Below are 261,072 nucleotides of genomic sequence, written 5' to 3' on the forward strand. Positions count from 1 at the left end.
GGCTTCCCCTCCTCCCTGGCAGAGCATGAGACTCAGAAAGTCCTTGGTCAGACTAAAACATTTGTGCTATCAGCTCTGTTCCTAGGCCGAAAGTCAAAACACAGCGCTGTACCAGTGTCCTGGGTTTACCAGGAGCCGTTTTGCTCCTTCTTAATACCTGGTGCAAGCTCTGTGTTTTGACTTCCAGCCTGGGCAGAGAGCTGATAACACCGATTGTTTTTAATTATTGCTAAGTAATGTTTATTCTGGCCAAGGACTCTGTGAGCCTCATGCTCTGCTGGGGACGAGGGGAGGCCGGGAGGAAGCAGAGACAGGACACCTGACCCAAACTAGCCAAAGAGGTATTCCATACCACAGCATGTCATGCCCAGAGAGGTAACTGGGAGTTACCCGGAAGGGCACGGTCTCTCTTCTTCGGGGGGGTCGAACTCGTTCGGCGGTGGTATCGTATTCTCGTTATTTTCTCTTATCAATATTATCATTGGTGGCAGCAGCAGTGATTTGTGTTATACCTTAGTTACTGGGCTGTTCTTATCTCAACCCGTGGGTGTTACATTCTCTTGATTCTCCTCCCCGTCCCTCTGGGAGTGGGGAGGTGAGTGGACGACCTGTGTGGATTGGTTTAAACCATGACAACCAGCTACTAAGAAGGAGAAAAAACTGACTGCTACTGCTGAACCCAGGACAGTGTCACATGCCAAACTGGTGACCAGGCCACAATGTCTTGTTCTACAAGTTGCTGAAGTGTATATCAAATCACCAAATATAACAATACTGCTATCGATGTTCAGCAGATGTTTTAGCAAGGGGTTTTGCATCAGTCTCTCAGGCTGGACTCCTGCGTTTAAAATGTGTTTGGTTGTAATGTCTTCATCGTGCACAGAGCAATCCAAACAGCAATGGGCTGTTAACAGGTTGCAACCACAGCACTGCCAAACCTGTGCTAACAACCACTTCCTTTCCTCTCCCATGACATAAGGAATTGAGTACACAGCTAGGATGGGCAGCCTTCAACAGACCTCGTGCCTGACGGTGCATCCTATTACCTTATGCCACACTGCTCAGAAAGCAAAGGACACTGAATCACAGTCAAAGGTACCTTTGTGACCTTTTGCACTTAGGCTAGTGAAGCATTCTGTCTTTTGAGTCACAGGGGTTTGCACATGCCGATCATGTGCTCCCTGGGGAATGCTGCCGAGAGGAACTAGCTGCAGTTTCAAAGGCAGCGTTTTGGTCCTCTTCCAGTTCCCTATTATGGTTTTTCCACCTCATTGAGCACAGATGAGAACCTGGCAGGCAGTGCATTGGTCAGCTATCAGCTTAGTAAAGCTACCACTTGCTTCTGTAACCACCTAGACAAGGTTGGGCTTGCTGACTCCACAGCTGGTGGTGGGCAGAGACTGAATTGGGAACACACATCTTTTCCGTGGGAATGCTGTACCAATGACAGAAAGTACACACGTCCTTCCAATACCTAAACACGCAAAGCATGAGTGAACAGCAGTAATTGCGTGCCCCCAGGGTTGAGAAAATAGATTTAAGAGAACATCTTTAAAGAGTCCTTTGTTTGAGGCAGATGAAATTGATCAGTGGACTTCATAGATGAGGGAGTGAGGAAAAAGGCTGCTCAAAGTACTTAAGATTTGTCAGCTTGAGAGGAGGGAAGAGGCAATTTTGATTCTGGCTGTGCTCACTCCATTTAGTTTTATCTGGCTCAGAGTCATTGCCCAGATGAGGCTTTTTTGAACCACAGTAGAGATATTGTGTATTTCACATATACACACATATATATATATGTATACACACAAGGATCTCAAAGGATTATGTTTAAGGTAATCAAAAGACAAACAAAAGCATAGTTCTATTAGAAGTGATGACATGAGGCTTTACAATAAGTATTTGCCATGTACATAATACCTTAAGCATCTTTTAAACACTTCGAAAACCAACAATCTTCATGTCATTATTATGCTTACAGAGTGTAGAGTTTTTCCAAATATGCCATGGCTCACAGTACTGATCCAGTTATGGAATTCAGATTTCCAGCTTTCTGCCCAAACCCAGACCTTTGCTGGTATGCTGTAACCAGCTGGGGGGTCTGCTACAGGGATGTCTGTCATGCAGCTACAGCTGCAGCTAACCACTCACTAGGCATTTCTGCCTGTGCACTTCTTCCTGCACTACCTCTACAGCTTGCACATTTTGAATGCAGGCTTGGTTACATGGAGACACACTGTTATTAACTTATACAAACAACAAAAAGCAGCTCCTTGAAGTCAAACATTCGAAAGGTAAGCAAAGGCTGGGGGTAATGTATAAATCTTAACTCAGTCCTTAAATAGATGTGAAATATGAGTTTCAACCTCAAGGCTTCTTACTCTGCCCCATTCATTCTTAAATGCTTGCCTGCCATCACTATGCAATAGTCCTCTGCAAGTGTCGTTTCTGTCTCTTTTTAACTTGTGTGTGTGGTAAAGGCCTCGTTTCTGCAAGGCAATTCCGTCTTTAGGAAAAGGTGCACAAAGTTTCCCTGTGGACTTTTGCTATCATGCTCCTTCCCTGGACACTTGGGTTCCTCACAGTCAATCCATTTTGGGTCCCTTTGCTGTTAACAGAAGCAATTTTACACATTATATGGAGAGAGTCAAAAAGTAGCTGCACTTAAAAGGAGCCCTTGGAGATTCTGGAACTCAGTCACTGCCTTGAGCATCCTGTTGGGCCCCAATTACATTCTTTCAGCTCCTCACCCAGCTGCCTCCCTGCACTCACCATCCCCTCATGTTTCTAACCTCCACAGCCTCACTTTATTCCTTATATCCCATCTAAATCTACCCTCTTTTAGTTTAAAACTGTTACCCTTGTCCTGTCACTACAGGCTCTAATAAGGAGTTTCTCTCTTTATTTCCTATTGGCCCCCTTTATATATTAAAGGGCCACAGTAAAGTCCCCCTGGAGCCTCCTCCAGACTGAACAACCACAGCTCTCTCAGCCTGTCTTCATAGGATAAGTGCTCCATCTCTCTGATAATTTTAGTGAGCCTCCTCTGGACCTGCTCCAACAGGACCACATATTTCCTGTAACGAGGACTCCAGAGCTGGACACAGTACTGCAGGTGAGGTCCCAGGAGAGTGGAGTAGAGGGGGAGAATCACCTCCCTCGACCTGTTGGCCACACTTCTTTTTGTGTGGCCCAGGGTACAGTTGGCTTTCTGGGCTGTGAGCGGACACTGCTGGGTCATGTCCAGCTTTCTATCCATCAGTACCCCAAGTCCTTACCTGCAGAGCTGCTCCCAATCCCTTCATCTCCCAGCCTGTAATTGGCCTTGCTGGAACTTTGTGAGGTCCACACTGGCCCGCTCCTCAACCCTTGAGACAGGCTGCTCTGTGTAGCATCCCTTTCCTTGAGCTTGCCAACTCAGCTTGGTGTCAGCCACATGCTGAGGTCCAGAAACTCTGCAGGGACCACAAAGCAAGCTAAAGCCCAGTGACTGCCAAGCTCTGTGCCTCAAATTTGTTTCCTTCCCTGCCGCCATGAAGAAAGATCACCAGAAAAGAATTGCAAAGAGGAAATACACATCTGTGCTGTTTCCTCCAGTCACCTTCTTGGAGGGGAAGTGTAGGAGAGGAGGAGGGAAAATCCAAGAAATACTTCTCAGAGGAGTAGGGCAGGGAAGTGTATTTTCTTCCCCTTGGGATGAAGGGCAAGCCATATACCATCAAAGCAATCCAAACAACCCTGCTTTCCAACTGTAACAAGACCGTGCTTGGTATCCTGTAGCTGACTTGAAAACCTTTACCATGTAAGCTGCAAAGGTGTAACACAAAAGCAGGGATTTTCTGGCACACACATAATGACTAAGGTTGCAACAGGCTGTCGTTCCCAGCTGCCGCTGCAGGTGGTCCTACCCCCCAGGGCAGATTAGACTTCCCACCTTCTGCTGCACATGGCTGTGCCCCACTGATACCTCTGCACAGTGGCTGCTGCTTTGTATGGGACAATAATCCGCAGTGGGATCAGCAAACAAAGGCAGGACAAATGGCTCAGCCCTGCCGTTTCTTTAAGCCTTTCCCTGCTGCCTGTCCTGTGCAAGCATGTACTGCTTCAGGTCAGCACTGAACATAAGCTCACCTTTTTCTTTGAAGCGGCCCCTGCAACCAAAGCACTTCACACAGTCATCATCACCCTCAGTCCCTCTTTGGCGAGAGGGATCTTCAAGGTGTATCCAGCTTGCCCGCTATGACTGCCATCAACTTATCACCCGCTGCAAGGGAAATGGTGATAGCAAATGTCAAATCTGTGCTTCCCTGAGAGGTTGTCTTATGGGTAGACGGCATGGCCTCTCTCAACATAAAAGCCTCAGGGGCCCCACCACTGGTGCAGTGGGAAACCCTCTGGCACACCAAGCCTATTCTGAACCTTCAAACAGAAGAAAAAACCAGCCACCATCCCTGGAGATGGTAGGAAATGGAGGGGGGTGGCAGGGTGAACTGGAGCTGCCTGGCAGGAGAAAAGCCCCACTGCAGATGGTGGGTCTCCAGTGCAAGGTGCTGGGGTGAGCTGAGCAGCTCATTTATCTCAGTTACCTGTGAGACGCTCAGCCAGCCCTCTGGATTTAAACCATCCATTTGCACCTGTCTCCCGCAACACGGGAACGAACAGCTTTAGTCTGAGAGCAAACCCTCCAGCTGAGCTCCCCGGCCATTAACGGTCCACAGAGAGACCCCTCCGCACAGATGAGCCTTGGAGAAAAACTATCTCTCTCTTTGAAAAATCACATCTCCATGCCCTGGTCTGGAGGGGGAACAGGCCACAGGACAGTTATGGTGACTACATTTAGAAACACAATCAACAATCACCTGATTCTGCGTCCCACCGCAGAGTAAACTTCATTCTAGGGGCTCATAAAGGCAGTTCTGGGGGAATCTTGTCCAGAACGGGGCAAATCAGCATCTAAAGGCACAAGTGTCTCATTTCAGTGTAAAAGGCAAAATTGAGGGGGGTGATGTTGGAGAGGAGAGAGGACGGTCACTGCTCCAAACAGGCCTAACACAGCCTTTACATTCACCAAGTAATTCAGGTGTCTGGCACTGTAAATCTGGTGCTGCTGGAAGACCTGCATGTGCCAGGGCACTGCCCTCCTGCTGCTGAGCACCCTCGTACCGTCCACCAAAAGGACGTTTTCAGATAAGCACAAACAAGTTTTCCAGTTTTCTGAATGAGTTTAAGAAAACCTTCCTGAACTGCATTAAACTGTATCACAGTTTAAGCTTTTCCCTTTAGTTCTTCAGGAGAGTTCGAGTGTATCTGATGCGGAGCAACAACTAGGATCACAGACCGGCTGTGCAATGGCAGAAACTGAATTAAAGGCTTAGCGCTGAGAAACACTGGGATCGCAGTTTACAGGACAAACTGCTTCAAAGTGATGAGAGTACATACAGGGATTACAGTGCCAAAGAACAGCCTGAATAGAAATTGCTCTTCCATAATCCATGCATTTTACTCCCAGTTCAGATTTATCTTCACCGAAGTTACTCTTCTGGTAGGTTTTCTTCACAACTTACATTCACTGTAACTTAAATAAAGCTACAGATACACAGGAGGCCTTTGGTAACCCTGATCTCTCAAGTACAACTGCAGAACTCAGGCGTCTCCTTTTCTTTTCCAAGACTCAAGTACATTACTGAAGGGGACTGTGACCGCAGTGCTTATGGCAGCCATGACATTTGTCATTACTCATCCAGGAAAAGGTGGTGCTCAGTGTATTGCAGCAGCTTAATGCCAACACAGCACAAAAAGTGTCACAGATGCTCGCCATCACCTGCCATAAATAAAACATGAGGCTCCTTGCAAGGTCTGTGGGTTGTCAGCGCGTTTGATGTAATTGGCTTTGGTGTGTGACAGAGCAAAATAGGCAGACCAGAGGATGCCCTTCATGGCTACAAATGGGCTATTCATTTCCAGAGATACCATTTCCACACAAACCTGCACCTGCTACTGGATTCCCAAAACTCTCAGGCCATGTGGAAGAGCTCAAGTGAGGAAAAGGCATGCATGCCTTTAACAGGTAATTGGTTTCTGAGAAGAATGTAGAAAGCTTTGTGAGAGATGCACACAGGTAAAGACTGTGTGTTTTAAACAGGCTTCAGAAAAGCTTAGGTATATTACTTTCATCACTACAAGAAAAACCTGTATAACGGAGGTGTTTAGGCATTTATAGCTACACAAAAACCTTGATGTTTTGCTGTCCTGTACTGACTTCCGTGATAAATCTGGATAATGGAAGTGCAGGAGGAAAAAAAGAGGCTTGAATCTGTCAAGGTGTTTAGTAAAAATCCGCATTTCTCAGCTGTGCATTACATACACATTGCTCACAGGCTTCCCACCATACCCGGATTTATAGATATAAGCAGAGCTTTGTACTATCATCTGCACACACATACCACTTCTCACTCACACCGCAGCAACCTGAAAGCTGCAAGCACAAAAGACCACAGTGACTTCCAAACACTCAGTATTTGAGTGCAGGATCCCCAGCCCAGAACAACAGAAGCCATCAGACACTGGAAGAGCTGGTGGCAGGAAATTAGTGAGTATAAGGTTTTCTAGGTGGAGGTTGGTTAGCATTCCTGATCACCAGGGGGAGATGGGATAGACAGCACAAACAGTAAGAAGAGGGTTTGCCCTCTTTCAGACTGCAAACCAGCTCCCCAACAAGATGGCCCTGTGTCCCTGAGCAGCTTGAAGGAGATTCAGGTTTTTACACTGTGGTGGCTCAACTCAGACAGTGAAGATTAGTCAGTTTACTGGTCCAAATAAATACGGCATGGTCTGATCGAGATCTCATTGCCCAATCACTAAGACTGCTTGAGAGCTCACCGAGACCTTCTCCTCAGCTGCCAGCACTGCAGATGCTCTATGAGCAGTAGCAGATGTAGCTCCCATGGCTCCCTCTGCCTTCCTTTCCTTGTTCAGATTTGTGGCAATCGCTTCTAAGGCTCAGGGAGGCTGGCGTGTGCGGGAGGGTCCTCGGCCCTTTTGAAGCAGGTACCTCCATGTCATGGTTGCTGCTGTTTGCTTAGCTGAAGGCAGGCTTCTCCAGCCCGCTGCTGTTCCTGCCTGGCTCGCACGATGGCGTGCGCGAGTGCATCAGACGCCCTCCTTTAACTCCAAGGATGAAGATGCAGCAGCGCTGGTCCCGTCCTGCGGTAACACGAGGGGGAGCCCTTGCAGCTTCCAGTGGGCGCAGACAGCAGCGATACGCCCTTTTCTACCCCAAACGCAAAGGCTCGGTTCTTAATCGGAAAAAAGAGGAGGACTGAAAGCCATTTTTATCTTCACAAGGAGATTGCTCCTGGTTCAAGTGAGTGCAAGCCACAGGTCACCAGGAGGGGGAAGGTTGACTGCCGCAGCTGCCCTCCCCACACATCCCCATTCCTGAAGAAGGGCCAGGGAGCAGGATGGGCCATGGAGGCATTTAAATGGAACCGCAGAATGGTGAGCCCCGGCACTGCTCAAGGCCAGGTTGGACTCGGCTACTGGGAGGTGTCCCTGCCCATGGCAGGGAGTTGGAACTGGGTGAGCTTTAAGGTCCCTTCCAACCCAAACCATCGTGTGATTCTGTTCTGTCTGTTCAATGCACTATTTTATGCACAATATGTTACTATATATATTGTATCATTCTACTGGTATATTCTGTTTCTCAGGACCAAGGTAAGCCTGAACTGCATGTGCACCTACTGCAACATTTCTTAATATTTAATTATTTTTAGGATTCTTTGTTTTACAAGATGGTGTCTCTCTCCTTCGGAGGGATTACAATGAGAAAGCATCTTATTCACGAGTCATTGAGTCGCACACTTCTGCTACACCAGCCTTCCTTCCTAGCTCTGCATCCCAAGTTTCTTTAAAACATTCAACAGCATACATTTAATTAGCAAAACAATTCCATCTGTTCTGTGAGTCAATACTGACAACTTTACTGTTAAAATACACATATTTCTCTTGGTGCAGCTGTGCTTAATCTGACAGGAGAGAGAAGAGCCTGCTGTGCATCGTGTCTAGTGCCCAGGTTCCATTGTAGGGCTGCATCCCAGCTGACACTGGGGCACCAAAAGGCCTCCACAGCCCAGTTCTGTGGTCCCTCGGACCCCCGAGTCACCTACATACCCGGAACACAGGCCTCCAAAGGCAATCCCACAGAACCACTGGTAGGAGATCTCTTTTTGGCTGTTTGCTTATGTTTTGACAAGTTGACACGGAAGAACAAGCTCAGATGAAAACGAGAGACACTGGGGCTGTAACAAGGCACAGGACACTGGAACGGGACTTACGGGGCAGTAAGAGTTGGCTAAACCTCATCCACGGGCAGGCACTACCTCCCAGCTTTGGTACCATCGAATTCATCCTCTCTCCTCACCCTGAGGTGCAGGCTCTGTGGCTGGAAACCCAGCTGCCCGGTTCTCCTACAGGAGAAAGCCTCAGGGGCTCATCCAGTGCCAGGTCTTCCTGCTGGGGAGCAAACCAGCCCTGCCCATCCCAGTCTCTGTCATGTTGCAGTTTCAACAGCTTCCTCAGTGCCGCAGTGCTGTCATGCTCCTGATGAGCTGTTGTGGATTAAGCATCTCCCTTCGGTTCACGATACTAAGGAAATATGGAAAAAGATGAGATAGCGTCTGCCCCATTCAGATCCTGCCTCAGTCATAACCTAGAGGGCAAGCCTAGCTCACTGCAGTAGGTAACACGTAGAATGAAGCATCCAAGTGAACTGCAGGTGAATCCCAACTTGTCAGCCTGAGAAGTGACGACCAAAAGGATGAACTGTTGAACTCGACAGGAATGGAAGTATAAATCAAAGGTTTGGGGTAAAAAAGGGACCAATCATTGAAACCAGGAAATTGAAGCTAACAAGGAACCTTTCTCCGCACTAGTGTCCTAGATAAATGGTATCCTGATTCTGCCCTGGGTCTGCCGTTAGTCTGTGAGACATTTAGAGTTTTTCCACCCCGATCTTTTGATTTGAATGGGTGCAAAAGGTTTTACTTGTTCTCAAGCAGCAGATGGATTTTAGCTTTCATCTTTGCACAGAAGCAGCAGCCCTGTTATAGGTCATCTGACTACTTATATCTTCCGTCCAGGACACAGCGCACCCCTCACCACAATGCAAGCAACCAAGAGGAACAGCTTGGTTCATGCAGCACTCCATGAAATCCTCACTGCAAGGAGCGCAAGCACACGCGTTAAAAAAAAATCAGTAAGAAACAAATCGATTAATCCAACAATAGTGCACTGAATTGCATTGAATTGGCTCTGAAGCAAGTCAATTGAATTAACAAAGCAGGCCGCTAAAGCAGAAAAAGCAAAGCACAGTCATTTAACAGACACCAAGCCACCCTAGCCCCAGCTGAGCCCGGAAGGTATGGTGTTTTACCAGCTTCCGTCCACACAGCTCCCCCTGCAGCCAGAGCACTGAGGGACCCAACCCTACAGCACTGCTGGGATCTGCTTGAGGACTTGAGTGCCTTCTCCTCTTAGAAAAGCTCATCTCCATTGACAACAGGCAGTGCCCGGGGAAATCAGGCTGCCTAGGCTAAAGCTGCTGTTTACTCCTTTGAATCCTACTGCTCTGCTTGAATTGATTCAAGCCCTTCTATGCCCCCACGCAGCAGTGGGTGCTATACGGAAGAGAATGGCCTTTTTTTTCTTTTAAGGTACAGAGAATTTTCCAGCTTCCTCAGGAAACTCTATAAACATGTACTCACTTGCCTAGGCCATGGCACTGTCCTTGCAAGTTATCACCTGCACCCTTAACATAACATCTGAACAGAACTTAAAAACAGGTAACAATCTCAAAGGACACCAAGGGAAACGAATCATTCAACGAAACCTGAAATGCACAAACCATTTACCAAGGAACACCTAAGAGTTACTAGCCAGCAAGCCATAAACTTTTTGTTTACATGCGTTATTTAATGAGGTTTCTTTAAGAAAGGAGATATTTTGAAGATCAAATTACAATAAAGTACAACCTTGTAGATCTACAGTGGACAGCGCTACAAACATTTACCCAACCAGGTATTTTCATGTTTGCTGCTCTGCTGTTGTTATTTAAGGAAAGGAAACTGCAAACCTCTTGTTAACAGCAATCCTGTCCTAACTTGGCTATTTCACCATAGGACAGCATAAGGACAACAGCCTATTACCACAGACCTCTCCCAAAACATAGACCAAATGTCAGGCAGGAGCAACATGCTGTCAGGATCACACGCTAATTCAGCTTTGTAAAGTGTGACAAGTAAAATGGAGCAGTTGGTTGGAGGAAATAGTGGAAAAGGGTGTTGCTCCTTTCCCACAGGAATCATAAAAATACCCTTTTGTAACCAAAGTCAAACTGCCATTGAACTCATGTTCATTCAACATGTTTGAGTTCATATAGGTAGCTTTGAGTTCACTTTTCCACCTTCTCCTTACATTTTCCCCTCTTCTCTCCACACCCAATGGTTTGATTTGTTTTTTTCTCCCTTTTGTTAGAGCTTACATTATCCCTTCTTCACCATTTGTATCTTGAGTTACTTGGTCCCAGTGGGACAGAGCCAGAGCACCGCTCCTCTTCAGTCTTGTAGCATTGTCAATACTGTGGCAAAGGGCAAATCAATAGTGCTGAATTCGTACTGAGAAAAGAAAACAGAAACAGGTCAATTCCTCAGAGAGTTGTTTTGTATCTTTTAAAGGCTATTTTGCACAGCCTTTAAATTCTAAAAGTACATGTGAGCTTCTGCAGTTAGTATAGAAATGTGATCGAGCTGAAGGAGTTTCCACACTTGGTTTAAACTGAGCAACATGCTGATGAACAACAGCAAGCTACTGTTTGAAAGCTGCTGCTCAGCTATCCAGACATAGAAGCAGACATCAGGTGTAAATTTCATATTTATTATAACAAAAATTATGACATGTTCATTTGTGCATTCGGCTTTAATATAACTCTTGGTATGTAAATGTTCTACAGCAAATGAGCTCTATACAATCATGCTGGTTGTGGCAGCAGTAAGGAACACAAACAAAACGTGTCTGTAAAAGTAAGGAAAGAGAGAGACCAGAGGAAAAAGTGGGTTTTTCTTTAAATGGTCGACACCACCTCGGCTCTAGCTAACTTGTACACAGCCACTCAGTCCGCTATGCTCAATGACCATGGCCCGAAGAGTCGCTTAAGAAAAAAGGTCAGTTTTTCAGGTTGTGTCCTTAATGCCAAGGCTACAAAACATGTAAGCATCACTATACAACACTGAGCTATTTACAGGAATTCCCCAATCAACTGTTCTCTCAGAGAAAATTAGTGAATCTCAGTGACTTAAGTCACCTGAAAGAGTAAAGCAACTCCTAGGAGTTAGTCTCCATATTCTACAAATGTCTATCATTTTCAAGACCAAAAAAAGCCTTTTCTCTCAAAGAAATACAGTATTACAATATTACTTAAATCATTTAGCACTGGCTACTGCCCTGCTTTTCAAACAAAACAAACAAGCCATTTTAAAAAATATTACATCATCATCTGTTTCTCAGCAATATATTAAACCTTTTTATTATTTTTTTATTATTTTTTGTTTTTACACGTGATATGTTAAGGGAAGGTTAACTATTTTAAACTTTACCGGTCAAGCGTCTCTAGAAGAAAGTCAATGAATATTAAACCTAACAAACTGAAAAGCTGCAGTTATCTGTAGTGGCAGGACAAGGAAAAGGAAGGATATAAAGGAAAAGGATAAGGAAAACCCCTGCTGTAATGCGAGCCCACTGGGTCCCACACTCAAGTCTCCTTGTTTGTTAGTTTATTTCTGAGCAGTGAAGAGAGCGGGTCATAGTGGTGTGTCGTAATAGTCTGCCAGGTGGTCCATCGGATACTGCCGCTGCTGCTGCTGCTGCTGTTGTTGCTCCTGGTGCTGCTTCATAATCTCCTTGACTTCTTCTTCAAGCTCTGGTGGGATGATGAACTGGTCATCGGGATCGGGCTGCGCCGGAGCAGCGAAGTAGCCCCCTGTTTTTCTGAGCGGCGCATCTGTTGCAACTTCAATTAAGTTATGGCTCCTCTCTTGTGGAGCCACAGAACCGTTGCCTCGCCGGCGCCCTATTGTGCCCGTAGCAGAATATTCAGCTTTCCTGGGAAGGCCGGGCTCGTCTTCGTTGGCACTGATGACGATACCTTCGTCGCTGGCTTCCACCGGCACCTGGAGAAGCTGCTTCTCCTTCGCTCGGCTGCAGTGGATGTCCACCTCCACTTCCACACGGCTGCCATTGGTGAACACCCCCTCAATCGGCTCCTCATCGTCGCTGTCAAGGCCGTTGTCAGAGAAGGCGCTGGAGAAGGTGGCGCTGGAGAGCTGCCGCTGGAAAGAATTGGACAGGCAGACAGGGTGCAGCATGCAGCGCTGCTCCCCGGGGTAGGCTGGGCTGTTCTCGTTCATGGCCACCTGGGGAGGCTCGTCGGATGCCGTGGACCCCACCTCACTGCTCATTTCGGAGGTGGAGATCTCACTGCTGATCTCCGAAGCCATGCCGCTGCTGGAAGACGGCATCCCGAGCGCATCTGTTGGCCTGTCCTTGATGACCACGTTGACAGACTGGGGGAAAATGCCTGGGCTAGGGGGTGGGACCCCATTAAGTTCACAGCAGCAGAAGCTGTCCTCTGTCACGTTGAGCTGAACCACGACAGCGCTGATGCTGTCGTTGCAGCCGTAACTCTGGGCCAAAGTGCAAAGCTTCTTCGCGGCTGCCAGGGCATCAGGCACATTTCTGACTGCCTCCACTGCTTCATCCATCGAGAGGCTGTCCCACAGCCCCTTGCTCCCCAGAATGAAGAACTCATCTTGCGGAGTTAAGGTGATGGACTGGACGTGAGGACGTGGCACAACACTTGGGTGAAGGAAGGTGTATCCCAAGATTCTTGTTGAATCAGTCACGCCATTCACTTTGCCATCCTGAAATTAGAAAGGACAGGAAATTGGAAACAAAGCAGACAAGGATACACAGCACCTGCATCTCCTTGTGTTTTACAGATGGTTGTTACTGCAGTACCCTCAACACTGCCATTTACAGACAAGATGACAGAAAAGCAAAGTGACTTGCAAGGAGGTGACAAAGCTGGGACTAGAGTACAGCAATAGCTGGTTTACAATCCTGTACTACACCTCCTACACCCTATTGATTTATCATCAGCATCACCTATGCACAGACCAACAAAGCAGAAGTCTGCAACAAAGAGCCATCTATTCTGCTCCTGCAGCTGTGAAAGCCAACTGGACTCATGTTTTACCAGTGAGTCAGACTTATCCCTCCTCCACCCACGATATCTGGCTTTATACAGGGCAAAGGCACACACAGCTCCATTTGACACAGGGGCAGGTCATTCAGTTATGACTCTTCCCCTGCAGCTGTAACATTCATAGGTTTCATCTTGGCTCATCACTTCAGAAACAAAAGTTCATTTAGAAAAAAACAAAACAAAAAGACTTTAAATGAAGCATGCAAGTCAAATGCAGCAGAGAGCAAGTCTGCATTTCTCAGTCTGCTGAGCTGTAGTGAAATGTTTTACATGCCCCAATTACTTACTACATTCCCACTTAGACATGACATTTCCAAGGGGAGGAGGAGTAGTATCTGAAGGGAAAACCTCAGTAAAAATGGACGTATTTGAGAAATAAACCCCATGCACGTCTAAATCCCAGGATCCTGTCCTGGTTAGAATCCAAGCTCTCAGAATAAGCAGTGCAAGTGTCTGAACCAGCAAGCCTGGCTATGTGTCAGCTTGCTAGGGATAGCTGCACCCTGCTAATTGTGTGTTCGAGAAGAACAACAAACGTGAAGATTTACAGTCATTTGGTCCAGCTGATGACTGCAGTGATTATTATAAAGCAGATAACCACAGAAATGTGAATTATGACTAAAAATAGCTTCCCCTTTTAAACCACTCGGAAGAACAAAAAAACCTTGTTAACTTCCCCATTAGAAGGCTGACAGAAGTGATAAGCCATCAACTTATGCATGAAATCAGTGAGTCATCTCCAGATTCAGCGCAAAAATTTCCCCTTTCCTCTACAACAAGCGTGCCTCAGTGATGCACGCTATGTTGGAGTGACTCCCAACTTGTCACGTTTGAGATCCCAGCTGCCACCTTTCCCTGGCTCGATCAATAGGCACATGACTTATTCCACCTCCCCACCACACACATGCTGCTCACGGACATACAGGAATGAGTTTTCTGCCCGTTCCTCCACCATTAGGGGGATTCAATATTTATCTATTCCTGTGCATGTGTCACACAAGGCAAAGTAAAACTGACAGCTGTAGCTTCAAGCTTGTAAGAACGGAACAAATAAGTCTTCTCTCTCATGGTTCAGCTGAGCACAGGAAGGGGTTTCCTTTGGGCAAGTGCTCTCTTTGACAGTTGCCCTTCGAAGGACAGCTCGGTGAATGCAGGAGCTCAGACAGCAAAGTCAGCCTGCCAGGAGCAAGGAGCCTCCTAAGGGAAGGACAGCATTGCTCCAAGTGCTCTGCCCTGTCATCCTTTTCAACTGCAGAGGCTCTTCATGACAGCTCCAACACAGCAATTCCTCTCCCCATGAGGAGGAGGGTGTCTGCTTTCCTGTTTCAGTGCAACATGCTCACAGCTGCTCACTCTCTGAAGCTAACCAAAATCCAGCATGGCAATGGGGTGGAAATGCAACTTTATCACATGATAACTTGATTGCATGGTATGAATCACCTTCAAAGGAAAAGCACAACTCTGGAAAGCATACCATTTCCACTACGTCTTACAGGTTCACTAATATCAACATGTAGTTTCATGCATTGCTGTGCAAATGCTCCCCAAGAAAGCTGCAAGTTGCAGCAGTCCCTAACTGTTCTCTAACCTCTGTAATAATGGCCTTATGCTGCTTAATCCTCTTCAGCTCTTCTTCACAACTCATCACGTAACACCTGGACAAAGGCAGAGGTTTCCCATTCCGGCAGAGAACAGTTTGGCACTTCCCTACGTTTGCTGAGGTCAGTGTGAAGCATCCACCAGGGTCCATGGGATCATGTTTTATATGGCAAAGCACAGCAGAGCCTCCAAGTTTCTGTCCAGCTGTTCCAAGTTTCCTGGAATTTAAACAAAACAGTGACTGTCCTTTAACTGGAAAACAAGTGTTATGGGTACTAGGGAGAAACAGCCGCTGTTCTGCAACCACAAGCACTGGGTGCATTGACTCTGTTGGATCACTGGGACAGAAACAAAAGTCTCTACTGAAGACTGTGACACTACAGCAGCACTGCAGAGACGTGCAACTCTGAGGCAAGGGGTTATTTACACATATGCGTATATGGGGTATATCCATATATGCAGATACTCAAATCTGCTCAATTTTGGAACAATCACATCTTTACACTTTTAAGAGTTGCATAGATGTCTTCCTCTACATCTTAAAAGCGTTTGTTTTAAAGGTCAGACTGAGGGAAACAGAGAGGGTCAGAAAAGTACTGAGGGCTATTAATTTAATACATGTAGAGCTTAAAAAGGGGGTTCATATTATCCAGCTGTTTTTTCTGACTTCTGAAGCTACAGATTTTATTATGAAAATAGTAATTCTAACTGTAAAAACTCCATTTTGGAGCAAAATCACAGGGCAGAGGTTCATCACTTTGTGATGTCTTCAGAATAATATTCCCAAAGTATTAAATGATGACCAAGAAAGCACAGTGACTTTGCTACAAGAAGGTACACCTGTTAAATAGTCTCTTTGAAATATTTAAGCCTACTGCTTTAACAGGAGCTATAGTGGGGAAAAAAAATAATCTATGGATAAAACCAAAGTTTTCAGAGTCTCATCATTAGAATGTAAACTCATTTCAATACTAGACTCTGAAAAACCATCCAGATCTTTCCCAGTATCTTGTTTATCAGGACATTCTCCTACAGCAATCAGGAATTACCGCAACTAGAAAGCAAATTACAGAGGTTACTAACATTTGTATTAAGGCTAGATACAGCTGGCAAGAACTTTTAATTCAAAATCCAGGGACAGAATGCACAACTGAATTTGAAACCAAGCTTCAATGTGCTGCTTCATTTTGTTTTTTAAAAATACGCTTCAGGAGTTTTGCGCATCATCTGTAATAATCCTCAATGAATGATTAAATGCAAGTGGAATGAATACTATTTCTCCAAAGGTGGTCAGTTTATTTTGACTTGAAACCAAAAAGAAACAAAACCAAAAGGCAGCAGTTTTTTGTTGGAAAGCCACATTCCCATGAAATGCATTAGTAGTAAATGAAGTCACGCAATAAGTACTTTCAATACTCAAATTTGTTATTATGTTTGAACATTTTAAGTGTACAGCAACCACCTTCTCAACTAGAGGTCTGAAGCACTGTTATAAGCAATTATGGGAAGGAAGCATTTTTTTACTTGTGTTTGTAAGGCTCTGTACCACCCTACTGCTTCCATATCTTTCCTGATACCAGAACTTCAGTATTTTTCCTTTCCAAAGGTACAGCAACTCCACAATAAGCAATGCTACTTTTAACTTTATCCATTTCCTCAGCCTCTAAGCTACTTATTTGCTTTCTCCTTTGTTTCCCTGACCTCTTCGTTCTCCTTTGTTCAATTCCCTTCATACTCCTTCACTCAGTGTCTCTTAAGGCACAATTTCTTCTTCTGTCAGGAACAGCACGCACGCAGGTTTCCAAACCACTATAAAGAGCTATCATTATACTCACAGCTATCATATCACAATCTCTTTGGATAGGTCCTGCTCAAATAATATTCTAAGGCGAAAGGGATGACAGCATACAGACATTTCTAGGGAGTCAGACTACATGTTTTCAATTTTTGTGTAGCTTTAAATAACCTGAATTGGTACAGAAAAACAGAAAGGATAAGCCCAGGCTTTGCAGCCAGTAACAGTAAGGAAGTTTAAAACATGATCAAGAGATCCATACCACTGACGTGGTTACAGCAACTGTGAATTGTAAGACTTAAAGAAGATACCAGAAAGGTGTAAACCTCCACACACCACTTAGTCATGAGCATTGAGTAACTTTGCAGGTGGTTTGGTTTGTTTTGTTTTGTTTTCGTTTGGGTGGGGAGGTCCTGAAGTTTTTCTCCCCACACCCGGAAGGAACAGAGGGCAATATTCCCAAAATGAGCAATAAACGGAAGCACCACAGCCAGATCCCAAGGCTTTTTTCCCCTCTCACATTTTTTTGAAGCAAGAGCAGGTGTCTGACCTGAAAGTGAATAAACTGCCCTGTGAGCATACACAAGATAAAAGAGGCTTCAAATCCAAGACTCACCTCTGCATAACGATGAAAGTGTTGATCATGTATTCCTCCTCATTCTTTGTTTTCTGCAGCTCTTCTGCTAAGATGTCGCTCATTGTGCACTGCAGCAGATACGGCACTTCCACATTGCGGTCACCATCAAAAACACCATAGAGCGCCTCCCGGTTGTCGCAGAAGTTATTGGCTGAAAGTGCTGCCACACACAGCCTAGCGAAAACAACAAAAGAGGAGAACATTACCTATGACTAGTTTCTCATCTTGTCATTCTGACCAGAGAGATGCAGCCCAGTCCGAGACCTAGTTTTAACCACCTCTGTTCATACACATTTCAGGACTGCTTTCTGAGCTGTGGAGAAGACTCAGGCCCACCACAGTGCTAAGATGCGGATAGAACTACGCCGGTAGCTCAAGCCCAGCCCTAAGGATTTTTCCTCCTTTCCAGCATGTGAACAACTCTCTTATTTTCAGAAAGAGGGGGAAAAGTATCCCTGAAATAACATCAGTTTAAACTGCACTTGCTCCTCCAAAAGCCATCCTTGTGATTTAACATGCTAATGACCAAGTTACCCCTTAACAGTAAGTAAAGACATGCTGGCACTTACTACGGAAACCTAGGTAGCAGATTTCTAAAAAGGTATTTAAGGAACAAAGAAAGATTCATCACATTGCCAGCAACACAGAGACCAGCAGACTCTTGGTACATTATTTGTCAAGTGCTCCCTTAGTCACAGGAGCTCTGTACACCATGAATATTCAGAGTTTTGGCCATTCTGCCTCTTCCCTTAGTATCTCTGATTTGCTTGGTAAACATCCTTCGGTTGAAGATAAAGCAGCTTTGCAAAGCTTTTAAACACTCAGATCTTTTGCAAGTACCGGAGTCTTGCATAGACAAAATGTGTCGGTTACACTCGTATCTTAGCAACTTCCCTAACAAAGACCAAAGTGAAGAGCTAGCCAGGGGCCCAGTAGACAAATATAGAGTCATGGCATGGCCCCTGGCTTCGTGAGGCCCAAAACCTCCCTGAAACTTTGACTGAAAAAAGCATTTCTTTGTATCATCAGCACAGAGGCACTCTGCTGCTAGGATGATGGCTGTATAACAAGAACCACGCCAGGTCATACTTGTTCTTGACGCCTGATGCTTCTGTGTAACCGTGACTCCACACTGCTGGCGCTCCTGAAGCATCACCAGCTGAGGGCTGGTCGATCCTGAAGCAACGAATATTGCTGCAGGGAAAAAGGAAAGAGGAAAGATGCAATGGATTGAAGTGCTGATATGACCCACATTCAAATACCTTTTTTCCCCCTTCCTGTTCTTAGTAATATATTTAATAAAAGAAAATTAATCAGGACATTCAAAGTGGTTACTTCTGAATGTCTGTAACAAAGAACAAAAAGCAGTAAATAACTGAGCCTCTGTGAGGGCGTCAGCTGCACTGTTTTGCTTAGACAGCTTTTCTTTCCCTGCCCTCACCCCTAAGCTATTTGTTTCAAACCTGGCCCAGTCGGAACACAAAGCAAATTTGTCACTAGCTTGATGAAAGCCAGTATAGGGGAGTGATTTCATAAATCACACATTTCTCCTACCCATTTTAACAACAAGTCTCTGGGTACTTTTCATGGTACCCAAATGAAACCTCCTGTATGACCCACACCATCCCCTATAGGGGGGGAGGGAGAAAAGGGGGAAGTATGAAAACATTTAATTACTTAGAACTAGCAATGTGTAATAACAGCCTTCCATGAAAATGCCCACAAAACAAATTTGCTCCCTCCTGGTCTTGCACCAACCGGCAACAGCCAGCCTGCTGTACAGCCTGCAGACAGCAGGCACAGCCCTTCTTGTCTTCCTCAGTTGTGCAGGCCAAATATTACTTAGGCCCTTGATCCTCTACCCTCCAATTTACTACCAACATAGCCTTTAGCCCAACCTTCAAATACTTCACAGAACGTAATAAAGATTTAAAAAGGGCCCAGCCCTCCCTGTTTATACCCTTCTCTTCACAGCCCTGCTTTGCTGGGGAGAGATGACCTGCCCCCTGCTCCCTACTGCTCTCTTCCAAAGGCAGGGAAAGGGAGCTCCCCCCACGCCACAGACACTTCAAAGGCACCTGAACCTTTCATGAACCAAATGAATCATGAAAGGGCACAAGCAGAAAGGTCTAACTGTTCACTCTGAGCACTCCTTTTTCTCCATCCAAACCCCCACCTGACCTGAACACACAGAAAAATCTTTCCAGCATTGCACAGCCTTCTTCAAATAACCTGAAGTACTGTCACATCCAGTTCTATTTCTTTTTACACTAAAAGTCAGGATGTGTGCATCAGCAAGGGCAGATTAAAAAGCAAACAAATTACATAAATAACATTAGAACCACCGGTGTTTTAAGCCGTTGGTTTTGCAGCCCTCTGTGTGTCAAACAAGAGACACACATCTCGCCATGAGCATTAGAAAAGATTATCTGACCCCAGATCAAACTGGAAACCTGGGTTTCTTCTGAAGTAGCAGAGATTTTAATGCTATCTGCACGTGCACTATACCACACACATGAGCAAACACACTTTCTTTGCAGACTTCTCATACAAGGCACTTATCCTCCATGGCAGAGGAACTTGGATCAGAAAGGTTTTTCTGTTTCTTTTTTAACTGGGCTGACTGACCCCTGGTTCCTGGGCAGGTCAAGAGCCCAGAGCCATCTCAAACCTTCCTAGCAGTGGTGAAAAAAAGCTACCTCAATGCATTGCTTTCAGCTCCTTCAGTGGCACCACTACATATAGACCATGTGCCCAGAAAAGAACGATACAGAGCAGCACACCCTATGCAGGGAATACAGGCTAGGGCTTCTGGACAGCAAGGTTTATTTTCCCCTTAATTTGATTGTTACAATTGAGCTAGATGTTCTTCCCTAAAAATCAGTGTAGCAGCACCTTTTGGGGGGCTTTTTTGGGTTTGGTGGTGGGTTTTTTTCCATTTTAATTCCTACTGAAAATTCTTATATCCAATGAATCGCTTGGTAACATCCTCCTAATCATGTCAGCCTCCTTTAAGATCTCCATACATATTAAAAAAGCAAGCATGCATGACAAGACTCTTCTCTCCAGCACTGAAAATACATATTAACCTACTACCTGCTTGCATCCTGCCAGGGCACAGATGGAGAGCTGCCTTTCACATGCAGAAGGAAGATATAAAAAGTACCAAGCGTACAAGTATTTTTGTGCCTGCTACAAAAAACAAGTGAAAGGAGCACCTCCTCCCTCACAGTCAATTATTGCAGTATATCATAGAAGTTAGTGCAGGGAATCAGTACCGACACTAAGAAGCCCCTCAAAAACCTGACTGTGGCTAATGTATATGAGGGAAGGGAACCTTGGGGCTTACAAATAATTCGTGTTTTCTAAAAAAAAAAAAAAAAACAAACAAAAAAAAAAAAAAAAACAAAAAAACAAAAAAACAACCCAAACCCACAAATAACCAAGGAACTTCTTCCACATAAGAGGAAAAAAAGTTTCTTGTGAATTAAACACAATGCATATGACAATGAAAACATGGCACATAATGGGGCCACACTACTCTTTTGCTACTTAGGACTTATATTTGTACGATATTGCTACGATGCCTGAATACTGAAGTGGCATGAGACTAGCTTGGGTTATACAAAAGAAAAGCCGATCTTCCACTTCTAAGTTTTGATAGAATTAATTAACATTGCAAGATATATTTCCCCCTCCTATGAACCAGAGTAACATTAGACGGCTTCTTCAGGAAGGTCTCCTGAGTACAATAAAGCACCTCCTAAAATAGAGGAATACTCTTTTTTTTTTTTTGCTGTCTGCTCCAGAACATGGACTCATTTTTATATGTGAAAACTCATCATTGTCCAAATTTCTATTTAATTTGATAAACCTGCCAATTCAAGCTAAAAGCAAACTCAAACTGGAAGTTTCCCTTGCTTGTACAACAGATGAGGTTTACTATTCCAGTGTTGGATCTTAACTATTTAAAAGCAAACCACACGAAGCAAATGTTCAACCCTTATAAAGTAAATCAAACCTTCTTGGAATAATCCAGTATTTAAGAATCAAAGAGACTGAGAAGGAAACTCAGAGCTGGTGCAGTTCTCTTAGGACATAAGAAAAGTTCAAGGCAGCACCACTGTCCACAGATGATCTGGTTTAGTGCAACATTTCCCAACAACTGCAGAAGGCGGCACAAGGCACTTGGTGAATTTCAGTTGTGGATGACAAGTTCTAGCACAGGGAACAAACAGGTAGACAGGAAGGAAAAGGAGGTTCCCAAGGCAAGGGAACTGGCTGTGCTTCAAGCAGACTGGGAGATGCAAGTCTTCAAGAGAGGTTTAAATATGGGAAAAATAAGGATTTCTAGGACAAAAACAAAGAGGCATGAAGGGTAACAAGAAACAGTATGTGAAGAGGTAAAAAGCAGCACAATGGCAAAGACAGACCCAAACAGACGAATGTAAGGGAAAAAAATATAGCAAGCATACATTTTGTATCTCAGCGGTGCAATACATTAAGTATTTTGGTTAAATCTAATGTCAGAAGTAAAATGGAGATCAAACTGACCAAACAGTGGTTATACCAGACTAGCAGACCCTTGCAGAAGTTACAGCTGAAAGCAATTGCACTGGAGCAGGTAAAGTCATCCTCTTTAACAAAGCATCGATTTCTGACCTAGCCACATAACCTGTTACTTTCTGATCCACTGATAACAAGGAGCCACGCTCCTTAAAAGAAATTTACACTTCTGTGTATTGTGGTTTGTCACATACTAGTGACAGGAGTCACTGTCCCCTCCCTACTCTGTAAGGTAACTCACTTCAGCAGCTCTAGGGTTTTGTGATCCAAGGCTAATCTGGGATTTCCAGTCAGGTCCAGCTCTTGCAGTTTCGGAGGCAGGTTTTCAGGCAATGTGACTTCACTCAGTTCATTGCAGCTTAGGTCCACACACTGTAAAAGGGAAGCAAGAGAATTTAGATGTTATCAAGATCACACAAATTTTGCTTAAATGTAGTAATGCATGTTTCATAAACAACAAAGGCTGCAACTAAGACCATTCATTTAAGTAAGTGGTTCTTACAAAAGAAATTCATATGGCATTCAGCCATCTTACCAGATGTCTGGGACATCTACAAATATGTTCCTTCCATTTCCATCTGACCAGGTGTCATCCTGTTACAAAACTATTAAGTTTTGTTTGCTCTTCAGAGAGACAAAGATGGTCAATGTATTTTTAAGTATTTAAGAAAAAGTGTTACTGATGAAACCAGTCTTTTAATAGATAAAGGAAATGGAGATAAATACAACTGGAGCTTCTAAGCCACTGGCACAGCAGTCTCTCTTCCAAAAACAGTTTAAACCAGCACGAGAATGAGCAGGCTTTCAGGAACTTGCTAATTGCTGAGCAACGTTAAAATAAGCAGGGTTATGAATGCATGTGGAGTGGAAGAGGAGTAGAGGAAGAAAGGAAAAAATACTGGAGCAGCTTTAAGCATGGTTTTAATTTGTGCCATCTTAGATGGATTGATATTTAAATCTGAAGTCAATAAAATTAGTGGAAAAAAAATTAAAGCTTAAATATTTCAGAAAAAATACAATACAAAACAGAGAAACTTGCTGGCTATCCACCAGCGAAGAACAAATTAGCTAGAACAAGTGCACTGGAATGACAAAATCCCCAAACACAGTTTAAAGCTACGCGTTTAGATGAAAGTCTATACACAAAATATGCCATTTTAGAACAAAACCCACTCCCCAAACATTATTACAGCATTACCGATGTAGAATGCACCAAAAACTGGGCGGGGGGGGGGGGGGGGAAATCGACCTAATTTTTTTTGGCTAGGACAGAGCAGGCAGAGGACAGAAGAACTGTCCACATCTCTCAGAAAGACCACTGTCTGCTTTCAACCTGCAAAAAGAATAAAACTTCAAAAACTTTAATAAAATAGAAAGCTGAAAAGGGCTGGGAGAGGCATTTCTCAGCTGCATATTTTGCCCATTACATAATCTCCATTGACACAAGCGAGACGCTTTCATTTTTGTACGTATAATCAAAGAAATTGGATTCTGAGCTGGAAGAAGGCATAAGATAACCTAGTAAAATCTGGAGGAGAAAAATCTCCCAAAACGTTATTAAATACAAACAATGGAAATAACAGATTTCCAATCCGAATCTTGACTCCTGAGGTTGTCTAATATGGAGGTATTATTATTATGAAGAACAAACTGCTGACGTTATCTAAGCCCGATAAGGAAATCAGAGTTTAAATCTGTCACGCAAACAAAATAGTAGACAGCTTTTTCTCTCTGCGCAACTTGTGCTGCTTCCAGAGAGCCAGTAATTACTTTGCAGATTAAAGGAGCTGCCAGGAGGCCTTGCTGTGCTCAACACCTCAATGCCATTACAAATTTGATGGAAGAGCAGTGCTGGAATAACAAGTACAAAAATCAGTGAAGTAATTTCATTGTTCTGATTAAACACCCAATACACGCCAAAGGAAGCAGCACTCTACAGCAGAACCCTTGGTCTCTAGGCACTAGTGAAGATAGCTTATTTATCTACTTAGGATTTCTCAGATTTTATTTGTACTGTGTGAAGAATAGGCTAAGAGGAACTTTCTGCATATCTATGTTAGATTTAGTCCTTATTCTACTCCCCAGGCAAGCAGGAAAGCCTATTTCCTAACCAATCCCAATTTCCTCATGCATTATTTCAATACAAGCTAGTTTAGCCCCACCTATGCAGCATCAGAAGAACAACTCCTACAATTGCTCACAGGATTTTGTACTGGATGGGCCAGCTGGAAGACAAGGCTTAACAGTCAGCATTTGCTTATGCTGCATTCATACCTTTGTAACCACTTTCTTCAAGGCTGGAAGAGATCTGAATTACGTCAGGTTACAACTGAAGAAGCCTATACGGACACTAACTGATCCAACTAGGAGAAAAACTTCCAAAGACAGGGAGTTTTGTTTTAAGATGTCACTGCTGCTAGACCTTTACTTATTTGAGATCTCAAGGTAATGCTCCTGTGAAATATAAGCTTGATGAAGAACTGCAACAAGAAACCTCCATATCACCCTCACCACAGTAGCCCAACCAGACAGCCCTGAAGAGAAGCAATTCATCGGTCAACAAAAACTGGATGATGAAGTAAAGTCAGGTCCCAGGTGGGAAAAGCAAGCCTGGGCCACTGAGCTCTGCTCAAGCACTCAGCTGCTGGACTGTGAAAAAACACCAGCATCCTGGATACCAGTTAAAAAGCACCCTTTTTATCTTGTAAGGCAAGGAAGCTGGTGTCAGACAACGGCTGTAAGGAAGAGTCTGCTGGGGCACCAACTCAGGTGTGTGTGCTTCCAGCTGCTCAGCATTCACAGAAGACACTGCAGTGTGCACAGATAAACCTAACTGACCGTAGAAATAACTGACATAAAACACAATAAAACTCCTAAAAAATGTATTGTGCAAGATCTCTCAGAGACATCACCAGGCTCTTTAACAAAGAGGACCACACATAACTTCTGCAGCCTTGACTGTACTGTGTAAAAAAGTCTTAGAGACAATTATATCACAAAAACGACCTTGTGTTTGGAAATCCTGGAGTTACTGCAAGAGTAAAAGCATCAGCATTCACACTAGCTTTCCTTCTGAACTTATTTCAGGCAGCATAGTAACCACTGCTCTAACTGTTCCAGTATCACTGACTCCAAAATGTAACACATGAGCCTCTTGGGCTAATTAAATACCAAAGCAAAAGACATTACAACAGGTAACAGTTTCCTCAAGAAGTTTAGTGTTTAAATGCCACCTTAATTAAAACTCATCATCAGCTATGATACAATCACAGAGGTGACATTAGACTATACAACTTCATGTTTTGCTACAAGCAAGCTTACTTCATCAAATGACCAAATCCATACTTCAGCAGTAAATTCTGAAGTTACTTTAGCACATTTTAGATGCTCTCACCTACCTAAGAAGGAGCTCTGGTTAAGCTAAGTAACAGATTCAGGCAGCCAGTGCAAGCTTTACCTCCAAACTGACAAACACCAACCATGACGTAGAGAAATCATGAAGAGGCCAAAAGAACCCTTATGCCCAACAAGGCACCTTCGCATCTAGCAACTATGTGACTCCCTTCAGGGAAGTAAATACTAGGCATTTTCCTTCCACAGAGGTGGAGTCCTAGAGCACTCTGTACCTTCTGAGATGAAGTCACGCAGGCTATCCCTGCAGTTCCCAAACAGTTAGTGACTTCGGTGCCTCCTCCTTCTGCTAAAGAGACCTAAACAACCATAGGGAACCAGCAGGAAGAAACGGCTGTCTTCCAAGAGCCTTTCTCTGCTAAGCACTGTAGCAGAGTAGGCTTCAAATACTGATGCTTTTATAAAACACTCAGCTTTCTCCAAAATAAATGAACAAAAGGAGAAAGTTGACTGTTCCCCGACGGTGTGTTTACATTATCCTACTTTTTGTATTAGTTAACACCACTGTCATGTTTTAAAAGAAATGTTTATGGCGCAGAGCCTTGCTCCCCCACCCCAATTCTTCCTCTAAGAAAAATGGCTTTGCTTCTGATTGATTCTAAATGGCCCTCTGTTTCCTCTGGCCATTGTTCCAAAGAGGGAGGAGTATGCAAAACCCCACAAGTTTGTTTGAGATTTCCTGGCTGAAACCACAAAGCTCATCTTTACACGCATTCACTATCCAACAGAATTATTGCTCCTGCTGCGTTCTCTGCCCCAGGCACTGAGGCAAGCACAGCGGTCTGGGAACTTAGCCTTTTGACTTCTCGGAGCACCGGAAGGACCCTTAAAGTTGAGTTCCTGAATAGGTAATCAGTTCTCAGCCTCAGAGAAGGACAGACTTTCTGCCCTATCACAAGATTTGTATGCTGTGAGTTAACAGTCTCCAAGCTCTGGCCAGCAGCAACAGCATGAAGTATTCTGCACTATAGCCAGGTGAGAGGCAGGAACTTGATTCACAGAAAGACAAAAGACAGCAGTAGTGCTCTTCAGCATGGTCAAGCAAAGAATGTGGTCCACAAAAAGAAGTGTCAGGAAAAGTACAGGATTAATTCTGGAAACACATACAATAGTCAGATTACACATTCCTCTGGTTGTGCAAAATATGACTGCAATTAGGAAAATTAAAGTAGCTTGCCTAAATACTCAAATCCGGTGCTCCTGGAATTTATCTCTGTCCCCAAGGCCTATTCTATTTTGCAGCTTCAGCGGTTTTTAACATGCGGTCTAAACAAGGTCCATTCCTTCACAATCAACCAATTGCCAAGGCACAAGAGTTAATTACTCATAGCTCCTGCCAAATGTTTAAGTCATAACAAAACAGACTGTCACAGGAAGACAATTAACACTTATTGGGCAGAGAAGACAGGAACTAGTCAAGGTGAGCATAAAATCAGATTTTGAAGCTGCTCTTCTATTCCACTCCAAGGCAGCACGGGGTGAGTATTTTGCATATGACCTCAGAGGAGAAAGCAGCCGCCAGATCTCTGCAATTTCCAAAAATGTACTAGCCTGTAGCAATGAGAGACCCGAGGGAAGAATAGAATTGGTAAAGTTGCATTATACTTCCTTCTCCTAAAGCACATTCATTCCTTACCTTTATTTCAGAAAGCTGCATGACTTCTGGGAAGACTTCAATGCAGTTCGAGTGAGCAATTACAGTATGCATACGTCTGCAATTCATGATGGTTGTTGGAATGGCTTTCAGTTTGTTCCCACTAATATCGATTTCTTCCAACTCTTCCAGCTTGGCCATTTTGCTATGAAAACAAGTTTAAGGATTTTTCTTTTAATAGACATGCATATTTTATTTTGAAGTGATGATGAGAGCAGTGGTTTTCATTATTTTAAGAAAATGAAATTGCAGACTTTGATCCGTGTTCACAGCAATGCCTGTCACCTCTCTTCACATCAGACACTAACACAGTTGTGGAACAAAATGTGTTCTGCTTCTGTCAATGTTTTGTTAATGCTACCTTTCAAATTACTTATTTTGCTTACATTTCCCCTAGTCACCAGCTCACTTTCACTCTTTTTCCTCCTTTCTTTCCTTTTTTTTCAGCCCTAGTTTCTCACTTCATCCCAAATTTCCCTTCCCACCTTCTAGCATCCCACTCAGCTCTTCCCCCTAATTCATCTCCCTCCCTCCCCACTGCTGTTGAAGACCGGCTGCTCAGAACATCACACAAGGACAGAGATGTCTCTTCCTTTATTTATTGGCATGCCTTTTTCAAGGTTGTACCTCATCAGCTTTACAGAACATCTTACACTTGAAAGATTTCTGATTAAAACAGGGTGAATTGGAGGTACAGAAATTGCAGCCAAGGCAGATTCTCCTTCTGGAATGAGAGGATTTTTCCCTAGTGACATTTAGTCCACTTCCACAGACATTTCCAGACTGCTATGCTCACATATCTCTTGTAAGAAGCCCACCAGGTGTAAGCAAATCAACCAAACCATGCAAAACAGATGACCTTCTTGCTTGACTTCAACACCATACTGCGGTCATGCTGAATTAGTCCAGGGGAGGGGGGCTTGAAGTCCAGTCAAAACACACCAACTAAAATGTAGCGCTCATTTGTCTGTGTAATGCATAAGAAGGTAGCAACGTCCAAGAGGGCACAGCAGGTCCATCTACCCACTGCAGTATCAACACATTCAAAACACAGCCTGTGCCACCACATTTCTGTGCAATTTAGCTCTTGCTATGAAAATGTTTCATAATGCCCACCCACTGGTGGGTTAGAGGCAGCAAAACCAGTGACTTACCTCGCAGGGAAGCTCTGCAGGCGATTGTAAGCCATGTGCAATATTTTCAGGTGTGGATGGCCCGTTAACAAGGGTACGCATTTATCTGTGAGGTTGTTATTGGTCAAATACAACTCCTGCAAGATACTATGGGTTTCTTCAGAAAGAGTGGCTGGAGGAAGCATTTCCAGTTTGTTGGCAGAAGCATTAAGAAATCTCAGGCTGCAAGAAGAAGTTACATAAGGGAATTCAGTGAAACATCCTGCAGGTTTTGTGTCTATAAGTAAAAATCTCTATTTTTAAGAGTTAAGATAGTTATAAAAGCAAAGGTCAAAAAGCAGTAAGTTCACAACATGAATAGAAATGCTGAAAGTCTTGCATTCTATGAACAAAATTTCTGATCATGTTGGTAAAAGAACACATCAGCAAAATGAGCAAGTCAAAATGCCTCCAACCCTTTATCAAGACCTCAGTACCTCCAACCACCTACAGGTAAGAGCAATAACAAACTACATAATTTCCATATTCATTCCACATGAAAATGAATTCTGGTTCATCATTAACAAGCCATCAAAGTACAGCTGCCCTTCAAGAGAAGTCACTGGTAAAAAAGCCAGTCAATTTTTCAGTATTTTAAATACTGGCTAGGGTGCAGGCAGTATTTTGTTTAAACCTGCAGGTCTGAAAGCAACTACAAAATATGAAAAAGTACCCTTTGTGTATTTGGATAGCTAAAGATGAACCACTAACAAAAAACCAAAAACCAACCAAAAAAAACCAACCCCAACCTGACACCAAGCAGTCATTTGCCTTTTAGAGTTTAAGAAGAGACACGACTACTAGTAAACTAAATTTAAAAGGTTTTATATATATATATATACACACACATTTATATATATACACACACTGCAGTGACAGGACAAGGGGTAATGGGTTAAAACTTAAACAGGGGAAGTTTAGATTGGATATAAGGAAGAAATTCTTTCCTGTTAGGGTGGTGAGGCACTGAATGGGTTGCCCAGGGAGGCTGTGAATGCTCCATCCCTGGCAGTGTTCAAGGCCAGGTTGGACAGAGCCTTGGGTGGGATGGTTTAGTGTGAGGTGTCCCTGCCCATGGCAGGGGGGTTGGCACTAGATGATTTGAAGGTCCTTTCTGACCCTAACTATTCTATGATTATAGATAGATAGATAGATAGATACACACACACTCGCTTGCTGATGTATCCAGCAAGACAGCCAGATCTCTGTGCAGCTCCTGAGTGACCTTCCCCTACTCCCCAAAGTAGCAGAAGCCCTTGTTAATATTTTCTGCAGTCCTGCCACAAGCAGCAAGGACTGAAGCAGCGCAGAAATCAAGTTATTCTTTCTCCCTTAAAGGACTTTTTCTAGGATGGGAACAAGACCTGTTGAGGTATGGGCACTACCCACTCCTGCAAGTCAAGCTTTGCAGGCAGAGGATTCATGTTTCTGTTAAGGGAGTTTGGTGATCACAGTAGCACTGGAGGAATACACACTGTAGGCATCTTGAAGGCCAGAATTCACACAAGCAATTCCAATGAAATGGGAAAATAGGGCTATTTATCCTTTAGTAACCAACTCTGGCACAACCATGGCTTTTCAACAGAAATAAGACCTCTCTCTTCCTTCCTCCCCTTTTCAGAAAAGCTGCCTTAGAGAACTTGCGATACAGAAACAAGTGTGCGTTTGCCAGTCTGCAGTGACCGCGTTCAAACTGGGCTGTACTGCTCCTACCAACGAATGGGAACAGGCAGCTGCAATGGGCAAAGCTGCATTCAAAAATCAAAACTCAGAAATGAGCTGGCTGAGGCCTATAAAGCCACTGATTGAGACACAAAAGGTAGGTGTGCTCCTGTCATCAATCTAAAGTGATAAAATATTGATAACTTCACCCTTGCCTGCAGGAATCCATACCGACCTTTAAGGTCTATTAATGAATGAAATGGATTTGCGAGATTTGCAGCTGGTTGAAACTTGCTTGGCAGCAAATAAGGGTCAGACATGCTACAGAAGAGTCACGTGGAATGCCAAAGGATTAAAAACCCCACAATTTCCATTAGAGGCAAAAATTTCTCAGCACTGCACAGAACCGAAACTAGGTTAGCTGTTTTACACAGAGGAGTCTACTTCAGAGAAACACAGTGTAATCCTCAGGCTCATTCATTATTCACAAGGGTGGTAAAACTCCAGAGGAGGAAGTGAGGAGAGGGAGGATTAATTCAGAGAAGGGAGTAAGCAGCTAAAAGGGTTTTTAAAATTACTTATTTATTCTAAAAAAGATGCTGCTCAGTTTCACCCTTTAGCTATAAACTAAAAATATATTAAGCTCATTCAAAGTCGGATTATTAAACTGAAGCATACCACATCAACGATTCCTGTACTTAATTAAACACCAAAGTACAGACAATTATTACTTTGGCAACTTCGCTATAATATACATGATGGTCGTCTCTCTTCACAAAAAAAGGCACTTTGATTAACATTAAAGCCACAATATCTTTTGCACCACTCCTAGCACAAAATAGTCATCTTCAGCTCAGCCTGGAAAGGCTTAAGTAATAAAAAAGTTATTACTGGGGAAAGTGAACTTTCACAGGAATATGATGGGGATGAGGAAGTGGTAGCAAAATTTTCCCCAAGAAAGGGCATGCTCCTCTGCCCTGAAGAGGAAACTACTTTTTTCTTAATTTCTTGCAAGCTGCAGCAGAATAACCTGGAGCATTTCACAGGTACCTTCTTTTAAGAACCAAATGTAGCCAAACATAACCTAGAGAGCATCCTGTGGCTATGAAGTTCAGAAAAACGTAAGTTTACTCAGGTACAGCTAGCGCAAAACACAGCTGGAAGTTTCCAGTAGGAAAAGGTACATTGCTCTGATCAAGCTGAAGTTAATGCAGCCTACTGTACTGAAGCCATTTTATAGTCAAAAGAAAAATGAATCCAACAAAAGCTCTTCTGTTTTTAATAAACTTTCAACATTGATGGAATACAACAAGAAGTTTCAAGCTGTTCCCTCACTGGTATTAAAAGTGGCCGGAATCTGCATATTCCTGCCAGTAATCAGTTTTAATGCATATATTTTCCCATGGGAAAAGTAGAGAGGAGATCTGTTGTTCTGTATCTCTATCCTTTGCCAAATCTTCCAGAAAGTGATACAACGGCATAAATAAATCTCCGTTATCCTGACACACAGTTTAGTAACTTGATGTGAACAGGGTTTAGGTGGCTAGCAAAATCTTGCCCAAAGTCTTGAACGGGAACCCTGTGGTAGCAGGGTATCTCACCTATCCCCCCTGTGTAATAACTCATAGCTGGGTAACACTCAACAGTCAGGTTCAGGATAGTCACATACTAATCTGTCTGTAGCTGACATCATTAGCTTTTTTAGAAAAGAGTATGCTACTTATTTACATGTTCCTTTTGACCAGCTGTTACATTAAAATGGTAAAAGTATTCTGAAACGATAATTCTTTCATGATATTCTCTGGATTAAAAAGAAAACCAAAAAGGGACAACGTTCTTTGGGCAGAGAACAGAACGAACCAGCAGACTGCTCCTGCCAATGTTTTGTCAATTCTGTGCTATTAACTTATGTCAAAAAAAAAAAAAAAAGAAAAATACAATCTATTTGTACTTGCCCATCAGGTTTTCCCTCATGCTGATTTAACAGAAGTCCTCCTCCAGGTTATTTCCACTCCCCTATTTCTTCATCCTCGTGAAATGTGCCAGCTGCTGCCTTAGAAGGTACATCTTACAGATGCCCTCCAGAGCAGTGGAAATTTACTTGGGCACAACCTGTTTCCATTTCTCTAGTGGCATGGACCTAAACTGATTCATGTTCCTTGAAGATATCCCACTCATATTGCTTATCAGATGGAAGCAGAATGTCAAGTATTAAAGCTCAGTCCAAAATTAATTGTTTCCCTTTCCAATTCCACCCACACACTATACCACAAGCTCATGAAAAGAAGTACAGCATCACTACAAAAACCTGCATTCAGCAGCCTGCGCACATACCGGAGTATAATATAGCAGGGAGAGCATGAATTAACAAGTACTAAAAGAGTGCCGGAGATTAAGGAAGAAACGAAGGCGCTAGCAGGAAGATGCCAGAATTCTTCAGCTTTGACAAGGTGTAAATTCTCCTTTGGGATATTAATGTAAACACTGATCTCTGTCCGGAATAAGTCACCTTCAGTTTTAGGGGATATTGAAGTACAATCCCTTGCTGGATTTAACCTCTCCAGGAGACAAAACAGAAAAAAAAACACTGTCCCAGAGAATAGGCTATAATCAAGGACATGGATCTAATTCAACAAAACAGACTCAATATGCCGTCACATGCATTCCCTATTTAAACCCAGAGGATTCTGATCTCAATTTGAACTTTCAAGTGCAGAGGAAGAAACTCTTCTACTGACACAGCCATTACTGAAAAATGCAAGTCCTCCAAAAAGCTTAGGAATGTTCAACATTAAAAGGAGCACAGACAACTGCACCCAATGGCGAAGCAGCAGCAAATCAAAATCACTGTGCTTAGCTTGAAAGTACTGATAAGAAGTGGAAAGAATACTGCAGCTGCAAGAAGAGAATATGCAGAGAAATCACAATCTCCAGTTTGGCCTGTGCCCCAAGATCCCCATCAGCACAGAGCAATCAAAACACAAAATTTCTTCTTCAGTCCCCTCTGCAGAGACATGCCCTCAATTTCGGATCGCCTAATCCTAAAATAATTTATAATTGTGGTAGCAGGTGTGTGAGGAAGGATCCTGTAAGCTAAGTGTGCTCTGGAGGGGAAAGAAAGAAAAAATGAAGGCAGTTTTGCCAGCCTTGCAAAAGAGGGTATTTCTTCTCTTAAAAAAAAGAAAGGACGGAAACATTCAAGTGAATCCCCTTCCTGTTGATGGACTGCCAAAAAACCACATTTAATTGCTGCTGTCTCCTCAGCTTTTACTTTCTAACCCATCTTTAGCTGTTTCATTAACTGGGATTTCTCCAGTTTCTAGTATATCTGCTTGCAAAACCTAACTTACCAGCAAAGAAAAACGCAGCTAAGCATTTCTGCAGTGAAAGTATGTGCATCAAACACTCAGATAACTCTCTGCGTTCATTTGACTTTGTTTCCTCCCTCACTTCTCCTGCATGCACGACAGGACTGAATACTTTCCTCAAAAAGCAGCAGCCACAGAGGGTGGAAATGGCAAATATCAAATGAGCAAGTTTAATTGGGTCACCTTCCAGAACACCAGCAAAAGAAACCCAACAAACCCCAAACAAATTAAATCAAATCAAAACAACCAAACCAACAGAGAATCAGAACAGATAAGAACAGCTGAAGAAAACCAAAAACAAGATTCATTGCAGAGGACAGCCTAGATAGGCAAATAGCTGACACTGTTTAAGCCACCAAGGCTGGCCACCACCAGACACTGCAAAACAAAGCCCAAGGTTTAAGCTGTGCACATCACAGCTATGTCTTTACCACACAACTGGTTTAAATAGTCTGATGTCTGTTTAAGGGTTTCTACTGAAAATATTCATACTAACTGGAAAGGAAGCTTAGGCAAGAGGGAAATTGTCACCCTTCACCACTGTGTCTCCATTTTCAAACCTCCCTGACCACTGCCACTGCTTTTCATCCATAGCCAGCTATGAAGCTTTTCAATGCTTGCTCGTCTTATCCACAAAGCATTTTGTACAACAATTTTCATGCCATTAAATGGCAGTTTGCTGCAAACTGGTCAAGGAAAGCAGTAAAAAGTCTGTACAAGAATTGGACAAAGCAGGAAAGGCATCACAACAGATGAAGCTGTGGACAGAAATGGAAGGCTGCAGGAATGCAGGTGCGTGAAAAAGAGGTTCAGGACTCAGCTTAGGAGTTTTCTCCATAAGCCATAGCACTTGCATGAATTGTCTGTTTTTGCAGCATCTGGTAATGAGAAATGAAGAGATTATCTGGCTGCCTCTCTGGCGCTCATCTTGCCAAGAAAATCCCCACCCTACAAGAAAAATCCTTGCTAACATGATCAAGATGTGCATACTTTCAGTGCAATAAACAGAACCAAGTTCTGTCTTGGTCAGAGAAACATTTCAGAGGGTGGTCCTCAAGCTCTCCCGAAGTAACAGTTTAAAACAGAAAATTAATCTAAAATCAGACCAACAAAGTATCCCTAAATTATATTCTCTTCAGCAGAGAATCACACCTTTCCATTGTTTTTTGAAGGATTAAGGCAGAAAAGCAATGTTTATTACTTCTGCTATGAAAAGAAGGTTTTCAGTATTTTTCCTTTTTCTAGGGTGAAAGTGATATTGCCTCTTTGTGCACCAACGCACAGATTTCCCTCCCTTCCTCAGATGTTCTAGATGTCAAAGCCCAACAGTGCTTGTGCTGAAGTTCACCCAAGGCACTTCACACCCACTTTGTCAGATATTCAGGACTGAGAAGGAGAAAGTTTATAATTCACAGCATGAGACTTCATATCCAGACAAGATCTCATCTGTCAGTAGCACAGACCTGAGGACCTTTAAAAAAAAAAAAAAAAAATATTTTTTTTCAAGGCTGCAAAAGGTAAATAATTTTATGGACAGATAAAGGTTCTGTAAGGTAATTTGTCCAACATTACACGCTGGGTAGAGATCACGGCAGACCACTCGGGAAACCCAGCTGTCTTGGCACATCTGGCAGTACAGATTGTGCTTCCCAGGGAATGCTTGGAGACGAGAAGCATTTTACCTTTTAAAATCAAAACAAGGTGTTCAAGGTGTTCACCTGAACACCTTTCCCTGGCCCAGACCCATTTCTGCTGACAGATGCAAACACTGGAAAATAAAATAAAACGAAAGATGTTTCCTGCAGGAAATTCCAAACTTAAAACTCTGTCATTGTGCACTAATCTTGTTTTCCTTCCCAGTTACCCCTTTTGCCACAGTCATAGAAGCACCAGCATGGACAAGCCATTTGCAAGCCAAGACAGTAGGGAACAAGGAGGAAAAGTCCACCTAAGCCAATTGCTTCTATTATCATCACAAGCGAGGGAGGCTGCAATGCTGATAAGATGTCAGAATGGGTAAGCTCTGCTCATCTCCTGTGATGATACATGACACTGCTAGCACTCACAGAAGAGTGAAAACTTTTGCCTTGCACTGCTCAAAAGCTGCACAACATCAAAGCTGCAGAGGGGAAAAAAGAAACCCTAGCCTGAATCAGACATTTTACACTGTTATTCAGTATATATTTTTAACTCCAGTTCTTAGCAGCACACTTTTAGCAAACTTTTGGAAATTTACCACAAGTCCTGGCTTTAGCCTGTTCCTGTTTTGGCATCACACAAAAAGAAAGGAAAGCTGTCTACAGCTTTGTAGCTCAGTTTAAAAAGATGAATCAGATAATCAGCTAGATTGGAAAAGACCTTTAAGATCATCAAGTCCAACCATTACCCCAGGACTGCCAAGTCTACCACTAAACCATGTCACTAAGGGCCTCATCTAAATGGTTTTCACGCATTTCCAGAGAAGGTGATTCCACCACTTCCCTGGGCAGCCTGTTCCAATGCCTGAGCACCTTTTAGGTGAAAAAAATTTTCCTAATATCCGATCAAAACCTTCCCTGGTGCAGCTTAAGGCCATTACCTCATGTCCTATGGCTTGTTACTTGGGAAAAGAGACCAGACACCTCCTCACCACATTCTCCTTTCAGGCAGTTGTAGAGAGTGATAAGGTCCCCCCTGAGCCTTCTCTTCTCCAGACTAAACAACCCCAGTTCCCTGAAGTCAATCCTCATCAGACTTGTGCTCCAGACCCTTCACCAGCTTCATTGCCCTTCTCTGGACCCGCTCCAGCACCTCAGTATCTCTCTTGCAGTGAGCGGCCCAGAACTGAACACAGTATTCAAGGTGCAGCCTCACCAGTGCTGAGTACAGGGAATTACTTCCCTGGTCCTGCTGGCCACACTCGAGCTGATACAGAAATGAGTTGCAGTGGAAAAAATTCAGGTTCTCTCTCATTGCCAAAATTGCACTAAACTATATCCTAGACCTACAATGTGATTTTTGTAGAAATTTTACAAACCTTACTTCTCTCTTTGCTTTCAAAGATGCCAGTAGCTTTCCGAAACTTACTTAAGGGTTTCTTTCCTTTCCAAGTACATAGATGGGAGTTTCAACCTGGCATTTTTTTGGCCTAATTTTGCAACTTCCTGCAAAAAAAGCTTTTTACAAGGTTTCACTTCTGAAGTTCATACAATCTCTAATGTACAATAGATTGAAAAGTCATCCACAAGACTATCAGAGCTGCTGATGTGAAGCATTCTTGCCACATGAACAGGCTATGAATTTTACCACTTAAAAATGTGCCAGATAATTGCAATTATTACAGTGGTAACTATGCTAAGTTTTAATACTTTGACTGCACTTTTAATGCTTTGACTGCACTTTTATGTAAAGTCTCAACTGAAACACTAAATTAACATTAGAATAACTCTGTTGATAATTTATTCTAAAGGTGGTACCCTACGCAGACTTGAATGTGGACAGGTATGCAACAGTGTGGTTAAAATGAAAAATAATCAAAGTACAAAAATATTCTAAAGGTTCTTTGAAGCAAATCAAGGCTGGAATGTAATCCCAGTTTCCAGAACCAAAACCCTGTCTTAGCAACCCTAACCCTTTTGAAAGATATCTTTTAACCTAAATTACAAATTCCTCAGAACATTACTGCTCAAGTCATGTTAAGAGCTTATTCAGAAACCATCTCAACCACTAACCTAATTCTCCAACTCCCAACACTGTGCATCCCAGGGAATTTAACCAGAGGTTTATGACAGAATGAACAACAGTATAAAACTAGGGGTTTTGCAATGCTCTTAGCTGGGAGAGGAGCTGTGACAGTAAGATCACCACTACTTTTGCTTCTCCATCTCTCAAAAATTCAGGAACTATACATTCTTTTCGTCACAGTTAGGATCCAAAATAAAACCCCACAGTACTCAAACTCACTGTCTGTTAAGGTATGTATTGGTTGAGCACTCAGAAATCCCATGACTATATGTGGAAGTGCAGGGCTGCAAAGAACACTGACATCAAGCAGGGCAAGTCCATCCACCATCCCCAGACTATGCTACATCCCATAATTCAATCACAGCCCCTTTACAGAATACATTCATATCCAGGAAGAAGGATTATGAAGACTCTAAAGAAATAACAGCATAAAAATAAGAATCCAGAGAGCAAATCAAGTGGCGACACAAACTAAATTAGTGGCAAACATTTAAAAAGCATAAAAAACTCACAAAGCAAGGACAGGGGAATAACTGAGTTATTCTGACTGCCTTATGCACAGATTTTGTTTTGTTTGACAGGTATAAATAAGTTCTAGCCTCTGACTGAAAGGGGAAAAATAGCTTTCACACTCCATCAAACAAGCCTAAGAAATATGTATTTAAAGAAACTGCCACTAACCCATCTCAGTGTATGTAGTAGAAAATAGCATGTGCTTTACTTTACAGCTAGATTTCAAGCAGTAGGTGTTCAGCAGGAGCTTGGTGGGGAAAAAGAAGCAACCATATAAGGCAATAAAACCAGAATAAAAAGAATGTGTTTTGGTGAGTTGGGCCGACATCTGTTCTTAACACACAAAGCTTGGCAACTTTCAAATTAGGGGAACCTCAGATTACCCTTTCAGCCAGGAAGTAACACACAAAGCAAGACTCCTCACATGCAAGTGATGATCAAATTTCTTTATGCATTTACCTGTCTGCTTTCAAAAGCAGGTTAGACGGCAGTTCAGGGAGCTGGTTGTGTTGCACGTCCAGGACCTCCACTTGCGTTCGCTCGAGACGATCTGGTAGCCTTCCTAACATGTTATGTCCTGCCAGCAGCTTCCGCAAGCTACTATTGTAAAACAACCTGAGAGAAACAAAAAACACCAAAAATGAGACAAATCTAAACCAGAGAGTTGCTTTGAGAATTTAAGTGCGATATCACAGATCGCTACAAGAAAGTGATTCAGCCAACTGATTAGCAGACATGGTATTAATTACGCACAGATCCAAGAATATCTTCCCACTCTCCACCAACTTCTTGAAAAGGTTGTTCAGAGACAGGGAAAAGGAGGTTTAAGGATGATTCATGAGTGAAAGTAGTGAGAAAGGGTTATCTTATTGCACTGTATAAAACATGAATATAGAAGCATGACAGTGAAGGACGTAACTGCTAACAAAGGCTGCATAAAACTGCACATTTTGGGTGAGATCCCCCTAGTTAATGGAAGAACTGAAGGAGTGTGGGTGAAATCACCAGTCACCCCACAAGCTCCATAGTGCTGCGTTCATCATGTGCTGACTCATAATCCAATGCAATTCCCCACCCCCAATTTTCCTTTTCTGTTAATACCAGACTAACATAAAGCCTCCTTTCCAGTTCTACAGCAAATGAAATTTATCTAATCGGCTTTACTTTCTTGAGCTTTTACAAGCAATAGATGACCTGCAGCCCCATCCCCCTGCTCCACTTTTTTTTTGGGGGGGAGGGTGGGGATGGACACAACTAGGGGAGAAGAGAACAACGTAAAAAGACAAGAACAAACAGCTGTTTTGATGAAATACTAAAGCTAAGATTCATACTATAAACGCTGTAAGGAGTTTAAAATCTGCACCTAAAGACCTCAAAGACAGAGCAACTCTTGAAGGTAAATGGGAACCACTTTCAGCAAATTAAGAAAAAAAAGTAATTCTTCATCTGCCACCTGTCTTACATTGCCACTACTGTACTGTTTAATCTGGCAGCCTGTGCATCAGGCTGACCTGCTTCAAAGACTCTCAAATTACTCAGCATTAAAGCAAAATCTTCTTCCCTGTTACAATGACCCAAATACACATAAAGAGCCTCCCTGACCCTTCTCTACAATACATCAGGTCATTGGATTATTGTGCCAAAATAATCCATGAAGTATTTTCCCCTTGACAGATACAGTCATACTCTGTATCTGTGTGCCAGTGTTAACAGTTATCTCAGTTAGCTGGATTGTCTGCATTATGACCATGGACACAAGTCAACAGCCAGCTGTATCATTCCAGAGCTCAACACAGACTGAAAAGGCTTAACCATACCATGACAAGTGTATCTATTAAGTTTCGTCATTTCACCATTTTTGTTTCATTCCACTTTTACTTGTAAAAATCTCTTTCAGTTACAGATTTGCCTTTTTATTCTATTGCTTTTCCTAACCAAGACTGGCCAGTATCATCAACACCAAGCATTATGAGAAAAACCAGAATTGCTTGACAATGTCCCCAAAAAACATCACCTATTAGGAGTTTCTTTTTGGCAGGTGGGGGCAGTGCCATTTTAAAACAAGCAAAGTTCAAATCATGGTCAAAACCTTAGCAATTAGCTTTTCCATGAAAAGTTATTTTATAAATAATACAGAAGAACTAAGTACATCTTTAGGGACTTGTTTGCTTGCTTTCTCTTATTTTTCAAGTAACACAAGCACCAAAGGAACTGGGCTGCCTGAAGAAATCAGAACCACACCTTTAACTAAGCAAGCGCCTGATGAGCCTGGGACACCTAGTTCTCAAGCTGGATAGGGAACCAGGATGCTGGGGCTGCTCTTCCCTATAGGCAGCTTTCCCACTTGCCCAACTCCCACTGGAAGTTCTGATGGAATTAAAAGTTCTGAGGACAAGCATGTCACTCAGTATCAGCATCTTGTGAGAAAACATGGTTTGGTGAAAGCATTCAACCAATTCCTTTAGTAAGCAACTGTTCAAAGCAAGAAAATGTTGAATGCAAACAGATCTTAAAAAAAAAACCAAAAAACAAAAACCAAAAACCCAACAACCCACACAAAAAGGAACAAAAATATGTACATAAATCTGTTCATTGGTGGCAGAAAGGTCACTCTGTCAGCTCCTAACTGAAGCATTTTAGTTTTCTTTGGGGAATCCCTGACAACATCAGCTTTATGACACCGAATTTCTCCTGCATAGCTAAAGTAGCCTTTTGTTATTTTTCAGTACTTTTAAAGCAGAAATGACTGCATTATAGACTGGTTTACATTGTTTCCATTTCTTTAATTGAGATAAAGATTACTACATGGTCCTCTATCTCAACTGCTTCAACTCTTTGTCTTCAAGGACTGTTTTTCTGTTTCAAGAGGCAACTGCACAGAGCATCAACTGGAGTTTGCTTAGATTAGGTGCAACCTTCAGCCTTCGAGGAAACTGCTTGTCAGTCAAGGCTTGAACTTGTGGTTAGAGTTGCAGGCATCCTCCTAGGAGAGTCCTACTCACTCACTCCACAGGTTTTCAGAATGCTATTCTGCATAGAAGGAAAAGCACACGGCAGTGCACATAAACGCACTTACTGGGCACTAGTATTTACCTGACACTCAACAGTAGCTTCGTACACCTGAGTCATTTGCATTTGAATCCTGACCCAAGTTTCCCTGAAGTTTTACAGACATTCAAAGACTATGTTTTGGACCAGGCCTTAAAATTGAGTTATTAGGAGCTAAGCTATCTAGACGCACACTACAAAGAAGAGCTTTCCAAGATAAGCTGTTTCCTGAGGTTAATGATAAGATGGCAGGAGAGACAAGTGGGATGTTAACTGTACCTCATTTCAGCTAATCATTAATCTCCCAAAGATATCCGGTGTGCCTTGACAGTCCTTGCTGTTATGAAGTGCAAATGAAAGGCAAATGAACTTTTGCCCCCCCCCCCCGCCTTTGTGTAGGCGCAGTTTCACTTTGTGTGAAAAAAGAGGGATTAATAGTTTGCATGTTAGCCTGTTAGTTTACTTGGAAAATCTCCTCACACCCTTTTCTGCCCACATTTCTGAAATCTATTCTCTCCTCATTTCTGACACTAAAACCGCCGGTTTGCACCATATGGCACATTCACCTGACCCAGACAAAACTATCCTTTTTAGTTTCTGATGCTCTTCTGCGCTGTGCAGCTCTTTAAGGAAAATATGTAATAGCTTATCACATACTAGCTGTCTACAGTCTTCAGTGGCTCTGCACATCTCCACATAATTTCTCCCTTTGTGCCTAGTATGTCCTCCTTTTACAACATCTCTTTTGAAGCATACAGAGCAGCCAAGAATGACAGCTGACAGTTCTCTTCCAGTGAAACTGGAGACTTACAAGTTCTCAATACCAGCACCTGATGAGTATGCTCCCTGGAACAGGTCTCTCTAGAAAATAAAAAAACCCTTAATAAAAGCTATTAATTATTTAAACTCACTCTTTTCCTTCCTGTTCACTTGCTTTCCTAGTATTTGTATTTGTCAATTTTAAGTTCAGACTCTTGGAAAAGAGATCATCTTCGTAGTGAACGCGACTGCTCCACTTGCAGGAGTTTGCTTGCTTGATGAGGCTGTATCCTCTCAACCCTTTATCCCTCAAACAGCACTGTGAACTGGAGTCTCTAGGCTCCAGTTAAACTGAATTACAAGTTCTGGATCTCTGTCATGCAAAGACATGGCTGTAAATATTTAATATTCAGTATTAAAAATGAAGGGTTTCCTGCCTGAACAGCCACATGAACAGCTTCAAAACTTCCACATGGAGTTCAAAGGCACTGCTTTCTTTGCATGAAAGTAAAAGAAGAAAGGCTGGGTGGAAGCTTGAGGCATGATGACACCCCATAAGGTAAAAATAAAATCAAACAAAAGATAAAACGGCCTGACAGTCACTGGAACAAGCTAAACACTGAATCAGCAATTATTTCTGAATTGCTTATCCTGTTCTACATTGTGCAACTGGTCTGCAAGACTCACCGGGCAGGCAGCTCACGTATCTGATTGTGGCCAACATCCAACACTTCCAGTTTCCTGCTGTCACACACCCACTCAGGCAGGTTTTCCAGGTGATTCCTATGAATAAAGAACAAAGAGTTGTAACTAAATCATAATCAAGATGTAAAGGCTATTAATAATACAGCCTCAAGAGAGACTCAGATACATGCAGGAAATAAATCCACTACATAGTATGTTTCCTATGAGACTGTTATCACCCCTCCTTCTCTGAGGGCACTAGCAGTGCAGCGAGGTCAAGCGAGGAGGCAATAAAGCTAACAGCATTATGATATCCCTAGATGTGCAGCCACAAAGAAAATGGAAAGAGCTGCTTCCAAATTACTAGGGAAGAAGTATTCAGAATATCAAGAGTACTGAGGCTGAAGACGTCTCTCCATGGAGATACTCCTCAGAAGATATTCATATTCACACCCTACACAGTTGAAACATATCTCTTCGATCCCCCATAATTCAGGCCTGAAACCCTTCTACCACTCTTCAGCTGTCTCACTGAATAGAGCAAAATCTTTTTTGTGTGTAACTTTGAAGTTGTTTTCCTTTTCTTGCATTGTCTTCACAAAACTAACCCTTCTAAAAATTAAGTTCTTAAAGGCAAGTTTTTCCAAATATTGCACAGAAAACACGCAGCTAGGCACAGTGGGGTACCCATATATCCTGCCTTAAAGACAAAACCTAGCAGCACAAAATGTGTGGAAGAGATTACGTGCACGTGTGTTCATGTAATCGCTACTTGAGTTACCATACACAGATGCAAAACTGGGCATCCAATAATATCTAGGCACTCACAGACTTAAAGTTTGGAAACAGGACTGTTAACACAGCATGAAAAATAAATCACTGTTCATGATCATTCATGTACTTTCATCCTACAGTTTATTCATGAAATAGCCTTTAACCAAAATACGTGACAGCAACCCAACCCCTCTTATCCTTGGGTAACTTCCTTTTTGATCCCAGATTTCCCTAATTTCAAGAGAGCCAAGAAGCTGAAGACACTCTGCCCATCTAGTTAGCATGCCATCACTGAACTGAAGCACAAAAAGGGTTTTGTGATCAAAATCATGCATTCTGCACCAATTTCATTTACAGCTAAATGGAGACCACAGCTTTACAAAGAATGCTTTTCAATAAACCACACTTAGTCACACCTGTATGTTACATTTAGGTGCACAATGCAAATAACTAACTCATGGTTGATGAAACTTAGAAGTGGATGGCCACTTGCCCAGGTTAACTCACTAATTGTTACAATCACTCTCAACAGCTTAAGAGTGCATTAAGCATGCTTTTTAATTAATGAGATTATCCCTTCAGTGTGCAGATGAGTAATTCCTTAAATAAGACAGACATTAAGCACATGTATAAACTATTTTACTGATCTGCAAAAGAACCTAGAACACCCCTTCTACCATTTCTTTCCTTATCCTATTTCCCTTGTTACGGTGAGATTTATGGATGCATTCAAATGGCAACAGCAGACATTCCTACAGCAGCCACAGTGCAAAGAACAACCATAAGCTGCAGGAGCTGCTGAACTGAGAAGTAAACTATCACACCATCACCTCTGCTGGGCTTGTGACATGTCAGATATATCCAGAAAGGAACTTCTGTACATGCCTCTCATTGGTGCACATTTGAATCATTATGTTGTATCTCTATAAGATAACAAATCATTAAGTTAGGGAAACTTTAACTATAAAGGCATGTTTTAGTACTAAAAAATAGAAAAGTAAATCTGTAAAAAGGAAAGAGGTAAGAACTGCCCAGCAGAAAAAAGCCCACCTTAACTCTGAAAATCATTCTTATATCTCAAGGCCCCATTCCTTTCGTTTTTCCATAAGCCTAATTTGATGTATATTTAAAAGGCCCAAGAAGAAGCACACTCTTACCTAGAAATATCCATATAAGCCAGGCAATTAGGAACTGGATACACATCAAGGTGAGCAAGTTCTAGGAGAAAAAAATATATTCAAAAATGGTTATAAAGATTTGCACATAAATGGCTGCTCCATGGGAGTTGCTTTAAGCAGCTAACACCCAGAGATTTCAGAACAAGTCAGTAACCTCAAAAACTTCCGAGGATTTGGACCTCTGTGAACTGAATTTTCTTTATTATGCCTGACCATGTCTGCTGTATTATGCTGTACTTGCTACGACACACTGCATAACTGATCAGTGAGGAGAAACAGCAGGATTTTCAAAGTTGCGTGGCAAATTCTCATTTTTCCTTTATTGCCCCAGAGCTGTAACTTCACCTCCACCTCCCACTACCCAGAAAAGTCAGTCACAAACCTGCTCCACTTTTTTCACTGGTCAGTGAAAATTGCACAGGCATAGAAAGGGAGACTTTCCACTCTGGAACAGCAAGCTACAGAATACCGCAGGGTCCTCCAGGTCATGACAAGATCCAGAGTATTTTTCAACAGATTACATAGGCCTTGTCATGCCTGTGGATTTCCTGGTTTCAGGCAGCCTTATAGTCCTTTCATATCTAGTAATGTTATATTTTGGTTGCTTTAGTAGTATTTAATATCATAAGGATTTTAGGTAGCCAGTGCTTAGCATTAAGGTTGAAACAAAACAGCAGACACTTATTTAAGCCTACAGGAAATCCACTGATGTGAAAGTGTAAGAAGCATATCCATTCCTTTGGAATGAGACTAAAACAAGGTGGCTGAGGATGCAAAGAGAGGACAGCCAGGAGGAACAGCAAGACCAAATAGGCAGCTGATTGCAAGATATGAGTTGACTTGGGTTCTCTGCCTAACTGCACAGCACATGCTCAGAATATATTAACTTCTCTCAGCTACAAAAATCCTGGCATAAATACTTAATGGAAGCACAGGACTGCATATCATAAAGATAACAGCCTTTTAAAGGCAGTTCAGAACGTCCATCGAATTCACAGCTCTCTGAGCCTGCATTTTGTTTATTTCATACCAAACTACTCCAAATACATATAAATATATAAAATATATATATTATATATTACATACATATTTTTATATATAAATATTTAGATATATTTTAATACATTTTTTAAAATATATATAATATATAAATATATATAAAAAAATAATGGTAGCGAAAACTGAGATTTTTAAGTAATAGCAGCTTAGTAGCAGCAGCTTCCAGAGACAGACCAAACAAACCCATTCATGGAACATGAGTTATTCAACTGGAAAAAGACTGCATTACTTTCATTATAAAATACAAACGAAGTCACTCAGCTTTTCTAGCTTTCTGGCCAGAATAAGCATCTAGAGGCAATAGCAAAAATATATGTTGTTTTAGCTTGTCTCACAAATGGCCGCTTCTTCAAAAATTCTCAACTCCGGGGAGAAGCAATAAAATCTTTATTTATCTTAGTAAAGCAACACATTAATACAACACAAAGACTAACAACTTCAAGACCCCTCCCGGCTGATACAGAGAGGAATTTCAGCCCAAATGCTAAGTTTTTCACCGTTTTCAGACCTCCAAATCAGTAGCTCAATGTTAGTTGAAAGTCACTTCTGAAAGTCAGAACTGACACAGCACACCTGAAACCCTTTTATCCAAGCCTCATGTCCTGAGCCTCCCAATTCCTCCTGATTACATCGGGAGCATCCTACAGAGAACCAGATACAAATCCAGAAGTCAGATGGTAACACCAGAGCTGCCCTGAAAATGCGCTTACCATTTGAGGAAGCGTACAGTGCTTTGAGAAAATATCCACTGATTTTGAGGGTTACCAGTTGATTTCGTTCACAGTGTAACACTTCGACGTTGTTAAAAACTGTTGCATCCAGCTCCCCAAGTTTGTTGTCTCTCAGATCCAGTTGGGTCACATGATGCAGAAAATCTACTTCACCAGCCTCCAATCTCCTAATTGAATTCAATCTTGCAGACAAAAAAAGGAGACAAAGTTAGTTGCATGGCAGGCTCCTGCTGACAAACCAATGCTCACTTTACACGTTAGGTGCATGGGATTAAACTACCAGGTTCATCATCAACCTTGATTTAAATATTTTCCCCTTTGTTACAGTATTTTAAAAGCAGGATGGATCCACTCGTTTTATCCATCATGACAAAGGAATGATGACACCAAGTTCCTTTCTAAACTACTTTGAAAACTACTGATAAAAAGCTCTGCAAGGTGGTGTATTACTATTATTGTGTCTATAAAAATAAAAGATGATCTGGCTGTTATTTGTGCCCAATAGTTTGGAAAAGAACAAAATCTCTACAGTTCCCGCTGGCCTATCATGAGCATCTGCTAGAACAGCCTGGCAGATAAAAGTAACCTACAGATATTGGAGTCTCTTGCCTCACTGAAAGGCCAAATTGAGATTTATGAATTCCCATACATTCACCTCCCGCATCACCATGTTCCACATCAAGCAAATTCAGAGACCTGAAAATGGGTGTAGAAAGAAAACAAAGCAAAAACCCAAGACAAGTGGGTCTGTCAAATAAAGAGAACAGGCTTTATCACATCTTCACTGCAGTGCACTGACAATGCCAATACTCAGCAACTTCTGCAGAAGTTTCAACTGAATGATATTATCTATAACCCTGCAATGTTTGAGACTGCAAAGCACTTCAAAGTGTTCAGTTTCAAATTCCCAGCTCTGACTAAAATCAGCATAGTATCTTCTGCTGGCCCATTAAGCCTTCCAAGTGAGAAGGGCAAACATCTACAGTTCTACTGTTGCTCTTCCTTTCAAAGAGTTTCCCTTTGTGTAACATTTTCCAGGTAAAAGAAAATGGGTACAATTTCCTCTGTAATGCCACAGCCTACTTTTTCCATTTTCAATTTACAAACAGTGCTTCCTTCTGATTTCACTTAAGCAAAGCCCTTCACTGTGCAGCAAGTACAGTTTATGAACACCTTTGATGTTTACTATTCCAGGCACTGTTACCAAGAACCACTGTCCACTGCTCAGCAGACAATGAGAGGGCTGAAACTGCACCGCTGGAACTCAAGGCCACACTGCTGGAGCTCAGCCACAGCATCCCTACTTTGAATCCACTTTATTTGCTTTTAGCATATATAAACACAGGCATATTTTAACCCACCATAAATGTTTCAGAATTCATCCATTTTAGCAGTTTTCTTAACTTACACTTGGCCCTTCCTTGATGGCCAAGTCTGACAGCTACATAGCAGTACAATACATTAAATATTTTCTTGAACAACTTAATTAAATAGTTCCAAAATTCATAACTATTTCAACTTCATGGACCAGGCTCTGAACTGTGCCTTGCTCAGCTGATTGCAGAAGACCATAAGAATAAAGAACCACCTCATATCAGAGCCATTTGTAGTAAAGATCTGTTTAGGCTCTGTGAGGGCATCAATAAAACAATATTACCCATGGTAGACTAGGCTTCTTAACATACCAAGAAATATTAAAGTATCTATATTTTTGTCCCTCAACCTTCACTGCCCTTTCCTTCACCTCATGTATCTGTAACATTTCAGACAAAGGCTTTTTAGACCAGGGATTATAATTTACATTATATTAACACTGCAACAATGAGAACTGCAGGAATCACCAGTCTCCTATATGGTCTTGTTTGATCTTTCAGTATAAATATTAATTTAGTATTAATATTAAATATTATTTTATTTTCCTATTGATCCCCCTAAATATTACCTTATCATCAGAGTGCTAAATCATAGCAAGTGCTGTCAGTTACATAGTACCACCAGTTACACAGTCCCACGGACTAACACAAGAGATCTGCACCCAGGGGCTATTCTGACAGCCAAGGAGAAACTGTTTCAACACCAATGACTGACATCCACTTATTCTTCCCCTTTTCCAAATACCTACCTTAGATCCACGTGTTTAATATGAGGCATCCTTTTTAACACCTGTAGGTTCAGGGTATCCATGCAGTTTCCTGACATACAGAGCTTATCCATGGCAGTCAGCTTCTCCAGCACCCCTGGAATGTCAGTGAACTCATTGAAGGACAGACTCACATAGCTGAGCTGACGCATATGCTCCAACTCATCAGGAAGGGACTGGAGAAAGTTGCCATCTAGCAAAAATGTCTGCAAGCTATTAAAAACAGGGGAGAAGAAGGGAGAGTGAAGAAAGTGAGTGACCTGATAAATCAGGTTTCCTTCCTATGAATACACAAATCTGCTGAAGTTAGTGTGACAAAAATATACAAAAGGGCAGAAGAAAGAAAATTTTTAAGGAACAACACTTTAACATCTGCTACAGAAGACATAGACCAAATAATTAAAAAGCCTTGGCAACTATTACATGGGCTGCATTAAGACACTTTTATCTTCAAACATAAGATCACAGAATGGTTTGGGTTGGAAGGAACTTTAAATATCATTCAGTTCCAACCCCCTGCCATGTGCAGGGACACCTTCCACTGGACCAGGTTGCTCCAAGCCCTGTCCAACCTGGCCTTGAACACTTCCAGGGATAGGGCAGCCACAGCTTTTTGGGGCAACCTGTGCCAGTGGCTCACCATCTTCATAAATCCTTTTATCTAATCTAAATCTATCCTCTTTCAGTTTAAAATGAAAATTGGCCTATCACTACTTGCTCTTCTAAAAAGTCCCTCTCCAGCTTTCTTCTAGGCCCCTTTTAGGTACTGGAAGAAACTTCAGAACTGCAACTTGTGTGACAGCTGAAGCAGATAAGCAAGGAGTTTTAAGGACTTTCTTCACCAAGCAGGTGACCCTTGTGTCAAATGTTGGGGACTGGAAGAGCTCTGACACACAGTTTGCTTCCCCTCCATCCAAAGCTCACAAGTGCTTCCATACAGATCTATAAGCCAATCTGCTCTAACAAAACCCAGTAAGTTCAAACTGTTTCTCATAGCAAGATTATGTACAGATTATCATGGAACTGCTTGTTGCCTTTATTATCAGGCTGCCCACATTAAGTTTTAGTAAAGTACTTGCTTGTGCATCTCGCCTACAGCTGCTGGAACACTTCTGAGGGCATTGCAGGACACGTTGAGCTCAGTCAGGGTTGGGATGCTGCAGACTGCCAGTGGGAAGTCTCCTAAATTATTATTGGAAAGGTTAAGGCTCTTCAACTTGGTGAATCTACAGTGAGATAAGAAAAAATAAAAATAATAAAGGAGACAAATAAGTGAAGCATAAACCACCCCAAGTTACCTTGCAATAATTAATACAAGGTAAGATCCGTTATGTAAATGCAAATCCCATGCACTTTCAGTTTACGTACTCAGAACAATCAAGGAAACTATTAGACACTCAAGTTCAACACCAGTAGCAAGAGTTCACCCACATTAGGCTGGCATAGAGAAACAGCCCCCCTGAACAACACACTAAATGTATTTCCTGTGAGTGCAACCAAGAACCAAACCCTTGCCATCCTTGTGATATATACAGTTTCTTCTGTGGCATCTCATCCTGTAGTAAAGCATTATTAATTTTCTGAACACATTTCTTGCTAATAAGACTACCCTACTGACACTGGTTACAAGGTGCAGGAAATTCTGAGCAACAAATTTTGTGGTGCAGCTCAGCTCCATTTATGTGAGTAGATACTGCCTTTCAACCAAAACTTCTTATTAGAACAGCCTGGTTTGAATATAGCCAGGAAATGTGACGAACTAAAGCAGAATTTAGCAAAACTTCTGTACTGACAGAGGCAAATTCTTCAGCTCTTGATTAAGTACATTGTTACAGCTCACACAGATTTCATAGTTCTGTCCTTGACATGTCACCGTACTCTTAAAAGCCCCTTGGTTTATCACATCAGCAAATGAAGCAACTTGCATGTGTGTGCCCTGGTAAGACGACCAAGACCGCCGTTTGAACAAACAAAAAAAAAACTCTAAGAAGAGGACAATCCAATTAGTCAGCCTGCATGTTCAGCAGCATTATTATCGTTGCCTAACAACCACTGGGAGGTATGCCTAAAGGCAAGTAAAAGGATGAATGAAAAGATCTCTGTCAGATGCCGATAGATGGGAGGAAGTTTTTTTTCTGCCTTTTTATTTGGACTTCATTTTCCCTTTGTTAATGCTCAAGTCCTTTATTTGTGAGAGCAGGTCTTTATATAACAAGGTGATTGAAGCCAAACTGCACCTATGAATGCTGCTATTTCACGTGAAAGTAACATCTGACAGCATGTGCCAGTGCATCCATACATAGCCTTTGCACTGGCCCAGCACATTCTTACCTCAAAACAATTTGCCCTCCCCTGACCATAAAACATGGACAGAAAATGCATCAACCATTAAAAGGTTAAAGAGTTTTAACACTGAAAGGCTCTTAAAAGTCCTTACCAGCTACTGCAATCAACTGGCACACACCTTTATTATTGACTAAATCAAACTCATGTCACTGACTAAAACTCAACATGAAAATATAAGTAGCACCTTTGTGTCATATTTCAATGGGGGCTGTAAGTAAAGTATGGATTTTGCCACAGAAGACAGGCTGTGAGCACACAATGTTTACAGAGGCTTGCAGCAAGCAAGGCAATACTGTGATCTCTTATTGGCATTTGGGTGAAAAGGTGGCAGAAATAAAAAAAAGGAAAAATCATGCCAAAGTTATCACTGATTTTGAACACACTGTGCTGTGCTTGAGGCAGAAGAAGTCTGGAACAGAGTTAGATGGAGACTAAATGAAATCTTGCAATCAAATTCCTGCTGCAGGGAAAAAATACTACTATGCAGAAACAACAACTAATGCATCTCTAGAGGGAGAACCGTAAAATAAAAAGGAGCTAGGGTAAGCTAGCTGATGCTAATCAGGGCTGCTAGCCAGAAAAAAAAAAAAAAAAAAGCTTATTTTAAATACTATACCTTTATAATATTCTATTTAGAGACAAACGACTTAAAAATCTTGAACCTAGAACTGAAATGCACAATCCTGCACTTATCCTGAAGATAACTGTAGATTTATACCATAGATATACTGCTCTGAAATACGGAGTGATTCTGTGGTGGAACAGCTGTCCCTCAAAGTCAACTGCTAGTACAAACAAGAGTGCTCTAAGGAGCAGACTTCCAGGGCCTTTAGAAGTTACTTCTCCCTCCCCCCCCCCCCATATTTAGGTAAGTGCAAAAAGAGTGGTGGATAGATTAAATCAAATAACTAAACTGCTGGAAAAGCATCAAAATGTAATCATTCCAATTTTCACATAAAAAAAAAAATTAAGTGAAAATTACAATCTACTAGAAGACCGCAAATACATTCTTGAGACAAAATTACAGCGGATCAAGCTAATACAGAGAGGAAAGAGGACTGAAGCATGGCGTCTATAACTGTCCTAGGTCAAAAGCAAGGGAGGGGAGAGAATCACCACACACCACACCACCCCCCCCCAAATTATCTGGACCACATCTCTGCTACCCTAATGTATGTTTTAATGAGTGCGTATTAAGGGTCTTCTGTGAGTAAATCTTATTACTAAAGACAGAAACTGGTTAACAGGGGTACATAGTATGTAATGGAGGATGAGTAATAGTACATCCAGTGGATACACCCATATATATCCAGTGTATATATACTCATACAGAAGCTGAAAATGCACACACAAATCTATGTCAAATAATCCAGAAAGGAGCGTTCGTTGTTTAATCACATTTAAAGAAAAGCTGAAACACAGATACTGTAAGCTTCATTCAAGTTAAGAGATTAATTTAAGTCAACTGGCAGGAAACATGTATTTTCTTCCCCCTTTGTAAACATGTTCATTTGCAAAATGCCAGTAGAGAACATTAAGCCAAACTAGCAGGCATTTGCTTAAAGTCTAAGTCTACCTCTCATCTTTGGCCACTCCTCACTATCCACATCACAAATGGGTTGGTGAACTTCCTTTACTGAGCACTGCCATACTGCATATTTAAAATGCTGAATTGTTTATATGGCTTCTTATATCTAGATAGATTTACAGTCAGTAACACTTGTAAAATCAACATAAATAAGGCAGAAGTATTTTACAGACTTAAGTTTTTTGTTGCTGCTGAATTTGCAGTGTTGGGCTTAAAACAGATTTTACCGAGCAACATCTTTGCTGTTTTCTCCCAGCCAATTCTTTATTTCTACCAAAAGCATGGTCACATACTGGTGCTGTCCCCATGGCATTGCTAGAAAGAAAAGGTACAACATTGTAATAACCTCATATCAAATCTGTACATATGCTTTCCTTCCTCTTCTCCCTCCTTCCCTGGTTCTAGACTTTGTTATCTGTTAAAAAAGTCAACCTGAAGAACAGCATCTCTCAACACATTACATTCAGTTAGCTTACTAAGTTTTCTATTGTAATGACCAATATATGAACACACTTCTCTGGCTAAAAATAGTCCTACTTTAAGCTAGAGCAAAATGTTGCCACATCAGCCCTTGGGTTTCAACATGCAATATGACTGAACACTAATTGCCATAACTGAGCCAAAAATGCTCAATTAATCCTGAAGCTGCCATATCAAGAGTGGCTTTAGTCTGACATACACAAAATGAGGAGAGGGACTAACAAGAGAAGTTCGTATCACAGCAAAGCAATGAACTGACACTAATTTCAAATTCAGATCTGCCCGATGTGCACAGCACAGGAATTTCCATTACACAGTACAGCATTTGCTTTCCACTACGGCTGGAGTGGGGGGAACAGGATATTCGAATTGGCCATACACCATCATTGAAATGCAGCTACAACAGACATGCTGGATAAAGCCACTCATACCCTACTCTTAACAAAAGCAATTAAAAAGCAGTATTTTACTACACCCAAAACAGATGACACAGCTTAATAAAGGACTCAGTTTAAAGAAAACAATCACTCGCCCAAAATTCTCTCCACTATTTGGGCTGCTCATGACTATGCTGTGGTCGCAGTTGAACACCATTTCAAGCAGCAGCACAACTGCCCCTCAGCTTCAGTACCATTTCTGAGCAGATCATTTGCCTAGCAGCATTGTGATGAGCTCTGGAACTCAACTACAACTTGCCATCTTCATGAAAGCCTGCTACTTTGGCCAACAACTTAATCATGAAAAGAATTTCCATTTAAACCTGACACACCAATTTCCTCCTTGGAAATAAAAGGACCAATTTACTGCTTTTTTTGCGGTTGCATCAGATTCCCCATCCATAGCCTTACTGCCTAAGGGAGCAGCTAGCCTAGTGCCTGAAATACTGTCATAGCACTTCCCTTCCCAGAATGGTGGTGTTTTGAAAACCTGAAGTTAGTTAGTTAAAATGAACTATTCCAGCCCTCTTACCCTGCTAAATTTGTTGAGACAGTTTCTGCAACAGCTAGGGAGATTCACTTGGATGCTGCAGGTGAAGACTTTGCCTAACTGAGGTTAACAGCAGCACTCACCAGCTTGGGGACATAAGAGTTTTCAATAGATAACACAGGAGGAGCTCTGCTGGTGCTTTCCACCCTGTTTCTCTGGATAAAACTCCTGTTCATCAAGTAACTCATGTCATACCACAAAAAAAAAAAAAAAAGATGGAATAAAGTCATCTCAGGAAAAAGGGTCACTTAGTTTGAGGGTGAAGTTTGACTCTGGTCAAGTCAGAAGAAACTTGAATAAATTCACCCATAAATTATCAATTTCTCCATTACACGAATGAATAAATGAAAACATAATTTTGTTCCTTTCTTTTTTAAACCTCAAGGGGAGAAGGGGAGGAGGAGAGAAAGGAAAAAGCAGACTGATAGCTGCAGTTTTGTTATCTTCATTACCCTTAACGCCAACACACCACGAACAGTCATCCTGGTATTTCTCCCCTCTACGTGCATTTAAAACTATAAAAAGCAAAACAATTCTAGCATACAGACTTGAGTCTATATGCCAAAATTAATTGCTAGATTATACTGAAGAGTGGAAAATAAAAAAAAGAAGAAACCAGACTGCACTGCACAAAAAGGAATAACCTTAAACCTAGACAGTTTTTTTTCAAAATACACAAATAATCAGATGTTAAGTCAAATACTTCACACTACCTCCAAACTTAAGACATCAATAAAGCTTTTATCCTATTACGTAGTTAGTAAGAAGACCATAAAGACAAGAAGAAATAAAATGTATGTTCTGTAAGTAGAAATTAACTGAACCCACATTACTGTACTTTGCAGGTCTCCATTTCTGCCCATACCTAGTGCACACTGGTTCACCAGGGGGAAAAGACTATCCTCAGAGGAAGAACAAAATCCCTAGAAAAAAGTGAAAAGATATTCTCCTTCTCTATATTGGAAGTTTATGTTTTTAATACAAAATTAGCTAGGGGTGAGCTTCCAAACTGAAGCCCATTTTTAAATATATAAAAATAAAACCCTTCCTTTGGAAGCTATCTCAGAAAGCAATAGACAAGTAAATCAGAGTAGGCTGATAATAACTAAATTCCATAAATATGTTCACTACTTCTGAAGCATTATTTGGAAGAGATACTGCTGTACTTCCCCTAATAGTTCCAATAAACTGAATCTGATTAATAACTGCAATTTCTACTTTTAGACTATCCTATTTTTAAAAATGTTATTTTATAGCATATTTCTCAGTGCCATCTATTTGTCTCCTACCACTATTAAGGCGTGCACTGCTCCAATTTAAAGGAACAAAAATAATCCATTGTGTTTCAGGCATTAAACCAGTTTTGCTGCCTTCCTCACTCACGTCACTTGTAGCGACATGACTTTGCAATTTATTTTTCTTTAATCAAATGTCACTGATTTTTGCTGAGTATTCATATGAGGGTAGTTGCTTGAGTTCAGAAATGTACACAGGAGCTATGTAGAACTCAACCAGTCATGAAGATCTGGAAAGATGCACTAACAAAACCAAACTTTTCCTTCAATGTCTTTACAAGCTGAATAAAACAAAAGCAGTGAAGTTACATAAAGAACGTACTCTGAGTTTCTTCTTAGTATTAAAACCAGGGAAAAAAAATAAAGTCCAAGGCTACACAACTCAGAAAATAAACGCAGCACCAGAATATAGCAAACACTGGAAGGAGTTCATTTCTAGTAGACCCCTGGTTGTCAGTAGCAGGCCAACTTCTTCTTGCTCTACTGCTAAGAAGGATAAGCTTCAGTCTTCAGCTTCAAGCAAAAGAGAAGAAATGACTACAAAATCAAGGCTCCCTGAGACCATCAGTGTGAGAGAAAGCTCCCAGCACCTTCCCACACGATGAAGCATGCAATGGCACTCCATTCCTTGTGGTAGTATACTCCTCATGTTAGCTGGATTCATTTAAATATCTTCAATAAATGTATGCATCTAAAAGCATATTCTTTTCCGGAAGACCATCCTGAAAACCAAACAAAACCCAAACAAACAAACAAACCAAACAGCCATCCCCCAAAAAGGAGAAAGCTCTTATCTTTGCCAGTGCATCTACTCTCAGTGCTCTGTGGGGCCTGGCAAGAGCAAAGATGTACATTTGACACATCAATCCATCCATCCAACTTTCTCCACTAACCTCAGTTTCATATACTAGCAATAATTAATTACAAGGAGCACTTCAAGGCACTTTGAGACCAAGTGTCAAGCTGGAGACTTCCCTCCCTGCTCCTCAATCTCTAGGGACAAGCTGGGATCAAACTACATCCCACCCTGACTTCTAGCAAGCTTCTCTGCTGGGTTCACACAGCTGAATTGCTAATACCCCCCTTCCTATCTGGGAACCTCAGTACTCTCTCAGCCAAATTACACACTTGTTGCACAATAGGTTTGTAAGGAGGGTTTAGCTTGAGGAACCTCCAAACAGGTTTTTAAAGAGGTTTTAGACTGAAGATCCCCCCAAATTCTGGGTTTTCAGATAAAAACATCTATCCAACAGTTGGAAATAGCCAGGGATTTCAGAAACACATCAACAATTGAGTCCTCTAGCTTTCTTGTATCTTACAGATGTAGCTTCCAGAAACTGCCACTAGCCCAGAAGAGTGTGAGCTGAGACACCAGAGAAGGCAGTTAATTTCTAAAGAGGCTCTGGGAGAGAAAATATACCAACTGATCTTAAGATAAAAATCCATATAATCACCAATAATAACTAACAACCACAATCAGAATAACACCTTGTTCTTCAGATAAAATTGGCAAGCATCACTTTGTTTATCAAACTCTGTGGCTTATTAATCCCTCCTTTCTCCTTTTTTACTTTTAATCTGCAACAGGCTAACATTAAAAATCCACATACTGAAAACTTACTTTTCAGTATTAACAAGCAAACAGTATTCTTGATGCCAGCAGTTTTCCAGTAGCACTGACTGAAACAACTACATATATAAAGCATATATAAAGCATGCTTAGCCCAGTGAAGCAGAGCAACAGTAAATAAAGACTACGGTTTGTTTATTCGCTTCAAACCTAGAGCAATAGTACTCTGGAAAACTAGTAAACTTGAACTCTTGCTTGCATTTCAGAACAAAAACCATGAAGTTGCATTGTAGATAAGGGGCAAGCGAGGCTTGGGAACACACCGTACATATGAATCTCTTTACAGTTAAAAGAAATAAAAATATCTACGAACCAACATTTAAAGAGTATGAGCAATGAAATTTAGACAACTTAAGACAAAAGCATATCTTCAGTCACTCTATTTCCAGTATACAGGAGCTAAAACACACAGGGTTTTAAGGTAAATTCTGACTCAATGGGGGTATTATCACAAGACATGTCAGCCGCTTCTAATACTCCAACAGCTGGGCAATCTTTCAAATGGTGAATAGCCTCTCTTCCCCGAAAGGACAGCACCCTTTCCTATAATTTTAGAAAAGCTAATGTGAGGAAGAACAAGTACCAGCATTTCCTGTGGGGTGTTTGTTTGCTTGTTTTTAAAACAGATGAATTTTCAGGCTGCTTATTTTACACTTAGTATGGAAAGTGTATTCCCTGGTAAGTAGGGAAAAAAACACAGGTAATTGTATATACCTTTTCATCATTTGAACAGTTCAGTTACACAAGTTCACAGCTGCAAATTATCTACAGCAATAGAATCCAAAGTGTGAGTGGACAGTAAAGCAAGTGAAAATGTAGCTACTAGAAAAAAAGTGTTATCTACAGCTCTGTAGATCTCACATGCTACCAGCAATTTAGTTCTAAACATTTTATTTAGAAATGCAATTAATGACATGATGTTAACAACTGAAAGAAGTAACTGCATAAGCAGAAGTTGGAATTCTTGTTTTTTCCCCAACGCACTCCTGACGGTACTTGCCAAGCTAGTGCATATGTCAGCATCTCATTACTATAAGCCAGCTGCTTCTAAGTCTACTCAGTGGGTAGCTGAAAAGTTGGTATTGTCTTCTGCCTTTGACATACCTCTTATTTTGAAATCCACCATTCATGAGCACTTGTCAAATTACCACATAAAGTGATTTATTTAGAGCACCAGAAGCTGTTTATAGCAATTTTCCTAGCCTGCCTTGCTAACTAGATTTTAATGAAAAATTGTACCAGGAAGGGTAGCTATGTAAATGCCAATGCATTTTGCTCACAACATCCAAGTACATTATTTTGCAGCCTTAAATACTTCTGGGCTTGATTCACTGGTGCTGTGCCCTGTGTGCAGCTACAATTTAGCAACTGAGAATTTGGTATAAAAGCCAATAGTACCAAATCAGAACAGCAGAGATTTTGTACTTGCTTTGCAGTGGTTTGAAAGAACATGGGTGAACAAAAAGAAAAAAAGACTCTTGGTTTATCCAGTCAAGTTTTACCTTGAGCAACCCCCCCAAAAATCTGAAAATGGTTTTATGAAACTGGATTAAAAAGGGGGGGGGGGGGGGAAACATTAAAGGAAAAAAAGAAAAAAGTCAGACAAATGACAGCTTGTGTTCCCAGGAATGACTGATCTTCCCTTACTTCACACATGCTTTTTCATACTGGGATTCACTAATAATTTCAAAAAGATAGAGTGGTTCCTTTCTTGCTAGATTCTTGGTTTCGTGTATTTACTCACTGCAGAAAAAAGCAGGCTTACAGTAGCAGTGAAGCTGGCTCAAGGCTTTTTGCCAGAACAAGTAAAACTCAAGTTTGCCCATCCTAAGGAGAAACTGGCACTGTGTTTCCTAGGGCAGGAAGCAACATGGCTTGGGAGAGCACTCCAGGGCCAGGCTTGTGCTTTTGCTGCTGTTGGGAGGCAAAAAGATAACCATCAGGGTTCCTCCTCAGTAGGAGCTACCACATCATGTAGCCCTTTCCACTAACATAGCTATAGGAACAGTGGCAGCAGCTTCCAGCTACTCACTGCTTGAGTGATGACACCTGTGCTGGATGAAGGGCAGAGGACATCAGCAGTGGCAAAGAGAAGGTTAGCACGAGGGGACAGGAGTTCTCAAGGCACTGGCTCTGATCCACTGAAACAGTGCTGTGCAACCTTCCAAATCATTTTTGGTTTTGCTCCAGAGGTTCACAGACCTTTCCTGTGCCTTCTTGACAAGCTCAAAGCAAAGGAGGCAGAGCAAACTATGATTCACTGACAGAATAGGACCAGCTCTCAGAAGAACAAGCCAATTTTGCACCACCGCAGGTACATGCCACTTCTCCAGATTTTCCTGATGCAGAATCTCAAAAACCAGGAGTTTTATTTGGTCACCTGAACTCTTTTACTCCTGTACATTCAGGCTCATATTAGTGAGAAAAAAAAAATAACTTCAAGCAAGACTCCTCAGCTGCCCCTACAAGTGCAGTACCAAGAGAACACAATGAACATTACCCATCACATGATTTATAAATGCTTTCTAATCCCAAACAGAATTAGGTGTATGTACATGGACAAAATACAATCAAGTACGTCCCGTACACTTTCTTATATTTAAAAAGGAAAAATTATTAAAATTCATTAAAATAAAGACATTCCTTATTTCTCCATGTTCCTCACCTAACTTATGCTAAAATTCCACGTGCTATCTGGAGACACATACCAACATTCACAGACTATTTAACCCAATATTCCTCTCCAGACTTGCTCATAAGCTCTTGGAAATTGCCTGCTCTGTCAGTGAAGCAGACCTGCTGGGTTCATTCATGTTCCATCATGCCAAATTTTTTGGGTTTTTTTCCAGAATGCAATCGGAGTTATATAAAAATACAACAGCCCGCATAATCCACCTTTATTTTTTAGCTGTTTGTCAAAGAGGAAAGGATTTAGAAATGTGGTTTAAAACATTTTGTTTGAACAGGGCCATCCACAAACACAATCCTGAGCTACTCTGCAATTTAGTTACCACTGAAATTAAAATCAAAGTTTGAAATTCAGTATGGAAACATTCATCTTTCTCAACACAGAAAGGCTGCTGATTCCACATACTATATCATTCAGATCACCAATTGTGCTGCCATCTATCCATTTGTTACATTCGTGGGTGAGCTACAGTGGAAAGAGCAACTGGAAGGTCACAGTTATTAGGGAGGAAGAATTAGGGCTGAGCAGAATAGAAAGAAGACAGGAATTTATTAAATCAGGGGCTTTCTTTACTTGGGAGTAACAAAAAGCTAAGTAAAGTCACACACAGTACTGTTCCTACCTGGTCCTTTCATGTGCAACTCACCAACTCAGATTGGTTTGACATGAATCAATGAAGAACTACAGTGGGTAGGTAAAAACAGTGCATCCTGAAAACTGCATTTGGATTGAAAATAGCCTTCTATTTACAAGAAAAACACTACGTTTCTTACAAAAGTTAGTCTGTTTCTAGCACACAGAGTTAAGCAATTTCTGAAGCATTACAACCAGGACAATCCTCCCTAACAGGAGGTAATAAGTTCTCAGGAAAGTTCCTGCAAACCAGTGGTCACTTGGCTCCAAGGGCAGAGGAAAACTAATAGAACCATAGCACTTTACCTTTGTAATTCACTAAGCGCTCTGCTTGTGGATGGGCTGGGGTTTAGCCTCAGGAAGTTCTGCTTTAAATTGAGATGAGTGAGGTCTTGGCTATAAAACAGGTTGGCAGGCAGGTGCTCCAGGCTGCAGCATGAAAGATCCACTGAGCTTATGCGTTGTGATGCAATCTGGAAGTCAAGAGGTACACCAATATTTAAATATTGTAATCAAAAAAGAACATTTCCTTCACCTCTACTAACACAAGATAAACTGGTTTTAAGTACAGCAGAAATCAGTGTCCACATACACAGCTGATCTAATGCAATTTATATCATGCAAGCTATGTCATGATCTCTTGCTTTGCCTCAGTGCCAAAACCAGGTCCACAGATGGCTAGCAGCAGGAAAAGCACAAAGGCTTGTCAAACTAATAAGTGAAATGGATTAATTTTCATCAATGAAGTTACATGATACTCTACCGCCAGGAAAAAGAAAAAAAAAAGAAAAAGATAGAGAGATCTGACATAAACTTCAGTCTTTAGTTAGCATGTAACACCAGCAAAAACAAAGTGCAGAAGTCTTCCATACTGCTGCATGATGGGCCCGTAGACCCAGTGAGTGGAGGTGAGGGAATAACAGTTATCATCATCAAAAGCAGGTACTAAATGACAGAGGAAAGACCTATCCCAGTTAAATCTTACAGGAGAAAAATATATCACAGCAGCAGCAAAACACCAAGCACTGATCTCTTCTCAATGACTCAGAAAACTAGGAAAAAATTAGAAAAGCGATAAAAACATGATAAAAACAAAACTGAGGTTTGGGGGGTTAATACTGTGCTCTAGAAGGCAGAAAGTAAAACAGTCTACAGAGGCTGAAGAAATCGTACCACCTAGCACTACATATAGGTAGTATGACTGCACAGAAAACCACAGCCAACAAATTCAAGCAACAGCAACTCTACCCCTTACCAAATCTGTGGGATTCAGCTGGGTGAACTACATCCTGCTGCTTTTTTCTATTTCTTAAGTCTTTATTTTAAAAAACAAACTAAACCCCCAACTCGTAATCAATGCCCAGTGACAGTCTATAACAGCTTCTGAACTCTGATGAAGGAGACACCACGCAACCTTCTCGGCAGAGGCATGGGCCCTGCCATAAAGCATCCTGGAACTAGAGACATCAGGTTTTGCTGGCAGAAGTGAAGCAACTTGCCACTGAAAGGACAGCCAAGGAATTTTTCCTTCCTTTTTTTCCTCTCCAATGCAAGCTACATGGGCCTCAGGATAAGTGGTCTCTATTATAAACACACAGCCATAAGCTTCGAGAAGAACAGACGGTGCAGTGTTTTTCTCTAATGCGACCGTTAATAATCCAGTCCTCCCACATCCATTAAAACGCTTGAATTTGTTACTCAATTAGTTCAGTCCTTTTGTTACTGTACCTACTATTTTTCTTCCCCTGGTAGTATAAGACAAAAATTATTCATAGGCTATTCAGAGCAGTTATTTCTGAAAGCTAGGTATTCACTCTGTTTATGCTGCCAGACCCTGCCTGGCATGGTACAGTTCTCATCACACCGAAAACACAAGAGATTAAAAAGCGCTGACAACCGTTACATTAAAAAGGAGAATGTGTAATTTCAGGTGTAATGCTTACATACACTGTTGCTCCAACTACTTGTTTGGAACGTGATATGAACAGTAATAAGCAACCTAGCAGGGATTAGCAAGGCATGTTACCCTAAAAATATCCAAAGTACCAGAACCAGTAACTCTGAGTGTGAATCACGATAAAGCAGCCAAACAAGTCTAAATTCTACTCTGATCTCAAAAAAAGGATGCAAATCCTTTCTTAATATAATCAAGCCCTGTGAAAAAAACTCCAAAGTAATACTGGTTTATATTCTGGTTATTTTTTGTTTGCTGCTTGTTTGTTTTGCTGTTGTTATTTTTTTCCTTACAGGAAACACTTTGTTCTACAAAGAGTTTAATTAAGCTTTAGGGGAATTGACATATACTGAATGATGCCTCTACCAGAGAGAGAACTGTAAAAGTTAAAACTGCATTTTAAAAGGTGGGAGTTCTGTAAGCAACTGTAATTTTATTCAAGCTTTTTTTGCTAGCAAAACTGTACTCTAAGAATTAACTTCTGAATTGTTACCGAAGGAATATCCATATAAATACACAGAGTTATTCTCAAAGGTGGGGATAAAGACTTTTCTCTTTTCATTGCTCAATACTGTTCTGTAATAAATTCCCAGAGAATAGAGGAAAAAGATGAAAAGCAAAGAAGAGCGACAAAGGAGATCATCGTAACAATACTTGGTTCATCAGAAACTTTCATCAGTTGTTTTGAAGTTGAGTACTGAAGTTCTCAATTGATACCGCTACAAAAAGGAACAACAAAGGGATATTGCAATCTTGCAGTCATCTTCAACTGATTTTAAATGCAGTAAGAGTGTGCATGTGTGTGTTTGTTATTGTTTACTAAGATGAACATGTTTTTCCAAAAGCTGATACAGTTTTTAATAAAGCACTGGGTTTCCTTGGATCACTGTGAGGAATCACTGCAGAGATAAGCTGATAAAGGGTAAGAAAATGCTGACTACAATATCCCTCACAGTCACAAGAATAAAAAGCATCTGGAGTAACGGACATTATCTGCAGAAAGTAGGGTTTCCATTGGAAGAAAAAACAAAATCCAAAAATAAAACAACAAAGCAAACCAAGACATTCTGCTGTAAATAAATACCCCGAGTTATTTGGGCTGGGTTCAACAGACCCATGCTTCCAACAGGAAGAGTTAAGAGTGCCAGTGTGGCAGCAATGCTAGAGGGAAAAGCTTTCTAGATGCATGTGGAAGCTGCATCAAGCTTTCATTATAGCCTGTTTGGTGTTTTCATTTGGAAAACTTAAAAGTATAACTGTTCCATGTGCCTTACATATGAATATAAAACATAAGCAACACAGTTCATGACTTTCCAGTCAGAAGAAGCCATTGCCCAGACCAATCCCCCTGGAACATCTCATCACATCCTAAACTGCATACATCCTTAGCACCTGTTTTCACAAGAAATTTCTGTTGCATTTCCTATACTAATGACATGGGGGAAATGGCTGGGGCAATGACCTTCTTGGAAGATGGTGCATGACTCTCTCTCAGTTATGGTAGCTACAGCATAAGCTGGAGAGTTAGCTTCTTTCTTTGCCAGAGAAGCAAGACATGAAACAGTTTGACAGCAGGGTAGCTCAAAAATATAGAAAGACCTTGTACTTCTTGAAGTCCACTGAGGATTTTTAATCACAAAGAAACAAGATTAAGCTTGCAGCCTTCTCCATTGCCTGGATATGATTTTTCAACACTTCACGGTCAATCATTGTATTGCAATGTCTCCTACTGTAACACTAGAGAAGCTGTAACAGGGTAAGGCCAAATTTAACTTGGCACGTCAAACTGCGAAGTCCAATAGAAGAGTCTTTTCCAGTTCCTGTTGCAACCTCAGCTACGCAGCCGTGGTCTACAGTGGGTTTAAGTTCTTTATTTTCTGGTCTTCATGTAAGGCATACTGAAGTGCAGTTTTGAAGAAGTGGTATACAACTATAGCACATTACACAAACGGACCTGGATCTATCCTCTGCAAACACCAAAAAGCTGTCATTGTGCTTTTAATTTTCCCCCAGCAGCAATAAAAAGGAGTTTATTCTACAAATGCTACCACAAATAATACCAGAGAGCTGCCCCTCCCTCAGGTAGTATAGCTTTTGCTACTCCTACCTGAGAGCAGCACCCAAGGCAAAGACCTAGGAGTCTCCCAAATATGAAAACTCCCTTTTAAATGCGTTAATTACAAGTATAAACAACAGTATTTACAAGAATAAACAACAACTCACAAAAGCCAGCATTATCTTAAAAAAAAAAAAAAAAAAAAGGTTTTGCCAAGGTGTTTCAATTTTCTTAATTATTTTCAGTTCTAAAAAGTAAACAGTATTTCCAGACTGGTGAAAGTATGGTTTGGGTTCACTATAAATCTTAAGCAGCTGGCAACAAAAATACAGAAAAATACTTGTATCAGCCAATATTCTTGCCTCTTCTTGCTACACAAGGCTAAAATGCACTTTGCTTTGTCCATCAGTATCATGCCACCTCTGTCACTGAGCTATGCAACAAGACTGATTAGCATCTTTGTTTTAAAGCCTTGGCTATACTACAAAAATGATGTGTTGCTGACAATGGATGTCAGCAGTGGACACAGCTGAACCCAGCTGTATGGACAAACACAAGCCTTGTTTACACAAGGACATATTTTGCTGTGACCTGTGGTGTGAATTTAAACCAATGTAATTATGTTTTCTTCCTGTTTACCCTCATCCCATTCCCTACAGCTCTATTCAGATAAGAAATTACTATTTAGGACTTCAATAGAAGACAATTAAAACGACTAAACAGCCCACATGTACAGGCAGCCAAATTCCCAGTCTGTTTGAACTGAGCTGACGATGTTAAATTATACCTGCTGTAAACATGCTAATGCAAAGGCAGTATAATTTTTCTCCTTAAGGATTTGCTTTTAAACAGTTAAATAATCACCACATCCCACCAATGCCTGCATAAGGCTTAACAGCAATACATACACCTGAAATACCTAAACCAACCACTTAGAGCAAACAGGTTCTCCTCATCTCAGAGATAACCTTGCTTCAAATCCTGATCCTCCTTTCTATTCATACATCAAAGCCCCGCTTGGCATAAAGGCCTCCCTCTGCCAAGCTGAACTCCACAGCCAGGAAACACATCAGTGCCCTCAGTCACAGCCAAGAGCTGAAGAATTGTTCAGACTGGTAAACAAGCTAATGCCAAAAACCTAAATGGGGGGGGGGGGGGGGAAGAGAAATAAAACTCTTCTTTGAAGCCATGTATTTTCACCTTTAAATGACAGTTTTTAAAATGGGCAGTCCAAAGGGTGAAAAGGTAACGGCTTTTTCACCCTCTCCTTTTTGTTTTCTTTTGAACATTGAATAAGATGTGTGCTAACTCAAGCTAAGGGCCTTGCAAAGAAGAGATAAAACTCAAAGGCTTGAACACACGCCACTCAGATTCACAAACCCAACAGGCAACACAATAGGTAAGAACTGCAATTGCCTACCAAGATGAAGGGCAGGAGCAAACACAGCGTGGCAGCGTTCACAGGGCACAAGCTTCAAGCCCCATCTCTCCTCCGCAGGCAACACAGCCAAAAAGCATCTGGTGCAAACACCTCATGCCAGCAAGACATGGGGTCATGAAGACTATTTCTTGTCCCTGCCCTCTCTCCTCTTCTTAGCTCTGAAGATTTATATAGCATGCAGAAATTGCTCAATTCTAATTCTGCCCCTTCAGCAAAGCTGCAGCAACATAACTGAAAACAGTAGTAGCAAATGTGTGTGTGGAGGGAGAAATGTGCAGGTAATTAAGCAGAAGTTATGCTTCTTTACCGTTCACGATAGGAGTCCAGAAGAAATTCCACAGATTTGAAAGTGAGTGTCCCAGATTTAGTAAAGATCTCAAAAGTGAGAATGTGTCCAAAAAATAAAAATAAAAAAAAATAATAAAAAGAAATTACATTTGTCACCTGTCATTTGGAAATGTTTCACACTACCTGAAGTCATTCCCAGAATATTAATATTTCTCTGTTCTTCTTTTAGAGATCAGGTACTGGTATCAATATTACACAGGAAGTTACATCAACACTATTATCTTGGTGGTAGTCACGGTGGGATGTTCACACTGATAACATCCCTGCAAAGACAAGGCTTAACACGCAACTTGGAGTTAAGGGACAGTAATTAGATGTAGTATTACGCTACTTACAATTCAGACATTATATACTTGTAATTCCACTTGGTGGAGCAAGGAACAGTAACATCCTTGAAACAGCTTGACTGAAAGAATTCATCTATAAATATGGCAAAACAGGTGAGTCTCATAAAAAATGAGAAATACCCCTTTTTTTCCTTACAACTTTTGTTAGACTTAATTATTCACCAAGATAAGCCACTATACTGCCAGCAAGTAGACTTCATGATGAGCAGCTCTCCAGCAAAGACTTCCTTTCAGCATTTACTATAGATTTCAGACTCTTGCCAGCAAGACTTAATATAGATAGAATCATAGAACGGTTAGGAGTGGAAAGGACCTTAAGATCATCTAGTTCCAACTCCACTGCCATAGGCAGGGACGCCTAAACCATGTCACCCAATGCTCTGTCCAACCCGGCCTTAAACACTGCCAGGGATGGAGCATTCACAACTTCCTTGGACAACTCATTCCAGTGCCTCACCATCCTCGCAGTAAAGAACTTCCTCCTTATATCTAATCTAAACTTCCCGATTTGTTGGAAGTCTTCCCAGTCCCACATGGAGAGGGTGGTCGGATTCTGTTTGTTTGCTTTCAGTAAGAGGTTATGCTAGGTCCTCAGTTTCTGACCTACATTCTCCTACACAACTGCATCATATGGATTAATTTTACAACATGATGAACTCTTTCCATGCCATTATTTCACAGTAACTCAGAAAGGCCTTCTGACCCAAGCACTTCGTAATACAATCATGAATATAGCCCTACTGGCCCAGGGCATAAAACTGGTCTCCAGCACTCATTCTCTCTTCTCCCTGGAGACTTTCCTCCTTCTCCATTACAGAAGAAGCCTAAGGAGAACAAATGTCCCTAAAATGGGTTTTTGCTAATTCCTCTCCTTTTTTCCTCCCAAATAAACTTTGCTTGGAAAGGCTCTCAGTGTTACAGCCAATCAGTTTCAAGACCAGCTGAGTTATCCCCTTGTACATACCAAAGTACTGTGCAATATGTCAGCCTCTGCAGCCCCCTCCAGTCTCATGGGAGCTGCTCACCACTCAGTTCCCCTGAGATTCATTAAGAGCACAGTTATATCCCCCGCTCACTCCTACCCTTCTACCCCCAGAGATTACTGAAAACACTGGGATCCTCCTGGATTGAATGCACCTTAAAAGGTAACAGCTGCAACACCTCGCTGAGCTACTAGCTGTAAGTTACAGTGATGACTTCCTGTATTTATGCAAGAGCTGCACAAATTCAGCTTCAATAATATCGGAACCTGACTTAGAGGCTTCAAAAGACATTACTTGAAAGCTATTCCAGATGTGTGGGCGATAGCTAGTTTTCCATTCTCACTCTTGGCTGCAATGCTTCAATAACTACTTTATTATTAACTGAAGGCAGCAAGTCCAAAACAAGGACCACAGACTCTCTAAATTTCAGCAAGAAAAAAAGTGAAAAATAGTGAAGCTATAGTTTCTCTAGAACAGAAGTTAAGAGAAAAATTTGAAGTCACCAACTTCACCATTTTGGTGACATGGAAAACTAATCAGCTGAGCCAAAACACCAAGCTTCCCCCCTGAACTGTTAGGGGAGAGGATGCACCGAAACACACTCAGAAGTTCATTTCCAGAACATCAATTAGCCTCTAACAACAAAAGGCACAAAAGAATAGGTTTTGTGGGGAAGGAGGAACACTTTTAAGTGTTACCATCAAAAGAGAAACAAAACTGGCTTCAATTTTGCTTTGCCCAGCTTTCTGCTTTCAGACTTAGGATGTCAAGAAGCCACCCACATCAAGGATGACCAGATATGACTGCAGAGCAAAGGTCCCAAACATCGAAGATTTCACACACACAAAAAAGGAAGTCAAGTTCCGAGTGGAAACCAGAGATTTGTTTATGTTCAAATACTTGTAATCACTGCCAAAAGGAAGCTGTAGGTTTATTTTTAGGGATCTATTTCTAGAGAAAATATTATCTCAATATTGTCATTTTATGGTATTAGAGGAAAAAAAGGTTTCCTTGTACTAAACTTAGAGTCATCGCGTTTCCTGTAAGTAAGGATCAGCTCAAAAAAAGCCCCACTGAAAAATGAGAAAACCTTTCAGGCTTTTTCTTCACTAGATGTTGAATCCACTGCTGCAAACAGGCTAATGGTGCTTCTTAGTCTCACAAACGTGAAGAAACCTCACAGTATTTATACTCAAAGAAAACAAGCTTTCTGCAGAGTCTTGCATTTGGTTAAAGGCTATTTTCAAAAGATGCCACTGATGTTTGCATTATACTAAACTCATTTTTAGGTCATACTAGTATAGAGACTCACTTTGAAGCCTCCAAATGCTACTGGCCTAAGAAATAAACCAACTACTGCATGGTCACCCTTCTCAGTGACCAGCATATCCCTGACATCCAACCTGTCCCCACCACACACGTAAACATGACAACCCAGAATCACAATCATACATCTAAACACATGCACAGAGTTACAAGAAAATAGCAGAAACTGCTAACTACAACAGTGTGCTTGTTGCACACAACAATTTTCTGTAGAATTACCAAAGGTGATAACCAATAGCCAAAGATAAAAGTAAAAATAGAATCATAGAATCATAGAATAGTTAGGGTTGGAAAGGACCTGGAGATCATCTAGTTCCAACCCCCTGCCATGGGCAGGGACACCTCGCACTATACTCATCTAGAGATGATAATACTCATCTAGAAATTCAGATTTCATGGAAACTAAGATAAAGTTCTCTGTATTTTTTCTGCAGAAGAGTGATATCCATTGCTTAAGAGGCTGAACAGATACCTGGAAAGGAGATAATGCACCCAGTGGCTCTGAAGTATAAATTGGTAGCACTATAACAAGTAAAATTCCAAATAACTTAAACTACTTTACCCTTGAGGAAGATTTTTTCCTATACTTGCCACAGAACTCCTCTGTGGTCAAGGCTTTGGAAGAAGGTATTCTGAACTGGTTCTGACCAGTAACCATTAGAAAAACATGCCCCTAATGCCTCCAGAGACAACTGAGGCTCAGTAATAAAAATTCCTGCAATGATGAACTTGGTAAAGATGTTACAGCTCATTATAATATCTAGAAACAAATATGAGGCAGGTCAATCAGCTAGCAGGCAAGCCAAGGCAAATACAACGTAGAGCTAATTTAACTATGAGACTAGTGGCTTCAAGCCTTCTTTACAGGCTGAAGGCCATATTTTATGTTAAAAAACTCTGCAAAGTCTATGTTCTACACTGAAGTTGGAAGCAGCACTTGAGTCTTTCTCCTGGTTGACCTTTCCTGATGTAGGAAAGTCAGGCGTTAGCATCTGACAGTATCTGAAATAAAGATGAAGCTATGCGCAGAAGTGGATATAAGCAGTCAATGAGCAGAGTCTTCTTGTGCTGAAGGAAGAGAGTCCTGCAGTTGCTTATCTCTCACTAGCTCAAAGGCGGATGAAGCACAGCTAAAAGCAGGTACATCTCTTGCAGCAGCACTTAATTGTTGCTCACTGCATTTCCTCAGCACAATTCCTGTAATGCTCTTGCACAAACTGATCATCTTGGTCCCCTATTTTGGAGATATATTTGCAGAACTACAGTCAAGTTCCAGATTTCCTGTTTAAACTCTACAGGATTTATTTATATAAAAATATGGTCTGCAACACCTAGCTTGTGTGCAGTCACCACTCTTTCCTCAGCAGAAATAAAAACCATATTATTAGAGTCAGACCAGCTTCATCCTCTTCACACAGTTCAGACTCTCACTCCAAACATACCTGTCAAACTTGTAATGAAAAAATAGCTAAGGACTGAGGCAGCTGGTCAGAACTAGGTAACTTTAGAGAAAAAAGCTAACAAGTTGGTTTTACACTGCTGCTTCAGGTAGGTCTCTACACGTTGACAAAAATGGAGACTACTGCTGTACAGGCTCCTGCATTACTCACTTGTATAGCATAAACTAAATTCAAATTTGTTGCTATTTTCTGCTAGTTTCATGGTGCAAATAAATGCATGAAGAGAGCATTCTGCGCTGACATGAAAGGAATAAGACCAAGACGGCAGCACACCCTTCTCCCTTGGATTTGCTATTCTTGCTTTTTTTAGCACTTTTTAAACATAATGTACACTGACATCATGATTTAGTAATGCATTTCCACTGCAGACTTGAAGACAAAGGTGACTGAAACAGAGAAGGAAAAATCCAAAGCTACACAGGAGAAAACTCTTTAGTTTTTGTATCAATAATCTTTTTGGACATTCTTGTATTTTAAACAGGAGGGCTATTTCTTGTATACATGTAAACCCACCCTGGCACCTAAGCCCCACACAACAGCATATTCCCCTCTAAACACGCTGCCACTACAGCCACAGTTGTAGGAAGTGTCAATGGTGTGCACCCACATACACTGTGTGCCTGTACATCTCTACCTATCTACATGTCTAATGTGGCCATGCATGGGTGCTTATGGCTGTCACGCATTACTTATAGCTCTTGCCTCTCATCAACTGTCTTTCTCTACCTGCCCAGTTGAACCAAGCACTAAGGCAGGAAATAATTGTCGCATGAAACTGTCAACATGCTTCCTGCTTTTCTAAAGCTGAGAGGGAGAAGTTCTGCCGGGTCAGATAACCCATCTCAGCACATGCAGTGATGCAAACTATTTGCCAGAAGACAAAATTCTGTAACACATCCCTACCTAAGCTCTGCAACACTGAATTTCTGAGGCAGACATTAACATCCCACTTTCAGAGTCATATGGTTTGGGTTGGAAGGGACCTTAAAGATCATCCAGTTCCAACCCCCTGCCATGGGCAGGGACACCTCCCAGTAGACCAGGTTGCTCCAAGCCCAGTCCAACCTGGCCTTGAACACTGCCAGCGATGTGGCATCCACAGTTTAATTGTATGCCTTGGACTGATAACCCATTTTACTCCAGCCAAACCATCCATGTCATGAGTTGTTTTGTAGTCAACACTTACACAGCAATTTCACATGTTGAAAGAGGTTAAACAAAGTTCAGCTGTTAGAAGTGTCAAGCAGCAGGAGCTTGCCACTACACCCCAAATATAAGCCTCATGACACCAAGTTCCACCCCCCCAGTAACACCTTATACATAAAACCTCTCCCTCCTGCTACATTAAGGGTGTAGCTTTCTAGGCTTTGTAACTGGCAAATGAAGAAAGCCCTTGTCATGTCCTCTTCATTCTTAACTGCACGTTCTTTGCCTGTTGTTCTGCATTTGACATTCTAGTAGTAAACAGTGGCAGATCAGAATCGCTCTGCAAGTAATTGTGCAGATTCCAGAACCATGATGTCAACTTTATGCAGACAGAATTCTTTAAAGCCATGGAGATATCCCTTTCTTCCCTCTCTGTGCCCCCTCCCAGTTGCATAAGCTTATTTTTCAACATTTGGCAACAGAACGAACATATTAGACACAAAGGACCAAATTTGTTGTTGCTGTTTTTCTTTTCAGCTTCCTTAATTAGCACTCCAGTATTTGGAAAGTAAAAGGAAAGAAATGCACTGTGGTACAGAACTATCAATATTAACGAACAAGCCACATCTCCCACTTTTAAAAATATTCTGTTTGAGGCTAAATCAGCATATCTAAAAGTGACCTATTTGCAGTAAGTATGTCACCAAGTTTGATATTTAGGTCAGTATTTGTGCAGTAATTCTAGTCCTGAACTTCTGAAAACAGGAGTTCTGTTCACCTCAGGACACACACTTATAGGAAAACCAATTCTAACACCAATTCACAAATCCCTTTAAAAAATTTACTGGGGCAGAGCACAAGAGCTGTCTTGGCTAAGATTGATTCTTTCTAACAGTGAAATCTGATTATTCAGGAGTGATGCTCATTTTTAATTAAATTGAGCCCAAGTCTCTGCAAACATGAATTCAAATCTCTAGCATATATATATTTATTACATGAGTGATGCATTAGGATTTGTCTCATTCTGGAACACCACTAAAAAGTCAACATTGTCAGTATTCCATGGGGAGAAAGACTGCAAAGCAAGCATTCTTTGCAAAGTCTCCTTTCAAGATTAAGCTTGTTATTTAAAAGTTAAAACAATAATCTTCTAGCTCTTTTGAAGTATACAGAAGACAGATATGAATTTTTTTTATAGTTAAACTGAATTGAGCAATTTCATTGAAATATTTTACCAGGGATCATCATCTACATTAACATTTATAATTAAAGTTTCCATTATACTTGTAAGTACTGGAAGCCTCAGTTTCCAGCAGACACATCAGGAGCATGAAGGACTGCAGAAAAACTACCACTGCACATAAGTTAACACGGATGTCAGTTTCAAAACAAATGCCATTAAATAACATCTGTATTTAAAATACAGCCTTCAGTATTACCCATAATAATTCACAAAAGTGCAAGAACTATATATACCACCACAATTAAGGAAGACTCTGTAAGCACCATGTGACTTAACCCATAACAAGCAACTAGAAGCTCAGAGCTAGAAAGCTGCAGCATCTCCCTTCCTGAATTTGCATGCCTTTAGACATCCAATGCTTTTCACAGTATTTCCTTGGTTAGAAAGAATATTTCTACCTCTTTGAACCTGAGTGGCTTCCAGACACCTGAGGCAGAGTACCTCATATAAATGTTGGGGCTTTATCCTGCGTGAGAACACTATCTTGCCTGAACTACAGAGCTGACAATGAAATTTTCTCATTTATTTCCAGGGATGATGCACCTTACAATTAAGCACTTGGCACAAACCGCATCATCTGGAGGAAATTTTGAGTTACTTCTGCAGCATTACTAGTTTCTCTGTTTCTGTTCTTCAGAAACAGTGTTAGTGCACAATACTGCCCACATAACTGCCTTGCATACAATCATGCTCGTCTCTCTTTTTCCATCTAAGGATAGAAAACCCAAACATTAAAAAAGCAACCTGAAGTAGCAAAGTACTATTTCAAACTCCACGAATCTAGAATCCCAAGTCTCAGGTTTTGGGGCTGGGAGGTGGGAAGTTGGGGAAAACGAAGCATCATTTTTGGCTTGAAACATGTTTTGCTAACAAAAAGAATAGCCCAGCAAGTTTCTTTGGTTCTCACAGCCTAAAAAGACACTTGAAACTATGTATTTTCTTTCTACACTTACATAAGAAAAGTGGGAGGTTATCATGAGTGCATGGGGATATGTTCTCATGCTGGCTATCGTCCCGATGCTGTTAGTCATTTGGTGAACCAGAGAGAAAGAGAGAAGCACAGCATGGCACAGAACAAGCTTGTGCTGCCAGTAATTCAGAGGGGCTTTCTGGCCGTTTATCTCTACTTCTGAAGTTCATTGTTTTCCGCTGTTTTTCTCACTCATTAGATTTGCCTTTCATTTATCTGATGTCAAAGCCTCTGGAGATGAAAGGGCACTACTCTCCCAGAGAGAGCCACAAAGCGGCAAGAACTCAAAAACCTAACAGGCCGTGCCTCACCATCTCACAAAACGTGCCTTGGGGATTTTTACCTTGAGGCTTAACAGCCCAGAGCAGGGATGCCAGAACAGTGGGTTTAAAAAGAATTTTAAAACTTACTACAAAAGAAAAAAAAAAAAAAACAACCCTATAGGACATTTTAAAAGATGCATGTGGCGGGAGGTGCAATACTTGCTGTTTGAAGAAAGTTTGACATAATAATCAGATCTCTTCAAAAAACCCACGATCCAGGCTGTACCACTGGCAACAGGCTGGATAACACATTATTGCAGTCTAAAAAGACAAATCTACCATGCCATAAATATCTCTTTAGTATATAAACCCCAGTTGTTTTAGTGTAGTAAAGAGTGTAACAGCCCTATCAAGTATAAAACTGATGGACAATTAGGCCCAACCAGAAAACCAAAGAGAGAGTGCTGACAGCACAGAATAAAACTTGCATGGTAAAAATAAAAATTCAGCTGTTCAAGATACATAAATTACTTTAGAGAGGATTTATCAAAAAAGTGGCAGGGATTAAGAGATAAAACAAGTAATTGCAAAAACAACCTTTCAATAAATCAAAGTGGAACTGAAGGTTCAAAATAATGCAGGCCCTAAAATCCTATATTAAACTGTGCTCTAAGTACAGCATAAAATTTGGTCTATGAAGGCTTTAGTTAGTAATTTATTTTTTTTACTGACATAAAATGACTGCTTATTAACACACACACCCCCCAAAAAAAAACAAACCAACACAAACCACCTCAAATAGTTATTAAACTGAAGAGAGATTCAGCAACATTTCCAAACAAGAAAAAAATCCTTAATTTTAGCCATTTAATCTTTAGGGTCTGTGTAAAGAAAGACAAAAAAAAAAAGACATTATTTTAGGTTTTATTAAGACTGAAACAAAACTTTTAAAACTAAATTTTGGCAGTTACATTTGTCATCCTTTTTTTGTTCTAACAGTCTCACTCCATCCATCCAGCTGGATCAAGATGCAAAGACAGAGAAATTCCAGCACAACACTTTGCTTACACAACCATGGTAGAAAGATTCATTGTCACAGAATCAGAATGGTTTGGGTATGAAGGGACCTTAAAGCTCTTCTGGTTCCAACCCCCTGCCATGGGCAGGGACACCTTCCGCTAGACCAGGTTGCTCCAAGTCCCGTCCAACCTGGCCTTAAACACTCCAGGGATGGGGCAGCCACAGCTTCTCCACACAACACGTGCCAGCGCCTCACCACTCTCAAGATTTCTTGTAGGCCCCCCTGTAGCTAGTAGAAGGCTGCTGTAAGTTCTCCCTAAGCCTTCTCTTCTCCAGGTTGAACAAGTCTGTCTTCACAGGACATGTGCTCCAGCCCTCTGATCATCTTCACGACCCATAGAAGTCTCAGTATAAACACTGAAAAATTCAGTTCCCTATTGCCTGTTACCAAGAGCTCTCAATTTGAGGTTTTTTTGTGCAACGCTAACAGCAGCAACAGCAGTTCATGACAGTGAGCCCATAAAAGGGACTGTAGCTGTGCATCAAAAAGACAGAAGTGGAAAAGATGTTACGAACAACCCATTCAGACAGGAATTATCACTATTCTTACCTTTGATGCTTGTCGAAGCCATCGCAAATATTCAGTGAAGTTATCGAAACAAATGTAGTAGGTCTGGCTCTGTGGTCCAGAGGAGCTAAATGCTAAACAGTGCTGGTGCTTTTTCACTTCTTCCACCTACAGCAGAGACAAAAATGTTAATGAACAAGAATGAAAAGCCTCTTTGCAGACCTCCCCAAGGCAAAGTTAAAGTGTGCCTAAGAGAAGCTCATCAATTAGAGTTAGGCTAACCCTCTCAAACACTGAAGCTGCATCTTGGCTGTCAAGCATTTGGGAAATCTACAGAAGCAAGGAATGAGAACAGAAAGATAAAGGAAGCAAAGGATAAAAACACCAAGGACTTCAACATGTTAAGAGAGACTGAGCACCACAAAACGCTTCCCAGTGAACACACTTAAGGCTGCCTTTACACAACCTACATAACTATAATTTATACTCCTGGTTATTAAAAACAGGCTTAACAAAATGCTGCTCTTACAACCCAATTAAATTCTTTGGCATTTCTCAACTTGCTAAAAAAACACCCAGAATACATCATTCTGCTACCATACACGAGAAGTCCCACACAACTTATGGTCTCAGTGTCTCAGCACTGCGTTCTGGAAAGCCTTTGCACACCAGGAAGTGCAGAGTATTTATGGGGTTGAAGCAGAATTTTATTTTTTTTTTGAGCGATAATTAAAAAAACACTTTATTCTGTGCCAAGCATCCTCCTCCCAAGCTTTGTCAGCAGAAGCCCTCAGTACATTTTCCTCAGCTTGGTTCTCCTTTTAAAATTTGTTGTCAACTTTCAGCTTCACGCAGTCTGCATGGTTTACATGGCATGAGGCATTTCCACACAAGAACAGCTTAGAAATTCCATGCTACAGGATTAAAAAAAAGTTACACAATATTTTCTCTTTTAAAATAAATAATAAAAAGTACGTATTTTTCATTTCAGAGAGAAAAATCAATGGGGACCTGAATCCTGCCCTTTCCACTATGCTACAGCCACGAATACAATTCACTGTCAGAGTTCACCCACTGCTGCTAAAAGAGGACAATGTCCCTACTTTCAGTGCCTCCAGGGAAGAATTGAAGAATCATGTGAAGAATCATGAAAGCAGATAGGAGAAAACCAGCTCCTAGAAGGTGGCACTACTTTTCACACTGCTAGTACAGAATATTAACAAATCAACTTCAGACTGCACATATAACATTGTGAAGATCATTTATCTCTCAGTGACTTTCAAGAATCAAACTTACCAGTGTGCAAGGTAAAGAAGCATTACTTCAGGTGTAAATTCATCCTCAAGCTGACGATTATCTTCCCATTACCTTGGCTAAATGAGCTAATGATTGTGTTCTAAAACACTATATAGGTCAAAATAGTAATGTTGTAATCTTACTGTCTTCACTAAAGTTTCTCAGAATCACAGTACAGTTGAGGTGATGAGGGACCTCTGGAGGTCATCAGGTCCAACCCCCTACTGCTTAAGCAGGACCACCCACAGCCAATTGTCCAGGACTGTGTCCACACAGATATTGCATATCTCTCCAAGGAAGGAGACTACACAACCTCTCTGGTCACCTGTGCCAGTGCTCAGTCATCCTCACAGTGCAAAACAAATTTTCCTTGCGTTCACACTGTACCTCCTGGGTCCAATCCATCAGAAAAAGTCCGGTTTCAGCTTTTTGCAAGTAAAAATGTTTGATGCTGTTAGCTTACAACAGACTACTACTCATACAGTGCTGCACACTGGAAAAAAAACCCTCCAACGTTCAAAATAAGCCCATGTCCTTACTGTTTAATTTTCAGATTTTAAGAGTAACACAGCATAGATAAAACCTCGATGAGAAGGCATGGTACTGATCATACACAATACAGCTGCATGTATCCTTTGTCTGTGTACTCTGTGCACTACCGCACATATAAAACATTGCACATTTAATACTGCAGACAAGAATCTGATTGTGTTTGCTTTGCTTTTCTTTAGCATTTTAATCCAAACATTGTAAATTGTTAAATATTACTCTGGCCATAATCAAAAGTAATTTATATACTTTGATAATCCTATTTACAGAAACAAGCTTTTTGGGGTGGGTCAGAATCACCATAATTGAATGCAGTCTTCTCTGCATAAAGAGATACATGGGATAAGCAAGCAAATACATAAAATGAAATATCTTACTTTTCCACCAATTAAAGGGAGAACATGCATCTTTCCAGTCTGGCTTTCTTTCACTGATGAGACAATTAGGCATGTTCCACAAAGGATAGCTTGGCGTCTTGTCCATCTGTTGACTGGCAAATGTATTTTCCCTTTTCGAACATTGTACATTCCTGAGAGCTGAATCCGTTCAGAGCTGCCAATGCTGTGGGGCTTTCCTGAAACAGAAACAAAAAGCATCCACTTAATCACAGAAAGTCTTTGCCGCTTTCACTCAAAAGTCATCCTGAGACTTAATCAGCAGGTTTTCAAACTATAGACTGCAGTGGGACAAATGAAAGAGCTTCAAAACCATGCAAGCAGGGAATTAGTATCAGCTCCAGTACAGGCTTCTTTCACAGATAAAGTATATGACAGGTTGGGATCATGGAGAGCAGACCACATTAAATAATCTGCAGTAGTCACAGAAGTTTCATTTAATGGTACCAGTCTTCTCTATGGGGCCTGGAAATCAAATCTTCATCCTCAATAGTAAATAACTGTTTACTGTTGAGTTCACATTGACCATTTGGTAACTGCACACAGTGACCATTTGGTAACTGCAACAAGGGGTGATGGTACTGCATGCTAACCCGCACCTCTGCACTTCCATGTCTCTTCTGGCCATCCTTAAGGTCTTGGTTTGAGTAGTTTCAACAGCTTCTGAAAGAATACAGTTCTTACTCTCTCCAGCCCACCCTGTTCAGTGCAAACCACACAAGCACGGTAGTACACTCAGCCACAATGTAAACAGATGCAAGCTATATGAGGCCCCTCAAAGACCCTGCTTCAATCTGAGTAAAGCTTTGGAAAAAGCAAAGTTCTTTTGTCTGTATTACAATGAATTCACTATTTATAATAATTCAGATGATTAGAATGACTACCAATTAGACCAGATCTGTTAAATTACTTTAAATGGCTCAGAGTCTACTAATCTAATCTATTAATAAGATTCTACTCTATAGAAACCATCATTAACAATGGCAGCACAAAGACAAGCATCTCTCATCTCCGCTTCTACAGGACCATATTCTTTTAGAACATTAATGGGAAGAAGCACAATTTACTCATTCTAAAGTGAAGGATTTATTCACAAGTTACACTATCAAACCCTAAACAGTCCAGCCCAGATCTGAGTCATCCAAATAAACAAGAGATCACCATGTTCAAGTTAAACCAGTTCAAATTTCTGTGAGAAAACCAGTGTTGGTGAAACCTTGGGAGCTCCACTGGATAAACAAATCAAAGGCCATGTTAATTCATGTAGCTTCCGCATCATAATAAAAATTAAATAACTCAATTTCCTAAACCCAATTTTTATCAAATTCTTAAAAACCAAGGAAGTAACAACTATTTAGGACTCCAGGAAAGCAGAGAGTTAATCCTTTTTCTAAAACTAACATTTCAGACCAGTGCCAATTAAACTGCAACAGTGACAAGTGCTGCACACTATTACTCCAACTTGCTATTACTCCTGCTTGTATGACAGCTCATTTGTCTCAATGAGTCTGCACTTGCCTTCAAATTATCTATGGGAAGATAGAAGACACCTACTACATGGCCTACCCACTGCCATTCTATCACCCCCACCTACCCTGTGCCAATTCTTTCTCTTATCTTTAAAAGCAACTTTCTTCAATCTTCCTGCCTGTTTAATGAGCCAAGACTTGGCACAGCCAGCCTCAAGCCTTGCTCTGCTCTAATAAACACTAGCATTTAGGCTACCAATGTCTGCCAGTTTGGATCTGCAGGAACATCACTGTTGCTTGAAGCTAAAAGACTGAAACTTTAATGCCCACAGGGTATCAGCATCTTATACAAAAATAAATGCCCCAAGAAAGCAGTGATTTCACTGCCAAGCAAATTCAATCCAACAACAGAAGCTGTGCATAAACACTTTGCCCAACAGAATACAGAGAAACAGGGGGGCATCCATTCTATGCAAAGCTACAGAAAGACTGATAAGGAATACTAGCGATTAAAACAAAGCAACTCGGCCTTAATTAAACACAAAAGCCAAATCGAACTTAACATTTGGAATATGAAAAATGTGGTTGCTAAAGTAACTAATAATTTACCTAGCTTCTGCAGAACGAAGGTCTCCATGCCAAAAAGCATTGATTGAAGAGTTAACTACACACAGAAACAATAAAACCTCTGTGACAGAGTAAAAAGTGCTAGTAAGTGTTAGAAGTAAGGTTGCATAAGGAACAGCTGTCAGGGTTGTGAGCACTTTCACCCCAAAAATGATGTTTTATAGTCATCTTCCAATGCCTGTTTCTGGCTGTATACTCTCTAACTTCACTGGAAAAGCACAAGCCACTGCTGACTGAACCCCTCAGGATGGCAAAGCACAACCTCAATCCCTTGGGAAGCCAAGCTCATCTAGCATTTAATATAGCCAAATGCAACTTCACCCATGTAGGAACAATGGGCATAATTCACACATAATATGGGCAGACCTGTGTCCTGGAAAACACCAAACCTCAGAATTTATTTGGGATTACGGTAGATAACAAAGAGGACGAGGTTCCACTACAGTGCTGAGGCCAAGAGGCTTGGCAATAAACACGACGGCATTCAGGGGCAACAGAGAAGTAACATTACCCTGCCTGGGCTAGAGGTAAAAAGACTATCACACTGGGTGCACGTGCTTCAAACAATGGTGAAAAATTAGTCTTTAGAAAAGTTAGAGGTTAAAAAAAAAAAAAAAATCAGAAGCTGAAAAACCTGCTTTCTAGGACCAGACCCTCTTCACCTAGATACACGACATTAGGCACAGATGGACCCATAAAGCTACTCAGAAGTCTCTATAAGGCACTTCTTGTAGTTTCATATAAATTCAGAGAGGCTGTTAAGTCACAAGTCACAGTAACAATTAGTATCGTCAGTAAATGTCTACTGGAAAAGCCAGAACAGAGCTATGACTAGAAGTATTCATGCTAAGTATGAACTGTACTTTCTCTCAAACTTCAGATTTGATGGGAAAATTACCAGCATAAAAATCTTCAGTTATTCCTAGAAATATAAAAGAATTAAAACAACAGCCCCTTCAAGCTCCAAGGATTTAAGTTTCCTTTTCCCAGGAACTACTACCTTTTGCTACATGAAAGCTAGAAGGTTCCTCATGAGAACAAACAAATACTGAGCCTACTTCATTAAAGCAAATGGTTCCTCTCTTCCTATTCTTGTCTATTTCCACTACATAACCAACCATCTGGCTGGAGCAGATGATGTTTCAAGGTCCCTTCCAACCTGGGCTCTCCGACGATTCTATCATTCTATAACTTGGAAACCTCATGTATTATACTGGATCGCATGTTGTTGCCTGAGACACAATCTGCTCGCACATTCAGTTTTCTTCCTGTTCAAGGGTTGTAATCATTGAGATTTGATAATATCAGCGTTCCATCATCATGCAAGCCAGGGAGAATGGGAAGTCAAAAGCCGCTGGCTTGTTTTAAGTAGAGGTTATTTGAGGACATACTGACTAGTTGTAGAACCAGATTCCTAAATCCACAGAAGTTCTGCAGGTAACTGTGAGCAAGAGCTGTTTGACATGAAGCAGCCTTGCCTACTGAAATACAAGCTAGGACAGACTGCATCTTTAAAGAACTCAGGTATTTGCTGACAGGAGAGCATAAAGGCAGGAAAAGTTTAAGTGACAGAAAGCTCTGCCGCAACAGAAGTGAGGTGGGACTTACGAACAGTGTGAAGTGATCCTAACACTGGCTGTTCCTCCCTTCAGGAAGGTAAGTGGCAGGTGGCAGGTCTCACACCACCCCACAGTTCAGCTCCTGCAAGAGGGCTCATCCCTGACATGCTGGGTAGCAGAGGACAAGGAAGTGGCTCAGAGGTGTACCTGCCTTTTCTATGGCCTGGAAAATAACCAAATAAGAAGGCAAATGACCTTTTTCTTTCAAGTGTACAGGAGGGATGGGGCAATTTGGGTTCCACCAGAGTACCTTTCGGCTAAGGATCAAAGACAACAAATTATGGCATAACCATGGCATCACCACCAAAAAAGTCAGTTGGTTTTAAGGCAACCTACCAATGCCAGCGGAAGCACCATTTTTAAGCAAAATGCATCAGCAGTTCTAAAATTACGTTCCTCAATCTGTCTCACAGACCTCCTGTTCAAGATTTAGAAGACTGCATGAGATTCACATTCAGAATTCTCTTCAGTTTTAACTATACCCACAGGGAGCAGATGAGTTTTCAGAGGAGCCTGTGATACTATACTGAAGCCGACAGTTGTGCAGATAAAACGGTAATGATGATCCTTTGTGACTTGAAACATAAAATTGAATCCTGCCAAAAACTTTTAAGGTAATTATTGTTGCTGTGATCAGAGCGGAGGCAAATATGCCAGAACATCTAGAAGAGCTGCATACCAGAAAATGCTTTTCAAATGCTAAGAGCCCAACCAGAGCAGTTTTGAGTATTTTAGCAAGAAACCATAAAAAGAAAGATTAATTTTCACTCCTGTCAGGACTCCAAGACCACAGCAACTCTAAAGCACCCCCACAACAGGACTTTTGTTCTGCATGAGGCATCAGAGGAGATGCCTCAAGGAATTATGAGCAGACCACTTGTTTGGCTATCTTGACATTCATGGCTGAATTCCTCTCACTTTTAGCTTGTCCCAGGTCCTGGGGGGAAACTAGTGGTATTTAGAACAAGGACAGAGAAAAGCAGGGAATCTGACTGAAACAGTGGGACTGCCATTGGAACCATAAACCCTACCCTGCTTCACAGGAAGCACGGATGGGACACGAATGATCTTTCATAATGTTAAAGACCTAAGACCTCATCATGAGCAGCCTTATGCTGGTATGCAACATACTGCCATCCTGCCTAGTGCAAAGACTTCAAACCCTATTAAATAAATACTCACAGCCACTTGCTTTGAATTCTGGAGTAAAGCTCTTTATCCCAGCGATGGAAGGCACATGGAATACATTAGCATCAGAAGTTATAAAATTCCAGCTCATTGTGGGACATAAAAGTGCTCAGGGGAAAAAAAAAAGAACAACCAACCCTCTCTGCAGCTATACGGCTGATAAAGTTGCAAGTACTTATTATTCCCCCCCCCCCCCCATATGAAGAGTACAGCCAATAAAGTCTGCCTCTAAAGAATGACTTAAGACATTACCAAAATAAGAGCGGGTAAAAGTGTTGACATAAGAAACGCATTCACTTCTATGCAGCGGGCCTTATTTTTATTACTAATATTGGTCTGATGGAATGAAAACTAAAAGTCCTCCAAGACCTGCATGGCGCAGCCAGCCCAGCCAGCTGGAGAGACTGCCCACCCCGAGCCATCTCGAGTATTCACCAGGCCTAGGAGAGGCTTAAGTTATTCAGAAGGAATAAAGTCTAAGTTTGAGGCTTTTCAGAAGTGACTGAATGACTCTGAGTGCCTAATTTAGGGTTGTCCTTTTCCTGCTGCAGCTGGGCCAGCTACAGAGGTAGTCATCCTCATCTGCACGCTGCTGGGTCCCTGGCTCGAGGCCAGCATCACATCAAGCCTACTGCATCAGCTGCTCCTCCTAAGCTGTCCCCAAGCCCTTTCAGACAAAACAGACTGCTTTAATGTTTTGTGTCTCTTTGACTGAGAGGCCTTAGGGACAGCTCACAGCGAGTAGTTCAGCATGGAGAACAGAGAAATGGCACATAGGGGCCAGGGCTGTAACACAGTGGCTGCTGCCGAAAAGAATATGTAATTAAACCCACCCACAGCTTTCAGCAAGTCATTCCAGACACATTATTTCACACACCAACATTCTGTGAACATCAAGTCTTGTATGCAGAGGAAGAAAAGAAAACCCCAAAACCACCCAGTCAGTTTTGAAGACTTTGCTCTGAATCCATTCTGGAAAGCTGGACTATTTCCTAGATGGCCAGGTGAAATCAGCAGGATGCATGGCAGCCTCCCAGGTCACAACTGGAGCCCTGCCTCCACCATCCTTCTGAACCGAAATCAGGAACACCTCACACTCCCCTCACCTGCAAAACTGCAAAATGAAGCTCAGCACTGGTTTTGCCTGGACGTAAATGCAAAGAGGCCTCAAGTAGCTCAAAATGCTGAAAGCCCTTGAGTGTCTTTGCCCACCCTTCGGGAAACTGCCACAATAGCTGTTGCTGAACCTTTACTGCCAGATCATTCTGCAGATCTCTACTTTTGCCCAAACCCTTTCAATTCAGTACAGATGAAATACTGCCCACAATGTTTCTGAAGCTTCTCAATCATGTAAGACTGCTTTCCCCCTGCATTCTTGTCAAACCAAGGACAGCGGCGATGACCTCAAGGCAAGGCTCAGCGCAATGAGATGTATAAAAATAAAGCAGCACGTTGGATTAATAAAAAAGGGGAAAAAAAGTGCCCAAGGAAGTAGAAAAGCACAAGTGAAAAGTCTGAAACTATACTGCTCTCATTTTTATTTTAAACTTCTGAAGAAAGACTACTTACAGTTACATGCTTATTAGGAGTAATTTTACTTGTAAAGGTCCACACTGTCATAATTTAAGGACAGGCACAGAATTAGCAGGTTTTATGTTGAACTATGTTCAAGGATCACGTTGTAGACTCTACCAGCAACCAACTGAGGATGCTTTTGTGAAGGTAACAGACCAAATACATATATAGCAAGATTTCACCTGGCAACTATTCCCAAGCCAGCGGCTGAATTTTTGCACTCATATCTCAGACCCTTAAAAATTCTGGTGAGGTTTAACACAAGGCTGCCAACTGATTTTGTATTGCTCTGTGGAAGAAGGACTCAGTCACCATTAGGCTCTTCTTATGGGCATGTAACTATTAGCATAGACTTCACTCATTATACTCATTTTGCTGCACCCCATATTAATATGGGGGCTGGAGGAAACTCTGCAGTAGTTACTTTCAGGAATTAGCAGTTAAAGCTCTACTGCTTGAAGGCTATTACCTTTTCACCTAAGAAACAAAAGCAGCCCGTAAGTATTGGATTTTACTGAAGAGTGTTGCTTTTTTCTTAAAATAAGACAAAAGAAAAACAAGCTTTTAGCCTTTGTGAAACATATTCCTACTTTACAACATTCTTAAAGACAAGCATCACTATATGATGCAATACAGTAAAACATAATTACTAGTTTTATAGCAACGATCCTGCCTTCCACTTATACTAAATCCTCACGGGAAGAAAGGTCTGTATGAATTTCATAATGCAGCAAACATCCCTCTCTTTTTGCCCCAATGAGACACAGTTCAATGTTTGTTCACTTGATCATTCCATGTGTTCCAAATGAGTGATCATTCCATCATTCCAAAACTCACCCTCTTCACACAGGAACCTCAAACTCATGGGTATCAACACTTTAAAAGATACGGTAAGAAAAATTTAACATAAATTACTTTGTTTAAAATGCTTTTCTGTCAAGTGTCACATATTTATCAGTGGAAAAAAGCTGCAACAGCTTTACTGTCAAAAGCTAAATATCAACCAGCTTAAACCAATAAGCTTCTGAAGAAAAACCTAAGAGCGATTCAGCAGAATTCATTTAAGAGTCATTGTTAACCAGACTCCTACACTACGACACCTTAATAAAGGCAACAGGCTAAAGTAGGATATGTAGTGGTGAACAGGACACTACTTGCAATTAAAAGCAAGCAAGCACAGTAGAAGTTCATCTGGATTACTACGTAGAGGCAGCAAATCCAAAGCCTTGGAATCCAATTGTTGTGACTGTAACTGTAATGAATTTGATGTCCAGCTGCTCCAATATATGTTGACATGTTTTACAGCTGAGTACAGCATGTATAAGCAAAACCCCAGAAAGACAGGCTGTTCCCCCAAAACAAATTGAAACTCCACCTCAAACTCTTCATCCCATCTATCCCTACAGACTGCTCCTGCAGCTGAAACACAGGTCCTTCATATTCAAACCCCCAGCCCTAAGCATTCCCATCTCTCTCATTTGTCTGCAGAAAATCCAAGCAAGTTACATTCAGACAGGTTTGTTTATTTCAGCAAAATAATAAGGCTCTCAAGGCACCCCGATGTCCCAACTTCTGCCTGCATTAAAAATACAACAAGGTGCAGGCTGAATGCTGCTGCTATGTTCAAATACTTCATTTTGAAGAAAGCTCAAAGATGAGAGGAGTCACCTGCTCTTCGCTAGCAAAACTCAACACCAATTCCTTTGGGAAAGCACCATATGCCACCTCTGCAAGGAAAAATAACTAAAATATCCTGAGAAGGAGCCATCAAAAAAAGGTATCATCTTCCTGTGCTTTACCAAAGCTGTAAAAATCTGCAGTACTGGTCTAGAGGCTTCCAGAAAGTACTATCTAAATCAACTTTCTCCTCCTGAACTTAGGATTCATTTAAGGAAGCTACTGAAGTTCTCCAATGAGATCTTCTACCAAGTATTTCTGCTCAAAGTAAATTTAAAACAGAATTAGCCTCATACTGAGAAGATGTGTGCTAGTATCTGATCACACCCCTTACATATATATCTTACAAAGAATACTTTAAGCAATGCATTTCAAATGATCCCTTATTAAGATAGCCTCAGGAAACTTTACTTTCCAAATAGTTTTACAATTGTATACAGTGACATGAAAGAGGTGAAAAATTAATAGAAATGGGCTAAAACGCTAAACCTTACCAACTTGGCAGTAGTATCACCACTTGCACAACAGCACATATAGCTTCTGTAGGATGGAACTTAATGAGTGCTCAAATGAACTTTCCCTTTTCTCCCCAATTCAGTCCCCATAAAACAGCTGAACAGAATGCTGGAAATGGGCATTTATTTTTGGGAAGTCATGCAAAATTGAATTTTATTTGTTATGCTCCCAACGCACAATGAAGCCACAAGCACAGTAAAACCCCTGGCATCCCAAGGGGTACTTATCCTGTCTAAAGCAATTGCTGCATTGGCAAAAGCTCTGAACTAACGGACTGTTTTAGGCAAGGCCGGAGTCTTGATGGAATTCAAAAGCAAAAATCACACTGATGACTCCACTGAAGTTAACAGGGGCTTTCAGGTTTTATCAGTGTTAGATGCTCAACGTGAAGCACAGCAATGCAAGCTCAAAATAACTACTTGAACACACATTTCTCCAAGAAGGAACAATGACAGCCCCTGGCAGAAGTTCATCCAAGTCTTGTGGCACTATGACAGGAAGACAGAAATCCATGCCCCCTACCAGCAAAGGTTGAGCAACCCCCCCATACACCCCTGCACCTACCTGTCTTGCCCTGAGAACAGAAGATGTGGGAAGTCAAATTAAAAAAAAAAATAAAATAAATAAAAATTAAAAAATGAGGCAACAGAGGAACAAATATGCACACTAGGTCAAGGATTGTTTCTTTGAACTTCACATATAACACAAATGCTACCTTTCAATGTATTCTAGACTAAAATTCCACCAACTGCAAGATGACTGAACTATTTTGTGTGTTACATGGATTCAAGTTCAAAGTATAATGATTTTTCTCTTTGCTCTTTCATCAGAAGAAAGAAGTCATGTATTCTACAACATCTCTAAGAGCTTGCAGTAATCTAAATCCTTGTAAAGGTAAAGCATTTTAAGTATGATACTTCCTACAACAGACTACTGTACCAGCATTACTGTATAGAACAAAACCTAAACTCAAGTTTTATCATAGGACCCAGCTGATAAGCAGCTTATGTCAAAACAATTCTGTACAGTAGTGCAAGGCTATTCCTAGCACATCTCAATTAGGTCTAGTTTAAAAAATCTCAAATAATTGTGATATGGAACAATACTGAAAGATGTATATGCTGTCTGATCAAGTCCCTCCAAAATCTAGCACTGTAAAAAGGACAGAATGCTGGATTTGGAATTGTCAATACCTACAACTAAAAGACATATTACCTACTAAATAAATAAAAAAAAGAAAGGAGCTAGTAGGTAAAAATTGAGTGCCTGCTTTAAGTTGCACAAAGAAAAAACACAAAACCCACAACAGCACATTAGTCAGAGAGAGCTATCTGTCAATTTTAAGTATTAAACATTTCACAGTCAGCTTCATTAATATGAGATTTCCGTGCTATGAGTAGAAGGAGTTCTGGCTGGGCAATGTCCCCATAAACCAACCTTACTCCATCATATCAGCCATTCTGCTCATAACTTGCTAGGTAAGCTTAGCTCATACATTTTGTGTCTACAGCTCAGCTGCTTTCCCCACATAACAGCAGCCAGCATTTGTGAGTGTGTGTGATTTTATGTAGTATGTTTATACAAACCTTTTTCTTCAAACAGCTAATCAAAGCAAGTGTCTTTTTGGTTTGCAGATTTGAGTTCAATGAGTAGCACAGGATCTCTCTTCAGCAGAAGGGAAGGGCTTCAGCAAGCCTGGAGGACTCTCCAGTTGCATCTTTCTCCCCCTCTCTCCCATGACTCCATAGCTAGACTGCTCCTAACAACACCCATTACAGCTCTCGCTTATCAGCAAGAGCAGCTTCAAAGATTCAGAGAAGTCTGGATGATGGAAAAGAAAAAACAGGATCAGCAGCTACCCTTTGGAAAGCTTCCCTACCCTGATTTCTGCCTGCTTATAGCAGACAACCTTGTTTTGTTGCTCAAGAATGTGCACCCTTTGATTTGCTCTAAATCAAATTCTGTCATTCAAGTATTTGCCTTTTTAATATTTACATGACAAAGGTTGGATTGTGTTGACATATGTTAAACTTGTATGTCAATGCATGAAAATGCACAGCAGTAAGAGGCAAGTTTCATCAAAACTGTACTACAGATCACAGTTGTGGGGGGGAAGACAAAGGAAAGAAAGCTGATTTTATAAAGTGAGAAGAAGGAAACAGTGGGGAGTGAGAGATACATATCCTGAAGAAACATGAAAGAGAATATTTTCCCCAATGCCTTTCTACTGCTGGACAGAGAGGCAAAGATTTATCTCATGCCCACAGATATCAAGTTTGACACTGTTTCTTCTCTTTTCTACCACGGAGACTAGAAGTAACTGGATAGCGTATGGGAATTGTCTAGGAGAGCATGTCATACAGTTTTATTACAAAGGAGAAGAAAAAAAACCCAGAAGAGACTGGCTTTTTCCATTCCCTTTTTAAATTAAAGCAGCTATCACACATCTGAGTCATCCCCGAACCCATCAGTTTTCTGTCCAAAGCACTCCAAAGGTCTGCAAAAAGACAATGACAAGTGCTAGCTCATAAGGCTGACTACACTCAACAAGTTTCTTGTTTCATGCTACACATCCATATAAGAAAAATGTTGAAAATTTCCACATCCATAGCAAGGGAAAAAGCCTGTACAAAAGTACAGTTTCTCAAGTATACAGTCTGATTTAGGGCTCCTGAAGCCTCTTTTAAGTCAGGAAGTTATACAGGAGAAATCAAAACAAGTTTGTAAATTCAGCTTTGACAGGGAAGTGAGTGTGCTAAAAGGAAACCCAGGAACTTGAAAATTCATCAGAGCACCACTTCAGCTCTGGTTCATGGTAATTTAAAATGGGATCCACAAATACCCGACGTGAGCGTTTGGCACAACACCGGTAGGATCAACTTTAAGCTGGGGCTACTTGTCAAAGCTTTCTCCTGTATGTGAAAATACCCAGAAAGGTGAAGTGCCCATCTAACTATCTGAGGACCTCATCCTGAAAGCTGAGCACCTTCTTTATTGGAATTTGAATCAAGACCTCTCAATACCAAGAGAGAAGAACAGTCCAACTGGACAGTGTTCAGCACAATACACAGCACAAGGAAATCCAAATTGTGGTCAGACCGTAACAATATTTAATTTTTTCTGCAACAGAAATGAATGCTTTCTGTATCATTGGACAAAAACACTGTGGCTAGAGGAACATTGTATTTAAACTGTTTACTTGGAAAAAAAAGCAAAGCAACTGAAAGCATTCCACCCTCCATCTATGTCCAATACTAGCAGTTAGAAACAAACAAACAAAAACTCCTCAACAAAACCAAAACCACTCCCCTCCAATGCACATCATTTTAAAATTCAGCACATCTTAATCTTATTAAAATTGTACTGAACCCTCCACCCTGTAATCAGCAGGGGAAACCCTACAACATGCAAGATCTTATTTAAGCGGGTTCTCTATCTTGATCTACCCCCTCTATGTGGCCTGAAGTGCCTTGGTCCTTCCAAAGGAAGGGGTGGCATCATGTTTGTTTTTCTGAAAGCCATTTCACAAGTCACTTCCATGCAGAGGATGGCCTGGAATGCAAATGGCCTGGAGCCTATGACCATGTACCCAAAATAGCAGAAATCCTCTCCTGTGCCATCTCACTGACCGCTTTACTGAACTGAAGAGAGGAGGAACAAGAGAAGGTGTACCAGAATTCCCTCCTTTGCTTCCCCTTTTCAGAGACATACTGCCTGACTGGACACAGCAACATGTCCACAACACAAAGGCATTCTTCAGAGATAATTTCTAGAGCTGATCTCTCCAAAACACGCATGAAGTTTCACTAGCATTGAAAAGCATGGAAAGTTTGTGATGCTCTCATTCACATGCATTTGCAGGATTAAATTAAAAAAAAAAAAAAAAAACTGGACAGATTTTTAAAAGAATCCTTCCAAACATACTATCTTTTTGATTCCTCTGCCCACTCACCCTCCTTTGGGGGAGAACTCAGCATTTCTATTTCTATTCCAAAGTTTGAGGCTCCTCAACATTTCCATTTTTTTTTTTTTGACACTGTCTATTTATGCTTCAAATATCTTTATCTCCACCCCAGCATGAAAGGGAAGGAAGAGGTCAAGGATATATTATACTTGCAAGCAGGTTTTTAACCCTCTGTGAAATATCATCATTTTACTTTCATTGATAATATCACAGAAACAAAAATTTGTTCAGTGAAATTTATTATTAGGAGGAAAACGATCAATGTTAATTACAGCCAAGCTATTTACTCTGCCCAACGGAAGCATGTTGGGTGCAAAACACCAAGCATTGCCACCTCCAAGCATATTCTATTATACTTCAAATCAGCAATATTCATATTGATAATTTATTCTTTCTTTAATGGAAGTTTCATCTACAGTATTGCCGTATTAACTGATTTAATAGATACTCTAATTTCCAGGCATTTTAAGTAGTAGATGATTTATAGCTAGCTAGACAGATCACATTCGGCTGTTTAAAGGACAATGAGACTTAAACTGAAACACCATAAAATTATTCAATGGAAAGTCTTTTACCAAAACTAGTAAAATATGAAGTAAGCAAACAGCTTTCTTTTCTATTTGATTCATATTCTGGATATGTTCAAGCCTAAAACTGGAACACGTGTGCTTGACAACAGCTTTCCTTAAGAACTTCAGCAAAACCAAGCAGGAATAGAAGAAAAACAGTAAGCTCGTACATTGGCTAGCATACTAAGTGTGAAGGCATACATGAGAAGATGGCACTCTAAGAAAGGATACTGCAAAAGCAAGAATGGGACATAGTTATTCTATCAGCAGCAGTTTACATTAAGCCTGTTGCTCAACGACTCACGAAACTCACAGCACACTGCAGAATACAGGCAACTCACGCAAGTCCCTAGAGTGGGTCCATTACTCTGCCCTCACAAACCTAAACTGGTGTTGGTAAACACATCTCAGGGCATTAGGCAACAGGCCAACCTTGCCGAATCACCCCTGCCAATGCTGGTTTGCAAGAAAATGGGAGACAGCTGCCGAGTCAGCTATTGCTGCCCAAATAACAGAATCTGTGCTAAGGGAGCTGGGAACTGCCACTGTCATTGTCACATGGGGTTGTGTGCCTGTGTGCTTGCTTGCGCATGCATATGGGGAGAAGGATGAGGCCCTGAAAGCAGGCTTCCTCTGGCTGGAGCACTGAGCAGGGACACCGTGCTGCTACTGCCAGCAAAAGCACTGCTCCAAGAGCCTGGGCAACCAGCTGCTCAGCAACACAGGAAAAAGGAACTGTGGTCATCTACAACTGCTTTCAGCTGCAAGGGACACTGGCATTCCTGTTTTGTTATCAAATCTAGATGATGAGGGGAAGGCTTACAAACAGTCACACACCAGGGGAATGCCTGCAAAAGTTTAATGGGAAGGAGGGATGAGGGGGAGAATTACGCCTCCAGGTGAAGAAGTGAAACACTTTCCCCAGTTGCCTCAGTTCGTCTTGCTCAAAGCCCTACTCATAAATCTGGGGTTTTGCAGTGGCTTCCCGCTAGTTTTTGAAGCAAAGTAAGCCAGTGACCTGGAATGTAATTAAGGGAAAAGAACTGTGCAGTTTACCTCATCCCATTTGCATTATGCATACTAACTCATAGTATAAAAAGCTGTTTACAAATACTTTTTCTTGCTGCTCCACCGAACTATTTGTCATTAGAATTGGTAATACAATGTGAAAACTCATGAGGTGAGTTTAAAAACATTTCGGTTTGCGTTTACTTCAGTTATTTGTCTTTTTTTCCTACAAAAGCATACAGTTGTCTTGGCTGCTCATAAACAGAGAGGCTTTGAGCAACCATAGTAGCTGTACTCAAACATTTATACAGCTTAGCATTTCAACAAAAAACACTCCCGCGAGTTTCTTGGCCTCTGTTCTCAGGGAGGCCTTTTCCTATAATTGCTGTTAGTTAATACTTTCTTTATCCCCTCCTTGAAATGCTTTCACTATTCCTTTGCCTCACATTTTGTTACTTCCAGGGCAGAACTCACCACTGTTTCCACAAGCTGACTTTAGCAGTTCATGTGTTCCCTAAGGATGAAATGAACAGACCGAAGTCCTGTTAGGAAGGCTTATCACATAAACCAAGATCACAGTTACTTAACATGGCACAGATTATGTTCTTGAGACTACCTTTAATACATGGTAAAAATGATACAAAGCACATTAACAGACCAAGGCTCAACCAGGAACCAAGAGTGCCATACCATCAGTCAGAAAGGCTCGACAGATTTCTACAGATGAAATAACCAATTGAAAGCTTGTCCTAACAAGCTTTGGAAGAAAGGTGCTCAGATTTCTAAGGCATGTCCGAGGAAAGCTGGCTAGTATATTCTACTACTCGGAAACAAGCACAGCAAGCCAACCAGAGCTTGCTAAGGAAGCTAAACTGCCCACTCTGCTCCAAAAAATAGGCTTTGTTTGAATTTGGACTTGGAGATTCCAGCTCCAAGGAGGCGATGCGCTAGCAGCTGTCACTGCGGTCTTGTCCTACTGCATCATGGAGCCTGAGGCCTTCACGTGGCTTCAAATCCTTTGACTATCTTTGGAAAATAAACTCATCAGCCACCAGAACCCAATCATCAGAGCAAACACAATTATTATTTTTTTTGGGGGGGGGATGAATTTCTTTGCTTCTTAACTGTGAAACTTTTTTCTTCGAAATCTAAGCTGAATGAGGTACTGGTCTTACCAGCCCAGTTTGAAACAGCCACACCTACATAACTCAGTGATTTTGAAACAAGAACACCTCTGCAAAAATTGTATAGGCATTTTTTTGTACTATTTTTTTTAAACTAGAAGTAGTTACTTCTTGAAGAACATGAAGGTGCTGTTTTCCAAGACTCTTTAAGCTAATGCAAGAAGACATTTTGAATCCACACATAGTATTAAGCTTTTACCACACCAGATTCAATGCATGGAAAGAAAATTCTCATGTTCCCTCAGTAAAGTTTGCTTGTGGAGATCATGGAAATGATCTGAGAGCACTGTGCAAGGCCTCAGGATACCAGACTGAAACACAAACTTCTATCCCCAGTTTTTCTTGCTGTCTAAATTTTATGCTTTGTTCACCGTTTCAGGGGAAAAAAAAAAGTTAAGAAAAATGAATGAAAAAAGCACACAGACAAAATTACTTTTACAGCATTCTATGTGAGCTGCAAGCAGACCAGCTGTGTTCATCCAACTCTCATTAGGGGAAAAAATACCTGTTTGGGAGCAGAGTAAATACAATTCAGTTCATCAAGTCAGACTTGCTTCGAAATCTATTTGCAAACTTTGTTGCCCTAACTAGGTACTGTCACAATGATAACCTCAGTACAGTAGCTCAGGACTGCTCTTACATTTCCTGGAAATTGCTGCGACAGACAGATTCCCTGTGACTAAATATAATCATCTTCCCAGAGATGCCTCAGACAGGCTCATAACTCTTCTGAAAAGGAAGTCTGCTGAAAGGTAAGAATGTGACAGCAGCAGTTTTAGAGAGAGATCAGGCCAAGAGATTGCAATGAGGAAAAAAGCACTCTCTGGAAATCTGTCCTTTCAAAGCTCAGGACTCTATCAAGTCACCTTCAACTTTATCTACACAACTCTTCAACAAATAATACGAGTCCTGTTGAATAAGTTCATTATTTGATGTACTCTTCTAACTTCCTCCTTAGGCTGAAGGCCAGTTACGCTCCAAGGCATTTCTAAATGTATTATTTAATGAAAACAAAAGAGGAACAAAACACATTTAACACATTTCTCAGAGGTGTATTACTGAAAGAGATGCTATCAAGTACAAGACTTACCCAACATGGTATAGATAACTTCTTGCTGCAGATGTAGCCCTATCAAAAACAAAGGCTGTTTCGGGCTGGAAAAACAGCGAATGCTGCAGGCACTGCTACTGCTGTACACTTCCCAACTAACCAGAATTTCTGCCTCTGGTACACTGTATTGTTACCATGTTTAAAGAAAACCTAACCAGTTTCAACAGAAGCAACATAAAGCCACAAAACTACTCTCATCAACAAAAGGCAGTTTTAATTCATTGAAATTATACAGATATATCGAGAATAAGACTTGGTTATAATATAGAAACTACTTGATTTACTGTCTCCTCAAGAGCTAGCCAGCACTGCAGGAAAGCACATCAAAAGTAACATTTTAAAGCAGACAAGTCAACAGGATTACACCAGTCTGTGGAGGAAAAGTGCATTCAGTCTTAAGTATCATTAGAGATTCTGTCTTCTATGTTATGTGCTGTGCTAGAAGAATACTACCAGATGTACACACTCAGAAAGGTAAAAGGAGCCTGTGAATCTGCCAAATACAAAAATAGTCAGCCGCCAGACCCCTCAACCTGAAACTAACAAGGATTTGTCTAGATTCTGTGAAAACCCACTGAAACTTTGAGCTTTTTATTATTTCCTTAGTTTATGGGTGAGTTATGAAATAATTCTGCTTTCTTCAAGCAAAAGGTGCACACTTTCTATAGACAGCCATGTGCAGCTTTATCTGTCCCTCAGCACAAGTCCTGCATCATTCTGCACCCCCACTCCCATTCTACCCTCTCATCTGTATCCACAGATGATGATCCAAGTAATATTTTCCAGCCTGCAATTATAATGAAGTTTGGTTATTTTTTTTTCTCCTTCTTGTTAATACATTGCTCCAAGACTTGTCATCCCACTGCTCTGAAACAAAAATAGTACACTTCTGAAGAGAACCTAGCCACTTGTTATTATAAAAAGATTATCATGTCAGTACAAAGGTTGTTGTTGTTTCTAACAGAGTTACTCAAGCATCCTGCAATAAGCCATTCAGAAGTTCATCGTTACTTGTCCAAACAGATTAGTCATATTAGTGCTGAAGCAATGGCATTATGTAAAAGGCTACTTCTCTCTGATCTGCTTCATTAGCTCCAAATCATATTTACAAAATGCAACATGCTACTTCAGCATGTCTGCAGTAATCAGCAGCTAAAACAATTTCTTTTACCATCACCCATGATATATGAACACCAGGGTGCCCGAAGTATAGCCCACGGGTGCTAGGCTCACACAACTGCCTGCTCACTTAGAGCACAAAAGGCAGACCCCATGGAGACCCAGAGCTGCAACTCTCTTCACTTCATCTCGGTTTTAGTGGGTTCGTGCAGAGGGGCAGCCCACAGACAAAGGCAGCAACAATGTGCTGTTCCATTTTCTACAAACTGTGCGTCATTTATATCTGCTCATGAAACTGAGCCATTCTCCAGTGGACAGAATTTAGATACTTATTCAACCTGACAGAACCAAGCTATTTAACAATGGGAGGAGAGCACAAATGAAATAATGGGACCAGGATGCTATGAGGTGGAGAAGAGGTAGAATAAATACTGACATATCCCATTGTAAGTCCCAAGCTGACATTATTGAGTCAGCCTTTGGAAACTAGGACAAGTGATCTGGTTCATGATAAAAAAGCTTTCAAATATACACTGTCTGCCCTTTGTTTGGATTTGAGGAAAGCAAGCGGCTTCCCTGAGCTGCTGGGTACGTTCTTGGAGCTCTTCTGTTGAGATTCTTTTTCAATGTACCTATTTAAGATGGTAAGTTTTCCACAGAAAACAAGCACAGGTTGGCCTCTGGACTTGCTTGCTGTGAGAAACCACAGAGGTTATGGATGCGCACTTAACAAGGTGCAGTATGTAGGCCAGACAGAATTTAAAAACGGGGGGGGAGGAGGGGAGAGACTCTATAGGGTGATAGTATCAATTCTGGGATCCTACACTTGCTTCCCATAGCTCACTACACACATATATATAGGCAGATAAGGATATATACCTAAATATCTATCTCACAATAACTAAATGGCAAGCCTGCTTTGTGATTGTTTCACTTACTGATACTGTAAAAAGGAAAATATATTCCTGCAACTGGTGCGGCTCTGGGCCAGACTACACTAACAAATCTAACCAAGTCACTGCCCTTCTTGCCCATCTGTGAAGCAAGCAGTATTTTCAAGGTCACTGAAACTTCTGATTCATAATACAAGCACAAGCCTCACACAAGTGGTGGAGCTCTGATGCCTGTCCCTGCTGTTCTGCAAGCCCCACACACCAGCTTACTCTCATGCTCTCCCCACAATGAGACTCCCAAAGACAAACAGGGACTCAAAACCTGGCCTAAGCCTGCTTACCTGTTTATGGGCCTTTTAAAGCATGATTTATTATGTTAAGAGTTTCTTGCATACATATCTGTGCACATTTAAGTTCAAAGAAGGGGTTGGCAGAACCATGCAGAAGTTACCATGCCCTTTTGTGTTTGAGCAGGAATATGTGCTGCTTATCAGAAAACCACCCTCAAGTCCACTGCATTAGTTGCACAGGAATTATCTCTACTAAATCCCTGTATCAAGACCACTGTATTTTTTAGGTAGACACAGAAACAGACAAGAGGCTGCACTGTTAGTAAAGACGCACTTTCTCTAAAGACTCCCTGCCAGCGGTGTAAGAGTCAGTTCCACTCTTGTTTCAGCACTCAAGAAAGCAATTCCTCCCAGTTCAGTTTTACTACAGAAAGAAAATGCTCAAGAAAAAAAGGCTAGTGAATAGCTAACAGTGAATCACATTTTGGAATAAAGCAATGCTCTTCTAGGGGTGCCCATTCTTGAAGCACTAAGTGCTGCTCCCCACCATCATTTATACATACAACAGAGCTAGTGGTACCCAATGTGCTAGCCACTGGAGCTCAAAAACCCTGGAAGTAAGGTTCTACTCCCAATTCTGTGTCTGCATTTAGCATCCCTGGGCTTCTTTCTTAAAGGAGCCAATCCACAAAAGGCAAGCCACCCAGTTTCAGGAATTCCTTACTTAAAACCAGAAGTGGGACTCCATACTGAGTGGTGGTTCTTTTCATCTAGGATTAAGAACTTGGGGACAGAAGAGATAGCATCAGATTTTGCTGGACAGTGATTCAGGACTATAGGGGTGAGTACTATTTCATTTGTCAATTTGCATACATTTTCCATCCTTCCATTAAAGCATAAGATTCCCCGGCTTAAATACTGCCAGATATGGGCCCAGACAATTCAGTAACTTCAGCCAGGTGGCTGTATAGAGCAAGCAGAAAAACAAACTCAAAAAACCCAAAACAACCCACTCCAAAACCCAAAGCAAGCAAAGCCCCAGAATACCCCCCACTTCTCTCATTTTTTATTTTTCTTTAATTAATACAAGAGACAGACATACACCAATTCCCTGACCAGCCTGGATATTTCTGGATCACTCCTTTTGGTATGGCCTGTTCTCGCAGCCACATGAAACTATTTTTTGTATGCCACGGGACAGAGCCTAGCACCTGGAATATAAATGTACACCAGGTCACATGATAGCAAGAAAGGGGGGCGGCGAGGAGTAATAGACCAAAACTTGTAACAGTGCCATAGACCCTTCCTTACCATGGTCTCCCTCGGTTTCTGTTTTTTCCATTTTCCTAGCACTAAGATGAATTTCCAAGGCCAGCCACCTCAGTGTAAAGTACCATACGGCTGTCACAGCTTTAAGATGCTCAAGGAAAATCTATTCTGAGGATCTTGCTTCAGATTTGGAAGGGTTCTGTTAAGTTCCCCTATACTGGTTTAACATGAGCTTTTCTTTTTTGGCTTCTTACTCCATCTCCTGTACAGCATAAATTTTGCTGTCCAAGGTTATGCTGCCACTGTCCTGCAGAGATTACCAGGAAGGCACAAAGCTCTTTCTTAGGAGTGAAGGAGCCAGCATCCTCCACAATGCACAATGGGAGATGCACACCAGGATGAGAGAAGTGGCACTCAGACAACAGGTAATGATGCCCAAATGATTTCAGCTACCAGAAGAGCATACAGATAAAGACCTAGTTGCAGACTCTGCTTTATATGGCATACTAATGTGTTCTTTCTTCAAGCATACTGAAGTAGGTATTAAATTCTTATAAGCGGGTGAGAAAATGAGAAGTCACCTGCTTCAAGATAAAGTTCTTGAGACTGACTGCCTTCATCTCTTGCAAAGCCTACACAAAGAGACAGAATTATGCAAAGCTAGAAAGCTTAAAATCAGTTTGTCCACGTTCATTTCTCAACCAGGAAACACAAGTAAACAGCTCCTACATCTTACTTGCACACTTACTTCCTACTTGCTCTAGAGATGCCAGTGAAAGACAAAAGCATTAAATGAACAGCTCCACGTTCAGATGAAAGATGGCTTTACTTCAGACAACACGGATGAGATTCCACAGTACATCTTGTGGTTTTGAGGAACAGAAAGCAAATCTGTCACTTGGAGAAAGATAAGCCCGTCTTTTGAAGGGCCTTGATGCTGACAAACTTCTGCAGATAAAAATCCAACTCCGATAATGCTTCTTTTCCTGAAGTAAGCTGCCTCAAAGTTCAGCATGAAGTATGCTTGCAACAGAACTTCAAAGTAGCTATATATAAAGAAAAAACAAAGCCCAAACCACCACATTTCTTTAGCAAAAGCAGCTTATTTGTAGTGCTTACAGTTTTGACGAATAGGGGACATGGCCCAACTCATCCCCAAGTTTAGGGATTATATAAGAGCAGAGTCTTAAAGTTTGGTGCACAGTGTATTAAGGACAAGATAAATAATGCCGGGTTTGTTCTAACATAAACCTAAACTTATGCAGTGAAACACAAGGAAAAGGAATCTCCTGCAAGTTAGAAATGTTCCAAATAAAAATCTTTGTCTATAATGTTCTTCTGTCACATTCACAAACCATCATTTTGTTCCCAAATTCCTGTATGTTCTTAAGCCAGAAAAAGATTAATGAGTCACAGCCATAACTTAAGACTCCTAAAACCACACTGGCAACTTCAAAGTGGTAGATCAACTTCACCACCTTAAAAGGGGGAAAAAAAGCCAAAAGCTGAAAGCAGCTGATGTTCAGTATTTTCAGAGTCACCTTAGAAGTGGCATCAGCAAACATTGCCCACGCAGAAATAGCTGATCCACTCAGCAGCAGGGGAAGCAGAGCTCTCAGCTGGGTAGAAATGGCAATACTGCTTGTCAAAAATCTTACTTAACACCTATTGCAGCCAAAGATTATATAAATTCAAATACATACGATCCTTATTTATGTCACAACTGAATGGGAAATAAGCTACTCTGAAGCAAACACAAGTAAAATTTTGTTGGTTTGAGTTGCTGCTGTCCATCTACCTTATCTTTGGAAATGCAATCTTCAATGATTTTGGTACTTCATACCAACTTCAGTTTAGCTATAGTATTGGGCTTGATGTCAGAGATTATAGTTTTCATGGACTGAAAAGACTTAGATACAGTTAAATGACATTAAATCCCACCCAAGTCACATAGCCCATTGTTTCCCTTGTTTTCTTTTTGCAGCCTAAATCCAACAATGAAACTCCATGATCAGAGGACAGCTTGAGGATGTTTAATCTCTTTGATTTCTCAGCCTTTGTTATCAAGGCAACAAAAGGACTCTGCATGCAAGGACATTAAGAGTCACAGTCACACCACATAAACGGTGCAGGACACCAGGGCCAACTTACCAGTGAAGAGAAAACCCCACAACTGCAACTCTGCAGCAATTCACTGTTTTGTCTAAAATTAAAGTGGGGTTTAAAACACAAGTCTGCTAGTCTTCTTGCCTCTTCTCTCAGTCATCCTACCAAAGACCTGCCATGTGAAATACTAGAGATGTCTTCACTCACCTTCCATAGCTCTTAGTGAAGAATGGAGACAGAAGTAACCCTACAGAAACCATCAACATCCAGCAAATCAGTGGCATTACAGAGGCAAAGATCAGAAACAACAGTACCAGTGAGAAACTTTTTCAGAAGGTGAGAAAGTTAGGTATGCTTCGCAAGTATCGAGCAGATTTAACAAGGGTTAGCCAAATTACATGGGAGGAAGTTAAAAAGAACCCAACCAACCAAAAATACACATCAAAATCCTTCTGAACTGTATTTCATTAGTAGTTTAAGAACAACAGAAAGAGAACTGCAACACTACATTCTTTCTTTAAAAGACAAAGTTTATTCTACCTTGTCATATACATTGCAAACTATAGGATGAACAACTAAAAAATAAGGTGTAAATCAGATTATTCCACCTGACAAACAACAACAAAAAAATCTTCTCAACAGCTGAACAATTGTCCTTTGATGTTTACAACTGCTAAACACTTCCAGCCTCTCAAAAATTACAAATTTACTGCTTTTTGCACTCTGCAGATTGAGTTTACCCATTTAATTCCCAAGGGCTGTCATCTTTCCCATGTCTCATTTTTTCTAATTAAAACTGCAATAGATCACAAATGCTTAGGATTATACCAGCATTTCTCCGCATACACACAACAGCTTGCAGCATAAACCACAATACCATCTCCCTTGAACTGAAAGTCACTTTCACTGGGAGGGATGAGGGTGGAAAAGGAGGGGTTGGGGGGGGATTAAAAGCCTCTGTGTCTGATAATGAACAATTATCTGTGTAGGAGCCTCAGAAATTTTTGCAGTACAGTCACAGCCTAATTCATCTTCCTGTGTAAGAGAATAAGTTATTTTAGTTATCTTGAACACTTCTGAAGACAACTTCTGAAGCAGTCAAGTAATATTTTAAATAGTATTTCAACAGAAAAGCATTTAAGCTAGGCTTTGGTAGAGCAGCATCAACAGTGTTAATACAGGGTTTGGAAACTGCTGCAGTCATTTGTCTTCACATCCAGGTGAGCAGAGTCATGTGGGCTCTCCAGAGGGGTAACTGAAGTCTGACTCTCTCTTCCATGCAAGCACTTTAAATTGTTCCACCACAGAGCTGCTATTCCCCAAACTCACCTCTGCAACACTTTCAGCAATCCTTTGGAGCAGGAAATAAGAGAGGGGGAGAGTTTGCTCCTCTTTACATGTCTTACCTCTCCATGAAATACCCAGACATCAGCTGCATGTTGCTCACCAAGAGGCAGGAATTTCAAGGGAATGATTAACTTTAGAGTACCAAAACAGAACAAGCATAAACACCAACACCACCCTCCCCAAAAAAAATCATGTAGATTCACTCCCTACAAAAATATCTTACATACTGCCTCTGCACTCCAAATAGAAGAAAGCAAGCTTTCCCTTTAGACCACAATTTCTTGACAACATGTCCAGTCCACCAGCAGGATCATCTGAAGGGATTCTCATCCCTTCCACCCCTACTTCTTTAGCTCACTTTCAGTGTTCCTGACCCTTACCACCCACAGCTGTGACAGTACACTTGCTTGTGGGAACACATAGTTGGTCAAACTATGAAATTTTCCTGCTACAGAGCAGCTTTTTCCTTTGAATTTTTCTAAGCTACTACTGCTTGTTGAATCCTTTCACAATCCAAAACTTTGTCCGCCTCCTTCCCACCGTTAATTTCCATGCCTGTTGTTTGCAGGTGACTTCCCCCGCACGTAAAAATTCAGACAGATAACAACAGGTCAGATGGCCACCTCATGAACTAACTACTTTCAATCTAAATCCCTAAACTAACCATAACCACTACACAAAGTTTCATTCCAGCCCTCCCACCATACAAAATCATACCACTGCAGTCAGTCTGCAGAAGTGATGGAAATGTGTGGCTTTAAGAGGAAACACTAGGAGATGACAAAGGAGAATCTTCCGTTAATCAGAAAAACACTCAGGCAAGAAGTTCTGGAGCTACACGCGATCAGTCATAGGTTCATTTACATGTCAACATCCAAATCACAGTCTGTCAACTACAGCAGAAATAAACTTTAAGATCTAGGAGCAAAGTTAAGAAGGGTAAAGAGTTACAGCCAGTTACATGTAAAGTACTCAAACCATGTGGGCTAAATCTGAATCTTTCCCATACCCAGACACTGCTTAGGGCATATACAAAGCACACACTGATCTCCAAACTGCAGCTAGGGAAACTCCCAAGCACTTCCACAAAAGACACTTTAGATTAAAATGACTTATCCATAGAAAGGATCACAAAACCTACACAAGATAGTGTTTCAGAAAGGAAGAAATCAACCACAAGTCTTCATTATAGTGCAGATTTTATTTGAGAAAACTTGTTCAACAAGAAGCTTGCCTACAAAACAAGCATCACTGAAAGTAGCAGCACTAAAACTAGCACATTCCAGACCTTGATTCCAATGCAGGTCTTTATTCCTTAGCAACAAAACTCTGTATCACTCTTTTCAAACAAACAACCCTCCCAGCTGATACTTTAATTGGCAAGCTATGGTGCAGTGTATGTGTCAAACCATTCTCTGAGGCAGAAAGGCTGCAGAGCTGAGAGGTCACTCTGATGAAGTGAATAGCAATGCAGAAAGTTACATTACATGAAGGTGCTAAAAGGAGCTCATGCCCTGTTTCTGAATGCTCTGTGGGCTCCCTGCCCATAGGTTTAGTGCCCCAACAAATGCCGTGCCAGAAAAGTGTGCTATTGTATTAACTGACTAAGAGAAAATAACAGCAGCTAGAAAAGTCACTGAAAAGCAAGGTCGTGGAAGCCTGTATCAGAGAGCTAACAGCAGTCTGGCTCTTTCAGGTATCAGATATTTAACTTCAGTTTATAGTGGATTAATAAGCACACAGATCAACAGATAAAGTTTGTACTGTCTGCATAAGAATGCTATAAAGTAACATGAGAGAGTCGCAGGGATATCCCTGCCTAGGCAACATGTATCCTGACAGGGATACTTTCATGCTGCTGTAAACGGACACATCCCATTCTACCTGCAGGGTCAGCGGCAGCACCTCCACGCTTCCTCCATCATTTCTCTTCTACATTCACTCCAAGTTGGCTTTCATTTTAAATACCCTGCAAAGACTTTGGGGCTTAGTGGTCTCAGCACAGAAACCGATGCAAACTAAAAAGCAGCAGCCAGATTCGTGTATCACCCCCAAAATCATGGACACCTTACACTGTAGGTTTGGCACTGGGTTTTGAGTTGATCGATTTTGTTGTGTTATTTGGTTTACAGAAATTTATTATAGTTATCTGAGAGCAAAATACCCGGCCCGCAATTCTGGTCAGCAAACTAACACTGACTTTAGTTCCAGGCTAAAGAGAAGGAACAGTGGCAAGTTTGCTAGGTGTGTTTGAGGCCTTTCACAATCTGGAGACACATTACACTAGGTGTGTGTGATGTGTGATCCTCTCACAAGGGAAAAAGAAAGACTAACAAAGAGCAGAAACAGAACAGCAAAAATATTAAATTCATTATTTTTTCTGTATCCTCCAAATGGTTTCATTATTCTCCTGAGTAGCTAGGTGATAAGAGTTATGGAAATTAAGAACAGATGGAGCCTTGTGGACTTCCTCCACTGGTATACTCACCTTACTTTGCACTCACTATTCTGCATCAATCAGTTTACAGAACCTCTTAAAAGATGCAAGTAAGTTTCCAATTTTTGGGAGTTTTGAATGTCATATACAAAACAATGAATTCAAGCATTATTCCCATTCATCCTGTTTACTGTGTTCTTTTTACCCCCTCTCAAATCTTACAGCATCTGGAATAAGTGCTCCATCTCTTCCATGCTGGCTGCAAAATGATGATACCTGTCTGACAAGGTGTTCTTGAAAATCTAAATGAAGGCATGATCTCTCTCTTTGAATCCTTTGTCAAATTGCTGGGATTGCAAGAAAAATTCAATGAATTCCGATAAAATTTTAAAACTCTTCCCCAACCCAATTACAAGGCGCAACAAAAAACTAAATGAAAACAAAACTAAGAAACATTAAATCAGCTATCCACAAAAGAGCCAGGCTTTCAGCCACACAAGCACACCTCAAGCACATTACTCCTTCACCACAACACTCCCAAAATTCTTAAAGTATCACTTCTCCGTTTGCAATTTGTTGGTTCAGCTCCCAGGCTGCTCGCCCTCAAACTTATTCTTTGGGCTCTAGAATTAATTCGAAGAGTCTGACGGAACAGCCACAGCTCCCTAGTGGTGCATCCCATTGTTCGTTAAGCTTGGTTTTTAATATTTAGCCTAGTGCTAACAGCACAACACACCAGAGACTGCTTTTACAGGTGCCATTAGTCTTGAGCCAATTATGCTTCAGTAGAGTCTTCCAAAGGGCACAGACTTATCTACAGAAAACAGAGTGAAGAAAAGCAAAAATACTGTACCAGGTTTAGCCGCATTATCTGCACCAGAGAGCTGGGTACCCCTCACACACTAAGGCCCTGACTACAATGCCTTTTCTACCCTGCAGCAATTCTGATTTTGTAGAGCCACACAGCACACTTCTATGCTGCAAGATGGAAGCGAATCAATTTGGTACTTTCCCTGAAGACAGTATCCCTCAAAAGAGCCCTCTCATGCAACTACATTTGCTCACTGTTCATATCCCCTGCCCTCATATCCTAAGGTACAAGCTTGAGAAACAAAAGAAAACCACAAAACTACCCAGGCTCTGAGATTCACAGCTTTGATAGCTAAAACCTTTGTTTCTCCTTGGCACTAAGCTGCTAACTATAGCATTTGTATCATATTTTGGACAACTACAGAGTGTTTGAAACAGCCTTCTTCCATCACTGATCAATAAGAGATGATGCAACTAAAACACAGGAATACAAGATACAGCAATCACAGGGTTGTGAGATTACACATAGCAGCCTTCTCCATCCACTATGCAATGGAACAATAAATGGCATTCTCCCAGAAGCAATAAAAAATGGACCAGGTATTTCAGAGCTGAAAATATGCAATTACCTTACTGTATCTACACTAGAATCACTCCATCTGCTAGGAAGAAAGTTACTCTTTAGAAGTGAATTCATCACCTTTGCCCTCCAACACCAAGTGAAGTCTGCCCTGTAACCTCACCTATTCCCACTAGTTTTGTCATGAGAATAAGCCTAGGGCACAGAAAAATCATGTCAAACCATGACGAGAGTCTTATAGAACTTACAAAAAGCTTTCTGTGTATTTGTCTCATTTCTCAAAAGCAAAGAACAACAAGGAATGGCAGTCACATTCAAGGCAGCTTGCACAAACCTATTTCAGATACTGCTCTAAATGCAACCAGTAGCAGAACATCCAGTCTCCCATTTTGGGGGAAAAATAAGGGTCACAAGAATATGCGGGAAGAAGTCTATTGTTGCAGACCTTCAATTCCTTACAGACATCCTCAATTTACAATCATCTTCTTGCCCCTGAGAATTATAAAGGCTCCAACTTCACCTCCCATCCGAAGTGTGTGGATACCACAGGCACAGAGAGAGAAACATCATGCTTGACCTACAAACCCACAGAAAAACGAATGACACTCTAATTATTCTGGCCACTCTGAGCAGTTACCTTCTTAGTTAAAAGAAGGTAAGACACTGGCTGTTAGAGCCCAACACAGTTGGAGCAGGCAGGCTTTACTTCTCTGAAGCCCACGGCATCTGCACCTACGGCAAGCGGCTCTGCAGAGCTAGATATATTCAAAGTTACAGAAGACAAATATGAGCATCACTTTTAGAATAAATAAGAAAATTACCTTAAGACATTTCAGTAGCAATTAGACAACATTTCAGTGACTCATCTTATTATAGTAAACCACAGGAGACCAGTGTTCCATCATTAGGAAGGTGATAATGACTCACAGGCACCACAAGAGGGACAACTGTGACTCAGATGTAGGCCCCTTAAAAGAAGGGAGGCTCCAGGGGAATCTCTGTGTCCTACAGAGCACTGGTACTTCCAAATTCACTGCTAGTAATTATGGAATCATAGAATAGTCGGGTTGGAAGGGACCTTCAAAGGTCATCTAGTCCAACCTCTGCAATGAGCAGGGACATCTTCAACTAAATCAGGTTGCTCAGAAACACATCCATGTGGGATGGTGAACCAGGAGGGAGGGAAAGCTCAGTTTCTCATCCTTTATACACATCATACTGATCAACCTCCCCCAGTTAAAAGCAAGTTCTTCAGAAACATCCTTGCAACTAAGCAGTCATTTGTAAAATAGGCACAAAAGTATTTATTTTTCAAATATCAAAGAACAAGAGAATGGAGAAAGGGTTGAGGAGAACCACACAACAATTGCTTTTCATCACACCAGGATGCGCAATAAGGACAACTTGTAAATGGTATAATCACTGCCTCTGCTTCTCATAAAGGATTAGTTTTTCTAATTACTGCAAATGTTTTTACTGCCACAACTCACACTGAAGAGTAAACAAAGCTGGGGAAACAGCTCTCAAAGTCCAAAGGACAGAAGGAGCATATCTTGTAGCGCAGTCATTTCAGACTGCAAGGAAGTCACTGTCCTCGTGAGTTAGCCTGACCTCACTCCTTCTCCTCCTCTGACCCTCCCTCCAGCATACCAAGAGGCTATGGCTTGGTTAGTAATGCCAGACCTGACTTCTCTCCTACGCTTTCCAAATCGAGCTCCTCCATATCAAACTGCAACACTACTCCTGCCCTTCAATCTTGCCTTCCTGCAACTCACCTTCACCTCTTTCCATTAAGTTAATCTACCCTTAATCAAGGCCAGAAAGCAAAGCAGCTGCCTAACAAACACGCCTATCCCACTGCATTTACCACTCTGCTTGTTTACACTTGCTTGAACTGCCTTTCTTTTGTCTTGCCTACACAGAGATCTCAAGGGCAGGAATTAATATTTTGTACAATGCCTAACATTGCAGGAACCCAATCCCAATTACTCACAAGCACTTCAGCAGCATATGTTATTAAATGTCAGCTTGCATACATACCAATTTTATTGCTATTAAAGAGTTCAGCGAAAGCACCATTCCTGACTCCAGTGATTGAAACCTCCAGCTTACACTTTGAGGCTCAAAAAAGCCCGAATTAAATCCCAGAGAAATAAAAAACCAAAACAAAAACCAGAAACATAACAAAACCCCACCCCGAGAAAAACTCACAAAACCCACCACCACCACAAAAAAAAAAACCCCAAAACGCTCATTTTCTCCTCAAAAAAAATAATACTCTTGCTCTGAAGGTTCTTCCACCTCACTCCCATCACACAGCTGTTGTTTATGTTAATACTAATGATTTAGAAGAAATTATAGGAAAAAAAACAGGAAAGCTCTGCAGCACTGGAGGAAAGCAGTATTTTTATCCAAGCGAACCAGGTATTTAAAGCCTTCAAGGCTGAAACAGTCCCCAAACATACTTTGGAGATAGCAAAGTAATCCCATTCATACTGAATCAACATGATTTTAACCAAAATAGATGCAAACTCATCCCTCTAGAAACACTGATCTTTTGCATGTGTTGTTGGAAATGGTAATTCCGCTAAAGTAAGACTTCCAGCAGGCTTTTGATAGTTTCTTCATGCCATGCAGGCAGACAGTATCAAGCAACTGGTCAGCAGATCACAGAAGATGCAGAACACTCAAGGAGAGCAAATCTAGGGCAGGCCAGTGGGTATGGTTTCAGTCGCTAGCACAAGAGGAGAGACGTCGGAGTAGCAAGTAACTAAAAAGGACTAGTAATCAATACAGATTCAACTGGATTAGCTGCAGAGGATGAAACCATGTGACTGTCAATGTGTAAAATGTGAAGCCATAGATTATCACACAACTTCAGGTGACAAACCAGCTGACCCCACTGAACAGGCATCAGAGGCCAGTGTACCAAGGACAGCCAAAACGCATCCAGTGATCACCTTCTCAGCAACTACTAGTACTACCCTTAGTTGGTGACTGTCAGTCTTATGGGTGGTGTTTCTAGTGGAACACCACTATAAATCCACATAGCAGCATAAGGAAAGTGATCTTCTAAACACCTAGATAGAGTTCAGCCAAATAGAGAGATGTGGTACCAGTGGAAGACCTAATAAGTGGAGACTATGAATGGGGGGAGGGAGGAATTGTTTCCAGCAGGGCAAGTTTACAAGTAGCTGAAAGCAGTAATTCTGAAAAGGTAACAGAACCTGCCTTCCAGAAAACTATTAACATTCCCAAACGAAATTCAGATCTTTTTGGCTACGGAGGGATGGCCAGCCATCAGCCACTACGTGAAATATTTTGAAGCTATTTAATCCAGAATGACCCCATTTTACTTCCAGACAGTTTGGGGAAAAACAAAAACAAGATAGGCAGAGTGTACTTACAGTAGCTAGACTCAGACACATGGTGGTTTTGACAACAGGTCAGACTTGACATCCCCGTATACGAATTTTAGGCACATGAGGCCGGTTTGTTTTCCCACCTGAATCATAAAAGCTCCATGCTGCAAGGTCAAAGGGGCTGATTTTGTCCTTGAGAATATAAATAGACAATAGCAAATAGGATTAAAAGAGTTGTATTACTGGTACAACTGCTAGTGAAACACTATGACCAGGTCTGAAATCCACAGCTCAAAGCCTGAAATGAGATCCTATTCAAGAAAAAAGATTGAAGGTCCACGTTTAACTTAAATTCATGAACAGTTTGATCTATTTAGCCTATTAAAAGGCAAAAAGGGCAACTCAGTCTTCAAGTCTCCTCCATGCTAGGTGAAAAATTTAAGAACTATTGTCGAGTCTAGGAAATATGTAACCATACACAGTGATGAAGTTGAAATTATGTATATCTAGCCTACAAGACAAAGCAAAATATGTGCTTTGTTAATGGTAAAATTGCTTAAACCCCCCCTAAAGATCATACAGAATACAGAAGCACATTTACACACACACATGCACACTGCTATTTCGATAGGTTACTAGGAACTTTTCTAAAATAAGTCGTTCAAAACAAAACTTCATGTAAAGAGTAGAACAGCTTAAACAAGAAGGTATACTAGCTCATAGTAAGTTCCTTCTACCATGCATCTGACCATTTGTTCTTGCAGTTTAATGGCAGAGAACCTTGCTTATCAGCAGGGAACTGAAAATACATGAAGCCTTGTTAAAGCAAATGTGGTGTTCAAGCCCACATACTCTGGACCTCAAAATCATTACCAAGCAAAGTAACAGTAAGTTGTTACAATGATTTCTAACACAGATGCTAGAAAGATTTACTGAACAGAGAAGTGCCTTCTCCCATGTGTGTAATACCTTAACACCAAAGCATCCGGTTGTTCTAACAACTGTAGAAGTACGAAAATCCAGATGTGCTTTGCTAATATATGTTTCCTTTCAGGAACCTACATCATCGGAAACTGTAATGACAACAACAAATGACAACTCAGATTTGAACTTAATATTCCACCTAAGTAAAGAGCTGATGTGGACTTTTAATGTTTCCCCCTTCAGTTTAATTAAAAAAAAAAAAAAAAACAAAAAAAACCACAACAGATGAAAATCTTTATGGACAAGATAACACACACAGGTCTTTTGTTAGAATTTAGAAGGCTTAATCTCCTTATCAACCTTCTGATCTAAGCAGCATCTGATGCCCTTTCTGCTTCTTGCTCCACCAAGCAAAAAAGCAGCAGTATCCCCTCTACTTTCATACCACACTAGACTGCTGCAAGAACAAATACAGTCCATTCCAGGTATCAGCAAGGCAGTGCTTTCTTTTATTTTTTCCAGTGAAGGATACTGCAGAAAAGGGTCCCACATAGAATCCTTTCTGGTATTTAAGAATCCAAGTTAGAAAAGGAAAAATAGCTTCAGTAAGCAGAAAAACACAGAGCAGCAGAGCCAGGTAACCCAGACAATGTACAATTAGTGCTGAAGCTGGCAAATCTGCCATCACAGAAGATTCCAGATAATTAATTCAAAATTAGTATATTGCCTTCCCTTACCATTACAAAACTTTTGTTCAGTCTCCCCTCCTATCAAGTATGTTGTAAGTTAAGAGCATGCAAAAGTGCCAGGAACCTAAAAAAAAACCAAAAATTGCTCAAGGGAAGTCTTACACCTTTCCATTTAGTTTCATGAAGCTAAGAAACAATGTTCTTTGCCACAGGGACTAAACTCCATTGATTATCTTTAGATGGATAGGCTGCTCTTGAAGACTGCCAATGACTGTGAATGGAAGGTTAACAGGGTTTAAAAGGAAGTACTTTCAACATGCAGAATCCCAGAGAATTAAGTGACTTCAAATGAGTCATTGCAGATCAGCTCAGAACCCTTCTGATCTCTAAAGAGAGGCAAAAGGAGGAAAAAGCCACATGACAGCAAGATATGATTAAAGATATCGCACTACTCTTACCCACCGTGCTCTTGCCACACTGCTGATGCCTCCGCTGTTCTCAACTGAGAACTGAGTTCTCATCTGAGCCATCTGCTTCAACTGTTCCTGTGTACTTACTTTGCTTTGTAACACCTAGGAATCCTCATTACAGCACAGGAACCCTCTATGCTAGGTGACATCTTAAAACAGGCAGCAAACTTACACCCACAAAAACAAAAACCCCAAGGCACATGTGCACACACGAAAAACAAGCCTGTCCCAAACACCTTGCTTCTACCGAGGCCATCTCTTCCCTGAATTCCTCCATGTTCCTAGGGAAAACATGACAAACTTGGATCTTCATCTATAACATAACTATCTATCAAAGTGAATCTAGTTTGTAGTTACTGTTTTTATATCCCCTGAAATCACACTGTGCACACTCCAAATGCACTCCACAAAATCCAGCAGAAGGGAAGCACATATCCCTTTTCACACTTTCCACTATATTACATACAAGTGTTTTCCAACTTCTCAAGCATTCTCAGAAAACAAGAGTTTTTCCCACCAACTACAACTTTCTGAATTTGCTAAGATATCTTGGCACAAGTAAATTGCCTTTTTTAGGATCTGGAAGTCAGATTCATATTAGGAATATACTAGAAAGCTGATGTCTGTCATCAGTTCTTTGTTTCCCTGAAAACAGTTCTGAAAACATTAACTCTAATTTCTGGTTAGGGCGTTGTAATGAGAATTGCCAAAGCAGCAGCCACTCAGAAGAAGTTCTAGATCAACTCTGTCAATACCAAGAGCAACTGCGCAAAAGAAGTTTCCTACTACCCAGATGTCAAGAGGCCTCAACACATGAAGAAATATTAAGTCTTTTCTCACCATGCCTCGCATATGGTTCCTTCCTTCCACAAGTAGTATAGCTGTCGTCTCCCATTACTCAACCACCTTAATGTGCTATGTGCTGAATTGGAGCTCACAAACTCAAGGCTGCTCACCAGCTTTGCTAAGTATCAGCAGAGGTCACACTGCACTTACAAGCATTACCATGAACTCCCAAATTTAAAAAGTCACATGCTACACTGAGCAGCAGTTAACATGTTGAGGCTGCATCAGTCAGGCCTTCAAAGTTCTGAAAATTATCAGCTAAAATTTAAGTACGCAGGAGAGAGATCAGGAAAGAAACGCTGCATGGCAAATCTTCAGCTCTGCAAAGAGCATTCACACCTCTGAAAGAAGTTTATTTGTAAAGCAATAACCTCAGGAAAGGGGGATCTTGCTCTGGAAATGAGACAAAAGTATTTTTTCTTCTGCCAGTTAGCAGCCTTTGCCTTATTTACTCCTCAGATAAACGGAACACTTCTCCAACACCACATTAACTGTCTCACATGCTACCAATTACCACCATGAGACAAGTATCATCTTCATCATTCTGCAGATGGTTAAGATGAGAGACAGCCTTGCCTCAGGCCACAGTGAGTCAGTGGTAGAAGCAGGATATCATCTCTCATTCCTCAGCTCTTTCCTGCAGACAGCGAAGTTTTATACTCCCACCATGTTTAGAATTGGTATTTTGACTTGCTATAGTGCATCTAATTTAAAAGAAAGATCTAGAAAGCAAGAAAAGCAACTGCAGAAAAACCCTGTGGTTTACATAACTTGGGAAGTGCCTTGATAGAAAATAAGTCTATAAAAGAATTTGTTCCTACAAGGCTAACTACAAAGCCACTCTCATCTGCAGTCCCAGCTTTAGCTTTCACTGCATGTCTCACTTCTATCACAAAAATCATCAACTCAACTGTCCCCCTGAGATAACAAGCTTGATTTGTGCACAGAAAGTCTTCTACACTGCCTGAAAAAGGTGGACTATCACAATGCCACAAAAAAAACAGTATTAGCTTCCCTTTCCGTTTTCCAAGTGCTGACTGCAACAGTATTATTTTTAGTACAACTTACATAATGAATGGATGAAACTTGGGCATTTCAGGACTTGGTGACTGCAATGCTTCCTTTCTGATGGCAATTTGCATGCAAGTCTGCTTCTACAGTTCTTGCACCTCTATAATTCACTTGCAGTAGAGAAACAGGAGACTAAAAAACAAAAGAAGCAAAGCCTAGCTCTAGACAGCACTGCACACTTAAAATGAAGTTTTCTTTTAAAAAATGTAAAATATGCTACTTTTGGAAATATACTTTCAACTCTTTGAAGATGACACTCCAACACACATTAAGCTGGCAACTGCTTTGCATATGACTGGATTGACAAGGCTTGCAGTATTGATGTAGCACTAGAGCTTTTACCTACTGATTTACAGCTTTGATGTGGCTCATTAGACTTTATAAGCTACCCTGACAGAGTGCAACATCTCTGCTGACAGAAATAGCAAGAGCCCCTTCAGCTGCACACTTTGGCTGGTCCATTTTAAACTGCAGAGTCTGTGGCAGGATTTCCGCACCACCATCAGACTGTTCTGCTGGCAGCAGTCAAAGAAGTGTTTAAAGTGCACACAGTATTTAAAGCAATGCACACTGGACTACTTCCCTCTTGATGTGACAGAGTTGAAAATAAGTAACAATTAGTTTCATTGTCTCCAGAATAAGAGGAGAAAGGCATTATTTTCTTCATCAAGCAAAATGTTGCACTTCAATGGGACAAATGACAAGCTAAATTAAAACAATATTAATAAACACTGCCTTGAAATAGTAGCAGTTGCTTTCATAGCAGTGTGGCTCCAATGGAAATTGTACATTTAGTGCAAATGGAAGGGAAAAAAAAACAAACCCAAACCAAAGACAACAACAAAAAGCATATTTTCCCTTTCATCTTTCCTGTTTCTTCTCTTCCATACCCTTCACTGAAGTTTTTCCTGCTTTCTAGAGTCCCAGATGCTATGAGAGAAACACCAGAAGTTACCCAAGTCTTCCAGCTATGACTGTCAACCTTTGTTTTTCCCATCTGCTATTGGTGCAGCACCCTGTGCGCTAAAGAACAACACCGATTGTCTCATAGAATGGTCTGACTTGAGGCTTCTGCTTACTTGTCTAACAGAGACTTTTGTTATTTGCAACAGATGAAGTCAAACTATGTTTATAAGCAAGTAAGCTACACAAAAAGTCAGCTGCATTGCTCCAATACCACTTGCCTTTATATACAGTCTATTAAGGTTTTCCTTCATTAATTAAAAGCTGCCCTACAAGACACAGTGGACATACCAGCCACAATTCCCAGAGGGCTTATGGCATTATTAAGGAGTTTATTTCCTCCCTTCAGCTTTGCCCATGATGAGACATCATTCACAGCTCAGGAGTGCAAACACACACAACATGTCTCCTATTTGCAAAAAAGCCAACCCAACCCTGCACAGAAAGCCAGTGGGGTAATGATAATCAGCCTGCGCCTCACTAAGAGGGATTTCTGTAGAAGTAACTGAAGCTTTGCTACTCCAGGATGCCAGATGAAAACTGCTCTCAGAGGGGTGTGGGCCAATGCAGTGGAGACTCCCCAGACTAATAAATACCACCAGTACTCACTTCATGCTGTCCCCTTAGAAGGCTGGTGACCTGCCACAAGCTAGCAGCCAGTTTTATAATTAAGAAAATCTATGTGCTATATTGCTTTAAGAGCAATTAGGTGACATTCAGAATGAAGCTTTTTACAGAAGGCTGCAGAACGTTTCCTCCTGATTTCATGACTTACATGGGGAAAAAAGAAATCTGTCACGCAATCAAGCAATCCAGATGGATTACCAGAGGACAGAAGCCTCTATTAAAAGTTAATATTAGAAGTGCCAACTAGAGACCCACTACTGAATAATTCAAAGCAAGAAAAGGTCTCACCTGTTGTCACTTGCTTAGAGCAATCCTTTGGAAAGATGTAACAATCAGTTCCAGCAAACGATGGCTGGTCTGAATACAGAATGCAGAAGCATATATAAAAGAAAATAAAATAACAAACATGCAAAAAATTAAAAGAAGGTGAGCCTCAGCTGCACAAGGCCTATGAACTCTGTGGCTTGAACAAGAACCCATCCATAGCCACTCTCTGAAGAGCCATGTGTACAAAGGACTAGCAAACAGCACAGTCTTCCACCTTCACAGTGTTCCTCCTCCACCTTACTACAGAAATTCAGGATTTTAGAAATGAGAATGTGTTTTTTTTTGGACAAAGCAGAGTTTGGTTAGAACAAGCATGCAAACTCTGGCTATTTTCATCATTCCTTGTCTGTGAAACAGCCCTGATATTCCTCTTTCACTTTACAATTAAAAACATCTACTTAAATCCCAACATTTTCCAGCCTGCAAAAAGTTATTCTTTCAATTTTCCAACACTGGTCAGCTCACTACAGTTTTTTTTCTTCTCAAGAACAGCAGTCTCCCCAGTAAGTAACAGAAAAACCAAGAAGCAACTTAAGAATTTACCAAATACTGCCTTAGTTATGTTGTCAAGTTCAGAAAAATCTGGTCTTCATACTGTGTCATAAACTCTGAAGTAGCTATTTGATATGGAATGAAAACTGACCTTAAGTCTAGCAACAGGGAGCAAATTAGGAGGAGTTCCCAGATTTTCTCCAGTGCCTGCTGAAGATTTTGCTGAGACACATCCAAGTTTCTCTCATAAAACACAATCTTGAGGACTCTGCATAGCAGTCAAGACGTCATTGTTGGCAAAACTTCATCTTGTACAAGAGAAACCACCATCCCAGCAGCTCATGGTACTAACGAGTTCTTTAAGAACATTCAGACATGGCTTTGCAATTAGAGTTAAAAACCTGTCAGTCTTTGCAAATAGGAAAGGTACCAGTTACTAGAATTCCCCATTATTCTGTATACTGCTGGCAAGAGCACACACTAGTGAGAATCCCAGGGACATCAAATACCATTCTTCTCTCACTGAAGAGCTGCAGAGAAGCTGAAAGGAGTGATTTGTTTCCCCCTGCATTCCTTCTCTTTTCCATTATTTCATTACTCAATTTCTCGCAGAAATCCTACTCCTTTTTTTAAATTATAGAAGCTACATCTAAAGAGAAACCACACAACTGTTTAACAAAAACAGTACCATATAATCTGTTCGGTTTGTGTGTCATGGAGAGTGAGACAGTTACATTCTGAAGCCTAATCCACTCAGTCTGTGGCTTAGACACTAGCACTTTTCCAGGTTTGCATACAAAAGAAAATGACTCCTGGAGGTTCTGTTGCTATAAACAGCACAGAAGCGAACACACTAATTGTTCGTCAGGCTCATCTGTCTTGGAGAGGGTTGGACCTGTTCAATTTGTTTAAAAGATTTGAGACGGCAAGACAATTCTTCCTCTTTCCTCCAAATCTCAAGACACTTTGACAGTCTAAAAATCTCTACAGGAGATTGTGTAGACACAAATGGGTCTCAATTTGAAGCTAGCAGAAATAAAAACCCAGGAATAGCCTAGCTGAAACATCCTAACTTGGGAAAAAATCTTGTTAAAAATTCACTCATCTGAAGCCTGCAACTTTCTTTTTTTGTGGTAAAGAAAACTAGACTTACATTCCAGTCTTTAATAACAAATACCAGGGGAGCCTCTCCCACAATAAACACACGTCAAGCTCACTCATTTTGTAAGACTGCATTAAGCATTTAGCCAGAAATCATGCACGACGACTCCTCTTTGAGGATGAAACATCCGTTACTCTACAAAACCCAACAGCTGTAGCACAAGAAAGAGTTTATCACTGGCACACCGTTTGATGCCTGCATGAAGCACAAATCATTTCCTAAAGCTAAAATATCCATGAAAGTTAATGAGATTCCAGTATGGGCACAACACAGCACTGAAGGCGTTTCATCCGAGGAAAATGGTTACACCTCAAAGCCTTTGCTGGACGCTCAAGTAAAGATGAAAATACAGCAATAGGACATACATCTGGGAAGTCAAGTTCTACAACCTGCCAAGAAGTCCAGCAATGGAACCCAGCCACAGAAATGTAATGTATGTCTAAAAAGTCTCTAATTTAGAGGCAACACCAAGATGGTTTCTCACTTCCTTTTGCAAGAAAGTCAAACCTGTAACCCCCAATATTGCCTTTGAAAAGTTTTATGTTTTTTCAATAAGGAAGTAAGAGGATATCCTTGTTTTCACTTGCATCCTATACAAAAATAACAGTTTCTGTACCCTGCATGCAGTCTGAGAAATCCTCTTAGCATCTCATGGGGCCAGAAGCTCAAGGCAGATGCTATCTTCCAAGAACAGAGTTTCCAAACTAAATTTCCTCCAAATATGTATACAGTACAGATTTTCAGTTGCTTGAAAAGTGACAAAGGAGTTTGAAGATTTTCACTGCAAGAGTAGAATACACACCGTCTGGCAAATGTTTGATTTCTCCAGAATACAAAAGTGCTAAAGCTGTTAACACTCCTCCCCTCACCACACACACATACAGCCCTACCTCTTCCACAGGAACAAAATTTAAGTGCTTTAATCTTTTCTGGAAGTATTTTAAATACTTTTCCTGAGGTTTTCTAAAAATAATTCAGAATAAAGCAAACACTCCGTATGGAAAATACAAGTCCAAACAGTTTGGCCATCTTACATCTACTGCACCACTCTCTTACAGTGGAGAGCCAGTGGACAAACAAAGGCAGGATCACTACCAGTTTTGACTGTACTGTACGAGCCATAAAATGGAAAAGTTTTAGTCCTTTAATAGCTTCAAAGACCCCATTTTTTCTTCTTTGACGCCTTAGCTATTTGCTGCAGAGGATGTGCATCCAGACATCATTGTCTCTGTTTTATTAAAAAACTTTCTCCATTCCTTTTTTTAACTTATAAGATGAAATCAGTCAAAACAGAGAAAAGTACTTATGAATCATATACCCTAAAGAGAGGGTCAGCCTTTAACTACCTAAAATAAAAGCAGAAGCATCTTTAGAGATAGTGACTGCAACCCATATACAAGAGTACCACTTACGAACATAAGCAGCCTCTAATGCTGATCACAAGAAGTTGCGTAGCGTGATCTCTACAGGAGAGATCAGGACAGAACTGCCCCATATAACACCCGGAACCCCTCCTGGAAAGGACTTCAAGCAACTCGACAGTGCCAGCCCATGGCTGGGGAATAGACTTTGTCCAGCACTGTCCACCAACACTCTCCATCACAGCTCTTCCACAGTGCTGTGACAGGGGAGGACACTCTACAGTGCCTGTTCCTGTCAGCACCCTCGTGAGAGCAACGATGCTCCCATGCACTTGGATGCCTGGAGAAAGTGGGGACTCAGGTACGAAAAATGAGCCACTGTCCCTGTTAATCCTTGCACTTCCCCAGTATGTGAAGGAAGGCAGAAGAAAATCTTTTTCATAACCAGAGAACTGGCTTGAGGGTCTATGACGACCTATCAAAACAGCACAGTTTTGTAACCCTTGAAATCCCCTATTAGCAGAGGCCAGAAATTCTTTTTACCCTTCTTTGCTAAAACTGCATTTGTTCCTCAAGGAACAGTGCTTCCAACTCAATGGTATGTAAGTTCTTCACAGGATAACTAATCAGCACTTCAGAATTGCTGCGACTAGAGACCATAGCCAGGGAGTGCACTCCCAGTGTTTTCACCCTGTCACAAAGCAGTCTGACAAAAAAAAGATGTTACTGATCTCCAACAATATTTCCGGCTGGGGGAAAAAAAATAACTGGAAAAACCCCAAAACCACAACAAACAAACAAACAACTCATAAAAAACAACCAAACCCACACCCCAAAATAAAATGCCAATTAACAAGCAGAACAAAAACAAGCCCCCTACAACAAACCTTTTTTACCTCTAAGTAAGCTGCTATATTGCCAAAGCCTGCAAATAACTAATATCAAAAATGTAAGCAGTAAGGTTACGTATTCCCAGTAACTAAGAATCATTTCAGAATTGGATCCACTGCTTATCTTGACCACCCCTTGGCTGGTGTGCAAGAATTAGATTACCCTAGGTTGTCTGCTCCAGAGTCTGAATCCCAAGCCCTCCCTCCCTGCAAGGGACAAACACTTGGAAGCTGTGATATTCTCAGGAAGCTGAGCTACTTGCTGCAAAAAAGCTGCTTAGTAGACTACACATTATCTTTTGGGAGGCAGAATAAAATATTCATTTCTGGTCTGTGCAAGGCATCCGTCATGCCATATGGACGCCCATTAGTTCTTGCACAGAGTAACAGCTAAGGAAAAAAGCACAGCACCGGAGAGACCCAAATTCCAGCTATTACATAGATGTTGTGAATGCTACCAAGAACCATTCTCCCCACCACCACCACACAAACAAATGCCCATTTAAGGTATCCTTAAATGATTTACCACTTAAGGTATCAAAGGAATGTATGTACTGAACACCTTGACTGCTTCCGGGAAGACAGATCCATCATGCTGTTGCATAGTCAGTGAGGCCATAGTGACTAGCAACATCCACTGAAGGTCAGGAGCCCAAAGCCTGGATGCTCAACTGTCCCAATACAGAACTCTTCCAGATGAAACCACACAGCAATAAGGAAGACAAAGGGACAGAATCATGCAGACAGGAATACTCAGTCAGTCTTAGGCCACAGCAGGAGTTAAAAGATAGCTTTTTTTTTAGTGGCATGTTACATGCCACTTACTGCCCCACACACATCCTCAAGACCAACGGCAAAACACTAACTTGCATTAGATCCAACTACATGAAGGTCTCTGCTAGTCCTTCTGCTAGAGGAAAGTAGGCTGGAATAAACCTGTATCATACTCTTCTGCACTAAGTGACAAAACACAAGCTCTCTCTACAGCCTGGATGACTGTCAATCAGCAAAGCAGCAGAAAATGGCTTACTTTAAGAACTCAAGTGTCCTCTTTTACCCCAGAGTAATTACAGAACACAGCAGACATTCATGCTGGAGAGCTAAGTACAATAGCTGTTTGTTACCATCAGTGTTACAATCTAGCATTTATCTAAGCCTATCACACAGAGAACAGACAGCAAGAAACGCTCAAAGAGAGAATTCAAATGTATTATCTGTAAGAAATTACAGGCAAAACCAAACACCAAAATTGAGGCTTGGCCCACAACTCAATTTAACCACCCAGGAATCTACTGGTTGAGCATACATTTAATCAAAGCTCCACTTCAGAAGTATTAGGCATAGCTGGTCAGACAATAAGCAGCAGAAAAATATTTAAATCACTGTAAGCGCCTGTGAGTAAGGAAAGCTGTATCATGCACAGCAGAGGCACAGGCTTTGTGAAGAGGAAAGACTGCCCATATGTGTTTAAACATTAGAAGCAACTTTTCAGTATGAACTCGAAAGTCCATAACCCACAGAAACGAAGATGTAAGAGTCTGCAGTTACACAAGAATCTTCTTTTCTGCTCAGGTGCCTCACAAATTCCTCCACACTGAAGCCTCATCTCAAATTCGATAAAGCTTGCCACTTACTAACGTGGTACTTCCCCACACCCTTCCCAGGTGAGAAGTTCAGGTTATTTACTCCCCATGCATCCCACAGCAGACTTCCCAATTCAGAGACTTTTACACAGTCACACAAATCCTGCCCCAATATCTGCTTTATTTTAAAAACACCGCTAGAGTCACCCACATGAGGGTTCAAACTGAGAAAACTGTTACCCAACATCGCCAGGCAGATTTTAGGAAGCATCAGACTCAGTCTTCTAAAGCAGGATGCAGCATTTTAAAAGCTACCTTGTTTACGTGAAGAGCAAGACTGAAAAGCACTACTTAGACTAGTGTGAGGCACCAGTCCCCTCAGTATCTCCATGCATAAGCTTCTCAAGAGAGCAGTTTAACATCACCAAGATACAGCATGGGAAATAAAAAAGCATCATCTATCCTATGCTACAAAGATTCCTGTCCCATCTTCAGAGGGCAACAGAAATGAGGAATTTCAGAAATACCTACTCCAGATACCCCTGGGTAGCCTCCCACCCGGAGGCAGTAAGAAATCCAAGTAACAGTTATCAAACTAAATGTTAAATAAATGATGCTAACACCAATTAACACTTTGCTTAACAGTCTTCAGTATTTTTTCCAAACGTACTCAGTTCCAAATGAGCAGACTAACTGTTCTACTTAATTTACTGTGGTAAGTATATCTAAGTCTCCAGTTCTTACTTTTAAAGGCTGAACATTGGCTAAAGGAGTGCGATCAGCTGAATACAAATACTTGTTTGGACTCCCGCAAAACAGCAACACATACTTGTCCAGAAGGGAACACTGGATTGAACGTGTTATTACAAGCTCAAACCCTAACAGTACAAACAGACTAAACAAGCACTCTTCAAGTTACTCATGCTCAGCTTTGAAAGTTTGATCCCTGAAGCCAGAAGTACATTCACAAAGGAGAACCAATTTTTCCAAACAGTGAGAAATACAAACACAAGTTTAAGCAAGCTTACGAAACCTAAATAATCAGAATACCCTTAGTCAAGGCATATGTCTGCATTCACCTCAGGCATAGACAATAAACCGCTGTTTTTCTTTTTACACTTCTCAGTAGGCTACTGTAACAACTGTACCACTATTGGGCAATTATACCATTTTATCTGCATCACAAAGTGTATTTTATTTTTAAGTAGAAGTCAGTCTTCCCCAGAGAGTTTGCTTCCTCCAAAAATCCCAACATCTCATAACTCTCTCCTCACAACTTTCTGCCAGAGAACACTCATAGCTCTGGAAGACAACTGTCTGTATTTTGGTTCTTCCTGTAAAGGCACAGACTTCAAGCTAAATCACCTGCAGTTACAGCTCTTGCTAAGACCTTCTATAAAACAGGTACAATTTCCATATTGTACTTTCATCTAGGACAAGCTAGCATTTGCAGAACTATATAAACATAAAAGATCTTTAATCAAGTTCACTCTCTATACCTTTTATTGTAGGCTCAAAACAGACTACTTCTGTACTTAACAGTAATTCAGCTCCGGAAGTGTTATGAGAGAACTATGGCTCCTTACTAAATCTGTGCAAGGTTTATCTACTTGGTGAACCAAAACGACATTACAATTATGTTCCCAAGACCAAACTTCTGCTACTTTGGAATCAGCTCTTGGATTAAAAACTAAGCCTAAAAAGTGTACAAGTAAGGCACCTCAGCTCTGGAGGCTAGACAGGATAATTCTTCAGCTTGCCTTCAGCTCTGGTGCCCCAAACTAAGAATGACATTGGACGTGTTGGAGAAAGTCCAGAGGAGGGTCACTAAGATCATCAGAGGGTCAAAGTACCTCACCTGTGAGGACAGGCTGAGGAAGCTGGGCTTGTTCAGCCTGGAGAAGGCTCCAGGGAGACCTTAGAGCAGCCTTCCAGTACTTAAAGGGGGCCTACAGCAAACCTGGAGAGGGATTTTTTACTAGGGTAAGCAGTGATAGGACAAGGAGGAATGGCTTTAAACTGAAAGATGGTATATTTAGATAACACATCAGGAAGAAGCAAGGGTGGTGAGGTACAGAAAACAGGCTGCCCAAAGAAGCTGTGTCTGCCCCATCCCTGGAAGTGTTCAAAGCCAGCCTGGATGGGCTTTGAGCAACATAGTCTATTGGAAGGCATCCCTGCCAGCAGCAGAGGAGTTGGAACTGGATGATCTTTAAGGCCCCTTCCAACCCAAACCTTTCTATGATTCAGAATTTCTAGGTGCTAGCAGCATAAACTGCAATATGCAATCCCACGTTCACTGGCAACCCCATTGGTGTAAGACCAGACATGCTGGTTGGTGCAGAGCTCTGAGGGTCGTTAGTTCCACTGTCCTCTTTGGATGGCAAATATCACACCCATCTGCAAGAAGGAAGATCTGGGATCAGTCAGCACAACCCACAACACTACAGAGCCAATCCTCCTGGAGGCTACCATGTGAAGGGCATATGAAGGACAAGGACGTGGCTGGGAACAGCTAGCACAAAGTTGTGCCCAACCAACTTGGCTGTATTCTAGGACATGAGGAGGATCTGTACAGGCAAAGGGAGAAAACAGTGGATGTTTACTGCCATTTTAGCAAAACCTTCTGCTTGCTCTCCAGTGGCATCCTCAGGCAGTTCCTTGAGATACAGCTTGAATAAGTGAACAACGCCACCAGGCTCAAGGCTTGTGCTCAACGGTCCAAAGTTCAATGCAGGCTGTCCCATTTCCATGGAAATAACTCCTAACTTCATTAGGCAAAACTTTGAACAACCTAATCTAAATGAACCTGACCCACTCTGAGTGCGAAGTAAGCTCAGATGAGGCCCGGAGGTCTCTTCTGACCTAAATTATTCCAGGATTTGATGGTATCTTCTTCATTTGTTTTTTTAATAAATAAAAACAAAAGGTCTGTTGCACTCTGGGTTTGCTTTAGGTCATTCTTCTGGCACCCTGCTGGTTTCAGCAGATAAAATGGACTAACAGCCACAACAGAAAAAAGAATTGTGGAAAAGGACAGTAATTACTTTGCTTAAAAGATCCATAAGTCATTCTGAAACAAGCCTCAATACTGTATTCTCAAATAAAGAATCTCACAATTCCGTTCCTAGCAGGAATTAACAATAACAACAGAAAAACCCCAAATACCTCATCCCCACCTGCAGCTGAAGTGCTGTGAGGAGAGACAATATTAAGTTCCTTACTGGCCTCTTGCAACAAACCCATTTTGTTCAATATGTCACATACATTTAGACTGTGAAGAAAAAAAAAAAGAACAAAAAGAGTCTGCCTGGTTTGCAGTCAAGACCCAATAGAAATAGGTCCCAAAACAGTGTTCACGCATGAAAACAAAAAAAGCAAGTAAAAAAGCCACCAAACAAAAACCCCATGTTTGGCTGTCTGCATACCCAACAGAGACAAATAAGCGTCCTGAAAGGACATGGATTCTATGTTACATTCCATGTTACATTTTAAACTGATGGCAATGTCTTATCAAGGCAGCTAAAACCGAACAGATACCACCCGAGTTCCTCCTCCTCTCTGTTTGCATTAATTCCCACAGAAGGACTTTAGTATAAGATTTTAAGCATCAGAAGTAAGAAAAGTCATGGCATCATTTGCTGGACGGAGGCCAGGATCTCATCTATCCACTCAAGCTTGTATCTCTGGAGATGCTGTTTGTTCCTACCATAATTGAGTTATGCTCTGCACAATGAGAAGGTGAATCAATTATGTTCACCACTAACCAGACAAGCTTAAGTATTCTCTCAAGAGCTTAAAATTTGTGCAATGGCACCTTCAAAATACTGTTTGTTCTTCTGTTTTTAAATAAAGAAGAATACTTTGACTCAATCTCTCCTCTCTTCCTGGAAATTCATGAGCTCACAAGCTAGTGAAGCACATTCAAGTTTTAACCCATGAGGGCCAGGCAACTGGGCTCCCTATTTGAAATTTACACTAAGTTTCTGATGGAGTCATTTAGGTTAAAGGCAGCATCAGTTAAAACTGACATCTAAGCCTCTGCTAAGACCTTAAGGAAATTCAAGCAGCAATCAATCATCATCTCAGACATTAGAGTCCCATCTAAAAGGGAGATTTTAATCACATGTATAAAGTATTAATACTGTAACTTCAATGAATTTGTAGTATTTTAGAGCTTAATCCTTGGTGTTTTCTGTGATATTGTCTCATTACTTTGGAGTATAGATACAAATCGACCCAAATCACTGCTGCCAAGCTTTAGGTGGCTTTCAATAGATGTACCTTTCTGTACTTCTTCAAATGGGATACATTGCCTGACTCAGAAAATAAATTTAAAAGACAAATTAAAGATACGTTTCTGTATTCATATATCAACAATTAAAATTGATTTTTATTAGTCACGAAAGTCAGCAAGTACCAAGCTTAAAGTGTTTCCTGACACAGTTCCACAGATGTGAAGTTAGTCATGTGCACTGCAAGACAACAGAGGTAGGCATATTTCTGGGCGAGCTCTTTAGCTAGATAAAGCAAGCACACAAGCTCTTCAAGCTATGCATTTTCAAGTTTTGGTTTGGGGTTGGTTTGGGTTTATTGTTTTGTTGGGGGTTTTTTTTGTACATAAATACTGAATTCACCTGTATTTAGATTAAACATCATTACTATTTAAAACTACCCAAGTAAAGGAAGTATCGTTTCTATTGCAGTGAATACCAACGTTGTAAACTGATGAAAACACAACTGATTTATCTAAGATTTAATTACCACAGCACACCAAGGAGAGTGTGCTTACTCATGCTATCCAAGGTAAGATGAATCCTAGACAGGTCCTTATAAAGATGAAATAACCACTTATTAAGAGCTGTGTAAGCTTTTTAAAGAACATACAGAATATTTGTAACTGAAAACAAAAGGTAATTACTTGGAAGGAAATGGATACTATGACCTCAGTCCACACCGATTTAACCTCCATTTTTGACAAGGACACTATTCACTGAAGTGAAAGTCATCAAAATAAATGGCAATCCCTTACTAAACTTATTTATTAAAAGGTATCTGAACGGGGTCATTTACAGCAGTCATGTCAGATTTACCACTTCCTGTGAGAATGCAAAGTTACTTCCCTAGATTTTCCAGCTGAAGCTTCTGATATTAAAACCCATCTCTTATGTATATTTTTAAGTAGTAAAAATGGAAAACAAGAGCTCTACAGAGGGTGCAGCTATGGATAAAGCCATGGTGAACTTCAATACACAAATCACTCGCCACATATCTCCCCACTCCCTTACTTCAGTAAAACAGCTGCAGAACAAAAGAGGACCTACAACAGTCATGTGCTGGAGAATGAGCCCTGCTGTTCAAATTACCACAGCAAAAGCAGTAAAATGCTTTTGCAAGGTTTGCCAATGTTCCACAAAGTTATTTCAAATCTCTTTGGGATACTTGTTCTTTAAGTCTGAAATAGTTAATTTCTTTTAAAGGCAGAAAACCATATTCTAAAAATATCAAGAAATGAATCCACCAACATAGAAGGTTCTCTTTAAAACAGCTTGAAAGAAGTTGTGCGTAAACACACATGTACTAACTTGATGAGAAAATACATTTTCTTGCAGAAATGCTAGCGAATTTTAACTTTCAGTTCACAAGGAACAGTATCTAATTCAATAATAAAAACATCAGTAACCTGGAAAGGGATTTTTCTCTCCAATATGCAGCTTTCAGAATCTTGGAGTTTTATTTTTAGATAGCACCAAGGTAGAAGATCCACCACTGGCCAGTACTTCTTAGAACTCAGAGGACACCTTGTAGCTGGATCTGTTTAATACAGCATCCCGTTTCCCCTCAGCTCCACACATACAAATGGTATTCCTCTTGCTTCCTATTCTTGGAAGAGCCTCAAAACAGTCTGTCCAATTCTGTCTCCAATTTTTTCTGCACTATATTCAGCCAAATTCCATACACACACATAGCTCATTTGTGAAGAGTTAGCTGAGAAGTAAATCTATTTTCAAGAACCCAAACACCCAACCCATTTCTTTTTGCTGTGCAGTACCCCTTCTACATTATGCTGATTAGAACAATTTACTTCCTTCAAAATCCTGAGCTTTTCATGCAGGCTCTACACAGTGAACTTATCCCTTTGGCTGGCCAAAGTCATCACTCATCAACTAGTTAGTTTCCTCCCCCTTAAAATAATCTTTATGGAAGTAACAGAAATTTAGAATCCAGTTGGAAACACTTTGAGTCCACACCTGAACTGACAGCCTCAAGGACACATCTGCTCTGTCACACTGGTAATAAAAGATAACATTTTAAGCACCTAATGAATCCAGCAGAAACAATATAGTAAAATGTATTTCATTTTATTCCATCTTTGAACAAGAACTCAAGAATCTCTTTAGAGAGAGGTTTACTGCAAGGTATCTGCTACTTGCAACTGTAATTATGCAGAGATCCTCGCACGCCTTTTACATTATTTTATCTTTCTAGGAGAGTAGCCAGGAAGTACCACTCCACACACAACGACTCGGGGTGGACAAGAGGATTGAAACAGCCCTAGACACCTTACATGCAAACAGGTTTTTTAGGTGAGAGATGACCTTGCTGGAAGATACCAAATCTCAAATCAATTCAGCTTCCCCAGCTAAGCTACAAAATGTTCAGGCACTATGTTCACAGTGTAACAGAAGTACACACTCATACTGCATGAAACCCTTAACATTAGAGGTAAGAGGAAAGAACAGAAGGAGTCTTGTTTACTCCCAATGAAAGAAACACACAAGTTTAACACTAATAGTGACAAAGCACCTATGTAACCTCTGTTTAAAAGCAACTAGAAAGACAGTTAGCCCAAGAAGCAAAGCAGACCTGGCTCATTAGACAAGCAAGATCCACTACCATGTAAAGACTTCATGCGGTCTTCCAGAGTCTTGCCTTCTTACACCACACCATTTTCTACATTTACGAACAGCCTCTACAAGGGTATATTCCTCCAACAGGTGTCCAGAACATCCAGGTTAAAAAGAAATCAGCCTCCAGAAGAAGGAAGCACTTGATCCTTGACTGGCTTGAAGGGAAAAAGGCACAGAACATTCTGCACGATGACACATAAATCTTGATGCTGTTAAGTGCTTGACCCTCCACAAAACATAGGACAGAAAAAGGAGAGAGAAGGAAAAGTGACATTGAGTGTTGAAAGCACTTCCATCTTTGCCACATCACTGCCACACATTATCTGAAGAATATGGCCTGGCATTCCTTCATTCCCTGAGTTAAGACCATTCTATTCTGCATAGGCATGCATCAACTAAACCTTTGTTCATAAGATAGATAATGATCTGTATTTGTAAACAACATATTTGTCTATGTCACCAAACCCATTACTGTCTACAGATAGCTGTCACCTTAGAAGAAACAAGATAAAACATGGTGTAAAAAAAAAAAAGCCAGAAACTACATACAGTATTATTAATACCTATAGAAGCATTGATGAAAATGAGCCTTTACCCCATTTCTGAAAGAAAGCAGTTCTAGGTACCCTCACTGTAAGCCTGATGTCCAAGGTATCCCAAGTTCCTCTTTATCTAGGATACTCCTCATAAAAGGCCATCTCTGCAGCAATAGAATAATTATGTGTTCCTTGGAACCTCAAAAAGGTCAGAGACCTAAGCATTAGTAAAGTAACCAAACTTATACAATTTTAACATTGTAGATTTATACTTGGATTTTGATCCTCCACAGACATATACACACAAGTTTTATTTATCTGTTCTTTTTAAATACACTAGCAGGGTGCTACACGTTATTCCCCTTCCTCTCCATTACTATATTTCAGGAAGTCACCCCATTCTCTGTCCTAGGACAGTTCTGGTAAATTTCAATGGCCTTAGACTTTGTACAAGAAATCAAAACCCTGCTCCCAATACTGCTGCAGTAGATAACATTGAGATTTTTGCTCCCACAACGCTCACCTGTTAAGAAGTTTTGTACACTGCCTTCCTCCTCCCCTATCCATTGAAAATGAAAAGACTGAACAAGGGCTGCAAGCTAATGAAGATCAGTGTTAAAACAAACAGAACAAAACCCAGCCCACCTCCAAAAAAACCCAAACCAGGCAACACAAAAGCAAACAAACAAAAACCAGAAGCAACAAAAAACCCAGAAACAAAACCAAAACACACACCTAAAAGCCCACTGTTACACAAGACATAAACTACACTGACGGATAAGGGAGAGAAGAGTAAGCAAAACATTCAATTAGTCACCAATTACTTCCTGTAGATATGTAAAAAGAAACAGAGCAGAAGTGAACTATGAAATGCATGTAGTAAATTACAACTGGAGCTAGAACCTAAACAGAAATATTCTACAAGCAAATCTGGTATTGAAATGCTTTCAGTACTGTTTCTTTAGCGACACTGGAAACACCCACAGAAGAACCCAGATACAAAATATGACTTCCCAGGTTCAGTCTCCTGGGGGAAGTTTCGATCTGCTGTCCACCAACGTGCTGGTGACTGGGCTTACAGCAATCACCAGCAGCTGGGTTGTGGTGACCATGAAACACTGGAGTTCAAGATCCCGAAGGCAGTGAGGAAGGAGAGGAACAGAGTACATACCCTAGACTACATGAAAGCAAACTCCGGCTTATTCAAGAAGTTGGTAGGTGGAATCCCCTGGCAGGCACCTCTGAAGGGCACAGGAGCTGAGGAAAGCTGGCAGGGCTTTAACAGCAGCACCCCCCAAGCACAAGCACAGTCCCCATCCCCATACTCAGGAAAACAAGCAGACATAACAAAATAAAAATAGGCTGTTTAAGCAAGGAAGTCCTGAACAAAGCTCCAAAGGAGGAATTCAGAAACACTTGCAGAGATGGTGTTAGGAAAGCCAAAGCTTGTGAGGTTGCAATAGACATCAAGGGCAACAAGTACAGTTCTATTGCTATGTAATTCACAAAAGACTGACCAAGCAAAGTGCAGGACCATGGCTGACCAATGGGAACACAAATGTGAGGCTGAGGTAGTCTATGCCTCAATGCCTTTGCTTCAGTCTTCAGTGTGGAGGTATCCGACTCCTTTGCTTGGCAAAAGTACATCCTCCTCTGAAGAAAGTCTTCTCTTCAAGAATGAGTTTGCTAAACCCTACCTGATAATCCAGCTACATTTAATGGGGTAAAACTTATCCTACTGACACCAGAGTATCATCAAAATTCATTTCTTCCCTAGTAGAAAAACTTTGAAAACCATGTTTTTAAATGGGAAAGACGTTAAATGCTAAGCGGTGCAGCACTGAGAGAGGACATTAGAACTACAGGAGAGTATAACATGCTCAAACTAATGTCTACTTTTCTCCGGCACAGCTCATTTGTCTGCAAGGCAGGCTAATTCTGAAAGTCTCATTAAGAGAACTAGTTGAGAAACTTTGAGACAGACATACTCCTAACAAATGTTTACTTAGATCAGAGTCAAATCACATCTATTTTGCTTACATTTTAGTTCAATTCACTGTTCAGAGATGGCTGAAACAACGCAGTGTTAGATGAAAGAAGTCCGAGTTTTGGATTGTATTCAACCCCAAGCATTTAGGTTTATATCAAATCCTCACAAACTCCATTTTGTGAGAATCTAAAGTAACCCCCCTTCCACTTTGTAAAATTTTTTCTCAATTACCCTAAACATTTCTCTTCTACATGAGTCACCCACATTCAAAGGGAACAGCTTGGAACTAGTGGTATATGTAGTACTTCCGAGGGGATCAGTACTGCACGTGTCTTTGCCCTGTTATACATAAAACACCTTAACCAATGCTGCCTTAGGACAGCATTTCTTTCTAGTTTTTGCAATACAGTTCATCATGGAGATGAGTGAGGACAAAGGACAATGTAACACATGCTTGCCTTTTTCTTTTCTCTCCTCTCTACCATTCCCTTCCTTCCCCCCACCCCTGAGTTTTCTTTATGCTTAAATATTTTTCCTTCTTAGCATTAGAATCTTAGCATAAGAATGAGCAGGTAACAGCCACCAATTCATTCTGGCCATAGTCCGAAGGAGAGTTTCAGGGAGCGAAATGAAGCTCTGGAGCAATCTTTTGAATAAACCAGACCAGCTTCTTTCAAAACAGTGTCTGAACACATAAAATCCTCCTATTAAAATAGCTGCCCAAGCTACCAAAGTTAGCCAAGTAGGCTATTCTCTATCTAGCCTTCCTTCTGGGAGAATACACAGAACAGAATATATCCAACAGTGCTAAATTTAAGTACCCCAACACGCTTCTCACTACGGTTCAGACAGAGAAAGAAAGAAAAACCTTCTTAAATCTCTTAGGATACATCTGCCTTAAATGTGAACAAGCATATCTGATTAGTATAATAACAACCCATTTTTAATTTCCATTTTAAAATCTGCATTTGACAGCAAACACTTTCCGCTCTGGAAGTCTACTCTCTGTGAGAGCATTTCATTGGCATGTCAACAGAACTGCTGCAAAAGGTGTTACATATACAACACTATTTAGTAACCGGCAAACTTAAGCTGATGAATTTTAGATAAACCTCAACAAGATAATACTGACCAAAGTAAGGCTTTTTTTTAATCCCTCCCCCCAAAAAATTCCACATGGCACAAATACCACCCAGGTACTTAGCTGAAATACAGAACTCCAAAAGATCTAACAGAGATGACTTCTTACTGCAGAAGAACTTTCTGTCTGGCTCTCCACTTTCTTTCTCAGCAAGGCAGGCCAGAAGAACCTTGTCCTCTAACCGTCTCCCAGGAAAAACAAACAGACCAAAAAGCAAAACTACTTTCTTCAAACTTTTCAGCCATCTGCACAGTGGAGAAGCCAAGTGAAAAATACGAGTACCAGCAGCAGTGCAAAATGCTTCGTTTTCTGGTTTGTTTGGGGTTTTTTTACATCATACCAATTTCTCCTACCTTTGAGTCTTTTCTACAGAGTTCTGGATCCAAAGGATGCTAGGAGATATGTCAACATGATACTACCACTACTGTGCAAGTTACCCTAAAGCAATTCTCTAATCTGCACCAAGCCTACTCTGGAGAAGAGCAAGATGGATTGTTTTGTTTACGCCTGGAGCTTAAGTCTTTAAAAGTTATGCAAGTGAGGGCATCCAGGCTTAACCTTCAATTTCTGTGTTTAGAAGTGCAGACTTCTTTATTTCAAATTCCTCCACGTCACTAGCTCATTTTTAATTGTCATCTAAGAATTTTGCAAATGTTTTCTCTAGGTGTAACACATCATGCAATACTCTGTAGTAACAAAATCTCCTGTAGAGTTAAGCTTATTTCAAAACACTAACTACACAACTAGCAAACCTTCTGTGCAAGGTGACAACGCAGCACCTGGAAGGAGAAGGAAAGAGATTAACTCTCTCCTTGATGAGTTTCTTAGAAGTAGGAACACAAGTTCCTTTCACCCATCATACTGATGCAGTTCCCTTTGTTTTAGAAAAAAAGTTTAGATGTGCAACCTTTATACACATTTGTATGATTGCCATACAAAAAAGCCCAGCCAACAGAAGTACCTCAAACATGAAGCAAAGACACCGAATTTTGTGGTCTAGCTTATCCCTTTTGTAACCCTACAAGAGCTAGCCACTGAACTGCATGCAACTTGTCTTTTTTTTCAGCACCCACACATTAAAATTAACAAAGGTGAAGGAGCCTTGAGTTACAGCTTTTTTCTTTATTAGTGTTAAAATCAAATTATCATACTTAACATAGAATAAGTGCACATACATTACTAACTAAAAGCCTGTAATATGTGGATTGGACAGTATGCAGCAGGAGACGTGGGAGGACACTCACTGAAAAAAGGTATCATGTAAATATTTACACATTTATTTTTAAGAAGGCTTAAGTTAGAAGCTTGTGGGAATTCAACAACTGCTGCAGATAGAGGCAAACTCCTCTCAAGAACTTCAAAAATAAGATTTTTGTGATGTTTTCAAAACGTCATCACATCAGTACCATCTGATTTTGCAATCCCCATCATACAAAACCTTTTTAGTAACAAAATGCACATGCATAAGAGAGCATAAGTTAAATACCACTGCTCATTGTTCAGCTATGCTAAAGATGTCCACCGGCACAGGTAATAGTACTGACACTCATTTACCTTAAGATTTCTCCGCAGCACCTAAGTACCAATACTGCAAAAAGGAGATGATGAGAAGCACTGCCTGCTGAGCACTACACGTCTGAACCCCCAAAACATGCTTTTCAGACGCAGTGTCTTACAGATACTAGGATGGAAGAACTCGGCTATGGAAGGCAACCCTAGAAGTGGCACACCCCAGTGAGCAGCATCGGGCCCACAACGACATGCAACATCAACTGAGCTCAACACCAGGTACCACTTCTGGGTGACTCTGAAGCAAGGTCTCGTTACTGCAATTGGAGAAATAAAATGGGGGAGGGAGGGAAGAGGAAAAAAGACTCCTTGATTAAAAATAAATAAAAAAATAAGTAAGTAAATCTGCTATCATCCAAGATCTAAGAAAAAAAAATACTGTATATTAGTCCACAACAGGGAGTAAAAAACTATGCTAACAGAGCACAGAATTGTTACATCACCACCACAGAAAAAAACAAGCCAGCACTGCTGCAAACACCAAGTCTGACATAGCAAAATCCCTCTTTCAGAAGGCTTACCCCATTACCAAGTATTTCTACAGGACAAAAGAAATACCAAATAATAACCAGCAGTCTAGTAAGCACAGGACAGTGTGTTCTCCTTTTAATGGATATCCAGAAGAGCTGAGCAAAAAGCCTCAGCCAAACGTAGGCCTTCGGAAAACCGTTGCTTCAAGAAGTTTTCTGTAAGAAATGTAACAGAGAGCTGTCTTCAGGACAGAAATCCCCCGGAAGGAAACAGATTCCATCCTCATTCTGCCCAGACCAGCCCTTTGGCACTCAAGGGTCAGATTTCCCCAAAGCTGTGCGAACAGTGACAGACTCCCCAGAGCCTCCAAGAGCTGCCGCTCAGGACAGCACCCAAGATCTCTTCAGAAATAATTAATAACAACAACAACCATCATCACAGAATGCTTAGGGCTGGAAAGGACTTTAAGATCATTTAGTTCCAACCCCCCTGCCATGGGCAGGGACACCTCACACTAAAGCATGTCACCCAAATCAAGAACCCTTCCCTGCCATAAACCTTGTCGCAAACCATGCTGCATTATTAAAAAGGTTTATCTGTTCTTCTATTTAATTAAAAATTAGTAATTTTTAACAGGCAATAGGGCAATGGAGATGGCAGAGCAGCCTGCACCACCTTTCCCTCCAGGAAATTCTGTATTTGCTTTCTGCATCCCCCCTTGTCTGCCCCTAAAATCACTACAATGGCCATGGCCATGCCCTTGCCTATGACAGCATTTGTTTTTCATCTGCAGTAGAAAGTCCGCAGCGTCAAAAGCTGTGGTAAAACTCCAACAATCACAAATATTTAATCTCAGTAATCTAGATAATTGCCTCTGAGATTGAAAGCAATGCTCTGAAGTCTGATTAAGGTTTAACATGTACAAAAATTAGAGTAATATACTGGATCAGTAATGTTTACCTATCCTGTTATGATTTTAGGCAGAAATTAAGCTTAAAGATGTTAAAAGAGGACTTCTTTCCTTTCCGTTTTATTAGAGACCTGATGTAATTTCTGCCTTTCAGACCCACCCCCCCTCCATTTTTTTCTTCTAAATTTTACGTTTAGAATCTTTAAGCACCCAAATCTATTTTTTTTTTTTTTCAGGTAGAAGCGAAGGGAAAGGAAGGGCAGGGTTCAAGCAACAACTTGATTCCTCAGCAAATTAAGACTCTGGAAAAGTGCTCCAGTGATTTCTTGCAACTAATCACACACTGGATTAGAAGCTAACAGGAGGTTTTATTAAAACAGGAGATTTGCAGCCACTGAACTTTTAGATGATTTAGCCTAGCACCTTGCTAACACTAGAGGTTCCAACGATCGGGACCACATGAAGCATCTTTGTTAATACTCTCAACCTGAATGCAGCTCTGGACGGAGAGTACAGTCCATTAAAATGGAAGAACACTTGATTGCTTTATACAACTGTGTGGCAGCACAGCACTGTGCTCAGCCAATTCGTGGGAAGGTTTACTCAGAAGACAGATGATGCTGCTGCTTGCAGCACTGCCCAGGCACATACTGCAGAAATCAAAACGCTGCTGCTCTTGTGACTTTCCATCATGTAATAGTCTTACACAGGGGGGGGAATCTCCACCTCATAGGCGTGTGCTCCCCCACCTTCCAAGAGAGTACTCCCCACAGAAGGACATCAGGTTTCTGAATAAGCTACAGAAAACCCCAGTCAGGTGAAGCTTGGGCAGAGCTCAGAATAGCAGCAGCAGTGATGATGCAACAAGCGACAGGCGGATGCATTGAACATGACACGAGGACACAAAACCACACACACACACTCCCCCCATGCAAATACACCTTGCAAAGGGCAAGTCAGTGAGGGCGAACATGCTTTTAGAACATATTTTCCTCCTTTTTACGCAAGCAAGGAAGTTAGTTTTTCATCAGTATTCCTGTGACTTGTAGGAATCCTTGTGTCTAGGTGCAGAAAGTCACATCAGAGATATGCTGGGTGAAAAGCTTCAGTACAGAATGAATTTGGCACTCAAGCACTGTCGGGACAATGGATTTCAGGGCTTGTATTTGCAACAGTCAAAGGTGAATGGTGTGTATAGCCTAGAGAGGTTATTCTCTCATCACACTCAGGATTTACCAATGCCATCAGGAATCTACCCTGCTTGTGGCTGCCACTGCTCTGTCAAACCATCATGTTTCCTCTTTCACAACCAGCCATCAAAAAACACTACCTTGTCACCTCTTCATTATTATTTTAAGACATGCTTACTGCTAGAGATGAAATATCAAAAATTAAAGGAGAGAAGGGAAAAAAGCCATTCACCATTTTCCCCCCGTAGTTTAAAGATCAAAACTATGGGAGAAATGTGTGTGCTAAAACATTCTTGCTTACAGTTCTCAGCAACATGAAGGGGAAAGGACCAGGCACCACATATTTCACTATCTAGCCCAGACCTTTGCTAAATAATTTCTCATCTCAAAATACTTAAGCGAAAGTTAAATATCATTTGAAAAGCAGACAATATGGTGCATCCACTAGAGCTGCAGCTGCCTACACCGATCTTTCCCCCCAGAAAAACATGTAGACCAAGACACAGCACTGTTGTAAGTTTTATCCTGTATGGACACAAGAATCCTAGGACAAATTAGAGTCTCAACTAAATCTGTGTTGTTCATACTCATTATAAAATGCAAACACTGAAGACCGGTGGATGAATATTTGCCTGTAATACCGTACTTTCCAGCTTTCAGTTTGAAGTAGAAATATCAAAACATTTTCAAGAAAGGCACAATGCAACAACCACAAGGTTTTAATCTCACAAGGAAACTGAAGAAATGAAAAAAACTTGCCAGATAACAGAACATAACCTCCATCTGACCTGATTTGCACCAACTTCTACTGGTTTGCACACTACACTCTTGCAAAGGACAGTGCAACATTGACATTAAAACAATAGCAGATAGCCATTATCACCATAATAAAAGCGAGTTTAAGAGCTTACTAAGTTAAACAGGAGCAGAGGGAAATTCCAAAGCCTAATTTTATCCTCTTAAGTATCTAGATATATAGACATGCTTGCAGAAATATTTTCCATTCACATGATGGCTACAACATTAATTACTGACTATCTTACAACATTCTGCTAAACACACACACACTGACAAGTTTAATCTTACAAAGGCGTATGTTTCAACAGGACAAATCTGACACCAGTGATGGTGGGGAAAGGAGACATGTAACAAAGGCTTTCATTAAAAACCAAGACATTTTTATGGGTGAAGCTCATCCACACAGGAAGTCTTTGCAGGTTTACCTGTGTGATGGGTCACTAACACCAGATTGGAAAGGCAGGGGGGGAACACCACAATCCTATGGAGGCTGGTACTTACAGGTGGTAGTATGTTCCACAGCATGCTGTGGCAAATGCTCAGCTTGCTTATATAAGCCAGAAGCTAAACAAAAAGACTTGGCATTTCAGGAGAAAGGGTGACTCTTCAGCATTTGTCTACTCACAACTCACAGCTAGGAGGAGCAACAGTATAATCACACATGTTGAAACAACCCATTTTGTAGCAGCAGTCATTAACTCACCATAAAATGCTACAACAATAAAAAAGGGAAGGTAATTACACTTGCAATGTGGCCCAGCTTTCTTCTTACAATAAAGACTTTCAAAGTTACTTTCTCTTTAAGATTTTTTATTCTGAAAGCAGAAACGAGCTAATTTAAGAAGTTAAAATTCTCTCCAATTTCTCTATTGTCCACTCTGCTCCAACATCAACCTATCACTTGCTTTCATTTCTGAGTAATGCCAACTCACTTCTTGGGCTGCCTGGCAGCAGGAGGTTTAACTTGTAAACCTCCCCTCAACTGACATATTGCCCTCCCTCCACTACTCAAGAACATGGGAAACAGGTGATGCTATTTATCTTCATTTTGCTGAAGACTTTCACGAGACATTAAAAAAAAAAAAAACAGAAAATCAACCTGGAAGCAAATGTGCATTTCCATACATTTTTTAGTCATGCTATTAAATTGGGTTCACAAAATAATTTTAAGTAATGACCTCTTAAAGTCTGAAGACCTTCAAAACTTATATATGATGTGTAATTTTAATTTACACATACAGGCAAGCAGAAGGTTTTTCATATAAATCTCTAAAAAGCAAAGCTGTCACAGTACTTTTATAGCTTCGAATAGTAAGCTGTTTCAAAAAGGAAAAATCTGCCATAGATACTCAGCACCATTACTTGTAATACAAAACAAATCAAAATTCGGTTCTACAGTAAAGGGAAAAAATAGCAATACGAAGAGTTATCCAACAGCCGTGATTTCACACTCCTTGTTTCCGTGTTTTCACTAGAACAATCCAGACATTTGGCATTACTTTCACAGTTGCACGTGTGGTAACATGTGCCATAAAATCCATACATAAATGTTCTTAACAGACTGTGATTCCAAGAACTATAGCACCTTCAGAAAACTACTCATACTCACTGTCAGAGTATAAGAGCAATGCTTTTCCTTACAGAAATTACAAAGGAAAGGAACATAACCCATTTCAGTTTTCAGAACGGGAAGTTGTAGGACAACATCAGAGCAGCATTGTAGCAGGGGAATCATTAAGTCCTATTCATGCCACCTTCCCAACAGAGGCAGAATCTTATAAAGGTGATTACTTAGCCTTGAGGTAATTAAGTTTAAAACATTGCTTCTAAGTGGACATCTGCTTGCAAGTTTATATCACAGCATAAAAACATGTACTTCAGTGCATCCTATGAACCCGAGAGATGAACTTTGTGTTTCCCACCTCCAATTCAGTTTCCAGGTGAAACATGTTCAATATAGCTCACACGGCCTCCATAAAAAGGTTTTCAGCTATGGACTTTCCTGCTCAGAGTTACCAAATGGTGTATACCCACTGTTCCGTCGAGCACCTCTTTTTCCATTTTGCAACAGAGGATCCAGATACAGTTTACAAATGAAACACTAACTCTGCAGAAGAGACTGTATGATCCAAATTCTGTTTGTTTTGGTGAAAATGCAGCTTGTCAAATAGCTGCTATACTCACCCTAGATGGCTGCGCACTTCCCACAACACATCAGCTATACCAGAAGAAAACCCACACCGAGAACTCACTTTCTTTTCTCCTATGCAGTTTCCACATGTCAATTATGTCTACTGCTGTGGTATCTAGTTATAAAGATTAGATACCACAGATTAGAGATGTGGGACAGTTCCTGGGAAGTGAAATGAATGCTTAAGTTTGCAAAGCACTTTGTACTTTCTGTCTACTCACTCCGATTTAGTCCTTACTTTCTCAGTTTTGTTTCACCTTCTTGTCCTATCTCTACCCTTCCCTTGAACCAAAGGAAAGCCACTGTTACCAGCTTCCCCCTCACCAGGCAGCAAATACATTTCCTCTTCTCCTCCTCGAGCACTAGTAACAGTCTGTAAAGGAAGACGAACATACTGGCTAGAGTGTTAAGCAGAGGATGAATTATTTAACCTGAGCAAGTACAAGCAGCCAGCTACCACATGCCAGAGTAAAGTTTTCTTCATCAAACTCGATACTTCAGAATATATGATTACATGTGCTAACAAAAAAGTACTGGCCTGTCCCTGTTCAGACAAATCCTGACATACCAAAGTATTCAGTTATCTCGGGGCTGTGGACTGTGAACTTCTCATGATTCTTTGCTCTTTCTCAAGAGCTGCCAAGTGTATAAACATTATTTACTCACAGATTAACAGTTGGTAAATTGGTCCCAGGAATCACTTAAGAATTTTCCTTATAACCATTTCCCTTGCTTTAGAAAAAACCAACAAAAAAACCAAAACCAGAAGCCAACCACACAACGCCTTCCACCCACCCCAGCCCCCCAGCCCTGAATGAATGTGAGAACTTCCTGCACTCAGAACAGCATGAATAGACCTGGCAAGTAGTCAGGGAGATAGTACAGGCCCATGAATGCTCTGAATTCAGCTTCTGTGCTGCCGCTAAATTAAAGGAATTCAGGAGCCTCACAAAGGCCTGGTTATTTAATTATATTATAAAATAAAAGGCTGAATCTATTAGACAGCATACGAAAGAAACCCTTTCCCGAGTGCCTGTGCAGAACAAGCAGCCCCAGTGACTCTGCCCAGCCTTCTTTCCCCCTCACCCCAGGGTGATGTCACCACCATGCTCCTGACAGCAACCGCAGCACAGCTCTGCTCTCTACCTGGAGGCAGGAGTCCTCACCAGCTTGAGACAAACCATGCTGCTCTACCACATCTTTTTTCTTCTTACCTTTGCTATTCATTCATCGGGAAACTCATGACACTTGAAAGAAAGCTGCAACTGTATTTACTTTCAACCCCTGATTAGACGTACTCACACTGCAGCATTCAAATTCCCTTTTCACTCCAACTGCCTTCAGGAAAAACTAAAGCACACACATTAAAAAGAGTAACCACCACCAGCAAAGTGAGATGACAAAACATCTACTCTTTTTCCAATCATGTGCTACCTTCCCTAACCCTTGTAATTAGCAAGAACAAGTGCACTCAGCAATTTGCCTCAACAGGTCATCAGGAAACAAAACTGAAGCAGCTTTCTCTTATTGAGGATTCTGATGCTCACCAAACCTCTCAACAGCCTCACAAACATGCAAGAAAATGGATAGGCTGAGAACAGCACATAGAAAGAAAGATCAAAGTGACCCACAGCACAGTGTACTCATTTTTACAGTTCAGCAGCCCCACTTATGAATCAGGAACTCAGCCTGTTACATGTGACACCTCTACCAACACCAGCACCTCATCATCCTTGTGCCTTGCCACAGCCCTCCATCATTTCAGCTCACAGTGAAATGCTCAGATTTAGTGGTCATGCCTACATGACTTGATGAGACCTATAACTAGTCACTGCCATGCTCTTTACTAAGAGGAGAAGCAAACAAATATTCACAATCAAAGCAAAGCAGCCAGGCACACTTGCCTGCAGACAGTCCCATGGGGGTATATTCTCCTAAGCCCGAGTTGCCAAAAGAACAACAGTAACTCCAGCGCAGACAGGCAAATGCTCAAGAGAATGTGAGAAGACAAGACGTTTATGTATAAATGATAAGACAAGGTTTGCCTAATCTTGCATTAGGGAAATAAGGATATTGCGCTATCTCCATGCCACTTGTGGATGAAGATACTGCTACATTCAGAAATTTCTGCTACAAAAAGGTCAGTGGGTATTAACTTTACGCCACAGCATTTGTTTTGGTATGGACAGCATCTGCGTTAGGTCTGAAGGCTAGACATTAGTCTCTGCCTTTGAACCACTCCACATGTTGTTGCAAAGCAGTATAGCCATGTCTACAGAGAAAGGCTGAAAAGATTTTCAGCTGTGTACGTGCCCCAGACGTTGAGAAAAATTAGTGGATGTGAACAATAGAGACCTAAGCAAAAGTGAAACCTGACTGAAAAAAGCCAGTACAACCAAAAAACTCATACAGAGCCAAGGGACAATGGCCAATGGACTTTTCAAAGAGTGTCAATTAACATCTCTGATTCAGGCTTGCCAGTATGCACAGCATCCTAACAAACTTGCAGTAACAATACCACGTCCCAAAAAGCAATTCACCAATTCTTAAAATGGAACACAGTTAAGAACCTCACAGAATGAAGACAACTCACAGGCACAAGAAGAGTGCACTCCCATCAAAATTACAGCTGTTCTTATTTTACGAGTGACAAGTACACATATGCACTCCTCTCCTGGACAGATGTCTGCGCACCGAGTTCCCAGAACCTGCCTACAAGAAATCCATCCTTTTCCAGGGCTACAGGAGGAGGCTAGACTTGCCCTGTACCCATCTGATTAGCAACACCGTCCTTCACAATTCAGAAAGGACAATGATTGCTGCCTTTTGGTTTGTTTTTTAAACTTGACCAGTTGGACAGAGTCTTGGGTGACATGGTGTAGTGTGACGAGTCCCTGCCCATGCTGGGGTGGGGAGGGGGTTGGAACTAGATCTTAAGGTACCTTCCAACCCTACTTATTCAATGATTCTATGCCTAGCTAAGCTGGTGACGAGAAGCAGTACCAAATGCTGAATCTCCTCCACATTTGCTGTGCATATTCCTAAGAAGCATAAGCCTTACAGATGCACCACATCTAATACCACTGCTTACAGTTCAGTCTAATGTGAAGATTCAGTACACCCAGTTCAAGGTTCAAAGGCTCTTTTACTGTCAGCTTATGCAAGATCAGTCTTTTTCTTTCATAACCAGTTTACAAATTACAGACAAGGACTTTGAGAACATTACGCAGGCCACAACCTTTGCTTCTTAAAATCCTACATTTGCAAAAGATGCACTGCTGGGTGAAGAACATACATGCGACACAAAACAAACCAACCAAAAACTTTTCAGATGCTTGTTTCTGTAACATAAAGGTACAATATACCTTAAACCTCTTCAAGGGTCTGCTCTTTTTATCTCTTTTGACTATATCACTGCCTGATCCTACATTGTTAACACAGACACAGCAATTTGTTATAGCTATGTGCTGTGACTTCCTGGAGAGCATTTTGCTTATCAGTTTTTGCAGCCATGTTAGCCATGTTAGAATGAATGCTCTTCTCCACAAGCAATGCAGTGGCACTGTTTCAAACATAACCCTTCAGATATGGGCAGGGAGGAAGACACACACAACACCAAAGATTTTTACTGATAAATGGGCATTTTGAAGAAAATCCCCGAAATCTTCAAAAAGACAACTAAAACTATATGAAATGGGTGAGTGGAAAACGCAACCAAGAATGCCAAGGGAAGGGAGGGAAGAAGTGAATTCAGCTGCATATTCTAGGTTTAAAGGACCTACAGCTGACCTATGCTTTGCGATCTGCTGACAGTCTCAAGACAGCACGGTTTACAACTAAGGTGACAAATCTGCATTCTCCCATTTCCACAGAATAAGAAGGTAATCAGTTATTTGCCAGGAACTCAAAATGCACTTCCTGTTAACACAAAACTGAAGCAGCATGAAGCGCTGAAACTGCTCACCCTCCAGTAGAGCACTATACAAACGATCACACCAAACCCGGGGATGCAAAGTGACTGTAACATACAGCCCAGGCTCCAGAAGACCATTTGCTCCAGAGAAACATTCTGACACTGACAGAAAGAATATGACTTAGTCCACTGCAGGCTATGAAGCATCTTAATCTTTGCACTATGATATCTAGCAATACTGATCAACATATTTGTCCTAGGTTTCAAATATGAAGGAAAAAGCTGAAAGTTGCAAAACAAACTAAGATCTTTTATCACATGGATTCAGAAAAGAAAACTTCTGAAACATTTTTCTTATAAGGGACACTTCCAAGACAGGATCTGTAAAGCAAAATAAAATAATGTACTCTTCTTAGCAGGAATTAAAAGTTGTCATTTGATTAAGAAGATTGAAGAGACACGACAAGCAGTTCTCAGTGATACAGTCTAATCTAAGGGGAATGTGTATACTTATACAGATAATACCATTGTTCTGGAAGTTAAGAAATTGAAACACTTTCTGTATATAATAGTCTGAAATTTATCACATTAATCTTCAGCTTATTCACAGGGAATATAAAGACAACAGATTCTATTTCAGCTGATACAGACAAGGGACATGATTTTCATGCCAACCAAAAAAAAACAAGAAGACAACTCGGATGGATACTTCAAAGAGTTCAGATTCCCATTTTCAGCCAGTCCTTTCTTTAATTAGCTAGGACACCCAAGACAAAAAAAGTTATCTGCTTGCTCTGAAAGGACAAACTCTGGTCTACTTTTAACCACTGAAATTTTAATCCACGCAATCACGTTAGGAGCTCCACACTTCAACGAAGCACATTAAAAAATGCTCAACTCTAAGACCGGAAAGGGAAGAAAGAAACCCACCTTTTGTATAATTACATATCACACAGCTTTCAACAAGCTACTGTCGGTCTTTCTCAAATGCTTCTGAAATTGCGTCTCCTACACATGTGATTAACTTCACTTCGAAAAACATCCTGTTTGCAACCTGCAAACTATCTTGCCTTTGTGTTTGTAGCCATGTGATACCAGAAGAAAACAAGAGCTCCAAACCTGTTAACTTCAGTACATTACACATGGTAGCCTTCTTCCAGGTGTTCCACCACTTCAGTCATTACAGTTTTTGTCATTGACTTTTTTATTCCAACAGGCAAGATTTATTGCATGAAAGCAAATACACGTAGATGCAGAAAGCCAGTAATGACACACAGTATTAGGCTGTCTCAGACATAATTAAGTTTCATAAATAAAATGACAGCTAACAGAAATTGTTAGCCCCTAGAGGTCTCTCACTAAGTAACACACAGTAAAAGGAAAAATATCCTCCATCACTTACAATTTGAGTCAATAATCGTAAAATAACTGATGATAATAAATCACTGGTAGATCTGACCAATCATCTTCTGAGCAAGCAGGCTTCAGATATAACTAGGTTTGCTGCTTGCAGGACTCTTATCACAAACCCAGTGCTGCTACTTCTTATCTGCTTTAAAAAAAGAAAAGTTAGGGAGGATGAGACGGGAAGAAAAAGCAAGTGTTTGCCTGAGAATAATAAAATGTCACTATATGTAATTCTGGTCAGAAAACTCACTGTCCACCTGGGAACTTACTAGTTTCATGGCAGCTTTAAAACTGATGAGAGCTGCTTAAAGACCATCTATGACCTATATGAAAGCAAAATTGTTGCCTGTAAGAACTTTAAGCTTTTCTGTACCATGTTTTTTAAAGCAAATAATAGGCTGGACTAGGCACAGTTATTGTTCAAAGAAGCATGCAGCTTTTTGAAAGGAAAGGAGTTGGTATTATTCTCATCAACTAAAGGTGCCTGAATCACAGGTTTTGTTCTACCCTCAATGCTGCATCTGAAATTCTCACCTCACCAGAGCACGTATTCAGAAAAGGAGTGGCCTGCTACTTATCTTAATTACAGGTCTCGCTATCTCTTTCTCTTTGGACACAAAGCTTCATAAATCGAACAAACAGGAAAAGAACCTGCTTTTACATTAATAATGAGGTTTATGTAAATCGCACCTACAGCCTAGGGTCCTGAACTTCAAAGGCATTCCGGCTCCTCGTTACCCCTTGGACCATGGCCCACGGCTTTGTCTTTATTTAAATAAGCTGGCACAGCACTTGAAATGCCTGCAGATGAGAGGAACCGGCTCAAGTGGCTATTATGGGGTTTGGAGAATTATTAATACAATTCAGAGCCTAGTGAAGTTGGTTCAAAGATCCCTGTTATCATTGGACAAGACCAGGAAACAATTAATACCCTGCAGAGAGCCAAATTTACCCCTAGCCCACAAAAAAAATGTTGAGTTAAACTTTAAAAATCTTCCTCACCTACACAATCTCATTTTCCTTCCACACCAGGAACTAGGCTAGGTGAAATTTGAGACAAAAATCCCCTGAAACTCAGTATTTTACATCAAGACGTAAATAGTTATTCTTAGCTGCCAAATCGAGGAACGCACCGCTAGCTGGGCAATGCGCATTTTCATCATCCCTCCAAACAAGTCAAAGCCAGCTGGAAGAAATTTTACTTCCCCATCCACAGAAAAAGCTTCAAAGAATAGAATGCCATGTTGCGAAATTAAATGACTTTTCACTCCAGGAGGTCTTTCTTTCCAATTTAACAGTTGTCATTTTTAAATGCGATGCTCTTCAAGGAACAATTTTTGCCTTCTAAATAACTGAGGGGGTAACGGGGAAGCACACAAAAAAACCACACAAGATATTCGGCAACATTCCCATTCTTCCATGTATTTTAACCACAACCATAGCAGCAAAAAGTCTCGGCCATCAGACCTAAAGGGTCAGGACTAACTAGTTAGCTAAACAGAGCAGCAAGAGGAATCCCAATTGTGGCAACTGGCATAAAGAATCTGGACTATCAGCTTACATAACTAAATGATTTTATGTGGCAGTGGCAGCAGCACGGAGGGGATGACCACAGCCATGGTATCTTAGAGACAGGACTGCAAACAGCAATCACTGCCAGTGCTTCTTTTTGACAACACAAACACCAAAGCAGGTGTGCTAGCACAGACACCACAGAAAACTGGGTTTACTGTTAATTCTGCCTACCTGAAATCCTGGGTAAAATTTCCATGGGATGCAGTATTGTTATTCATTTATAACCCACATACATCCCTCCATGCTGTTATGACAGCTGCTCCATTCCAACATTCCAAGTGATGTCTATTCTTTGCATGTAAGATTTTATCATATAACACACATATGATGAAAAGTAAATTAAGATTCAATTAAAAGATACCAGAAATAAAAAGACTTCAGCTTAAAATCCTCCAGTACTGAAGATGAATTCAGGATTTAACAGCAATCAGCAGGAAAATGTTCAATTAGAATTTGCCACTAGTTATTTTTGGAAAATGGTATCTATGTTAAGATGCATGCTGGACAAATGCCAGCCTAATTGGAAAAAAAATATTTTATAGCAAATACAAGTTATTTTATAGTGAAAAATGTAAAAATCATCCTCCCCAAACAGTAATGCTGCAGCTAATTCAGCTGTCCAGAAAAGCTAAAAGTTCCACAAAGAATAAAACCAGGTACTTTTGAGCAAAAGATGAAGCTCTAAGTCTAGAATTTTCACAGGAACTTTCTGACATGGAATTTGTAAAGCTTAACTGCTCACTGCCAGGCAGCTGGAATTTTAACTTAGGTTTCCAATCTCACAGATGCTTATCATGAGCAAGACACTATTGATTATTTTTAAAATGAGGACATTGTCTTCCTGTGAAGTTTCTTAAGTATCTTGTGTAGAGCTGAGTGTGTCAGAATTCCTGCCTTACAGCCAAATCTAGAAAAAATTAAGACACCCATTTTTCAGTGAGTTGAAAACTTTTTAGTTGCTTACAAAGGTTGGATGCACTTATCCTAAACACCTTTGAGAAGGGAAAAATAAGCTGGAATTGCATGGTCAAGAGACAAAACAACAGACTTTGGCACACCCTACCTGTCCCTTTTACTTGAGTTAGTTTCCTCACATAAACTGCAACTGACTCCAAGCATCAAAGTCTCTTGAAGTCCAGACTTTGGAAGGCAAATACAACATTCAGTTCTCTGGGTCAAATAATACAGTTATTACAGTACTAAAGGACTATTTCAGACATAGGGCTATTTCAGACAGAGCTTTCCAGAGTGCAAATCCTCATTTGAGCAGAACTTCTAAAATAGACCAGTAACACTGAGTCAAGGGAAGCTGAAAACAGATTTATCTGATCAAAAATGCCAGTGTGCCCCATTCCACAGAGAGTGAAATAATGAAACACTGAAGACTAAGTCAAAGTGTCTTTGCTTCTACTGTCCAAGGCAAACAGAAAGTCTTTGGTTTCTTTTTCCCCTAAATCAAAATATTAACAGCTTAAACAGCTAATTCAAAACTACCACCCCTTAAACACAGAGGGATGTAGAGCTGTAAGCATGCAAGGTACAGGCTCCCTCCAAATTAAAAAGCTGAGCGTAACAAGCGGCACTCTGGGATTTCTACCTCCAAGTTTCTATTTTATTGAATTCTGTATGCATACACTTTTCAAACTGATCTCAGACACAGCATTTTTTTATTTGCTTCTCTTCCAGAGGATCACTTAGATAAAGAAATCCCTCTTTATATTGTTCTATAAAACTACAACACATTTTTTAGTAGTTAGGAGCTAAATACCAGTTGCTAACACTGTTTCAAATGAATGTTTCTCGTTTCTTGTAGGTGCTATTAAGTAGCATCTTCCCAAGAAGCATGTGATGCTTTAGATGTGTAGCACTCTGTCAATGTCCTCACAGAACAGATGGATGTTTTAATTGCACAAGGGCTTTTAGGTATACCAGCAGTTCTGTCATCAACAGGATGTTCATGCACAGTCCAAAACACACACACACACACACAAAAAAAAAAAGAAAAAAAAAAAAAAAACCACAAAAACCCACAAAACCCAAAAGAAACTATTTAGGAAAAGAGATGGTGAGATATGGAAAGAGGGATAGTATCAAAATATATCAAGAGAGAAGAAAAGAGATTGCTGCATTCCAGCAGTGAGGAAATTCAGCTCCTAGTACCACTTTAGGTACTACATATTTAGTATATATAGTAACTCTTATGTACATCACACTGAAGTCTCCCATGTTGGTACTTCACACGTACTTAAGTTATGGATGCTAGCCAGGAGCACAGCAGAATTTCAAAGTTGCAGAAACCGCTGTACTTCACAGCTGTCACATACCAAAGCTCAGCTGCGGTTTCACCAGCATTCCAGCATTATCTGCACGGCTCCTCCCGCCTAGGAGAGGCCGCTGTACCCTCAGAGCCCCTGAAAGCTGCCTACCTTAGAAAGACCTCATTCCAACAGCAAAGAGATAAGCAAAGGGCTACGCATATGAACAGGTGGAGCAAGCCAAAGGCGCTGCAGCCATTTGAAACTATCCAGTAGAACAGGACTAGACATTGCACTACTTTAGTCCTGTCAAGGACCAAGCTTGGATTTAAATACACTATGTAACTGAAATGAGACAGTTTCCCAAGGTGGCAAGTTTTAGGTACTACTTCTCTCTGCAGCAGATGCCAACGCATAAAGGACCACAAGGTAAAAGAATGTACATCCAAGTCACCTTAGCAATATAAACAAAAAAAAGATAAATCAAAAAAATAAAGATCATAGCAGCCCTAGGATGATGTTCTTCCTTTTGGTTTCAGGCAAGTTCAGAGAGACCCCTCCTATCCAACCACATCTGCAGAAAAACACACATTCACATTAACGTGAATTAATTTGTTTCATGTTAAATAAGATACTGGATTTCAGAACTAAGTAAGTGCTCCAAAGGCAGCTCTTTACAGCACAGCTGTTCAAGAAGCAGGTCTGTCCTTGGCACGTTTCCCCCTCTTAAGTGGCACTCAGTCATCTTCAATTGAGTTTACCAATGCATTAAATAGCTGAACTGAGTTACTCACCAAGTAGCGCAACAAGCAGCTAGCAGTTCAATACATGGTACATTCCACAAAGCCCAGCATTGCCAGGCCTATGGTGTTTTCATGTAAAGTAAGCATCTAAAACCATGTTTCCATTCATAAAGCTGGAAGTCTTAGCATGATCCCATCCAAGTGTACTTTTTAAAACACCCAAAACCAGCCAAACAATTGCTTAGACCACTGAAACTGATCCTGCCGCTGGATCTTCCTACCCTTACCTTCATACTGGATAGACTGAAATCTCTCACAATGAACCAAAAAAAGGTAGATGAACACATCTACACGTGTGTTTCTCCTCACAGCTTTCTAAAAGCTCCCATGATCTAAAAGAATCTCTTCCCAAATAAAACCTGACAGCCAGCTGCAAAATTAACACTCCCAACTACATCTGGCATTTCTTGACATTCTGACCATAGGCAATCATCTACTGAAAATAGATACATTTGATGACACTGTCAGGTACAGAAGCACCTTGTCACATCAAGGAGCAGAGAATTTAATGGCGACCAAGGGCCAGAATCACAAACAACATCACCTTTCAGCAGTACAACAAGAAAGCCTCAAACATCCATTGTACCGAACCAGTCTTCAAGACCAAAATGATACTCATGCTTGTTGTCATGTAGATGTGCCAGAACTCAGCACTGCATATATTTTTCCCTGTTCGTTTCTGATCCCGAGTCTCAAAACAAATATGCAGTTTTACAGTTTTTAAGTAACAGGTACTGGTGTATTAGTCTGTTTTTCCCTCTACATGCAAATTACAGGAAAGTCTGGGCCACTGGACCAATTTGTGTTTTACACAACATTATTTTTACAGAGCAATAAGGAACAGTATAACTTGTTTGTGAGAAGCCTTTTGGATCACAGCCACTCTTATGGTTTTAGGGAATAGTTTAGTAAGTCTGACCTAATCGGTCTCTCAGCGACAGCATCATGACTGTAATTGCACTATGGATTCCTATACAGTTCCATAACTCAGTAATGTAATATCTCAGCAGAAAGCTATTTAACCATACCCTTTTAAATAGCGATTAAGTATTTCAAACTTTGAGGTCAGTATCTTTTATTGAGACAGATTTCAACAGAGAAAAGTTTACATGCATGACCAGTCCCTAATGCCCAATTCTGCTTAAATTAATGTTACAGGGAGTAGGATAAGACCCTTAAAGCTGCAAAGGATTTTGTTTTAGCAATGGCATTATCTATTTAATGCTCAGAGTCAAGAGATTGAGAAATCAACCACATTGACACTCCAAGTAAGAAAAACAAGAGATCAAACTAAAGATGCACTAAACCACATTCTGAAACAAACCAAGGCAACGTACAGGAAGCAGTTTTACCTTCCTAGTTTCACGTTTTGGTTTTGGGATCTTTTTATATTTTGAATTCTGCATAAGAAGTACAGCTATTTCACGTATAGAATGCTTGTGGACTGCTACTCGTTAAGAAAGCTGTGCTGCCACAGTAAAAAAAGTCCCGATTCTCCGCAGTTCTTCTAGCAATTTTTTTCCATCTGTATTTTCCAAATCCCACAACTAGAAAAATTACCAACCTACGGTAATCACTAAAATCATAGGCTGTATCATCTATCTGCTTGGAATTTGGAATGTTAAGTTTCCATACTGTATCTTCCAGTCTTAAAACTGTCTCTCCACAGAAATAAACAAGCCTGAAAGTCACCACTGTGCTCTCTTCTTCTCTCCCCACTCCAAGGGGATTAGCTGAAGGAATTCTTTTCAGAAGCGATGCCGTAAATCCAGCCTAGGTTTATGCCACTTTACATCTGTACAAGACCAGGATCGCCAAATCCTACTGAGACAGCTTGCAGGAAATTACAGGGATAGAGATGCTAGCTGTTCTCTATCCACTGGGACAAGCTAGGCTGTTTAAACCAATGAAGTCCCAGGCAAACAGGAAATCACTGTTTTAAAGCCTTCCTTAGGGTATGATCCTGGAGGATCGTTTATAAAAAAGATACTTCTCCTAAGCAAAACACCCTAACTTTGGGGCCAAAAACCGCACCCCTTTCCAGTTTAATTTAATGGGTATTCTTTTTAAGTGTCTCCTTCCTTCCCTTTCATCTTCGGGGGTGGGGTGGGGAGAGTGGGGAGGTGTGTATAAAATAAGGAAGCAGAGACAACTTGCCAAGACAGTTACATAAAATCAATATGATTACATGTCAGTAATATTTTCTTAGCTGTTTTGGGTTGGTCTGGTACATTAAATGCTGCAACCCTTCTGCTACAAGTACCTCATCACAGGTGTCTCAGGTGTTGATCACAGATCTCCTCAAAGAGATAAGGATTTAAAAAAACCACTTCACTTCTGAAGTACAGAAGCACATTTCTTAGCATATGAACTTGCGTAAGAAATTTGCATTAATTTAATCTTATGTATGCTTACAGAAATACCTTTTATTTAGTAGTTTCCTACAAGGAAGTCCAAAATGCACGAGTTACATTGGCAATCAAGTTAAGACACTGAAATACAGTTGGAAAGTCCATGTTTAACATACAGAATTAATCACCTAATGCATAAAAACTACATGCAAACAGGCTTAACTATAAGACTTGCCAAGGTTCTGTGTTTTCCTCAGAACACATCCTGTTAGGAAAGGAGGCACAGCTGTCCCATCTTAAAACATGTCTGTGCATCTCCAATTAACGGTGGGACTGGAAGTAAGGGCAACAACATTCCTTCCATCATCACCTACTAACTTCCACCCTCAACAACAAGGCAGAGATAAACGCAGACAACCACCGCTATCTAAAAAAATAGTATTTGAGCTTATTTCTAACTGTGACATACCTAACCTACTTCTGTCAATCCCTTGAACAAATACTACTTCTGCACTCGTTATGCTGGGGTCATTATACAACCGACCAAGAAATCTGAAGAAAAGCTGAACTGACCACTCGCCCCCACTCCCACATTCCCTTCTGGAAACAGAAGGGCACTTATCCAGTGTACTGCTCTCCCTCCCACCCCGCCATCACCGCCTCTCTTTGACATTCAGCCGAATTCACTGCAGAGAAGGATCTCCGTATCATTTAGAGTTGAAGTACCGAATTCTCACGGTTCAGTGAAGGACCACTCTGCTCAGCCAACCCAGCAAGAGGATGGATGGCATTTGCTACTTTGCTAGCATGACCTTATCTTTGGATACCACATTTATCTATTCCACAAGAAAACTTAATAGGTATTTGAACTCTTGGACATTAAACAATTTCTCCTTCTTGGAGAGATGGATAGGACAGTTAAAACCCAAGGGGTTCCAAGATTACCTAAGTATTCAATACAAACCAACTCAACCGACAAACGCAGCATTTTTAAAACCCTCTAAAACGGCAGAAGGTTGCATAATTACAACGTGGGAGCTAACTTTTCCATCCAATACTCCCCACGTTCTGTACTGTAACTTATAACAGCAAAGCTGCATTTAAAAGCATATACGTTTTCATTACAAAGGTTCCGACTACCCTTTTTCCAAAGGCTATGTCCTTCCTGTACTTGTGCGCTTTCCTCACTTATTGCCTTAGTCTCTCGGTGACGTTCCACTACTCTAACAAAGGGAAAATGGATAGCAAGTGCTAACAAAACGGAGAGTTCAGTACAGGATTTTGATGGCAGGAACGCACCACTCTGCACGCCCTGCACAGTGACAACCTATTTCCACAGCAAAACTACGAAGAGCTTTCCCACTCCGAAAGAGCCCGCCCTGCTCCGGGCTCCGTTATCAGGCGGTCTCAGAGCACAAGGCTCAACCCAAACCGAGAGCAAGCACCTGAGACACCCTTCGGCCTCACACCCCGGGCAGCGGCACGGCTACCTTGCTCGTCACTGGGGAAGAGCAGCAGATTAAGGCCGATTTAACCTCGAACGCCAGTGACACCGCTGGGAAGGGAAAACAACAGATAAGCGACCTCCATAACCTCACGCCTTGAAGGGTGGGGAGCCTGCCTGGGCGCGGGGTCAGCTGTGGGGCAGCCCGGAGCTCCCCAGCGTCCATAACCCCGCGGCAGCCCCAGCAGAGGGCTCAGGGTAGCACTGCCCGACCCCGACACCCCCCCCGCCCGGGCGCGGCGACACCCGCGGGTCACCTGCCCCGGGAACAACCCCAGCCGAGGGGCAGCGCCCACCCGGCCGCCCCTCACCGCGGCGCCTGCCTGATCCACTGCCGGGAATGGATGGAAGAGCCCGCGCCCGCCCGCTCCAGCTCCACTCACCGGCGTAGAAGCGGATGAGGCAGCCGGTCTCCGAGTCCATGCCCTCCTCCTGCACCCGCCACAGGTCCCGGAAGCCCAGCTGGGAGAGGTAGTCGTTCTGGATCTGCAGCGGCTTCTCGTGGGCCTCCAGCCGCCGGCTGGTCTCCCCGTGGAGCTGCACGTACAGGGCGGGCGGCCCCGGCGGAACGGGCCCCGCCGGCAGCTCCCGCCCGCCGGCCGCGCCCGCCGGCGCCCCCACTGCGCGCCTCGGGGACAGCTCCCCCGGGCTAGGGGGCACCCGGCCCGGCCCCGCACCTGCTTCAGCCCCGTCGGGGGGCACCGGCTCCACCTCCAGCTCCTCCGAGGAGGACGAGCCGCCGCCGCCGCCACTGCTGTAGGGATCCAGCCGGTCAGAGACGCTCTCGGCGCTGGGGCTGAAGCTCTCGGTGTCGGAGCCGGCCGGCCCCAGCTCCCCCAGGAGGGACGGGCAGGAGAGCGGCGGCCCCGCCAGGTACAGCTCGGCCGGCGGCGCCCCGGGGCTGAAGTCAGAGGGCGCCGGGCTCGGTCGGCCGCCGGCGGAGTCGCCCTCCTCGGCGCTGCCGCCCAGCGGCAGGCGGCCGGGCCGCGCCATCGCCTCCCCGCGGTCTCCTCCGGCCAACCCGTTCCGCGTCCCCCGCCGGCTCCTCGGCCTCTCCTCCGGCTGCGGCCGCTGCCCCTCGGCAACGGGCTCGGGCGGCACCTCAGTGGGGGCCGCAGCCGGCTCGGGCGGGGGCTGCTGCAGCGGGGGCGCGCCCGCCTTGCCCAGCACCCGCACCACGCTGCTGCCGCCCCGGTGGCCGAGCTGCTGCAGGCGGGCGGCCACCTCCGCCGCCGTGGTCTCCAGGGTGCAGAGCACCGGGCGCAGGTAGCAGTTCATGTGGCGCTCGTAGACGTGGACGCAGCCCCGCTGCAGGTCCCGCCGCACCCAGTCCCGCTCCGGGGGCTGCAGGGGCTGCAGCTGCCGGGGCGGCTTCAGCAGCAGCGCCTTCCTGTCCAAGCTGCGGGTGCCCAGCGAGGCGGCGGGGGCGGCGGCGGGCGAGGCGGCAGCGGAGAGGTGCCTCTTCAGCCTCCCGCGCCGCAGCAGCAGCGAGTTGGCGTTGCCGGCCCCTCCGGGGGCCGCAGGAGTCCCGCCGGCCGTCAGCGCCGCGGGGGGGGCGAAGCCTCCGGCCACCGCTCGCCTCCGTCGCGGGCCGCCAGCCCCTTTGCCGTCCAGCTGCCCGCCGCCCGACGGTTCCACGCCGGTCTCCGTCTGGCTCCTCCTGCCCGGGGAGCCGCTCTCCGGCTCCCCCCGCCCGCTGCCCGCCGCCGCTGGGGCTTCTCTCGCTTGCTGCTGCGCGGGCTCCATGGCCCGCGGGGCCGGGGATGCCGCCGCCGCCGCCCTGCTGGGAGTGCCGCTCGGCGGCCCGGCGTCAAGAGGGGGGGTGAGCGGAGCGCGGCGCCGCGTCCCGTCCCGTCCCGTGGCGGGGGTGCGCGGTCAGGTCGCGGCGGGGAGCATTCCGCCGGTGCCGGCTCAGCCCCGCTCCCCGGCTGCGGCGAGCGCCATTAGGGAGGCAGGCAAGGAGCGAGTGAGCGAGCCCGCCGCCGCGCCCGCCCGCGCCCCGCGCCTCATGAATATTAACGAGCCTCCGCCTCGCCGCGGACTAGGGCCGCCGGGAGAGCGAGGGAGGCTCGCGATGGTGACGACACCACTCGCGCGGCGGGGAGGAGCCTGGCCGATAAACACAACGTGACCGCGCCTGGGGCTGGGGCATGGCGGCGTCGCCGCGCGGGGGCTGATGGGGACTGTAGTCCCGAGGCGGCCACCCCTCCTCCCCACAGCTACCCGGCTGCAGCTCCCGGCAGCGCCGGCCCGCGGCGCGCCCGGCGGCTCGGCCGCCGTAGGGGAGGTGGGTGCCTTCCGCTCAGGGCGGCTGTCCCGTAGGCTTTTGGCCATTCGTCCCCCGCCGTGCCCTGCCGTATGGCCGTGCGAGAGCCCGCCGGCCCTCCAGGCGTGAGGGTGGGAGCCCGGAACATGCTGGAAGTCGCCTCACTGACCCGGGGAGTGTACCGTGACACTGTTCGTTACAGCGTGCGGCTGCACCCGGCTTGAAGTTACTGCAGGACTTGGTCCTGTGCCGGGCGTCATACTCCTTCAGTCTCGTCAGAGGGTTCTACACCCCCGCTGGTCACATGGAAACGTATGTGCGGCCGGCAGCGCTGAGGGAGAGACCTGTGCGCCGTCACCCTCGATCGGCGCCTGGCTGGGAGCGCCGTGCTTGGCAGCCGCGCTTGCTGGCTGACGGCCGCCTGGCAGCACGCGGGGGATGGTTTTGCGGGGTCAGTGACCGTACCCATCCCACTCTGTCCAGTCTGACGTGTTCACCCGCTGGCTGGCTCAGGACAGAACCCAAGCACTGAGCCCGGACACCCTTCTCATCCGGGGAGGGAGATGCGCTCTTCAGATCCAAGATGGAGAGAGACACGGAAACCTGGGTGGGAAATACATACACGCACCTATACACAGCGAGAAAGGGCTGCTTTGCGAGTAGGCTCACAGAGAAAGTTTCAGAGCTGTTAGTCCCACTGTATTCCAGGGACTAAAATTGCTGTGACTACTTCTTGAAAACTGCTTAGAAGCAGCCATTAAATAGCAACTATTTTGCCCCAAATATGTGATTTTTAGTTAATTTCTGAAAAGGGAAATTGCAATCGGGTAAATTAAATTTAGCAGTGCAAAGCTAGCAGTGCAAAAGCGTGAGTTTTCATGATGTAAGGACACCACACTATGGCATTTATTCGGGAAAATCTTGTATGCTCCTGGGGATGTTTCAGCTGAGTAATGCTGGCTGGGTAGGGCCGTAACTGCCTGAGATCTTTCCTTTATAATACATTTTGTAAAATCACAGTGAAACATCTTGCCAGATAATTCATCAGAAATGCTATAGACTGCAATAAAGTGGGAGTTCTGGGCAATTAACCAGTTACATCAATGTCAGGGGTGATAAATCATGACTAAGAACCCTGAGATAAAACCTTAGTGAAGCATTATTTTTAGTCAGTGGGGGGTATGAAGGCATACATAAAATATGTGAAACAAAAATAAACCAGAACCATAATAAAACTAAAGTTTACCTCTTAAAACATTCCTCCATACGTCCATGTTACTGTCATCATACCCATACAAGCAGGTGAGACACATCACAGAAAGCAGAGGTATTCCCCAAGGAGCTTGCAGTGGAAATACGTTACTACCTTTTAAAAGTTTCTGTAACAACAAAGCTGATGTTTTACTTTTATATGGAAACCACCCACTTTCTGAACAGAACAATCTGTAAAGTAATTATGGTCTGGTCGTGCAGTTCGCTGGCCCATATCTACAGTTACAATCACCAGCAAGAGCATCTTTGGAATTCCTGCTGTGTGAGAGGGCCAGGACCATGTCCTTAGCGCAGGCTGACAGAAGATGATGGAAGCACTTGGCCATTAAAGGCTTAAAACTGGTGCCTGAAACCTGCTTTGACAGTAGCAGCACACAGCAGAAGTGCAGCGCTGAGTATACCGAGTTCTGGTTCTGGCTGCTTCATACATTCTGCTTTATTTCTACAGCTTTGCACCACCCTCATGCCACCTACTTCATGAAGGTTACTTCTCCTTATTTAAACATGTAAGAGAGATACTCTATGTGCAAACACACACACTCAGAAGAAGGAAACAGCAAGCTCTAGGGACGTTGTTAACAGTAATACTTGAAATAAAACAGAGTTTCTAGAAAACAGTTTCCAGTCTTTTTCCCTTCTTTGGAGGGAGCAGGGAGAGTGGAGCTCTGCTTTCCTCAAATTGTTCAAATACCTGAATGTTCATGCACACACAGAAAAAATCCCAGAACACAGAGGTTTCCCAACATTATGTAGGAACACAGCACCAAGGAGAAGACTCCTGGGACATCCAGTTTTCTCCCTTGTGCCTGGAGATAACCGCATCCTACATGTTAGCGGGGTCTCTGTAACACTATAGAGAACCAAGTTGAACATCATTTTGAAATGAGCTGAACTGATTTGTTCCCTGGTCTCACTGAAAGACTGTCCCAGGGCCACTTTGGGCTGTCTCAACTGCCCTTGACTGTCCCAGCTGCCTTTGCTGTTGGGAACTCCTTCCAGTTTTCAGCCTGAATTTTGCACTTGGGTAGCCTATACCCATTTGCTCACATGCCAGCACTGCACTGCCCTTTGACTCAAATATTTTCTTTTTCAACTCCAGAATGTTTACCCCCAAGGTACTTATAGTCAGGAATTGTATCCCGAGGCAGGCGTCATATTTGCCCTTTGATAGACTAAACACGTTTTTGTCTTCTCTTGTTAGTCCACGTAGTGTCGGAACACGCAGTTAAGGTCATTTAAATAGCCTTGGGTCAGATCCTCTGTGGGGTAGACTGGGGTAGCTCCAGCTCTGGATTTACACTGCGAGTTTTTGAGCCTGCACAGAGCAGCCACCATCTGCAATACAACTTGGAGACGTGGCTGGAGACCGAGCTGACCTGGCTCTCCCTCTAGCCAGGCCAACTTACCTCTGCCAGCAGCCTTGCTAATGAAGGCCTTTGTGCAATTAAAACACAAAGCAGCAGGACTGAAGTCCTGAGGGTGAGAAAATTGTTGGGTTTTTCACTGCCCTGTGAAATGTATTTGGGAGCAGAGCACTGCAACGAGGCCTCCAGCCTCCCATAAACCCTGAGTTGCGCCACGGGGAGAAAAGGGACCATGCTGTTGCTCTTCAGTTTCCCAAATACGAAGGTGGCAGTTTCTGTAGTGACCCAGCAGCTCCAAATGTTAGCAGTACTAAGCCTGGTTATTTTTGCTTTATGCAGGGAAGTGCAATCTGTAAGCATATGCATATTTAAATTGAACTCTCAGGCTCATGAGAAAACTATGCTAATCTCCGTTTCCCAGTAACTGATAGATACTTTTAAACTCTCCCGGAATTGTGAATTTTGATAGGGATTAACTGCAGTTGTGAGACATGGGAATGGAGCTTATGAAATTTATGTTTGTCAGGAGGAAGTACAAGGGTGAAATACACATTTCCCTTTTCTAAAACTTGATTGATGGCAGCTGTTTGGAAGACAGGTAAAATTAAACAAGATGCTTTGCAATTTGCAGTTTTCCAACCAGAATCTGGCAATCTTGAAGATGAGCTTTCTGATTATAGGAGTTGTCAACAGAAAATAAGCGGATAAAAAGTAATTTATTGCAGATTACTATAAATGACTCCAGACCAGAACTCTTTCCACTGAATGGACAAATTATATGCTCCCACAGATAGTGGCAGGAAAATGCCAGAAGGTCTTGAAATCACAAGATTACTTTTGTGGATGATGTTACATCCAGAGCTGTCAGAGCCAGAGGTTTCCCTGAGCAACAAAGCAGGCCAAAGCTTAGCTGAAATCCTCTCAGAGGCTGGAGCTTTTGTGATCTTCACTGCCTACATCTCTGCCAGCAGCTACTACAGCTACAGCAGGAGGCATCAGGCTGTCGTACACAGCCGTGGAGCTGACTGAGTAACTGCAGTGGTGCTTGGAGTATGTTAGCTCCTGCTCGTGCTGCTTTAGAGATCTGCCTCCCCCAGTTCTCACAGGTTGCTGCAAAGCCCTTGGGGATACTCTGCTGTTATTAGATGTTTCTGCGAGGAGAGGGACAGATTATGGGCATCAGCTGATGTCTGTGGTTTTCCTTACTCTTTCATTATGAATGTAGAAGAGAAGACCAGGTCTAGCTTCTGTTCGTGTTACTGCCAGTTCTGTTCTTTGTTAACATTATACCACTTCGTTTCACGTAACCCCTTGGTTTAGCTACAATTAATATTTTCCTGGGCAATACAACAATGACTTATTGGTACTGTCTAATTGTTCTGTAGTGTCTGCTGCCATGGGAAGGTAGAAAAAGCACACAGACTTTGTATACTCAGATTTATAGAATCATAGAATCACAGAATAGTTAGGGTTGGAAAGGACCTCAAGATCATCTAGTTCCAACCTCCCTGCCACAGGCAGGGACACCTCACACTAAACCATCCCACCCAAGGCTTCATCCAACCTGGCCTTGAACACTGCCAGGGATGGAGCATTCACAACCTCCCTGGGCAACCCATTCCAGTGTCTCACCACCCTCACAGGAAAGAATTTCCTCCTTATATCCAATTTAAACTTCCCCTGTTTAAGTTTTAACCCGTTACCCCTTGTCCTGTCACTACAGTCCCTGATGAAGAGACCCTCCCCAGCATCCCTATAGGCCCCCTTCAGGTACTGGAAGGCTGCTATGAGGTCTCCATGCAGCCTTCTCTTCTCCAGGCTGAACAGCCCCAACTTCCTCAGCCTGTCTTCATACGGGAGGTGCTCCAGTCCCCTGATCATCCTCGTGGCCCTCCTCTGGACTTGTTCCAGCAGTTCCATGTCCTTTTTATGTTGAGGACACCAGAACTGCACACAATACTCCAGGTGAGGTCTCACAAGAGCAGTGTAGAGGGGCAGGATCACCTCCTTCGACCTGTTGGTCACACTCCTTTTGATGCAGCCCAGGATACGGTTGGCTTTCTGGGCTGCGAGCACACACTGCCGGCTCATGTTCATTTTCTCATCAACCATCACCCCCAAGTCCTTCTCCGCAGGGCCGCTCTGAATCTCTTCTTTGCATGAACTATACTCAAAGAGAATTCTTTTAATTATATCAGATATGCAACGGTTACCCAGTTTGGGTTTTGTTTTCAGAGGTATCATTTCAGAATAGTATGCCCTCATTAAACAGGAATTACTTAATTCTCAGCCCTTGACTACAGAAAACTTGACTGACAAGTCAATTTTGGATCAAAAGCTGAGATGAGTGCTGAGAAATACTAGTGTGGGAAGGATTATATTTATACTTTCTCTGCTGTAAGTCATCATCAATGGTGCTGTTCAGTGTTCATCTGTGTTTTAAGAAGGTATGAATCACTTCAGTGATTCCAGTTAACGTGAAGGTGGGGAGGGAGATTAGAAAGGAGGAATTTAATGTCCTTCAACCTTGCAAAATGCTGGGGAGCTTACTCAGCTCTCTTCTTCAGTAGCCTGTTTTTCTACTAAGGGAGAATTTCCCTACAGACAAGGAAGCGGGAGACTTATTTCAATGTCAAATGCTGAAGCAAAAGACAAAGCATTTGCCACTGTACAAGTAATTTGCCACTGTACAAAGACCAGGAGAAGAATGAGGAAAGGGACCATTTCAAATTAAACAATACAATAATCTCCTTCTTTGTAAAGAGGAATTGAATGCTGTCATATGGAAGCTGTTCTCAAAATAATACTTAATTTTATCAGTAGGGATTAATTTCATTATTTGAAATGCTAGGTATGCACCTGTATCCCTCATCCATATGTGCAATTGTCACAGCTGTGGGAACACATTGGACATGCAGATAACAAAGAACTGAAAATTTATGTTGATTGCAGCTCCAGCTGTGAGCACAACGTTTTGTATTGGTTCCATGCTAGTTGTGCTCATCTGGGCACAACTGTGAAAGGCCTTCAGTGTAGTAAAGCTCTTAGGATGGTGCTTATTCAAGGAAACTCTTAAGTTTAAATCTTTGTCAGCAGCGTGATGTGGAGATTCTTTGATTACACAAATGTTTCCCATCATGACATGCACAGGCTGAGTTGTGTTATCACTGCAGGTAAGCAGCTGGGATGTGCAGCTTCCTTAGCAAATTTGGGAATTTCTTCTCCAGCACAATCTTCCTGTTCCCACCACATTTGGAGAAGGCAAATTACAGAAATAAATAGCAGCATTTCCATTGCTGTGCAAGGTAAGGAGCAGCTGACACCGAGCTAAGCATATGGCTGAAAGCCACGCACAGAGGAAACAAATCTGAGAAAAAGAAACACGAGCTTTGTTACCCAGATTGGTTACTGGTCTGTATTATATATTCTAGTGTTATATTAAATACTGTACTAAAATTAAAGCAGTATTTTACAGATTTTGTTTTTAATTTGTTTTGCTACTAATTGCAAAGCCAGATCTTATAATTGCCAGTAGACTCAGCAACGCCTATACACTAATCCTCTTACTGTGTCTTTGGCTCTTCCAATTTAAGCTACATGTTTTGTTTGTTCTTGGGGTTCTTTTTAAGAAAAAGATCTTCGTTGCCTGTAGATAGTAATGCACTAGAAGATTCTCTCCCAGAACTTTGTAAATCCATCCTTGTAATTATTTCTTTTTATCTTTCATGCTCATATGGCGTCTTAAGCCTTTTTTGTTTTAGAACCCTACAGCTCCTCAAGGAACAGTATTCATCACTACTGATAGAGATGGATTAATGTGGATTCATTAAGCTGCAACCAACACAGTGACTTGAATGCAATGGTTTTACATAATATATAGCCCTAAACAGCATGACTGGTGTATTTGAAGTGACCCAAGAGATTCAGACATTTTTGGTATCAGCTTTTCATGAGGTTAGTCATCTCCCATTAATTCCCTTGTAAATATCTTAGAGGGTACTGCCTGTTATTAAAAGGCTGTACATAAAGGCCTTTCATGCAAGACTGAGGATATGTTTTCGCCATACAGCAGGTTTGGCAACAAAGTTGGCTTAGAAAGTTCATGCCCTACTTCATCTGCATTTGCTGCTTCTGCAGGGTGTGTTGCCCACTCCAGCGTGCCAGTGTAACTGGAGCTGCACTGTCGGCTGGGTAATGGAAATGCTCTGTATTCAAATAAATTATGCCTTAAGAATCTTGGGTATTGCTTTAATGCAGTAAGAATCTATCACATAAATACATGTTATTTATTTGTGAATGGTATAAGCACTGAAGTGAGAATAGCATAGTGGAAGCTAAACTCTCAAAATATGTGTGTTACTGATGATTTATCCTAATACAGTGTCTGCATCTACAGTAATTTACTAGAAGTATAAACAAAGATGTATGTTATGCTCTTTAAAGGAGCCTTTTTAACTTTATTTCTTTAACACCAAAGGTGTATCTATTTTGTTAAGAGTAAACACAGAAATCCTCCAAGGGGAATAATAAAGTAAAGCCTTATACAACTAAAGTATTGGCAGGATCAGCCTTGACATTAATACTAAAAGAGCTGACTGTCACATCTGCAGCTCCCCAAGCAGCCCTCTCAGGAGGCTTTCAGGAAATCACCGGGGAACACATCTGAGCTGTCTTTGATGAAAAGGACCAGAAGTTAAGTCTAGGAGAGCAGACCTTTTTTCATTAGCTACTGCAGTGACAAGATGCCCATTGGCTCCTAGGTGGGTGGCTGTGCAGAACCGCTCTCCCATGCCATGCCAGGGACACTTGAGCATGCCTACCAAAGATGCCTCCACTTAAAATCTCCACCCCTCCCTTACTCACTTGCTTGGCCATTTCAGCTATGACTGTGGAGTCATGGGGCTGTGCCATGCTGTTGCATGAGATTAAGAGAGCTTTAGTAACACACTAGAATGATAGGAATGAGCCCAGTATTCGTGGGTGAGGCTAAACAAAACTTCCAGGAAAATGAATCCACAATTTCACCAGCAGATCATATGGCTCCCCACACAGTAACCCAGGTGCCTGGAAGGCCCTGCTCTATCCACTCAGTGCAGAAACTGGCCTGGGACCAGCACGCTGTCTAGGATACTCAGTGCCCATGACCCACCTATTCCACAGATCAAGATATGCCTTGTGGTTAAAGTATTCATCAGCCTCTTGAGAAGACAGGTGATGAACAAGTGAAAACCCATCAGTGGCCCCTGCACAGCTGGGAAGTGCTATGCTTTAAAGTCAGATAAATTTTTAAGAACACTGCTTCTGCCAACAGATACCAGCAAGCTGTTTTCATAATAGTATCAGAAACTTCAGCTTCCAGCTACCTGACACATTTCTTGGCCACACCGAAGAGGTCACTGCTGCACCAGTAGTGGGTCTGGGATTCAATACTGCTGGGAACTGAAGCTTTCAAGCATGTGTTTTCTGACAAAGGTGCCGCCTGGAGCATATGATGAGGGCATCCACTGTGGAGTTGAAGAGGTGGAGGGAGAGAGCTGTCTTGGTACCTGTGACCATGAGCAACCAGGCTGTGTCCAAAAAACAACAGCAGTGATGTTCTCTCCATGCAGTTGGTCTATAGTATAGCAAATAAGACCTCGCCGCACAGCATTTGCAGGCAGGCTGCTGGCAGGGCTCATCTGTCATGGCTTAGCACAGCTGGGCTGCATGCATTCCTGTGTGATAGCTAGATATTTTGCACCCTCCCATTCTTGGCTGCCCTTTTGTATTCTCTCCATATCAGATACCACAGTATACAGGAACCTGCAGTGGATTCTTAGGTGACTGGCAGAAAATCATTAACCACATCATTCCCCGACATGGTGGCACTGCTTGCGAAACGCATCTCTTCGTTCCCAGCATGTGACACTTTGTTTTCAGGTGCTATAGCCAGAGATCTGCTGCCTTGAGGGAGCATTTACCTTTGAGCATGCCTGCTCTTCGTCACTTACTCTGAGAATGAATGTTCTTCCAAATCAGACAGACCATGTAGCTCTCCAGAACTAGCACCCAGGCTCAGGAACTCTCAGGGGAGCTGCGCAGGAACATGCAGAAAGCAGTGGCTAGAAGGGTTCTGCTTACGACTCCTGTTGTCAACGGCATGGACCAGCTGTCAGAGGAAGCAGTCATCCTGCTCTGGAGTCACCATGTAGTGACAGTGGCCAGGCAGGTACAAAGGCAGGCTGCTCCAGGACCAAAGTGTAGCCCCGAAGGGATGGACTGAAGGAAGCCAAGGAATTCTGGAAGCTTCTATGTGAAACTTACAATGAACGCATCTCATTGCAGTGGGGAAGTATGGATAAGTAAGGTGCATTATGGTGGATGAGCTCCAGAGGAGATCCAGAAGTCATCCTTCTCAGAGCAGGGCAAATGTCAAAGTGAGATCACATCGCCTCGTCATGCATAAAACCTAAGTGAGGCAAGACTTGACAGGCTGAACTTAGCTGGCTGAGTCATCCAGCAAGAAATTGTTTGTCAATGTGGTTGCTGTCGAACGAGTGTAATGACAGTTTGTCAAATACCTAACTGCTTTTTTTCACAAGAGTTGAGGTATAGAAATGATTCGTGAATCATTTGTGAGATTTCCTACCCACGTATTTTCAGGAATATAAGTGGATTAGACTACTGGTCCTTCTACAGAGTGTCCTGCTGCTAAGTGGTTGTTAGCACACACGTCAAGCAAAGATGCAAGGAGCGTGATGGTAGATGGCATGGGAAAACCAGCCTCAGAAACCTTTTCCCAACACTGCAGCGGTTGGATGATGGCTTCTCCCCAGAAGCACGAGAGTGTAAACCCCTCTCAAATCTTGTTTATTTTTATGAATGTATTACCAGCCTTCGTTTGACTCCTGCTAAGATTTTGGTTGTGGTGATACTAGGAAGGAAGGAATTTGGCTGAGTAACTGCATGTTGTGCAAAAGGTCTGTTTCTTTTCCACCAGTTTTACACTTAATTGACTATTCCCTTGTGTTCATACTGTGGAACAGAAAGTAGCAGCATGAATTTATGAGTAAATTTGCTGGACTCAGGCTAGGATTGGCTTCCCAGTGCTTCAAACCAGGGGAAATCGCAACATAGTGAAATAAGGAAATTAAGGGTTCTGTTTCATCAAACTCAACAGTAATTTGCAACAAAAGGAAAATCTTGAACAATTACTTAGGAAAGTTAGTCCTTATAACACACTAAAGATTTTCTCCTGCCCCTTTCTCTCCCCCGCCACCTATCTTCCTTCCAGCAATGATTCGGTAAAATTTCTTGCTATAAGGCAAAAATCAAGCAAGCACCATAACCCTTTGTTCCAGCTGTAAAACAGACTCAAGAGCATCCCTTATTAAAGGGCCTAATTAAGTACATAATCCCTTTTTCCTCCTTCTAAAAGTTATTGGAAAGCAACCCAAACAATGCCTTTAATAAAAGTTTTGCTGAGAAAGCTCCTTCTTTGGCAGGGGAATGGTAATTGTGATAGCAAGCTGCTTCTGTTCCCCAAATTCCCTGATGTGCTGGGGTCATATCACATGTTTACACTCTGCTTTAACAAGGAATAACGAGGACTGAAGTGCTTATTTTTGGTGTCACTACATCTGAGCAGATGTTATAGGCTCAATTATGCTGGTACTTCAACTGTAACACTGCATTATTCTCTAAGCTCCATATCTTTGGCTGAAACCATTTTGTTGGAAGACACTGCTTTCTGTAAGCTGGTGTTTCTGCTCCTCCATGTAGTAGAGCCTCACAGCTGCCTTCAGTAAGCAAATTTATCTTTTTGGATTGCTTCTGCACCGTAGCTACAAATCACTTTGAATGTACAGCTGAACAAAGTGCATTTTATAACATGGAGCATCTGCCCATTATAAGAATATCCAGTGTTTTAACACAAGATCATTAGTCACCAAGAGTAAATTGATATATTATCAAGTTGTGCATATTCTGGTCAGTGTTCAAATAAACCACGCTCGGGTAACGCAGGAATATCCTAGGTTCAGCATCCTCACAGTATAGGTGAGTATCTCCATATATAACAATGTTGTGGAACAGAAAGACACATCCTGCAGCTCCTGAATCGCGGCTTTGAAATGCAGCATGACAATTATTTCATTTTGAGGCCAACGGTGATGAGCTCTGTCAGCATGGTGAGTAATTATAAGAAATAGGGATCACTTGACTCATTTCTAATTCCTGCCTCCACCAAGTCTTTAAACATACCGTTTTCATCGTCTAAAGCCTACTCTGTTCATTTACTGCATCACCTTGTGCTGGGGTTATGTGTGAAAAGGGACTCTGCATTTTAATTTCTTTTTTTCTGTCTTTGTACCAACATGAACATCTTCAATGCTTTCCAAAGAGAATACGTAATTTAGAATGTGTAAATGAAATTGAAAATAACTGAAAATAATGAGTCAAGGCAATAAAGCTGGCAGTGGAATTGGCCGAATGGCAGCTCAAACAAGGTAAATCAGATACTTCAGAAAGAGCTGAATCATTTTCTTTTAAAGTCCAGCTGAACACGCAAATCCTTATCTCTGTTGCCTAAAGTCTGCCTCATCGTTATGAACACACGTACACTGTGCTTGGTAAAAAGGCAGAATCTTTCAGTACACTGTATAGCAAGATGAGGCAGCTTTGCACTGTTTTGGTAGTTCAGTAGGATTGTAACAAGAGGGGACTTGTTAAAATTTTATTGTTTCAGTAGCAATGCTCTCCAGAGAAAATACTAATAAATTTCCTACATTGTGACTGTCTAAACAGATTATCCAACAATTACATATTAATTATTAATCACCCAGTGATTCAGAAGCCACCCTGTGGCTTTGTAGTGCAGGAACTCTACTGCTTTTGCAGCTTAATAATATGATTTTTCCAGTTGCGGTGTTGCAATGCTCAACCAGACGGAAGGCTAATGGCAGAGGGAGCAATAGGGATGCCCAAGGTTATACCTCACCTTGCTTGGAGGAGGTTATGAAAAAGTAACCTAAACAAATTCAGCAGGTAAAATAAAGCAAACGAGTTGGATGGTAGACTATAACTAGAATTAGTGGAATGGGAGTGTGTTTTAAACAGTCTCTATAGGGATTAATGGAAATACCTGGAAATAAACAAGTAGGAGAAAAGATGTTTTTCTCATGCATTCCCTAAGAGCACCTTTTCTGACTGGCAAGCCTGAGAGCCCTGATTTGCATTATCTCTGCACATTCTTGGCTGTTTACTGTGCAGGAAAACAAGATTGATTTCTCATTCTTAAGCACATTTATAATGCCTGTGCAAATGAATGTAGGGCATATCCTGGCTAGATCAATATTTATGCAGCCTACTTTAGAAAAAGCAAGGGAGTTGCTTCACAGCAGCAGGGGATCTTGTAATTTCTTTTCCTATGGTTTCCTCCTTTCCTTGTTTTCACTGAAATCCGTTTGCATAATACTCGCTGCTCGCTGCCAGTTACAGGGAAGTTCTAATGAAGGGAGCCCCCCCTCGACTGTCTGAAGGGGTGCTCTGCTGCCAGACTGTGCCCATGACCCAAGAGCTGCCGGGGCGGAGGAAGGTGTGTGTGAGCTCAGGAGGCTGCAGGCCAGGCCCGGTGTGGCAGGGTGGCCTGAGAAGGACGTGGTTATAATGAGCTGTGTGAAGGCAGAGGTGATTTATGCCACCCTCTGCGGTGAGGGGAGCTCTCCTCTGCAGCCTGTGGTGGAGCTGGTGGCTTCCTCCCCCTTCCTCCAGCCCCATCTAGCCACTTGTCTTTGGCCTGTGGCTTTGCACAGTTCATTCCACTTGCAAAAGAGCAACAATTAATTATCCTAATTAAATCCAACGGCAGAATATTGAATACTGTGGTTTACTTCATACTTTAAAGGTTCACCTCTTTCGTGCACGCTTCCCCCATACTGCTTGTCACAGCTAATCTCTTTCATTCATTTTGAAACAGAGGGGAAGAGAGAACAGTACATATAATAAATCAAAAAGCAGTAGCAAAAGATTAAAACCAGCCACCCTCCCAGCAGTATGCCAGGATCTGTGTTTAAAAGGATCCTCCTAAATAGCTGTTCTCTCTCAGCTGAGCTTTCCTTTCCTTGATGCTTAGGAGGAGGTGCCTTCTCCGACCCCGCAGACAGAAGGTGGCCTCCATGAATAACCTTTATTCTTTCTTCTGCCCTATTTACCAGAAATATCTTTTTTACCCTGACTTGAATAAACTCATGGGCCTTCAGGTGCCCCTGCTGGTGTAGTCTCCCGCACAGCAGTGCATGTCTTTAGAAATAAATTGGGAGCCGAAGATCAGTAGCTGTGCAGTATCAGTGTCCTTTGATTCACCACCTCAATTTAATTCTCCATCTAATAAAATACACTTTACACATATAAAGTATTCCCTGCAATCATTATTTTTTTTCTAAAGGGGCTCCACCATGATTCAAACTCAAGGCTATTAAGTCATCTTGATTGCCATGGCTGTACCGTTGAAATGCAGCATTAGCAAATGCAGTATATTGAGTGCCTCTTGTAAATAGTTCATTTTTTCTGAGTAACTAACCAGGCAATAAGAACCCTGTCACTTCTATGTTGACAAAGTAGCTTAGTCACTGAGTAACTATAGAGATGTTTCCCTTATGCTTGACGTAATTATCAAAATGCCTTTTGTTAGCTGTTGAAAATGTGAAGGCTCAAAGCGTAATTCCTGGGACACAGTTTGCTGTTCGTAGTAGCATACAAATCAGAGCAGCACAGACCAGCTATGCACACACAGCTAACAAGATTTCCAATTTATTTCTTCTTGTCAACAGCAAACTGGAGCTTCTGAGGCCACCTCCCCAAATCAGGGGTCAAATTGGGTCTGCCCAGGGAATGCGGGCAGAAGACGCAACCACAGACACATCCAGGAGCCACAGCTACAGTCACAAGCTACTTCGTTTCTGTTAAAGCTCCAGCTCCTGGTAAGAGCTTAAACCCCGTGTTTCCTTGTTCAGAAAGGAGGATGTATTTGAAAGAGCATACAAGGCTTGCTCTAAGAGCTCCAAACCCTAACTGATAACAGTTTTGCTACCTCCCACAAGCCGTAGGCAAATCTTTCTGCGGGATCCCTGGCCTGTGCAGCTTTAGTACTTGTTCAGGGCTTGCGCTGCTGCGGTTCATTCTGTACAGAACTCAATTCACTGGAACTTCTGATGGACACCCCAAAGCTGGATGTGTCTCATGGCCTGGAGAGCACAGGCTAGTGCACTGTAATGCACTTGGCATTCACGCTGTGCTCTGTATGCGTGATGTTTCTCCTACAAATGACAGGTAACGTGTAGAATTTCAGCATAAGCTGTGCTTGGTAAAGAAGGAACTTCACTAGGATGTTTACTGTCTCTTGTTGACCCAGTGTATTATATATATCATACAAAAAACTTACAGTATAATGTTAATAGTAGTAGTAATAATAATAGTATGTAAACTGCACCCACATTATTCTAACAGATTGTCTTCAAAGATATGTAGTGATGGAGGATCTGCTGCCTCCATTGCTGTTGTCTGTCTTCTGCCTTGCTACCCGTACCAACTATAACTGTTTCCCAGTGGCTAACCAGAAACTTCCGTGCTGCCTCATAGGCCATGAGCAGAGTAATTCCCTTCCACTTTGCAGCCCCACATATTGAAATACTCTTCTTTCCTTTTTCAGGCAGAACAACTGCAGTGCATTTGCTCCCTCCTCGTAGGTGAAGTTCTCCAAGCCCCCTGTCAGCCCCACAGCTGTGTTCAACCACCAGTGTCTGACTGGGGTACATTGCTTCTCAGGGTGCCATATCCTAAAACCAACCCACCTCCAGTGGCAGCTCTGCCCCTGCAGGGTAAAGGAAAAGGGACTCTGCCCACCCCTTGCAAGCCATATCCTTGTTTGTACATCACAGCACGACATTTGCCTTTGTCTCAGAAACATGGTGCTCCCAGGCTTTAGCTCACAAGCCAGGCTGTCCAGCCATCTGCCAGCCAGGCTATTGCCCAACTGAATTGGGTTTGTCCGTCATTCCTGCCCGATAGCACCATCTCATGTGAACTTGTCCCTGCTCTGAATTGCACCCTCTGTTTCCCCCTATTCCACCCTGTGGGGTGGGTGTGCAGACCAGCCTGGTGTCCCTGGTGTCCCTGCTGCCCTCAGCAGCACCACCAACAATGCTGAGCAGTGCCAGCCTCGGCACCAGCCTGCTCCACTGTTCCTGGTACTTCTCACCACCGCACCCACTGCCACTCGCCCTCTTGCTACGGTTTTTCCAACAAGCTTTGTGTCACCCTCTCATAAATCCCTCTCTTGAGCTTACTTATGATGGGAATGACATCAGAGATGCTGTCAGAAGCACTGAGAAGCCAAGATACATGACATTGGCTGCCTCGCTCCTTTCTGTAAGACTGGTGGCTGGCTGGAAAAGAAAATTAATTTGCTTTTGCTCATTTAGCACTCGTTCCTTTCATCACCAAGTGTGAACTAATCCATTTGATTATTTGCTCCAATATTTTCCTGGGCACTGAAATTAAGTTGGACAGTTTTCTCCTTTCTCCCCAGTTTCAAAGGCAGCCACCCTATTTGTCCCGCTTGACTGTGACAGTTCAACTCATTCTCCATCAAATCTTATGGACAACTAACTACTTGTGGCCCAGAGGTGTCATTAGCCAGGTCTTCGAGTATCTGAGGTTGAGGTATAGCTGCCAATTTGCAAATAATTGATGTCTGCATCAAGGCCTTCCCCTTCCCTTTCTTATTAGAGGCACCTATCTTACCCTTTGGTGCAGTTGGTATTTGCATTATCCACCCGCATGGAACTGGTGTTCTGGGGAAGAGAAGTAGAAACTAAAAGGCATTAAAAACTTCTCCTACAGAAAGGAAAGCAATGAAAGCTTTCTTATAGTGGAGACCCACAGAAGGATTCCTGGCCTTCCTGATGCTCCTTGCTAATCCCACTTTGGTTTACGCCTCAGCCCTTTCTTGCCCCTGCATGCCAGGACAATGCTTTGTATGTGCTGCCTGTTGGCTTGCCAAGTCTCCTCTTCCTGGGCACTTCCCTTTGGTGCTGGGGATGGAAGATGGCAACAATTAAGGAATAAAAGGTGCAGTTTTTAGAGAGAAAATAAGTGAGTCATATGCTGTGACCTGTCACTAGAAATAGAATAAAGCAATAAACCATGGGGTTTCACGGAAGCAGCACAGCCCACAGAGCCAGCACAGCAGGTACACGCATCCACAGATCAGCACAAAGGTGGTCATCCCAGGCACGCAGTGGCCACCCTTGCTCACAGGACTGACAAGGCTGATTTGTTACAGTGATGTCTGCGCTGAAAGGAGTTGTCTCAGAATGAAAAATGCTCTTCTATGGCAGCATAAATCAGCCAAAAGGAAATTCAGCACTCGGGCACACGATTAATGCTTGGAGCTGTTGTGATGTTTTGAACTGCGGAGCAGGGACATTCCTGAGGCAGCAGACGGAAAGGTGGGGAACGGGTAGCAGGAGTGACAACATACAGGTATTTGACATTATAGCATCACAGATAGAATGCTTTGGATTGGGAAGGACATAAAGATCATTTTGTTCCATCTCCCCTGCCATGGGCAGGGACACCTCCCACCAGACCAGGCTTTCATCTTTGGAAAAGGCTAGTGACTGCTCTTTGCCACTTACCCACCCATTTCTTTCTTCTCTTTGGCTGACAAAAAACTGGAACCAACCATGTTTTGTTAATGACAAGGAAAAATGGCTCTCTGCTGATGGAGTGCAGCTACCCATCCCCAGATGTGCCATCAGCGGCTCCTCTCAGGAGACCTACGCTTGATTAAACTGAACCCTGACTTCTTAAACGCTGGAGCAAGGGCTGTTGTGGGGCTTCATCCAATATAACCGTGGCTTATTTTTTATTGCTCCTCATCTGGTTTTACTGATATTGATAAGGCCAGAGAGCACCTTGGCTCTCAGCAGTACAAGCAGAACCATGCATTGACTGACCTTACTGAGGTGCCTGTCACATAAAAACCTTTCTGCCTTCTGCAGTCCTACCCACACCCCCTTTTCTCTCTCCTTCATGAATATTTATGGTGGCAAAACTAGATATACTCTGAATTAGTATGGGATTTTAAAATCGTGCAGTGAGCACTTTCATATGGAATGAAGTTCCTCTGCAATTCTTCTGTATATTTATATAAATAAAATTTGTGCATGTGCAGTTCCCAGGGTGAAATCTGTGTATTTTTTTAGGAGGGGATAGAAAATTTGTGTGATCCATACACTTTAATCCCCAGACATTGCTGGTTTCCTCTCAACTATAGACTGGTGATAGCATCCTGACACTCAGTGTGTATTTTCCTTTGCCCGCTTCCCAGTGTTGTCTCTGATTTACATCCCTCTTTTGTACCAATTTTTTCATTCCTTATACCAAAGATCACTGTCTTGTCGCGAGACAGTGCCTTCCTCAAAACGCGTCAATAATAGAAGAAAACAGAGAAGCCAGTCAATGCCATGGTAGGCGAAAGGGGTAAAGTAGGTTAGGCAGTTAACATTCATCAAATATTTAATGAGCGGTACAGAGGCCAGTTATACGGGATCTTCATATGTTTTCGCTTTGTGCAACTTGGTTAGTCCATCGCGCAAGTCCCTGCAGAGCACCCCAGGACTTACCCATGGTCCTGACCTACATTCTGCACAGCATGTGTGCCTGTCTTTCCCCAGACAACAAAGCCAGGTTTTGAAGAGGGATTCGCTCCCATTTCAAGGCGCCTGCAGCCATGCACAAGCAGAAACCCAGCAGTCAGCTCCTACTTGCTTTCACTGTGCTCAGGGCTGGTGCACGTGCTGCTGTTGTAGATGAACGTTCATAAGCTCTCAGTGTAAAATGTTCTGTGTGTTTATACTTGTATCACCCTTTCCTTCTTCTATTCTTGACTCTTACAGCACACATTGCTCTGGGAGAAGCCAGTGTTTCCCAGGGTAAGATCAGCTGAGCCAGCGTAATTCTTCTAAGCCACAGTGCTGGAGGATTGGCTTTGGTTGGGTTTGTTTTGCGTTGGGTTTTTTCCCCCAAAACACCAGGAAACATGTTAGGAAAATACCCTATAAAGGCTGGGTAATGGGCTATCAGTTCAAAAAGGCTTGAACATTCCCAGGGAGGTGAAGCCAGCAGGCACTGCACCACACCAAGCTTTGTCATGCCACCCCCTGCAAGACTCGGCGTGCTCCAGGCTTGCTGTGCCTCCACACTGGAGTCCCTGCGGTGCCCATGCAGACAGGAACAGGTCTCTTTTTACACTGGGCTGTGTTACAGTACAAAGATATGTGCCTGTCCTGAACCCATAGACACAAAACAAACCAACTGCCTTGCAACATCCCTTAAACGACACAGTGTGCCATTTCCACTGCTGGGCATTTCCCCCAGCATCCTAGGCGTAGGTGTGCCACTTTACTCGATGACTGCTTGCTGGCACATGGCTTCCTCTTTCCATACAGCGAGGCTGGGGCTCCCAAGGGCTCCCACGGTTTGTCTTCATGCCCCTACTCCCCCTTCATAGAGCTGCCTGCCAGGAGCCCGCACACCTTTTGGCTCCCGCGGCTCTTGCACAGGGTCTTGCACAACAAAGTGTGCCCTTTTGCTTTCGTTTTCATTCATCAGGATCCCTATGCACTGCAGCTCTCTGCCAGGCAGTTCTCTACATGTAGGGCAGATTACGAAAACATGAGGCACTGGGGTAAGCAGTGAGGCACAGCTCAGAAGCATGCTCTGATTTGCTAAAATTGCCTGGTGAAGCTTAGATCCACAACTTCAGGCAATTGTGAAGCACATAACAAAAGTAGCACCTTTAGGCAAACATAACCCTAATTCATCCACTCACTAATTAAAAGGGCAAATTTAAGGGAAAAGATTAATCCCTGTCCATAGAAGACTGGCTTTTCTCTTTTACTTCAGGCTATATCAATACAGTTAAACATTTATCAGTGCTTGCGCAAGCACAGGCAGAGCAGAAGAGCTGAGCAGAGGCAAAGCTTCTCAAAACAGAAGCCGAAGCACACTGACACTGGCAAGAAGACACAGGGTTCGAAGGAAATGAAGATGAGTGAGATTGTGAAACTGGGATGCCTGTGCTTGCAAATTACTTGTAATGGGTGTAGAAATGACTTGTCTAGTGCTGTTGTTTTACCTTTTACCTACCACTAGGTATGCAGCTGAACTCACTAAAGGGATGTATCGAGCCATATAATTTGTTTACAGCTAGTTATTTTCCATTATAATAACAATAGCATGATACATGCAAAAGCACGCTGCCATTTTGGTGGTAGTATGCAGGCGTGCCTTCCGACGGCAGTATATTGCTTGTCGAGAGCCCGGTTGCAAAACACTATTTAGGACTATTAGCAGTAATTTTGGGGGCAGCCTGGGATGCGCAAGTCTTCCCCTTACCCCACACAAACACACAGTTTAAACTTGTTTCCTTCCTTAATTGCAGGTGAGCAAAACACAGGCACATTTCTTTCCATCTGGGTCATTTAGGGTTTGAAAATAAGAAAATTAGGGAGACGAGGAATTATAACCTGAGGGTTTTTACCTGCTTCCACATACATACACTGTACGCGTGCAACAAGAGCTGTCTGAAAGGAGTTTTCTAACCTCTCAATCCTAGTTGTAACACATGCGGTTGTGTACCTTCTTCTGCAGCAGGAGTGAGGCTTCCTGCTCCCAGCAGAACATGACCCGGTGTGCAGGGATGACAAAGGTGGTGAACCAGCTCCAAGAAAGGGACAAAAAGGAAAACAAGAACGGCATCACTGGCTGAACCTCAGGTGCCCGCGGGAACTGGGCCTGCCTGAGGCAGAGTGCAGATCTGGACTGGTACAATGTAAATCCTGGTAACAGACTCCTCTGACATTTGTGCTTCTTCTAAAAACCAGACAGCAGGATCTGGAAAGGGTTTTGTGGTGTATTTTAAGAAAAGATTAAAAAAAAATGCAGGGAAGTAAAAACAATTCAAAGCTGTTACAAAATACACAGAAAACTCTTTCTTCTGACCAGCTGCAGTGAGTACGGTCAGGTTCTGACTGAGGGGCGCAAACACTGTTTTATGGAACAGAAACATTTTCCTGGTAATTTATTATTCCCTGTGCTTGTCATGAAGCACAGAGCAACTGTCAGTAATGTGCCCCGTGAACACAAATATACCTCTGATAACATCTTCTATCACAACATTTTGCCTTTCAAATGCTCCTCACTGCAGCGAGCACTGTGTTTACCAAGAAACACAAGATATAGAGAGAACAGGTTCTGTTTGGCACAGTAATTTATCTAGAACAATTATTTTGTGGTTATGGAAAAAACTGTGCTCTTTTCACTGTACATCTTGAGAGGAATTCTTTCTCGCCAAGACAATATATGAAAAGCTCGTGCTGTCCTATAAAACCATGATGTATGCTTAGTTTAATTAGAGAGAGCTGGTATAAAATGCATAGACTGCAAACAAGAGGTGAAATCTCATGACTCCATGTGAACCCTCTCTTGTGATGGGGGACAACTCCTGACTTCGGTATTTACTGCAGTATTGCGTAAGTCCTGACACACATTTTCAATTAATGTTATATGCGCCAGTGTTGTGCTATAGCTCCAGGGGCAAATAAACCCCATATCACAACAGTGGACTTCCCCATCTTCATGAACCTCACCTCCTTAGCAGGGCATTTGGTGGCTGAAGGCTTCACGTGGGAGTGTGACCTCTTTCTTGTCCGTTTTCCCCACCTGACTCCAATGCCAAGCTCTCCCTGTCTTCCATGTATGGCAGAGATAATTTTCTGCATTTCCTGGAGTAGCCAGTAACTCAGGTCTCGGTAGTAACCCTGCCTTTGGTTTTCTGGTGTGTGTGGTTTATTTTAATGATAGGACAAGGGGTAATGGGTTCAGACTTCCACAGGGGAGATTTAGGTTGGGTATAAGGAAGAACTTTATTGTGAAGGTGGTGAGGCACTGGCACAGGGTGCCCAGAGAAGCTGTGGCTGCCCCATCCCTGGCAGTGTTCAAGGCCAGGTTGGATGGGGCTTGGAGCAACCTGGTGTAGTGGAAGGTGTCCCTGCCCTTGGCAGGGGTTGGAACTGGATGAGCTTTAAGGTCCCTTCCATTGTATGATTTTGTATCACCAAATCTATATTTGCCACCAGTGCTGCCTTGCAGGGGTGTTTCTGCAGCGAGAGGCTAAATACTGACTGAGGCATCTATGGTGCATTTGCTATAAGCCTTGCAACGTTTGTCATGCAGAGAAATGTTATGTCTTCAGTTCTCCTAGTCTGGCCCTGTGGGTCTCCCAGATGAATCTAGGTGTCTCTTCCTGGAGGTGGTTGTCCCCTAGAAGGGAGTTTACTGGGGACACATCAGAAGATGGCAACGTCATCTGTGTCCCTGAAATAATCAAGACACTGTGACTGCAAGGGATTTACAGCAATGGGAAAAGGATTCAAAGCCAGAGCTCACCAGGGCACCTCTAAAATGCCCCTCTTTCTAGAAGCCAGATAAATAGGAGCAGCTAATGTGTTTTAGTCATGTCGCACAATTCCCCCCGCCTTTTTGTTTTCCCTAGGATGTGCTCTTGTGGTGGCATGAGTGGCCCTGGATATGTCCAATATATCTTTGGGAAGCAAAGGGTTTAACAGGTTTTCCCTGGCTATTCAAAGTGGTAACTTTAAGCTTCACTGTGACCACATGTGCAAGTGTGCTTTATTGAGCTGTCACCATCACCTGATGCACTTAGCTGGGGTTCTGCTGCTGCTTTGACTATTTTTCCCCTGTTGCTCACAGCTGGGGTCTCTGTGAAGGGCTGTCAGACATCTTGCATCTTCCACTGTAGCAGACACCACGTGTTAGTTTAGCACTGTTATTTGTGTTCCCTCAATTACACCAAGCACATTAACCTCGAAGCAAGCCAAATCAAAATGTTGTCATCTACATCAGGACAGTTTCAGGGCGGAAGGGATGGGGTGTGTATGTAACATATGAAGTTCCCAGTGCCTAGAGCATGCTTCATTACCTGAAATCAATTAATTTGAGTTTCTTGATCTCCAGTACAGGATCCAGCTGTTGTGTAACTCTGGAAAAACCTTCTGTTGTTACACAATATGATTTGGTGTCACCTCCATCTGCAGTACAACTCTGCAATCAAAGCTGCATTGCAAGCACGAGCCTATTTGTACACCATACATACCTCTCCCTGCCTAACTGTGTACAGATACACACACCAAACACCACTTGCTTGTTTGGGCAAATGGAACAATCCTCCTTTCACCACAAAGCATGAGGAAAATGAGGTCAGAAACTGAAGGAGGCCTGTGACCTCCTTGATTTTGTATTTGAACTGTGTGGATGGGTGCCATTTTAAACACAGGAAAGGTGGCCAGCCCTTGCCCTGCAGTACTGAAACCCCACATGTCCTGCGCCCAGAATGAGTCTTGCAAAAGAACTTGCCCGTTGGGTCTGCAGCTACTGGGCTGGCTCTGCTTTCCACTCCCAACTTTTCCACCCAGGTTTTATGAACCCTAGGTCATTCACATCATGTCACATCAAAGAGCGGGAGAAACCCTGCTTCTGCTGCCCTCACACATGCAGTGGAGCCAGGGTCATACAAGGGAGAAGGAAGTGAGTCAGGCACCACTGTACAAAAGCACATGGAGGTCACAGGTGCCAGGCTGTGGGACTGAGTGAGTGGCAACTTCACTGCGGCCATGGGAACACACCATCCGATATTATGAGGGGTTTTCTATTCTAATCAAGCTTAGCTCAACACTTCTATTTGCTGAAAAGAAGAAGGGGATACCTAGTTTCCGTGCCTCCTCCCATGCGTGCTGGGGATGTGCATACAAGGATGCAGAGCTGTGCAGGGAGCAGGGCTCTGTGTCATTAACACTGATATCGCTCTTTACAGCCACAGACCTCCAGCTGCGGCCAGCAATGCTGGACCCAGCCAAAGCAGTACATTGCGACTCAACTCTTTGTAATGTCCCTCGGAGAAGAGCAATAAAGATCAGAGCTCATCATTTTACAAACACATAGGGACCAGTCCTCATCCCAGAGCTCTTGCAGCACCCCAAAGATGAGCAGGCAGCAATGAAAGAGGGAAAGCTGAACAAATAGACCTTAAACTGTACTTATGTCCTCAGTTTATACTGGAGTGAGAAGGCAGAACAAAACAGGAGATGGTCACACTGCAGTCTGCATGGTGGTAGAGAAGACCATAATCTTAAAGTCTCTGGAGGCCCAGCCTTATGCTCTTTCTTCCTAAATTCATGCCAGAATACATAATCTCCAAGAAGCTTATGCTAAGATTTCCATGCTTGGTTAAAGTTTTAAAATGAAACCTCATCCCCTGCAGGGAATCCTACGCTGCAATTTTTATTTATTTATTATTTTATCCCAAATGCCTAACCCTGCCCTGCCGATCTGCTGACACAGAGGATGTGAAACACGGTTTTGTTGGGCTTTTTAAACCCCTGATTTTCTCCTGGGTTCGTGAAGGGCTCACAAGTGAGAGTGTTGGTCCCTTGGGTATGGTATGACTGTGTGTTTTAAGTGCTGCCTTCTGCATTAAAGGGCTAGAGGACAGGCTGCAAAAAGAACAGTATGGACAGTTATGCTGGAGGGCTTGCCCATGCCCTAGAGCCCATGATACATGTTTTTCACCTGATGCAGTTAAAGCAGCACAGTGAGGGCTGTGTGGAGGTCATAGCCATTTTAACCAAGTGGGATGCAGCTGAGTTCAAACAGCAGTGAATTCAGAGCAATTGGTTTCTGTGGGTGGCAGAGGGGAAGGACCTACTTCCTTTTGGCCTTCTGGACCTCCTGTCCCATCTTAGTTTGTAATTGCCCAATTGATCTTCTTGACACCAAGATGTTGGTCTCTGTCTCCGGTGTGCAGATGCAGAGTCACTGTGCAAGCCACGGGCATCCCCTCGGGCTAGGGTTTGGATGTGGTGGAGCAGGGCTCCCACCGACACCAGCTGGTACTCACAAACAGCCGCATGTGGCTGCCGGTGACACCCTCCAGAAAAGAGGGCCACTATGGAGAGGAGAGCCAGGAGCTGAGCTCCAGCATGGACCTTGATCACCAGCATAGCTGGAGCATCAGTTGCCTGATAACCCTGTAAGCCACATCTGCTGGAGATGTCGCCTGCTTTCCAAGCTGCCACCTGGCTCTCAGTCATAACCTTGTCAGGAATCTTGTTCGTAGAGAATATAAACTGGAACAGAAAAGGGAAAGAGAGGAGTGTACTGGAAGAAAAGATGCTGCACAAAGATCTTCTCTGACAATTTCAACCTAAACAAATGTCATCTGGTAGCATTACAAGAAAGTGAAAATGGGAGGTGTTGGACAATGGTCATTACATTTGTAGTTGCCTGAAGTCTATATGCTTCTACAATTATAGGTTGTACATATAAACGTACATATAAATGAAGAAATAAAATCCGATGTACCTATAGACAAAACAGAATCACACAATAACTAAGGCTGGAAGGGACTATCTGGATCAGTCCCTACACAAAGCACAGCCAGCTTCAACATCAGAGCAAGCCTTTGTCTGGGAGAGTTTTGCACGTCTCTACAGGAGATGTTTTGACCACCATCCCTATGAAAACTGTTTACTAATGTCTGACTTGGATTCCCTTATACGTAATTTCTGGTTTGAGCCCCTCATCCTTTCGCTGTGCACTTCCAAGATGACCCTGCTTCTGTATTTCCTGCAAGTCAGTTACAGACAGAAAGTCTCCTTTTAACCTGATCTTCTTCAGGCTGGAAGGAGACCCAATTCTCTCATCCTGTCCTGGTACACCACATCCTTCTGCTGGACTTGCTCTGGTGTGTCAATGCTCCTTTTGTACTAAGGACCCTACAGCTGGACACATTATGCTTAGATGTGGCCTCACAATCGTAGAAGCGTATAGACTCATAGAATGATTCGGGTTGGAAGGGGCCTTAGAGCTCATCCAGTTCCAACCCCTGACCATGGGCAGGAACACCTCACACTAGACCAGGTTGCTCAAAGTCCTGTCCAACCTGGCCTTGAACACTGCCAGGGATGGGGCAGCCACAGCTTCTTCGGGCAACCAGAGCCTTACCACACTCACAGTAAAGAACTTCTTCTCTATATCTAACCTAAAGCTAATGTCTAAATGCCAAGTGTTTCCTGCCAGGGAGGCTGATAGTTTGTTTTGTTTGGCTATATTCTAACTTCTACTAAGAGATTTTGGTTTTCCTGTTTGAATACACTAGTGACTAATGCTGGACATATGACACTCAGAAGGATCCTTCAGCTGACCCCACGTGGCTGCTCTCATCTTCTTGTCTGGTTTCTACTTGTCAGAGCAAGGAGGCTTCAGAACAACGTTTTACTGAGAGAAGGACAAAGTCCAACCTAATTACCTCTGTAATGGAGCTTGGGCAGTCTGGAACAGAAGTCTGCAGTGAGCTGTGGCTGATGGTACAGGTTGTGGTCTTGGAGTGGAATCTCAGGATGTCTCTTAAGCCCCTACATTCCTCTTCACCATTTTAGAACACAAAACCTGTGCTTGCCCTTCCTTCAATGCCTGTAAAGCAAAGCAGAGCCTGCGGCAGCGATCTCAGGTCATGCTTTTGTGCCACTCCTTGTTTCCTCTGAATATGCAGAGTCACACAAGGTGAGCCAAGCAGCTTCTCACCCACCGCTTTCCTCACCCCTCCAGGCATGGGTGCTGCTCCCACATGCATCCACCTCTTCCATGTGCTTCATTTTCCCCTACTTAGACCTTTTTCTCTGTTTCTGTAACAAGCTCCACCTTGGCTCTGCGAGAACGACATGGGCTTCAGCCCAGCATGGCGCATGGGCCAGTCTTCCCCACGTGTTTCCTTCAGGGTGGCCTCTGTGCACTGGGAAAATATCACAGTAACAGCTAACCAGCACTGAGCCAGCTTTCGTTCTGATAAATAATCAGGTCACATAAATGGTATTAGACACAATCAGTTGTGTGATCTCTGCAGGCAAGTAGTTCAGCAAGGAAGGAATATGCCTTAGTGCTATGCTTCATGGTGGAGCTGGAGCTTTGCATGCTCCAGCCAAATCCTATTGCATTGGAGATGATCATGTTCGCCTCTGGGCACGCAGGCAAGGAGCAGCAGGGCAGGGGCACTGTGGGCAGCTTTGTAAAGCCTGTTTTGCTCCTCTCTACCCTTCCCCCAGGGCTGCCTCCATCCCTCCCTCCCTTCCTGCAGGTCTGATGCGAGCTGAGGCACGGGCTGGCCTCCGGAGCAGGAACTGGTGCACACCAGCAGAATTCAGCCTCAGGATGTTTCCCTTTGAATAGCTTGACAGCAAAAGCTTTCATCCTGGAGCAGACTAACTGGCACCCATGTGCAGTGCCCCCGTGTCACCAGGATTTGCACACCAGTGGCGAAAACCTGGCTTTGGCTTGAGGTCGAGTGCTTGAGCGGGGTGGAGCTGCCAAGGTGGACTTCCTCCCTGGCTTCAATCCCGCTGCCCTCAAGGTCTTCCAGGACAGCCCCGGATAGATGGGATGTCTTATAACTGAATTGTACCTTGGCAAAGCTGCTTAGTATTCATCCTTTGGGGCCAATTGCTGGCTATCGTAAAGAGCAAGGGTGATTCATGAGGAAGAAAAGGCATCTTTTTAAGAAATTAAGTGGGTTGGGGTTTTTTTCCCCTCCAAGGAAGCCTGCGAGGCAGAGTGACAAGACGCATGAAGAGAACGTTTATGCAGACAAGCAGCGTGGCCTATTTAGGAGGACAGTGAAAGAGCAATTATTCTGCAGCTCCTTTCTGATGGTAACCAAAAATAAAACCCGGCAGGATTCGGCAAACAGACCACACGCAGCCAAGGAAGCGGCACCAGCAGCTGGGGTTTACGCTGGCAAAGGGGATCTGAATGGGAAGCAAATGGAAGCCGAGGCTCCTGCGCACAAAATCACCAACCTGGGGCTTGCAGGAGCCATTGCCATGAGTAATAGCACTGAAACCCCTCTGCAAGGCAGGCTGGAGGCAGTGCAGAAATGAAGCCAATTACTGGCGCATTCCTTTCCCCATCCCGAATGGCTGTGCACAGCCAGGGCCAATCCTGCCCCCTATTTCTGGCCAACCCAGCTCATTCAGCCTGCGCTGCACCTCGGACTAAGCGCATGGTGGAGCTGCCTATGTATTCTACAGGCTCAAGCCGTTAGCTGTAAGGAAGAGCTCTGGGAAGCTTTTGCAGAAGCCACCACCAGCTTACACTAAGAGAGAGCAGCCAGTTTTGTCTGCAAAGCAGCTGTTTTCTTATTCTGTATTTTGTCACTGAAAGGAGCTTATTTGGGGTTTGAGAGAGAAGAGAAGGGACTATGTTTGGGGAGTGGGTGCTAGATTCGTTGCTCATGGTGCAGCTGAAGTGGGTGCACTGGCCCTCTCTCAGCAGCTGTGTCTACCCATACAGCAAGGGAGAAGGTTCACGTGGTGGGTTTAAAGCAGGGAATTAATTCATTTGGTGTTTGAAGCAGATTTCTGATCAGAAACCTCACTGAGATGAGCAAGAGCAGCTCACACAGTGCCAAACTACCTGCAGGCTTCAGCGCAGGCCCTTCATCCACCATTACTGCCCTGCTTTCCAGCCACTGCTCCTGTGCTGCTTAAAAGCTGACCAGTACCTGTGGACTCCTACACCCTCTAAGGCAGATTCCCAGGGTACTCTACTAAATAGCCTGCTGGACAGCTTAAAGTTTGCTCTCCTGAAGTCTGGGGTAGCAGCTCTGCTGTCCCTTTTCCTTATTACACTGACAATTTTAAACTCAACCATTTCACGATCACTGTGGCCATGACAGCCACGTACCGTCACATCCCCTATGAGTTCTCCTCTGTTCACATTCACAAACATAGGGGAGCATTCCTAGCTGGCTCACTGAGTACCTGTGACAAGAAGTTATCTCCTACAAACTGCAAAAATTTGCAATCCTAAGACCTTCCTTAACCTTGCACTTGACATCTAATTCAGGTGCTCTCATCCCCTCTTCCCGTCCCTGACTTTCCCACTCCCGCGGCTGCATTGAGGACACAGGGATGTACCTACATGGGTCTGGGACATGCACAGAGGACTCAGGACCACCACCACGCATGCTGCAGCATCATGCCACCCCAGCTGCACCCACACAGGCGGTGGTCCCCAGGGATGGTGCAGAACACTGTGTACCTTAGGGCACAGAGGGGCCAGCAGCCTTAAATTACATCCATATAAATTAAGAACTTTCATTTTTGCCCATTGCTTCTACTGTAAAGGGCGTGCAGCAAGGGCCTCCTTCAGCTGCCTGCACCCAGGTGTGTCACTGCCACCCAAGGCACTCACAGCTACTTGTGGCTGCAACACAGAGATCGAAAATGAGGCTCAAGACATACAGGAGACATGCACATGTCTGGAGAGGCAGCTGGAGGCCTGCTGGGGTGTGCCAGGCTTTCTCAGATGACACTAGATTGTGAGCCCTGTCTACAACCATAACAGACACAGCATTAAGTAGGACAGGAGAAGATAGCAGCTCATTAAGGAATTGTCATGATTCTAGAAGGGGGATGTCCCACAGGTCTTGTTCTGCGTGCTTACAGAGGGCACTTGGATGTATCTGTGGTGGGAATGAGAGGCCACCAGCTGAAGAGTGGTCCTGGGGGACATCTAAGACCTGTGGTACTGGCTGGGTTGGGGCAGGAGATGGAAACACATTCCCACCTCAGAGGTGTTCACTGGTGTCCTGGGTTCAGCAGCAGCAGTCATTTTTCTCCTTCTTAGTAGCTGGTACAGCGCTGTGTTTTGACTTTTGGCCTGGGAACAGAGCTGATAACACCGATGTTTTAGTCTGACCAAGGACTTTCTGAGCCTCATGCTCTGCCAGGGAGGAGGGGAGGCCGGGAGGAAGCAGAGACAGGACACCTGACCCAAACTGACCAAAGAGGTATTCCATACCACAGCACGTCATGCCCAGGATGTAACTGGGAGTTACCCTGGAAGGGCTGGGGACTGCAGGGTTGGAGGAGGTATCGGTCGGTGCTCGGCTGGCGGGAGTGGGGCGAGTTATTGGTCGGCTGGTGCTGAGGTGTTGTATTCTTTCCTCTTGTTATTTCCTTTATCATTATTATTATTGGTGGTAGCAGTAGTGATTTGTGTTATACCTTAGTTACTAAACTGTTCTTATCTCAACCTGTGGGAGTTGCATTCTTTTCGATTCTCCTCTCCATCCCTCTGGGAGCAGGGGGAGGGCAAGAAGAGGGGGAGGGAGTGAACGAGCTTTTGCGGTTGGGTTTAAACCACGACAACTGGGAGCTGCAAGAGGTACACCAGCAAAAGCCACCCAGCACCTTGAGGGCAGGGCACGGAAGGAGTGAAGTGTGTTTCTTAGGTTGTGATTTTCCTGTGTACGTTCATCTGGAAGCTCTTTACAGCTGTGTTCTGTTCCCAGCTGGCACTTCAGCATGAGGACACAGAATTTTAGAGGAAAGAAGCAGCACTCTCAGCCTATCTTCAAAAACCAAGTTGGTTTTGTTTTCAACAGGAGAGAGGGCTCAGCCTGTCAAGGGAGGAGAGCCTCAACCCCACACACCAGTGGTAGCTTCAGGGGTCCTTTGCACCAAGAAAATGCCCCAAATACCTCAGGGGGGAAAAACAGAGAGTTTCCAGGCAGAGGAAGCAGGACAAGGGCACTACAGAGTCACCAAGATCTGTATGTTGTGCAGGTTGAGGTCTCCACTGCTGCTCGTGTCTAAGCCTTGTGTTTCCCAGGAGCTGTTACCACAGCCAAGTTCCCTCTGCTTTGTTCGCTTGGGCAGCAGAAAGATCCTGAATACACAAGCACTTCCACCTTGTGCCATGCGAGTCTAGAGGGCAGCCATCCTCCTGCCACCCCCTTAGCTCCAGTGACCACCGAAGTGGCCACCTCACCTGCACCTGAGTTTCTACTTCAATCCCATGAGAGACAGAACCCACACCTATGCTCCTATCCAACATCCTATGCCTCAGACATGGGCAAGCCTTGTCTCCCCACTATAAATGATGCTCACCACAACTGCCAAGGGCTGACAAAGCCAATCTCCTTGATGCTCAGAAGAAAACTGATCCAGAGAGTGAGCTCGTTCCCAATTACATTTTCTGAAATTTAAAGCTCTTTGAGCCAGAAATTACATCATTCTAACATAACATGATGCTAAACTAAACAACACAGCATAAAAATACATAAAGACAGCTGAGAAACAGCTTACAGCTAGTGAAAGCCAAAAAAACCCAGGACAGAGAGAGGTCTTTGTGGATGCACCAGGGCAGACAAACAGCGGAGTACAGCATTCACAGGGGGATGGGACAGAGAAGCCACAGAAAAACGTCGTAGCTGGAGAAGAGAAAGTTCTGTCCAACATACCCAGTGGCAGACCTGGAAGCAGGGATTTTGCACCTCACCCCATTGCTTCACTGTATGTGAACAGGTACAAGGAAGGATGTGGAAGGTGGTAGCACAGGAGGACTTGAGGCCAAAGGTTAGATGAGAACAGACCCAACAGAGGCAGTGCAATGGAAATGGAGGTGAATGGACAAATGACCTCATCTTCCATTTATAGAATCACAGAATAGTCAGGGTTGGAAAGGACCTCAAGATCATCTAGTTTCAACCCCCCTGCCATGGGCAGGGACACCTCACACTAAACCATCCCACCCAAGGCTTCATCCTACCTGGCCTTGAACACTGTCAGGGATGGAGCACTCACAACCTCCCTGGGCAACCCATTCCAGTGCCTCACCACCCTCACAGTAAAGAACTTCCTCCTTATATCCAATCTAAACTTCCCCTGTTTAAGTTTTAACCCATTACCCCTTGTCCTGTCACTGCAGTCCCTGACGAATAACATTTGGATAACAGTGCCCAGCTGATCCCAGGTTGTTCCTCCCAGGTGCCATCCACACACCCCACCTGTGGGAGCCCGGCTGGAGCCTCCTCGCAGATAAAACAAAGGGCAGGCAGAGCTCTGGGTTGGGAACCAGCAGTCCCTAGTCTTGAAACACCTCTGGTAGTAGAACAACCTTCACTTCAAATCCATTTGCATTCAGGTTTGTAAGGCAGTGCCCTGGGGTTATTGTTGCTCTTTGCCTTAAGGAGAGACAAGTGATGTTTTAGACCCTGACTGCCCTGACTGGCAAGTGAGTTTCTAGCTAAGGCAAATTAGAGAAATGTATTTTGCTTTCCTTGATAAGGCCATGGCGGTCTGGTGCAAACCCTGCCCTCTTTCACCTGTCCCTGCTGCCCCAGGCACGCTGTGTAATACCTTATTTTAACAGGTCTCCAATGAGTGGTGAAATCCATAACCACACAGTTTAATGGCTTCCACATGGCTGGAAAAGTACTTGCATAAAAGTGTTTGCTTCACTGGAGAGACACAGCTGGCACAATCAGCAGTGCATTGCTTTGGCTTTTCATTTGTTGCATGACAGAAATTAGTACAAGAGTACCTGGGACTGAATTTGAACCTGAACCAGCCTCAAATAAACAATATTTAGTGAGCTAATAGCTACATTTTAGTCTGATTCTTTCCATTTCATCTTCCCTTTCCCCAGCTGTGTTTTGCTCTTCAGTTTTGCGCAATTATCAAGCACTTCAAATGATGTCTTCTGAAAACGGGATGACCTCCATCTCTCTCTATTTGCCACCCACTGTCCTCTGGCGCATTGCTGATACAGTAAGAAGGAAACCGTTACCTACCTGGAAGTAGTTGTCAGCGCGCTGCAGAAGGGACCTCACGCAACATGAAGAGGTGAGTTTTGTCAGACACTGGGCCATGATTGCCAGGGAGCTGGAGAGCAAGGCAGCATGAGGGAGAGCAACCCAGCCACCCCACAGGCCCCTATATGCTGATGGGCATAGGTCCACTGACAGCTGCAGACCTGGTCCAGGCAAGAGCAGCAGGAGAGGGGGTCACCTGCGGCATGGATCTGGGAAGAGCCATCCATTGCTTAGCCGGGATGCGGTGCAGGGACAGCATTGCTGCAGCAGGCAGCAAGGCCCCGGTGCACTGAGCCAGGGCGGATGGGCACAGGGCAGGGTGGATGGGGGCTCTATGGGAGGCTGGGCAGGCTCCCTAAGGCCTGTGAGTGCTCCCAAGGCCCTGATGGTGCCAGCTCTTCCTTTCTGCATTAGCTTTGCCTCATTTTCCCTTGTCCTCCACTGGAAAAACACCCCGCTGGTGCTGTGGCCTGTGGGTTGGTGAAGCATGGTGCCCCACTTAGGGATGGTGCAGGCAGCTGCGGTGGCTCCCCCGCCATCGCTCCCTCTCCTGCCTTTAAACTCTCACATTTCCTTGTATCGAAGGCACGGCCAGCTGTAAAGATACCATCCTGGCACGGGTGAAACGGCTGGGGCACGGTAGGCAGACACCTCGGCAGAGCAGAGCAACGCTGTGTGCTGCTCCGAGGAGAGAACGTTTGTTGTATTCATTTCATCTCATTAAACAACTGACGGCACTTCCCAGCTTTCAAGTGGCAACAGGAGGAGCCTGGCACGGCCCTGGATCAGAGACAGAGACGGGAAGAGCTCGCCGACCAAAGGGAAGCGAGCATATGGAATACGTTACCCACGTCCGTCACTGAAGTAAGGAGCTTTAAAGAGTTCAGAAGGAAACTAGATACAATTCCAAACAAAGGCTGAAAAGGAGGGGGTGAGTGACAGTAGGGGGGAGAGGGCTCACATAGCTTTCCCTCTGCCTGAGGGTGCCTCAAGGCCTGAAGTCTTTTGAACATGGAAGTTGTCTAAAACTGGTTAAAGATGTGCGCTGAAGAGCTGAAAGATGAAACTGAGGCATTAACCAAGAAGGTTGGGAGGGAAGGGGGAAGGGGGGCTCAAATAAGTGGCTAAACTTCCTAGGTGCCCACACTGGCTGTACACGCCACCGCTACTGCCGGGCTGGTTTGACCTACTCTGTCCAGCCCTCGCTGTACTTGCTTGCGAGATGACTACTGGCCAGGAAGGATTCTGCTTTCAAAATCAAACAAAAAGCAGGAATGACCGGAGTTCAGGAACAAATCTTCTGCAGCACCGACCACCGCGGAGCTGCTGTGTTCCACACATGGCTCCTGACCCAGCACCCACCCCTCTGCCATCGTGTGCATGTACCCCCACCCATGCACCCATCAAAACCAGCTTTAAAACTAACCAGCTGCAGTGCCTGCCACCTGCTGCTGGGCAAGGAGGTGGCACGGCCCTGCCCGAGGGGATCGGAGGCGGTCTGGGAAAAGCAGGGAGGTCAGGGCAGGTCACCCCGTTGAGATGCAAGACCCCGCCTGCAGTACGGGGTTCAGCTATGGGGCCCTCAACACAAGAGGGACGTGGACCTGCTCAAGTGAGTCCAGAGGAGGCCATGATCAGAGGGCTGCAGCACTCTGCTGTGAAGGTAGACTGAAAGAGTTGGAGTTGTTCAGCCTGGAGAAAAGAAGGCTCTATGAGACCTTATAGCAGCCTTCCAGTACCTAAAGGGGGCCTACAGGAAATCTGAAGGGACTTTTTACAAGGGTATGGAGGGGTAGGACAAGGGGGAATGGCTTTAAACTGAAAAAGGGTAGATTTAGAGTAGGCATTAGGAAGAAGCTCTTTACTGTGGGGGTAGTGAGGCGCTGGCACAGGTTGCCCAGAGAAGGGGTGGCTGCCCCATCCCTGGCAGTGCTCAAGGCCGGGTTGGACGGGGCTTGGAGCAACCTGGCTCGGTAGAAGGTGTCCCTGTCTGTGGCAGGTGGGGTTTGAAACTGGGTGATATATAAGGTCCCTTATAAACATTCCATTCTACGTAACCTGTAAGCCACATGATGGTCACTGCTGGAGTGAACTGATCTTCCAACTGCTACACACCTCCTGCTTCTGCCACCTTTGCCAGCAATGATGGGGCTGTCGGTGCAAATGACAGCACAAGTCACCCAGGTGCCTGAAAAAGCCTTCGGAAATTGAACATCAGCACCCTCTTCCTTTAAAATCCTGCACCAAGTTTTGGGCAGCAGCCCCATTGTCCTTAGCCTGAAGGCAGAGTGCTGATCAGGCACTGGCATTAGGAACCTGCTGGCAACAGATGGCAATGAAAGCATTACAGTATTCCCTTCTTCAAGAGCAAAATTTAGGAAAGTGCTGTCATAGCAGCCTGGCTGGACAGCTCTGGCTTGGGCAAAGTGACAGCTCTGTCACGCCTCAGGGTAGCTGCTCTGCAGTGGCACTGGAGGCATGACAGCCTTTGGGCATCATGCTTTAGTTGCAGAAGAGCCAAGCACATTTCTTTTCCTGTCTACGTCTATATTAACATCCCATGCTTTGCCTCCTCCACCGAAGAACATGCTAGAAAAGAGAGATCCTTCCTTAGGAAGGAATTAAAATGTGATGTTTCAAAGTGCAATGTGAAGTGCCAGTCCCTATTTAGCTGCCTTTGCGAGGACAGGTACTGGCACAGGCTCATGCTGAAATAGTTACCCCCTTGCACAGGTTGTTTTGTTTTGCATTAGCAAGTTTCCAATACTACTGTTTGAGAGTTTGCATACCCTGGATTAAGGCATTTCAAACAGCTCTCCATCATGTGCATGGTTAAAGGGTTAATCAGGGCAAAAGCAAGATACATTAAAAGAAGGCAAAGAGATAAAGACAGAAAACAAATCAAATGGAGACAACACTCTAAAGGGCATGTTAGCTACCTGACAACTCTGTGTAACTGCAAAAATTATGCACACCATCAGATTTTTAAATGTATTCTTATGGCCTGTTCCAAATCCACGTAACCTTGTGCAGGTTGCTGGAAGCACCCATGTTCTCTGTTACGCATTGGATATGGGCAGCTGCACTGTGGTGAAGCACAGAATTCAGCCGGTTTTGTACCAAAGAGATGCAGTTGCTTTGTGACATTCTTTGCTATGAAATGGGTGTGCGCTGTGGTAAGAAATCGAGTGATGGGTGAAAACTGTCTCACCTCAAGCACGCCCCAGTGCCTGCTGGCATTTTTTTGGTGTTGCTGTTGCTTTCACCTCCCCTCCTCACACGTTACTGATCTTTCCATTGGCAATTTTTATTTCAGGTGTTGAGAGAGGCCAGGATTACACGCTCACAGTGAAATACCTACAAGTCCTGGTCGACATGCACCTCAGAGCCAACCTGGTCTTTAAGGAGAAATTAATGTCCTATGATGTTTTCATCCAGAAGTCTTGCCACTGCTAAGCTGTCCACTCTTTCGCTGGGGCGTGTGCATATCCTGCAACAAAACATTAAAAACAAAGGGAAAAGAGCATTTTGATAGCAACACAATTACTTTTATATGTTATATTGACTACTCTATCTAAACATGCCATCAGTTTCAAAACTTTCAAAACAAGAAGTAATCTGAAGCTGTTGAAATTGGCACGGTTTCAACTCTCAAGCTATACACTATGTAAAATAAGACTATTTTAACGTAATATTTTATTATATATAATACTGTTTTTTCCGAAGAACTCCTAACCAGTACTTTGACACCAAACTTCAATGGCAAATAGGTTTTTTAAGCAACAATCCCTCTCTTCCCTTAGTCTCGCCAATGAGCACCAGTAGGAGCTAACTCTTTATCAATCACCAACATCCTCTGTCTCAGGAAAAAAACATACTTTAGAAGTCAGTAAAAAATTGGTCATCTTGGATCTGAGAGAAGAGTTCTATAAAGAATGCATTAATGGTTAAGAGAGAGCTATGCCGTCCTTACCAAGTTCAGCACAGTTTTTTTCAGCCTGTGCTTTTGTACATTGTTTTATTGACCCATTCATACAACAGTGACCCTTCGCACTAGTCAGGGAGCATGTGTCGATATTAGAAATAATGGTTTTATTATGTTCCATCTCTTGGGCAACATGTTCCTGAGCTTGAGATAACCCAGATAAATATCTGATCTGCGGACCTTCAGACTAACTAGAGAGAGACAAATAAGACATTTCATTATTGGGAAAGATAGCCAGACTCCCTGCGGAATTATTCCAGTTTGCGGAAAAAGCTGTATGGCCCTCAGAAAGCATTCTTCACTGTAGGAAAACAAGTATCTTGAACCATTTTAATGTTCAGTAGTTCTTAAGACACGGCTTTCACATATGCCTGCAATCCTCTGGGTCTTCAATGTTCCTTGTGGGCCTGGGCTATTTTAGCTCTAGGTAGTTAATACTTTAGATATGTATTTCTCTAGGTAGTTAGTATTTCCGGTATGCATTTAGGGTGTTTTTTTTTTCTTTTGGTGAGAGACAACAAGGAGTATGATGTTCATGTGAGAAAAGACATAAAACCCTACAGAAACCAACGCTCCAAAATTGCAAGTCGGAGGAGTCCCCCAGGTAAGCTTACTTGGATGGCCTGAAGATGTTAAAACCAAATTCAACCGAAGCCCCTTCCGCAGCCCTCAGCAGCTCCCGTGATTCCACTGGTAGAGTTATGCTGCCACCTATTGTGCAGATGAACTTGGGCGACATTTCATTTTGCTAGGCAACGTGGGTGCAATAATTAGTTACCACCTGTCCTTCCCTTTTTTGTATTACAAGTACTTTCTTCTGAACTATCTGCCGCTGATGGCTGATGGAGACAGGATGCATGCACTGGTGTATTTTCAGCAGGACCAAATGCAGCTCTTCATACATTCTGAACTCTGATCGCCTCCACAGTACAGCTTAATTGGGCTCAGGAACACAAATGTCGGCCGCTGTTAGCTCAAGGGCTGGATCAAAACTGAAACCCTGTTTCTCTGTCCCAATTAGCAGCTGAGGCATACAACAGCCACAGCTGGAGCAGCAGCACACTCTCCCTGCAGCAAAGCTTTGAGATGTGCTTTTCCTTCCTCCCTTGTTAGAAGAGCACAAGGATGGTAGGTTAGTAGCTGAAACAGCACTCAAGCCCCAGTATAAACTCATGGCTATGCATTTAGGACTTGCGCTTCTTCCTCCCAAGCACAAGTGCAATCCACATACCCTTTAGATATATCATGCCTGATTCTAGCAGCTGTAGTCACCAGCCAATAGAGCAGGAAGAACTATTGCCTAAAGCTGCTTTTTTTGTACGTGCAGAATTTAGGCAACCTTACTTCATCAGGAGAGCAGCTGCAGGAGGCTGGGGTCAGCACGCCTCTGGAGACAGCCATGAACAAAACAAATTACAATGGTACTGACATTTGGCACCTCTTGACAGCTAAGGTAGCTTGGCACTGGTTGAGCTTCACAGTTCTCTGTGTACCTTTCTGCACTTTTCACTTTCTCTCTGCCTTGGCACAACACACAGCCCTCTCTTCCTTCACCTCTCCAGTAGTATCAGCCAAGTCAAAACCTAGGCTTTAGGCCATCACTGCCATCCTAAGGCTGCTTAGCTGGGAACATGAAGCCATCTGTTCACTCCCAGGCAAGCAGTGTGCATCATCGCACTTATGCTCTCATCTTTCCAATCCTGTCCATGCTTTCCTCATCGTTCCTTTTTTCTTCCAGCTTTAGGAACCAAATGGTTTGTATGAACAGGCTTCCACCTGCAGCAGCACTGCAGAAGTGCAGTACTTGGAAGTCACTCATGGGCAGCTCAGGCAGCTGCTCGGGCGCACAAGCCAGTGGGATTTTCTCATTTATCTTTACGGCGTTCAACAGTTTTCAAGTCACTCGGTGGGAAAGAGAATCCCTTGAACTTGTAGCCAGACCCCATGACCCGGGTAGTAGTGGCGCTGCCGAAGAGGACGGCTAGGTGTGGGCACTGTGAAGTCTCCAGGCAAGGAAGCATCAGTAGGATGAGGCGTTTTATACTGCTTGCTGTGCCACAGGGTATGCACTTCTAGACTTTCAAACTGATAGACCTAACCAGGATTTATTAAAGTCAGGGTTGCTTGCAGCATGAAGGCAAATGAGTATCAGCAGCTCGGATGGCACGGTAAGTAGAGTGCATTTTCAGGGTAATACAGTAATTCACCAGTTCCTTGGACACATGTGTGCACTCCCTGGTGTCCAGGTAGGGGACACCGGGCATTTGCAGAAATGAATGCCGTATAACGATGTCTGCATGACACCAAGGTTCAATACCCCCCGGTTATTGTGGGAGTTGCCTGAAGAGGTTGGGCTCATTGGTAACTCTGAGCCCTCCCATCACCTTTGTTGGTTTCTCAGGAAGTGAGAAACTCTGGGGAGTCAGCTGGGATAAAGACCTGAGATAAAGCCCATGGCTCTCAGCTCTGTAGATAAGCTGCTGCTAAGCAGCAGGAGTTAGAAGCGCTACCTACCCAGTAAAGCAAGGTGCCAGTAGTTAGTGCCCTTCTCTTTCTCATCACTGCCTGAGTACAGTCAGGTACTACATTCACATCAGACACCTGAGCTGTAACCTGCACGCTTCTAATCTTCTTCCCTACTCCTGGCAACTCCTGTTGTCCTTCCACCTAGTTTAGCAGACAGAAGAAAGATCTCACTTTGAGTTACTACGTCCTTAGCACACACATTCTTTACACTGCAATCAAAAAAAGTGTGTTTCAGCTGGGGTTTAGCCCAAATCCAGGAATCCTCATAATATAAAAAAGGCTTAACTGTTCTTACAGAGGTTAGATCAAAGTCCTGGGACTGTCACACAATGTCACCTTCTTTCTCCCAAGAGATCCATCTAACCATCTTAAAGAAATTTAAATGAAGAGACAGTGTCCTAGCTTCAGACACAGGACTGACCTTGAGCCAAGTAATCTCAGCTTTGTCTTAAAAAGTGTCAGATTCTAACCAAAATGGTAGCTTGGCAAGAGGTTCCACAATCCCATCCCTACACCCAGAGCAGAGCGTCACACTCGCTGCATTGTTCTCAGTGACCAAGGACAGTACTTGAACACAGGTAATTTTTTTTTTCCTTTTTTTTTTATTGCTGTTAATTCAAGGAAAAAGGTTGCATAAAATCCAATCTCTTCTAGAAATATAAGTGACCTTTCCAGTACATTTCAAATATCAAAGTATATGGTAAACATACAAATAAAGAGAAGGTAACATACCTCCTATTTACAGTACAGTATTTTAAATCATAAAATAAGTTCCATAAAGTACAACTGGCAGGTAATTCACAATACAAGTCCATTGGTGGTTTAACACCCTCACTTCAACTCAAACGCAGTTCATTCATTTCAAGTGGTCCAAAAATACCCAGATCAAATAAAAATTTTAATCAAAATAATTTTTCATTTACTACTTAAACTTTTTTTTTTTTTAGATTTTTTTTTAAATTAAAGCTTTCATCTACCTCCCTCCCCATCCCCCCCTCCAAGAAAAAAGTTTCAAAATGTACACTGGTGCTATAAATATAAATGCTACCTATGAAGAAATGTAGTAATCAAGCTTTTTTTTTCTTCAAGTTTTTTGTCTGTTTAGCGATTTATGAGACGACTGAACCAAAGATTGATTTTCTTTCATCCCTCTACCGACAACAGGTCTGATTTACAGAAAAAACATCTCTGCCATGAACTGTGAGGAATGCCAAACCCTATGGATATACAGTGGTAGTTGTTCATCGGTGTTGAATGCAGCAGTCAAAAAATACACTCATCTTCCAGATAACCTCAGTGCACTTTAGGAAATCAAATATTACCTGGAAGCAATTTAGTACATATATTGGCTTTTAAAAATAAAATAAAAAATACAGCAGCATTAAACTTACTTACTCATGATACTGACATGATTAATACCATCTGAACACTCATTTCAGTCTTTCACATTATACCGTAATTACGCATAGTGGTAAATTGTTATAAAATAGTGACTTTGCTATTTGGTAGACAGGTTCTAATACTAATACCTGACTATTTTGTAGAAAACCATAGCTTTTGTTCAGTTTGAAATAAAACATTTACATTCTAAGTACAATGCAACACTGTAATAGTTTAGGAAAAAAATATTCAATCAAGTAATGTTCATTCTGAGTTGACACGATGTAGAATAGCTTTAAAAAAGGAAAAAAATGCTGTCAACTTTCATTACAAATGCAAACACACTGAGTACAACATTCATACCAGGTTTTGTTTTCACCTTTGATGCTGAACATACAGGCTACAACAGAAGAAAAATCTGTCAATTTAAGCTCGTTCATTTTTCTAAATCTGTTCCAGTCCACACAGTTTCAGCCCCTTCCTGCTCTATGTGTTTTCATGTATTTGGGACTCTCAAGAGCTGTGTATATGTATTATTAACAGATATAGTACACATACAGTATTTGTGTGTTCCTTTGGACTCCCCTGACAGGGTGCTTGAACATCTCCCCTCAATTCATGAGCATTAATTTAGAGTACGGGCAGGGTCTGTATGAACTGCTAAACACTCATGCAAGTCCAGCGAATTCACGTGGACAAACAGGGGAAGAAAACAAAACAGCAGCATAAGGAGAAGAGGGAGGGAGGGAAGAAGATTGTGGTGGGGAACACGACCAAGCTTCTTCTTTCACCATATGGCTGCTCCACCAGTGATCTCAGAGGTCAGAGGACTTTTTTGTTTTTTCTAAAAAATGCAGTAAACATTGCACATGTCTCAAGTCTTCAGTGCAAAAGCATGGTTCAAATGCTCTTTCTGATTGTTTGGCTGTGTGTTTGAATTACATGCATTACGCAAGCCTTTTGTAGAACCAGGAGGAGACCAGGGACTCAGCTTTCTTCTTTTGTATGGAACAGAGGTGCAAAAGCAATGAAAAACTCCAAAAGAATATAAAACCAGGAATGTCCCAAAACACAAGACCGACCCCCCCCGCTCCCACACACACCTTCCCCCATTTCCCAAGCTTCAGTTTAAGTAGGCAATGTTTACTTGTTTCAGTCTGCAGAATCCAAGGTATCATTGGAAGGGGGAGGGGGAGGTGCGTATCTCAGTCTGTAAGTGCCTAAAACGGGAAAGAGAACTACTAAGTCACTGCTCACAATTAAAATGGATTACAAAACCACTACAAGGTATCAAAATGGACATGCTCTTCAAAAGGCACTATCATCCTCCAGTCCTTTTAAAGCAGGTCCTAAGATTTTATACTACATCCTTTCACCTGCTTGTTAAAACTCTTAACTTAAAAAAAAAAAAAAACATGGACTGCTGATACAGGGCTTCACCTTTACTGGAAAAACACAAAGGAAAGGCAACCCCCATCAAGGTTCATCTTTCCTCTTCCAGTCTGACTGAACAAGGAAAGACAGAATGGGCACAGGCCAAGAATCAAAATCGTTTATGCCCTATGCGAGCACTGCCTCTTCTCCATTCTTCTGGATGGAGAGAGAAATGGCATATACAGCTAAAGCCATTCCTTCCATTTTTAGTTCCAATTGGTTTCTGCTTGTTTGCTGCAACTTGTCCAAAGAGTTAAAGCATGTTTCATTTCTGTATTGTGTGATGGAGCACAGGAGGACAGCTGATTGTGCAAAGGTAAGCTTTAGAAAAGTTAAAATTACCAAATGGCCAGTCTGTGGGGTGTTTTTATAAATTCCCACAAGCTTTAAGAACTCAAGTTCGTGCCATAGACAGTAATTAGTATCTTTCACTTTTTGCCAATGAATTCTCTTAAAACCCCCACTGATCAGGAACAGAAAAATTGAAACAACATGCAAGTGTCAACACGATGCCAAAAACGAACCAGTGAAAAAAGAACAATTTTGGACTGATACAGTTTGACTTCCCAGCTCTGAATCACACCCATTTTCAGCTCCACGCTGAAAGCCCCATTCCCTTGCACTGTTCTACAGAATTTTCAGGCAGAGATAAGATGCTTGCAGTTCTAGAGCAGGTCACTAGTGCACAACCATTTACACAAAACATACACACACACGCACACGTTTCTGCAAGACCAGAAACAGCACATTCAGAAAGGTAAAGAGAAACTGCTAAACTCAAAAGCAAGTCCGTTGGGAGTTATCATGATTACCTTGTTGACTGGCCTCCATGGATGACTGCTTACAGTCCTGCGCATAGTGTCCACTTACACCACAATTGTAACATGAAACGTTCCCATTCTTCTTGGGTCCCGACCCATTTGTGTTGGCAACTACGTTAGGTGCTGGATATACAGGATAGAACCTCCCAAATCCTGCCATCTGCTGCATACCATAGTTGGCTTGGCTCCCCATCACTGGGTCATGCATAAGCCCATTTGCATATGGAGACTGAGGCAGGAAGAAAGGAAGTTGTGTTCCATTGCTTTGATGTGCTTGATTGAGGTAGCTGCCATTGCAAAGTGATGGCAGAGTGAAGAAAGATGGAACTCTGTAGACTTGTCCATGAAGTGGGTTATGATAAAAATAGCTATTAATCTGAAGGCTTCCATTGGTCCCACAGCTACACCTACGTCCACAAGAACCGCAAGGACCAGATCCCAGCTGCTGTGGAGGTAACATTGTCCCATTAGTGTTATTATTTCCAACAGCGTTTATGTAGGATGTGCTGTCACTCTGTGCAGTGCTGTGTGTTAGAGCAGGGCTCGGGCTAGGGGCAGGGCCTGGTGTATGTGTAGGTATTGCAGGAGGAACAGTGGACTGGACCTGACCAACACCTAAACCAGCAGACTGAGGTGGTGAGGAAGTTGCTACAGTGTTTAACACGTTTGTATTCTGGTTGGGCAACACACTGGTAGCATGAGGACTGCCTGGCAAAGCGTATGAAGCTGGTGGAGGTGGTGGTGCTGCTGTGGAGAGACCAGCTGCTGGAAGAACTACCTTTAGATTGGTAGGCTGAGGGATTGCTCCTGGGTTTCCCTCAATGTGAGGCACCATTTGATTCAGTCCTACCACCTGGGCTGCAGGTTTTGTGATGGGATCTGTAGTAGGAACTGGGGATCCTGGGAAACTACCTGGATTGTGGACTGGGATAAAGGCAGTATTTGGTGATCCAATACTTAAGTTTCCTGTCGGCTGCTGTGGTCCATTAACTGTGCAACTTTCTGATGATCCCTGTGGAGAGGGCATTTTCAATCTGTGTATTGCCAAATGCAAAGCAGGGCTACCAGGCTGGACAGAATGTGGAAGGAAAGTGGATGGGACTGGCAAAGGGGAAGCCATCAGCTCAAGGCGTTTCTCAGGTTCGCCAGAGGTTACTGGGCCCATTCCACCAGGAGGTGAATTTGCAGACTCTCTCACTGGCGAGACAGCAACAGGTGTGGTAACAAGCATTCCCATCGTTTTACCATCTGCTGATATGGGTGGCGGGACAACTGCTTCAGGCTTTTGGGCAGCGCTGTGCATCACACAGTGTAAGGCAGGCATGAAGGAAATATGTTGAAACTTTGCATTCAAAGGATCTTCTGAAAGGCTTCCATTTTCATTATTCACTGAAGAGATCTGAGCGGATGATTTGTTCATATTTGATGAACTGACAGCACTGTAGCCTGTAAACCTGGTTGTATTTTGACTTCCAGAGTCCTCAGAATTGCTGTCTGTATCTGTGGAGACACAAGCATTTGTCTGTCAGAAGAATGAATCTGAAACAATGTAGTCATGCCCTGGAATCATTTATCCACATGAAACTTCCTAAGTTTTGTGACACAAATGATAGTTACATCCTCCTGAATAGTCACAACTTTGAGGTTCATTTTCATTCACCCAAATGAAGCTAAGTCAATCTCCACCACTTGCCTATATCCAACTGCCCAACTAGCTACTGTGTTTTTGACTGGTGTGTATCTGCAAACATGAAGAGTAGGACACAGACTGAATTAGGAATTTGCATCTACCTGGAAAGACATTAACACAGCTTACCCAAATGTGGCAGAAGTGGCAAATTAAATTATCAATACAAAAAGAAGGACCTCTCGGACATGCCACACAGAACTTGATATAAACCCCATCTTTTTCACGGTAAAGTTTCTCCCATTACTATACTGCTGAAAAAGCTGAAGACAGCTATGCCTCTGCTGAGTCATGAAACCCACAGAGCAAAATGTGTTCTGTGGCTAGTTCAGAAATAAAAGCAGCTAATAAAACTGAGAAACTAATTAAAATTAATACAAGAGATTGGTCTAGGAAAAAAGAGGTTCATGCACACTCGCAATAAATACAACCTCTGTCTTTTTCTTCTTCACTATCAAAGCTTTCCCGCCCATCATGTCGTGGACTTGAAGGAGAACTGTAACTTTCAGATGATGTCTCTCCACATGTATCATGACCGGATCCAGCATCCAAATTCAGATCTAAAAATAAAAATTGGAATTTTTATTTTTAATCTCAGTATATGGAAGTGAGGTTATTTTGGTCTGCTCGCATCTCATGCTAGTTCAGATTTTTGTTTGTTCCTACTTAACTGCATCTGTCTCCTATATTTCTAGCATTCCAGCTCCCAGCATTCAGGACTAGTCACTAATGACAAGATGCTGGTGCTAAATTTCCTATAGATGTAGCCTAACAGTAACTGTTTCCGCAACTACTACTCCACATAAAGCAACCTGATGGAGATTTTACTGGTATTTTCCATTTATGCATGAAGACACATACCTTAAGCAACTGCATACAGCACACTCAGCCTAGCATGTTCTATACAGCAAGCCAAATCCCAGACTAGGCAACCAACATGCTGACTTGTACTGAAACAGATTTCAGATTTGTGATTTTCCCTTTACAGCAGAACAATGAACAAATCTGCAAAGCCTTAAATTCTGTTTCTTACAAACAGCTTGGGAAAGAACATCTTACCTTTTGTTGTTCCTGTACGGATGTGCTGTGATGCTGCAACTCTAACTCCGTTGGTCCTGTTATTCAACCGGCAGTCAGTTTTCTTTGCTTTCTCCCTGTGCAATTAATATTCATGTTTGGTTTTGTTGGGGGTTTTTGTTGTTTGTTTGTTTTTCCAAATGCATGGGCACAAATAAGCAAACATGAATGAACATATAATGCTACTGTAAACAAAGGCAATGACTCCAGGCCAGAAATGTATATTTAACAGCTATAACAACAAATGTACATAATAAACAAATAGGTAAAGGCTGTTAGGGCAACGTACCAGGAACTAAACTGCAAGCAGTGTTACTGAACACTAAATAAAAAAGAAAACATGCAAAAAAGTAATTGTGCAGCTGACATTAAAGTCATCTTTGCAAGCTGACATGTGTAATGCAGCTGTACACCAGACTAGTGTAAAAGCATCTGGTTACGGAGTAACAAAAGTCAGCTTGGAAGTAGGCAGAGTATTAGATAAGAGTGAAAATGTTTTCACTTCCCCACAGTCCAGGACTGTGTAGCCCATAGGAAGTTCTGAAGCCCTCTGAGGTGCAAATTATCTTCAATAAAACACCTCAGCAAGTTAAACCCACTGCATAATGTTAAAGGTTGCTGTCAACCCTTACTTGATTTTCAGTGTTTTCTGGACAGCTTTATACCTTTTAACTTTCAAATAAATATAAAGGGGAAAAGGCAATTCAGTATCAGTTAAGAACCTATTCCTGTTCCTTCATCTTGTCACTAAATGACAACTGATATTTTGAGATATGAATGCATACAATTACATTCTGTTTTTCAAACTACTTCTTTTCAGAAGAGAAAATCAGGATTTTTACGTAGACTGGCTTCAAAATATGCCAGCTCTTGTTCCACAATAGCAAAACAAAGCACCTAATTGATTGTAGACTCTCCATTTATCAGAGTGAAGGCACTATTTCTGCATTACTAGTTACATTGAAACCTACTTTTCCAGCTGTGGCTTTCCTTTCTTCTTGCTTACTGTAGACAGACTTCGTTTTTCCACTGTATGCTAGACAGAAAATACAAAGATGCCAGTCAGACAACAGAATTTGTATCATGAAAGCAAATAAAAAAAACCCCTTAGACTGACAGATCTGCGAGTCCAAAACTAGTGTGCTCACATGTGCTATAACCATATGAACAACTACTTTAGAATAACGCATCTTGTTTATGTTTATGCCATTACCAGCAAAACACTCAGCAAATCACTACTTGCAAATATGCCAAAGATATCAATCACATGGTTGGTTGCATGCTGTTTTTCCTCTTGACGATAAAACCAAACATGTTTCTTCACATACCCATCAAAAAGGCCAATCAAAAGGCTTAAGAGGCTACAGAATTTACTGATTTAAGTGGAATTACTTGATGTTGAGGGCTGGGAAGTACATGTGACAAATTATTTCTACATAGTGACAAAGCAGGTACCCAGCCTTAAACTGGAGGTTGCTGCTAAACTTAACTCGAGAATAAAGCCTAGAAGCACATAAGAAATAACATACCATCTGCATAATTCTTTTAAGTATACTATTACTAGCTGCTAGTAATATCTCATATTTGGCAAAGAAGTGAAATCTCTGAAAACCCAGAAACAACCACTGTCTGAATACGCTGTATTTGGACCATCCTTTATATACAAAGTGGCTTCTCCTCTTCTTTAGCATATTTTTTCTTGCCTCAAGCTTGCACTATGTCAAGCTTTGACGCAGTCTACCATTTCATCTTCAGAAGCAAATCTCAATTCATTACCCTGCTTTGTGAAATACGGAAACTACTTTTGTTTGGCTTGCTACTCCCCACATAATAACCAGTAATTCTGCAAATTCTGCTTGTAGAATAGGAGTACTATTAAGCAATTCTAACACTCAAGGTTTCAGATGTAAGCAGTGAACAACAACCTTTCCGCAATTTCAGCAGGCGATTTTATTTACAAGTAATTGTTCTTCTCAACTATATTCACACCAAATCAATCATTGAAGAGACACAAATCTCACAAAAATTGTATATGCACCTAGCTATTAACTTTTTTCAACACAGATTAATGATTAAATTACTTAGATAATGCAGGTGAAAGAATGTTTAACCTGTTGTTGCTACTGTAGCATTAATATGGTTTAGTTATTAATACAGCTTCTAGTTTCTTCTTTGCAGTAACATAGAAATTCCCCAGGTGTTCTGAAATTCTCTCTGATAATTATGTTACAGTAACAGGATTCTGTGTCTGATTACAAATGAATACTAGTCTTCTCTGATCACTTACATCCTACTGGTAAATTTTATTTACAAATCCATAAACAAAATATCCAACTTTATGAGAGAGTGGTAATAATGATGATTTTTTTCTTAATAAAGCTAAGTCAGTAGCAACTTGAACTTCAACACTTGCTTATACAATTTCAGCAAAGCTCTTCATCCTTTAAAGCTAGACCTCATCATAAGGGAGTAGTGGACAGTCTTCTCAAGTGTCTCAGAACATTGATTTAAATAAAAAACAGCATCGCACCTGGTCAAGTAGGTTTGTACAGTGCTCTGGGTGCTGCTGGACAATACAGCTTTTTCTTCTCCAGTCCATTACCCCATTTTGCTCAGAGTGCTGTATGTTAAGGCTATCCAGTGAAGAACATTTTGCACTGCTAGTGCTGCTGAAAGGAAAAACCAAAAAGTTATGCTGATGCGAACAAACCTGCAGGCTTTTCTTACCAACTGCACAGTTTTGCATCCTGCTGGGAAACCGCAGTACTTTGCTTTCAGAAAACCCTAGCAATTCTCAAGACACCGCTTCTAAAATTCTTGTGCTCTAAAATGATACTAACGATATGAATGTAACTGGAGTTCCTTTTTCATTTGTCTACTAGAATTTGACACAAAAGTCAGAACAACAGAATTTGTATAAAATACAGTACTTAGGTGAAGAGTTTCCATGGATATTTCTCTTTTTGTGTGCCTTTTTCATACCAAACGTGGGGAAATTTTCCAGATAAAAATGTATTCTGAATTCATCTTCTTTGCTCCTTACTGTTAATGACATAGCTGGAATTACTTCCCTATTTCACAATTCATGAGACATTTAAGAAAAGGAACGCATGGCTACTTACAGATTATACTTCAGCTGTGTTTGTTTGAATTTCAAAATAGTCATCTTGCTTTGTATTTTTACCTTCAGGACTGCTAGTTTTGAGCAGTGCTTGGAAACCAGGATTGCTAGCTTTGAGTAGTGCTGGGAAAGGGCAGTTGCATTTGGCATTTACTTTGGACCTTATGATGCCTTCCACTGAAGCTTCTCTTAACAGCAGCTGGTTTGAGAGCACTGGTCAACAAAGACTGCTGGAAAAACAGTCAGGGTTCTGGTAGAGTCAGTAGGGCATATGAACCTACAAACCTTTTAGCTATCATACAAAACCATGCCCTACTACTATCCGCATGCAGGGGCCAGGGGGAGGAGTTAACACTTTCAAGTTCTTATCAACATACTTATGCTTATAATTCAAAGTGCCTTTTAATTTAGGGCTGTTGGCAAGCTGCTTCATGAAGGTTACTGCAATATGAAATGATTCTCAGTTCCCAGATGGCAGAAATCTAGCTCACTCCAAAGCACGTGACATGCTCAAAGTCCAATAGCTACTTACCAAATACGTCTGGAAGTAAGTGCTCAAACTACTTAAAAGATGTACAATAAGACATGAAAAAAACAGTTTAAGAAAATGGTGAGAACCCAAGGTCTCAGATACAAGCCCCTGACTACAGAGATACAAGCAAGTTCAGAAACGTAGCATGGTCACATTACGTCCTAGTACCTACTTGGCAACAGGACTTTTTCCATTATGTTTCTTGTGAACTGCTGTGTGTTGCATTACATCTGAAAAAAAAAATAAACAAAGTATAATTTCAATAGCAATTCCTATTTCCTTTTATGTCAATCCAACAAATTCATCTGCTCATCACTATCAGACACTCAGTAGAAAACATCTCCATTAAATAGGCTAGGCCTAATTTACAGTGCTGAAATTAACAGGTGTTGCATACAGGAAAGATCAGTCTGAACAGACAGTATAATCAAGGCTCTTTACCTTCCATTTCACAGTAGAATGAGACAGAAAAATAGGAATTATAACAACCATTTATGTTTGCTCATCACTATATTTAATCATAAGGACTAAATGTGTACTGAATATCACCCAGAATGAAGCCATGGAGAGAGAAGAAAGGATTCAGTCAGAGAAGTACAGAATTTTGTTGTATTTTTTTTCTGAACTGCTAAAATTCATCTCAGAATGGTGTTGCACATTCTGAATAGTGAATGAAGACAAGCCTTACATAGAAGTATTGCATTCTGAACCTCAAAAATTCACTATGCAAGTAAAGCTTTACAAACTACTTTGACATAAAAAGAGATACTGCCTCAAACAAGAAACAAGAACTTCAGAGACATGGTCTATCCTCTTCTTTAAGGCAACCATTAAATTTTAACAGAAGCAACTTTTCTTTATTCCAACTGTTGATGGTCTTTATCTTCTTAGTAGCTTTCACTTTGCCTGAATTTCTCTCAATGCTGTACATAAGGCCAAGTTATGATTTTTGGGGAATTAAGGGGATTTTGAATTTTGGGGAATTATGATTTAGGGGAATTAAGAAATCCAAACCAAAACCAAACCAAACAACCCCCCCCACCACCATCACAATTTTTAAACTTCTGGTAGCACTTGACTAAAATGACAAAATGTTTTCTGAAAAGCATTTGCAGTTTCACCAGAAGAACGGATTTGCCACTTTTTTAAGGACAAGTATATAGAACACTACTGGAGGAATTTCCGAATATGCTGTGTATTTACCTGTGTGTTCTGAACTCTGAATAAGAATACACCAATGATTTTTTTTCAAATATGAAAAAACTGTCTGGACTCCGTATAAGGATTACTGATTGCACATGAGATCAACTGCAAGCTTCTTACTAGTTCTTAATGTGTGACAGGGTAAGAGTGGTGTCATTCTGTGAAAGCTACTGTAAGTGTTCGGTGGTCTGTGTTCACCTTGCAGCCCCATTTCTCATCCTTTCCACCTACCAAAAGAGCTCATACTTGTTCACTACTGAAAGTGATGCAAAACTTGGCATTCCTTTCAGAATGAAATTACTGACTAACCACTAGGCTGCTGCTTCCGCGTGTGAACTGTTTTTAAGGTATGTGGAATACACCAGCTTTCAAACTGTAATCAATGCACTCACTACAGTCCCAAACAGATCTTATTAACAGTCCAGGGTATAAAAGCAGCATAGGTTAAGAGTAAGAAAACTTGAGCATCCTATGTAAAATGAAAAGCTAGACAAATTTGTCGCATTTAATGCAAAACAGTCTGCTACTCTTGAAATGTTGCACTCAACTCTGAACCCCACTAACTGAAAAATAGGTAAAGCCATGAAAACCCACAAACAATCTTGGCTCAAGTAAATTGTAAAGTGCATCTTCCTGGTTGCTCAACACAGCTGTGAGCTTCTGCTTTTGAGCTGTCTATAAACACTCCCACTCCTTGAATTATATAGCAAGCTCCTAAGAAAACTGCTGAAAGTGTACAAAAATTCTTCATTTACATAAGCAGATTTCATTCAAATCTCTCAGCTTTGTACCAATGAAGAAATGAGTCAACTCTATGATTTCCAGAACTGAGTGTGGTCAAATTTCTCAGAGAAGAACCACCTTTAGGTACACAACTACCTTCCTCCTGACTTGAAGCTTCTGAACTGTCCTCCTTGAAGTGTTCTGGTGCCTTAACCGTCTTCAAAGAGGGTTGTAAGTTACCTGCAGAGAATAAAGTTCATGTAGTAACTTTACGAATCTTGAGCAACTACACAATTTCTCAATGCCTGCACTAAACTGGAAGCTAGGGAAATGGAAGACTGAACTTACTGGTTTGCATGTGGCAATAATTTGAACATCATCTCCTTCAAAGCAGGCGATCTCCAGGAGTAAAGGCTCCATGGAGACACTTTTGTTTTTATTAAAGAGTGTGCAAAACAGTTTTAAAGCTGTGATGCAATTCCAAAAGGCTGGGATTGTGATTACAGTATTAGAAATATTTCTATATCCTGCACTTTAGATATTTTTTTCTTTTTTCGTTACAGCGGGAAATGGGAGAAGACCAATTCTAGTTACTAGAATTCTTCTGCAACAAGTTGCACTCCTCCATTATCAAATCATTCACTTGCAAAAAGCGAGTTAATTTGGGCTAAAGCCTTCTAGTGCCCTTAACACAGCATTCATGCACAATTTTTGCCTTTTAATGCCAGACAGGATGGAAAAAGAAGGGGCAATAATATTAACAGTTTTGTTGCAAAAATACCACTGCCATACCCTGAAAAAGGATTTAGTATAATAATTAATCTAACTCTAGGAGTCTACTCTTTCCTTCTGAAGAAGTTCCAAGTTAGTGCAGGTAAAAGCATCTGAAAGTTGTTGCTTAGGAACTTGAAATACTATTAGGAAGATCCTTCTGAATATCGTCTGCACTGAAGATACTAAGACCCCAGAAATCATGCTCTAATGAAGCCTGCAGAATCAAACAGGTACTCCAGCCTGAAAGTGTCTAAAATAACTGATGTTGTGAACCAGGAGGGAGCTAACTGATTTCCTCCTTAATGGAACCATGGCGGCATGATTACACTTACTGAAAATATTATTCAGTGTGAGATCCCAACTATTATTTAAGGTATAAATACCCTTCGCTAAACACAGAATGTGATTCCACATATCCTTTAGAAACAGCGAATATTTTTGTATTTCCGTGAAGAGGTATTTTTATCCCCAACTAAATAGCGACTGAAGTCGCTATTTAAGCCACAAGTGATTTGTTGCCAATTAATTCTGCACATCTGATTTGAGAACTATGATGAGATTTTTCTTAAAGATATGGTTCCTCCTCCTCCCCCTCTCCCAGCATAGTCACCACAGTCAAAATATGCCACCACAGGCTAACTTTCAATTGCAAGTATTAGCAGGAATCCTGGCATTCCAAACTGGAAACCAAGAAAAACACAGAGGCCACCAATAAAACACACCTCATGAGCAACTTAACTGTGATTTTGGCAATGAGCTGGATGAGAACTTTTATCTTTTTAGATTGGATATAAGGAGGAAATTCTTTCCTGTTAGGGTGGTGAGGCACTGGAATGGGCTGCCCAGGGAGGTTGTGAGTGCTCCATCCCTGGCGGTGTTCAAGGCCAGGTTGGATGAAGCCTTGTGTGGGACGGTTTAGTGTGAGGTGTCCCTGCCCATGGCAGGGGGTTGGAACTAGATGATCTTGAGGTCCTTTCCAACCCTAACTATTCTATGATTAGTACAGGTTCTGTTAGCCTGGAATGCATGACAGACAGGGTGAGGAACTTAATTGTTCAGCAGAGAGGACAAAAGACTCCAGTGAAGATGACTTAGGAAAAGTGATTGTGAGCTACCCCGGTGAAGTCACCCAGTCCCCCTTCTCAAAAGAAAAACTATGCTTAAATTCATCATACTGTTTGTCTTCGGTTGTTTTGTCAGGGCCCTGAACCACACCAACGGGCTTGGCAAACTCTTGCCCTGCCCTGCCAACAGCTTCACCTGCCTGTGCGAAAGATCCAATCTGATACAACGCAGTTTTGCAATTCTAGATGAGACTGCTGAGGAAAGAACTGGCAAAAGGCCCCATCTGGGGACTCCATCCTTTTGCTTGGGATCCACATGTGAGTTCACGTCCCTGCCTGAAGTGCACTGCAGCCATGCCTATGCCTGGACATGTACCTCGCTGATCCCATTCTTAACCCTGACCTATTGACTTGTACTTCTGTTTTGACCTCAGATCTGCCTCAGTTCTCTGGACTTGTCTGGTAATCATCAGACTCTCGTCCTGCCCCTGGTCCTAGTCTCCCACTCAGCAAGTTAAGCCCAGTGTTTTCTGTTTTATCCATCAGAGAGAACAGATCATCTTCTTTACATGATGACTTTTTGGTATTTGAACACTTAAGTCATCTTCCATTGGAGTCTTTCCTCCTCTCTGCTAAACAATTTAAGTTCCTCACCCTGTCTGTCATGTATTCTACATCTGAGAAGTTCCCATGTACTTTCATGTACCCAATTACTTATTATTATAAAAGTTAGCTCCTATTTATGATCGCATTATAATCTGCAAGACTTCCTGCAGAACTGACATTTGACCATTTTACCCTTCTGATCTACCTACCCTGCAGATATTTCTCTCCTGCATTAACCCAGTCAAGTCTATCGTGATGTAACCTGGCACTGGTTCTTTTCCAGACCATTTCAAATTATAATCACATACAACAATGTATTTGCTAGTCTTCCCCACCGAGAAGTAGTCTATAGACTAAAACATGCATACCCTGTGCAGTGTGCCTATTATTAACGTGAATCTGGACTTTGGAAACTTGTTCATCCCCATGCAGCCTTTTAAGTACAACAAAGTTGTGAGAATTTTCACAGCAGTAAATTCCAGCCAGTTTCACAACCATACTGGACATCATTAGCTTAACATTTTCAAGAAACCACCATGTAAGAATGTCTTCAGTGTTACTAAACAAAAAAAAGGCACAAAATGAACTACAGCTTCTACCCTAATCACAATGCCTCTATCTCAATATGGAAAGAATGCGTTTGTCACAATCACACACATCATTTCAAATTAAAGTCAGTCCTCATTCCATGATTTTCTTCCAAGCTCATATGAGCGGTCTGTTCGAAAACTCCCAACTTATTCAAATCCTTACTAATATCTTCTGTAACTTCTGAGGCAGTGGCCCCACAGTCAGTGCCTTAATTGTTATGGTATACAGCATGGACTGAAAGAAGGAAAGATTCAACAGAAACAAAGACCACATCCTAAGGCATCCATACAAAGAAGCTAAGCTTAGGTCACACAAACAATCTGTAATGTAATACACAAGTAGGTAAGTGGTCCACCAAAGAAATCTCTGCAATGCAGATGCTCTGAATTCTGCATTCTGAATGTTCTGAAATTCTACATTCAGTATGTTCTGAAATTAGGGCCATCCCATTATTTATGTAGCACGTACCCAAAACAAATCTTAGTTTAATATCAAGACAAATGCTTCATCTATGAGAGAAACCAAATACAAAACAGATGTGATAGTTTGGGTCAGCTGAAGCTTTTTGTTCCAAAGTTTAAGATTTTTTTTAAAAGGAAAAAGCCCCAAACTGTTGCAGAGATTCAATTCATAATAACCTATTTTAATAGCATGATGGTACAGAGGAGAAGAAAGAAATTAAAAAAACAGAAGTTGATGGTAGATGGCATGTTCCCACTGTCAGAAGTATCTGCTGAAGTGAGTATTCATTGGCAGAGAGTTCAAATACCACCAGTAGAATACAATGTAACATGAACACATAATTAATAATACTGTAATTAGGCACAACAGGAAGAATAGCTTTTTACAGACATTTTGTTATATAAAACAGTATTGGGATATTTCTTACTGTGAGTGTGCAAAGACTCTGATGAAATTGATTGGAAGAAGTTGTATACTCTCTGATTCTGCAGAAAAGCTTGCGATGTATTTGAAAATAGCTGCCTGAAATTTAAGTGAGAGTTTGTTAAACTGCAAGTAATATTCCGTAAGAATACAAAAAAATTTACTACAGTACCATTTGAGAGTCAAGTAGGCAGTTCTTAGGAAGTCCAAACACTTTGAATTGCATGTTTAGCATAAATGATGTTAAATGCTGCTTTTGAGCTTTGTTGTTCAGTGCTAGTGCACGGTGGGAGTACAGCTAGCATAAGAGATTGGTATGACTGATTTTCTTTAAATTTAAAAGGCTGTGTGCTTTTGAGCCATTCCAATTCAAATGTTTTAGCTACCAGTAACACTTCATCAAAGAAGAGTCTGGACTGAGTCAAAAAGCACTGGACCTTATAGTTGAAATTTTTTTTAAGCTAGTAACATACTGAATTTTTCAAAACCATGAATCTCTTCCTTAAATACACTTATTTGGTTAAATACAAAGATGAATTTACCTATAATGTCAGTATTAGAATTTCATAATTATCTCCAAGAGCAAACGGTGGGATTTTCAATATTGCTCTGCACTGGCCTGAGTCTGTTCCCAGACTTAGTACTCCCAGGTCATGACAAACTGTATCAGCTTCAGATGAGAAAATAGGCCAAGAATGAACGGTTTTTACATGCCACAGCAAGTTTTTAGTTACTGCTTTCCAGGAAGCACTACCCAGTTTTGGGTATTCACACAGAATTTCAGTATAGCCAGAACATAACTTACAAACTGTAATTCTAGTTCCATATTATAACATGGTTGTATATGTTCAAAGGCTACCCTCAAACTGAATCTCTTGGGTTTGTAATTACTGTGCAGTAAGGCTTCACAGCCTTTCTGTATTTCAACACATCCTTTTCAGTAAATCTCTATTAAACAAGTTTGTCCATTTAAGAACAGAATGTTTATTAGCCAAAACTGTTTGCACAGATTTAGTTTTTGGCTGGACAATCAAGCCAATAAAGACAGACAAATATTACTGATTAAAACAAAACTGAGAAGTGGAAGGTTGAGGCACACAGTGGTTCCGTATCTTTTTTAGCTAAGCTATTAAGACAAAGCCCAAAGGTCTGATATGCTTGGACTCACAGTACATTCTGAGCAGGAGCTTGAAAAGCAGTGCCTGTTACTTCAGCAAGTACCCTAACTCAAGAGATGCTGCCTAATCTGATGAATAATTTATTTTGAGTAAGGTTCAACAGCCCTGACAGAAAAGAATATACGTAGACATCTGTAGTGAGAAAAGAATAGGGAGGCACACCCAAATTCAGCTTGCTGTTCTGAGTTACAGGGTTTGACCTACAAGTCCCACATGCAGCAAGTACTCTCACCACCAAATAGTAGATTATGAGGTACAGGCTATTTTCTTACAATTGTGTGAGCTACATTTTATTTTATACGTGCACTCCACTATTTATTCTTTTCAAATTCTGTTCTCTCACTCTATCCTGTCATAAAATTAGAACATACAGGCTCTGAGTTTTCATAACTGTATGAGTACTTCTAAAGAAGTAACCCATTATGCTTTAGTAAGTCTCAAAGACAAAAAAAAGAGTCAGGAGTATATATTTCATCACTGCCTTCCCATTTTCTTCACAAACTGTATTTAGGCAGCAGAACTGCCACTGTCCCTAAAAGTCAAGCTTGACTTCAATCACATTTCAGGTGATACATTCAGGTTATTTTCTAAAATACTTACCTGATTATGGGCTCAAGATCAGCATGCCTTCGTTCTTCCCTCTTCTGAAACCCCTGATTTAGTGCTCTTAAAATAGTCTTGTCAAATGCTTCAGAAGATGGTTCCTTTGGGAGCTGAGAAAAAGGTTATTGTGAAAAATGAGCAGTTGGCATTTTAAATCTGTATTTGATCACCATCAGTTTTTGTACCTTTTGGCATCAACAAGAAACTCTGTTGTTCCAGTTTGAGTAAGGTAATTTACAGACCAAAGGTACAACAAATCATCATAATTTAGTTTTGCTAAAGAAACACTTTGCTGTAAATCCTCACATCAAACCCAGCTGTTAAGACGGCTTAAACCTCTATCTGAGAGCTACATTCAGAAATATACCAAAAATATGTCTTTTTCCAGAGTAATTTACTGCCTATTTTGATATCTTTCTTTGAATCTTTCACACACAGAAAGTAAGTCTGAAAATAACATTAAAAATTACCCCAGAGGACCAAATGCATTGTACTCACTATCATTACTTAGCAAGATTAAATGATTTTCAAGAAACAGGAGTAGAAAGGAAACTTTTTTAGTTTTATAATACACTAGACTTTGGTGGGCAACATGGAAATTAATCAATAGCAAGTCCTTCTCCAGTTGCTATTAATACTGAAGCTTCTTACAAAAATTCATTGTGTTTCCAATGCACTATTACAAAGTGAGATCTTCCAGTGTTCTAGTTCAGAAGGCAAACTTCTTGCTACTAAAAAGCATGTCTATTTCAAATGAAAAATATTCCCTACAACAAAAATTTTTCATATTCACAACTTCAGAATAATGCCTTTAAGTGCATTAAAGCTGATCAAATGCATTAGCACATATATTTGTAAGTCTTTTAATTTGGGGGCAATTAAAAGTAAACTGTCATAGCAAAAATGCTTTTTCCTAAAGTTAAAAGCTATTGCTAGTCTGGTTAACATCCGCCATCAGTCATGATCAACAGCACGAAATGATTTACACTGGAGCAGCATGTTCCTCTTGCATATCTGGAATACACCCAACCCAGAGTGCCAGCTGGATATTACATCCTGCAAGTGGTACAACAGCAAAACACGAAGTAATTCTTTCACTGAATGAAGTGCTACTAATGGAGACACACTATGTCTAATGTAGATAATTGCTTGGTAACATACATAAAAGGAACCTCTGGAATGCAGACAGACAGGTGCTGTTAGTGTTAGATCAGTACAGTGCTATAGCACCTGAAGAATATTAGATATAAAAGCAGAGAGAAATGCTGAAAGCAGCTATTCTTAACTGGCTCCTTTGGCTTTAGTAAGTTTTAATTGAGGAACTTTGACTGAAGAATTAGTCTGTATTAACCAAAAGGTACCAAAAAGCTCCTGCAGAAGTGTGGGAATAAGCAAGCTTCCTGTCCTGGTGTTGTGTGTTTAAACTCGCCTCCAGAAACAGTCACAACTTTTATGCTTTAAAACTTTAATTAAAAAGAATTCAATTCCTTCTGTAGTTACAGATTTAGTTATACAAACCCAAGATTAGGTGCTTAACTTATCTTAAGTTCAGGTAATGAGATAGCCTTGTTACTGACAAGCTTATTAGTCCCTTCACATGTGTGGGTAACGGCCTTCATGCAAAGAACTTTTTATATTTATCACCTAAGAGAAGGTGTTCTTTAAATATAAAGCATCCAAGTTATCCCATTTATTACCTTAGTTTTTCCCCCTGATGCTCCTATCCTGAAGCAATTTTTACAGTTACACCACTCCTATCACCTGCAACCTTGGAATTTCCTAGCAAGTATTTTGATCGTTCTTTTCTGTCCCTAGAAAATTGTGCACAGTAACTTATTTAACAGTAAATAAATTTATTTAACAATTCTCTCTCTCTTCTCTACCTATGGCTATCAAGCCAACACAAACCAAACACATTTTCTAGCTGTGCACATTCTCCACAGAACACCTCAGCAAGCTCACAGTAGCCTGTGGCCATCCTCCTCTTATCCTAGCATCTTCCCTGCTGGAGCAGTCAAGCCAGCACATGGAACACTTCACATCTGAAGAACTGACATCGGTCACACTGGACAGCTCTGCAATATGTCGTACCCTGTCTGTTTTCCTGGCTCCCCTTCCTCCCGGCAGCAAGGAGGTACTAGAGAGTCCATTTCAGAAACTGGTGTTCCTCTTCACTTTGTATGTAGGAGAACCAGAGGCATGCAGTTCAACACTCATCTCAGAGCTGCATGGGATCCCGTATGACAGTCCTGCATTTAATGTTCTCTTCAGGAGCAGATGCAGGTATTCTGTGTTCTGGGACACCCCATCTGCAACCTGACATAATTCAGATCCTTACAAATCAAGCTCTGGAATCTCTCCAAACTAGATATTTCAAGCAGATTAAAGCAGTAGTGAATGCTCACTGCTTCATTTCTACAACACTGGAAAATATAATGCTGATAACTGAAAAAGTGAACAAGACAATGACCTTTGTACAGTAAATGGCTTTCCACTTGCAATTATCACAGCAGTTGAGAACACCAGATGCTATCAAAACACCCAAACCAGATCTTTCATTAGTGCCCTGAGCAGTGAGGATTTTAAATACAGAATTTCCCAGAATAGGTGGAACTGAAAATATTAGACACTGGCAATGAAACACACAGTTTGAGGTCATCACACTAACAAGGCCTACATGTGGCCTAAACACACACATACATTCCCTGTTTGAGATGAGGGGAGAGAAACTTGAAGAACTTTTACCTTTTTTTTTTTCCAACACACATACAGGCACAAATAGGTGCTACATTTGCCTCAAATGTAACTTCCTGCGACAGTGAATATGTCTGCCTTTGTTCTACTGAAGAACACAACAGTAAAATTTAGAACTATTATGCTTATGGTTCTGCCTCATTAATTCAAAACAACTAAATGGTACTCTTTGAGGTCATTCTAACAGCGACACCAGTAAGTAAACAAGCAGTGCTTGTACTTGTACATTAACTCTGCAGGGAATATTAAAAACTCATCTGGTAGTTTTACGGTAATTCAATTAAAACTATGTGAGCAATTTCAGATGAGACAAACTATCTCTTCCTGGGAAACTCCCCAAACACTCTGCTGAGTTTCTTCATCTGTCAAGCTGCTCCACCACACAATATACGTGATTTAAATAGTTAATACAATTCTAAAGTACAAAAATCTGGTAACATGCCTTTGTTCCTGTAATTACATCCTAAATATCACAGCTCTCTTAGACTACTTCTGAAGTTATAAACCTGATGTGTAAACACTACTTTTATATTTCAATACATACTTTTAGCAGGAATTCCTGAAGCTCCTGATGTGTTTTTGTTACACACGTTACCGACAGATCAGACCAGGTTACCTAGCAAGCAAGGAAAAGACAATGAAGGAAATTTCTTTTTCCAAATATCATACCAGCTAGATCTTAACATTTCCATAAATCTGATGATCTCAGTATAAGAGTTAACACTTGCGGTTAAGTAGATACCAGGCAAAACAGGGATAATCGTGTGCTTTTTCAAAGACATATACTAATTTTGAGGGTACATTTTAACGATCACCTTCACGTTATCTGTGGCTAAAGGGAGTATGAACAAATTCAGAAGAATGCAATGAAGTCCCTGAAGATTACTGACTTTGTGACTCAGAATGAAGCCAGGCAGAAGGCTCTGTAATTACGGGACTTGTATGATCAGACATCATTAACTGCAAAAACCAGGTACGAGAGAAAAGCAATTGTAGGTCAGATATACTGGACTGTGCTCTTGCTGCCATTATCAGGAGTAAAAAGAAAAAAGAGGAAAAAAAAATCTCAGTTTCTCTTGTCTATAAAATTATTTTATCTGCCTCAGGCTTGAATCTTACATGGTCATATAGAAGTTGTTGAAAGGTACAATTAAGTATTGCAAGTTACCGAAGAAGTTATTCAAGAATCAGATGGCGTTTTGGTATAAGCTTGTATAAAATTTCAGTAGCTTATTGTTCTGACACAACATGCAAGTAGTGAACCAGCACCTTCACATGCATATTTTGAGAAAAAATAAGTAAGCTTGGTTAGATGGGTGCTGTCTGGCTTTAAGCCCACTTTTGGGCTTAAGATTCCCATTACATGCATGGGAAGATTCTGTGTGATGGGAGGGGATATGGCAATTATAAACATTAATTTACTCCTAAGACTTGACAGAATAATGTCAACCACCAACTGCCTTCAACTTAGTCCTCAGAAATACCAGCTACTCTTGGTGCCCTCAGTTGGAAAGCCATGACTGTAATTGCTGTTATACCTTAAAAAAGCAGTGTCGGGGCAAGCACAAAATGATCTGCAGTGAGGAGCACAGTATATACCTGCACAGATGAGGAGAGGAAACTCTTTCCTCAAAGAACTGAGGTGAAGGAGTTTCAAGTTTACTCAAATACTTCCCAGAATATCTCCACATTCCCCCTTTAATAAAGAAATTCAAAACCACTGTCAAATCTATGTGCTGAATTTCCAAAACTGTTTCGTGACTTTAAATGTTAAGAATTCATATGAGCATTCTGTACAAACCTCTCCTACCTACTGTTGCATTTTACCTAGTACTCAGCTCACAGACTATTGGGACAAGGTTGAAATACTTGGGCAAGTTAACCTTTAAGCCTTTGGCAGCTACATATTTCACATTATTGTCCTCAGCGAGAAAGTAGAGTGCAGAAGTTTTTGCAAATTTCACCTTCAGGCACTATCAACAACAAAGTGTCTGTTGCCACTACAAAATCAGAAGTAGTATACGTGTCAATTTAACACTCTTTTTAAGCTTCTAGTAATACCAGAAAAGACAAAACTTTAAATTTACCTCCACTTAGACAAAACACTAGCAAACTTTGGGATGAATACATCAGTTTTCTGCTCAAAATGGCTTTCTTTTTTAAGTCTGCCTCTTCAAAGAGCTCCCACGACCCATGTCGAATGACCAGTTATAATGCTTGATCTAAAACATTCTTTTGTTGAGGGAAAAAAGGTAGAATTTAACTCTGTTCAAATCTGGTATACTACCACACTCACATATACTGGCCAAATGACTCATAAAGTTAGTCAGTCCTTGCTAAGAAAATTACTACTTTGATTCAATTAGAACATCACCACCAAAGGCCTTAGCAGCTATTATTTAACACCTACAGCCTTTAATAGCAGACCTCAATACTGAAAGCTTACTACTTCCCAAGTAGTAAGAAGCGGTGTTTCAGTTTTAAAATTCACTCACATAATTGCTTTGGATGCTGCCTCTGGCTATTACAATACATGAAGACTATACTAGGCAGGCCTTCAAGTTTGTTGACATTTTTTTAGCTTGTTTTCACCTTAACAAACTAACCAACCCCCAGTTTTGTACAACACAGGAGCCATCCTCTTACGGTAAACACTGATGAAGGAGATCTAAGATGACCATATGGCTCCAAGCAATATATAGCTGCAGACGCAAGAACTTCATTCCTATGCCACTTGAGCAAACAATTAAGATAGTTTTAGAATTCTTTGTTAATTATTGGATAATTCCAAGAATCTCTGGAGACTAGCTTAAATCAAAATTGCCTTTTAAGCAGGTATTTGGAACAAGCTGTATATATCTACAATACACAGATATCACTAAGATAATTACTTCAATATTCTGGATGTTATTTGCTTACTTTAAATGTGTACTCCAAATGTTTGTCAGCCCTTTTCCTTGGTACTCCTTTCAGGGTTATCTTCTCAATGTGAACAGCTGAAAGAAAAACATCTTATTGTACATGCAAAAATTACAGTTAAAAAAATGTATCTACTTCCCTAGCTGCTCTTGAGAATCACTAATGCTATTTACTGAGTCACAGAACCCCACTCTTTTTCAGATGCTATTTTTCTATAACAAACTGCAGGGGGCAGGTGAAGTCTTGTTCTCTATAAAGTATTTTCCTGGCCTGACTAAAAAACCTCACTGCAGATAACGGAAATCTGTACGTTACCTAAGAACTTACTTAGCCAAAAGGTCACAAAAATACAAGAATGTAACCACTGTAAGTGAAAAGACGATAAAAGAAAGTAAAAAAGCACTGATAAAAGCTTCCACATCCACATTTCTGAAATATTTAGTAGTAATGAGAGCAAACTGAGGCAGAAGAGCCACATTTCTGAAAGGCACTGAGGTGGAAGGAAATGCTTGGGAAAGGCCTGAAGGAAACAGAAACGAGAGTTAGCAACCAGAATATGAAGAGGAGAAGCAAAAGGCTACTACAGTTATACTGCAAAGAGTATCATTAAGTTGAACTGAAAAGGAAGAAAGGTACTTTAACATACTTGCTACTTTAACATTTCCTGCCCATAATTCTACCATATTCAGGAACGGGCAAGTTCCAGCTGTGACGTGGCAAGCAGCAGCACTCTAAGGCTTTCAGGGCCTGGAGATTTTCTTGAGGGCACGTAACATTGTTCAGGTAATACCCCACATAAAAATTCTCATGTAGCCAAGATGGGCTTTTCCCTTTTCCTGCTATGCTGGCCTAAGAATTCAACAGAATTTTATTCCTTTACAAGCACATCTTTACATGTAAAAAAAAAAATTATTTAAAGGATGGTTTGACCAGCCCTACACCATCAATGCTTCCTTTCCATGTCTTTGAAACTACTTCTTTTTTTGGGGAGGGTGGGATGACAATGCTGTTGCCAGCTAATGTTTCCCTTTCAATTTTTAACTGTATGTTTACATGGAAACTACTCAGAACAACAATAACAAAAAATTAAAAATCAACCTCCTAAAGTATGTGTTACAAAGTTTATTATTGGAGATTACCTAATTACCATATCATCTAACTTAAACATCTTCAACCAGTTTTTTTGAAGTTACCATTAAAGCATCATCCTCATCAAACATGCCATTTCTAAGAGAAGCAAGTATTGGCAATTTCCTGAAAGGAATAATAAGCCAGCGTATAAACCTAATGATATTGCTCCAGCTCCCAGCTCTTTCAGTAGAAAGACTGACAAATACTGAGTATGCTGGTGTACACTGGTTGTGACCCTCTGCTTGGGAGTCAGAGCACTAGAAGATCAGTTCATTTTTATCAGCTAATGAAGATTACTATGATTATATGATGAATTATTACAAAGCAGACATCTGAGATCAGCTAAGAATGCAAGACAATAACATACACCAATATACCATGAAAAGCTGAATGATCAGTGATCTTAATTTTTACCTGCCTGGTAAAGCGCTGTTAGGAAAGGACTATGGCATAACATGAGTTGTGGTAAAGTTTCCTGATGGCCAATGTTAAAATTGATACTATCAACTCAGTTGATATTTGTAAGTTAATTAAAAAGTTGATTCCCATGGCTGGAACTAATAGTGGTTTAAGCTGTATTTCACTACATGTATACATTTAACATACATAATTATGGAAACCAGCACCGTTAACATTCAAAGACAAACTTCTTTTCTAATGAGTGTGTGTTTATTTTAAACCATTCAATGTTTTCAATGCTAAATGTACTTGTTCTCAAGTATAAATTTTATTACACATGGTAGTACCTTCAGCTTCCTTCACTTTTTGTTGCTGCTGCATGCTTTGTCATAGTGATACAAGAGGTAATTAAGTGTTGCTACTGCACAGTTCCACAGTTTCAACAGACAGCTTTAAAATTGTTTCCACCATCACATTTTAAATATTCTAAATGGCTACACTGAGAAGAAATGTTGGAGTATACAAGCCAGTGAGGCATGTTATACCTCTACATCTATCTTGGACACAACACATGCATTCAGGAAGATTAAGTCAAGCGTGTATGCATGACACTGCTTTCGCTGTAAGTATAAGTCAATATGTCTAAAACTCATATTCATGATAGCTGGAAATAAAACCCCTATTTTATTATCAGTGCTATTTCTAACCCAGTAAAGGAGACTTCTGTAGCAGGGGCTACATGTATATATACATGTATATTGAATACCACACAATTATTCTGATCCTTCACTGTAGTTTCTAACTATGATAATGCAAAAGCCGAGTAATACTTAACTTCTTTGCTAGATTCAATAATTCAACTTTTCTGTCCTTCCCTTACTTAATTCAAGAGCACTGCTGAAGAGAGTTTCTAATTTGTGAGTACACTTTGAACTCTCTAAAAGGATTTGAAACAGGTTTGGTTTATGCCATCCGCCACAACCTCCTTCTGCATTGCTTTTGGGCTTGGTTTTTCATTTTGGGGGTTTGTTTTTTTGTTTTTTTTCTCTAGGAATTAAAACTCAAATTGCCTGCCTTCAAAGTGTAATTAAATCTCCACAGTACAGACAAAGAACATGTATGAAGAAAAAAGGAATAGCAATAGCTTTCCCAGGTTGCCAGCTCTTCACTATCTGTAGGATAGCATAAACTAATTTTGAGAAGTGATTTGCTAATCTTGTTGGAGAATAAAGGGAAGGAATAAATCTGTTTTCAATAATGCTTATTTCTTCAAAGAGAAAAAACTGTGCTGGCAATTGCACAGAAGAGTTCTGTTTACTCTCTGAAGCCTTGTTCTCATGCTCACTAACATAGCCAAAAGACAACTGACTTCTATGGAAAGCCTCTCACTTCTCCAAACTACCACTACTACAGAATCTCCCAATGTGTGTTTTTTTTTATTTTTGGGGGGTTTTAATACTAATCAAATAAAACCGAATCAAGTGGCAAAAGCTTTCCGCATTTTCACAGTATCCTCATGTTAAGTTTTGGTTAAAAATATCTAAACACCGTTAATAAAATTGAATTAAAATTTTCTTGGTTTCTCACAAACCCCACTTCATTTTTTTTAGGAGGAAGCCCATCTGCAACCCATTTTCATGCATGCAGTCACTAGTGGTTAGCAGCAAACAGGAATGACAACTTACTATAATAAAGAAAAGACCAAGTAGGCAGCAGAGCAGCTATTATACTTCCCAATCACTGCAGTTTCTCATTCAAATGAACAGCAAGACAGATGCAAGATTTCTACAACTACCAGGACAGTTTAACATTAAAGAACCCTTTCGAAAGAAATCTCAAATATACCTTCTCGCTGAGGTCTATGAGAAGCCATTGGCAGTCCATCGTGAGGTGCCGTGGTTCGTTCTAGCAAACTGGTCTCATTACTTGACATGCACTCACTATGCGAAAAGTCATTCTAAATTAAGAAGGGGAAAAAAAAAGTCTTATTAGGAATGCATTATCAAAGGTTGCATTAAACAGTAGAAATTACAAAAAAAATGGTTCCTTATTTGGTATTCTGCAGGAGAAAAAAATGAAGTTCTTTAGAGTGGCAAAGAGGTGGTCATTAGCCATTTCAGTTCTTACTTTTTAAATTTATTTATTAAAAGTCAGCTATAACGTCCAGTGTTTCACTGACCTTATTTTAAAAACAGAACAGAGTGAAGAACAAATCATGTGCCTTTAGGGTTCCTCAAGCTGGACAATACCATCAGCTCAGAACTTCATTACTAATTTACAGTTAGTATGACCTCTGTCAATTACTAACCTGTGAAGTCATCTACTTGTTTACACTCTAAACATATTCTCCTCAATTATATTTATGCACCGGATCTTCAGCCTGACAACTTTAATATATAGGAAATCAGGACATATGGTCCTAACAGCTAAATCCATGCATTACCTTACTAACTAAACATTTGGAATGCAACCAGTTGCCATCAACATCCGCTCTTCCATGGGGAAAAGGACAGACTGAAAACTCATCTCCCCCCACATTTGTATGCAGACTTCAAAATCATATGCCAAGAATTATTACTGTTTCAAGACAGCGCATAAGGAGGGACAGAACAAGAAAACATGTACGACAGATAAGAGAAAAAAGAATAAACTAGGCTAACAATGATAAACTGGAGGAAAGTATTAGATGAGCATGGGCTTCAAGTGTCTTTTTGAGAGTAACAAAAGTCTGTATGATTTTCCCCAGCTTAAGATAAAAAACGTATCAATTTACATGTTCTTCAATGATCAAGTCTTGTCAAAAACCAAACCGACCAACCAAGCTAGAATTCAAAAATGTTTTAAAATGTCCAATGCAACCATGTTTTGCCAGACATGTAGACTTCAGATGCAACTGGGTTTGCCAGCTGACCAGTACAATTCCCATTTCAAGAGAATGACAGATTGCCTTTAAAGATGTATCCACAGAGAACTAGGAAACGCTGGAAGTTGCTAGTGAGTCTATTTTAAGTGAAGCACCTCTATTTATCTGTAACAAGGAGCATATCATCTGAGCTTAGCAAGTACCTAAACACTATCAATATGTAAATACAGTACCAATGATAGCAGCAGTGGCAGCAACACAGAGGGGGAGAGAAGGTGGTTTTCTGTTTAACACCACAAATGCTGGAAGCACTGGAAGCTAAAACAGAGGTAGGTTTCTTAGGAAAGCTTTCACAAGAAGCAAGTTAAACAGATGACATTTAATGCATCACAAATATTTAGCAACTGGTCTGCAGAAAACTAGAAGCTCAATAAATAGCTATCTTATTACTAGCTCTATACAACAAATAAAACACCTGGGAGAAATTAATACTTTTTGGAGTAGATGTGTACTGAAAGTTCAAAGTCTGTTCTTCTCATTTAGGATGAAGAACATGACTCCACTGAAAGACGTTCACCAAAGATGGATAGAGGAAAAATACAAATCTTGAAAGAGTTCTCTCATTTTTAAATAGAGGAAGCTTAAGATTTTGGAAGTAAGTCCCAGAATACATGTGGGGTTTGTTTATAAAGGGCTTGTGCAACATAATGAGACAACCCAGCAGCCAAGACTAGTTATGTTGTTTGGCACAGAAGTCCCTAAGACTGTCACGAGGCACACTAGAATAAGGAAGCACAGAGGTGTCAGAAGACATTGGAATCCCCTTGCAGTTTGAGAGTTCTTCAATGAACTTCTTCAGATTTGACAGACGTACCAGCTAAAGCTGGCTTCATCATAGTAAACCAGCTTTTTATAATCTATAGTGACATAGTTTAGTGCTGGTCTCGGCAGTCCTGAGGTAATGGTTGGATTTGATGATCTTAAAGGTCTTTTCCAACCTAGTTGATTTTATGATTCTATAGTGTTGGTACAACTGTGACAACTCCTAACAAAACATGAAACTCATTTAGGACCCAATAAGTACAGAGGCATCAAGTCTGCCCTTGGCATCCTGTTAATTTCATCAGTCACATCAACAGCAGTACACACCTAGCAAGTGACTATCTGTGCGCCTTTAGATCACACTGCAGTGGGCTGAGGAACTGAATGATGTTTTACCTGTTTCATCTAAATCAGTGTATGGTTTGTATCCTACCTGTCAGTAATTTCAGGTTTCAAAACAATCAGATTTAAAATATAGAGAATGCTTTATTTCCTCATGATAAAACTCACACCAGTCCCTAGCCACCCAGTAAACAACTTCAGCAAACTTTTCGAAACAGTATTTCATGCTTCAAACATCTAATAAACTATGAGCACAATGTTAGACACAGAATAAAAAGGGAACATAGCTGTGTATCAGTGAGGCTGCATTTTAACAGCTTTAGCACACTTCCAAGTTTAGGTTAATAAACAAAATAAAAATACCCACAAGCATGCTCTGGAGAGCACTTTCAGATCTCCTCAGAACTCCCACTGATACTGTTGTGTCAGACGTTTCACAGTAACTGTGGACATAACCAAACCCAAGTACTTCACTTTTCAAGTGTTAACTCCTGGTCATGCATTATTCACAAAACTGTTGGCATTTAAGCATTAAAAATACCCTGTTAAAACTGTGACTCATTTAAGACTGTCCATAAAAAGCACTACTACTGTGATTAACTGGCTGTGCCCAAACTGCATAAACTAACAAGTTTAGCATGTATTTTGGTATGAGTGAATGTCCTCCTGACATGAAATCAAAAACCGAACCAAGATTTCTAGCAAAGATCAATGCCAATTCTTTGGCAGACGTAAGGTCTTCCTTATAAACTACAGATACGCACTCTGTCAAAAGCACTTTTGTATCTTCCTTTCACAGTGAATGCAGAAGACAACAGACATTTGGATTAACTCTGACAGAAGCTCTCAAACTATTCAATTTCTTTTACGTTTCTAAGATGCCTTTTTCTGCCTCTGAAATCATCAGCATAAGTGCTGAAGGCAATGCTTCATTCATTTTAAGGAACAAGCTGAGACTTCCACCTAATCAAATACTCTTTTTTTTAAAATGAACAAATGGCTCTAAACCCAACAGAATGTAAAGTCAGACCTCCTTTTGCATTCAGTCAGGCTATTTGTTTTGAATAATGGAAAAATAAATTACAGTCTATTCTAATAAATAAATGCTAGTTAAGAAGTCAAAGAAATTGTAAGCGGTTTTTAAGAAGAAAGGTGTGGAAATGAGATTTATTTCAAAGAGGTACTGTGCTCAGCTCATGTCAAAGCAGCATTAAATATTTCTCTACACCTCCTAATACCAGAAAACCACTTTTCACCTAGCATATATATCATCTTTGTAACAGTGTTCCAATATTTTTGCAGACAATTCCTCTAGAATGGTTACTTTTGGCAGCATTCTATACCGGGTGAAATACATCCATATTTGAAGGCTCCCTCGAAATTGCAAAATATTACAAGGTTCAGACCTGTATTTAAAAAAGTCCTGATATCAATGATTTTATAAATCATTGTATCTGTAAAGGTCAAAATTTACTCACTTGAAAAATGCTTCACCTAGAAGGTTAAACCTGTAATATGTACTGTGTGCACTCTGTGAATGACAGCTTTCACAATACCAGCTGAACACAGGAGGAGTCAGTAGCGTAATCCAGGGCAGTCATTGCTTTACCTTACAGCCTGCAAGGGCTGCTTCTGTGCCAGCTCCAGATCCTATCTTAAGCTGCATTACAACTCTTCACATTTGGTGTTAGCTACTGTGACAGTCCTACATCAAACACTCCCAAGTAACAAAAATACAAGTGGCACTGTCAAAGCAGACAACTCCAGCACATGTGACTGGAAAGTCTAGGCAGCCCGGAGGTCCGATGAATATTAAGGAATGACACTGCAGGTTGCTACCTGTGCCAGTTGCGCTGCAAAAACGAGTCCTTTAAAACTGGGGATGGTGACAAGGTGCTCTTGTTGATGGTCATGCTGTATAGGGCTAAAGGTGCTAATCATTTCCTGTCAATGTATAAAATGTATTCACACAACACATGCAAGTGTAAAGTTAATTCTCGCATAAGCTTTTGCCACTGTAAAGCTTTCACATGCAAGGATTCACTGCAGCTCACAGCGCTCCTTCTAATGATTAAAATACAGTGAAGCAAGAAATGTGGGTGGCCCCAAACCAGTTGCCAGATAATTATCTAATCACATAGATCTTTGTGACAGGCTAGAGGATTAACTATGTTTGTCCTTGAAAGTGAAACAAAGCCAAGAGAGCACTCTAAAAATTGTCTGTTCTCTCAGCTTAGACAAGAGTTTTGTATCCAAGACTTCTTTCCTCATATGGTTGAGAAAGTGCCATATTTTAAAAAACACGTATCACTTGAGATGCTTCCTAGAACTGTATCATAGACTGGTTTGGGTTGGAAGGGACCTTAAAGATCATCTAGTTACAACAACCTGCCATGGGCAGGGACACCTTCTGTGAGACGAGGCTACTCCAAACACCATCCAACCTGGCCTTGAACACTTCCAGGGATGGGGCAGCCACAACTTCTCTGGGCAACCTGTGCCAGGGCCTTGCCACTGACGTAGCAAAGAATTTCTTCTTTATATTTCATCTACATCTACCTTCTGTCAGTCTAAAGCCATGTCCTCTTGTCCTATCACTACATGCCCCTGTAAAAATTCCTTCTCCATCATTCCTGTAGGTCCCTTTCAGGTAATGGAAGGTTGTTATAAGGTGTCCCTGAAGCCTTTTCTTCTCACTGCAGGACATTGTCAAATGCTTTGCACGAGTGCAGGTAGATGATGTCTACTGCTCTTCCCTATCCACTAACACTGTAACTCCACTGTAGAAGGCCACAAAGGCCAAATTTGTCAGGTATGATTAGTGAAGCCATTCTGGCTGTCCACAATCACCTCATTTTCCACATGCCTTAGCATAGTTTTCAGGAGGATCTGCTCCATGACTTTGCCAGGCACCAAGGTGAGACTGACCAGCCTATAGTTTCCCAGGTTTTGGGGCGTTTTTTCCCTTTTTAAAAAATGTGGGTTACATTTCCTTTTATTTTTTTTCCTGTCGGTGGGAACTTCACCGGTCTGCCGTGACTTCTCGAATTTGATGGCACTTCATCCACCAGTTCCATCAGGATCTGTGGATGCATCTCATTAGGTCCCATGGACTTGTGCACTTTCAGGTTCCTCAGATGGTCTTGAATTTGATCTTCCCCCACAGCAGGTGGTTCTTCTGTTACCCCAAGTCACAGCCTTTACCTTCTGTGACTTGGGTGATGCGGCTGAAGAACTTAATGGTGAAGACTGAGGCAAAAAAGTCATTAAATACCTCAGCCTTCTCCATATCCCATGTATCCAGGTTTCCCATTTCCTTCCAGAGAGTACACATATTTTCCCTAGTCTGCCTTTTATCGCTGACGTACCTATAGAAGTTTTTCTCATCGCCCTTGACATCCCTGGTCAGATTTAATTCCACCAGGGCTTTAGCTTTCCTAACCTGTTTCCTGGCTGCTTGGAAAATTTCTCTGTATTTCTCCCAGGCTACCTGTCCTTGGCTTCCACCCTCTTTAGGCTTCCTTTTTGTGTTGGAGTTTGCCCAGAAGCTCCTTGTCCATTCACACAGGCCTGCTGGTGGTTCTGCCTGACTTCCTCTTTTCTGGGATGCATCACTCCTGAGCTTAGAAAAGGTTATCCCTGAATATTAACCAGCTTTCTCAGGCCCCTCTTGCCTCCAGCACTTTATCCCATCGTATTCTACCAAGCAGATCCCTGTTGAGGCCGAAGTCTGCTCTCCTGAAGTCCAGGGGTGCTTATCTGTAAAGGCAAGCCCTAAATGTCTAAAGCGGAGAGCCATCCTGCTTGGAAGGATGCTGCTCTGCATAACTAATATATGTGAGCTGAGCAAATCTCAGCTAGTCTACACATGACAGATGTCCAGACTCTGCCTTCTATTAATGTAGATGGCTGATCAAAAAATGTCATGCTGGTATTGGTTCGGCAATATATAATGAAATCTGTTATTTGATAGCCTACTAATCATCATGAGGAAATGATTGATGCACAGAAGTCTTCTGATGTTTGCACTGCACTTTCATAAAAGAACTATTCATGCATCAGCTCTGATGAGCACTAACAAGGGAAACCTGCTTACAGCAGCTGGATCACTTGATTACTTCTATGTGCCCAAATATGAAAGCTTATTTTCCTGCAAGACTTCAGAAAATGTGCTGTTAGGGATAGCATTACTCAGCCTTGCAAGCTGTACAGATGTAAACCAGCGCAGCTCTTCCATTCCTTTATAGGTGGGAAGTGGCAAACAAAACCAGATCAAAGAAGGCATCTTGGAAGAATCAATGTCTAATGCATGACCATGAGCTACCAACTCCAGCATCTGTACTTCACACAAATTTGAGTGATGTCAGAATAACCATTAATAGAGGTGGTGCCAGTTCAAAGACCAAAGCCACGATTTGCTTGAAACAACCCTTACAAGCTACCACCCTTACTGCTTCACAGCTGTGATACGCTGATACATAGCTATGTAGCTACGTTAGCACAAAGGCTAAACATCACCTTTTAAGAAGCAAGTCAGCTGAAACTGCACATATACTTGTGTGCTGCTAAACCCCCTCTTGATGACAACAGCAGCAGAGGACTGTGCGCCACTGCATCTGCACCCTACCACCTAATTGTTACCGTTGCCTGGATACAGGAACAGAACATGCATACCATCTAATACTTAAATGGAAATCAGCACACAGACTTAGTAGTCACAAATGCAAACATACACAGCAGCAATGCTTCAAAATCTGTTTAATGTTGACAACTGTGATGCAACAGATTCTCTCCCATGCAAAAAAATCCACTACTGTCTTGGACAAGCTATTAACCTAAATGCAACTTCAAGACTTAATACAATTGCGTTACTGACACTGCTGCTAAGTTAGCTTCAGTTCGAAAGCTTTTGAACTACACAATGGCACTGTCTGATTGGTTTGAGATGCAGAGAGCTGTCCTACAAAACTAAGAACGGAATCTGCCTCAATATCTACAACCACAAAGACCTACCAGAAGTTCTCTCTTTTAGCCACAGACAACAATCAGCTTAAATGCCTACTTGTTAACTTGTCTTTTCACATGCAAAATCAACATCCAGAACAGTAATGCTTATTCCACATGGAATCACAGGCCAGAGAAATGGGCAAACATGAACCTCATGAAGTTCAATACAGGGAAGTGCAAAGTCCTGCACCTGTGGAGGAACAACTATAGGCACCATACAAGCTGGGGCCTAACCAGCTAGAAAGTAGCTTTGCAGAAAAGGACCTACACACATAAAAATGTATACATATACATCTGAAGGGAGCGTGCAAGGAGGCTGGAGCCAGGTTCTTCTCAGTGGTGCCCAGTGGCAGGACCAGAGTCAATAGGCACAAACTGAAACACAAGAGTTTCCTTCTGAAGATCAGGAAACACTTTTGCACCGTGAGGGTAACCTGCAGACAGGTTACAGAGTCACCACCCTTGGAGATACCCAAAAGCTATCTGGACAGGTCCACCACCTCTGAGACCTCTGAAGACCTCCAGAGGTCCCAGCCAACCTCAGTCATTTTGTGGCTCTGTGACCAGACATAAAATCCCATCATATGTGAAATAAAAGTCCGTCTGGCTGAACATACGGTTCAAATGGGTAATATGCAACTGCCCTATTAGCTTGTATCTAAGAAAGCTGGACTGCACAGACAGAACACACAGCTGCCCAAGAGTACTTGTTCGGTGAAAGAGTATTTGTTCTGCGAAACTATTTTAAGAGTTGCTGTAAGAGGCAGCAACAACACACTATGAGGGAGACAGAAACCTTCTGAAAAAACATCAGCTGATTCAGGGAGAAAAGGCACACCATATGACATCTTCAGCAATCACATATTGACTAACTTGTAGCCAGGTGAAATCATCACAACTTTAAGACAAAGGACATACCGACCTCTTTAGACAGCATTAACAACTTCAGCTATCAAGGCCTGTGGTGATTACACTTACGTACCAGACATGTCAGCTACAGCAACGATTTACAGTGCTGGGAGAAACACAGCACATTCTTTCTCCAACTCTCATCTTCATCTGAGCTTTTAACAAGATTTAAACCACAATTTCAGGGCAACCTAGCTAGCTCATCATAAAGTAGGGAACTTGAAGCTAAAGCCAGCAATGCAACAGTTCAGATGTTACAGCATCACCAGTTGGTTGCTCATCCAACAGCTTTGTGTAAGTTCAGTACTGTTCCAATTCTATGCTGAGTAAGAAGAAAACTACTTAAATGTGTCATTTCAGACTAATATAAAAATTATTTTCACAATGGTCTAGCGTGATGGAAAGATCTAAAAAACATTTGCCCTTTACAAGTGGTTCACTCAGGTACAATTAGTACTGAGAAAAGACAATGCCTTCATTACTACTTTTAACTACCAGCAGAGAGTAATACATCTTGTTGTTCAACCCTTCAACTCAAAGAGATCTAAGCAGCATAGTTTAAAGGTATTCTTTCATGCATGGCTTTCCAAATAACAGAAAATCTCTGTCATGTTCTTATCTTGCTCTTAAGACACTTCCCAAGGCATTAATTCTCCTTTTACTATTAAAAGTATTTTTACTTTCTTCTCCCAAAAAGGACAAGATTAAGAGGTTGAAGAAAGCCAGGAAGCTCACAAAGGAATGCAGTTTCTAGCCAGATCTTTGAGCTTGTCCTCTACAAGCTTCAGTCTCTGAAAGTATAAACCCTCAGACTTTGAGAAATTCACAGAGTTTTGGAGGAAAAGCAAACATTTAGTATTAATTGTAGTTAATGGAAAATCAACTGTAGTGTTTGCTAGGGCAGCTATGGCTAGACACTGATATTGGCACAATGAGATGACAGATTTAAGTATATAAAATCCTGCAGACTTCAGTGGTTTCATAAATACAACCATCTTACTGCTGCTGTCTGCATCCTCTTCTGTAGCTCTAAGAGCTCAAAGTCCTCGGTACTCCAAGCCCAGTGACATCCTGCTATCTACAGATAAGTCAACACTGGGCAACACTCAAAAATGGACCACAGGTTAACAACAGCAATCTAAGTGCAAGCATTAGGAAGTCATGGGTATATTTTTAATGCCCTCAGTGCTCATTTAATGTTGGAGAACAAACTGGCATGGATTAACCCTGGTATAAAGGGACTGGTCAAGGCTACAAACTTTTCCTAACACCTCATACTCAGAAAAAAACCTGATTAAAACAACAGAATGCAGTGAAGGTTTTTACTCTGCAATTTCCTGGAACATTAGCATGCACATTTAGCCAGGAGTCTTTCATTTCAAGCATTGTCTTTTATCTGGTTATTACTTCCTTTCCGGAAGACTTCCAGTAATGTTTCTGGAAATCCTTAACTCATGTTTGGAGTCAGGGAAATTCGTGTTCAGAGGCAAGAGTGCTAGGTTCACTGAAGGAGCTGGGGTACTTTTTATCTTAGCAGGCAAAACTTTTAAATTTTCCTGAAGTGTACCACCATTTACAAGACTTTTGCCAAGAGTCAAATGACATTTTTTATCTTTCTGTCTCTTATTTAAGCCAGACTCTGAAGACACATTTTTCCTTAACTCTATGCTACTAAAAAAAAAAAAGAAAAAGAGTATATCGCAACTTCAAAATGAGATTGCCGTTATTTCTGTTCTCACAGAGGCCTTTGATTCTAAAATCAAGTTCTACTACCCTGTTCTGCTGCAAATGACTGAAGATCAATTATAAAAGCACTCTTCTAATTTGCAAAGTATACTATAATTAGAAGCCTACTAAAAAAAATACTCTGTAAATAGAAACTTTTCCTTTGTTTGTAAGTAGAGACTTCTGTAAAGAATTCTCTAGCCAGCTAATTATAATACTAGTCAGCAAACCATTATCTCCAGGAGATCAGGTATTTCAACAGAACCTTCGTTCTATTACTGTCAAGTATGCCTGATTAAATGTTCCAGTGCCTAATGTAAGCCACATATATTACCTTAGCACATATTCGGATCTCCTTCACCCTTTCAGTGCTCTAATCTCAGATCTTAGATGGGATGGAGCAAGATACAAACAGCTTTGATACTGATGCACTTATTAAACAAATATAATCAACACAAGAATTGAGCTACGTGATCTGTTGCTTAAACCAGTTTACACAGTGGTATCAGCAGACTCTTTGAACAACAATACTTGTTTTATGACTACAGATGTGAATACTGCCGATTTATTCTTACACTTCACATTCAAAGTTCATATTTGCCACAGCTTAATGTACCATTGACTTTTCTTCTAAAAGGCGCTATTACAGATTACGTTTGTTGAAAAATCTGCAAATTGTAGTTTCTACCTTAAGAAAAAAAAATTCAGAAAAAATTCTTAAAGAAACAAAGTTTATGCAATTATAAGGCAATCCTACTCCTAGCCCATCCTGATCCAACAGTCCTCTCTCCTACAACTTTTGAATTTGTCAGGAAACTTTTTATTTTAGTAGGTATCACTAAGAAATGTTAAGTTCTCAAAGGATCATTAAAACAGGAGACCAAGAAGAGCAACACTCCTATTAATCGTTTGTCAAGAAGTAACTTTAATGTGAGCTTAATCCTACCAGATGGCAGAGATCCTACCCAGAAATCATAATCCCAACCACGGGAAAAAGCAAACCGCTTTATATTGTAGTAGATGTCTGTTCAGCACAAATTCTTTACAGTGAACTCACTGTAGGTAAATACTATAGTTTCTGGAAACCTGAAGCCAGGCCATTTTGTTAAATACGCCACATGCAACAGCCCAGTGCTTGCCGTAAGGCACTCCGAACCTCAACCTGACCAATGAAGTACGTGGTTCAACTCCAGGTCAGCACTCCCCACTCGTGCACACTGATTTCACACCACGGTGCCCTCCAGAGGCGCAGAGCACTTCGGGGGTCATGTGAGCACCAGCTCTGCCACCGCCGGCACTGCTCAGCAGGGCGAGCTCCGGAAGCCCAGCGCGGAGCTGGCAGCCTTCCCGCACACCGCTTCTCCCGTGCTTCACCCGCCTGGGACAGACCTTCCCGCAAAGCGCAGGGGTGTTCCCGGCCCCGCTCCCCGCCGGGGCGCCCCGGCCGCAGCGGCCCTCGGGGCAGGGTGCCTGCGGGTGTGCGGCAGTGCCGTGCCGTGCCGCGCCGCGCCGCCCTCCGCCTCGCTGGGCGGCCGGGAGCGCGGGCCCCCTCCGAGTGACGGAGGCGGCGGGGTCCGCGCGGGTCGGAACAGCGGCGCGCGGCCCCGTTACGCAACACAGCACACCTCCCCTCCCCCACCGGCGGGACGGAGGGAAACCGCCCTGCCGGCACGTGACCAGGGGCGCAGGCGCCGCCGCCATCTTGGATGGGGGCGGGAAGCGGCCGTGAGCATCCGCCGCCGCAGCCCTGCCCAGGGACGGGCCTTGCCGGGCACCGGCCCTTGCGCACCCAGCGGCACGGCGGGCACGGGCGGAGGGGGACAGGGGCTGCGCCCTCACCGGGCGGCGTGGCTCCATGATCGACCCTTCCTCCCGCAAACAAAGCGAGAGGTCTCCCCCCACGCGGCCGCTCTCAGCCCGGGAAAGCGGAGAGACCGGCGGCCGTTACGGGGCTCCCCGGGGTGGGGTCGCAGCCCGCCCCCCGGCTTATCGGTGGCTCTGCCCTCGCGGGTCCCGGCTGCCCCTGTGTAACGGGGAGGAGAAAGTTCAAGCCCTTCTTCCAGGGCCGGCCACTACAAAACGTGACAGGAACTGCCCGCTGCGGGCATTTCCCGTGCAGCCGTGAGGCGCGGCAGCCCGCGGGCTGGCCCCGCGGGGCAAGGCCCAGGCCGGGGAGGGCAGGGCGACCGTGGTGAGGACGGAAGGTGAAGCTGTTGGGGCTGCAGAGGTGCTACTGGCACGGCCACGGAGCGGGTCACAACCCAAGAGGGAGCCCAGCCCTTCCGACCCGAGGCCGGCCAGAGGAAAATTCAAAGAGGTCTTTATGAACGAGCTTCGTTCACAAATGCAGATCCCTGAAGGCACTTAGCGGGGGGGGCATTTTGGTCCTGTGTGGACTATGGAATATGTGATGTGCATGTTCAGCCAAGCTGACTCGGGCCTCTCAGTGCTCCCCGACTAAACAAAACCACCACCACCACCACCACTTGGAAGGCTGCTTTTACACCAGAGCCAGGATGCTGTACAAAACAGACTTCAATTCCAGTAGTCCATGAGAGCCTGATCTCCCAATGTATTTGGTGGGACACACTGAGAAGCTACCCCTGATGTGCCAGTTCTGGGCAAGAACTATGCTTCCTGTTACCAGCACTTCAAACCCAGAAAGAACAGTGTCCAGTCTTACCACTTCTTGCCACTCATCTTCTCCCTCTTAACATGGACTTCTAGGATTCATTTTGAGATAGATCTACACTTGATATGGGCCAGTGAACCAAAATAAATACCTTCAGGGACTTACACTATGAATTCATTATTATTTCAGTACTGTAACATCTACCCACTAGTTTACAACCTAGTAAATGTGTTTTGGCCTTAAAATGATACAAGAATTCACTTAACATACTTGAAGGCTTAGAAATTCACGCCCATCTCTTCTGGGTATTCCTTAAGAGCATACCCTGTCTTTAGCACTCAGAAAAAGGAGCCATTTGTTTCGTGTGGCAGATAATGTAAAACAGTCCTCTAGGAGTGGATGAATTGGACAGCACTGCAAGTAAACTCCAAAACCAGAACCCTTACTGTTTTGTACCCTTTTCAGGTTAGTTCCCAATGATGTGTTTAGCTGAACAGCCTTATAAACACCCCATCTTCCAGCCCTTTCTTCCCCTTCGCATGAGAGGCCATCTATAGAGCAGAAACTGCAGAGCTTCAACACGACAGCTTGGCTGTGTAAGTACAGGGCAAATTTTCAAGGCAATGCTCACCAAGAGGGCAGCAATGAATGGCACCGGGGGAAACCTCAGTCTAAACAGAGCTGCTGCTGCACGGGAGAATGCCTCTGTGCCACTTGAAGTCTTCATTCTTGGTGACAGCCACCTTCTAGCAACAAGTGGCACATCTGTTTTCAAGATGTGCTCTGCTGTTTCCTGACAGCCACACAGAAAAACAGCTTTCCTCTGAACAGAAGCTCCAGTTGTGACATTTCAATGCTCTGCTTTAGTAGAACGACTACCACCCTTTCCCAAACACTGTCAGCCACCTTACTGAAGGTGGCTTTCCACAGAACCAGACCCCTGATGACCCCTGACTGCTGCCTTGATCCCTGCCAAGTCTCATTTGGAGGGGAGGGAAAGAACAGGGTCCATGTAACAATTATTTCAAGGCATTCTATTGTTTTAACCCCCTAGAGAATGCTCTCTTAGGGCCTATGGTTTCTATCTAGCATTATTATTATTATCATCACTGCAAGTTTAGTCAAGCTATTGCTTGTACTTTTGCACGGTACAACTACTTCAGTGGCCTATAGCACAGGAGGCAGCCCGTCAGCACTCTGCACTCCAGCAAGGCACGGTTCAAAAAGCAGTACTCCAGAAAGCCTGGCAGGCTACAAAAAGCGGTCTTCCCTCCCTCCCCAGTTCATACTAGACACTCTGCAGCAGCTTGCGGGGGTGGCCGGGGCCTACACTGCCGCGGGGATGAGGGGGAATAGGACAAGCTACCAGGCAAAACGGGAGGGCGCAGATCCCACGGGGGCGCTTCGGGGAAAGGCAAGCGGCCGCCCTCAGCTCGGAGAAAATAGGGAGGCGGTGAAGGAAAAAGGAGAAGGAGCAGGAAACCGCCCGATGAGATGGCGCAGACCGAAGAGGCCGGGACGCGGCATTACCTGGGCTTGGTGGCGGCCGAAGCCCTCCTCTTCCTGATCCCCGCACAAGGCCCTCCGCAGCCGCTCCAGATGCTCCCGCAGGGTGACCCGCTGGTGGAAAGAAAAGGCCGGGTGCAGCGAGGCCATAGTGAAGAGCAGGAGCAATTCCTCTTGCGCGCCGAAGCCCAGGCCCTGTGCGGCGGGGAGGCCGGACTGCCCGTTTTCCCCGGCTCCGTCCATCACCATCACCACGTCCTCCTCCTCCTCCTCGGCCCCCTCCTCCTCGGCGGCGCCCGCCTGGGGCCGTCGCGCCGGGCAGCTCTGCAGTATGGAGTCCACCTGGGGCAGGAGGCGGTGGAGGCGGCCGGCGGCCTCGCGATTCTCGGAGCCCAGCAGGGCCAGGTAGACGATGAGCTTGGAGCGCACGGCCGGGTCGCGGAAGTCGCCGAGCTGCCCGGGGTCGCTGAGCCCGTTGGCCTTCGCCTCCGAGTCGCGGAGGCAGTGGTAGTCCTTGCGGGCCAGGTCCTCCAGGCAGGAGCCCAGGAAACGCAGCTCCAGCGGGTTGCACAGGTCCAGCAGCCCCACCATGAACTCCAGCCGCTGCGCCGAGCCCAGCACCAGCCCGAACCACTCGTACACCGTCTCCTTGTCAGTGCGGGCGGCCGCCGGACCGGGCCCGCCGCCGGCCGGCGCGGAGGCGGGGGGCGGCGGGCCAGGCCCAGGCCCCGGCCCCAGGCCGTGCAGCTGGCTCGGCCTCTCCGGCCCGCACCCCCTCCCTGCTGCGGCGCCCCCGCGGGCCGGCGCCCGGGGCACCTGCTGCAGCTGGAGGTGACAGTCCAGGGCACCGCCGGGCTCCTTCAGCCCCAGCCCCGCGGCGGCCGCTGCCGCCTCTTCAGCCGCCGCCGCCGCCGCCTTGTGGCTCGTCTGCTTCAGGGGCAGCTTCATCTTCAGCATCCTCGGCGCGGGAGAGGCGCGAGCATCCGACGGGCCCGGCTGCGGGTCGGGGCCCGGCCGGGAGCGGGAGGTCGCGGCCGGCGGTCACGGGGAGCCGCTCATGCTGCCGCGGCCCTGCCGGCGCGGGGAGGCGCGCGCAGGGGCAACGGTCCCGGCGGGTGCGCGCCTGGGGAGTGGGCGGCAGGGCGGGGGAAGAGCGGGCCTCGCGTGCGGCGGCGGCGGCGGCTCCCGCGGCGGGTCCCCCTCCCCCCTTGCCCGGCGGCCGGGCGCGCGCGCAGAGCCCCAGGCGGCCGTTGGCGCTCGCGGCCCCGGCCGGCGCGGACTGAGAGGCAGCTCCCGGCGGGGGGCAGGGCAGCGGGACGCGGCCGCCGGGGGCGGGCGGAGAGCTCCTCTCCGCCTATCGGCGCCCACGACGTCAGCGCGCTTGCCGCCGTGCGCGGCGGGCACGGGCCTGGGGCGGCCGGAGCGGGGCTCGGGTCCGCGCAGCGTCCGGCTCGGCTTCAGGCAGAGGCTGCCTGCTCCGCGGGCGGCGCAGCGCAGCGCAGCACAGCGCAGCTCGCACCGCTGCTCGCTCCGTGCCGCCGGGCGGGCCCCGAGGCTACGCTACTGCTCGTACTCGGGAGGGCCCCTGAGCAAGGCAGGCGAGGCCGGTTCCCGTCTCTTAGCAAGTGGGAGCCGGCGGAGCCGGGCGGCTCCCCGGGCCCGGCCGGCGCTGCGAGGAGGGGCAGCGCGTCGCGATGTGGCCGCGGAGTCGTATCTTCCCCAGCAAGACCCATGGCAGCGGCCTGACACCTGTCTGAGTCTCTCTTTTGCTTCACGAGTACAGTTCTGCGCGCAAATGGGAATAGCTCGGTGGCTCGCCGGAGAGCAGGCGAGGAGCAAGCCTCCGTATCTCCTCCTAGCTAAAAGATCTTCCTGAGATAAGGCCGTGCGGGATTGATGATTGGCCTTCGGAGTGCCGAGGCACATGGATTTACCCACGGCCGGCAGGGCCGGGCGGAAGGCTGTGCTGTGACAGTGGAACAATGCTAGTTACATGGCTGTGCCAGCTTCTACATTTCTGATTCAGTTGAAACTATTGCTGTTGTAAGATGCCTCACTTAAATTACTACTGTTACAGTGCCATGTGGCTTTCTACCAGGCTGTTTTACGGTAGGGAAATACAAGGAACATTACAGAAAACAAGTATGGTAAAACAGCCAAGGGATAGTCCATCATAAAATACTAGGCTTGCTTCATTCTCATTGCTCCTGTTCTGTTCCCAGCTGCTGTGATCCACGACGATGAAGAGCCTACAATTATAAGATCAAGCAGTACTCTGAGTAATCAGAAAGTTGCAATGCTCCTTGCTTTGCTTCCCACACATTTATATAAAGACAGTGTATTTGAAAACAGAACCAAGCATGTGGCTTGCAGAATAACACAGGGGAAAATAAAATGTGTTTTAATTACAATTGTGCCAAGCAGCATCCCCAAACTGCTTACAGCAACAAAGTACAAATTGCTAATGCTGACTTGTTCTTATCTATGTGTCCAGAAGCCGGCTGTGCTACCATGAAAGAGCTTATCAAACGGCTGAGTAAATGTCATGCAGATTGTAACAATCTTGTATGCATTGCTCGGATTTGCCACGGCGCAGTCTTGAACAGTAGTTACAGACAAAACCACATCCTGGGTTTATATACATATATGTGCAGCAATGTATGTGTTTTATTAAAAAAAGAAAAGCAGTAACTTGTAGTTAGCATATGTTAGGTTTATACACACCTCACTGCCACTTGGCAGTAGCAGAAATGGACTTCAACCCGACTCACTGCAGCTGTCCTCATTCACCAGCATCACAGCAGTGCTATCACTGCCCTCAGACATGTAGTGTGTACTGGGGAACCCTTTCATCCCACACTGCCAGCAGTTCTTTGCAGGCCCCAGGACCAGGAAGGTGAAGAATCAGCCCAGAAAGTCCCATAAACCCATTTTCTTTCATGCTGCGTGCTGGTTAGGGCCTGAATGGACCCGTGAATTGTTCCAGATCCCTACAGTTATTAGTCAAAGCAGCCATCACAATACCCCAGGATATTTTACATTGTCGTTATGAGGCAGCAATTCTAGAATTACAGCAGTTCTTGTGCTATTGTCATTACATATTTTTGTTTCAAAGAAAAATCACTGTGATCATCCCAGGGAATGTGCCAAGCTGGAATGGTGGAAACACAGAAACAAGGTTTGAGGTTTCTGCTTAGTAATTTGAACAGGTATTTAGCCTTAATAGAATTTGCAGGATCAGAACTGCAATGATCTGAATGTTGGAAATAACATTTCCTACTTTAACAGCACCTGATTCAAATAAAGCGTGATAGTTCCAAACAGATAATACCATGGAGAGTGAAAAGGAATTTCATCTGGGAGGAAGGGGAGGAAAGGGCTGGGCTGACAGAAAGAGAAGACCTGCTGATTCATTCATCAGTCCACAAAGGTGAGGTAAATTGCACACGCGTGAGGGGAACGGTTGAAAGTAACACTCCCCGAGTCCAGAAAACACTTGAGCCTATCCATTTGTGATAGTTCCCAAACTGACACTTAGTTTCACAAATAAGCTTAAGAGCCCGATTAACTCATCCCTTCTTAATTTACTCTTTCTTAACAGCTTAAACTAAGATACTTGAGAAAAACAGATGTGAAAGATGCGAAGTCAGGGAAGGGGAGGGGGGGAGGAAAAAGTAAAAGGAATAGCATGAGAAAGCAAAAAGAAAACAAAGATATTCCAAGTGGACTTGTGAGTATTGCAGTAGCTAAGGGAGGAGGTGCCAGCAAGACAGAGGGCAGCATGGAAAGAGAACTGAAACTCAAGTGCCACGGGGAAATGAAAGTGAAACTCAGGGTATGAATGGCAGAAGGACACCGTGGGGGCATGCATGCACACTGACCGGGCCACACAACAGGAGAGGCTCCTGTAAGATGTGCCTTGCTCCGGGCAGCTGCCCTTGAGGTTTTTTAATCTGATTTTCTTAAAAAAAAAAAAAAAAAAGAAAAAAGCACAGCTTGCACAGACCCTTAATGACTGCTGGGCCACGGTCATGCTGACATACAAATGAGCACGGCACAGCCTTGCAGGGAAAAACATGCCTGTAATCTCTAAGCTGAAAGCCAGATGAACTCTGACACAACATGGAGCAGCAGAGGAGCAGGCAGGACAGTGCTGCCCATGCAGGAGCCCTGCACCCCCACTCTGGGAAGTGGTGTTTGTTTGAGTGGAGCAGGGCTCTGGGCTTGCACCACAGGTCAATGGCCAGAACTGTGCCACGTGGAACAAGATGCCGTGTCCGAGTCACCACGGCTGCAGCCAGTTTGCTGTAACAGCACCAGAGGTTTTTCTGACACTCCCCAGGCTGCAGCATAACCCCTGTTCAGATTATCAAAGCCCCAACGCCTCCTGAGTGCACAGAGGCTTCATCACTGATGTAGAAACGCTGTCCTCACTGCTGGATCATTCTGTGAACCTGGTTGCCACAGGCTGCTGGCTCTGCTTTTACTCCTGGGTGTGCCAGCGCAGCGTGGGTGAATGAGCTGTGCAGAGCACCAAGGGACGCGCAAGCCAAGGAGCCCCTGTTACCTGTGCTTGTGTGTCATCACACTGTGTACAGGCAGCCACAATGTATCTTCTGAGTGAAATGGCTGCCCTGGCTGAGTTCTTACAAAAACCTCGTCAGGATTTTGTTCAGTAGGCCTAAAACTTCTCCACCAGTGCTTTTAGAAGGGAGAAAGCCAGTAAGAAGAATAAAAAGCACCACACTGTGACACTGAACTGAATGCTGAAGCTAAGGAGGAGCTAACAAAGTAACCTTTGGTATTCTCCACATTTCTTTGGGGTTTTAAATTATTATTTTGGTTTTGTTTTGGTTCGGTTTTTTTCAGCATTGACTTCTGACCAAGGCCGTAAAAGATTTTCCAATAATTGTAGCAACATATTAAAACAGTTTCACAGTCACAGTTTGTTCCTTAACCACTACTAAGGATCTGCTAAAACTGGTTTGTATGGATGTGAATGAGGTTAATCTGTACCCCATTTGAAAATCAGACAGGGAGGCTGTAGAAGATACATACACATACATATATTTAATCTAGAGTAGTGTGTATATATAGATTTTTCATATATATCCAGATTTACATGTTTTTCGTGTTGATACTGTTCCCCAGCTACTGTCCAAGCTGTTAGTGTTTTTTGCTTTTACAGAAAGCTGTCACAAATGCTTAGTGAGGATCTTTGCATGGGTTCCCATCCTACAGGGTAGGAGATGCATAAATAAGGAAATAAAAGTCTTCCTTCCCTCAGTTCTTCCTTTCTTCCCTCTCCTCCCCTTTCCCAGAGTGCAGGAAGAGCAATTGCCTCTTTAAATTTGCTACTGTGTTTAATTCACTCTCAGTAGTGCTGGCTATTGTCAGCTCTCCCAGCCAAACTCCCAAGGTGTAAGGAAATTGTTGCAGGCAATGTCACACAAATGTCACATGAAAACCAACCTGGAAGAAAATACAAGTTCCCTGATAAACCTTTGGGGTGATTTTGCTGACTCATGCTTTGTCATTTGTCTCATGCTAGATGGCCTTTATTGTGAGTATCTTACCTGTTGTGAATCAGGAAGTAGCTACCTTTTAGCCTTGAGATCTAGAAGAAAAGGTCTTGAGAAATGGCAACTAAAAATCAAACCTGACAAATCAGTAGGTTGTTATTACTTACTTTGTTATTCTTACTACTTTGATGGGTTTTGAATATTTGAGCTGGTTTATCCTTTTGGCCTCTTTTTCAGCAGGAGTTGAACAAGCTTATATTGGGAAACCAAAGACATGCTTAAGAAATGATATTTTGTCAATAAATATTTGTGCAATGAAGACAGGCATTTTTAGGAGCTTGTATTCAATATGACTAGTAAAATGCAGCAGATGACCCGTAGTCCTAATTATGGCAGCATCCTATTCAGGAATAAACGCGCAATTTTAAGCCCAGTTTAAATAGTTGAAACATAGTTTTGGATTTAAAGTTACTGAAAAATAAGATCAGTGTAGGCAGAGGGTGTGTTCTCAGGATCAACTTCATTATGAAAGGCTGTTTCTGAAGTCAAAGTTGGTTATTCATTTGCAAAGGTCACCTGTCCCAAGCCTCTTTGGCAAGCCTGCGAATAAAGGTACTGTTATGAAACACGGCTGCAAATTGCAGCTCGCCGTTCCAGGGAGGCTGAACTGAGGCCACCATCCTTCTTTTACGTAACTGTCAAAGGTGAGTGCTTACTGTTTTCAGCTGGATGCGGCCCAGAAGTATATGAGAGATGGAAACATTGCCGAGATGCCAGGATAGGGGGGCCTATTTCAAGTTCTGTGCAGATGGAGCAAGTTCTGTCTGCAGGGCATTCCAGCCTGTGGTACTCATGGCGGTCTGTACCAGTTTGCTTTTTTCCATGTAAAATAATGAATAAAAGTTATGAAGAAAATTTAAGGAGAGTTAAGGATGCAGTAGCACTGGAATATTCTTGTCCTTTGGATCCTCTGGCCAGCAGTTTCCCTTTGCTGATGGAAATCCTCAGGGGATTTTACCGTCACAGAGCACAGCCTGCGCTGATTTGAATGACACTGAGTTCAAGCTGGTGTAAATCAGACAGAAATGAAATTTGCACAGACAGCTACTACTTGACATAGATAACAATTCAGTTTTAGGGAAGACAGCAATGGGATTTTCAGCACCATTCAGTTTCAGGCTTTCTAATACTCTGGCAAGGGCAGTGGTGAAATGCCCATGAGTCCAGAGAGTCAGAGGTAAGCCATCACTGTGTGCTTTAGCAGTGAGCAGCGCATGAACTCCTGCACATGGGCACTCTGTATGCACAGCTCAGCTATTGCCAGGGCTTCCCTGTCACGGGAAGCAATACTTAAATTGGACCATTAGACAGAAGACCATACAAGCACGTGCCCAAACCAGTCTCTGTTCTAGTTAGCAGTGAAGTGCATTCTCAGCTGTAAGGCAGTGAAATTTGAACACCTACACAAAGAAGAAAAGACTTGGGCCACCTTAAACATCTGATGAAAGTTAGTTGAAATCTGTTCTGCAATGAGGGCTCGCAGGAGGAATGTGGGTGTGGCTCAGGCACGAAAAGCCTAAGCACCAGGCCTGCCTGATATTAGTCATGCACATGAGAATTGTGCATGCATTGAGCACCGGGGAATCCAACTCTCCCGAGAGCTTTATTGGCTGGATTCTTTCATCATCTCCACACTTGGGCCAGGAGAAGGAGAAGAGCAACCTGCCGATCAGTCAGGAGCCACCGTGTGCCCTAGATGTTCTTCAGAGCAAAACTCTCTCCAGCATGGTCTCAAAGGTGCTGGGGAAGAAGCACTGCTTCCTGACCTTTAAAATGTGCAGTCACAGTCACAAAGACCAAGGGATGCCAGCCTGAGCTGCAGAAGAGTCATGAGTCACTTGTGAGATTTGTGCTGCAGAAGGAACACGTTATCCCTTCGCTCTGCTGGTAGTGCCAGTCTCTATCTTAAATGATCCATCTGCTGCTGCCCAAATTAGACACACAGCTCTCGCCGTCACTGTGTAAAGCGGTCACAGACAGTGCTGAAAGTGTTCGCCATAGCCCGAGCCTTGCTTAGCATCTCACCTACAGCCCGGAAACCCCTTGTGCCAAGCGTGACTTGTGTCCCATTGAAGCCGTCAACTGCCAGAATCAGTTCATCAAGGCCAGGACCTGTGGGTCTCTGCCAGCAAGCCCAGCTGAAGGGCAAAAGGAGAGATCTTCTTCTGGGGTGGGAGTTGCTGTCATGAGACTGTGGACAAGAGGGGGTCTGGTGGAAAAATGAACAGCTCAGCTGCTGTGCGCAGTGCTACCGGAGGTGTGAGGTGGTCGGTTACTACTGCTCATTCGTCTTCTGCTGCACACTGTTTGGCTCAGGGCACACGACATCGCTGTTCAAAAAATGCTTGTCCTTCAGCTCACCTCGATATGCTGTTGCTGTTTGTTTGCATCCACTGCTTGCACTGACCTGAAGGCAATGCAGAATGCTTACCAGAGCAGGTGTTACACACTGCCGTTCACTTGTTTTGAAGTAGGTTGTGAAAATATGTAAATCCAGAGAAGCAACCTCCACTTCCCTCATGCTCCACAACATGCACATTGATATTGTGGCGCCCATAGTTCAAATCATCTGTCCTTGAAAGCTTTACTATTTGCTCTTAGAGGATGCCCAGTATTCAGTTCAGGTGGGAATCCCTGCTTGTAAAGCAGAAGCTCTCTGTTTGGCAACCTCTCAGGAATAAAACAAGGAGTTGGAAATCTCTTGATGGGTAAGTAAGTGTTTCATACTGGAGGTGTTTTTTGTTTTGCACTTCTGAAGAATGAGTAGGTTGCCTTGAAATAATGACATGTGTGGAAGCTCTGTAAGTCTGATGTGTATCTGTTAGGACTCTATGGCATATAAGCAGGATAGCTTACAATCTGGCGTGTATGAGGAAAAGCATCACAAAATTTATTCTGGAAAACAGAAGCAATTCAGTGAACCAGTTGAGTGGTTACATCCTTCAGTAAACAACCCGGGCATCAAATTTGGTGTTTAGTGTCAAAATCTCAAACCCTGAGCAAACCTGAAGTAGGGGACTGTTGTACAGAAAATACCTAGAGCATCTCTGGGCACTGAGCACCAGCATGGATCCTTGGAACACCTCGTGCAGCCCATGGGAGGGCAGCAGTGCCCTCAGCCCAGCTGGTCACCAGCCTCACCCCCTGGGGCATCACAGACTCACAGGGAAAGGCCCTCCCCTGGATGGGTTTGGTTATTCTGGGGGTAGTGCCCAGTTTCAGGAGCAGCCACGTCTCTTTTTCATAAGGAAGAAGAGTAAATTCCAAGTAGAAGATACATGCATCTTCTGTACGTCAGTGGGTGCTCACCTCATTCCCACTCCAGTTCAGCAAGGGCACCCCAGCATATGCTTAGCTTGAACTTGCATGTAAAAGTGATGGTGCTTGTGCTTTGTTTCGTAGAGAGAGACGTTTCATGTGGTTGAAGACCAAAACCTTACTCTTACTATTTTTTATTTTGTCCTCAGTTGTAGGTTGTCCTAAATAATTGAAGGCAAGTGAAGGGTCACAAATTACCCCATTTCACCCTGCCCCTATTTCATCCCGCCCCCATTTCATTGCTACCACAAGGGATGTTTTCAACAGGATGCAATTAACATCCACAATCATCTACTAACTCTTGAAATAATAGTTTAGTCATGCCTAGCTTTCTCTAGCATGTACTGGGAGAGCAATCAGTATTTGAAAGAGGAATACCCTTTCTTTCCCAGCAATCTGGAAAGTATTACAGGCTCTGAAGAACTAAAAAGCCTGGCTGATAAATCATTGGTAAAAGGATGGGTTTTAATTAATAAATTTCAATACTTTTCTGTCAAAAACCCTCTTAGCATCCTCCATCAAGCAATTCAAGATCTACTGACTTTCTCTGCATTTATCCCATTTCTCTCATCTCCCCTCTCTTCTCCTGTCCACCATTTCATTCACAATAGCTCTTCTTCCTTAAATACTTGCCGTTAGCTATCAGTGAGCTTTGGATACCTTTTGATGCTCTTTGAAAGCCATTCCCTTAACAATTCTGTTCTTAGCTCAAATTATGTTTTCTTGCTTTGACCTGTGCAGATCTCTTAATACCTCCAGCTCCACCATCCCTTCTGCTCTTGCAACGTTGGCCAAACAAGGTTACTCAGTGTCTTTCCCACAGAGGTCCGAGTATTGCCTACTGCAAGGGAAGATGTTATCTGTAGAAGTCAGGCTGCTTCAAGGCCAACATGGATGGGGCCTGGGGTACTTCTAAGACGGGTGGAGAAGATGCTTCCAGAGTTAGTCAGACTACTGTGTTTGCCTCAGGTCTCCATTCAAGAACTTCCTTTTCATCTATGCTATGCTTGAATCATCCATTTTAACTATGATTTTGGTGATAAACTCATCAGGCCATGACAGAGCTTTCCTCTGTATTTGTGCAGTGGCCAAGGCATTGATCAAAGCCTCTGGAAAGTAATAAGATACATAATAAAATAGCAATTAAGAAATCCTGTCTTGGTCAGGAACACATGTTGCTTTGTGTATCTTTAATATGCTTGGCGTACTTTGAGACACTAAAAGAAGAGCAAACCATAATTATTTGAGTTTGCCTGAAGATGATAAAAAGGACCTGATGATAGAAGTCTTAAATTGGAAAACGCTGTGAGCACGCAGTCCACAGTGCAGCATTCTTATCTATCTTGACAACCAGCTTTATCACCTCCCAGAGAAAAGGTGGCAAAATCAGTTAAATCAAATGAATTACTGCTGCAGCCTTTGTGGGAACCCTAAAAAGGCACTCGGGCTCCTTGGGAAAGGATGTTCTGTCCCTGCATTTTAAATCAAGAGTTTAACTTTTTACTTTCAATTTAATTACTAATCAGCATCGGAAGCCAGCTGCAAGATAATTTTGCCCAATTCTTGCTTTTTCTTTCTTTCCCATTTTAAAGGCTCTCTGGGGATTGCCCTTCCTCAGTCCTGAACACTCTGCTTAAATACTTTTCAAAAGTATCTTTGAAATGTGGATGTTGAGATTGGATACATAGCTTAAACCCAGCATCTGCTGAATTCCAAAGGGTTCCCAGCTCCCTCAATTCCTCTGAACATCACATTCTGACTAATTCAAAAATTCTGTTGTCCTAGGAGCTCATGGTTTTTAAGCACTGAGAGGGCACAGTAATGAACACGAGAAGAAAGCCAAAGGAATGTGACAGAGACATGGATTTCAAACTGTGAGTGCCAAAAAAGAATTGAACACTTCTTTTCCTTTTAAATAAACTTGCAACCATAAGAGAAAAGAGAAAATAATTGTTGAAACTGACTTGAGACACGCAGCTTGACAAGAGGTTTCCTCTCTCTAAATCTCTGGAAATGCTTGGACCTCCTTTGCCATCTGCGAAGTGCTTTCAAACATTGTTTACTTAATCTTCACTCTCTCCTGTGGGACCAGTGGGAAATTACTGCCCTCTTTTTCAAGGTATAGAAATTGAAACAAACGTGGTTAAGCCTCATCATTTAGGAATTTATTCCCAGTGGATGTAATCTTTTTGGCAATTCCATCTTCAGGAGTGACAGCTGGAGGGAGTGATTGGAGAGGCCAAGAACTGGGAAATTAAAAAGTTTCCAGAGGAAGGGATCTTTAATGATGAGCAGAGATTAAGGAAGAAGAATGTGCAAGCTGGAATCATGCTCAGGAGTGGGAACAGTTACTTGGAAGCCCTGTAAAATGCCTGAGAGGTAAAACAAAATCCATAGGCCTGGTGGGACAAGGGGAGGTGAAGATGGTGCCTCAGTGGAGCATGCATGCTCTGAAGGAAGCAAAGGGTGAGTTGCACAGCCCACCTGGGGCTGTGGCACTAACCGCCTCCTGTCTCTGTCTTCCTGTCTCCCGTCTGTGAAATGGATATAATACTTCGGCAGATTTCCCCAGGGAGGGGGTGAAAGCACTGTGAAACATTGAACAAAGGAGAGTGTTTAATGACAGAAGTGAGAAATACAGCTGCACCTCATTGCCTCTGGTTAGCCAAACACCGACCGGCCACCATCTACTATTGCCCCTGCAAAGACATATATACCTTGTATACATTTTAGCACTGGCAGTTTCTCTTGGGTTTTCATTTTTGCCAAAATATTTGTTTACAATGAAAAACCTACATGTCAGAAAACTTTGACAGCGTATCTGAAGAATACATGCTTACCCTGATGCACAACATCATCAGAATAGTAGTGGTTTCCTTGCGGGCTATAAGACCCAGTAGGCAAGATCTAATAACTTGCTTCCCACTGGCTTGTCTCTCCTGTGGCCACTTCAAAGCTTTAGCCCAAGAAGCTTGGCAGAACTGGTCCATAGTGTGCAATTAGTTGCAGATTAAAAATACAACATCAGGAATTTTGCCAAGGAGATAATGTGAGACAACACTCTTTGGTGCTCAAGTAGACTGATTTATCTCTAAGCAGTATCTGCCCCTTTAAAGATGAGCAGAGCAGTCAGAACTTTTAACTTAAAATGAAGAAGAAAGAAGAAAACAAAGCTTTTGAAAATTATCCTGCACTGCATTTGGTGTGAATTAGTGAACCATGTCACACCTGAAAAGTATTGCTTTTCATAAACAATATTATTTGCAATCAATCCTCTATGAAATTGTGTTATAAGGGGGCAGGAGAAGCAGGATATTATGTTAGGAGTTCTGTATTCCTAACCTGCTTTGCCTCACCCTGCCAACAGTCACCATGAGGATCCATTTTACTGCATTTACTGCACTTGAGCTTTATAGAAAGGAGCTTAAAGTGAAAGTAAGATGATTGGAATCAATGAGAACACCCAACAAAATGAATTTGCATTGGAAAATGTTGGGTTTTTTCAAAGCTGAAATGGTTTGTAGGGATGAATTAGTTGTGACGAAGTTCTTGATGGTCTCTGAAAACCAGCATTACCTTCTTACTGCTGACCAGGACACAAACAGACACAAAACATGGGGATTTTTCCATCTTGCAGTAGATGCTTTGACACAATTTTGTTCTGTTGCATAAAAATTGTTTCAAAACCTAATGCAGCTTGATAACACATTTCCAAATGGTGGGAGGGAATTCATGGCCTGAGGCTAGCTACAAATCATACTCGTGTCTTCTTTAAAGCCCATTTACATGACTACAAGGGTGCAAAATTGCTGTTGTATAAATGAGACTAACGCAGAACATGGGGAGTATCACCTCAAATGAAGCTTGCATTTACACCCACAGTGTAAGTATTGGATACTGTTTGCTCTTATAGATGCTGCTTTCTATGCCAAGAAACTCATAAAGACGACCAGCATCATCATCAGGGAACAGCTAGTAAAATAAGAACTGCAGAAAGAAATAGATCCTGCACCACCATTTGGATCATCATTTTGCATATTGGAACTCGTGTCCCTCTAGAGAGTCCATAAAAGTAGAAAATTCTGGAATCTGTTTACTGCTATAATAGGCATGTATATTTCTAGTGGAAAATGCAGGCTATTAACCTCAAGCTGCCCTTAGCACAGGGGAGGGGGAAAGTCTGTCAAACCTCAGACCTCACCAGAGGGGGAAATGGCTGACACGAAAGCAGGCTGCATGAGTTACAGGAGGCAGCTATGGGGAAAAGAGATGAAAAAGGGAAAATGCAAACCGGACACACCAAGGGAGACTAGATGGCGAGGCTGTGAAGGACAGCAAGGTGAAGAAGAAATCACAGGACAGGAAAAGCTGCCAACTGTTTTCTGATGCTCAGGTGAGAGGCTTGACCACTGCTCCCCTGTCTGACCCAACCATGTACCTCAGTGGTGTGAGGGTGAGGGATGACACTGTCGGCTGCTGGTGTTTCCCTGATCATGCTGCAGATTGGCTCAGGCACCTGAGTGAGCAAAAAGATACAGGCATTTTTATTTTCCAAAGTGGTAATCTCAGTTTTATATCCATTAATTTTCAGCTTTGCTCTTTGAACAGTCTCACCGTCAGACAGGTGAAGTGAGTGCCTGGCTGGAGCTGTGCTTGTTCCAGCTCTGATTTAGACTAGCTTAAACTGTTACAGAAATACACCCAAGATGCTTTCTAAGTCTAGCGTGAAATCTGCAGGCTTGGGTCAGTGTTAGCTGCTCTAGAACTATTGCTAGCTGCACTCTGGGAATCTCTGCAGCTTCAAAACTTGGTTTTTGCAAAGACCACCAAGCAGACATCAAAGACAACAGTAATTTGATACCACTCTTAAGCTTACTTAAACTAGCAATTGATTTGGCAGAGGCCTCATGCTCTATTACACATACTTTGAAGTTTTTAATCTCTATTTTCAATGTCCTTTGCTTAAATCCAAGTAAATCCAGAGTCTTTCCTGAATCCCAGCCCACCCATAATACTGAAAGATCATACAAATTAAAATATTTTTATTTGTGCTCCCTTTTCAGAGACATTAACAGAAGAGCATGGATATGTACTGCATTTGTGTGTGCTAGCGCACAGGTAAGTTCTCTTGCTCTACCTAAAAATCTGCAAGAGGCAGAGTTTCTTGATTTGAATAAGTTATAAGTGCATTGCCATTCCAAGAGGTATCCATTCTCTTTGGGTTAGCACAGTAAAATTTATTGCATCCTTGTCTGAATGACCATTTTTGTCTGCCAGCAGGCAGGGAAGAGGCTGCTCTGACACAGTAGTACTCCAGTGGGACTTCAGAGCCAACAGTTTAAAGCAGAAGTGTTCACAAATGTGTGAAGGCTGGTAGAAGTGGTCAGGACAAAATGATATGGATATGCATCAGAGACAAGCATAAACTAACTGAACAACCAGGCAGAGGTAATGGATATATCCCAGGGTGAAAACATACACAGCACAGCGGGGTGGGGTGCTGTCACAGGTTGTTTAGTCCTAATCATTGGTTTTCACTCACATTTTAATCAATGCAATGTGAGAACAAAATGGTTACCACCACTCACCTTTGCAGGTTTTTTACTGGCTATTGACCAGTGTAAATATTAAGTGGTGACAAGAAATGTCACGTGAACCCAAGACACACTGCCAATCCATTAATAGCACCCAGAAAAAAAGCATTTTTATGACCGTAAGGAATGTTCCATCACAAGATCAGACAACAAATTGCAAAGGGCAATATGGTAAAGCTCAGAACACCGGAGCTAGATGGGCTTTTTTTTTTTCATCTCATGTTGCAGATAGCATTTCTCAGCACCTCCACTTGCTAAGTACCTGGTTTAAAACAAAGGGGCTTGAGCACAACTCAGACCAGTTAACTCCCAACTTGGAATTAGCTCAGCAAAATAGAAAGCTTTCCTCCCTAGCATAATAGCTGGAAGCAGGAAAAGAAAGCTGCTTTGACAAAAATTTAAGGTTAGCTTGAGTTTAAAGTGAGTAGGTAATGGGAATATGAAGAACTGGCTAATGAAGGCGAGGGGGGGGGGGGGGGGGAACAGTGAAGAAAGGTAGACTCAGGAGAGATGGTGGGATTAGACTGATGAGATGTTTTTCTACTAGCCATAATGATAAACTGTTCAGCAAAAGGATAAAGGAAACGTGTATGGTGTGACTGAAGTGTGTGCATACACAGGCTAGCTCTAATCCTGCTGCACTGGGTAATGAGAGCAACAAAACCACAGCAGTGCAGATTGACAGAACCAGCTAACTGGTGGAGACTTGTTGCCTCCCAGTACATCCAGTACTGCTTGGTACCTTGTGGGGATACCACCACAATAGCTCTGGGTTGCAAAGTCAGTCGATGGGTAGCTACCGTGTGGGTCTCTGTATGACACTTCATCCCATGGCCATGATGTGCTCCAGAAATGGGCCCAGGCATTGATCTGCCTGGAGAAATACTTCACTGGGTCATGCTGATGAGAAAATCTAGACTTGCCAACCAACTATTAAGAGAAATGTGTGGGTTTTTCCTGTCTTTGAGGAAGAATCCTTGCCTGTCGCTTTTAATTAGCCTAATTATAGCTGTCATTGTGTTCTGCAGCTCATTAAATACCAGGAGTCTGCTTCAAATATTATGGGGAAATTAAAGAGACAGTCTTGATGAGATCCCTTCTTTCAACCCGCAAAAATATGTCTTTTCTTCTATCATGGCACTTCACTGAATTAACCTTTGTTTCATCCGAACTCATTTCTCCCCTGCATTACACCTTTCTAGTAATATCAGAGGCTTTTAATAGACTGGTGCTGTTCTCAAAAGGAAAAAGAAAAAAAACAATAAAATTGATAGCTGGACATGCCTCTGCTACACGCATGCTGACCTCTCACTCTTACAGCCAGGTGGTCGAGTACCACATAGCTTTGCATCAAGTTATCTTGCAGATAACGTCTTCATATTCTTTCATCAAGTACACAAAACCATGTGTCCTGAACTGGAATTTCCCCCCTCTTGCTGGAGTTTATGGAGTTTTGATTATAAATATGGCACACTCAACAGCTGTCATTTTTTCTCTGCATAATGATTTATCTATCTACCAGAGGCAGTTGTGGTACAGGCTCTAGTGCAAATACAGTGTATTACATCCACACGGATCCTACCTTTACTTGTTTTGCTGTTGCTCTAATGAAAATATAGACCCAAACCTACCTAGATTATAAACTGTTCATACTAAAGCATACATTTATATACAAAAAGCACAGGAATAATCCGTGAATAAAAGACTTCCATGTTTGAATTGTATATTAAAGTCTTACTCCAGCCATAACAAGAATTGGTAATGCAGAGATTTCAACTACTTTTCTTAAATATTTAATTACAGAAAGCCTTTGTGATCTTAGTCAAGAGTGTGGACCCTATTGTACTCAGCACGAATTCAGAACAGAAGGATGGTGAATTTACAGCACAGATGTAAGGCCAGATGCAGTGGACAATAAATGGTGAAACACATGAAACCAATGAAATTATATTGATCTATGTCCGATGCCCTGGCCTCTGGACCCTGGTGGCTTAACCCTTGTCTTTTTATCAGCACCATAAAAAATCAGGGTGCTTTAAGGGAGCTTAGTGAAAGCAGTTAGTAAAATGGCCTTGTGCGTGCTTTCAGTAAACTCCATTGAAGTAAGGAAAGTGGCATCAGGGAAAACCTGGTGGTGTTAATTTCATGAGCTGTTCACAAAGTGGAGATGCAGTGTCTAGGGGAGACCAGCTCAAGGGGCTGGCCCCTTTGGTGGGGACAGGGGTGGTCTTGCTCAGAGCACAGGCCCAGGAGGAGGCAGAGAGAGGCGAAAGGAGCCCAGGATCATCATCAGGGAGGAAGGCCCAGTGGGAGCAGTTAGACAGAAGGAAGATGGACAACATATGGCAATAATATTAAAGGGGATGGAAATAAAATGCTGTGCTGTTTAATATAGAAAAACTGCACAGAGGAGAGAGGTCAGCTGGGGCAGGCACTGGAGAGAAGCTCAGCTCTTCCAGTACATTTGAATCTAAAGAAAGGAAGACACACAAGATGATGCCTGCAACGACAAAGGACACTACTCAAGGATGCTTCTACACTGCATAAGATCCTGGGAGCAACATAGCTGTGTCTCCGTGGGGCAGTCTTGCCCCCTGTATCTCTGCAGCTTTGCCCGCATTCCAAGTACATTTACAGGGCCTTTTATTAAATACAAACATGCTGCTTATTCTCTTTTCCTTAGAAAATACCAAGTCACCTCAGGAAAATACAGTTAACTTCTATAAAGTTGTCAACATGCTGCTTGGCAACTCTAGTCCCATCTAAGTCCTGCTGTGTGGTTAAAAGCGGGGTCGCCTGCTTCCTGTTGAAGCAGAACACTGTGTCCCACCTTGAAAGGCACCATGTTCAAGCATCCACATTCAATGGGCCAAACTATTAGCTCTGACAGAGCAGCACACCTGAGACCTATACAACATTAGCCACTCATTTGTCAGTCGTGCAAATGTGCAAATAAGATACAGGCTTGTCAGTAAAATACATTTCAATTTCATTTTCTCCAAAGCAGAAAAATAAGAGACCCAGAAAAAAAAAAAAAAGGAAAAAAAAAAAACCCTATATTTTTGGCGCCTGCATGTCTATCCATTCATTTTCAAAATCTGTTTTTATTTATCCTCTGGTTTTCATTGATCTCTGGTGATAAATGTGCCAGCTGAGAGAACTTAGTTCTAACAGACAGTTTTTCTTCCCTCTGCCAAAAATGATCAGGTTTCCTCTGTGAGCTGTGCTCAAGAGTCTTCAGACAGCTTGAAATATATCTCAATTCAGTGGATTATAACCAAATTAAATACAGCTTTACTCCAAAAAATAGTTCTTCTTCTTTTTTTTTTTTTTTTTTTTTAGGGTCTTCATAAAGAAGTTTCATTCTTTTGCTCTCTGAAACACATTTTATTGACAGCACCTGTTGGTCTCTGAAATCCAACACAAAGTTCTTACTGCATGTTACTATGAATCCCTCCTCTTCTCTTTCTCAGACAAGCATGTCCCCACCTGCCCACTCTCTCCTTCCCCGCCTGTTTCTGGACTCAAACTCTCCTCCACCATGCTGCTGGCATGGTCACTCCTACACGTCCCCAGTGTGGGGCAGGACCACCCTGAATGTGCCCTTGAGGCACTGACCAGTGCCTTACCCCACAGGGGTTTTCAGCAGGACTTTGCAGGCTCCTGGGCTGCCCCTGGCTTTGCTGCTCAGGGGCCTCCCAGCCCACTGGCAGGAGGGGAAAATCAGCTACTTGCTAATGTCTGCAAATGGAAAAAGGTGGAAAAACTGCTGCTTAAAACCAATCAACTTTCTCCTTGCTGCTGCTGCTGCTGGCGAGTCCCTTCTTCCTGGGATGTTTGCCTCCACTGATTCCCTCCTGAGCCTTTCTGCATGCATTTGAGCGTTTGCTGACCACAAGCATCTTGGAGTCAGCTCTGCCCCATCCTGAAAAGCTGAAAATTCCTTTTACAACATAGGAGTTTATTCAGTAGCAAATTGCAAGGAGCAACCAATTTAAACATTATTTAATTAAGGGAAAAGGCTTCTTTTAGCCTAGATTTGAGGCTTTGAGGCATCCCTACACCCCAAATATACAGTCAGTGGTTGAAATGGCTTGATGTGACACACAATAGCATGCCACATCTGCAGCGTGAGCACTGCCGCTGCTCATGTATTGAGCTGTTCATATAATTTGCATACCAATACTTGTGAGTTTTCACACAGGGACTTCTGGATTTCCCCTGTGATTGATGTATATGCCAGAAAGCAAATACATGTCAAAAACGTATTTCTGCATGTGCCTTCTCCACTTGGTCTCTGCTCCCGTGTGAAGAAACCTCCTAACCCATTTAAAGCAGGAGGGTTGCATTTTACTGGTTCAAATCGTCCAACATATAAAGCAATGGGTAAAATGAACATTGTTTGTGGTTCAGTAAGTCAGGAGTTACTCAGAGGTAATTCTAAGTCACTATGACCTAGCCTTTACCACAAAGAAGGTGGTAGCTCAGACCACAGGTGGTAGTCCTCATACCACAGAGGGGATGAGTACTTGTAGAGAACCGGTTGCATTTGCAGCTCTATTACCATTATCGTCTGATTGTTAATATTATTAGCAGCATTAATCAAATTAATTGCATTTGGTAATGGTGAAATAATGCTCCACACGTTATGTAAAAAATACTTAAAATTTAAAAATGGTCTGACGTTTTACCTTTCCTGAAATTAAACTTCCTGCCATTACAGAAATTCAATTTTAACGTACTGGTGAAAATCCAGCAAGAAAATCAGTACAATTATTATTATCGGGTCATTAAAAAAACTCCTATGATACCACCAAACGTTTCACTTTTACGTGGGAAAGACGTTCAACTCACAAGTTGACTGTTCGCTTCCGGCTGTTTAACACCAGCAATCTAAATCTCCTTTGATAGGGGCTAATGGGGCTTTTTGTATGCAAATTCCCACGGTTTAGGCAAGAAAGCGAAAGTGATTTATGGTGCTGGCAGCCAGGCACACTTGAGCATCACACATCCTTGCAGCGCGCTGAAGCCCGGAGCCCCGGCACCGGCAGAGCGGGCCACGGATAGGGGGCCTCGCCCCTTGGCTGACGGGGCCAGCGGGCAGCGCACCCCGATCCCGGCCTCATGGCGAGCGGTGGGAGGGCTGCTGGTCCCGGGTAGGAGGAGGAGAAGGACGTGGGACCAGACGGTGGTTGTTTAGCTTGGCAGTCCTCGCCTCCCGCGGCGGCTGCTCTCTCTGGCAGAGTCCAGTCATTCCCGCAGTAACCCTGGCCTTAGCCTGGGATCCTTGCGTTCAGTTATTACTTTGGATGTAGCTGAAGTTCTCCCGAGGAGCTAGGGCCACGGCACTGGAAGCACATATTTCAGTCTGCAGCCTGGGCCGGAGAGGAGCAGGATTTCTCTGGTACGAGGAGTAAGGCTGTTTTGCCTCAGGCCTGTCTCCTGGCTGGATGGCGAGGGGCAGTGGCCAGGGGTATGGGAGAGCGCTGTACAGGAACCCACAGGAATCTCTTCATGGAAAGCCTTCTGCTGCCAGAGACACTGGACTTGAGCCAGGTCCCCTGGAAGTGAAACCAGCTACTTAACAGTTTCATAGACTGCTTTATATTTGTTTGTAAAGCGCTTTGAGACAGGTGAGTTAACATTATGCCTGTTCCATGGAAAGCAGGAACAGACGATGTGTCCAAAAGCACCTAGCAAATTAGTGGCAAAAATGTAAAGAGAAGCCAGGGCTTCTCACTTACAGGCCGTGTTTGGAAAAATAAAACCAATGAAATCCATGGAAGGTAAGAAAAGCACATTTGTCTGTAAAAATGTGTTCATGTTTGAGCTGCGACTCCAGCTGACGTGTAATTCTGTGAGCAGACAGCTGCTTTGCAGTGAGCTCCTCCTTCCCTGAAGGACCATTTTGGACAGAAAGTGACATAGCTTGGATGCTGACAGCCTGGCTTCATTGCTTATTTCAGGGTGACTTAAGCCTTCAGAGGTCTAACCAATTAGCTCGTGACTTGTTAATGACGTGGTAAGTCACCACATCTTCATTTTGTCTAAGAGATGTAGAAGACAGCTTAATGGTCTGCTTGAAGAAAAAGGTTCCTTGAAGAAAAAGGAAAGAGTTGCATTTAACAAATGCAGTCTCTTGATATTTTATAAATTAAATCATGGGTAGACTTATCTCCTTGGTCAAAGACCCACGACAAACAAGCAGTATATACACACACCAAAAAGACCCCTGCAAAGTGATGCAGCAACCAATCCAACACATGCTATCATCAGCAATGGCTCTGAATCATGAAGCACAAGGGGAGCGCTTGTCAGAATCATTCCTAGAGCAAGAGTCTGTGGCTGCTCTGCTCTTCATTGCCAGAGAAGAGTCGGGTGGCAGTAGAGTGAACCGTGCTTTTATTGTTTGTTGCACAGTTCCCCTGTGAGACTGCTTTATGCAGCCACCCTTGTTAATTTACATGTGGAGATACCATATTGCTCCATTTAACTGCACCCTAGCACTATCAAAAACACCTGTAGAACAGGAGGAACGATTTCACCAGCTCAGCCAGCAGAGGGAACTGCTAATCAGCACTAACTTCTCACACAAGCCTAGGGTATAACCCTACAACTACAGTAAATACTCAGTAAGTTACAGTACTTTGTTTTTTCTACTTGGTATCAAACTGCAAATCACTTGGCTTATTCCCGCAGCATGACCTCCCTCCGCAACACCCCCAGGCCTCTATCTCCCCTCACCTTGGCCTCTAAAGCAGGTTTTGCACAATGGCATTTTTGTGTCTTTCTGATAGCTAAGTTCAAATCCTGGCTAAAACACAGTCTTCTTCCCCTTCATGTCTCTTTTTATTCCTCTCTAGTTCTGCTCATGTCCCAGTTATATCTGACCAAATAGAGGTTGTACAAAGCAATGGTTAAATCACAGAATGGTTTGTGTTGGAAGGGACCTTAAAAGATCACCCAGTTACAACCTCCCCTGCCATGGGCAGGGACACCTCCCACTAGATTAGGTTGCTCAAATCAGGCAGCCCATATTCAGCCACAACTCAGCAAAGCTAGAGGTGGGTTTGACCCACACTGGCTGACTTTGGAACTGGTCTGTGAGCTCATACCACAGTGTCACAGCCACAACCAGTGCCCCTGCAGGTACTGCTCCTCTGGAGCCTCCCTTGCAATTCCACCCAGCTTCCCATGGAGGAAGCACACACACAGACGCAAAATACTCTTTGCTGTGACTGTTAATAAGCAACACTAACTTCAGAAGCACTGTGGTTATTAACAACTAGTCAAGATACAGTTTGTTTGCACCCCCTTCCCTGCCTCACGTCAGGCTGAGCCACTACACTTCACATCTTCCGACATAAAATACTTCCCAGTGACATCGATTTTTTTCCAAGAGGGCAGGGCAAACCAAAGCAATTCCTTATGCCATTTATGATAATAGTCCAGCTTGTTTCATCCAGTGCTCACCCTAGTGTTTATTTCCCTGTAACGGGTAAAATAAAAGGTGCTTGGAATACCTCCTCCCTGCTGGCAGCTGTGGCTCCCATTCTGTCAGGAGCAGCCCCACCAGCATGATAGAGTGAGAAATGAGGAATACTCCATAATCCTCAGACAGTCCAAAGGGGATCCACCAGCTCGAGATGCATCAGAAACCTCATTGAGCAACTTCTGATGATTCCAGACCTTGGAGTTCACCAAGCAATAAGAGAAGCTAAAGGCAGTTCGCTTATACTAGTCACCTGCAGGCCAACATCACTGTCATGGCCAAGGAGCAGCTGGAGTGCCGGCTGCGTCAGCCACACCTCAGTTACAGAGGCCATTTCCTGTCCCCCCCTCCCCAACAGCATAACAAAGAGGCTGGGGTAGCTGGAGACCTGGCCTGCCGCATTCACAGACAGTCAGCAGGGGAGTCTCGTTTGGAGCAATATAATGAATGAAACTGGAAGAGGTCCAGGATTCAAGTTATGCTAATTATGCATCAAAAGAAGCGTGACCAGCAGGTCGAAGGAGGTGATCCTGCCCCTCTACTCTGCTCTTGTGAGACCTCACCTGGAGTATTGTGTGCAGCTCTGGTGTCCTCAACATAAAAAGGACATGGAACTGTTGGAACAAGTCCAGAGGAGGGCCACGAGGATGATCAGGGGACTGGAGCACCTCCCGTATGAAGACAGGCTGAGGAAGTTGGGGCTGTTCAGCCTGGAGAAGAGAAGGCTGCATGGAGACCTCATAGCAGCCTTCCAGTGTCTGAAGGGGGCCTATAGGGATGCTGGGGAGGGTCTCTTCCTCAGGGACTGTAGTGACAGGACAAGGGGTAATGGGTTAAAACTTAAACAGGGGAAGTTTAGATTGGATATAAGGAGGAAATTCTTTCCTGTGAGGGTGGTGAGGCACTGGAATCGGTTGCCCAGGGGGGTTGTGAGTGCTCCATCCCTGTCAGTGTTCAAGGCCAGGCTGGATGAAGCCTTGTGTGGGATGGTTTAGTGAGAGGTGTCCCTGCCCATGGCAAGGGGGTTGGAACTGGATGATCTTGAGGTCCCTTCCAACCCTAACTATTCTATGATTCTATGATTCTAAAATAAATGTAACACTAAACACCTGCTTCCTTTGCTCCTGAGGAAGGTGCCTTAGAAGGGTGTTATGTCTAATTTGTGCTTTTACAGCCTTGAGAGGAAGGTGCTTTTACCATATGAATTAATTGCTTAGGAGCCCTTCCTGGGCCCTCACATGGAAAACTGGAGCCTTTGGAAAAAGGAGGGAGTGAAAAGACAGCAGCTGTAAGAGGAAACTCATGATGGAATAAAGGCAGCGCCTTACAGAATTAATTTTACTTTTCCCTCTAATACACCCATGGTTAGTTTCATAGTTTTCCATCTGCTCAACTCTTCTTTTCCCATTACAATTTATTAAAAAAAAAAACCAAAACCCAACAACAAACAAAACCAAAACTTCTCCATCCTGGGTTATTTTTCTTTTCTGTATTTACAACAAACCCAATTCAGGCACACAAAAAGCTGTCAAAGCTCAGAGCCCATGAACCTCAAGCAGCCTGCCCCATCTTGCACTCTTCAGGGCAGTCTCTCTCTTTCAGGGTACCTGTGTGGCACAGTAGCCACCCTCTGCCTCCTGCAGGTACCCTCTGGCCAGGCACAACTGGCATCAGCTAAGCAGCAGCCCTGCATGCTTCCTGGGAGCAGAAGCAGAGCTGCCTGTATAGCACTGCTGCTAGGGGGGGACATTGTTTAGGGGTCTCCAAAAAGCCCTTTGAGGGTTCCTGGGGACACCTCCAAGCACCTCCTGACAACACAGCTTCCACCCATTGTGTGGCAAAGCCTCTTCTGTGTGACCTGGGATGCGGGTGCCTCTCCACCATTGCATGGCCTCGTGGCAGGGAGGGGAGACATCACATCCCTGCACACCCATCTTTACAGGTTGTGTGACCCATCTTTAACGCCTGGGAAATCAGTTCCCTTTGGGACTGGCTTGTAAACATTACTCACCCAGAGCAGTTATCCTAGAAGTTATTTTGGGACATGTGTACTCACTATCATTCTTATTTCTTGCAGCAGCTTGTGCTTCCCACATTTCTGATGCCTTCCATGTGCTTTACCACACCCATAGGGAGATTCATCCTGGTCTCCCAAGTTTTTGGGCAGCTGCCTTTTTGTCAAGGAAAATAATGGAACATAAGAAACATTTTAGTTTTCCCTTTGCCAGCTTGGCAGGATCCTCAATCAGGTGAGGACATGGGTTAGTTGCCTGTGTACTTTGAGTTTCACGAACTCACTGCTGAAAACAGCAACACTGTTGATGTCTTAGAAGTTGCCAGGTTCTCCATGGGGCTGTACTTAGAAAGTGAAAACCATCTGACTGACTTGCAAGTATTTTCTTACTCCAGAAAAACAGATAAGGAGATAAATCATTCTCATTCTGTGAGTGGATTTTTCCCAGACTGAATGAAATTAGGTCATTGCTTCCGGCTTTCTGCTAACTGTAAACAGCCCTTGCTCCCCACTGCTGCAACCTCAATATGTTGTGGCCCCAAAAGTATGTCCTTGATAAAAAGGTCAAACAGTCCCACAGCCATTGCTCCAGGGGCAAGGGAATTCAGAATTGCTTCCTCCCACACATTGCACCCCCAAAAGCTGAGGGAGGAAGGTGGGAACAAGCCAGTAGGTTTGATCAGAGGAGGTGGCAAATTACAGAGCCGAGAGGGAACCAGCCCTGAGTGGCTTAACTCAGGTGAAGTAGTGAAAAACACTTAATTTTTTGCACTTGTTGATGCTATTTCAGTGCCTCCGTCTGTAACATCTGGTTGCCTTAGATACATGAGGTAACTACGGCAACTAGATATTACAGGGAGAAGGAGAAGAAATACATCAACATTACTGAATTTGGCAGGCTCTAAAATAGCTTTCCCATAAAGTAGAGGCAGGTGCAGAAGGTACAACAGCATTGCAGGGCAGTGAATGGCAAAGGTGGCCGTGGCAGTAGGATGCCCCAGCATTAGGCTCTGTAAGTGTCTTGGTGCAGTACAGCTTTACATCTGCTTGCAGCAGGATTACTGGCCAGAGAGTACTAACAATACTTTGGGTGCTCAAAGGGGGATGCCCAGGATTTGTATGGGAGCTATTTTTACAGTAAGCCATCCCATCATCTACTCCTTCCCCTCCCACTCAAAAAAACAAGGAAGGAGCTGGGAGCTGCAAGTTTTCTTCCCTAGATTTCTAACTAAAGGGGGCATACATGAGGTGGAAAGATTGTGGTGACCAGGATCACTATGAGCCTGAACACACATCCTAAACATCACCACTTTAATGGCACAAGTGCCACCACGCCTTGGTGATGTGATGTACTGTAGTGCCACAAAACAGATCAGGAAATGATGCACAGTTGTCATTTAGTGGTTATTTCAGTGCTTTACAGAATAATTAGTTAATCTGCTAGAAGGCAAGCAGCTTTCAGGCTCTGTGTGGTGGGCTGTCTTCCCTGTAGAAAGTCATTGAAGTGCACTGAAACATGCCGGTGACCTCTTTGCTCCAGACAGCAGGGAGTGTGGGTGTTCCCAGATTTGAAAGTGAACCGTCCGAGACTGCCAGAAAGACATATTTATGCCCAAAATGTCTGTCTGACTTTTTTTTTCTGGCTTGCAGGAAAAACTGTGTTAATAAACCCACATGAAATGCTGGATCTGGATGCTATCTGAATATCCTCCAACAGGATTATTCCCACACAGAAATCTCTACATAGCTACTACAAAGCCTTCATTTCTTATTTGACTCAAAACTACAGGCATTTACAGGAGGAAGCCAGCTCCATCTGATGTGTGTCATTAAGAATACCTGGAAGGTCAGGGTATTAGAATTGCTAAACCAGCCCCGGTTCTGCAGACGAAAGGCATCATTCATTAATCCTGGCAACGTTGTTTTCCCAACCACAAAGGGCGCTGCCTTATTCTATTGCTTACATACGAAATCTGAGTGTCTAAAGCAGAAGGTCTCCACCTTTTCACCTCAGCATGCTCCTCCAGTGAAATCTGCACAGAGTTTTGTTTTCCTTAGGATGTTTTTCCTCATTAAACAGACTAGTTGGTAACTAATGTATGGACTTTTTTTCCCAGCAAATTGCCCTCTTGGAATTCCTTGCTATTTACATTCAGAGATGTGAACTTGTTTGATGAACGGAAATGAAATCCAGTCTCTGTAAATGTAAAGTAATACACACTGGAGGAGTAGTGAGAGTATTTTCAAGCACTTTAAGGGCTCTAAATTAACTACCTCAATTTTGTAAAGCGACCCAGGTGGCACTGCACAGCTCAGTGAAAATCATTGCTCAATATGCAATCAAAAATGCTGATGAGATATTAGGAAATTTAAAGGATGGGCTGCAAATTTAAAACAACAACAACAACAACAACAAAAAACCAGAAAAGCAACCCCCCCCCAAAAAAAACCCACAAAAGAAAAAAACCCACCAAAAAAAAAAAAAAACCCCAAACAAAAAAACCCCAAACCCCAAACCCCATATTTTAAGACCATTTTGAATGATCAAGCAGTGGGCACACTCAGGTATAATATTGGATATTCACTGGTCAAAAGATTTCAGAAAAGGTATCATAAGGGTTTGGAACAATGTCATAACAAATAGCAAGTAAGAAACATTTCCAAAGAGAGATCTGAAGGAGTGAGACTGTGTTCTTTAGGAAGCAGAAAACTAAGAGGGGACCTGAGGGCAAGCATGGGAAATGGGAAATGGTCTGGAGAAGACAGATCAGGAACTTTTCCTTTTCCTTCTTTGTATTACAAATATGGAATATTCAGCAATTTAAAAGATGGGAAGTGCAGAGCACAAAAAAGGAAATACTTTTATACAAACTATGCAATATAAATCCCTGGAGATTGCTGCAAAAGCAGGCTGGGAGGTTACTTCCTGGACATGTTTTCCGATTTTGTACCTGCACTGAAGGACCATGTGCTGGCTCCTTGGTCACCCCACATCACTGGCTGAAACCTCAGCTTGAAACCTGAATGGAAGTGGCCATGTATCAAGATGTATATGGTCTGGCATCTATGAGCTGCGGTACATACTCCACTCTGCTTCATTATGGGGTTGAAAGTCACCAATAGAGGAGTAGTAACAAGTACATGACGATAAAGAGCTGCAGCTGCTGGCTCAGTGAATATAGGTCAGAGCTGCAAAACCTTAATCTACAGAGGAAGTATGAATGTCAAAAACATAATCAGATTCAAGCAGGATTGCAAGTTGTGTGGGTAACCAGAGCCCTCAGAGTTCACCTAAATTAACTGATTAGAGAATCAATCTCTTCCCATGTAGATGCAGATGGGATTAAACAGCAAGACCTTCTGAAAACACGGTCACCTTTGTTGGATGCTATAGAAAAATTACAATCTTTTTCCACCTGCTGGGGAACATACATCCAGGACCTTTCAGCAGTGGTGCAGCAAGCTCACTTCCACTGCCTGCTGTTAAGACACTATTAGCTGGGCAGCGTTTGAAATGAGAGGGCGGGTAAGGAAAAGGGGTCACATCACATCCGCTCAGTATAGAGGAGCAAAGTCATTGCTTTCTGGGGACACAATCCACCAGAGCACCAGTGCATCACTGTATGTTAAACAGTGATATACATATGTGAAACATCACTGTGTGTTAAACAGTCATGTATATGTGTTAAACAGTGATGTATATATGTTAAACAGTGAGCATCACTATGTGTTAAACAGAAAACAGAGAAGCAATCTTAAGCCAGACAGAAATTTCTCAGAAGTCAATCAGCTTTTTGCCTGTGAAGAAGTTCCCTTTTGACAATTCAGACCTATCTTCAAGTCTTTCTTCTCTGTAAAACTGCTGATGGTGATTCCCTTATCATTACCAAATCACCGTATTAATGCCGTAGCCACCGAAGCAGCTACAGAGGACAGGTGAGGGCATGGTTCCTGCCATGGGCCAGAGGGGTAGGAGGGCTGCTGGCAAAGCAGGTGTTTGGTGGAGATGCGACAATTTCAGGTGAGGGAACATTATCACTTTTACTCAGCAAAATGCAGGCTTCAGTTTTGTGATGCCTTTACAGAGCATTTTTCTTGACATGTGCCAAAATTCATATGTGATCCAGTCACATATACATGTAAGATATTCTGCTAGGTGCAAAATACCTAACGATTTCAGTGCAAGCATTGTATATGGGCTGCTTGCAGAGCCCAGGAGCCCTGGGTTGCACTTAACATCTTTGGTACTGTGTCAGGCTTAATAGGGGATAAGCTGCTCTAATCAGACATCCATTTAGGGAGGGCAAAGAGAGCCTTCAAGTCTTGCTCTTTGCAGACACATGTCTTTCTCACTGTTAATCTGAAAAGTGACATTGATTCTTTTATCTGTGGTGGAGCCATGATTACTTCATTTATATCTACTGAGGTCTAGGGTAAAAACTTCTCTGAAAAGGACCATAAATTTTCACAGCCAACTTGAAAACTAGCATGGGGACAGAGAGAAGACCCAAGTCTACTCACAACTCAGGGAACAAGGTCATATCCCACTGGGATAAGAATTTAAGCCCTCTGTATGAGCTATTTCTCAAGAAGCAGCATGAAATAAGGCTATACCCCTGAGATTAGGTGTTTTTCTGTATAGTACCATACACAGTGGTTTGAACACTGTACCCACCTTTGGTCATTCCCTGATACTGGGGACATTAAGCCCTGCTTAAATCTACAGAGTTGACAGAGGAGCCTGGGCTGTGTGTGCTGGGACACGTTTTTTATAGAACTGGGTCACTGAGACTGATTTGAATACAAAGAAGCCAACTGATTTATTTATTGTGTTTTTAAATCAACTAGGCATCAGCAACAAAACTGAAAAAAACCTTTTTAACCACCTCGTCTTATACAAGAAGTGTGTTGGTCTGTGGTGATAGCAGCATGGGCTCTGAACTCTTGTCAGAGGAGGAGCATGGCAGTATCTCAGGCAGAGCCCCATGTGGACATGCCCCATCCTCCTCTGCCAGAGCAAGGGAGCCCCTAAATGCTGCAAGGTTGTAGTGCATTTATATGCAGTTGGTTGGCTCAAAGGTGGCTTGCTGCATAGAAATGAAGATGAAGAAATAATGAGCTCTGAAACCAAGTGTGGTGTAACCAGGTTGCACCTTTGTGAGTGCTGCCCGGTGCGCTTCTGTCTTGGAGGACACACCTGGAGACCTGCTGCTGGGCACAGCCATGCAACTGAGGGGATGTGCTGCTACTGCTCCCTCCGGTGAGGTTTCTTCTCTTTTGGCAGACAGACTCCAGAACTGGTCTTTATCTAAGAGCACTTATCCTGAGAGCCATGTCAAACAGGGATCTGAACAACCACCAAAGGTTGTGACAACTTTGCTGGGGCCAGAGGAGCCCTTCTGGCCATCCCCCTGGCTCTCCACCTTCCTGAGCTAGAGACCTCATTGCCCGTTCTGACTATGAGGCATGCTGCTACACAAGACTTGACCACCTCATCTGCTGTATTTGGGTTGACTTCCTTCCGTGTTTGCTGCTTTTTCCTCCCACTATCTAATTCCTTGTCCTCTGTAGCTGCTGCTCCTCAGCCATTCATCTCCTCATCTGTTAGGTACTTCACCTTTTCCTCTGCTTCACTGGGGGTACCTGATGCCTCTTCCTCTGTCTCAGCACTTCCCTGTTTTTGCCAGCCTGCTCTGTGATTACTAAGCAACTGAGGCCTACTGGCCTCCTATGAGACACCAAATGCCTCACCCCAGGGT

General features: G+C 42.6%; 2 protein-coding genes across 6 annotated transcripts; both read right to left on the reverse strand.

Moving 5' to 3' along the window:
- Positions 1–10,910: 10,910 nt before the first annotated feature.
- On the reverse strand, positions 10,911–152,294 carry PHLPP1 (PH domain and leucine rich repeat protein phosphatase 1). Its single transcript, XM_065667509.1, has 17 exons — positions 150,822–152,294; positions 76,781–76,977; positions 74,601–74,726; positions 59,740–59,906; positions 48,865–49,011; positions 47,768–47,998; positions 45,625–45,827; positions 43,835–43,895; positions 41,907–42,002; positions 37,872–38,027; positions 28,129–28,329; positions 26,957–27,119; positions 22,151–22,281; positions 18,433–18,537; positions 17,323–17,517; positions 14,901–15,129; positions 10,911–12,968 (listed from the first exon to the last, which is right to left on the reverse strand). The coding sequence occupies exons 1-17, from the start codon at positions 152,182–152,184 to the stop codon at positions 11,850–11,852; spliced, it is 4,890 nt and encodes a 1,629-aa protein (XP_065523581.1). The 5' UTR covers positions 152,185–152,294; the 3' UTR covers positions 10,911–11,849.
- A 35,128-nt stretch (positions 152,295–187,422) lies between these two features.
- On the reverse strand, positions 187,423–232,576 carry ZCCHC2 (zinc finger CCHC-type containing 2). 5 transcript variants are annotated; one of them, XM_065667511.1, is made up of 15 exons: positions 231,338–232,576; positions 217,353–217,464; positions 213,978–214,054; positions 211,603–211,674; positions 208,302–208,414; positions 206,528–206,622; positions 202,760–202,843; positions 200,850–200,907; positions 199,555–199,693; positions 197,996–198,060; positions 197,007–197,101; positions 196,379–196,507; positions 194,252–195,760; positions 193,153–193,225; positions 187,423–187,604 (listed from the first exon to the last, which is right to left on the reverse strand). In XM_065667511.1, the coding sequence occupies exons 1-14, from the start codon at positions 232,268–232,270 to the stop codon at positions 193,158–193,160; spliced, it is 3,549 nt and encodes a 1,182-aa protein (XP_065523583.1). In that variant the 5' UTR covers positions 232,271–232,576; the 3' UTR covers positions 187,423–187,604; positions 193,153–193,157. The 5 variants fall into 5 exon arrangements, with proteins under 5 accessions (XP_065523583.1, XP_065523584.1, XP_065523582.1 ...); XM_065667512.1 differs by lacking the exon at positions 187,423–187,604 and having other exon boundaries at positions 191,214–193,225; positions 199,555–199,690; XM_065667510.1 differs by lacking the exon at positions 187,423–187,604 and having other exon boundaries at positions 191,214–193,225.
- Between the last annotated feature and the right edge of the window lie 28,496 nt (positions 232,577–261,072).

The sequence above is a fragment of the Lathamus discolor genome, chromosome 2 (genome assembly GCF_037157495.1).
Source record: "Lathamus discolor isolate bLatDis1 chromosome 2, bLatDis1.hap1, whole genome shotgun sequence".
Lineage (NCBI taxonomy): Eukaryota > Metazoa > Chordata > Aves > Psittaciformes > Psittacidae > Lathamus > Lathamus discolor.

Excerpts from the sequence above, each read along its gene's own strand:
- PHLPP1 (XM_065667509.1), bottom strand. The coding sequence starts at position 152,184 with ATGGAGCCCGCGCAGCAGCAAGCGAGAGAAGCCCCAGCGGCGGCGGGC. Across the intron at positions 22,282-26,956 it reads TGCAGCTTTCTGAAATAAAG|TGTGTGGACCTAAGCTGCAA; the intron begins GTAAGGAATGAA and ends TCCCTTTTACAG. Across the intron at positions 17,518-18,432 it reads GCATCAGGCGTCAAGAACAA|GCTGTGTGTGGCAGCACTTT; the intron begins GTATGACCTGGC and ends TGTTTTCGCTAG.
- ZCCHC2 (XM_065667511.1), bottom strand. The coding sequence starts at position 232,270 with ATGCTGAAGATGAAGCTGCCCCTGAAGCAGACGAGCCACAAGGCGGCG. Across the intron at positions 217,465-231,337 it reads TCGGCCGCCACCAAGCCCAG|AATGACTTTTCGCATAGTGA; the intron begins GTAATGCCGCGT and ends TTCTTAATTTAG. Across the intron at positions 197,102-197,995 it reads GGAAAGCCACAGCTGGAAAA|GGAGAAAGCAAAGAAAACTG; the intron begins GTAGGTTTCAAT and ends TTAATTGCACAG.